General features: G+C 38.2%; 1 protein-coding gene and 1 long non-coding RNA gene across 2 annotated transcripts; both read left to right on the top strand.

The window, feature by feature from the left end:
* Positions 1-8901: 8901 nt before the first annotated feature.
* Positions 8902-34581, top strand: LOC127029571 (uncharacterized). The gene is made up of 3 exons (XR_007768211.1): positions 8902-9027; positions 25382-25492; positions 34463-34581. It is a non-coding gene; the product is annotated as an uncharacterized LOC127029571 (long non-coding RNA).
* A 47891-nt stretch (positions 34582-82472) lies between these two features.
* Positions 82473-287585, top strand: PIK3C2G (phosphatidylinositol-4-phosphate 3-kinase catalytic subunit type 2 gamma). Its single transcript, XM_050913293.1, has 33 exons — positions 82473-83132; positions 89706-89788; positions 93888-94045; positions 97416-97527; positions 104398-104500; positions 112372-112442; positions 119494-119557; positions 124427-124549; positions 130857-130890; positions 139146-139341; positions 142561-142683; positions 148840-148971; positions 156669-156780; positions 158534-158664; positions 165515-165703; positions 176512-176605; positions 178345-178439; positions 205799-205979; positions 207340-207447; positions 209740-209832; positions 212020-212149; positions 214272-214408; positions 216687-216856; positions 231055-231211; positions 236428-236537; positions 244428-244620; positions 245188-245309; positions 245532-245579; positions 249600-249708; positions 258044-258119; positions 265543-265637; positions 281456-281581; positions 287357-287585. The coding sequence occupies exons 1-33, from the start codon at positions 82473-82475 to the stop codon at positions 287507-287509; spliced, it is 4488 nt and encodes a 1495-aa protein (XP_050769250.1). The 3' UTR covers positions 287510-287585.
* The last annotated feature ends 773 nt before the right edge of the window (positions 287586-288358 follow it).

The raw sequence follows: 288358 nt of genomic DNA, 5'->3' as shown, positions 1-288358 counted from the left end.
TTTCATCAATTGGAGAAAAAACCCCCATGAACTTACATCCTAGGAGCAATTAAGAATTTACTACTTTCAGGAAAGAAAGAAAAATAGTCACGGCTTTGTTTAATTAATGTCTTTTTTTTTTTTTTAATTCCTTAGGAAAAAATATGTTGTTTTGTGATGTGAAGAGAGTTTAGCATATAAGAAAAGCAATCCAAGCTGTATTTATATTACTTTTCCCACAATCTAGAAACAAGTGTCCCTACGAGCACAGCATTAGATTACAAGTTTGCACTGACAATGAGGTAGGAAAAACAGACCGTAATGAACTTTGAAATTGATTGGAGAGCCAATCGCTATTAAAACTTAGGGCTGGAAATGACACCTAACTTATTTCTGCTGTGACGGCAAATGTTTTTTAGTGGTCATTGATGTTTGTTCAGTCTACATCATGATGAAAATCCTACTGACAATTCTCAAATAAGTTACAGGGAGATAAACCAGTGTTTGAATTTGCAGCATTTTAATCGTTCTGCAATAAAATGCCGACACACATGTTCTTATCTCAAGTAAACGTGAGATATGTTGATCTGTAATGGAAGTAAGGACTTTCTGCATGGTACTTAAGATGTTAGTGTTGAGCTATAATGTCTTACCCTCTGCTTGGGGCCCTTCAAGTTTAATGTCAGCTCTTTCAATAATCAGGAGAGGCTTGGGGTTGCTTCCATCGTTTTAGAGATGAAGGAAGACTCCAGCTGAGCATGTTCCTTGTCATCTGCAATTCTCCCAACTCTCAAAATCACATCTCCTGCATTTTTTGATTGTAGATATGTTCTGCAATATCTGTGTGTTTGAACAGTATATATGAGGCAGAGGATGGATTTTTTTTTTCCCCAGTGAGGCTTATCTCTCTATAGATCCATGACTTGAATCATTATGGGATGTGAGAAGAAGGAACACAGTTTCTTTTTAAAGGCTTTATGTTTTCTTATTATATATTTAATATATTTTTTTAATGTTTGCATGTGTTATATGTGTTACAATGTTTGTCTGTGAGTTATATGGTCCCTCATACTAGTATCTTTTAGATGAGTTTTTTATTAGATCACAACATAAATAAGCAATTACTAAACTCCTAATTTCTGCTAGATTAGTACTGTGAAGTTCAGAGTGCTTTCAAGCTGAAGTTGTATTATATCCAACACGTATTAGAGGAATAAAGTAGAAAATTAAAATAGTCAACATTTATGCATAAAACTTCTTGTTCTACAGGAGACGTTCCATCTCCAAATACAGTGTGCTAAGTGTATCAGAATCTAAACATTGCAGGAAACTACAGAGCTGTTTCCGGCTCTGTGGTTGCCATGGTTTGGATTCAGGAAAACACTCAAGAGAAGATTCAATGTTCATCTTAAGCTGATAGAAGATAGTTTGCATCCAACTCTCCCCTTGTTCCTTCCTGTGTATTCTCGTGACTTCCATAGCGTTAAATCTTATGGTCTTGTGGCCCCTTGATTGAACGGATCAGCTTGCTGATCTGATATAAAAATAAACTTCAATTAATGTTATTGCATTTGGTTTTATCTTGGATCAATTAACTAACTTTACTCAACACAGGATCACAAACAGTGGTATAAAGAAGGATGTGGCAGTATGTAGCCATGAACAGGATGGAGAGCATGCCTGCTACTTTCAGAAGCAGCCTGCAGTTGAAACAGCTTAAGCAGCATTGGGCAAATATTAGCTAAACAAGTCCATGGGACCAGCTGGTCTGCATCCCAGGTTGCTGAGAGAGTTCTCTATCTTCTTTGAAAGGTCATGGAGATTGGGATGTCTTTGATGACTGCAGAAAGGTAAATTTTGCACCCATCTTCAAGAAAAGCACAGAAAGGACAACCGAAGGAACTGTGGGTCAGTCAACCTCACTTTGGTTCCTGGAAAAATCTTGGAGAGAGTCCACTTGGAAGTTGTTTATGGGCTCGTGAAAGAGAGGAAGGTGATTGGGAACAGTCAGCACAGATATCAAAGGTACCATGATTTACCAAAGGTAATTCACATCTGACCAGCCTGACTGCCTTCTATTATAAAATGCCTAGATATGTGAATAACGGGAGAGCAGTTGATGTCATTGCCTCAACTCTAGCAAGGTCTTCAATGCTGTCTCCCAGAGCATTCTTCCATCCATGATGGGACATGGTGGTCTGGATGGGTGGGCAACCAGATGGGTGAAAAACAGGTTAGATGGTGGGGCTCAGAAGGCAGTAGTTAATAGGTCACGATCTACCTGGAGGCCAGTAACAATTGGAGTCCCACAGGAGGCTGAGCTGAGACCTGTCCATGACCTGGAGGAGGTGACAGCTTGCACTCTTGTATAATTTTCAGATGACAGTAAATTGGATGTACCAGTTGATACGCTCGAGTGCAAAGCTGCCACTAAGGGGGACCCAGACAGGCTGGAGGAATGGGCCGATAAGAACCTCATGAAATTCAGCAGGGCCGAAGGCAGAGCCCTGCCCTGGGGAGGACGAACCCCGCCAGCCACACCGGCTGGGGCCTGCCTGCCTGGGGAGCAGCTCTGCCAAAAGGCCCCAGGGCCTGGCGGGCAGCGAGCTGGGCATGAGCCAGCAGTGCCCTGGCAGCAGAGATGGCCAGCAGCCTCCCGGGCCGTACCAACAGGGACACGGCCAGTAGCTCGTGGGAAGGAGTCCTCTCCTCTGCTCAGCATTCATTAGACCATGCCTGGGAAACTGCATTTGTTTTTGCACCCCCCTCCCCCCATGCAAGAATGCTGACTAACTGGAACAAGTTCAGCAGAAGACCACCAAGATGGCAAGGGGCCTGGAGCACTTGCCCTGTGAGGAGAGGGACCTAACAGCCCCCCAGTAGCTATGAGGAGCTTATCAAGAAGTTGAAGCCAGGCTCTTCACAGTGGTGCATGGTGGGAGGACAAGAAACAGCAGACTCAAATTGAAAAAGGAGAGTTTCAGACTGGATATAAGGAAAATCTTTTCTGCCATGAGGACGGTCAGGCAATGTAACAAATTGCCCATCCTCACAGACAAGCTGATGTGTCCTTGCAGCAAAGAAAGCCAACAGTATCCTGGGCTGCATTAGGAAGAGATCTTATCATCACCTGATGGGAGGGTGTAAAGAAATGGAGCCAGACTATTCTTAATGGTATACAGTGACAGGAAAAGAGGCAATGGGCACAAACTGAAATACAGGAAATTCAATTTAAACATAAGAAAAAAAAATTTTTACTATGAGAGCGATTGAATACTGGAACAGGTTGCCCAGAAAGGTTGTAGTCTTCATCCTTGGAGATATTAATAACTCAACTGGACAGAGTCCTGAGCAACCTGCTTTAGCTGACATTGCTTTGAGCAGAGGAGTTGGACTAGATAATCTCCAAAGGTTCCTTCCAACTATTCCTAGGATTTCCTGGGAACTATCGGTTTCTTCAGCTATTCTATAATTCTAAAAGATTTGTTTTTCAAAAAAGTGTTTTGATAGACAAAGGTGGCAAATGCAAATGAAGTGCTCTGTTACTTAAGGTACAGGAACTCAGCTGACCTGATTACATTTAAATTTGAGACTGCTTTTAGAAATTTATTTTTGTAATGTAATGCTATGTCCGTGTATAGAATTGTAACACGTAATAAGAGAGCTTCCCGCCCTTTAAATCTAAACCGTAGAAAAAATTATAGTGAATTGGACCACAGGATGGCTAGTTTAACTCTCTTTTTTCAGGTAGTATCATGGTACCTGAAATTCTTAAACTGCAAGACTGTCCAAAGAGAAATGGTAATATTTGCATTAGTACAAATATTCAGTTTTGTAGAAACATTTTTTATTTGATGGTAAACTTAGTTGAATGTCCTTTTAAGTTCATTCTCACTGCAATTATGATTGAGCCACAAAAAACACCTTTAAAAGACCTTGGAAGTTCTTTAAAGTACTGTTATTGCAAGATGTAATTTGTATGAGAAGGTACTGAGCACTCCAAAATCTATCAGCCAGAATAGTCAAGTCATAATATAGCTATGTGATTTTGCTTACACTCTCTAATAGGCTTGTGCACCTTTAAAATAGTCCCAGAGAATTTGCAAGTAGAGTATAATTAGAGTTATTTATTAGTGTATTGTAGTGTGTCATTCTAGCGAGAACACTCCAGCGGCTCTCAGTAGAATTGCCCTTGGAAAACTAGCAGTTAAATCTGAGGTTTTTTTAATAAGCCTTCTGACACTAAAGCCTACAATTTGGTTTAAATTTTTATGGTCAGTTTTTCTAATTTAATGCATCATATTTTAATTTAATGCTACTTAATGTTTTACTAAATGTGGTTTCATCAGAATAAGATGCTTATAGTCTAAGCTAAGGGTTCAGGCGTAGAGTTCTGCAGATAAAAATGGTAACAAGTAATTATTTTGGTTATGTTTTGTATACAGATAAAAACTGAGATTCTGAAGTGATTTTTATGATCCAAATTACTATTAATAATTACATTGTTTATGTACCTTTTGAATTTTTCTCTGTTTGGGCAATGGAAATTGTTACAGTTTAGTATGGCCAGCATTACTTCCAAGTTCTCACTAGGGGTTTTGTTTTGCTTGGTGCAGTAGAGAATGCAAGCATTTCAGGGCTGGAGTTACTAATTTAGAAGCATTGCCATTGGAATTAAAACAAAAGCCATGGAATATTTTTCTTGGTCTGAAATCTAGTAGGAGCTGGTCTGGCTCAAAATTGACTTGATAGTGCTACGTTAAAAGTGTATCTTGTTGCAAAGATCTGAAAAGGACCTATTTTCATTAAAACTTACTGAGCTGTAATGTACTGAAAAACACTTTTTCTTTTTTTGGTACAGCATAGGAGATCTTGCATCTTTCTGGCTTAGAAATGAAAAGTGGAAAACTCAGCATGTTCACAGAAAGCTTTTGGGCTTGGGTTGTGTTTTTTTTTTCCTTGAGGGCAATGTGTAAATTTATTACTGAACCATTCTTTGCACTTTATTTGACTGTGAGAAGTTCTTGCACATAGACTCTCATGAGAAATTTATGAATTATTTTATTCTCATGCATATAGTGAAGATAACAGTAGTAAAAAAAATAATCAAAGGTAGCTGGAGTATTGTGGAATTCAGGAATAGAAACAAGCCCCGGATATATACCACTACAGAGCATTTTGTAGAGACACTAATGGGGCTTATGACTGTGAGGAAAAAATACCTCAGAATTTAACATCTGAATCTTGAATTGTTATAGATGCTTCATGTGCCCACAGCTGTTGACTCTGCTGCTGAAAGAAGCAGGAGGGAAGAGAAGAATAGAAACACATTCATCAGCAGGTATCTGCATCATGTAAATACCCAGTTACAGCCAGTTTGTTTCGTACTTAATTTGTTGGGTTTTGTAATTAGCTCAGGTTCTATATGAAGCTTTAATTAGTGCGTAGAAAACTGTAACTGCTCAGAACCGTTGATATAGTGATGACAGCTCAGTGTGTGGGGTGGGAAGAATCTCTTTGTTTCTGATAGAGTTAGACAATTTGAAAAAGATGTACTAAAAGGCAGGAACCAAACAGACTGTTACTGAATGGATTTGCAAGAGCAGACAAACCAAATAGGTGAAAAGACATCCATTTTAGCATGTTAAGGGACAACTTTTCGTGGTAAAATGTTGCAGTGAAGGTAATGAATTTTGAATTTGAAACTTGCATAAGAATTGATTATGGCTTTGCTTGTCTTTTTGTTCTGTTACCCTTTCGAGGCCTATTGGTGTCTCAGAATCAATCGTTGCACAGAGGACAATGAAATAGGAGAGTTTTAGTGGTCCTGCAACTTGATGATTTGCATTACAATGTTGCTGCTCCACTTAAAGGGCTCAAGTGTTTTCAGTGTAGCTGGGGATCAGAGGGGAATAGTCTGAGTTTGGTAAGCAAAGAATGTTGTGACTGTGAGCTAACTTAGAGGGCAGTGAGGAGTAGCCCCGGAGCACAGATGGCACATCCTAACACATTTGCAATTGAACATTCATTTTTCTTTGAGCATCCTGGTGAACCAACAATGATGTTGCCAGAAATTATCAAGTCAGGAGGAAAACCAAGTCTGCTCCCTTGCAATTTATTCCTTATTGTGCATCACAACTAGCAAAAGTGGATTTTCATCTGAAAGGACCATGGACCGTCTAGGAAATTATTTAGCTTTAGAAATGGTTGATGCAACATTACCTGTTAGACAGAAAAAGTACAGCTGCTGACTTTTTCATACACTTACTGCTGTAAGTTTCTTTATTTTCACAAAGTAACCTAAATAACTGATCTTCCCAATTTTACACGTCTGAATTCTTTCTTAAAGGAAATAATGGTAAATCACATTTTGGTTCACATGGAAACAGCCAAGCCCCCTGCAGCCCACATACCATGACCTTAATGTGTCAGGAGTCATAAGACTACTAGCTCACCTTTTGGAGGGCAGACAGGAGAGGCGTTTTGAGTGCTTCACAGGAATGATATGAAAGGGGGTCTCACTGCTCCATCGCTGAGGCATGGGCATGGCTATGCTGGGCATGTGACTCTGTTCCAGACTGGCCTTAGCAATGTCTTCTGCATTGCTTCTCCCTCAGCCCTGGATTCTGGTCGCCCAGAACCTACAGGTCAGTGTAGACCCGTCGCAGCTTATAAAATGCAGCCTTAGTCTGGGGGCTGTGCTTGCCTGCTAGATATGATTAAGAGTCAGAGATTTTCTACCTTATTACAAAACTGATGTTCAGATTCCACTTGAGATGGAGTAGGGTATTTTTCTATCGTATCCTGGGCTTGGTTTATAAAAAAAAAAAATCATAAACCCTTCTGTTTGTTGAACAGAAAACAAATGGATGTAGGTCTCTAGTGATCTGAGTTGGGTCAACAGGGATATTTTCTGCCTGTCTAAATCATACTGAGATTTTTTATGATCATTTTGTGTGTCATAAGACTATCATTTATAAGATAAGTGCTATCAAGAGCCTCATCCTGTTCCTGTTGAAGTCAATGGGTGTTTTTGCTATTGCTTTTCAACAGTAGTAGGATTGATGACTGAAACTGAGCAGTTGCTGAAAGGTTAGTTTTAAAGTAGAATTGTGGTCAGAAAAGCAAAGTGACCCTGTCAAGCTGATATGCTGGGAGCACTACATTTATTTTTTCTCAGTGACTTCCAGACCAAATCTGCTCAGTTTACAAGTCAAACATTTTTTATTGACTTCCAGAACTGCAAAGTCAGCCTCAGTCTGAAAAATCAAAACTGTTACTTCTGCTTCAGTCCGCAGAAGATTCTGCATTTAGAACTTGGTTGACATGTTGCTGATGCATGGCTGAATCCAGCCTGCTTTTCTATGTCTGTCCTAGCTCTGCAGGGCGAAAGCTGCCACAGTAAAAATTTATTGGTTAGGAGACTAAACAGATATGACTTGCAGAGATAAGGAGATATACTGGGGAAGTAAGGGCAATTTTTATATCTTTCTTCTAGTTGCACCTACACTTTAATCCTTAACTTCTGCCATGATAACGATTTAATGTTTTCAGATTGCTTTAGTCTGGGAGTACAGAGTCTAAACTGTCTTCATGGTAAAATATATTTTCCAAAAGTGCTTAAATTTTATGATAAAGGTAATGATTTCAAGATCAGTTTAAGACTTCAGAAACCACATCTGAAAGAGGTGACTCCTCCCAGGTCATGCGATTCCTTGTTTACTGTCAAGGGTTCACCAAGTTACACAGGGGTATGGGTTGGAGAACTAATTCGGTTTATTATTTGAAAGCTCTTAACGTTATATAATCACAGGAGGGGCTTCAGCAGATGCTGGCCTGTCATATCTGTGCCTTAATCTGACCCCGACCTCAGAATCTTGATGTGGCTCCTCAGGCAACACATACATCATCGGATCTTAAACTACTCGTTTGATTAATATACTGTAGTTAAAACGCATGCTCAGTGCTAAAGTTAAGGCCAAAGCTCTTCCCTTCCATCACAAGTGCACCAAGGGCAAACAGGTTTGTTTAAAGCTTCACAGTGATTAAGACAGTCCAGAGCAGAACGCCATCTTTCTAATAAAAGAATAAACCAGGATTATTGTTTCAGAGTTAAAAAAGTGAAGTAGCTTCCACTCCTGTGTTTTTCAATGCCCATGGGCTGTTCTAGAAGTTCATCTGGATCTTTATTTTGTTGGTTATCACAAAGAATAGTAGTCATTCCAGTGCCTGAATGTGTGTGTGCACGCTTGTTATGATGAAGTGCGTATGACAGATGCACATTTTTAAGAGATGTGCTAATTTCTACCATGCTTTATACCACACATACTGTGTTGAGTAATGCTTTGTGGAACTTAAGTCTGCTGTCTGAAACTATAGCTATTTTTAAGGTCAGCCAAGTATTAATGATTCTTCTGAAGTGTGAGCATATGCTAATTGAACTCCTTAGATGCTACAAAAACTTGTCAGATTTTTACTGTGGGAGATTTTTTCATGCTTTCTCTAGGTATTCTTTTTAATTCCTCAAATTCAGCACCAATGAAAGGTCACAAAAGTGTTAGTGATTGCCATAATCTCTAGAGTTCTTCCTTTCTTCTGTGGATTGCAGAACTGTTTAGTGAGTTTGTTAATCTACTGTAGGTGAGACTTGTTTTTTAAATGAGGGTGTGCCTAGACAGGGGAAGAGCTGCCTGTTGATCTTATTCTGCATCATCCTTGGTCACTGGTAAGCCTTTGAAGGGCAGGGAAAGATTGCTCCTCCGCAGAGAATGACTGAGCATGCACAGGTGAGAGAAGTTTTTGTGAGATGCTGGGTGGTATGAAGAATGGGATAGAGGAAGTGAGGAGCAGGTAGAAGGCTGGAGAGTAAGAAACTGAAGAGGAGCAGGGAGCTTCCCTGCAAGGTGCTGCAGCAATGTTTTGAAGGTGGTAGAAAGAAAGAGGCTTTCTTGAAGATCCGGAGGTTTGTTCCAGCCAGAAGTTGCTGAATGAGAAAGAAAGGCTGTTGGAAAAGTTCTAGCCTTCAAGAACACTACCCTTGGGGTGCAGGTTGGTTTCAAACCTTTCTGTTTACTGTCTTACTCTGGAGATGTGAATTTTCTTTTTTTGAGTCTTGGGGTTTTTTTTTTCTTGTTTATTATTTTGGGTACCCCCAAGAACCAGTGTCAGAAATTGGAAGCGTTTGGTATCTGTTGATGTGCTCGCTTTTTAAAGAAGTTAGGTGATTTGCTCTTACTTCTCAAATTGTGGTAAGGTATGGTTGTATGTTCACATGGTGGGATCCTGCTTTCCCTTTGTGTTGAGTCACGTAGTCTCTTCAGGAACTGTGATCTCTTTCCAGTTATGTAAAAAAGCCTGTTTGCAAACATGTAGTAAAACTGGTCCATGCATGCATACAGATCAGTGAATCAAATCCATTGATCCACTGTGTTCTATGTTACTGTTTTGTTGTGTGTGCATAGCTCAGCTCTGTAGTACAAACAATGAAGTTTGTTTTCTGGAAATATCCATGTCTTTAAAAAAAAAAGGGGGGGGGGCGCAAAACAAAACCAAGAAATAACCCAGCAGAAACAACAAAATCTTCTAAAATCCCTTCCCCTTCCCCGTTTGGGAACACAAACAAACAAAACAACTAGAGCGTACGGAAGTACTCAAGTTAATGACATATTAACCTCAGCTCTGCTTCTATGCTCTTGCAGTAGTAGAACAGCCAAGGGTTACTCACTTTGGTAAAAGAACCCCCAAATCTTTCAGACAACAATGAGCTTATGGTTTAGAGACAACCTCATAGCAGAATGTTTTTGTGCTTAAGCTTGTTGACTCAGATTTTTCTACTTCTTCAAAGAAAGATAATGTACAGTTAGTTGTAAGTGAAGATGTTAATCTGGAGGTATGTTGTACAAAACTTATATATGTCCTGTATACTGTTACAGAAGTGGATGAGCCGTAAGCAGCTGTTTTACATGATCAGAAAATGTTATGCGTTAAGTTGTCTTGCAAAAGGCCTTGTTTTAGCAGTTGGTAATGACTCATTGCCTTGTATGTGCCATTAATCCTATTATGTTTGCCAAGTTCTTATAAGTAGGTACAATGAGGACAACATGGTCTCATGAGCTTCCTGCTGAAATTATTTGTTTATAAGCAGGGCCACCACATTGGTAAAGCTGAATTATCATCATAGTTAGTTAGTGAGTGAAGACAGACATCCTCAAGTTTTCTTCAAGGGAGAGAATTAAACCTAAGAAGTCAGTGCTATTCTGCTTTTCCATGAATGTCATCTCTCTCATGATACATATGTACAGAGCTTGGATTTGTGATTGTGGTGTTGCTGATGTTAGACAGAAATGCAGATAAATGGTGTCTGTCTATTTCTAATTTGTTCATTGTAACAGTAATATGCCTTTCCTATACACTAAACAAATAAGTTTACCCAGTTTTTACTTTACACCTGATTTAAGTCTTAGCTACCTTCCAAACTCATGTGAATAGCATTCATATACTAGAATTTGAGAAAATGTGTATGCCAATAACTATACGGAGTTATGTGGGGGAAGAGAAACCAGGTGAGCAGGTTTGTACTGCACTAGTGAAAATTGTAAAATGAGTGCAAAAAGTCAAATACTTAAGATTTAGGCCTGCATGCATGTCACCTGATCCCCCAAAACATCAGGAATGTGTAGTTCTGCTGGGCTGCTTTTTAAGTTGTGAAAGATTACCTCTGCAAAACTGACACTGTTTTATACAGGTGCCTAAATAAGCAGGTAAAAGCTGAATTTTGCTATCTTGAGAAGAGGATTCTGTGCCCTCTCCACATGTATCTCCTTTGTGTGTGATATTTTAAAGTAATTCCTGCCTATACATTTAATACAATATGAATCAATATAAATATTTTAATGCCATATATTATGGCTATTATGAGTACCTGTTGATGTAGCATTTTCAAGAGTAATCTTGACATATCAAGTGGCTGTTGGAATACTGACAGTTAAATTTCTCCTATATTTTTTTTAAAGGAATATGTTAATATGTATTATTTAAGCTTTCCAATTTTTAGTAATTAAAAATATGTCCAAATGTATTAGCTTAACTTTAAGTTATAATATTGTAAATTTCAGATTTTTTTGCTTTTACAATGGCTTGCACAGTTTATGTTTTCTATAACTAACACTTTATAAATCAGTAGGAAACATCTCACTTTCTTAGTATAAAACTGTAGAAAGCACAACTTGCCCAAAGTCAATGATATTTTTCATCTTGTTCTCTGTGGTGTTGAGTGGCCTCCATTTCTGTCAAAATCAATTGGATTTGCAGTTGTTTAGTATCAGTTCTATGTGAGCTTTCATAACTTCAGGGCATGTAAAACCAGAAAGGGTCCTTTGGTTTGTATAGTCTAATCCATATATAGTTTATAAATCATGTTATAGTCCCCTCAATTTGACACTGTTTACCAGTCCCATTAGGTCCCATGACTTCTGTTAACTTTAGCTTTAGTCAAAGCAAGCTGTTCATATATTCCAGAAAGACTTTCTGCCTAGGTTTTGAGATGACCAGAAATGGAGATCTTGACTTCTTATGTGGTTAGCTGATTCAAGTAAATAAATCTCCTTTACAGTTTAAAAATAATAATAATATGCATTCAATTCAGTCTGGAACTGACTGACTTCAGCTTCCAGCTGTCGATCCGTAGAAGGATTTTGGGTGCATCTGCATTAGCATGTCAGTTCAGATTGGGAGTGCGTTTTGAAACAGGTTTGCTGATCCCTTTTTATCTCTTCCTGCTCCTCTCCCTGATCCATGTCCCCTGCCCCCCGCCCTGCCCCTGTGCTGCCATTCACAGCGGAGAAGGTCCTGGAGCCGGCGAGCAGATTCCTTCGGAGTGAGCCTCCACCAGCAGATGCATTCCGGGAGCAGGAGCGTAGCTAATGCACTCCAGCTGCGGAGAGGCATTTGGGGCTGGGAAAGCAGGCTATGGCTGGTCTGAAATATCTCTTCCTTTACCTCCTTCCCCCCACAAGCCCCTAATGGGTGGGCACCAGGTCCTCAGCACCCTACAGATCCTTTCCTAGTGGGGCTGTGCTGCCTGTTAATGTAAACAGAGCCTTTGTTAAATGTCAGCTTAGTACATAGTAACTTCTATCTGTGAAAGTATTTACATAGTGTGTTGTAGCATGATGATGATGATCTAAAAAGATTTCAAGCTCTTAAGTCTTTTGCTAAAAGTTTTTTTTCAGTTCACGATGATTCTGAGCACAATTCTTCTATTTCTTCAAAATTCTTTATAAAAGTCTTTAAATACCTCTTAAAATATCTTTTAAAAATATTTTTATTTTAATTAAGAATATTATTCTTTTTAAAGAGTACTGATCAGAATATCATGGGGTAGTAATTCAAATGTGATATGGAAGTAAAGGATATTCAGTTTAAATCATAGAATAGTTTGGGTTGGAAGGGACATTTAAAGGTCATCTAGGTCAACCCCTCCTGCAATGAGCAGGGACATCTTCACCTAGATCAGGTTGCTCAGAGCCCCATCCAGCCTGACCTTGAATGTTTCCAGGGATGGGGCATCTACAACCTCTCTGGGCAACCTGTTCCAGTGTTTCACCACCCTCATTTTAAAAAATTTCTTCCTTTTATCTAGTCTAAAACTACCCTCTTTTAGTTTAAAACCATTACCCCTTGTCCTACTGCAACAGGCCCTACTAAAAAGTCTGTCCTCATCTCTCTTATAAGCCCCTTTTAAGTATGGAAAGGCCACAGTAAGGTCTCCCCGGAGCCTTCTCTTCTGCAGACTGAACAACCCCAACTCTCTCAGCCTTTCTTCACAGGAGACGTGTTCCATCCCCCTGATCATTTTTGTGGCCCTCCTCTGGACCTGCTCCAACAGGTCCATGTCTTTCCTGTGCTGAGGACTCCAGAGCTGGATGCAGTACTCCAGGTGGGGTCTCACCAGAGCGGAGTAGAGGGGCAGAATCACCTCCCTCGACCTGCTGGCCACACTTCTTTTGATGCAGCCCAGGATGTGATTGGCTTTCTGGGCTGCGAGTACACGTTGCTGGCTCATGTCCAGCTTTTCATCTAGTTGTTTAAACCACAATGAAACCAGAACTACTTTTTTTTTTTTTTTTTCCTCCCTAGGTCAATGTAGTCGTCTTTTAACAGGGATATAGCTAGTGCCAATTATTTAAGCCTTTATTTATTGACCTCTTCTCATTACTTTTTTCAGGATTGAAATTCAGCCAAGTGAGGTGGATTTTTTTTTTAGTGCAGGTTTTATGCTTGCATCCAGGCTACCCTTTTGGAAGACTTTTGGTAGACTTTTAGGTTTCTTCCAGTCATGTGAAATATATTCAGGGCATAAATTGTATTAGATTTGGATGCAGGTAGGCCAGAGAAATCATCTGCAAATATATTTCAAATATTCACTCTGAGTTATCTAAGTATACTAATTTTAAGAGTGTTTATTTCTTGTAGATGTTGTTTAACATATTCCTTAGTTACTAATGGACTGGAAAGTACTTCATCATCTTGTGATACTAGCCCGTCATCCTGCTTCTCTCCAAGCATAAAAGAAAAATGTACTGAACCTTTTGCCTTTTCTACTTCATTAAAAATATTCCTGTCTTCACGTAGGAATTTGCCTATTGCTAGGAATTCTTCTAGTTTTTCTCATGTAGTTTAGATTTGCCAGCCAAGTTATAGCAGCAAAAGCTTAGATATTAAGAGGTCTGAATTAAAATCTCTGGCTCCTCCTCAGGCTCCCAGTTAGCTGGAGACAATTAATTTAGAGTCAGATGTTAAAGGCATTTAAGTTGCTACAGATTTGGGATTTACATATTTGTATGGATTTTTCTTTGCTTCAACTTCTTGCAGTCTTCTTTAAAGAATAAGTCGTCTGCCATTGTCATTAAATAAAACCAACAGTATATTGTTATGGGGAAAAAACCCCAATCTAAAACACTGTTCAGACACTGTCATGAACAACTTTGGTGAGAAATTATTGTATTTACTAGAGCATACTTAAGAAATAAAACTTGAGTTTGATGTTACTACAAATAGGGGAACCAGTCCAAACTACCAGTGTTTGGTGTGAGGTTTTTTTTGTTGCTCTACTGAGCAGGCTACGTTGTTTATCTGCCCATATAGCAGAGATGTACATTTTGTATTCATGTTACTACTTCTTAGATGTACACTTTATGTTATGTTAATGTTTCTCTTAGATGTACACTTTACAGTCTCAGGAGATTCTTGTGGATAACAACTCAAAATATTCATTCACCAAAGATCTAATTTAGAGTAACAATGTCTTGTTATTGAGAAGTATTTTAAAAAAATGGCCAGCAAGCACCCTATCCTGTTTTAAAAATCTTTAGAGAAAAGTTGTTGCACTTCAGTCTGTGTGGTTCCTGGTTTTGAAGAAATGCTACAAACTGTGAGCCCATCCTATTTATAGCTGGCATTTTTTCTGCAATTAACAAAATTGCTCATGCCTCCTTTTAAATACAACTTGGCCACCTCCTCTGTATTGTTCTTTCATGAAGAGTATTCTTGACTTCATTGACATTCAATAATGTTGAGGTATGTTGCTAATTATTCCCAGCATGAATGCCTGCTTATAATTGCAATTTATCATGAATGTGTAAGATTTGTTAATGATTTTTAAAAAAAATTTTTTTTTTTTTGCCTCAAGTCTTGAGGGTTTTATTGTTTCTAAAGCTGCTGAATAACCTGCTGGTTTGAAAATAGTAGTTAATGCATACCACCTACTGGTAATAATTACATCAAAGCTTTTTGCCCCTTCTAGTGTGCTAATACTGCAGAGCTTTATGAATTCTTTCCAGCCAAAGAGCTCAATTTTCCTTCAGTGCATCAAAGGTAAGAGGAGATTTCTACTAGAAAAAGACTGACTTTCCTGTATACCAAACAGGCATATATATTGCATCTGACCCCCTGGGAAGTTCCTAGACATAGTAAAGACATTCTCTGGCAATATAGTACGTACATAACCTACCTCTTAACATTGCATAGGCAGTAAAGAGCCCTGAAACAGTTTTGCCAGAGCACTACAAAGGAGATGGAAGAGTTGACTTCTCTAAACTAAATAGTGGTGGTTTGCATGTGAGGTAGATATATGCCTGTCTATGGGCTTTTTATGAGCTGGGATTTCTTATAGCTCAGATCAGGGCTGTGCTAGATGCAGTTTGCTTTGTTTGAGCTGATTCCTGGAGCAGTTATTTAAAACTTGCTTCTCTCAAGCTGGGCTCCACACTGTAGCTCTGCGTTTCTCCTAGAATTGACTTCAGTTTGGTGAGTGGCTTCAGTGCTCTGGAGTTTTGTGTCTGGAACTGATTGCTTTTAAGTTTGGAAGTCATAATTTCTGGCTTGGAAGGAACTCTCTTGTATAGTGGCAGAGTACTGAATTTTATTCCTCCCCCCCCATGTTTCTGGGTAGAGCATGTGTCGTGAGATGGAAGTGGCAGCAAATACAAATATAAATTCTGTTAATAAAGATTAACTTTGTGTATTTTAAACTGTAGACACTGAAACAAAATTCCTTGACTGTTCATGGTATTTGTTTGTCACCGTGCTCTTGGACTTTCTTTGGAGTGAAGCAGATCTTTCAAAGACTAACCAAAGGTATGGTTCTGGAGGTACTTTACTCCAAGGTGCAGTCTCTGCTGGTAGTATGGATAAGACTGTTATAGATTTGGCTTCCTCTGTTTTATAAAATCCTCTAATGCTATCCCTGAAGACCCTGGATCCTCAAATATCTCCACCTCATCAGAGCACGAAGCACTTGCTCTTGGCTTCAGGCAGTGGAAAGCTGTGACAGCGCTCTCGTTATTTCAAGGCAAGGACCATGGGAGATCGAGGCCAAATGCTGTGTGGTGTCGATGAGACCTGCCTGAATCAGAGGCTGTAGATGCTAAGGAGTACAGACATATAGGTTCACTCCCAAGGGTTGCTGCTTTTCACAACATTTACTAATGTCTGCTGTTGCAGCTGAATATAGTTTCAGTGCAAGCAGAGCTGCTATGTGATGAGGCAGGTGGAGGTAATGGGCATCCCATTGATATGTCTCTTCTGCACCAACCTAAATGCTACTTTATATACTGAAATAAGCTAGACTTCAAAATAAAAACAGTTACGTTATATCCTCACTTCTAGAGGAGGAGAAAGCAAAAAAGAAGGTATTTGGATAGGACTTTATTCATCACTAAACTCTCAAGTAATCCTATTATGTGTTTTGGACTTGCTGCTAACTACCGGATTCTTGATACTGCTAATTGAATTCAGGGCATAAGCTTTCAAAGAGCTTTAATTCCCATTATATTGTCTGTATTTGATATGTGAAGATTCACTGAAATGTGCAAAGCAGCAAGGCATGTAAAAAAGGGAAATGATGACATGAACTCAGAGTGACCAGACAGATTCAGAAAACAATTATGAAAAGGAAAGTTATGTTGTTTGTGCTCTGTAACTTCTTATCTGGACTGTGACCTTGGAAGTGGCTTTCTAGTGCCTGCCTGTGAAAAGCAGCTTCTTTCTCCACTGCATTTCTCCATGCACTGATTAGAAAAAGAAGGGGTGGAATTTGCAGAGCAACTTCTATGAAGTTTAAGGACGTGTCTCCAATTACTTTAAATACTTTGATGTAATGTAAAAAAGATGGCAACATCTTCATGTTAATCTTAGGTTATGTGTTCCTTTGGTGGAGAGGGGCTTTGGGAGGGATGGAGCTGTGTGAGTGGTAGAAATATTTAGTATCTGAAGCTGTGTAAAATGTTGAGTAGTTCCTGCCTAAAAAACAAACACTACTATTAGGATGAGGGTCAGGAAACAAGGGACTCTCTACTAGCTGCCTAATCACTGCGTGCCATGGAGTTCCTGCCTGTGAGTTCTAATATAGCTTGAGTGCACTTAGACTCCATATTGTTGAGCCTTTCCCCAGTGGGACACAAATGTGAAAGGCCTGGAGGAACTGCTACCCCTTGATCAAGGGGTAACAATAAGGATGGGGCTGTTAGGCAATATGTAGAGAGATACAGGGCTCAGCTGTGAGGAGGCTTGCAGATCTCTGTCATGTTGTCATCAGTCACTTCTGAAAAGATATTTGGGAGATCAGCCATCTGAATTTGTATCTGTTCAGAGAAAACATGGTTTTCTTCTCCTATTTTAGCTGGTAGGGCAAATAACATGAGATACTTTTCTTCTTTCAGATATGTTGTGAATATTAGGGAGGAATGTGGGGTTTACTTCACATGCACAAATTTCAAATTATCTTGTTAACTGTGAGTTTATTTTGAGTCAGTTGAAATAGCTGGAATGAGATAATTTTTTTTTCTTAAGTGAAAGCACAGTCTGAGACTGCAAGGGGTGTGAGTTGTGGCTTTTTCTTTTTCCAGTTATGTTGAGGTGTTTCTTACATTTTGATGGCAGTATACAGTAGAAGAAATGTCTTCCAGAGAGCAGTTGCCCTCTGTGCAACTGAAAGTAAAGTTGGATAAAGACTCTGTGCCTGTCTTGCTTCCAGATCTGGGCATAACAGTGTGTGGACACAGGGAAGGAAATGGGGGTGGAGGGTGGGGAACTGATGTGCTGAGCACGGTGCACCCTTCCTGTGAGTGTCCCAAGCAAACGCAGAGCTGATCCTATCCATGTTATGGGCCAAGGATAATCCTGAATGATCCTGGCACAAAAGTAATTCCAAAATTGCTTTTCCTCTTTTCTTCTTCCTCCTATTCCAGCTGCAATTTGATGGATGGAGGAAAACGAAACACAACACTAAGTGATTTATTTAGGGTCAGGGACAGCCAAAATATTTAAGCAGATTTATTGTTATCTTAAAAAAAAACAAAACAAACCACTGAAAACCACACTATTTTTAGACAAGTCTGCTATTTTAATCCGATTCAGATTTCTTTAAGAAAAGAGGGCCTGTGTTCTCCCAGAAATATGACCTCTATATTGATATACTTCTGGTATCTGTAGAGGCCAAATGCAGACAAATAAAGCAGTTAATACTGGCCTGTGTTCACGTAAAACCTATAGCATCTTAGTAAGGAATAATTCGTATGGCTAGGTGAAAATGGAGTTAAAACTTGAGAACCTTGTACTCAATATTTTGAAGGGCCAAAGTAATTCCCATTTTGCAGTTGTAATAAAAGGTTCAGCAGAATGTCAGGTTGCTGAAGCTCAGCTTGGCCAGGAAAAATGATTCCCAGTTTTTAAAAAAAAAAAAACAAACAAAAAAACACCACAAAACCAAACAAAGTGGTGTGCACTCCTACTGCCACTTCAAGTTATTAGTGTCATGGCAAAAGTTAGTCTGTAGTTCAGCTACAGGTTCCTGCGATAGACAAAGATGATCTTAGTGCTGTGGCTTGCTGCAGCAGTGTGTGACATGAGATGGAGAGAGGAGGCTGTTCATCCCTTTGCCTAGACTGCCGTCATCTGCTCTTTACACTGGTCAGCTCCAGGGCACAAAAAGGATTACTGACTGATCTTTAGCATGGATTCCCTTGTGCCAGGGACGTGTTTTAGTCAGAGCGCTGCATACAAGCCTCAGCTCTGTCAATTCGGGATTAGCTCCAAAAACAAAGTCTCTGGCGCATGTGTGTGGTTTATCCCTTGGTTATAGAGAAGACAAGGGGAAGAAGGTGCTTTGCCTGGGTCAGGGCACATAGACCAGGAACTGTGCTGGGTGCCATGGAGAGTTTTTTACCTCTAGCCACAGCCTGAGGAAGCAGGAGTCTAATCGAACTTCCTAATCCTGTCCCAGCAGAGACTGCTGATCCAGCATGCCATGCACAGCTCTGCAGGGAAGGCTGAGATGAAGTGGGGCTGCTGGCTTTTATTTCTTGGTCTGCTCATACAGGTATTGCATTCAGAAGCTTTCTCTTTTGTTTGGAAACATCCATTGTACATGGTTTAATTTCATCGAACTTTATTTATCATACTTTTAAAAAAGTGCATTATCTACTTTTTCATTAAAAATGCTCTCAAGCAAAAAAAACTTTTGCTGCTTCTGATGTCCTGCTGTTACTCCCTAGTGTTCATGTCTGACTTAAAGATTAATTAAAATAAATATCAAGTGCTACTGAAATAATTAATAAATTATATAATTTACATTCAATTGTAAGTGGAAGAATGTCTTACACTTCCCTTTAAAAAATCAGCATGATTCCAGAAAGGAAGGAAGGAAGCATGCTAATTACAATGCCTCCATGAGACTTTACAATTCATGGATGAGAGTTGATCAGAAGTTGCAAAGGAGGCAAAGCAAGCATTTCAATGTTTGATACTTCAGTGCTTCTAATCCCAAAGCTTGCTATTAAAATACATAACAAAAGTTGTTGTGCATTTCCAGCAGTTTGATGTTTCCTGAACTTTTCCATCTAGAAGAGTTAGAGACACTTAGGGTTAGATGCTGGTTCTGTGCTACTTCTGGCACTGAGGTAACATGGCTGGAGTTTCTCCTGACTTACAGTGGTTAATGTGAAATCAGAATTAGTCTCTTAGCTTTTTACAAAATGTCCAAATGTTTCATAGCTTTTTTTAACATATATGACCAGCGTTTATGAACCTTTTCCTGGCACACAAGGAAAAGAGCAGAAGTTCTGCCTTTGATAGAAGCAGCAAATGTAGTGTGTCCAATGCACAGTCATAATGTCTGGTGTTTATGAAATGATATGAAGATGTTAATGCATCTCTGAACACATTTGTTAATTTGGAAAGTAATAACATCTGTTAATAGAACAGTGACAAGAGGAAGAAGAATAGAGAAGTGTCTTCTACAGGCCTGGGTATAAACGTATCTTCTTCTATGGATTATAAAGCCACCTTAAATATACAATCATGAAAACAGCTGTGCAGGGTCAGATTGAACATCTAGCTTGGAGGCCAGGAGATGATGCCCAAGAAACAAGTGGAGGACCAATACAAATATGGTATTTTTTCTCATATAGTCTCTTGGCCTCCAGCCCCATGGTTCCTGAAACCAGGGAGTATACTACCTTGTCTCTTCACTTAATCTTTGCACTGCCTCTCTCTTTCTCCCATTCCTCTAGTGTCTTAACATTCCTCCTGTTCCTTCATGATACTGAAGCACCAGTAGCAGAAGTACTGAGAATATAGTGGAAGCAGTCTGGATGCTCATTATTTCTTTCCCCTACTAAATGGGAGACAGCCAACTGCAGTAAAAATCCAGCTCAGTTTTTGGCTGAAGTATGTTTATTGCTGTGTGGGATTAGTCTGTGCTCCAAATGAGGAGCTGAGAGACTTGAGCGTGTGCACTGCTGTGAGTTGTTGGAGATCTGAACAAGTCCTACACTGAAGAGATGTAAGATTTTGGGGGGAGGGGGGGAACGGTAATTTTTTCAGATCTGTAGGGAGTTTCATGGGAACTACAGAAACTCTACATTTCTGAAATGGAGGCCTTTGCTGTTTCCTGCCAACCTTCAAATCCCTGTGTGATAGCATGGCAGGTTTACAGCCCCCATTAAAATGTTTTCACTTGGTGGTTTTGGTTTGTTTGTTTGTTTTTCCCCCTCCTTATCTTATTAACTGAAACTGTGAAAGCACTTAAAAAAAAAAAAAAAAAAAAAAAAAAAAAGGCAGATACCTGGAAAATATGAACCAAAATGGATAGTCCGGGAAAGTTTTATGAGTACTGAAGTCAGGATTTTGTAACAGAAGATTTTGGGGCCAGTCCTGTAGGAGTAGTACTGCCTCTTCTGCCTTCTAGAGGAGCCTAGGCAGAAGGTTTCAAACTTTCATCTCAAGAAATGGCTTGAAGTATGAGCAGTTAAACTCCCTATCAGTATGACCCAGTGTCCTGTGCTAGCAGATAGCTTGCCTAATACAGTCTGTTATAAATTCATAATGTTCTAGTTAACACAGTAACATCTGACAGTATTTTAAGATTATTGCCCTTGTAGAATAGAAACCTCTTCCTGGAAGAAAAAAAAAAAAAACAAAACAAGCCACCAACCAACATTTCCTTGTCACTGTGATCTGAGTAAGAGCAGGGAAGTGTATAGTTGCCGAGGACTTCCTGGCCTCTTTAATAAATCTTGTGCCCTCCCATTCCCCATAGTATGTAATTTAATGCTCTATAAAAGTGAGATGCAACTGAAAATACAGTCATGTTTGTGATGTAGGCATTTAACAAATTATCTCAGCAGATGTGAGCAATTACAGAAGTTCAGTAAAGGATGTGTCTGTTGTGATGGTCATTAATACACTTACCACCCTGAATCCTGAACTCTTATAACTATTGTTTTGCTACTTAATTTCAGGCATATAAACATAAGTATTCAATTTACCGTGCATGTTTTTATCACGTATCTCTCTTCCATTATAAACACTATCTTTTCATTTTAGTCGCCAAGCTCTTTTTTGAGGCAGGAAAGATTGTGCCTTTCCTAAGTATAGAACAAACTAATGTCTTGATTATAGTTTGGGAAAATCAAATAGAAACATAGTACCTGATAAATAGGTATGTGACTATACAGGGACTGTACGGTATGTGTAGCATTCATGCTTAGGAAAAATATTCTCTGAAAAGTTTTTTGGAGTTTTGTTTTGTTTTTAATTTGGATTAACAACTTTTTTTTTTTTCTTCCTAGGGGAAAAAATGGTTAACACAACAAAAAGAATAACTGTTTAATTTGATAATGCTGATTACTATTGGGTTTTGACCTAAAGACTCATTAACCTTTGTCTTGGAAAGCTTATCTAAATAATTCAGGATTTATATTGGGAGTGGGAGAGCAGAGGATGTGGATTTTTGAATGCTGTTGGAACATCACTGGCTCTGCATTTAGAACAGACTTGACCTTTCTCAGGCTCGGGTCCTGGGTCAGTGTTCACCAGACTTTCTCAATGGCTTTTTTTTTTTTTTTTTTTTTTTTAGGAGGGGGGAAGTCAACACTTGTCTGGCTTGAGAACGTTTTTAATGCGGATTTTTAGTTTGCAAAACTAATACCTTCAGAAAACAGGATGTTTGATGTGAATGTCATGAAAAGAAAATGTTCTGTTCCATAGACAATTTTGTGGAGGCATTGTGTGGGGAAGATAGACTATGTTGGTGCTTGTGAGACGTCTTTGAAATTATTTAAATATATTTCACTGCGCTTTTGCACTGCGAAGAAAGACAGAATAGCAAGATCAAATGAGGGGAAATATTTCTCTTCTGTCAATTTATAGTACTGTATGTCTGTCTTTGCAGCTAGCAGCAGCATGGCTGACCACTTCTGCTCTTGAGGAAATGGAATGAGAAATGAACATACCTGTAGTCTCTTTCATTAGTTAAATCTTTAAATGTGTATAATACATACACCATGCAGTTAAGTGGATTTATTACAGAATTTAATACTTTATCTTCATTTTTTTATATTCTGTAGATACTGTTTTAAATAAGGTAGCAAAGATTAGTATGTTAGAGGGTATTTGTGCCTATTAATTTCTCTAATGAAAACTTACAAGGAATTTTGAGAAATGGAGAGCATCATAGGTTTTAAAAAGGAAGTTTGTGTTGGGAACAAATACCAACTCCCCTCAAATCCTTTGAAGACAGACAAAACAAAATTCAGGAGTCAGTTCTGCAAAGGAGAGATTCTTATCTGGAGTTTGAATTCAGTTCTTTGCACAATTTAGGGGAAGTTTAGGAATTATGGAAGTACCAGAAGTCTACATTGTTAGTTCAGCCCTATAAATTTCATATAAATGACTGCAAGATCTATATGGAAAAAATGAGAGTGTTTCAAACTGACCATCTAAAGAAATAAATTCAGGCAAATTAACCTTCACTGCGTTCAATGTTGAACAAATTCAAACTTCAAAACAAGTTGTAAGAAAAGTGTTTCTTGGAAATAAACACGATCTGTGAGGAAGCGTTAAAGAAATAAACCTTTATTTTAAAAATTTAGATGGTGCAAGTTGCTTCATGATTTTTCTGGATTGGGTCTTGTGTGCATCTTCCGTGATGTTAATTGGATGTACAATAACTTTGAGTTGTGAGTTCCTTCTGACCACTTGCAGTTGTAAAGTGCTGGATCAAGCTAACTACAAGTGAGCATCAAGCCAGCTACAGCACAGCTGAAAATGAGTGAAATAGCCCATCTACCTGAATAGCCTAAACTTCAAGAGGGAAAAGTCTGTTCTGTTCCTAAATTAGGAAGGTTCCAGTTTATATCCACTCTAAAGCTACGCCAACACTTCTCACAAAAGCAATTGATTACCTACGCTTAAGTGCTTCATTTTGGGATAATTTCCAGGCTGAAATGCTCTAAGGCCTTTTTAGAAATGCTGCACACTTGAACATTTCAATTCAATGTGTGTAAACTGGGGAAAAAAAAAAAATCATGTGCAAGGGATAGCTGGGAGATTCATCCTGCCTGAACTTAGGATTCTGCTTTGTATTTTCCTGTATTGCAGGCAGAGATTGGATTCTCTGTGTGGTCAATGAACACAAGAGTGTGTTTATGTTTGCATGCCAGGATTCCTATCCTAAACTGTCTGTTTCTTTCACTTGACTGAAGAAGTCTAGACAACTAGATCAGACCAGGATGTAGATGTCTGAAGCTGGCTCAGCAGAGTCCTATTTTTTTATGCCTAACTTGATACCTAAAAGTGAGGCCTCCAAAATAGTTATTTTCTTTTAAATGTTTCCTTAGAATGGTTTACTGTGCTTGTCATAAGGATTCACTCAGATTAGTGAGTAAAGGTAGTAGAACAGAAATGAGAACGAACTGGTTGCCTTGACTAAACCAGCACCTCAAAGGTTTGTATTAACTTTTAAGGAATGTTGATTGATTTATTTTAATACATCTGTTCAAAGTTAAAGATCTGAAATTTCACAAAAAAGGGCTTCTGTCCTTGGCCTTGATTTTTTTTTTTTTTTTTTTTTTTTTTTTTTCCCCCTCCAGGCAGAGGAGCTTAACAGACAACCCTGATGTTGTGATCATTAATGGTTTCATTAAATAAGCAGATGAGTAACTATTTGTAGTGTGAGGCTTTGGGAGTTGAGCTTACAGCAAGAAATACCAGGAAGTTCAGAAGAGCCTGTTCTCGTAGGATGAGATGGTGCCGAGCTTTCTGCCACAGAAGGATACGTAGGGAGGAGCTCTTGCTGGAATTAGCCTGAAGAAATGTGATCGCTGAAGAACAGTCCTCCTGTCTGGATGTTTCAGCCTTGCTGGTGTTTCCCCAGTGGCTGGTTTTCAGCATAGGATTGGATTTAAGGATTTTTCAACCTGTAAATAATTAAAGTGTCTGTTGTTTCCATTAACAAAAGAAAGGGTGTGTGACTGCAGGTCTGAAATCACAAAGCTGGGATATTAGAAGGCTGATGCAACCCTTACTCTTTATGCTATGCGTCCTTGTTAATGCTGCTTTGAAATCTGTAGATGAAAAAGACTTATAGCAATGTGAATGAATTATTATTTTGATTTGTCATAACACAGCTAAGACTTCAGAGAAGATGGACACCACTCAGATGCTTCACTGGGAAAGCATATCAAAGGAATACTTTTTTTCTTCTTCCCTGCAGTGCACCTTTCTGACTTTTCCTAATTGCACTGAAGTGAGTTTTTGCCAGGTACAGAGATATATATTTAGTCCTACAGTCTCTCTCATTGCTTGGAACATTAATAAAATTCAACAACAGCATAGTTTTCTAGTTTAATTCCAAGAGAAATAGTTCACTCATAAAGAATTAAAATCCATAAATCCATGAAAATATAATTGAAATTCATTATAATTTCAACAGAAGAAGAGCTTCCCACTGGAAACAATGATTTTTGTTTTTTGATGAGAGCAATTTTAAACCACAGAGTTGATACTGTTCTCCAGTAGAGCAAACTGACAATGATATAATTTCACTAGCTTCAGTCTTCTTTCTTGCCATAGACAAGCTGCAGTTTTAACATGTTTTCTCCCAAAGGAGATCTAAATTTAGTGGTTATTTCTTTAAAATACAGAGCTGTACACAGACTAACCAAAAACATGTGAACTGGTAAACCAGGAAGCAGAGCAAATGGGACTAACTTCGCTACTTGAAGCTGTGACGAAGGATCTACTTGCACTCTGTGCTGAATCTGAGCGTGCTAAGTATCCTGCAGAAGCCAGTTGAGATAATCTATGCTGTTACATGTCTTCTACAAGCTGCAGTGGGAGGGTGTCTTCTTGAAAGTTAGCAGCAAAGGTCCCTGTGTGCTAAGTTGTTGACTATTGCTTTGATAGTTGTAACCAGGTTCTTGATGGTGACTCTTCCTTCTCTGTACCATGAAAGTCACATGTTCCAAGTCTTTGAACTCACCTACGTGTTAGTTTACATCTCCAAGAGCCCTGAATACCAACCATTATATTTTTTATAACACCCGGCCTTCCTTTGCTGTAGGTTGGAGAAAGAGAGGAAGGAGCTTGCTACAGTAAATGTCGTCTTCGTCGTTCTTGCTGTGTGTTACGTTGAACGTGATCCAGTATGCATAGACACTGTCAAATTCCTAAAGTAAGCATTAACCACTACTTATGGCTGGGAGATTGCTCTATTTCAATGTCTATGTTGGAAAACAGTTGTCATGGGGTTTAGTGGGTTTGCTCATCTTGATAGACAAATTATTAATTCTTAGCTCAGGTCCCTTAAAATACAAGGAAGAAGGTTTCTTTCAACCTGAACTCGTCAACTTAAATGGGCTGCCACAAAATAATTTTTCAGTGTTAATTAATATTCTGAAAAAAGTTGTGATCTGTCTCCTATGAGACTGAAGGTTAGCCGGATAGAAGTACATGAGCAGATGACACTGAAGACCCCTGTAATTTTTAATTGCTCCAGAATCACACTGGAATTGCAGTCTGATGGACATGAGGTACCTGTGCTCCCCACAGTCACTGGGGGAAGAATTAAGAAATTTATAATGGGATTCTCAACCAGGAGGCTGAGCATGAAGCTCTTTCAGGTAGCCAGGAGAAAATGCTGAGCTTGATGATTTCAGGTAAATCCTCATTTCAGGGACCTGTATGGTCAACTCTAGGCTGCTGAAATTTGCCTTTCACTATAGTGCTAAGCCCTAAATCTTCTCTAAAGGCAAGAAAGTTAGAAATGCATGTTCTTCCAAAAATTGCAGAAGACTTGGTTTTGTCTTTTTTTTTTTTTTTTTTCCCTTGTGGAGAACACCTGGAGATGGAGGTGTTATTCCTCCTTTCTAATGTTGTATTGCACAGTCCTTTCTAATTCCTTTCCTCTTCCAGAGGATGCAAGCCTGTATCTGTTGCTTCTCAGAAGAATTCCCTGTCTTGTAGTGGAAGAACTTATAAGGGTACACTGAGCAATTGCTGCATTAAATATCTAAAACACTTATTGCAATAGAAAGAAATAAATCCTCCTTCCAGAGAAGTACCCTAACAAGTAGGATAGAGAGATTCTTCCTTTTCTGACCCTGTGACTTTTTAATTATTCCATGTAAAGCAGCACAGCTTGAAAAGTAGGCTGAAGGCTAGGTCCTTGGTCTCTGTGCATCTCAGGAATAACTTAAGTGTTTATTAAAATTTCTAGGCAATTTTCTTCTCATAAGTCAAAAAAGAAACTTGGTTGGAGTTTTCCATATTCACAGTGTGTTCTTTAATGACTGTTGTGCACACACTGTAGTACACCCTATTTTCCTAATCTCACTTAAACAAAAGTGGAGGATATGTTGTTCCTTGTCAAGATCTGATTCCCTGTGTGTCTGGTAAATGTGCTGTGTGTATAGCAGGTTTACACCTTGGGAGAACTGGGAAGAAAAAATGCCTAGTTTAAATACACCTACCATTCTTAGAAAGGAGGTGATGAGATGCTCAGGTTAACACTACTGAGGTAGTTCTGAGCATTTGCAGGCAAACTTTGGGTCCAGTGACATTACCTAGTGGGAACAAAAATACCTCTCCTCAGGTCCCTATAGAGACATCTGATGCTTGCTTAAGTTCTATGTCTCGCTATAAAACTTCCTGTTCCTTAAGTGTTGATGACTAGAAGGAAAGGAAAGCCCAATTGAAATTGCCCACATAATATCCAATTTCTTTGAGGTTTTGTGAAAATATAACTTCCATGTTTTTTCCTGGTAATGACCAGAACACCTACTTGACAGTTAGCAAAAGGTAATTAAAATGTTCAAAGTTATTCTGTCTCCATGTGTATGTGTGAAAAGTATTTGCTTGCCGAATCATGGATAAAGAGTGTACTTTAGTAAACTTTATATTTTAAAAACTTAGATTAGTTCAACTGAACTGACTTTTTTCCTGGGGATGTATTATATTTCATAACAAAGCTATGTTTGTAGTGAGCATAGTTTATAATAATACAGGGTACATCATCTTAATTCTGGAAAATTGTTCCTTTCTAACAGGAACATTCCGGCACCGTAGCATAATCTCCCAACATTTTGCTTCACCTCTTAAACTGCCAGAATTATTTGGACTGTAAGTGGTGAACATTACATGAGGAGAAGTAAGGAAGTAAGGGGCAGAAAATGCCTTCATTTGCCAGGTGGTTTTGCTGTCCTTCAGTGCCTGGAGGTAAAGGGAGCTTTCAGGTCCATGCTGTCCTCATCAGTTTAAACTGCATCTTCAGCACCATCTCTGATCTGCCCTCACTCACCTACTTGTCGTGATTGATCAATCTGCTTCCAAAACAGTAAGTCATGGATGGCAGTTAAGAAAAACAAGTGTTCTATTTGTACATCTGTACTGCTTCCACTAGCTGAGGCACTGGTGGTCTTGAAACCAAGAAACATTACAGCAGAAGCAACACACTGGTGACACTAAACAGTGCTTTTTTTTTTTCTCCAGAAAGCATTGAAGTTTTATCCTCTTCAATACAAAATTCCAGATCCTGTTGGCTGCAGGACAAATACAACCTATAATAATTAGATTATCATAGGTCAAAGACCTACTGGAAGAAGAGTATTAGTCTTTCAGAAAATACGCATTTCATAGCATTATCTTTTAGTTTAGTGTCTATAGCCTTACACTGTTTCAGCACGGATATAAAGAAATCCATAAAGTAATTGTTTTAGAAAACATAGGTCCTGTTTTTCTTGGAATAATGCCGTTGCACTTTTCCTTGCTAAGTTGGTCATTCAGAAGAGAGCACCTTTACATTCTACAGTGTTTCTCTGATCATTCCTCCCCGTGGGTTTCTATTTCTGAGTGGCTTTTCTTTGTTTTGTTTTTTAATTTTTGAAAATAATATGCTTGTTGTGATTTTAGGGTATGTTTGTGCCTAATATACCAAGACCTTGATGAAATGTTATGTGATACATTTCCTCAGTTGCTATTTCTGTAAACAGAAAATCCATGTTTGGAGTGCATCAGACTTTTGAACAGTCTTAGCTCTGTACAAGGGTGCAAATGCCAAGTTAAACACACTTTGCAAAAGAAGTACTTTTCTGTCTGTATGGGGAGGGAAGGATTACATATGTCTCTGCTTCATATCACGTACCTAAACTTTCTCTGTTTACCTTCTCCTCAACCCCAGTGCAGAATCCAGAGATTAATTTTTCAGTGGTTTTTTTTTCCTTAAGGCATGTTTTCTTTGAGTTTTTTTTTCCTGTGCAGCTTTGCCTTAGTTTTCCTATGCTTTTTTTGAAAAGGGAACAATCATTGGGAATGAAAATTTATGAAGTGAGCTCAGTCTAGCAGTATGTCTCTTCAGAGGAACCTGGCTTTAAAAGATTTCTTTAAAAAACAAGGAGAAAGGAATTGAAAAAGAGCGAAAGAAAAAAGAAAGGTCGTTATGGCCTTTATCTTAACAAACCTTTTCTTTTTTTTTTTTTTTTTTGTGGTTCATTATTTATCCTGGAGTTTTAAATTAAATTTAACCACTTCCTTAAATACGTGTTTATAAAATCAGTTTAATACACACATGCACACAGAGCAGAGAACAACTTGTGGGGGAGTTTGAGGAGTCTTAATGGGTCTCACACTGAATCTAAATGAGCAATATCATATTGCTGTGAAAAATATAATCCTGGGATATGTAAATAGGAGCATAACCTGAAAAGCAGAAAAGCAAGTGAAGTATTGTGGAAGTTTTAGCTGGATCATTGTGTCCATGTTTAGATGCTCTGCTTGAAGGAGAACCAACTAAAGACAAAAGAGTGAAAATGAGCAGAGATCTATCAGAGTATTAAGTGGGCCTCAAAAAGGCTAGTTAGCTTTGAGAAGGCTACAGGAGGAGGACACAACAGTGTTCATCTGTGTAAATAGCTGCTGGAGAGGGAGCAAGAATAGTCTGTATGCTGGATGGAATGGAAGATAATAGATTTTATTGCAGCAAAGGTGACTTAGAATAGGCATTAAGACAACTTGTAAGAATTTATAAAAAATATAAAACTACAAAACCCCAAACCATAAACAACAAAAAGCCACCACCACTTGATCTGATGCCCTGAAAAGAGTGAGACCTTTAAGAACAGGTTAAACAAATATCCATCAAAAATTGCATGAGATTAATTGATCCATTGCTAGTCCAAACAATGGATTAGATTGTCTTCTGGGGTCCCTTTCAGATTTATGATTTTATGGTGATAAATTTTTAGTACAAAACATAGATTTTTAAATAGGGAAATAAAAGTTAGATTGGGGCCCATCAACTGGTGCTGGGAAAAAAAAAATCACCTAAGTGTTAAGGGGAACTTGGTTGCATTTAGTCATATGTTTTCAGTGTTTGACTTACATGAACCTGTGTATGAGTCAATTTTAGTAGGATAAATGTTCACAGGAAATAAATTTTATATTTTCACACAGAGCTCTTCCAGAAATCAAATCATGACTTTGTATGCATATTCTATGTATTGGCAGCATGTAAACAGAGTAAAATCAGTGGCCTGGCAATTTTTTCTGACAAGTAACCAGTAAAACACATCTTGAATTTTGGCTGTCAAATAAATGTAATCACTTACTTGTAAATTATCCACAATTAAAAACTATAAAAGAGGGAGAAATGAAAATTAATAAAGTCTGAAAGGGACAATTTATTTAATGATCAGGAAGAAGCCAGATTATCAGATAAAATGGTTCATTCTACTGTAGAGTATGAATCTAGTATTTGAGAGTGATTATTTTCTTTTAGAAAGCTAATTTCCACTGAATAGTGAGGACCAACAAAAAATTGTGACAAATAAGATCTAAAGAATGATGGAAAGGGAATAAGCAAAGCTGGTCAAAAACGCTGATAGAAGAAGGAGCTTATAGATTGTCTCAAACCTAGTAAAGTACTTTTCATTGTAAGTATTCACGCTAATTTGTTAGCAGCGTGTATTTAACTAGCAATTAATCTGCAGTGTTCAGAACTGTTTGTGCGTCCTGTTTTCCATAACTGCTTATCCAGTGACTGAGTCAGGTCTGCAGAACTGATTTCATAAAGATGGCATCTGGCAAAGACTGAACCTGCAATGTAAACAGTCCCTGACTTATGGATGTGAAGTTACTGCTTTGCTTATTTGCAGATCTCTGCAAGATGTGAACTTCTCACGCGTTCTTGCAAATATTTTATGCTGTTGGATATATTAAGCTCCTTTCTGCATACGCTGTCCATGCTGCAGTATCGCATGCTGTGATGAGTAGCAGCAAATAGCCAGAGAGTTTTTAGTTGTAACTATCCCAATGATATAGTAGACTTCCTTACATTTGGGTTACCTTGAATGTGCAGTATTTTTTACTTTTCTAATTCAATTTTTTGCTGGTCATCAAAACAGTAAATTTCTATATACTGGACATAGTAAATCAACATCTAGAGAATTAAGTCAAATGTTTTTAATCAAGTTCCTGCAGAATCTCACAACAGCAAAGCATATAACTAGGGAATGTAAAAAAAATTTTGTTCAACAATGATTGCAAACGTGGCAGGCTTCATTCAGTATCCAAGGCTTGTCTAACAGATCAGTGCTGTATAAAATTTGACTCTTGGAAAAACCTCTTATTGATGAAGTTGCATAAAGCTTCTTTCTCCAGCCAAACTGAACAACAATCAGGTATTGGTACCATGTTCCCTTGATTGTGTTGGGTTTTTTGTTTGTTTTGTTTTTAAGAATGTCAGAACCATTGCTTGGAATTAGGTGGCTTATGTTCAGGCCAGTTTCAGGGATGCCTCATATTGTGTTGTGGACTTTCATGTCTGCCCATGATGTGTGAGATAGCAGTATAGTTATTAGTTTGCACCGTTACATCCTTGAATTCAGCAGTTCTACCTGTGGTGATGATGAATCTGGAACCTTTTTTTAACAAAAGAGGTTAGTCACAGTCTCTTACCTTGTTACAAGGAATTGGACAAAGCTTTACCTACTGTTTTGGAGAACTTACCCGACCTTGCCAACAGCTTCACAGCTACCATTTGGACATCGCTGCAGTTTACAATCATTGTTTTCTCTCAAAGTTAGCACAGCATTGCTTTCATGAAATGATGGCAGCTTCTGGGGCTCTAAATCAAGCTGAGACTTTTATTATATCTGTATCCTTAGGTGTTTGCAAATCCTCAATAATTTTGATGTAGGTTTCAAAAAATAAAATTTTTGTTTACATTGTTCTGCTACATAAGCTATCAGTATCTGATAGCCTCTATATTGTTGGTACCATTCTGTAACTTAACAGCATAAGTAAAAAACCCAATCTGACCCTGCAGTCTGTTGGAGTAGGCATTTATTGTGTTGATATGGTTTTCCATGAGGAAAACTAGTGGTTATGTCTCTAAACTGAAGCTTTGATGCAGAAAGCTTGATGCCATGCCTGCTGATCTGTAGCTATTGTCAGGATTATGGTCAGGTATTAGCAAGACTGTGTTTGATTATGTGGTTACCTGTGTTTAGCTAGAGTATTTTATGAGGCTATCTCTGTACAGCAGGAATCACTATGTAGGACAGTGTAGTTTGTTGGGAGAGTTGTTTTCCTTCTGTCATATAAGTCAAATTGTTACTGCTTTGCCGAAGGGGATGAGTGTGTTGTTGTGTTTTTTGTTTGGTGTGGTGTGGTTTTTTTTTTTCCTCGTCACAAATATGGTCTCTTTTCTAGACTTTATCTGCAGGTAGTTTGGTTTTTATTAATTTGTACTTGAGTTATACACTGCTGTTCTTCAGCCACATCTTCTGTGATAGACCTTTCCAAAGGAGTATCTCAGTTGCACCCACCGATGGCTTCAGAATGGCTTTTTCTTGCTCATACTGAACGCCCCTGGAGTTGTCATGCATCACACTTATCCATAAGCCTTTGCATCAATCACCAGCAAGTCCCTTGTAGCTTTTCCCTGGTTTGCTTGCCACGTTCTCAGCCCTACAATGGAAGTTGTAGATAAGAGATAGAGACCTACTGCCTTTCACTGTCCATAGTCATCCTCCTACACCAACATATTGCAATAGCTTGTGGCTATCAAGATTGCAGGACGAGAGAAAAACAATGGGAAACTTCATACTGGACAGAACCAGGGAATATATTATATCTCATAATTATACAATACCTCATAATAGCATGAGAAAGCATCACTAGGTTTATCTCTGAGTCTATAATCCTGTGATTGGTGTGAACAACAAGTGTATTTCAGCTGCTTTCCAATACTTGGAGAGCGTAGCTAGCTAACTGGAGTCTGCCACCAGCAAACTGACACCACTATGCTTTGACAGTTTTTTGACATATGTTTGCAGCATCTCTGAGACCATGAAATCATCCAGAATGTGGACTGTCAATAGTAGATTTTCCATTTTGGGGTGTGGGATCTGTATTATGAACTGAAAAGACATGGAGAAGCAGCACAAATGTTTCTGGACTGCATCAGACTCTGGATGCTATCCATGTGTGATTCTTAATACTTGATGGCATAACAGTTGAGTGCTGGTAGGTCTGCCAAGGTCACTGACTCATGGAGGTCCGTGAAGCTGTATCTCCACTCGTCTCCGGGCTTGTTGCCATCCAAAACATCCCGGACAGCACTGTGTTCTAGATTCAGTGTTTGCTGAAGCCATAGATGGGCATGCAGTCCCAACTACTGCATGCAACGTTAGGGTTTCACCGCCAGCAGTGGGTCAGAGAGACCAGATGTATCAATGATGGATGTCTTCTGGGACACTAGTGCCTGCCTCCTGTATCCCCTTCCTGCTCCTTTGCAGCCACAGGCACAAGCAGGCATCAAGATGATTAACATGTATGCCTCAAAAGTTTATCCTCCTTCCCCTCCCCCCCCGCCCTTTTTCTTTCATGTTTTCCAGAGTCTGTCTATCTTTTCTGACACACTAGTCCTCCTTTGTTTGGCTTTCCAATATAGCAGTTTTGTGTTTGTTGCCGATCAACGGCAATGATCAGTATCTGGTTAAAAAGGTTTGAAAACTTGCTCCCCTGTGGATGTTGGTTGCCTCTCACCTGTAGCTAAGTAACCAACGGAAACACATCACCCAAAAACCTGCCTAGGTGTCCTGGCTTAGTGTTCCATGCCCAAGAGTCAGAGTTCACAAGAGTGCATCCCATTCTGGAGTTCCCCACTATGTTGTACATGCAGGTGCAGCCAAACACTGTTGCTCTGGTAGGAAGAAGTTTGCTGGCAAGACTGTGCATGCTCCAGGACCAGCTCCACTGGCACACTTAAACCAGAAGAGAGGGCATGTATCTATAGATACAGGATTCAGATTCTATATGTAGAAAATATGCCTCCTTTCTTTTCATTGCCCCTCTCACCCCTCTCTTTTGTTTGTTGAGGCCATGTGAAGTCTTTTAGAAGTCACTCGGATCAAAAACTCTGCCTCTATTGGCTATGGCTTAGTTTATTCTGAGAGAGAGAGAATATAAGCACAAGCTCTTAAGTTAGAAGGAAAAGCAAGAAGGTATTTGGTAGCGCTGTTATACGTCCTTATGTCTGTAGTAAACAAAAAGTGAAAGTCATCAAGTATTTTTGCTCTTCTAAACCCTGAGTCAGGACTGTTGGATCCATGCACCTTCATGTTAGAAGGTATCAGTATAAGCAAGTACACTGAAGAAGAATCCTTTTATAAAATACAGAGGGGGAAAGAAAAAACGGTGGTGGTGGTGGTGGAAACAAAACAAACAAAAAACCAAGCTGCGATTCTCTATGGCCCAAAGTTGTTTCATGAATTCCTGTGGCTGGGCCACATCACCCCTCGTGCTACCAGGTCAAATGTATTAGGCTATAGGGCATCTGCTGCTGGTTTTGATGTCCTTTTGACCTATGCCTAACATGCATGATGGTCTGTGAGACTTCTCATAAAACTGCTTGGTGATTCAGTGAGTTGTCTCTCGTGCCTTCAGCTGAAGTAAACAGGTACCACAAGATGCTCTCTCTTGCCTTGTGGAAGGTATCGGACTTGGTGGCTGTAAGGACGCCTGGCTGTTCCAAAGGCAATGTGCCCTCTCCTGGGTGGTAGCAGGAGATCTTGTTCTCTGGTTCTCTCCCCTCTGTCTGCTGTTTGGTAGCACTCTTGTATTGTCATCTTTTTTTTTTTTATAGTCTGTCTTCAGCAGCCAGGAAGCAGTTATATATGGAAACTTGAGCTATTCTTTCAAAAATGGCAGAGGATTGTCTGCAGTGGGAAAACTGATCTGAGAGAGTTCCTGGAGAGCTTGTTTTGCCAGTATCCCTGCTCTACCATGGATGAGTAGGGCTTGTTTTCCAAGAGCTCAGAGGTTAGTATACTTTATTAGGACTAATCACATCAAAAAGCATTTTTAAAGACCTACTAAAACAATTCTTCTGTCATGGGAAGAAGTCAGGCCTGCAGTATTTCACTTAGTTGTTAGCCAGAAAATTTACTCTGGATATGGAAGAGATGAAGAAAGACAAGGCAAGATATAAAAAAAGAGTGATAAGGAAAGGAAGGGAAAGTCAAGTAATAATAAATACTCAAGGTCTAGTTGTGGACTGTGAACAAACATTACCTTTTTAAGCTTTTAACTGACTTACACGAAAGCATCAGTATTTTAAAAGAAATTATGTGGAAGTGTGTTTTTTTTTTTGTTTCAACATTTTGCTTGGAGTCCTTTCTGGGCTTTTAAAATGCATTTATCTTAAATGACAAGGTTTTCCAAAACAGAAATGTATAAGTTTGTCTTCCCTTACCAAGAAGTTAAGGAAAAGGCAAGTGTTAGCAGTAGTCTAATGACACAATATTGGTATCTCAGGACTAATGTCTGCTTTCCAGAATTTTGAAACCAAGACAGATGTTGCATGTTTCTGTAGCCAAAATATGCTCACCTTTTGTTTCTGTTTTACAGTCTCTGTAAATTCAGTAAGGTTGCTCAGATGTAACTGCTAGTAGAGCATTGTCAAGCTTGTGGATTTTGTCTGCCTTAAAGGATACAAGAAAGTGAAACTTGGGGACAAGAAGAAAATTAAAACCAAGATTTTTGTTTCACAATCCAGACCTGTAGGCTGAATGTAGAAAGCTTAAACTCTAAGAAAGGGACGTGTCTGTGTGTACATGAGTATATTTCCTCATATAGTTTGGTTTCAGATATGGAACCCTTGCTCTTGGAAATGATTAACTCGTATTTGTTAAATGGCTAGAGCCTTTGGTATTGAATGAGACATTCTAGAAAAAGAAATGTTTATTCCAAGTTTTCAGTTGGCTTTTGTTTTTTATAATGAACTACAAAATGCTTCTAATTGCCTATGAGCAAGATGTATTGAAATGGTGCAGTGGACCACTACATAAGGAATGATAGTGGATGAGAATGCACAACAAAATGTAGAAAGGCACCACAAATGAAAAGCCAGTGATGAGAAGGGCATGAAATATTTGTGCAGATGTTTTCCAAGTCCACATGCAGTTGCGCTTGTCAGACTGAGTTTAAACTTCTCCTTATTTTCTCCCCACTTGTAGGTATTCTGGACTGGCCTGTGCCTGCACTGGCTGTTATTGCAGCGCTCAGATCTCTGCTGTGCATCTTCAGCACCTGGAATTAAAAAGAAATTTAGGTGCTGAAATGAAGTTTTAGTTGTGTTAAAGTTGGGCCAAACAAAATAATGCTAACACATGAAGAGGATGGTTTGAAATGCAGAGGGTTGAAGTAGCTCCTGACTTGCCAAACGTTAAAATTTTATTGGTTGGTACTGGCAGGCTAACTATAAGTAGTAGTAATAACAATCATTTTATTTATTGGGCACCCTTCCATTGTTAATGTCCTGTTAGATGGCTCACAAAAGATATAATCTGCTGTTAATGTCCTGCTAGGAGCCTCATAAAAGAAATAAAATATAAAGGCAGTTATATGCTTAATGGTTTATGCTTTTCCTTCATGTTGATGTAGAAGATTACAGTAAAAAGGCCAATTTTGCATCTTCATTGAAATTAATGGAGTTTCAACGATTTATCCTGTATCTGAAACAGGTCTAAAATATATTACTGCTTGTTCTTTAGGTTCAGTCAGCTGATGCTGGAACATTCCTGATTGTGGCTAGCCGGTCGAGGGAGGTGATTCTCCCCCTCTACTCTGCTCTGGTGAGACCCCACCTGGAGTACTGCATTCAGCTCTGGGGGCCCCAGTGTAAGGAGGACATGGACCTGTTGGAGCAGGTCCAGAGGAGGGCCACAAAGATGACCAGAGGGCTGGAGCATCTCTCCTATGAAGACAGGCTGAGAGAGTTGGGGTTGTTCAGCCTGGAGAAGAGAAAGCTCTGGGGAGACCTTATTGCAGCCTTCCAGTACCTAAAGGGGGCCTACAGGAAAGATAGGAAGGGGGTCTTTATCAGGCACTGTAGTGATAGGATGAGGGATAAAGGTTTTAAACAGAAAGAGGGTAGATTTAGATTAGATATTAGGAAGAAATTCTTTACTGTGAGGGTGGTGAGGCACTGGAACAGGTTTCCCAGAGAGGTTGTGGATGCCCCATCCCTGGAAGTGTTCAAGGCCAGGTTGGATGGGTCTTTGAGCAACCTGGTCTAGTGGAAGGTGTCCCTGCCCATGGCAGGGGAGTTGGAATTAGATGATCTTTAAGGTCCCTTCCAACCCTAACCATTCTATGATTTTATGATTTACAAGGTACCCCAACCGGATTAATTAGAAGAGAAAAATACTGTTTCCCCCTCTAAATTCTGCTTACTGCAAAAACCCACTTGCTGTAAAATGTCATGTTGGGGAGGCTCCTTTTCCCCATCTTCTGACTAAATTCCCATTTCTTGTGCTCATTCTTCTCATCTTTTATGTTGTTCATTAAAAATGTTACGTTTTATGCCTAGTATTGTTCACAGTCTACAAGGTTTTTATCGCTTAGATAAAAGCAATCTACTTGATGCACAGCTGGTCTCCAGAGTGATCTGATTGCTTTTGTGATAGGCCTTAGACACCTAATGCTGTGCAGAGCACTTCTATGCTTTTTTCAAATAACTAAAGTAAATTACTTGCAGATGAACTTGTTTTATAACAAAATATCTGAAAAAGATTTTCAGATTTATGGCCAGTGTCTGTCATGTTTTCTAACATTTAGTAGCATTGTGATCTTTGAGTGGTCCCACTGATTTCTTGAGGAATGAGGTACAACTCAGCTTGAACGTGACTTCCTTTTTCTCACTCTTCTGGTGGAGTAGGAGAAGGGAGGAAAGCATCTGGCCTCTGGAGAGTAATCACAGCTGTAAATCTTAGGAGGAAATGTATGCCTCTCTATTAGTGTGGACTTAGATGCCTAATTACTTATGAGGTCTAAAAGTTGGTGTTGGGCCTCCGTACTGGCTATTGGATAGCCTGGCCCACATACTTCGGTGAATCCTGTTCAAAGGTCCCTGATGTTCTCCATGTCTCTGAGACACTGGCCGCTCCAGTGTCAGCTCAGGATTTCAGTGGGTAACAGGGCACCTCACTATTAGGCACTGGAGTACGATGCCTAAGTTTTCTTTGCCAATTTAGCCCAAAAATGAGACTGGTGGCATCCTGCTTCTCTCCAGCATAATTCTGCTTTTACCGTACATAATCTACTTGCTCTGAAACAAACAAAAAACTCTTACTGTAAAAAGTTACTACTTTTGCCCCATCCCCCAACATATTTTCATATAGTGTCAGCTTATTATCAAACAGGAGGTTTTTAAACAAACCTCTTAGATTGTTTAGTGCACATACTGAGACCACTTAACAGCTTTTCTTCTTTTTATTGAAGATTTTTTTTTTAAAGCTGCCAACCTGCTTCCAGATGCTATCATACATGGGTGGTAACAGTCAACTGGTACCAAATATACTTTCATCCACACTTCCCTAGGAATGTATTACCTAGTTGGCTTTGGTCCCAAGATAATCAAATAGTTGCAAATCCTAGGTTATTAGGCTTCATCAAATTCTGGTTAAAGGTAGCCCTGGTCACCCTGTAGCCAAGCCAAAGTCATCAGACTTTTTGGTCATGGGAAATCTAAATCCCATTTAGATTTGATTAATTTTTCAGAATTTTTAAACCTATTTACTCTAACAAGAAATGTGTCATCCTCTGTGGGCTTGGAACTGTTTTACAGAGTCTTTTCTGTTGTTTCTTAAGCACTGTCTGGCTTTGTCCACAGTTCATTAAAGGCATGTAGTGGCTCAAGAGGATTAGGATAACTCAAACCCAACATTTCTACTCCCAGTGGAATTTAATCTCTTGAAAAGAAAGCTGTGCAGGTTTTGTTCTTGCTTTATTTCTTAAACTGCCTGTAGCTCTGTCATCATTTCAGATAGTGTTTAAGGACCCCAAATGAAGCCCAGTATATTAAAATATTTGATTACAGCTCTTCCTAATACAGTAATTAGGCTGATTAAGACTATATCTTTGGGCTTCCTAAATCTTCTCTACAGTAGCAATGCCTACTGCTCTAGATATTGCTGCAGGTGTACCAAATATAAAAAGACTATGAAATTTTGCATTGCTATGCATGACACAAGGTAACAGTTAAGCTTCTTTTCCAAGCACTATGCATATAGTTGGCTACCTCAAGCTCTAGTCATTCTCAGTGGTGAAAGATCTTCTAGCACCAGACATTTGCACCCTGCTTCCAACTGCTGTTGTGGTTCCCTCTTCCACTTTCTCTCTCCCCCAGTGTTCTGGTTTCGGCTCAGATAGTTAATTTTCTTCTTAGTAGCTGGTACAGTGCTGTGTTTTGGATTTAGTGTGAGAATAATGTTGATAACACTGATGTTTTAGTTGTTGCTAAGTAGCACTTAAGGACTTTTCAGTTTCCCATGCTCTGCCAGCAAGCAGGTGTACAAGAAGCTGGGAGGGAGCACACCCAGGAACAGCTGACCCAAACTAGCCAGAGGGATATTCCATACCCTAGAACATCATGCTCGGTATATAAACTGGGGGGAGTTGGTTGGGAGGGGCGGATCGCTGCTGGGGCATCGGTCAGCGGGTGGTGAGCAATTGCATTGTGCATCACTTGTCTTTTCTTGGGTGTTATTTCTCTCTTTTTTGTTATATTCCTTTTCATTACTATTATTATGTTTTTATTATTATTGTTAGTATTATATTTTGTTTTACTTTAGTTATTAAACTGCTCTTATCTCAACCCGTGAGTTTTACTTTTTTTCCCAATCGTCCTGCCCATCCCACTGCAAGGGGGGAGGGGTGAACGGCTGCATGGTGCTTAGTTGCTAGCTGGGGTTAAACCACGACACTCAGCAAGAAATACTTAAAAGATATCAGTAGTTCTTTAATGACTTGCAATTTTCATGAGTAAAAACGTTGTATCCAAAAAGTGAATTTTCATGACCTAGCATGGCATGTTGTAAGAAAAGAGTCATTGCACTGTATCTTAAAACAAAGTGGCCATAGATATAGATTTAAGACTGGAAACAAGGAGGAAGCAAATATGTCCAGAAAACTGCAGAGTTTATATTCCATTAGTCAGCAGCAGGCAGTCCTCAGATTTGTGGTGTTATGAATGTGAGGTCCCAGCTCAACCTAGCAGTGGAGTACACCTGTCGTTTACAGGTACATGATCAGCAGTGGTCGAGGCTAACGTGTTTTTAGTTCACACTGGAGTGGCCTGTGCTCACATGGAGGCGAGTAGTGGTAGCACTGCTCTGGAGCAGGTAACTTGTTGAGACTTGGTAGCTCATCTGTTTTTATGCCTTGCAGCATTCTCCATTTCTAACTTTCATGAAACTGAAATAAGATTCTTCTGCTCTAATCAAAAGAAGATGCCTGACAATTCCCTGTGTAATCATACTGTAAACAACTGCAGGTAACTGTACTTTATTTTCTTTTGTTCTTTACTTCAGTCTTCTACACTAATCAGTGTTATACAGCAGTGTACAAAGTAGTACTCAAAGAAATGGAAATATATTCAACATTTGCACTTCATTTTGTTTTCCAAATAAGAAATAACTTCAGACTGTACTTTGGTTGTACAAGTTCATATTCATCTTATTCCTGAGAATCTCCTTACCTGAAAGTTACTGGTACAGATTTTTGGGTTGGAATACTAGAGCATCTGGGAACAGGAACCGCCATTGTTTGAGTTCTGTAATGACACGTTTTTACCAGCTTATAGAGAATAGATACAAGCTGAGCTTAATAAATATTGAGGTTAGACTTGAGACTCAGCTGACAAAATAGTAAAGCCACGCAAACTTTTCTTGTAAAACTTCACCAGGCACTGGGAAGCATCATGTCTGAGTGTGGAAGAGAAAATATCATGGTTTTGATGCCAGACAAACCTTATGTTTTATGTGGAATCTTCCCTCCCCCAGCTGGAAATCTTTAGGGCTATTATTACTCATGAGGCAGGACCTAGAGTAAGATGCTAGCATTACAATAAATTTTCAGATTTTTTAATGCAAGTCCTTCAATTTTGATACACCTTCTCCTTGCACTCTTCTTATCACATATATGTACACATACACATCTTCCTTATCTTAGAAGAGGACTTTACGTCAACGTTCTTTTTTTCAAAGGGCTTTATGGTAACTGCTTTCCACCACTGCCCCAGACACCACCGTACAGGAAACGTTTCATAATTCATTCAGTATGTATGTGAATTTTTTTGCAGTTTCTCATGCTGCTTTTTTGGTTGGTTGGTTTGTTTTGTTTTTTAAATAAATCTCTCTTGACAGAAGTTGTAAGTAGAAGTCAGAACAGTGCCCTGGTCTGTGGGGAACCTGGTCGGGAAGGGTGGTGCGCAAGTCCATTCTACCTCGTGCCCCCCATTTAAAAAATACTTATTGTAAAACAAACAACAAACAAACAAAACCTCACACAACAAAAAAATAACCAACAAAAAAACAACCTACCAAAAAAACCCCAACTAAAAATACTTGCATTCCGTAGCATTTTCATTAAGGATGGTTAACAGCTCTATAACTGTTCAGCTGTTGCCAGTAGCATTTTCATATTGCACCTTCTGGGGGTTACTATCTTGCTATTTAAAAATAAATAGACTGATATATAGGCATACACACCAAAAAGAGGTAGTATTACTGACAACTCCACTATAACTTTCAGGCCGTTAACATAAAAGTCCACCACTAAATCTCTCAGGGTAAACTATGCAGAGATAGAAAAGCCCCAAGGTATTAAGAGTGATTTTGATATAAATTCCAATTTTATTTTATGACCATTTTACAGCTGCTTCTAGATATCTTCTCTCGTAAACTACAAGGTACAAGGCAAATGTTACTACTTTTTTTTTCTGCAGGGTTTCAGACAGTTGGTTTATTGTGACATGTTAGCAGCCTTTTCTCTGCACTGCACATTCATAAGAATGAATTTTAATGAGACTAAGCTAGCAGAAGACCCATAAAGAAGATGTGATTATGTTTTAAGTATTCATAAAAAAGTTACATTAAATTTACACATTTTGATTTTTGTCTGTGACAGTCAAAAGAAATAGACTGAGAGCATATGAGGCCGTGTAAATCCATACAGTTGAAATGACTTTATTGTATGGGCTGTATAGCCAGAAAACATTTCTCCATGTAAATAGGAAAGCTTTTTGCTGGGGAAGGCTAGATGGAAAAAAAAAATAATGCAGGAAGCCACTGGCCAATGCCAGCGTACTAACTCCTGTTAGCATCACTGCTGAATGACATCACTCATGCACATATCGTTATAGGATAAAACCTTTACTTGGTCACTGAACAGGGATAACAAGTAGGAAAACAATAATTTGTTGGTATCCTTATTTTAAACCCCATAAGGAAATTTTAGCCCTGTAAAAGGAAGGCTGCTTTAGCAATGTATGGGATGATGCCTGAAATTCGGGGCAGTTCCTGTCACGAATGGGATCTCCATCTGCAAACTGAGGGGATACTTTCATACATTAGCAACAGGCTGTGAGTTTGAAAATAATTAAATAATCCATGAACAATGATGAGTTATAGTGATGGGAATGTCAAATTCTGTATGAATTACATATAATGAATGAGTAGTAATTTCTCCAAACTAGTATTTTATTGTTACAAACTAATGTCACTAAAAATATTCCTCCCCATTTTTCTCATTGGAAATAGGTTAAAATTAAAGCTTGATGGGATGCTTTGAGTATTGTGATGGAACTTATTTTAAAATTTTAAACTCTTTTGACTTGTATTACTAATAGTGCAATTCTAGGTTGCCTAGGTTTCTTCTCTTGCACATCTTTTTACAGCAAAATTTGACAGTATTACCTGCTGCCTGTCAGAATAGGGAAAAAATATTATTGCATAAAGCAAATAATAAATAAATAAAATTTTCCACTACTTATAAGTAAAAAAGTGTTCTTGCTCTAGGAGAAATATTCTCACTCTTGCTGTGAGGATGGTAATGCTACAAGATTTTTGATTACCATGATGTAGTTCCACTAAGCACCAGAAGATAACTTTTCATCTTCAGATAAAGACATAGTTAACTGACCTCTTCATCACTCTATGCAAGCAGGTTAGTAAACATTAAAAATGATTTAATAAATGTTGTGTATAAGCTTTGTGAAAAAGCTAGCAGCATACTTGGTTATTCTTAGATTCCAGGCTTATGGCCAGGACCCTTGATGTGCAGAGGGAAAACAATTTTAATTGTACTAATCGAAGTTGGTAATGCCTGTCTAATAGCTATCTTCTCCCATCCTAGCTGATACCATTGCCTACCAGTATGTTTAAAATATCTGTGTGAGCTGAAATGTTCCCCTCTTCAACACCTCCAAAAATGGTTTGATTAGGATTAAACTTTTTGTGCAGTTTTAGATGCTTTTTCCCCCATATTTATTTTGAAATTTGAAGGAATATATTGTTAAGAATATAAAAAGTAAACATTTCACATTTTCTAATATTATTTTTCAGCTTTGCTCATCACAGGTATAAGATGAATAAACTTCTGATTTAAAAAAAAAAAAATCAGCTGACTAAAAACACAGTGTTGGGGGAAAAGAAGTCTTTGTTGAAAGTTTTTCCATTTGGGTACTGGCATTTGTTTCCTTGCTGGCCTGCCACAGATAATTTCTCAAACATATACCATGACTCTTCTGAAGTCCACTAGAATGAAAGGAGACCCAGTAGAAGTTGCTGCTCTGATTTAATTTTCATAGAGTACGTCAGTGGGAATATGGACCTTTTTTTGTCCAGTTTCTTCGATTGCAATTTTATTCAACTACTTAATTCTATCAGTCTATCACAGTACAGAAATTCTGCCTAATATTTTTCTTTCATTCTCTATTTAGACATAGTATGGTTTTTATTTGATGTTTACGTCTTTAAAAAGAAAAAAACACCTGGTAACTAATTTCTGTTCAAATCCTTTTTAAGATAGCAAAAAAAAAAAAAAACCTAACCCCTAATCCATTCATCTTGTTATAGACGTTCAGAGCCATATCATGCTGTGAACAATTCTAAGTTTCTAATGTATGTTAAAAACTCTGTTTTGTAAATTTGAGACTGAAAGCCTAATAGTACAGGAGTATTTGATATGGAAGTACTTCAGTTCAACCTTGTTCAGTCTTTCTAGTGGTTCAGTCAGAGGGAGTAGTTGGTGAATCCTGCTCCGTCAATTTATTACCTTTGAAGTTCTTTGCTGGTCCCATGTGGGAGCCTGCCTGATTAGCAGGCCTAAATAGCAGTTTCCCAGTCAAATGGGTATGCCTGCTCCTCCACGCTGGAGGTGTTTAAAATACCCCCAAAGATCTTTTTTCCAGCTAAGTGTGTATTTGTTCATAGGCTGGTTATATGAAGAACAAATAGTTTTGCTTCAAAATCTGCGAGATCTTCCTCCCTTCAGCCCCATTAATGATTTTCAATTTTTAGTATAGCATTAATTTTTCATAAGTACAGATTGGCTCAGCATAAATATAGTAATCAATGTTATGTTAGGGAAAGTTCCAGCTAGTTTTATTCTGAAAGAACTGAGAGACCTTAGAAATGGAACTTTTCGTGGCTGGGTACAAAGTCTCAGTTTCACTTTACACTAAAATTTAATTGTCCCCTGCCAGTCTGAGTGTCTAGATGCATAATTATCTCAAACGTAAGCATCAGCTTTACAAAACTGGATCTTGTATTTTGAAAACACTTAACTAGGGTTTAGATTAAGGATGTTCTTGATGATGCAGTCTTCCTACAACTGGTGTAGTTGTTCCACATCAGCTATTCTAAAAAATATATTTAATATAAAGTTGATACTTCTTAACTGAAAATAACACTTTACAAACACAGTGTTATAGAGGCAACGATAGAATAGAGTTTTCCACAGTAAGTAGTTGAAGTATACACTGGTTATATCTCAGATATCCAAATATTTTGGAAAAACTGCTTCTATTGTGTCGCATTCCCACCTTCCACAGAAAAAATAATCTGTGAAGTACATGACATCATAGTAAATGATTAGTGATGTGTAGATCATTAATTTTCCACTGACCATCAAACAAGAAAAGTGATTTGAGTAATAGTCATCATTGCAATAAACCAAATTAAACAAGATGTTTCCTAATGTGCTTTATCCTGAATAACAGGAGCGTGTGAAATGATTCAACACAGGAAGAGAACGTTTAGTTCTTTCGCCCCAGGCTTACGTGCCACTGATACCATCTAACTAAATTGATGTTGTTAAACAGCACAGACTCCTGGGGGGATGCTTACTTGGGTTTAGAGAGTGGTTTATTTTGGTTACAGCTTTTTCTGTTTATAGTCAATTTAAGAGGAGCTGAATTCTATTATTTGTGAATTGGGAGAAGATTGTCCATACTGGAATCTGTTCCATTGGTTTAACCAAACAAGGTTATAATCTCAACTGAGTACTTAGCTAGAGCATGTATAGATAACAAGGTAGACAAGTACTTTGAGTTTATGGTACATTTGGATTTGGCAGACCTGTATTCTTTCTCATCTAGGTTTCTAAGATCCTCAGTAAATAGGTAGATCTTTTCTTCCCCTGCTTCTCTTTGATAATTTCTACTATTGTTCATTGGATAGGTGCTGTAATTCACAACAGAGTTTGAGGAAGGCACTTTTATATTTCCCTATTGTGTAACCAGAAATAGCTCCTGGGCAAGAGGCTGTGGTGGTTTTTTTACTGTTTTTTTTTTAATCTTGTTTTTTAACAGAGAAGGTGACTAGACAAGCACAAAACTGTCTGATCTTCCTCTTCTTGATATGTTAGTGCTTACACCTGTTGTTCACTCAGATCCCTCTATCTCCCAGTGCAGTGCTGTACTAGATTTAAGGGGGGTCTGTCATGAAGGATTGAACAAAGTTATCCTTTATTTAAAAACAAACAAACAAAAAAAATCCTAATCTGAATTACATAGAGAGCAGAGGTTAGCCTCTCCATGAAATTTGTAGGTATATCAGTGACTTGCTGTACGAAACTGGACTTAAGTCCAGTTTAGGTTAATTTCATCATTTTGTTGATTTATAGCTTTGCAGTTTCCAGATACTGCTTTAATTTGAGCCTCCTGAATGAGATACAAGTTCTGCCTACTCAATTGCTGATCTCCTGGAACTGTGAAAGGGGTTTTTGGTGTTTTGGGTTTTTTTCCCTCCCTTTGTCCTTTGATATTCTTGCCACCTAAGTCTGGCTCAGCTGTAGCTGAAAAACAAAACAAAAAAGAAACAAATGGCTCCATAGATGAATGAAACACCATTGCTGGAATAAACAACCCAGCTCACTTTTAAAAATGAAACCTGATCTGAGGATCCAACTGCATTGTAACTGGGAATTTGTGGCAGCAAATTTTGCATTTTCATATTTCACCTTACCTGGTGCCTTATGCTGCCTTCAGCTCGTGGGCGATGGCATGGACAAAGCTGCAATGAAGGGGCAATCTTTCTCCTGCACAGGCCTTCAGAAAGCAGGACCTCAGTACAGGCTTCTCAGCTACTGTGCAGTAACAGGACATCCCTCCTATTCTGGGACCCCACACATCAAATACAGCCTCTTGGTGAGTTCAGCAAGTGCATGAGGCACCTGTGGTCTACATCTTGGGTGGGGGGAGAGCCAGGGCTCAGCGGGACCCATGCTGTTAATGTGGAGCAAACTCCTTCCTCAGCTGTCACACATCGCCTTTATACAGCATCAGGTACCACCTCCTGACACTTACAGACACCTCATCACAGGGTAGCTTCTTACTGGTGTATGTTGATGTACTGTTTCTTAGGAAACTGCTGTGATGGTAGTGCCTCTTAAAAAGTCTTTGGTCAGATCTCACTTTGCTAAGTTTCATAAATACGTGAACTACTTTGTGTACATTCTCTGTTTAGCATGGTGTACTTGTATTAGTATTTTGCTGAATTGGACGCTTGATTGTTATGGTACCTGAATTACTGTTGTCCCTTCACATGTTGTCTTCATTTTGATGAAGAACAGCGAGTTGAGTGCATTACGTTCATAGGTTACTACGGGATACTGCTATTGCTGTAATTGTTTGGTGAATAAATAGGAGCTTTTGTTTCAAGTGCAGTAAATCTCACAAATAACCAAAGCGTTAGAATATCAATCTTTTCCCCTGCAAAATAAAATCTTAAGTGTAGAACAGAAGTTTTTAGATTAGCAATTATAAGTTCATTTAGCCTATCCAATTTTCTGACAGGTTTGGGGTTTTTTTTCCATTTTCATGATGAAAAAATTTCCAGAAAATAAACAAAGTTTTGACATAGATGCACAAGTTTGTGCTGTAGATTGCAAGGACTAATTTTTGTGTCTTTCCATAGGAATTTGGAACTTCAAAAAAAAAAAGCAGTGAAATTATGGTAAAAGAAATGCTTATAAAGACTACACAATGTCTGCAAGAAATAATTTTATGATCACAATACTAGGTTTCTCTTGTTACTGTTACCTGTGAAAAAATGGCTACCAGAAATATTTTTTCCCATTTCTTTTCTAATAGGGTCTTTTTTTTGTTCACCCATCAGACCCACTGCAACCTCAGTCTGCTAACTTCTGGTTTTGAGTAAATTGAAACATGGTTTTGATAAAAGCTGTGAAGTATATTACTGCAACATTAGATCAATCGAGTGATAAGAACTTTTTAATTGAGAATTTTTGTTTGGGGGAAGAAAAGCTTCTGTGTCAGAGGAAAAGCAGGAAGCTAACTGAGAAAAATTTTCATGTATAGTGTAATAATATCCAGAAAGAGAAGATAATGATGATTTATCCAAAGATGTTAAGAATAAGGTCAAAAACGTTTTATACCATGAAGTGAAAAGTATCAAGTCAAACTTTGTCACTGTAACTAAATGCATATTCTTAATTTATTTTCATAGCTATGGGCACAAGACTTCCTTATTAATGCAGAGATACAATGTCATCATATAGGTCACCTTTCATATCACTCTTTTGTTCATATTATCACATAGAACTGTCTGCATGCCTATTTGTATGTAAGCATGTTTTTATATAAGGATGGAAGTTGCCTTGATTTCTGGTGCTCTTATTAAATACATCATAACAATTCTGACCTTATTTTTTAACTTCTTTATCTTTGCTGCTTTCTAGCCTGACTACAGGAAAGAAATTTTGATCAACCTCACAGTGAATGAAACTGTAATCTGTACTTAATGATAAAAAAAAAAAAAAAAAAAAATTAGGGGTGTCTGTGTGGTGTGGCTTTGTGGGGGTTTTTTTGTTTGTTTGCTTGGTTTGGTTTTGGTTTTTTTTAAGTACCATCCTTCTTATTTGATGATCAGCCTAGATCCCTAATTTGGGAGTGGATGGGGAAAAGCTTGCAGTACCTGGTAGGATTGAAGTATAAATATCATTATGAAATTGATATGTGTACTATAGATAATGCACAGATTGTCTTTAATGATGCTCATTCCAAACATACATAACGTATTTTTGTGAAGCAATGTCAATTCATAGGTTGTCTGTGGATCTTGGCTTTTCCTAATACATGTATACATTATATGAAATGTTAATTTTGGATTGTCCCTAAAGTAAATATTTCAAGAGAGTTTTGTCTGTACGATTCGAAGCAGGCGAATGGAATACTATCCTGGTTTTGATCCTAGGCAAATTTAGAACCTGTTTCTCCATTTGTGTTTTCAGTAGTTTCTCTTTCAATAATATGTAGAAATATAATTAACTTTTTCTTAATAAGAAAAAAAGACTGGAAAAAGCAATATGCAGTGGTCTGTGATCCTGTTATGATAAGGTTCTTGATAAGAGGCAATTTTTGGTTTTAATTGCTTTATTCTGTTTTTAGCTTTTGCATCATAATTGGTTTCATTTTAGAGTCACTCCCTAACACTGATGCTATATTTCAGTCAGTCAAATTACAAATAATTCAAAAATTTTGAATGTTACAGTTAAAAACATATACTGTTGCTTCTCATCACTGTATCTGTAGTGAATTGGTTTTCCAAAGTTAAACTGTATACAGTTGTCACTGTAATATGCTTGAAGTATACCCCACTGGCCTGTTACGCAAACCAGTACACCACCTTGCACCGTGATACAATGGATGTGCTCAGAAAGATTAATATTAACTATAGTGTGCAGTTACAGTTACACAGTTGTGCAATACCATCACATACTAGGAAAGCATGATCCAGTACATCAATATGGATGAAATAAATATGTGTCAATATAGAGTCCTTCTATGACCACAGTAATTGTATAGTTATCAGTGCTTACTGGTACAGATAATACTAAATCAACCTATTATTTTCAGCCCAGCAGAACAGGTCAACAAGAAACAGAAGAACAACACTCAACACTGGTTACATTTATAGATAGTAACAAAATCATGGAGGAACAAATAAACGTATAGATTTTTAATACCAGGAAAAGAACACAATTTCTTCATATGATGGCTGATATTATAAATAATGTAATGAAATATTTCTAAAATTAGTCTGTGATGTTCTTTGCTAAATGTAACTTGAAGTAAGGTTTTCAGCTTGTGTGATGTGGACTACAGGACTTAAGCACTTCACACCAGCGAAGAGTCTATCCCATGAAGTCTGAAAGAGATGCATTGCTATCAGAGCACATGTCAAAGACTAGTAGCTATCATCTGCAGAACTGAAATGCATGTATTGCACTTATTTTGACAGAAGAACCATTCTGGACTTTCAGTATTGATAATAAATGTTGTAGTTAAGATTAGAGAAAATTTTAAGATAATTTGTCTGTTGAAATGAAGATATTAACTGAAGAAAGAATGAAGAACCCATTTTCTAATTATATTCAGTTATAACTGAACTACTTTGCATAAAATTGAAGCATTGCGTGCAGCATCCTTATAAACAGCTTTTATTAGTTCTGGTAAAATCAACAAGGTAAAAACTGAAGTCACAAAGTGAGTGTTGCATGGCACTAGGTATTGGTAGTAGGAAGAAGTGGGATCTCCTGCGTCTATACTGTTTCTTCCAAGGTGACGTTGAGATATTTCAGTAAGGCAAAGCAAAGTAGCTTGAACTGCTGCTCACTGCACTGTTGTTGACTATCCTGCAGTGTTTTAAAAAGTATTTATTCCAGTTAGTGACTTCTGCCAGTTAACTGAAAATCAAATAACTATTCATCTTTCTTCTTAGTGCTCTGTGGAAAAACACAGGCATGAAAATGATCCCAAAGTACTTTGTTCAAGCAAAAAGCATTAGAGGTGTGGAGGAATCACTGTCTTTTCAGGTTGATTTTGTTATTTCTTTATTTTTCAAGTAGTGACTAGTTTTATAAATAAATAATAAGTATTTTCATTGGGTTTCTTGTGTAAGCCACATTCACACTTACTAGATTCTGTATTCACCTTTTGGCTTCTCCTGACTGTTGGGAGCAGTGCTGGTCCACAGCACTGCATTTGCAGGTGTGTTCTCAGAAGGGGAAAACGGGTGGCTTGGCCCAGTTGTCCCTCTGCCTCTGATCTCCTTTACTGTTAGCAAAATGGTTGCGTTTTATCTTTCAAGCTTCTGATGCCTAAAGGATGGTGTAGCAAATAATTAAATAAAAAATGTGGGGTTTTCTTCAAGCCTGTAAATCACGCTTAGTAGCAACTGTTTTTTCTGAGTGAAGAGAGAGAGAACAGTAGAGAGGAAAGAGGAGTAGGGGAAAAAAAAAGATGAGATTATGCTACCTTGCCCTAGTATCTTGTCAAGAAAAGATTCTTATGTTTTTCCCTGTTCAGGTTGGAAAATTATGAGCCCTATTTTTAATCCCCAGTTCACAGCAGCAGAACACCAGGTAGTTATTTCTAGCATCTGTTTGTCATAAAGTAAGGTATACCCTAAAGAGACACTCTTCATAAACACTGAGCACCAGAAATACTGTTCGTATTAAATTGGACCACATGAATAATACAGAAGTCATGAATTTAAATTATTACTGGCATTTGGAGAAAATGGCAGTATTTCAGCCATTAAATAACAACTTTGCTTTATTTCTGGAAACAAAGTTATTAAGTTGTAAATCATATTGATGCTATGGCTCAGATATATTTCTGGTTCTCAAACCATCCAGACATATCTCAGCAGTACTGTGTTGCACTAAAACTGTTTTCTCAAAGGTCTTCATCCCAATTCTGTGAGATACTTGAGCCGTAGCCATACTATAATGGCATTATTTTATCATACTAGATCTAGGTGCCACTGTTCGTGGAGCCAAAGTATCGTGGAGTTTTTGAGGTGGATTGTCTAACCCATGTTGTGTTTGCTTCTGCAGTCCTGTAACTGGTGGTGTCAGAACAGCTATTTAAAGCTAACTGGGGTACAGTACGTTAAGTAGTATTGTCGCAGGATCTTTTTCTCCCTGATCTTTGTTACCTGTTTACATATCCTTAACAGAGTAGGACTAAAGCTTTACCAGATGATGACCTACATGTGTAAATAAATGTCTTTGTAGTCTGCAGTGCTCGTGATTTCCCTTTCCTGTTCCCACTCTTCCTTCACCCCTCAACCTGCTTTCTATCTAGTGAAATCAAGTTGAGGTGAGTTGATAAAATAAGCGTTGAAACAAGTGACTGCTTGTTAATGAGGTCTATAAAGGGCTTATGTCAGAATGCAGAGGAGGAGAACAGGTTTAATTCAGATAATTTTGGCACAGGAAAGCAAAAGCTTCCCTTCTCTGCTTTAAGAAAAGATGTCCTGAATGATCTCGAGAGAAATCATTTAGTCTTTCCAAGACTTTACTTTGTAAAGTATGGATGCTGTATTTGCACAAGTGCCAAAAGATAAATATAAGAAGAACTAGGAGATGCTTTCAGTTTAAGAGGAGTCTCTCCAGTTCATATTGTTTGGTGGAAAATAAACTGGATATAGTGACCATAAGAATAGAAGGAAGAGGTTTCTTTGGACTTCCCATCAGGTGTCTTGTTGCTTCAATTGTTCCTTCAAAAGGGAAAACTCAGGAAACCATAAAAAGATCTGGTTAGAGAAGTCACCTGCACTGAAAAGCTCAGAGACTTGAATATGTCGGGGTTTCACACTTCTCTTCATCAGAGATACAAAAGACATCAGAGACCAGAATACTAAGCAGGTGAAAACACAGATATAGAAGAGTTGCAAATGCAGCATTACAAAAATAAGCCTCAAGAGGAAAACACCTTTGGAGATTGAAAGAAGCACTGAGCAGCACAGGAGGCTACATGGTAGAGCTCAGGCTGTGTACAGATAAGATTTGATAAAAGTCACGCTGACTTAGACTTTGTGAAAAAAGTCAGAGCAAATGGGAAAAGGTTTTTTGGCTATATACATAAAAAGAAACTAAAGAAAAAAAGCCTTCTAGGTTGTAGGATGGGATAAGATAAAGAGTAAAAATGGCAAAATAAATAATGTGCCTCTTAATCTGTAAGGATGATTAGGCTGAGTGTAGGCTCAAAGACAGGAAAGAGAAAGGGAGAGAGGGAATGAAAGCTGAGATGCAGAATATTTTACAATAGGAATTTAATGACCTTGAAGTAATAAAAAGAAGTTGTAGTTCAGCAGTACAAACTGTTAGGTCATTTTTTTGAAGGATTAAAAACATCAATTTCTGATGTAAAGTGCAGACTGCTACTTTTGGAGAAAGCCGAGATGAAAAACTCAGGTGGAGTGGGCACTCATAGAGTACTTCTGAGCCGCCACCACTGTGGTGGGTCTGTGGGACAGGAAAATACAAACTGAAACAGAGGCAATTATTTCCACAGAGACAGGACAGTTGTTGCCATTACATGAGCCACATTGCAGAAGACACTCACCTGTAATACTGCATACAGTTCTGGTCACCTGTACTCCAGGAACATAATAAACACAAGCTGGGGTAGGAGGAGTACTACAAAGACAATGAAGGGAGATGGCTTTTGGAGAACCTGTCCAAGAAGGGGAAACTAGAAGAGCTTGGTTTTATCAATCTAGTAAAACAAAATCTGAAATAGGTTGTTCTGGTAATGGAGCATTAAAATAAGAAACATCACTGCTACAGAAGTTGTTATGCAGGATGAAACTCTGACATCATTGAAATGGTTTTGGTTTTGGGTAGGGGGGGAAAGGAGGTTAATCCTATCCTGTCACTAGCAAATAAGCTGTCTATCTTGTTTAAAGTCACAGAGATTTTTTTTTCCCCCTCCTCCTCACAAATACTCATATGATATTCCTATCCCAATCTATTATGGCCACCAGTGCACCACAAATCATGTTAGTCTTTTTCTGCTATGAGGAGTGTTTTTGTTTAAGGAAAGCAAGTATTCCCACATTCCTGAAATAATTTGCCCATTACCCCTTTCCTCCCTCACACATGCCTGAAATTCTCCTGGCTTTTGAAACATTAGGGTTGAAAATTAACTAATTTTTTTTTTTTGAAGTTGTAATATTCTTTACTCCATCAAATAGATTTGTATGACCCACATGAAGACAACTATAAGATTTGGGTTGTTCTACTGCAAAATGGAAGATAAAATGGAAATACGTAATAGTTCTTCAGGCTAATTAAATCAAAGCAATAGCAAGGCAGCCATAGTTTAGATTAAGACACTTCTCAGGAAATCAAATTAAAAATAGGTTAAGGCTCCGTTTTGGTGTCCCATGATGTAAAATAGTGCGAAAGCCCTACTTTTTATCCTTAGCTTTCCTGTGCCACTTTTCAATTAATCTTCTTTTCACAGAAATAAACATTTTAATAAGCATATACAATAACACCAATCACTGATGGTAATTACTCTAAGTAAAATAGCTATTTTTATTGCAGCAAATATAAAATGACAATTTTAATTATGTAAAGTCTCTAATGCTGTAATGATTTTAGCGCATTTTCCATGTTTGTACATGAAAGCTGGCTCCATATTTTTACTGTTACCAAAGTTACAAGGAGATATTATTGGGCTTTAAGTGTTTATTGTCATCTTAGCAAAGTGGCTTTTATTTTTTGTTTATGTTCTAAAAGCTTGGCAGAGTAGTGGCAATCCACACACTAATGGCTAATCTGGGTTTGTGCCAAAAGAACAGTAATAGCTACAAGCACAGAAAACACATCTGAAGAGTAAATGCCAAATTAATCCCTGATGTAACTCTTTTGCCTTAGTGCAGTTACACTAGAAAATACATTTTTCACAGTGTGCGTCCTGTTATAATCCATTATCTTCTAAGGGGGCTTGCATATATCAGGACAGTCGAGCACACTGGGTTCAGCCATTGCCTTTCTATCCGAAAGAATCCCAAATCATGCTGACAGTTGTGGCCTGTATGCCCTGCTATTCAAAATAGCTAAACACATTCAATCTCCTGTTGAGAAGCCTAAATGAATTACACTTTTACAACTGAATTTAGCGTGTTATAACTTTCTATTGAATGCCATAAAAACCTGAAGTGATAGATAAGTCCCGCCAAAGTCAAAATAGTTGTATGTTTTAATGGTAATACTGTGATGATTTTTTGGCTTTGTTCAATACTGAATGCTAGCATTTTGATACTTGCTGTATTTCATCTTTTTTTTAACCTGTTAGTACACTTATTTATTCCCACAAAATAGGAGAGTTGTTTTCTTGGAGAGAGTATGTAAGGTTATTTATACTTGCTATGAGCTAAGTCCTGTTCTGTAAAGAACAGCAGTGTGCTTTTGCTCCTACTGCAGGGTGTTAAATTCATCACGCCCCACCCTTGGCAAAAGGAGGAAAAAGGAGGAGGGTTCAACCTCCATACAAGGAGGGTTTTGAAAAATTTGAACAAATGTTATCTCTTAATGATGATCTACTGAAAAAGAAAGTTGCTAGAGTCTGAGGCACACACCTTAAAAGTCTGCCATTAATAATAATTTGATTTAACCAAACAGTGGGACACAGTGTCTCACTGATTTAAAATGGATGACAGTAGAAAGTACCTTGAACTTCCCCCCCCCCGCCTTGTATTCTTTCCATATTCAGGAGTGTAACTTCTTCATGACTTTGCTTACCCTAGTCAGATGTATTGTCAGAGTATAGTGTGAGAAACTCTTGGTTCGCCTCTATCCACATGGGCTTTCCCCACTGGTAGCTGTTAGCCATAATAATTGAATAGCTCTGTTCAGTTCTCTGATCACTGGTTGTGGACGTAGTGCTTCCCTGGCTAGGTGAAGTCTGTTAGATGTCTAGCAATCTCTTCTTTTTTTCCCTCTATCTTCCTAGTCAGCTTTTGATAAATTTTATCAGTAGCACTAGCATTTCTAAACAGGGGCACCAGAGCCTGTAGTAACTGGCCAAAAGTAATATTCACATTCACTGTTTCAGTTTTCTGTTTCTGTTACTGATTACTGCAATCAAGCTTATACGTTATCTCTCAAAAGTTTTATCCAGTCATAGCCTAGTCTTAATCCATCAAAATCCTGGCCACATTCTTGTCTGGGTTTGCAATCATCACTGTTTGATTTGTTTTTTATTGGAGCATTGCTGCTGTTACTTAAAGAATTTTTGTGATCTCCCCATCATTCACTGGAGATCATGATATCATGTATGTCTTGAGCTGCATATTCTTTGTGGGTTGATGAGCATTTCAGCTGATCGATGCTGTTATTTTCCCTGTGTAAGTGAATGACATTTGTTCTGAATTCAGAGCCTTCATAGTGTGCAAAAGATTTTCTTTGGAGATATCTGCCAATACCATCTGGTTCAAATGCCATTGTAAACTCAGATTTCCACAGTTGTTCTAATAATTCATCAGGTCTATACCTGTACCTCTTGGGAAATAAGATCACATTTATTCTCTGGAAATCTGTATATAACCCAGTGACCTGCCTGGTTTGGAAATCATCATCACATCTTTTTCCAATGGCTGTGTGACACTATTATCCCTTGTTTAAACATTTTTTTCAGCTTAATTCAGCTTTTTCAAAATAGAGTGGTTTACCTGCAAGACATTTGCTAAGATATGGTCAATATGGTAGTTGAATGCAACTCATTTCTTGTTTTCCATAGACCCCATGAAATGTCCTGGATTATTTCCAATTACATTCTCTGGTTGTGTGGGGTTTTTTGTGCTTTACCTGCTCCTTCGCTAGCAGTGATGTTCTTGATTTCTTATCTTTCAAGATTTCTCTCACCTTTTACTGTTTAAACACATTCATATTTTAAATGCAGGGAGTTTACAGCTCTACAGTCTGGTTGATGATTGTAGTCTAGATAGTCTACTAAGCCTGGCAGGCTCATCGTGTCCAGTATGTTCTGCTTGCCACCTTGCTGTTAGCAAACAGGAGGATGGCAGAAATTGAAAGTAACCCTTTTTTTGTATGCCCTATACTCTGTGTGTCTTACTAAATTGTTACATTAATCCATCTGGGCTGCTTCATCCAGAAATCAATTGGTCATTGACCCAGTAAGTGCCCCACATACCCCAGGCTTTTCAGTCTGAGTGCTTTGTGTTACTGTCTCTTGGTGTCTTGGTCCTTCATGAAGTGTTTGCCTTCATTCTTAGTCCACTTTCCCTTGAATGCTTACTGTATTAGACTCTTTCCTCTGTCATCTTGAGCATAACTAATAATTGATCCAAAATCTTTGCTTGCTTGCTTCCTTCCTGTGGGGACGGAAGAAGCCATGAGAGAAAGCAGTTCTTTCAGAACTTCTGTCCAAAGCCATAGGCACTTGATGAGATGTTCGAAACCTGGACTGGAAATAAGGTTGTTGAAATGAACTGGAGTGGCTCAGCACACAGGCTAGTTGTACCACTGAAGTATACTCTAAGCACTGTTGACTATCAAATTTTTAATAAAATAGTTCCTGATCTCTCCAGTCTTGCTGTAAACAAATCTGTAGACCTAACTAACATAAGGAAGCATTGCTGCTGCTCTGAAAGAAAAAACAGAGCTAAGCTGAAAAGCAGAGTTGCATTTTCTTGTAATGATTTCTTCATTTGCCAGAGATTTGCCAGAAAGTATTCCTGCAAGTCTTGGACAAGATTTTTTTTAATCAGAGATCACGTAGGGAATGAGGAGGGAGAAGAGCACTGTGGCTTCTCTGACAATTCAATTGTACATTAAGCTGAGATGCTAATTCTTACGAAAGCAACAAGTCCTCTAGATAGCTTTATTGTTGGAGGCTCACACAGTTTAACAGTGCAGAAAAAAACAGAAAATGGATTATGATAGGATTTTTCTTTTATAAACTTTAATAAACTTCTCTGGGGTACATCAGGAATTCACTCCACAACTTCTTCCACTCCCTCATCCCTTCAAATCCATGTATTCCACACTGACTGGTATAACATACGAAGAATGATACTACAAAGAGACTCAGAAATATGTAAAGATCCCTATGCCTTCCCTGAATGTGTTAAAATAGTCAACAAAAACATGGTAATATCAACTGCAGTTCATTTGATCTAATATTAAATCAGCTGCTCTTGGGATATCCTCTTTTTAATCAATCAGGACACATTTGTATGCTCACAGTTTTCTGTGGGGTTCATTAAGAGTTAAGGAATTGAACAGAACTACTTCAAGTAGAGATGAGAGACTTCTTCCTCTCTCCGAGATCATTTTGACCTTGTGATAGTTTGGGCATCAAAAGGATGAAACTTACTTTGCTGTTTAGAACCAGGGCCATCACTGATGTCAGCTCTCCAATGTGGGGATGAAAACTCCATTATTTCTCAAAATCCCACTGAGTCAGGCATATCAGAACCAGAATCAATTCAAGCTTTTGGTTTGGAAAAGTGAGATATAAAATTCTTGGAGAGGCAAAGGTGAACTTTATTCTGAGAACAAGTAGATATGAGAAAAGGAGAGGAGTGAGGTGGTGGGAGGAGCAAAATAGCAGTGATGCATATGTAATTGGGAGATTTTTTTCTTTTAATTTAACAATAAGTTTTGTACCTCTCTAAAATATATGGTAAATTTCATTGGACTTGCATGTAACCCTGATAGGAGCAAAGAGACTCTGAAAAAGAACAGAGATCTATTACCATGGGTCATCTTGCAAGATGAGAACCTTTATGGTAATGGAGGTTGCTAGTCATGCTACTGTGGTCTTGTAATTTAATTTTTTGTGTGATGTCTAGAAAAGAGAAAATATGTTATGGACTTTTTTATTTAAAAAATCACGAAATGCTCAAATGAAAAAAAAACCCTACACACACACACTGGAGAAAAAAAAAAACCCTTGAGTCCATTAACTTCATTGCATGCAATTGTAGAAGAAATTTTAGATTAGCTGGCAATTGAAAATCCCATAGGAATCGGTTAGCTCGTATACATGCTACCCAAGAGAAAACAAAATTGTCACATATTTTGCTTAAGGTGTGGGAGGAAAAATCAAATCAAATAGCATTTTACAAGTGCATGTAATAACTTGAATTTAAAACAAGATATGTATTATTCAAGTAATTCTAAGCATGGTATAGTAAATTTTTCATGAAGGTTAAGAAAAAAATGACAGAAATATCATTTATACTGAGTGTTTTTGATGCTGAACTTGAAAGTGGGGGATTTAATAGAACTTTTTTTAATATGACGAGTTTCAGATAACATCATATTTGGCAAAGTGCTTTATTGGTTTTTGGATTAGAGTTTTTTCATAAATTTTTCTCTTCAAACTAATAAAATTCATGTAGCTGTCAGTTTGGATTTGATCCTTATTTTGTTTTGCCTCAACAGTATAATCTCAATCAGTCTAACTTATTTTTATGCTGCATTTACAGGGTATAAAGATGACAAATCACTCATGTCTCAACATGGACAACAGAGAAAGATGAGGCTCAGAACAACAGCGGACAGATTCTTCCATCTTTACACCACTGCTCAATAGTGCATTGTGTTAACAGTCCCATACAGATCAGCTTTGCACTGGCAAAGTACAACCTCATTTGTTCTGAGCAAACGTAGCAGAATCCATGGGGAGGATGGATAATGGGGTATTGTTTATGGAACTGGTGATGTCTTTGTTTTAACCTTCACCTTGCTCCTGACTTGAGTGTCATTTCTGATGCAATCTTTGCACCTTCTTTTGATGTTGGTTTCCTTCCTGACTTGTGACTGTTGGCAAAAGGGGTGGTGGTGGTCTTGAGATACGTCAGAAATGACCTCAACTATATTGGCTAAACGAAGAGCAGGAAAACTCTATACAAATACATTTACTCTGAGTACTTTCTATTGTATTGGGTTTATATAGATTTTAAACTCTTAAGAGAAAGGACTGGTTTTTCACCATGTTTTCATGCAGCACATGTCAGAATGAGGTCCAAATCTTAGGTGAGACATCTAGGTGCCACTGCAGAATGCTATAATAATAAGAATTAAATTCTGATAGCTTGAGAAATATGAGTTTGCTTTCCTAGGAATTTCTATGCTTGTTTTTTCCTCTTTCTTAAAATAGGCTTTACCTCAACTTTCTGATTCAATAGTCTTTTATTTCTGGCATGTAAGATGATGTTGAGAAGACAGAAATCCCCTGAGCATCGTTTGTTGACTAGGCAAAATGTTTCAGGGGAAGAAGTTGCAGAGAAGCATTTTTCAATTACAGTTTCTTAGTCCCTAACTTGTGATGACTCACAAGCAGGCAGGAATATTAGCAGTGAATTTATCCTCTGAGGGTCCATCTCATGTGGCATTTGAGATGATTGGAGAATTAGGAGAAGGGATTAATGTGAAATATCAGGCACAGGAACTTCTTGTGCCAAAGTTGGAGGATCAAATATCAACCTTTGGAAAGGAATTGCAAGCTCTGAATCAGAATTATAATGGTCTAAATGAGAAGGCTGAAAGGGCTAGGCATTTATCTGTAGCCTTGGTAAAGGATATCCTGGGCCTTCACAGGAAAATGGAAGTAATAGAAAATCAAATTAAAATGAAGAACTTGAGCTTGCTTGGCATGAAAATGAAGAACTGGATATAACTGAAACTAGGGACATGATGTAGGAGTTGCTTGAACTTTGTGGTTCAGCTGCTATTGATGAGGCATAGAGTTTTACTGTGTTCCTCAAACTTTTTTCCACTGTTGAAACAAATATATTTGACAGTGGTGAAGTTTTTAATGCAGTTATCTTATTTCTTCAGAAGGCAATAAAGAAGTACTGATGTAAATGAAAAATACAGGACAAGAAAATCACTGTTATTGCATAAGGAAGAAATATATATTATCCTCGCATAAACTCAGCTGGGGAAGTACAAACTGTATCTTAAGAGTAAAACAGTTTCTCACCAATACAGAAGAGTTCTTGAGTTTTGATTGTTAAATTGTCAAATTTTCACTTTCAACTTCTTCGTAATGTACGTCTGTGAGTATCTAAAAAGAAATTATAAAGCTCTTAGTTTACAGTTTTTCTTGGAGGAATATGGTTAGAGCCTTCTCTTAACCATATCCCTTGCCAGTAAAGTCTTCTATATTGTAATATCTTGTTAGAGACTCTGCAAGTGTGTTTGTAATTTCTGATCTTTTTCCAAAATGTGTGAAACCCAAGCAGATAATGCTAACGGCTGAATGTGTGTAATCCCAGAGCTCCATTGATAAAGATGCTATCCAAACACGCTCTAATACACCCTTTTCATATAGAGATCAGAGTACAGCTGGAGATGGAAGCTAGTGCACTGTTTATGCAATGTTTTCATTAAAACCAGAAGTGCTTTAACCTAAACTTTCATCATCACATGAGGGTTTTTTTAACATCACCTATTTCACTTCACTGAACATGCAGACTTGCCCAAGAAGGGAGGCAGAGCAGTGAAAAAAACCTAAAAGCACCACGCCAGATTTCTCAGAAGAAAGTGAACAGGAACCAAAAAAGTTATAGATGATAAATGGCAAAGAACACATCAGTGATAGGAAGAAGTTCTAGAGATAGATTTTCTGGGTTTGTGGAATGGAGAAGCAGTAAATATATGTAAAGTAAGGATAACAATATTAAGACACGTACTGAATAAGGAATACGGACATTTCAGTGCTTCTACATTATAAATAGTTAATGGCAATAGTGAATATGTGGTGTAGTATTTGGGCTCATCTCTTAAAAAATCATCACTTCTTACTAGTAAAGAATCTCATCTCTAGTATTTTTTTACCAGCGGAAAGTGGTACCCTATCCAATACCATTTGGTTCGTGTTTGATCATTTACATGTTACTAATGAACTTGGACTGAATTTTCTAGTCAAGTCCTTAAAAGTCCTCCCTTCCCCTTCTTTCTCCCCATCTTCCCAATACGTATGTTGTTCTAATTTTAAACTTTCACACTATCAACAATCTCCAGGAATAAACAAATTGAGGAATTGAAGCACAAAGAAAGTGACTTAAGTTCACAGAGTAGATCCAAAAGCTGAGCCCTGATCTCTTGAGGGTCTGTCCAGTGCCATTGGGTGCCAGTCTTGGATGACAACTCTTAGGTGGTTTTTAGGATTTCACCCCTTGACCCTTATGTGATTTGCCTTTCTCTGAAGGTAATATAGCACTTTGTTGCCAGGAGGAGTTTGTTTAGCCGAAGTAAAATGATTCAGTGGTCTTAGTCCTTTTCAATATGGTTTGCTGAGGTCTAGTTGAATTAAAAGTGTGTTGGAAATGGCATCTCAGTAAAGAGATGACAAAGACTGAAAGGATAGTAAAGAGAACTATCATCTTTCTAAAAAGAGATTCTCCTCAGCACTGGGATGAGTTTTATTGTCAAAATTAAGGATATGTTGATATATGGCCAATAGTATGGGTATATTGTCCATACCAAGCCTCTTTAGTGGGTTGAAAGCACTTCAGCTCTTGGCCTGCCAAGCTGGCTCTTTTTTTATAAATGCTAAAGTTCTGTTAAGTAAGAAACATTTTAAACAATTTTTATACCAACTTTTCATTATTTAGCATGAAAATGAATTTACTTCAAAGAATCTTCTTGCTGTCTTCCTAAAATATACTTTGTTTTTTTTCTTCTGAGGCCAAGGCCGATTTATACTCTCACTAGCTGTGAAAACCCTGAAATCTCTTTCTAGCTGTATTGAAACTAACAAAGAAATGAAAATCCCTGATATTTATGTTATTTTTTAGAAAGTTGCTATCTCTATATAATGAATTAGGCACAACTAATTAGCTAGGCACCACAACTGTGAAGATTTCTGTTAACTGAACTTCAAAGCTTTCATGCTGACTGTTTGCAGGAGAATGTTCATGCTACGATCATCACTGTGCTTGTCTGTTGCTTTTAATAGTGTCAGCAGTAACATGAAGTATGCACTGAGTTCCTTAATAGAAGCTGGAGGTATGGGGATCCTGATGATAGTAATAGGTTTTCAAAACCTGCCTGAAGCATATACAAAACTTAACTGACACATAGATATGGTCAAATATCATTTAAAAATTCCAGTTATGAAAACTGGGTCTAAAGGTGTATTTTGAGTCAGACCCACAGGACAGACTTTTTAGTTTATCAAGGCTGTTCCCCCAGTAATAGGGACTTAGTTGTCACAGAAGATTTAATAAGGTGCTATTGTAAAAAGAACCTATGTTCTGTGTTTTAGCGGAAACTTTGTCACTTGTAATCATCTGTCAGCCTGTATTTCCCTCACAAAGGTGCTTTTCTAGATTATTCCTGCGTGTGCAAAGGACTCTTAATTCCCACACTAAAGGTATGGAATTCCTTGTATTAATTCATATGATGGCATTTGTTTCCCTAGGGTGCACTCATACCTAATACTCCAGATGGGAGATAGAGACTAGACTTGCGAGTCAGCTGGCAACAAACAGGAGGGTAAGGGCTAACTGAGATGAAAAGGGCAAAGACCTATGCTAGCTTACATCCAATCAGGATTTCAGTCACCTTAGGCAAAGGACTGAGAAGCTCTGGCAACATGCTTCCCAGGAGCTCAGTTCTTCAGCCAGAGGTAAAAACAGAGGCTGAATCCCTTGCGAATAGTTTTTTTCCAGTAAGCACATGATTTCATGCTTATAAATTGAAGATATAGTACTATTTCCAAGTTGAAAACTTTTTCTTTGCCCATTTGATCAATTTCTTTAGGTTCTTCTGTACTCTGAATTTTCCTTAGGGGTATTTGCAACATTTTCCAATGCAGTGTTGGTTGCAAGTTTAATTAACTTGTTGCTTATTTTCCTTTCTGCTATTTGATTTGAATTTTAATATATTTAGCATTAATAATAGTCTCTGCCTTAAGGAATTTACAGTGAAAAAAATAGGGACATGTACAATATGTGAATGGGAATGTCTTGTTTACAATTATAAACTCGCCTCTTGCAGGTATTGTGAAAGCACTCCATTGTAGAATGGGACTTGAGTGAAAGGCAGTTAATAGCTTGGCTTTAACACAGCTTATTCCTTATCATACTAGTCAACACCTTCAGAAAAATATTATTGACAGTGACAATAACTACTCAATGTTCTCACAAAATTTCTGAAACATAAATAATATCTAAGGAGGGGAGGGTTTCCCCCTTTTTCCATATACCCTTTATTATTTCTGTACTTAAATCGGTGCTCTGATGAATGAATAGATGTACACAGAGCACTGATCCTTATCTTATTAGCCTCCTGGATCTGATTTTTTCTCACTTAGAGACAGAATTTGGCTGCAGCTCAACACTTGCTGCTGTCATGCATGTTACTGGGCATACTAAGAGCTACTTTGTCACTGTAATGGATTGCTGGATTGGGGACCAGCTCATCCCTGTTCAGCGAAGAGCTGAGTAATGTGCATACTTTTAGGAAAGTGTCCAAGCTGTTGACCTTAGTGTTCGCTGCAGGGATGGTGTGCCCTGATGTGCTTTCCTGAACTTGCACCCTCTTTGTTTATTAAGCACTGACGATTACTTCTACCATAGCAAGCCTGTTTTTGGGATCTGTTTCATTATATAGTACTGGGCTGTGGCCATTTTGCTTCCTCTTACATCTCTCATAAGAATTAAGATTTACAAAAGCTTAAAACACTATTAATAAGAGGACAATGGGTTCCAAATGGGTTCTTTTTACCAGGATTTTAAAAACCTATGCCAGATCGAACCTACATGCAGTTTAAATATATGTAAACACACTTATTGTTAGAGATTAGTGAGACTTACATGCACAAAAGAATTGTGTAAACGCAATAGCTTTCACTTTATGGAGCACGTCTTGGTGTGTAGTTTTCATGCTTATCCAAACTTGGAAAGTGGTAATTTTGAAATTACTTGCATGTGGATATACAAGCAGAAACTTGTTCAAGATCAGGTGAACCTGGCAGAGAGAGGAGTACCTTGTCTGGTGCTCAGCTGCCTAGATGGCATTTGTTTCTACTGATAACCACTGAGAGCAGTTTACAGTGGGTTAGATTTACACAGCCTATGCTGAGGAGATAGTCCTTCTAGTTTTATGTGGAAATTATAGACTATAAAGATGTGGTAGTTATTCAAGGCCTATGAACAATCTTGTTTGCTTGAATTTAAAATCTGTAACTCCTGGTGTTTAAGGCCCCCCTCCTCTGCTCTAATTTAAGCAAAGTTTTTAGCAGTGATTGGTTTTCATGCTCAGCAGTTCCCTTTGTCCACTGCTTTGATGGTTTGCTGGTATGTTATAACTAGAAAACTGTAATATTTTTGAAGCTTACATTTTAAGAAGCATTAGCTCAGAGGCCACATGTGGGTCAGCTGGACAACTTCAGCAGCACAAGCAGAAATGTGTATGAGTGGGTGCTGCATGCCCATTTTCTTTGTGGGAAAAACCAGTCACTGAATCATCCCTGTCAGGCAATTTGAGCAGCTCTAGTTGCACAGTTGGGCTCTCTTCTAGGACTTTGAGTAGTGAGGCTTACTTTGTGTCCGGCTGTCAGAATATTTTACGGATCATGCTTGTAATTTTTCACTTGCCTGAGTTTTCTCCTGTTTAACCCTCAGTTCAGCGATCAAGGCTGCAATCCTTTTCTGGTTTCCTTTTCAGAAAATGCTTGCTTCATGTGAAAATGTTCAAAAGTATTTTTCTTCACTAAGTTGAAATGCTTTTGTTTTCTTGTTTGCTTTTTAAAGTCCCCTAGGATAAAAGACTGCATTGCTGGTTCCCACTCTGGCTCAGTGTGATCATCACCTGGGGTGCTTTCTCTGGTTTTGACTAGGAAACCCATCATAGAGTTTAGAAACTTTTCTGGTGGAAAAAGTACTCTAGCGAGTTCTATATTCTCATAAAAGGTTTTGGTTTGGAAAGATTAAGAACTTAAACAGAGATTGAGTTGAAAAATCCATAATCATCTCCATCCAGGGATGTTCACCATGAGAATGGTGCAAGTTCACCTATGCTCAAAACCAAGCGGAGTCTTCCTGTACTTCCAGAACTGTGCCTAGTGAATGAAACAGGCTTTATCCTATTTATAAAGCTGCTTTCATATAGGAAGACATAAATTTTAGCTGTACAAGTGCATAACAGATGTCACTGAAACAGGGAGCGTCAACCATGTTGTGTGGAGTCCCAGCAAGAGCCACCCCAATCAGGGTTTTATAAAAGGGGAAAGAAAGTCTTAATTAGTTACCCTCCAGCCCCTTACATCTGCCCTATTATATACTAAATACAATGTGATAGTTAAAGCTACATTAGTACAGTGCACCAATTGGTATAGCATTGCTTAGCTCAAAATCCCTAACTGCAAGTGTCATGGTATTGTCCCTCTTTTCAGCAAAATGGCTGCTAACCAGGAGCTCTAATGAATAACATTTAACAGCATCACATTAAACATGCATGCCATTAATTCTTGAAGTGCTTCATTAGTGCTCCAAGTCTGGTTTGCTTTCCTTTCTTCACAGCAAAGAATGGAGTGGGAAGAGTTCTTGCTAAGGGCCTGCTTTGCCAAAGCAGCTTGCTGAACTTCCTTCAATTTTTATTTTTTTTTTATGTTACAAGATGCTGGAGTTAAATGGTGTTGGAACAATAGAATCAAATCCACTTTCAAAAGCATTGCAGTCATGCCTGTAAGACTTTTATATTCTGGCCAAGTATTTTAATACTGAAATGGGACTCAGTTCTGCAGAACTGGTTGGAAGCTGTTTTCTGATTGCTAATTGACTTTTGAGGGGCTAAAAGACCATAGCTGGGGCAGCATTACTGAAAAAGTTATTTAAAAAAAAAAAAGCCAAACCACTCTAAATCAATTTTGGTTCAAGTTACCAGGGCTGTTCATTTGCACATTTTAAAGTGTGAGATTTTTAACATTTTTGCCCATGAGAAACTTGTAATACTTAACGTGTGGATGAGGATGTTTACCCAGAGTTGGCAGTATAAAAGACAAAATACTGAATTGCACTGACTTCTTGGCTTCTTGTTTCTTCTTGACGTATTTTCTTTTCCTCTACAATTGTTTATAGTTTTTGTGGATACGCTGTCATCTTTCAGTCAGCTACTGTTGGTTAGAAACAAGCACTCATTATAGCTGTCCTTTTAAATCAAGGTGAAAAATAGCAAGCAAAAAAAAATGTAAAGGGAGGAAGATGCGGGAGGCAGCTAGAGAGGTAAAGTAAGGTTGGCAAAAATGTTGGAGCGAAAAAACAGACGAGAGAAATCCAGCTAGCCCAGAGAAAGCCTAAAGGCATTGAAAGGCAGCTTGTAATGGTGTTATCCAGAACCAATGGTAGTCTATGGGGTTGGGGAGGTGTTTGTTAGGTTGTTTTTGGTTTTTTTTTTTCTTAATTCCCTGGGAATTTTGTCAACTAAATGTAGGTACCAAGTCACCTCCTGACTGGAATTAAATGTATTCCCAGAGGTGAAGTGGTGTCTTTTTCTATTCTCTTTCTCTGCTTCAGCTCCTTTGCTTTCCTTATCCTCTTTTGTATCCCATTTTCATAATTTATCAGTTTGCTCTCTACAACTTTGTTTTCTATTTCTGTGACATCTCTCTGCTCTGTTTAAATATTTTTTTGCCTCCACTGCACTTCTGTTTTAGATAATGCCTTCCTTCCGCTGCTTATTTCTTTTTCCATCCTCTACTGCCCTCTCTGATGACTTTATCTCTTTTGCTCCCCTCCTTATTTGCTGTTCTTTCCTTTGCTCCTGATTTTTTGATCCATTGCCACACAGCTTTGTCTGCTTTCTTCATTGCCCTTTTTCTTTCTTAATTTCCTTTCTTCCTTACATCTGGTAGTATTATATTGAGATATCTTAATATTTTTTCATACCACTGAGATCAAGGTAAAATATTCAGACCAATGAAATTATATGTAAGTTGGAATTAAAGGCAGATTTCTTCTACATTTCTCCTCATTTTCCTCTCTGAGGATAAGACAGAGGATCAAAAACCTCTTGTACATCAAAAGTGTTTTTCTAGTTGTCAAAATGAGTTTTAGCAGTTGATAATTCCTTACTAAGTGACCAAATGTGCTTCCAATAAATTTGTGATTCACCTCAAGCTACACCAGTTTTAGATTTTTTTTTGCTTGTGTTACATTGCACCCTAAAATCTACAGTGAAGTTTGAGAGCACCATTATATATGACTATCGTAAAACACATGCCTGAAACAGAGAGAAGAAACACAGTAAGAAGTATCCCCTTAGATACGAGATCAAGTATCTAAGATCTAGAGACAAGTTTTCAGAGATTTTTAGAGCCAAATGTTTATTAAAAATCTTCCCCAGCTGTAAGGAGAGAGGGAGGTGAGCCAACAGGAAGACCAGAAATGGAAATGGATTTACAACAAATCTCACAGGAGCCCCGACCATGGAAGAGCAAAGAAAGACTGCTGAGATCTTTAGTCTCTAGCCCCAGTGGCTTTTTGTCTGTTCAGCTGTGGAAGGTCTTACTGATGAGGCTGCCCCATTACATTATATGAAACTGTTTTTCTTCTGCTGTGGTGCTGTGCCTCTGCTGAGGAAAACATGTGTTTAGGATGTGACAAACTGGGACTGTTGAGGATTAGGACTATTTTGTGTTGCTCAAGTGCCTTCCACCTTGAAAGGAATATGAAAATCCGTAGTTTGTTCAGAAGGCTCATTTTTCCTCTCCATAATAGATTTGAATAGAGAATGTAGCTTTAGGGCTAACCCCTTCAAAGACTTAAGATCCTTAAAATAGCAATTTTTAGAAACAGTCTTGATTTCTTTCAATCTTGCAGTGGAATACCCCTAATACCACACTCTTATGTAGTGCTTTCCTTCCATACCTTTTGAAGAGTTTTACAAGCAAAGTCAGTATCATTATTCACATTTTACTACCAAACTCAGCCTTACACAATAAACGTTTAAATCTTGTGTAACATTTTTCTGCTCTGCTCCCCGAAGCAGGGGTTGAAATCCTGGCCTACCTGAAGTCAGTGGCAGAAAGCCCCATTAACCTCCAGTGGAGCTAGAATTCCACCCTCAGTGCCTGTCATCTATTTTACTTTCTCAGTTCTTAATACCCTGGAAAATTGAATTCACTGAAGCAACATCCCCTTCAGGCCAGGCTCCAGGGAATTCTAGCTGAAATTCAGCCCTCAGAGATGTGGATGGATCATAAGCTTTTGCCCTCTGGCAAATGGAGGAAAAAGGGGACCCTGAAACCCCACTATTCTTTCTGCAAACTTTCTAAAAAATATCGCTCAAAGAGAGAAAAAACCAAACCAAAACAAAGAGTGTTTCTGTAAGGGATCCGTGTTCTGAGTATTCCAGTTCTCTTTCAACAAGCTGTGTCTAGCTGCAAGAGAGTATCTCTCGCCTTGTCCAAATATTTCAGTGGTGCAACAAAAGGGTTCAAAAATATGGGACTGAGAAAGATAGTAACTGAACTTCAGCAGTTCATTGGAGCTTAAAGTTTCAGATGTGAGGTAAAGAGCAATAAAAAGAAAACGAAAATGAATCAGAAAAATGCAATGCAAGACAGTTTTCTTCACTGTCTGGTACCTCTGTAGGCTTATCAGCATCAGGATGGCTTAAACTTCTCTCTTGTTAGCTAAAAGGGGCACCATCTGCGATTCCATGTTTCTTCCTTTGGTATATATGTCTGAATAAATGTGTATCCGGTGCTTGGCTGTAGTCTTCTCAGTTACAGTCTTCTGACTGGAAAAGACGAAGTGGTGCTTTGTGCCATGAAAGCGCAGGCTTTATGGTTAATCCTGCACATCTTAACGTCTTAGTTACCCGATCTTCTAAACAACACTGAGGTTGGGACAACTTGGATAGTCAGAAGCTCAGAATTTCTTAACTCTTTCTTGTCATAAATTCGGGTCTCATGGCCCTTCCATGATTTTCTCTGCTTAAAGCTTTTTTGGGGTACAAAAGCAGTGACCGTAATGGCTCTTAGAACAATTTGGAGCTCAGGAGGCATGGGTTTGTTTCGCAGTCACAATTGTTTCTACTGTGTTAATAGCCCCCTGGGTGCTCTTCTTATGAGCAGAAATTTGGGATGGCACACATCAGCATGTGGCTCCAGGGCCCACAAAATTATCTTATGGCCAGCCTAAACACTGTAAAGTAGTTAGTAAATTCTACACTTCACTTTTACTATTTTCTTAGCCTTCTTAATCTATCTAATCTGCCTTAATCGAATCTTGCTAAATAGTTATTTTATGTTTAATAGCTGCCCAGGACTTGTTTCTGAATGGCTTTTTTTCATAAAAATCACACACCAGTTTAAAGCAGAACCCCAGCCTACCCCAGAGAAATCTGATCTGAGTTTTGAATTTTGGGAGCGCAGAAGTTGGCTGGCTATGTAACAGCACAGCAAAGCCACTGCAAGTTTCCTTATCCAGGCTTCCATTTGCTTTCTCCTTCCCAAAGTCACACAGGTGCATTCTGAGAATTGTCCAGAGAATTTGGGTGGATAACTGAGTTTCCATGCCTGTTCAGACCATTCAACTGATAACAGGTAAGGTGCGTGCTTTTCGGTTTTTAGGACTGAAGAGATAAGTCTTTGATTATAGCTTGTAGATTTGTGATCACTTAACCCTAACCCCTTTGAGTTTACTAAAGTTTGTGCATATTGCCTACTGCCTTGATTAGGACTCACTAAAAAGGCTTTGTTTTACCGTAGTCAGTTTCATTTGGCCTCACTGCAAGTTCTGCGTGGTGGTTTCCTGAAGCACATCACTGTGCGGAGTTTCCCTCCCCCACCCAAAAATACTTTGCATGTAAGTGCCAGTCACATTCAAAGCAGAAAGAAATGTATTAATCCAAAAAGTGAATCTGGTCAAAGTACTGCTCCCACTTGGCCCCACCACGTGCACACACTTTGAACGCTCTGCAAGAACAGCAAGATTTTCTCATACTCAGTGATTGAGTTAGAGAGGTAGTGGGGAGTTGTTTGCGAGGGAAACTACATAAGAAAAAGAAGCTGCTCGGGGCCGGGGGGGAAGAACGTTCTGTGGCTTCTGTCTCTCAGTCTAAAATTGTAAGGGTATCACTTCTCATCATAAGGGTTCAAAGGGTTAATAGAAAGAGGGATTTTCATTGTATTGTGCACAGTACTTATGATAGTCTCAGTTTAAACTTTAAAGAACAGGTGAAAAGAGAGAGAGGGAGCTGAATGCTTGCCTTATATATTGGAGAAATTGTTCATTCTTGTGAAATGCTGACCTCTGTCATCCTGCCAAGCTGACTGGGCCCTAGGGTGAGCGGCTGCTTGAGTGCTGGTTGCAAAAGTTAAAGCTGCCTGGGGACTACTTTAAAAGGACAATGTCAAGGTTGGTATACCCAAAATCTGACCTATCTTTTTTTTTTTTCTCCCTCTTACATCTATTTGAAAAGTTCATGTCATTTGTTTTTATGTTTTTAAAAATCTTTTAATCTAAAACAAAATGCTTCAATTGCTATTGAAGGCTAGCAATTAGGAGAAGCTGTGAGAGTTCAATGTTCAGTGTGGCGATGCAGATGTCAGGAAGAAGGAAAGATCCTGAAATAAAACACAAGTATGGGGACTGTCTTTGAATTAGGTGATAATTAGTAATAGAGAATTCAGGTTGAAATGGATAAGGGATCAATGAAAAAGACCAAGGATAATTTTTACTAATAAAAATATCAATGCAGATCCAAACTTAAGTTCACAAGAAGTTAATTCAAAACCTCTGTTTATTTTTATTCTAATAGTTTTTATTCTAGTTGTACGTGCTGATTCTTTCTCAGTAATATTAGTTTGTTATATATAAACTTATATATACCCTTACCTCTTATTTTCTTTGCTTGATGGCCTAATTAAAAACACATTGTATCAGTATCATTTTCTTCTATATGATATAGTATCCGAAGACCCTCATCACTATTATAACCTTGCTATGCTACTTGCTATAAAAGCTTTCACACAAGTATTGCACCTACTCGAATAATTTCTAGTCTAATTGGAAAACAGATGAAACAACTACATGTGCAAGTCATAAAAGGAAAAAAGCCAAGAGGAAGTAGTAAAATCAAAGTAAAGAAAATATTTTTTGTACATAATTATGATGTTTCCCAGAAGATGCGGGGGGGGGGGGGGGGGGGGGGGGGGGGGAAACGAACGACACACGACAAACCTCAAAACCTGAACTCTGAGGATTGCAGTTCACCACTGATTTACCCTACAAAATTTCAGAGCACTCAGACAAAATGATCATGCAATATACTGCATGATCACAAGAGGGCGACCAGATTAGACATACACGTCTGCTTTGAAGTTGACCTTTCCAAGCTTTCATGAGTTTATCCTGTTTTCAAAAAAGTTTTCCTATGAACTGCAAGGCTCACTTCTGAGTTCCTTCTCAGTTCTGAAAAACATGCAGCTACTAAGAAAACGTGGTATGTCACAATCTCTTTCCTACCTCCAAAATATTATCCTTCCCTCTTTTTATGTTGGACAGGCTTTTCTAAATCCTGGAGGAAAAGGTGACCTTGCTCTGCACTGTGGAACAGAGCAGCTCTGGTGAATGGGAGGAGAGTGGAGTACAGGTCTCACAGTAGCTGGTCCAGCTTCAAGGATACAGGAGTGGCCACAGAGAACAAGAAAAGTCTGCAAGATAATCAGTTCCTCCATCCTTTCCCAACCCAAACTGTCACAAATCATGCTGTGCTTTGGGAGTATCACTTTTGCAAAGCCTTTGAAGGATATACCAAATTCTAGTACTTGCTAACAAAGATGATGCCTGGGGAAAAAAAAAACAAAGCACACTACCTTTTTGTAAGACAAACCTCTACAATAATAATTTCTAAATTCTCTTTCTCTTTGTAGCTAAGATTTCCCATATCCTCTAAAGCAGAGTAAAAACCCAGGCAGCAGTAAAGAAGCGGTCTTGGTTAAAAGACACTCTGCCTCCTGCCAACGAGGCTATTTAGTGTTTATCTCTATTACATCCAGCTGTAGCTAATTGTATAGTTATGGTAATAGTGCCCTCCAGAGGAATTTTGAAGGAATTATAATACTCAGAGCTAATACAAAAGACGTTTTAAAAATGAGTGCAACAGGAAAATGGAATATTATTAAAATGATAAAATACTTGAACCTCAGAGGAAAAAAATCTCAATATCAAAGCTCTTTCTATTTTGCATGTGCATTTACATCTAAGAAAACCATATCCTAGTTACAATAGACTTCTTCATAACCTGATAGCAAACATGAAGTTTGCATAACTCCATTTCAATCAAGGATATAAAAGTAGATCAACCAACCGAAAAAAGAGATAGCTATTCCTAGTCTGCAGCAGACATGAACAATGTATTATGAGTGGGCTCCAGCCTCAGTCTAGGATGTCTGGATTTTTCCTGGACTTGCTGCTATAACGTAGGCATGACACAGTTAATTGAGGCAGTGAGAAGTGTGTGCAGACGTTCAAGGAGTTCTGTGGGTGAGGTTTATTTTACTATCAAGATAAACCATGCTTATATTCTCAAATTCCAGTATAGAGTTTTTTTCATGGCCATCGATTGTAACATGCTGTGACACTAGGCCTCAAAGGAAGGGCATGTTACCGTGGTACAACATGATACCTCATTTTAGACTGTGTCCTGGAGGCCTGCAGTACAGCCTTCTGAGATGACACCTCAGCACCTGAATGTCAGGTGTATTTAAATTTCCTTGTTTTTCTTATTTTTTTAAGGCTCTCAACCTATGGGGTCAAATTGCTCTCTTTTACATTCTGAAATTCCTGTCCCCTCCTCCTCCAAAAAACGACCAGCCATTAATGAAAACCGAAATGATAGTGAGTTCTGTATTCATTTGCTTTTAGGCATACCCCAGGCTCATGTTTGACCTGAACGCTGCAGGTTTGCAGTCAGGTGTCCAGGCTTGGAGCTTTGCATCAGGACAGCTCCCACACTGACGCTGCCAGAACTGGAAGGAGCAGTCTGGTATTCCCATGCTTGGGATCGGATGGATCTGGTAAGTTCAGCACTTCCTTGGGAAAGAAGGGAGATGGTTGTGCTGCTTGTGATATATCTCTTCGTAACAGGGTCACCGCTCTCAGTCTAAAACTTCTTCTAAACTGAGGTTTCTTATTTTGCATGAACCTCAAATAAGAGTGAAGTGAGCTAGGCATAGGCTGGTGGGGCAAGGATGACAAGACATCACTGCTGAATGTAGGGAATCTACCTGACTCCAAAGGTTCCTGTTTTTTCATTTTCCCTGGCAACTGTGGTGAAAAGCATGTCTCTCCCTATCTGCATTCATGTCATCAGTGGGTGGTGGTTTGGGCCATCTTGTAGGCCACGGTGATGGATGGTACTACTTCTTTCTTTTATAGTAGTTACCCCCCATCCCCCACCCAAAAGTACCAGGAAATTACTGTCTATGTAGAGCTATTGAACTTTTTGAATGAGGGGTTTTCATGGGCTGTTGAATGGGTGGGCATGAGTAGAGCACTCTCTTGCTTTTCTCTCTTCCTTTCCTAACCCAATGCTTGCCAGATGATCTGATCTCATTGTGAGCTGGGAACCTGTCCCTGGAAGATAACAGCCACCTGTAGAGGCCATTGTGCATGGATACTAACTCCTTCCTCTTCATCTTCCCCTGAGGTATCTCTACTTCAGCACAATTTTCTCTTGCCCTCACCGCCTGGGCCTCGCAGTTCCCCCCTGCTTGTACACGTGTAGCAGCTCACGTCTGATGTGAAGCACTGTGCTGCTGACTCCCTTCTTGGCATTGATTTATTCCTGCACTTGAGAGGAAGACAGAGCAAGGTGGGGAGGTCAGAGGAGCAGAAACAATAAGGGTTGGTGGGGCTGCCCAAAATACTGCAAGGCAGAACACAAATCTAAGTCATGGCTATGGCAATGGGATGAGTACCTTTGGTATCATCGAGTAGGGTGTACGTTCATAGCTGCAGAAGTGTTGCAGCATGAGTATCTTGCCCAGCCCCGGTGGACTCACCTCACCTGTTTAATTCTACAAGTCCAGTGAACAGCGTCTTCCCTGTTGTTCCCCTGGTTCATAAATACAACAACATCATTAGCAAAACCATGAGCAGGCTGGCGGAGGATCTGACACAGCAGAGAGCAGTTGCTGTTGTAAGAATAACCTGTATGGGTACCATTGATGGGGAAAGTACTTTGGGGTGATAGATGAAGCTGGATTCTCAGCGCTGCAAGTATCTCTTTGCCATCCACTCATGCATGGGCTGGTCCAATTGTGGTGGAGGCTGCTGTGAGCTTAATTTCTACGCAGCAGTTTGCAGAAATATGTTTTATTGCAGGTAAGCAGTCCCTTTGCATTATTTATGTGAAAACTCAAGTAAATTATTGTTGGCTTTCATGCTGCAGGTAAAGTTTTAATGAAAACAGTAATGAATGCTTTGCTGGCATGCATAGGCAACCTAAGTATGCAGCCAAATTAGCTATCTAAGCAGATGCTTTATATCCTGAATTGCATATAAGGAATGCTGTTCAGTTGGTTTAAAAATTATATATACACCCACGAACTATTTTTTTTGTAAAAGCCATATGTTTTTTTTTTTTTTTAAAGCAAGTGTTTCAGTCGTACTGTGAGCAATTGTGACAGTAAAATTAAAGTAGGAAGAAAGATTTAAGAATCTACCCATGTGCAAGAAGTTCAGGAAAAATTCAGAAATATTGCATTATTTAAGATGTTGTAGTACTGCAATATGTGCACTATTGCAAATGTAAGCAAAGCATCCTCGTGGAAAGGCAAATTGAGACAAGGTTGATACTGTGTAAGTAAGCTGTTGTTTTGGCTTTAGATGCCTGTATTTTTATGCTTAAACAGTTATTAATTTCTTTGATAAAGACAGTAGAGCTGATTCAGTTTTTATACTAGGTTTACAGTTTATACTAGCTTATAGTATCATATATACTGGTTGATAGTATAAACCTAGTATAAGGTTTTATAATTTCACTGGTTTCACTGAAGGTACCCATGGCATCAATGAGAGAAAAGGACTTAGTCCTACTAGTTCATCTGAATACTGAACAAGCCACTGAGCTGACACGTCATGTGAACCAAAGGTCCACTCATAGCAAAACCCAACAAGGAGTGCAAGTGGCTCTTTATTACCATCTCCCCTTCCCTCTTATGTGGGTCACTTAGGAACTGATTTTAAAGCCATACTTAAGTTAGGTCCTCTTCAAGGCAATCATAATATTAACAGCTCCCTGAGGCAGCATGGCCAGGCTAATCTAGCAGAGTCACCCTGGCTCTGTCACTCCGGCTCAGGTCTGCCGGAGTGGTCAAGCTTTGTGTTTTGGGGTGTTCTCTGCTCTCCTTCTGCCCTAGCAATCCGGTAGAGCCCCATGCACCACAAGCTGCAATGAGAGGGGATCTTAGGAATGGTGATGAGCCAGCTCACTAAATTTGCCATAGGAAAAAGCCTGTTGTAGTGGCTAGGGAGCTTGTCTTAACAGTGTGCAAGTATCACAAGACTGTGTTTTTATATTTGTACAGTCTATGATATGAACAATTGCTGGAAGGTCAACAAACCCTATTGAATACACTGGAATGACAAAGCTGAATTTCACAGAAAGCCATTGAGCAGGCACACTGGACTGGGGAGATGAAAATAGCATAAGAAAACAGTGGAGAAAATCACAGAAGGTAAGAGAAATGGAACAAAACAGCACGAAGTGAAATTTATAAAGCCATATGAACAAAAGCTTTGGCTTTAAGCACTGCTCAGCTTTGGGGTGTTTGACTCTCTCAGCTGAAACTTGTCGCTTGACTTCTTTTCTGAAGCATTTAAGCTCTTTTCTTGGGTTACTTAGCATTTATTAGGCATTTATATGTATGTATACACATATATTAGGCTTTTATAGAGAGATCTATATATACATATAAATATGCACACATATATACACATGTATGCATATACATGTATGTTTACATACATATATTTATATATAAGAATACATATCTGAGTGTGTGTGTACACGTGTATATATACATATAAAAATCTGCATGCTTGTCTTATTTTAACTCTATGTTTTAAGATGATTGTGATAAGACTGTTCTCCATTTCAGCACTTAATTTTCACAGCAATTTGATTTTTTAGAGCTTGAGTAATTGTTTCTGCCAGAAAATACTCTGCTAAAGTGTGCTGTTTCTTTCAGAGGATCAAAGTACAAAAGGTGTTCAAATAAAAGGAGAGATTAAAATCCATAGTCTACATTTAGTCATGGCTAGCTTTGCAGTCTGTGCGTGCAGACTGTGGAGGATGATCTTTCACAACAGCATATTTCAAACCTCAGGAGGGTGTTGGTAACTTAGTAACTTTGTATATTATATGTAGGTGTCAGCAGAGCCTGTGAAAATGTTTTCTATGTAGAACAAAAAGTTTTCTATTTATTTTTCTTGGAAAAGTGAAACTTTGCTTCCCTCCCCCTGTTCTTCTCTCTCTGTCCTTTCCCTGACTTGTTCTGTGTGAGTAAATAGAGGGTGAGGAGTGTTTTCAGAACTGAAAAGTCCTTCTTGCCCTTTACAGCAGATGTCTCCTTTACTGATGAATCACTTGACAATGACTCAAACACTGTATTGTGTTTGTTGCAACTTTTATTTTCTTTGCCCAGCAGCATCTACTCTGCTGGATTTTACTAAACACATAAGAAGGCACAATCCCTGCTTGATGAAGGTTTTAAGTGAGAAAGAAATGAGGGCCTGTAATACAAAAAACCAGATCTTAACATCTTTTTTTTACCAGAATTCGTATTCATCTGCTGCTTAAACACAATAAAATCTTGACATTTGTTTTCACCAGCACATGGAAAAACCCTATTGTACCTATGTAGTTTTGCTGATACCTTGTCATCTCCTTGATGCAGCAGTACTTTGGAGCACTGATCTAAGAAGTAGTATCACGTCATCTTCAAGCAGGATCTCAACAATTATGAATCTTACCCATAAAGTGCAACTTTCTGACAGGGGCCATATTTGCCAATGATCATGATAGATATGGTGACATTCCCTGCAGCCAGACATAAAGCGTGATTGCCGCTGTGCTTGACACAGTGATCTCTGTTCCTTGCCTCACAGTTTTGGGGAAATGACAGTAGGTGGCACTGGAGAATAGTAACACAGACAGCTGGATCTGTTATGAAATGGAGCAGTTTCCTCACTGGTTCTCTGTTTAGCCAGTTTTCTGGCCCCACAGATTGCTGAAACACTTTGCTGCATTCCCTTTGCAAGCCTGTTATTACTCGAAGCCTCAAGGCTTCAAGTGCAAGGGTGCAATTTGGGAAAGCTCCAAACTGTGTGTGAAACAACACTGAGAGCAAAAGCCTGCTGAAGATGCTGTATTTCATCTTGGGGTGTGTTAGAATGTCTGTTTTGCCAGTTCTTTACCCACAGCTTTTTATCAGACCTAGCTCGTACGAGCACAGTCATACATGGCTAAATCAAATACATGATTCTTCTTTAATCTGAGTGAGATGTAGGCTCCTGCCGGTTGGTGGAGCAGCGAGAGTATCTAACAGAAGAAAAGGGGGCATCCCAGGGAGTATCCAGTTTTCTTTGTCTCTAGAGATTTTATCCCACATGCCAGCAAAAGAGGAGACGGTTCTTGGTAGTTCTAGGAGGAATTAGGGCAGAAAGTGACTCAGCAGTTTCCTGTCTACTATTTCGATGGGGAACAGAAAACAGAAAAATAGTGGCCACCTTAAAAGCCTAATAAAATCCTGAAAATGTTCAGAGTTTCCCAAGAGAAACCTTCATAACCTTCTCCTGGAAATCACTGCCTGGAGAGATGGGGGTGTGTCCCAGCTCAGTTCATATTACGCGTATAGCCTTCTGTGTTTGCTGGGGAATACGAGCTCTTCCCATGCATATTTCCTCTGTTTTCTCCATCCTCCTCCTTTTACTGTGTCCAATCACTGTGAGATGAAACAACATCACACTGCTATAAACTCTGAAATGGCAGCTCCTAAAACTGGTGTGTTCCTCTCTCTCAGGATCGCTTCACAGTAATCTCTGGTAATGACAGTACAGCACAAATGCCACCAAATAGTTTGTGGAGCAAATTGACATTTTAAGGGTTGGAGAATATATGAGAAAAAATGCATCACCTTTCACCAACTGAAACAAGTTTTGTCCTTGGCTAACTGCTTTTAAATCACAATTACATCATTGACAGCTCTTTGCTATACTTTGAAGGGCAGAGTTTTCCCTGTAACGCTTTATCAAATTATTACTTCATTCAGTTTATCAGATATAAGATATCTGAGATTAATTATTAACTTTAAATGCTTTATTCTAATCTGTTCAGTCTTACTGCATGGCTTTTTATAACTGAAATATTGTTTTGTCGATACTGACTCCCTCACTATTTTTGAGGATATTTTCCTGCCTGTAATGACCTTGGAATAGACTAGGATTGGGATTTTGTGTGAGTTCTGAATAGCCACTTCAGTGGAGCAATTTATACCTTTTTAAGGAATGGTATGAAGCAAGAAGGCAGATGGTCCCCGAGGGAACTCCCTCTGCGTCGTGCCTGGAGCAGCTTCTGCTGCTCCCTTTTATGGAGGGTCCTGGGCTCCTTGAGGTCTAGAAAGATGTTCGTCACTAATGCTGTATTTACTCCAGCTCTTCAGCAGGCCCTTTGCAGGGGGGCAAGGCTTCATCAGTCTTTGGGAAATATCCCAGCATAAGGGAGGTTCTTCCCCCATTAGATTGTCCTAGCTCTGCGTACTGAGGAGCCAAAGCCAGAGGGCCTCTCTGCCATGCGAGATTTGTACCGACCCCTTCTCCTGTGAGCAGAGCTGGGAGCTCCTTTCAGAGCACACACCACCAGTGCAGATAGATGGAAGCTGTATGAAGATGGAGTAGAGTGAAATTTCTGAATCCTGTTCTTGTGCAGAAGTCTTTCTAAAAGGCAAGTCTTTCCCTTAGATAAGTTGTCTTGTTATTTTAAGCATGTTTGATACTTATACTGAAAGTGTGAGGTCATCTACCACCATGTTTAAAAAAAAAAAGAAAAAAAAAAACGGTTGGGTTCCCAAATTGAGAAAAAGAACAGATAAGGTGTTACCTTTTTATTGTTACTGCTGTTTGAAATTTCCCTGAAGGAAGACATGGGAAAGAATCATTACCGCAGTAAACCGGTTAAACAGGAAGGAAAGCTTCTGACGAAAAAGTTACACCCCCTTGATACTGAAAGCACATAGGTCATCTGAATGTGTCTGTGAACAGGAAGACATAAGAGACTGTATATTCTTCTAACAAATTATGTGTTTCAGGTAAGAGGTTGCAACAAATATTCTTACTGCTTAGCAAGTGGCCCAATCGTCTCCTCCTGGGTTCCGGTAAAAAGGGAAAATGGAACCCACAGTGCACCAAGCTTTTATGCTAGAATGCATGCGCATGCTGAAGTAAGGAAAGTATTTTCGTGTGCTTGGACAGCAACTACAATGTTGTGAGAATTGTGTGACGCTGTCAAATCTCTTGATTTTTAGTGAATATTTTACAGTATTTGTTGGGATTCTCCCTTAAAATCCCCGATCCCACAACCACATGATTATGTGAAAACACGGCTGTCATTTAAAAGGAAAAGGAAGACTTCATAGCTGTAGGAGAAAAAAGCCAAACCCTCCAAAATGTGAATTCAGAAACCACAAGGCAAAGAAAATGAACCTAAAAATGTACCTTTTTTTTAAAAAAAGCATTATAAATTTTGCCTCATTAGTGATTTTTGAAAATTCATTGTTATTACTGCACTTTGCATGATTCAAATGGAGCAATAGTGGCTGGCAAAGAGCCAAATCCTTTCCTGAACTTTGTAAGCTGTTTTGAAAAGGATCAGGAGTTGGCCCAGATACAGAGCCTAGTCTTACTAACCTAACCAGCAGGTAAGACTTAAACCACTGAGTTTTACAACATGGCATACAGAGTTTCCAGTCTAAATGGTTGGTTTTAAATGCAAGCCTATATAAAAGAGACACAGTGCTACAAACAGTGCTGTACGAGTGTCTGCTCCCTGTCAGGGCCTCCCTCTGCCATGATCCAGGCTGGGAGATGGAGCCCGCTGCATCCTGCAGACTTCTCATTACTCATGTGGACTTCCCAGCCCACCGAGAAGAACAGGGGAGCAGAACGTACAGCCCAGCCTGTGGCACTATAGCTAAACTGCATGCTTTTAAAGACCGCTAGGAAAGCAATACTTCTCCTGAACAGTATGGAGAGTGCAGGAGATAAGCATTCATATGCAGATAGATGGAGGTGGGCTCTGTGTGTGTGTGTGTGTGTGTGTGTGTGTGTGAATGTTTGTCTGTCGGAGAAATATGGGATACTACACATAAAAGCCTTAGTGGTGAATGAGCAAGGTTAGCTGTTAGACATTTATGTATCATTATAAACAGAATTTGTTTGAAATGTAAAGAAAATATTTTAGAAACAGTTGAAAGAGCTAAAAGGTATTGTACTTTCTGTGCCTCAATTATAGTCTTCCAGGTAGCCAAATTTTATTATGGAAGATAAGGCTGGAGAGAGATATCATTCTTTTATCTTTTATTTTTCCTGAAACATTCCAATTTTCAAGATGGAAAAAAAAAAAAAAATGTTATCTTTCTTGATTTAATGGATATATCCTTTTCCTTCTTGTTTTCTTTCTTTTATTTACCTGCTGTAGAAATGAGAAACACAGGAAGTTATAAATGAGGACAATTTAATAAAAAAAATTGTTTTCCCTATGCTCACTAATTTTTTCTGCAAAAAAGGATGTCATCTTAATCTAAAAACATAGTGAACCTCAGGATTCACTCTGAGAGAAAGGTGCAGAGACTGTAATTTAAGTTCATGCTTAGATCACCATTCAAAGTGGTATGCGTCATTTTGGTTATCTGGCTCAGTGTAACTTCATAAATGTTTTTTTTTTAAACACGGTTAAAGCAAACCAAAGCACACAACACGTGGAATCACTCAGTTGAGTGCTTGAAAGAGTAGTTCAGCCTCTAACTTGGAGATTTCATTTCAGCCTATTTAACTTTTCATTTCTCTTCTCATTCCTCACTGTGGGTGACAGAAGCCTAAGTCACCTAGAGTTTGACTTCAAATGAAACAAAAATAAATAAAGTTGTGATGAATACCTTCTGTTGTAATATAGATTTTTGTTGCAAGGCGCTATTATCTAAACTAATACCGTATAGATCTTGGGGACATATTGGAAACGCTATTTGTGGAGCTAAGCTTTAGCAATTTCTAAGCAGACTTTTTATCTCAATAGTTGTTTTTTTTTTTCCTGCTAAGGAATACATTTTTTATTGAATTATTAAATCAGATGTTTCTATTTCTTTTATGTGATAAAGTACCCAGCACAACTGTGTACTTTATGTAGTATTGCTATTCTGTGTCATTTGTGGTTTTAGGCTACATCTGTATCAGTAAATGAAACAGGCCAAGGCCTTGAGGGCATGTGGCCCAGAATAGATTTTTGGTTTTAGAACTAAACTCTCTTCCTAAAAAAGATACCCTCATGCCTACTGACAACAGTCTCCAGTACATGAGGCCCATCTGAACCATAGGACTACTTGGCACATATCAAAATCATATCAGGAAGTTTGCTAGTAACAGCATGAATGATGGTGAGCTTCTGCAGAAGCTCATGCCCTTGCCTGTTAATTTAGTGGAAAAGATACAATCTCAGGCTTTGAAGATATATCTGTTTTGAAAAACAAAGAAACAAAAAAGGCTGAAATTGATTTATTTATATTTGTTTTCCCTTATATATGCCATGTCCAAGCTTTTGGGGTGTAGCGTTTTGAATATTAGTTGGAGATCCATGTCTTCTATGTTCTTTGACTTAACTTTCTTCACCTGATAAAAGACGAAGATGTGAATGAAACTGTCATTAAAACGACCATTAATACGAAGCTTTCCTACCTCCTCGTTTTAGATTCCTGCATTAACTGTGCTATACAAGTGTAAAATAATGGAAATAATACGGAGATTTTCTTTAATATTTGTCATTAATACAATGACATCTTAGTCATACATATTCTTAGTATTTAGATCAATTGTTTCAGGCATCCTGTTGCTGCTATTTAGGAGTCCAGGATAATAATAATAATATATAATATTGTTATATTATATATTTATATAATATATATAAAATTATATATTATAGAATACTTATATAATATATAAAATATAATTATTATAATAATAAATATGTCTGGAAATAAGGATCAGGCAAAAAAATATTCAAGCTCCAGATTAAGAAAATATTTCCGACCTGTGGAGGAAGCTCTAAAGCAAAAAAAAAGACCAAAGAAGTGTACTGCTTTCATTATACCAGATATTTTTGCATTTAACTTTTATTCTGTGCTTCATTTCAGTGGGTATGTAGCTCCAGTTCTGAACATTACTTTCTTGACCTTGGAACTATTGTAAGATTTCCCTGAGAATTAATGAGACCGAAGAGAAGAATCAGCCATGGCATACTTTGGGAGGATGCCTTTCTCACACAATGAATTTCGTGAAGGACAGGCTGGGGACCAAGCATCTTTTCCAATGTACCATTCTGGTTCTGCTGGAGAGGTCCGTCTAGGATTCGATCGGATAGCTGATGAAGTCAGCAATGAATTTTTTTTTTATGGTTCATCACATTCACATCATCATGAAGAAATTTTTTTCCCATCAGATGTCTTTGGTCTGAATGTGCCTGACCAGCAGTTTTGTGGTCAGCCTCTAGTTGCTTATGGTGAACTTTACCCTGGCAATCCTATCTCTCACTGGCAACAAGGCACAATGTCACCAACGGTTGGCTTCAGATCTTCTTTACTATCTGATTACAGAAACTTCTCTCTGGCGGATCCCTACCCCTACAGTCAAGAGAGGGAACTCTATGGAGGGAATAGTATCAGTCCAGTCACAAATGTGTTTGATTCAAATTTGGAAAGAGGCAACACAAATCTGAGTTTTCAGATAGGCTTTGGCAATGTAGATGCTCAATGTCCTGTTTTCTTAGACAACTATCCATTTGAACAAGAAGTGAGAGGTGAAAGTGGAAATGGGGAAACTTGTTTAACTAACACTTCCAGAAGATGCGACATAGGACCTACCTGGCCCAGCAGCTCTGGACATGGCAGAGAGGTATTTAAATTTTCTCATATTAACGGTGTTTAAAGTTCTTGGTTCTTGTTTGTGTCCTTGCACTTTGTGTATTCACTCACACTGATGCAACATGGATTAGAAGCACTTGATTTAAAGACCTTATGAAAAATAAAACATTTATGCCTTGGAGGAAGCAAAAGCTTTTGCTCCTGTAGAGGGTTTTTGTCATGTCTTACGATTCAGCTGGCCAAAAGCAACTGTGAGACTTCTTATTCACTTCTTATTTGGTCTTTACTACTTCCAAAGATGGAGATGCAGGGAAGTGTCAGGTATATTTTCCAATAATTGTGTAATTTGATTTCTTGGCAGTCAGAATTTCCCACAGTATTTTTGTATCTTTACAAGGAGGATGCCCTCAAACAAACAGTACGTTATTAGTTAAGAGATTTTTATACAGTATGAAAACCTCCGAGCATCCTCTTCCTTTGATTTTAATATCAGAAGAGAACCCAGCAGACCATAAAAAATGACTTTTGATGGGAAGGTGCCTACTCTGGCTAGCTAATGAGGATTTTATACTGGCAGAATCTGTCCCCTACCTGTTTCATGTTTTAACCAACTTATACTTAAAATGTCAATGCATTTCTGCAACCTACCTATTAAAAAAGACTTCATTTTAAAGTAATAGGGCCAGTTCCTCACCTAGTATAAAATGAAGCATCTCCATTGACTCTAACGGAAACTTGCCATTTTATACCAGAAGAGAATCTAGATTATGGCCTAGAATGCTCCAGTAGGCTCATTTTATGGCTCATTGAACCATAGAACTACCACAGAGGGATGCGTACAGAAATGTAGAGTAAGATGTGTTTGAAAGAGATAAGACAACAAATCTTTATGGTCTGATATGAAACCTGAGATTCAAAATAACAATACATTATGCCAAATCTGTTTTTCTGTTGAGCCAGATTATTGTCTCTGTGTTTAGTTTGGCTGACGTATCCTGATCCTGAGAGATGAAACATACAATGTTCTGCCTTCACCATGTTCTGCATGCACTTATGTGTGCATATATAATTATTTTTTAAAAATAGACATATCCACTATAGCTGTGGAAGCTGGATCCACACACTCTGTCTTTAGCTGTCTTTTTGAAGCAAATACTTCAACTTTTTTTCCTCTTTCCATCAGGTGTTCATAGCTCCATTTGTGGTTTTGCTGTTTTTAATAACGATGTCTTATGGGACTCCCATGACTCTCTCTGATGTTATATCTCTCCTCATTTTCTTTCTTTCAAAATCCTGACATAGGGAAGGAAAAAGAAAATGATAAATCCTCCCTTTCCTCTAGTCCTTGTTAGCATTCTGAATCATTATAGGAATCCTGAAATAGCCTACAGGATACCTCTGCACCATGAATATTAAAAGACAGTTTAGGTTCACCTTCTGCTTTTAACTCCCAGTGATCACAGTATCATAAAGCAAAGGGGACGAGACACTTGATTGACTTGTTTCTATGTCTGTGAATAGGGAGAACTATAGAAGTAAACATATGCAGACCCAGACAGATGGGGAGGCGGCGAGGGGAAATATATCTGAGGACAGGAACTCTTAAGACTTAATCCTGGGCACCACATTTTGGAAGTTCAGTGATGAATACAAAAGAGGAGGGGATGAATAGGTGGAGAGACAAAAGGCTGTTGTTGCTTTTTACTTATGATAGGAAAGCTAAAGCATGCTGACATCATGATGAAAAGAACAAGCCTTCTCATGAGAAAAGTAGAAAATAGTGGGATACAAATGAGCAGGAGAAGATTAAATTGTGGTATGGGAAGAAGAGGTGCTAGAGGAAGCAGGCATATAAGAACAGGCACAAACGCTTCTGTGACGGAGGAGGAGAGAATTATAGGGGAGGGAAGAGAAGAGATGAGTGAGTCAAGGGCGACTACAATCGAATGTGTGGGAGGATTTGATTAAGTCAGGGAAGTATTCGAGCTGTTTAGCTAGAAGAGGAAGAAATGGGAGAGAGGAGAGGATTGATTTGTAGCAGAAAAATCAGTGTGGTCACAGGAATTCCTTCAGGGAGAAACAGCCATGTCAGGATAGAAAGCAAGCCAAGGCAAGGGGCTGGCAAATGAACCTTGAGATGGTAAGAAAGGGAAAATAATAGTGAAAGAAAGTTGAGGGAAGGGTAAAAAAAGCCTGTAAAGAAGTAACTCATTGCTACTGGGATGGGAGTTTTGGAAAAGAGAAGAAGGGCTGCAGGCTGACAGGGCTGATGCTGGGTAAGACTGTCAGAACGTTTGGCGAAGTGGAGCACCACAGCACAAGAAAGAGAATGAGCACACATTGGATTGGTGAGGTCCAGGATGAGTAAATGATGCAGCTGAGTAGTAGGAGATGAGAACCAAGACTGCAGACAAAGTGAAATGGAAAGGATGCCGAAACATGGAGGTTAGCATTGAGATAGGTCATAGGTATGCAAGATGAAATATTCACATTGCTGAAATCATACTGTCATTCTGATCCTTAGCTCTTGGATGCAGTCGTATGACCCTAGGCTTTATTTAATGCGTGCTAATCAAATATGTCCAGTGTAGTAAAGGAAACATTAGTTTTCTCTGGCCTTGTCATCACCAAGTCAGATGCTCAAAAATACTGAAGAAACTGTCTTCGTAACATCACTGTGAAAAGAGATTTTATTTTCTCTGTATTAGAAAGAAAAAAGAAATACAACCTAATAAATATCCAATAGATTTGGCTGCTCCATCTACGATATTTAGAATCTAATGTTTTCAGAATAACTAGCAAGCCTTACTTCTTCACGAAGCCCAATCATCAGACCAAACTTCACGATTTCAGTTTGGCTGCCCCAGAAATGAGAAATACACAATTAGTGTTCATATTTGGGAAGGATAGTTCAGGTGACCTGATTAGCATAATGTGAGAAATCTGTGGATGGGAAAAGATAGATTCCAGTCATCCAGGGATGCACTCTGTTACTTTATCCCTGTTGTCATCAGTTCTCTCCATAGGCAATTCTCTCTCTCATTCACTGCACACTTTCAGATATTTGCAGTGAGTAGAGAATGGAGTCCTATAGAAAAATAATGTGTGATTGTGTAATTAATATTTTACCTTTTATTGTGGTTTAACCCCAGCCAGCAACTAAACACCACGCAGCCGCTCCCCCCTCCCCCCTCCCAGTGGGATGGGCAGGAGAATCGGGGAAAAAAAGTAGAACTTGTGGGTTGAGATAAGAGCAGTTTAATAACTAAAGTAAAATAAAATATAATACTAACAATAATAATAAAAAATATAACAATAATAATTGTAATGAAAAGGAATATAACAAAAAAAAAAGAGACAGAAATAAAACCCAAGCAAAGACAAGTCATGCACAATGCAATTGCTCACCACCCACTGACCGATGCCCCAGCAGCGATCCGCCCCTCCCGGCCAACTCCCCCCAGTTTATATACCGAGCATGACGTTCTATGGTATGGAACATCCCTTTGGCTAGTTTGGGTCAGCTGTTCCTGGCTGTGCTCCCTCCCAGCTTCTTGCACACCTGCTTGCTGGCAGAGCATGGGAAACTGAACAATCCTTACCTTGGGATAAGCGCTACTTAGCAACAACTAAAACATCAGTGTATTATCAACAGTATTCTCACACTAAATCCAGAACACACTGCAGCAGCTACTAAGAAGAAAATTAACTCTATCCCAGCTGAAACCAGGACACTTTTGTATGCAATGGGAAGAAAGTAAAGTTTCTGGACACCTGAAAAGAGAAATGACAATAGAGTCATGACTCCATTCATCAATGGAGTTGGAACTATATATCTACTATGTACACCTCCGCCACCAGAACGAATTTGAGTTAGTTAGCAATGGTATATTAGTTCCATCTGTGTAGACTGTTACTAGCCTACACAGGATTCTTGTTTGCCATTAGGATTCACTCAGAAATGCTGTCAGCAAAGGTGCAGAGAGGCAGATGGCTCCTGTGTTCCTCCTGCCTCCTGCAGGAGAGGGTCTGGATTCCAGCGTTGTCTGTCAAGCTCCTTTTTGCCATCTTTTAGTAATTATTTAGTCACGTTCTTCTTCAAGCCATGAACTTGAGGATCCATACCCATGTCCTCATGGCAAATCATCCTTTCCCAGTCTTGGCCTTCTCCTTGCTTAATTCCTCTCTGTTCCTCCTTCCTCAGTTCCCAATTGTGGTTTTGGTCTTTTAATATCTTCAGTCCCATTCAATGTCGTGTCCCAGTCTCACCTTTTCTTACCTGTGGCCTAGTTTTCTTAGCTTTTCATTTATCCACTATCTATCTTTTTCCATGCACTTTTTCCAGGGCACTGTACCTGCTCTGTAATGACAGAACTGCAGGTGGAAAAGGAGCCTTTTTGTGTTGCTGGAAGCAGCAGGCTTCCAGCCTTCCCTCCTATGGGAGTCTCCATCCACTGCTCCTGTAGAGTAGTCATAAGTTGTCCCTCCTTTGCAGCACAGGGCCTGGGTGGTCCTTAGCTCTGTAGAGTCCCTGTCAATCTCCTGTTCCTCCTTCTGGCTGCTCACCACCTCCGGCAGCTCCTTCACCGGCAGCTCCTTCACCAGCAGCCCAGCACCACAGCCAGAGCACAGCTCCCACCAGCGCGGCCACTGTTGACCCCAGCCCCAGGGAGAGGCACCAGACAAGCGCTGCAGCCAGAGACCTGGGCTGCAGCATCCTTCCTCTGGAGCTCTGTGTGGGTTAAAGTCTCTGCCATCCACAGGGGCAGTTTCTGCACCCCATGATGAAGATTGTGCCATGTGGCATGTCACCACCATCACTGCGTAGTCTTCAGTGCAGGTTCTGGGCTCCCTTTGTACCCCTGCTGCAACAACTGCTGTAGCTTTACCTGCCTGCTGTGCTTTACGAGCTGTGCTCCTGCTCCTGGCTGTAGAGCTCACTCACAAACACAGCAATGTTCCTGTGAGCTTGTTCCGCCTTGAATTCCTCCATCTGGAACACATGGGTACACAACATCCCAGATGCAAACTTCCTAGAGCCTTGTAAATATATCTTTTTGTAAAACTGTCTACCTTGATGTAAGCGTGATCAGGAATTTTTTTTTTTGTTGGTTGTGTTGTGGGTTTTTTTATGACTACATAATTTTGGGAGGCCATTACTGTTACCAAATCATTCATAATTTCTAAATAATGAACCTCCACCAGAAGTTCTTATTACTGTCTGCTGAGGTGAATTGTAAGGTAGGTGTCTAACCAAGGTGGAAAAAAATGAACCAGTGGAGGTGCTATGTTTTCAGTGACTTTTGAAGGCGCTTTTTCAGGAGTCCTTAGAATCAGGGTGTGATGGACTACTAATTTGTATTGCTAAATTTAATTTCACTCTCTTATTTCAACCTTCAGGGTTATCCATTGTTTTTCCTACCAGACATTTCAATTTTTTCCCTCTATTGATGATACCCCCTTATTATCTTTAAATTTCATAAGCACTCTCCTAATGCTTGCGCTATTGTGGTTAATGAAAATACTACATACAATGAGACCCAAGACTGATGGTATCTATAAAAGGTTTGTAACTTCTGAGCTTTCAGTTCTGCCATTGTGATCTCTCCACTAGCCAGCTCCCAACAGATCTTTCATTTTTATACTCATCCCGACTTTTAAGCTGTAACTAAAATTTCCCAGCCTGCACGTTTTCATGCACATTGCACTTCCTTGTCCAGAAAAAAAAAATCTTAAATTTGGTTTATTATTTCTTATTAATTTTTATAAATTTACATACTTGTATATAAATTATTAAAATGATAAAATACACCTTTTGCCATATCTCAGTTTCCTCTTCTGTGACATGTCATTAGTTGCTTCTCTTTCTGAAGGGGTTTAAAAGTTGGTGTCTCAATTGAGCCACGTATATGTCTCTATGTACAACAGTGGAATGGGCTTGCAGATATAATAGTATTAAGCTCTTTCCTAGAGGTAATGTTCTGACTGAAGGCTACTATGGCAAACAGACAAGGGGATGCTTTGACCCAAAATAGTGGCTCAGACCTGTGCTCTCCAAGTTTAGAGAAAGTATCTGGGGATTTTTCATGTTCAACAGAATACACTGGCTTCCTGTTATCTGTCTTAGGGACTTACCTGACAGATTTATGGAGTTTGAAGGGATCCTGAGCTTCCTTCCAGGGCAGAAAGAGAGAAAATAAGGATTAAAACTTGTTGCAGCACAAGCTTCATTTTGTCCCCTCTCCCTTTTGTAAACTAAGCATACATCTTCTGCATTTAGAGTTATCTGTGCTCTGACACTAAGTGAATTTTGAAAGCTTTGTCTGGAATTCCTTATATTCTGCACAGAGGGGGAAAAATAATCATTAAACGCAGGGTACCTGATGCTTTGTGACTTTGTATTTTTTCTCTGAAAGCATTTAGAGTGCAGTCAAAATGGGGTTATTTGTGCTTATTTGGAGCTTCATCAAGTCAGGGGAGGGATGATAAGGTATGAAAGTTAGTTCTCATGGAACCAAATGCAAGGTTAGCCTTATGCTCCTTCTGCTTCTGTTATCTAAATAACTGAGCTCTGTTTCTTCTGGTGTCTTTTTGGTATTTTTAGGCTACAAGTTGGTCTATCCAGCTGGTTGAAGCAAATCAAGGAAGTAATGAAAACACAGTTGCTTTTTGCAATGCAGTGGAGAAGTAAGTAATGAAAAAAACTTTATTCAGCCAACTATGACATTTCACTTATTTTTATTAATTGGATTGGTTATCCCTGTGTATTGGGTCTGGCTGAGATGGAGTTTATTTTCCCCATAGCAGCCCTCATAGTGCTGTGCTTTGTATTGGTAGCTAGAAGGGTGTTGATAAAGCACCAGTGTTTTAATTACTGCTGAGCAGTGCTCGCACAGCGTCAAGGCTGTCTCTCCAACATTCCCCCCTCACCAGTAGGCTGGGAGTGGACAAGATCTTGGGATGGGACATAGCCAGGACAGCTGACCCAAACTGACCAAAGGGATATTCCATACCATATGACATATGCTCAGGGAAAAAAGCTAAGAGAAAGGATGGGGGGGAAGGGCATTCCTTATCATGACATTTGTCTTCCGGAGCAGCTGCTACGCAAACTGAAGCTCTACTTCCCAGGAAGTGGCTGGACATCACCTGCTGATGGGAAGTAGAGAATAAATCTTTTGTTTTCCTTTGCTTTTGCTTTTATTAAACTGCCTTTATCTTGACCCATGAGGGGTTTTTTTCTGTCTTATTTTCTCCCTCCCGCCCCTATGCTGCTAAAGGAGGGGAGTGATAGAGCGGCTTGGTAGGCACCTGGCATCCAGCCAAGGTCAACCCACCACACCCTACATTACTGAACAGTGCCATAATTCCAGTATCTACTTAAATATGGAAACGCTCCTAATTTTGGTTTAAAGATTAAAATCCACAAAGGAATGTTAATTCCAAAATTATTTTCTCCCTTAGCTGTCCCCTTTATCAGTGATAAGTACATTTAACACTTCAGTGTTCATGGTTTATAGTGTGTGAAACTTAAGATCCATTTTCTGCCATTGTCTTGGACAATATTAGCGCCTGCGTATCTTGGAGCAGGAAAAAAGAATTGAAGGAACTGGCAGACTGAGAACAGAATTACTACATACTGTCATGACGAAAAGTGAGACTTAGCAAGTGACCAAAAGTCCTTTAATTATTGTTTACTGTTACAGTTAATAGTATGCTTAATGGGACAGAACTTTTTTTGCTTTCTTAATCTTCTTTGGAAAAAGAAATAGTGTTGAAATCCAAGAGCACTAAGAAATACAAGTTTTTAGACCATCTGTGCAGATTCATTTTCCTTTGTAGATATTCACTGATCACACTATCAAGTTGTTAGCACAAATGCATGCTTTTTCCCCCAGAAAAGTAGTTGGAAAATGGAATGCTGCTTTTTTTTTTAATTAGACTTTAATAAATTGACTGTATTCAACGTTAGCCAAGCCTGCTTCTCTTAAAAGAAAAAAAAAAAAATCCAGTTTGATGTTGCCCTGAAATTAACAGTGAATATATTTATATTCATACGGGGTGGATGGTCAGCTTCAAAACATACTCATTCACATACATCTCAGTTGTCTTTTTTTCCACAGTTCGTCAGTCTGAACCCCAACCCAATTCTACTAACATCAGATGCATGAAGGCACATTCCACATGATAGGCTTTCCTCTCAGATATTCAGATTTTTTTAATGTCCAAACATTCTACATTTAACTTTGCACTCTAATTATAGGAAAAGCTTTCTATTGATTTTTTTTTTTGTGAATAAATGAGTTTATTTACAGGGCTAAAAAGATTAATAGAATTAAGCCATTCCTGTTTTGCAGTAACTTGTTTAGTGTGCATCACTAGCAAATAATCTTAAAAAGAAAATAAGAACAACCTTTGCTTTTCTTCTATCAAATAAACAGGAAAGCTTTCTTAGGGCAAAATGTCACAGCAAACAAAAGACCAAAAAATGTCATAAATTTACAAATAACTAACATATTCAGTCTTGCCAAATAAGCATCCTTCCAGTCCCCAAAGAATCTCAATAACTGGCAGTTTTATACATCAGAGGCAAGACGTGTAATTCCAACTCTGTCATGCAGACTTGCACCTCCAGCATGTAGCTCAAATAGAAACCCATCATGTTTTTCTCTAGGTAATATTTGTACAGGTAGCAATCTATAATTGAAACATTTCACTGTACACAACTGTAAAGCAGTTTTCAAAATCCCTTTATCAGGTTACTTCTACAGTTATGGACATAGCTATAGTGAACATTCATCCATGGGTGGCTTTAGAATACATCCTAAAGCAAGTTTGATACCAGAAGATGCCAAGCTGATAGTCTCAGGGTTCAATGCTGCAAAATGCAGAGTTCCTCCACCTCCTACTGACTTCAAGGATGTGCTCTGCACCACAGAGAAATACATAGCATTATGAAATACTATGAAATAGCAAATCACTATAAATGTTAGTACTTTCTGCATATGCTGAGTTATTGCAGCACAGAAAGAAGTAGCACAAGATTTTCTTCATGTAATACTTGTGTAGTACTTCAGTTACGCCTTGAAAGACCTAACCTTTCAAAATTTTGCGATGGGCATGTTTTGTCCACCTGCTCAGGCCAGAAGCCCTTTGATCACTTGAAAACAATAGATGACCATAAATGAGCAACACTTTCTGGAACTGAATTCATTTTTATCTGAAAAGCATAAAAAGCAAATTTCTGTCCCCACATTATCCTAAAATATAGACAGTGTGGGGGTAGGGAAGGAGATGAGGTTCGCTTAGTTTTGAAATGACTGCAAGTTGAGGAGGTGATTCATGCCCCGTGTGTATACATAGCCCATTAATTTGATGCTAGAGAAAGGGTAGTGAAGTTTCCAGTCTTATTCAGTCCTTGGCCTTCTTACAGAAACAGGTTACGAGAGTGAATTTGGTGATAGGGGAAAGCTTTATGTGTACCTTGCTCGCAAAGAAAATAGACTGACATCAACTACATAGGTCACCAAAGTGGCCTCTGTAGTATAATGAATTTTTGCTATGAGTATAAATCTATCTCATACTGGAGGTATTGTCAAGCCTCATTTCCTCCTACCCCACTGAAACATCATGGCCCCTGGCTTTTCATTATAAGAAATGGGCTGCGTCATTGGATTATTAATTTTGGAAGCCTAGGCTTTTTTTCTTCTCATGCTATAGGAACACATGGCATAAAAGAGTAGTTCATACTGTTAAGAGACTTGGGTGGCAGCCCTGAGGCTGGAGGTAATATAGTAATGAAGAACTTTATGCGAGAGAACTATGGCTCAAAATACACTGTAATCAGAGACGGTATAAAGCACTGCCAGCTCAGAAGATACATAATGCTGCTTGAACTAACAAACAAAAAAGAATGCAGTATGCTTAGTACAGGATGTTTGAGTTTAGCTACTAAAATATTCAGGCCAATTAGTGAAATGTAAAGCTTCAGCTGGTACAATATGTACCCTTACCTGCAGCTGCAAAGCGTATTTTCTTAAAAAGCAAGTTTAATCTCAGATGACAGACATAATACCTGTGACCAGTGTTCATTAGGAAATGGTACCTCAGGAGGAATTAGTTTCTGCAAGTCTTTGGTAATTGGAAGGAGGAGGGGCAATATATTTTCTAGGTAATGGTATATCAGAGGGACTCAATGACTGTAACAGTTACTGCTCTCTACAGACATTTCCATAAATACCTAGGGTTTTAGTAATGAGGATTTCAGATTGGATTCTAGAGCACTGTGAAAATAGGGACTTCTTAAGATTTTGCATAGAAAGCATGTTCCTGTATTCATTTTGACCAGCTGTCCTAGTCGCAGCTGTCTGTGCATGTGCTCTTGGTTAGTTTTAAGTTAAAACGCTGTTATTTAAGCACATATTTGAGCACCCTCATTTCTACTGTGCTCAGTGTACACTGAAGTCTGTGTTTAAACTCCTTTTGGCTTCACTGAGGTCAAGCTCAGTAGTGATTCTGTGAAGTTCATGAAGATTTTACTGATGGTTTTCCTATTAAGTAAAAGATGTAGTTATATGTATGCTATCTGATACGTAGTTATCTCACTAATGTATGAAAACGAAGTTTGAGTTGATACCATTTTCCCCTCTGTTTGCACAAAATTTTATTCCTAACAGCTCTCTATGTACTATTATTATAGGTATCTTGTAGAATTTTTATTTTGTTCTTATAAGAGAGCTGAAATGCATACCTATTTAGACATAATTTCATCACATGTTCTTTTCAGGATAAGAAATGCCTATCCTGCTTTTGACTTGAAGACAAACACTGGGAAAATCTGGAGTGTTGCAACAAGGTTCCCAGACCATATCCTTGGTGAATCAAAATTCAGAATCAGCGTTTGGACAGATTCTTCACCATATCCTCTGCTTCTTACACAACATGGTAAGTGATTGAGGTGTCCATACCCTTCCACAATTCAGTTCCATGGAGGTGATAACAAAATGCTTTTGTTATCTGGAAAGATACTTGGAGAGCAAGCCTTACGTGAGTCTTGAGTGTGTACTTTAGCAAACATGTTCAGTATATTTGCTGTAAAATTAAAATCACATTAAATATCAAACTTAGCTAATGTGTAGATCTCTACCTTGTTTGTTCACAATTGGGACCAATTCTGGCAGTCTCAAATGGGCCATCATTCAGACTTTGATCCAGAAGGAATTTAAGCTTGTGCCTAATTTAAAGTGTAAGGGTAGTCCCCGTATAATCATGGAACTTTTCACATCCTTGTGTCTGTTTCTGAATCCAAGACTTAAGAGTCTGCAGTCACTAAGACTCCTCTGCACCCAAGGTTATGTACAGCTCAGGGAAAGTACGTGTCTGTCATAAAATGAAAGGAGAAATTCCAACTGGGTGGAAAGAAAAGGAGAATAATTAAGAATTGGACCAGTTTGCCCATGGAGGTTGTGGAGTCTCTATCCTTGTAGGTTTTTAAGGTCTTACAGGAACCTTGAACAAGTTAGTCTGAATTCAGCATTGACTCTCCTTTGGGGAGGAGGCTGGACTAGATGGACTTACTGAGGTCCTTCCCAACCTAAATTATTCTGTCACTAGTGACTGTGGGAAGCTGCCACTGCTCCTGTGCATCCTGTATCTGTGGTAAATGGGAGAATCTTTGATTCCAGCTCTGGTAATTTTTACTTCTTAAGCCACACATGCAAAAATGAAATAAATTAAATCTTCTTCCCCTTCTCTTCCTGCGCTGCTTCATTAAGTGATAGTCTTTTATTTTGTTAATGAATCATTTCTTCAGTTGTCAATGAATTATTTGGCTGTAACAGACTGAGTATTAGTTTGTTTGACAGGTTGAAAGCTGAAAATCCAAAGCTCTACAGAAAGGCAGTCAACATATATTAAAAAAAAAAAATCTTCTTTAATAAGGTAGCCAAGACTTACACATTTATTCATACAAGTTTGGTTGCTTGATTTGGGAGCATCTACACAGCTATTGGAAAGCCTGAAAAAGTAGTAGGTTTTATCATCTCGAACCAATATTTTGTGGATGCCATGAAACAAAGGGCCGAAGATCTTGGGACACTTGGACCAGAAGGTACTATTTCCAGCACTTCTGTCAGCTAGACAAGGGATCAACACTGAAGTTCCCTGTAATGCAAAAGTCTTAACTACGGGTAAATGTTTTATCATATAGCATCATTTACGCTACAGATTGTTCGATTTTCAGTCGTCTTAAATTTATTTACAAAAATGCTTTAGAAGGCACAGCTAAAACTGAAGGGTATATAAGAAACAGTCCCTATCCTAAACTTGCTTACAGACTAAGTAAACAATAAGATATAGTTAAAGTGAGGGGAGGGAGTACACTTTTTTGCCCCATCTAATATAAAGAATTGTTCAGTCATGCAAAAATATTTGGCAGAGTAAGGAAAGGAAAATGGATCTATGGAATGCAAATGAATGATACTAGCAAGTTTCAGATTTTTTCCAATGAGTGACCTGAAAAAAGTGCATGTTGCAATTTTAATTCAAGATTCTGTGCCATTCTTCTTTCTCTGGTGTGTATAAATTTAGCAAACAGGCACTGCAGTTTACATGTCAAACCAGCTATGAGGAGTTGCTTAAAACAGCGAGTTGTGAAAGAGCTAGATGTTTAAAACTAGTAAAACTGGTAGAAAATGTTTAATTGAAGTGGCTTTCTGAGCAAAAGAAAAATGGTTTTGCAAAGAAAATGAAAAATTTCAGAAGGAACTTTGGAATCCATTGACGCATTTGTTTTTCCCTGGGGAAAAACAAACCAAAGCAAAAAACAAGCTAGCTATGGTAGCCAACTCTGTTTTATTTCAGCTTTGTTTTTGTCACAGCCCCCTCCCCTAGAAATGTCATCTGTTCTCTGAAGTTCTTTTCAGTATCACATTCCCTTAAACTTCCCTGCAAAAACAATCTTGCATTTCTTGGTTTGTTCTAAAATAATATCATAGCAACTCTGAACCAGATTTGCCAGTACGAATTGGCTGCTGTGGGCGACTGGGTAATTCAGAACACCATTAAACCCGATGAAACTGGTTGGTTAGACTCAGTTTGAACCAGTTGTCTGAACCTGGACCAGTGTAAATTAGTCAACACACAAGTCTGGGTTACATGTTTAGTTTCTGGGGATTTGTATTTAAGTGTAGGTAGTTTCCATTTTTATATCAAAAAGTTCACTTAAAGCTTCTAGTAAGAGCTCTTACCGCCGCTAATTTTGAAGCAATAGAGAAATACCATGAATGAAAAACTGAAAGGAAAATCTACTTTGGCTTTTCTATTATCAGCTACAGACAACGAGATTGCCTGAGAATTGTGGAGGAAGTCCAGACTTTATTTTACATTGTAAAACTATCTCGGTACATTACATGAAGACTTTTCACTGAAGAGTCAGATCTTTTTTCTGCTAGAGAGAGGTATCTCAGACTTGCAGCATCAGTGCTGGTGCAGTGTGCTCTGCGTGCCTATAAAGACCAAACTTGTCAGACGTGTTTGCAATTTGACTGCCAGATTATGCAGCTATTCTTTTCCATTTTTTGATCAGTTCTAAAATGGACAGAGAGGAATTGTATTGGCAGGGTTGGAAAATGGCTTAAAAAGCTGAAATAGCACTGGAGAAAATTCTCAAAATGCTAGAATATTTCTGAACAGTGGATTGTATGAACTGATATAGAACTTCTTAATTTATATGTATTATACATAATATTATATATAATATATATATTTCTATACTATTATAATGTGACTATACATAATACTAAATAATATTAGTATAATACATTACATATATATAAAATGCATATGAGTGTTAATTTACTTCTTGTTTATGGCTAAAAAGATGTGCACAGCAGAAACAATAGCAAGTAAAATTCTGGAGCCTTCTTGTGTCATGAGTGGCAACAGAGTCAACTTTTCCATCAGGCCATGTTCACACATGAGAAATGTACCAAGATATTCATCACAAAAAAAAAAAAATTGCCATTTGTATCTTCCTTTCTGCTTGGGAAATTTGCTCAGCTCTTCATTCCAGCTACCTAACAAATTGGTAATTTCCTCTAAATGGACATAGATTCTGTGACTTGCTGTAGAGTATTTGAAGCAAAATAAAAAAAAAAAATAAATCAGGTGTGGCTTGATCTAATTCCTCTTGATGGAGCTAGTCTGCAGCAGTAGTTAGGAATTACAAGGAAATTCTTATTTTCTTTGCTCAAGTGTCTCGCCTGGAATTCTCTAGCAAGCTAATATTAATTTTTCTTGCTATCTTTATTTACAGCTGGCTGTATCACTCACGACTTAATTGTAGAGATCCTCCATTGCACAAATCGATACTCAGTCCAGGAGGAATGCCTTCTAAGTGTTTGCGGGTCTGATGAATTCTTACAAAAGTAAGTATCTCATTAAAAGATGGTATTGAGTATGTATTGTGTAATATAAGTTGTGCATTTAATGCACTCTGCTTACATGCCATGTAAACAGAACCGTAGGGAGAGCTAGAGTATTATGTTCCAAACACTTAATGTATAGTTTCTGAGACTCCCACAACACACGGTACTTATGTTCTACAGAGATGATGGTGTGCTCTAGTGCAAGGATTCAAATCCTGGCTCCTTTATATAAGCTTTGTGCAGCCTTGAATAATTTGATTCACTCCATTGCCCTTCTGGTCTTTCTCATCCATAATACAAGGAAGCTGCTACTTCCAGTATCTCATAGGAGCGTTACAAGCATGAGGGTGTATGCATATCCTCAAAGGGGGAAATCACCAATGAGAGGAGAAACAGTATCATACAGCTGCATAGCAGGTGATTTTTCTTTATATCCAGTTGCAACAGTAGTAAAGCAAATGAAGTCAGCACTTTGACTACTTGCTGACTGCAAGTTGAAGAAAAACACATTATACATACAAACACATCTTTCTGAATGTATGTAGTCTACAAGTAAGGAAGTAAATGCTCTGATTCACATTCATTCAAGTAAACTCTTGTGGTGGTTGAAAGCACTACTGGACTCAGCTAGTTGTTTCTTGCCCTCTGGCAGCTTAAATTCAGCTGTCAGCAAAACTGAGCAGATTTTGTGTTGAAACAGCTAAAGTGCAGGCTCTTGTTGTCAGCTGTGCTGTAGGGACGGTGACTTTCAGCAGAAGGGGAGAAGTTGGCAGTTCTCTGTGGTAACATGTTAAGCTGGCACTGCAGGAATCACAGTTCATCTGTTAGAGACGTAAAAAGTGTTAGATAAAATAGTATATGTCTATAATTGAGAGGGAAATTTTTAGATGCAGTCATATTTGCAGTATAGTGTAAAGATCACCTGAACTAGCCCAGAGCAAGTCAGCTTGATTAATGAAAGTAATGTAGTTGTGAGAGCAAGTGTCACACTGTGTAAATTAGCTTTGTTCTATCTTTGGACACTTCTACTCTTACACAGGCACACAGGTCAAATGTTCAGATGTTTATGGTGAATTATGCTTTGCAACTGAAGATGGAGACTTCAACATTTCTAAGCCCACTAGTCACCTGTTCAAATCTCCGTAAAGCAGGAGCTGGTACAGTAGAGCGCTGTGCGAAGCATTACAATGCTAGAACTGCTGAGCAGAGAATCAGGTCATACATAGATCTGTTAATTACATAAGAAGGCCAGGGCTTTTTTTTTTTATTTTCAAGACTCTCTTCTCATTTCAAATTAATTGCTAAAGAAAATGGAAATAATGAGTCATTGTATTGAGGGTGAGCTCAGTGCGTTTCAGTACAGTGTACAGTATGTTCTAAACAGTTTTATTTTCATTGTTGGGAAGAACACATCAATAGTGGACTGTTTAAATTCCTGCACTTGCAGAATCTCTGCACATCTCATTAGCAGTGAAACAAGGTCAATAATGTTCTCGTTTTTTTTTCCTTTGCTCCTTCACTGTCATGCAGAAAGGACTGAGCTGCACTTCTGGCCTCAGCAGCTTGTAATTCTATACTATGTCATACTTAGAGCTCCCTTTCTTCTGCCCCCTCATCAGAGTCCTGTATCTGAAATTTGAAACCCCAGACCATAATGATCCCTTGGGTAGCTTAACACAGCCTGCAGAGTTGCCTCAGGGTGAAATTTTTCCTATGTTTGGGCTATCTTTTAGTGCAAATTGCTTTCCTCGCGATGTTGCTAAGAGTGATTTGATGTACTTGTGCAGAGTCCTTCCCCAGAAGAGTATTTGGAAATTGTTCAGGGATGAATTCCAGTAGAAGTTCCCTAAGTTATAAGACAGCAAAGGGAATAAATACTCTGCTGCTCCTGCTTTATTGTAATCCAGAAAAAACTAAAGTGAAGCCAAAATGGTGACATGATGAATTGTTCTCAGACCAGAGTGGTTTAGTGAACCAGACAACTTTGTGAAGATCTGTCAAAAGCTTTCATTTACTATTATATTGAACTGTATTAATGAGTACTTCACCCTGCCTCCTGCAGAAGCACCTGAAAGACTTGATGATTTCTGGAATCCATTTAGCTTTGAATGAGATGGGGAAAAAATACTTGCGTGCTAATGACCATTACACTCAGCACCACAAGATTTCATCATCCATTATTCCCTTCCCATGGAGATATCCTTGAGCTCGCATCCTATCTGATTCACAAGTAGAATATCAGATTTCAAATATCTAAATTTAAAAAAAAATCAGAAGGCTGGATATAGGTTGCAGGTCAGTCCATAACTAATAGAGCCATCTGTGAAATTCTGATTTGGAATCTCATTTGGTTTCTGGTCTTTAAGTTCATTTTGTTTACTGATCAGAAATCTTGGCCTTGCCTCAACCTGCAGGCTTTCTTTTTCTTCCTATGCTTCCTTTTCCCTCAAGTTTTTCTTACAGTGCTTGTAGAAGCTATCAGGATTCATTGCCACCTTGTCCCTGCCCATTCCATCATTGTAAGGTGTATGTTAGTTACTTCCCCAGTTGATTTGCTGCAGTTCCTTTTTTAGATGTTCAGTGTAAGTGCATCTGGAGGCAGAACCCTGTCTGAAAGACAGAGACTCCTTGAAAGAAGAGAGAAGTAAAACCCGTATTTGTGTCATCAATTTTTATCACTATTCACAGTTTCTGATTTTCACATGTATCCATAGACCTTCCTTCTGTGGGTTTCCCAGCTGTGGGTGTGCTGTCCACTGCCTTACACTTGTCCTGTTCATGATCATCTTTTATTTCTTGGAGGGCCATCTGCTAGTTCTAAAAATTCTTTGCTTTATCATCCCTTCATCCAAACCTTCTACATCTACCTTTAAATCTTGCTCTCAGTTTCCTATCTTTCCTTAGATTTAGAATGGATGCCCCTAAAAATTATTTTTATGATGCCCTTCATGAAAGATATTATATAAAAATAAATTAAACGGGGGTTAAGCAGCTTGTGTCAAATAAGTCCTAGCTCTCAATGCCAGCAGCAAGCCAAAACCAACCCTTCTCGTGACAGCAATGAATCAATCCTCCATTTAGACTTTTTTGCCTTTAGAACTACAGGCCACAAACTCTGGGCATCCTGAAATGCCTAATAAAACAAAATACATGAGCGTATATAAGAATATGGGGGGGTCTTCTTTTTAATTTTTTAATTTATTTATTTTTTTATTGATCTGTGTGCTAGCAAGAGGTTGCAGTAATGCAGACCCAGCAAAGGAATGTAGTCCAAGGATATTTATAAGCTTTATTGCTAAACATGCCCTTTTTTTTTTTTTTGAAGGCATCAGATTTTTTAAAGGATCTTTTCATATGTATTTTTAATTCCATCCATGCTCTACTACAGTGTAATTTGCACAGTTACCTTACTGCTTTGCAGTTTAGCCAACATAGTGAGCAGGGGTATGGAATAGAAAAGTCTAAATGCTTATCATTTCTGCTCACATGCTTGCCTGTGACCTTATTGATGACATTTTTTTGCCTTACTAATTCTATTCTCTGAGAATTGAGACCTAAATAAGAATTGGTTTTCACTCAAAGTGAAGTTTAAGCTATTAATTATACACTGGGCAGAGTTATATCAATGCAGATTGGGATCATAAGAAGCAAGCATCTTTTGGATGAATATGTTCTTTGTGAAAAATAAACTTCATTTTCTCTTGTCACTGCAGATTAAGTTTCTCATTCAGAGACACTGCTCAGCTGAGTCCTTTTTAAAAAAAAAAAGTCTGATTGAACTGTATTAGGATTTGGAGCTTATAGCACATGAGAGAACCTTGCTGTGGGGAAGCAAAGTCATCTAGTGATGGGGGAGTCTCAAGAGACTGAGGGATTTTCCCTTTCTCTGCTTCTGATATATTGTGGGACCACAGGCAAGTCACGTCACTTTGGCCAGTTCATTACCATGTCTTTTAAAGACAAAGGCTGCTTTTTGCTTTATGTCTTTTGTCATGGCATTCTCATCAAAGCTGTATTCTCCACGTAGTAAATCCAGCAAAAAATAGGGGGAAAACTGTTGAGTTAATGTTGTAGCATTTTTATTTGTGTTTCCTTTACAGAGCTCAGAGCACTGTAAACCAGTTACTAATAATCATGCTACCCTCCAAAGGGGGCTATATTACTTTTATCTTAATATTGCAGGTACGGTAGCAGATCTGCATAGTGTGTTACAGCCTGGGATATGGCTAGAAAGTAGTCTGTCAATCTATGGCAAAGCTACCCCTCTGTTTCTTGTAGTTCATTTTTCATCTAGACCAGGTTTCCACATTATTTTATTGACCCATTAATCCATTTTGTCTAGTCTCTTGTGTCACGATACCTGTCAAAACTTTTCTCTTTGTATTTGTGCAAATAAAATCCACTCATAAAGTCAACTGTATGGCCAGTACTTCTGACTGCAATGTTTCAGGCAGCATTGCTATGTCAATAAAGGATTTGGTGATGTATAGTATCTGCCTGACACAGCAGAGCTAACACAAACCCCTAGTGTAAATGTAGTTATAACCAGAAAATTCAACTGCTGTTGGTGTATCTTGTTTCGTCTGGAAGCATGATGACATGGAATAATTATACTTGCAAAAGATAGTTTTTTACATCTGTGGTACAAAATTGTAACTGCAGAGGAGGGTATACCTATACCAATTTACACTAGCAGAATGCTCCTCTGTATTGGTATAGCTATACCAATTTCTGTCATTGGCTTGGTGTAATGTTGGCATTGCAATAGGAATCTGTATACTGGAGGAATCAGGAAAAAGTGACTGAGGACTCGCAGATGTGTTTCTTTGTAATTTTCTTGTTACTACACCTGTCCTAAGGTTGAACATAAGGCAGAATGGAAAGAGCAGGAATAATGGTGGGGTAAAAGGTAAAAAACAGGTGTGAGGCAGTTCTAAAGGATGCAAGGATCATGGGAGAGTTCATCATTAGAGTCATGAGGCAGATGTGATTAGGTGAAACAAGGAGAGGAAGAAGTTTCGAGAAAGCCATGGGTAGGCACAACACAGATATGAGCTGAGGAGCAACAGAAGAAAATCTATGCATTGGTACAGTCCCAGGAACCAGGAATCGGTTGCTTGGACTTTTGCTTGTGAAGGGATTTGGGAAAGGTTGAGGCATAACAGTGATACGCTTTCCATCAGTACAGGTATTTCACTGTGTTGGTGTTAACTTCTCTCACTCTTACATCTGTACTTTATGCTCTTAAAATCAAGGAATTTTGCAAATGTATAGAAGCGCTATCAGAGGACCTTGCTTTAGGTATTTGTTATGTCAGATGGATATGGGTTTGTCCTCTGTGACCTTTAATGTATTTGTTTAAAAAAAAAAATCCTCTATCTACACTTACACCTTTTGTGACCTCTAATGGAGAGTATGTATTTTACTTAACTACTGTGTAGTGTAGGTGCAGAACATTTACGAGATATATGAATTCCCTGTAATTGTGCTGAATGGCAATTATGTACAGCACATTTATTTAAGTTCAACCATTCATTTGTGCTGGGGATCTCTGCTGCCATGTGAGATATGATTCTATCCCCTAAGTCACACTTTTCATGATTTATTCATAGGGCGAGTGTTTTTTTGGAACTAAATCCAGCCAGTTTTATTCAGACATTCCATCAAAAGCCCGTTTAGGTAGAAAGAAACACAGTTAACATCTGAATTCTGAGTTTTCCATGGCATTTGACAAACCAGAAAAGAATCACATTTCCTTCATGGCCCAGGGAGTTCTGAAACAACTTACCGTGCTGTAAATCTGTATAAATATGGAATATCCCTTTTGGTGCTTGTGTGGCTGGAGGCTTGAAAAAGGCAACATGAATCTAATTGAACACGCACTAGAGTTGTAACTGATGATGCATATTAACTTGTTTTGGTGATGAATTTGCCTTTGAAAAAAATCAGTGTCATTTTTCCTATGTGTTAATCCCAAAGGATTTTTTTAAATGTAAGAAGATGTTTGCCTCAACTCTGAAATAATTTTTGCATTATTTCACCTGATTAAAACAAAAAGTGGAAGGGAAACAGTGAAATTATTTTTGGTCCAAGTAATTTTAAGAGTGATAAACTAAGGCTGTATTATAACTTAGAAGAACTTCCCAAGAGTGATAAGTGGACTAGAAGCTACTCTGAAGAGGCAAATAAGAATAAGGAGTTCCCCTGTCATGGAGTGCTAGAGCATCCTTGACCAGCAGAGTAGTTTGTAGGAACCACTCCAGCTGAGTAAGTAGAGCTTTGTGTCTGACCTTAGCTGGCATATGATTTGAGAAGGAGGAAGACAGACTCACAGCTTATTTTACCATCTCTATGTGAGCTGCACAGGTTGAGAACTTTGATTTCTTTGAGAATCAAGGGTCACCTGTCCTAATGTATGTGATTTTCAAACTTATAGTTAATATTTGATTTTCAAGTTGGATATCAACACTACAAGTCATTCTGCAGTGGTGCATTCATAGACGAGATAATTTGTATAAATTGCACTAATTTGGGTTTGAAGAATATGCACGAATAATCTCAAGGTTTGGGAGCACATGCAGTTTGTTTAGGATATTCTTTCTCTGTGTTATTGTTGTTCTGTTACAGAACTTAATGGTCAAAGATACAACTAAGCAATTACTCTTAAATTGTTTCACCAGAAAATATGCCAGAACCAGACCCCATCAGTTTTCACAGAAGTGGGTGCCAAGTACAGGTTTTACATTATGCAATCTGCTTTGCACTTAGAATTTAGTCCACTGGTGCTTTTAGGAGAAGGAGAGAGGAAAAAAAGAAGGAAGTGGCAAGCAGAGATAACCATTTGGTGGCTTTTTTTTCCCCAAACTGCAGTAATCATACTTTGGGCAGCCATGAAAGTCTTCGCAAGGCAACCACCTGTATTCAGCTTCGACTACACAACACTAGTAATTTGAAGCAAAGCTTGGCTCGAACGGTATGTCGTCTTCTTCTTCTCCTTTTTCTTTCAGCATCCCTGAAGGAGTAAAATTCAACCAATCCTTTTATGTAGCAACCTGTAGTAATAATCAAAGAGAGATTATTTGCTCTCCTGAGAATGCACATATTATTGCTGAACTCTAGTTGAAATATACGGGGGAACATCTCTGCTTTGCTCCTGTACTTATATCTAGTGAGTTATTGTAGAGAACACACAACTGAAAAAGACCAAAGGTTACCTTTTTAGAAAAAGATCGGTTTTGTCAGAATTTAATGCTATTTATTTCAGGTGGTCAGAGAATTCTTTTTTTTTATTGGCCTTTCTATGTTTTGAAATATAACAAGGGCAAAACAACTCAAAGTTCTGTGTAATATGAATTAGATCTGGACTCCTGTCATTATCACTGAAAACCAGGGTAGGCTGGTAAAAGCCAGAATCACAGTTGGTGTGTTTGTGCATGTGTAATGCATACTTGAGTGTGTATGTGCTTGTTTGTAGACATGCAGAAATGTTGTCTGTAAGGACATGTAGTCCTTACAGAAAACATTGTTTTATCATCATCTTAAATCCAGGGAGATTCCTATTCAGATTATTTGAGCTTAAGCAGCCTTGCAGTGGATTACTGAGCTTTAATAACACTGACCTACGCTACTAAATGTGAGCTTTATTCCCAGTGGACCACCTTGATTTGCTTCCAACCCAAAGTCTGCAGTACAGCAGAAGCTTTGTTCTGGGCAGTGTACACTGGCAGTGTGTTGACTCTGTTCACAGATAGTATCAATTACCTGCTTTGCATAGGTATGCTATCATCCTAAGTCTGTCAATATATGGGTCAGATGGCAGATTTCTAACAAAAAATGGTAGGGGCTTTCTTTTCATCTCTGTTATGTGTCACCATGTGAAACATCAAGTTCAATACGTTACCTGGAACATTAAAAAAGGACTACAATGAGGCCAAATATTATATCTATATATTTAACATTTTAACCAGTTTATAGATAAAAGCAGAATAATTTAGTGCCGATATGTACAATCCTGGCTTATATTATTGGCATTCTTACTGCCAATATTATTCAGTTAATTATTTATTTTTTAAAAACCATTGATTCTTCTTGGTATAGCGTTGTCCAAAAGAAAGTAAATTAGGAAACATGGAAGCTTTCATCACCAGGTCACTTCTTCAAAAATGATTCAGATCAATGAATTGCCAACTGCTTGCTCTCAATCTAGAGAAAAGAAGTTGATGTTTGAATATACCTTCAGAAGGGGATGAGCAAGTGTCCATCTTGTGTGTCCTTTCTCACCCCATCCCCATGTCACAGCAGCACAAAAAACACTTCCAGTGACCATTGGAACGAGTTTTATCTTGGGAAAGTGTCTGTGGTACCTTGTTGTCATTTAACTGCAAGTTGTTGAGATCGAGGCAGGAATCACCATGTGATTTCCATTGTCTGCATTAAACAGAGATTAGATGGTCATCATAGTCCTTTCTGGTGTTAGATCTGTGACAAGACATCTTGTGTTAGGAGATGGAAAACTTCATTTTTCCATATAGTGTTGCCAAAGAAGGGCTTGAGAAGAGTGATTAGATATAATTATGGACGCATGTAAGTATGTGTAATGGTGGAAAAATTATTTACCTTTTTTAGGTCAGCATCTCTATCTTTTAAATGGAATAATATATTATTGACCCTTCTGCTGGGCAGTTGCAGGTTTCCAACATTCTCTGGCCTGAGAAATCAGTGACACAAATTAGAAGTTTGATACGAATGCATTTTGCTACTTATATGCATATAGCATGTGGTGAAGATATTTTTTACATGCATATACTGAAAAGAGGGAGCCTCGAACAACTTCCTGACAATCTCCTCTTTAAACTTCCAAGCCAATGATTCATTCTCTAGAAGTTACTCTGTCTTCAAACAAAAAAACTGAAATATAGAGCAAATGACCTATTTGCTGTCTATAGATCTGCTATTACTATACATCTTCAGAATTATCTGCTTTGGAACCTAATGATATGTTCAGGAGTCTCTTCTGAAGCTTTAAAGCTTGTTTGTGTGCTGAGGAAGCAAAACTCTATACCAATGCCGTCTGGAGACTGCCTTCATGATTCTTGCTTACCTTACATAATACTGTTGAAATCAGGATGCATAGTTAAAAATATCCGTCTGTACATGCAAATTACTATTATTTTACTATTATGCTTAATAACCAATATAAGTGGATACTTATAAGTAATGTGCAACCAATTTTTTTTTTTTTAAACCAGATAGCTTATGAACTTTGGCCAATAACTAAATGTTCACAATTCTTTTGTGAATTCAGCTGAAAAACATATTTTTTTAAGGTGAATACTTGCTTCCCTTCCTTTTGTGGGAAGCTGACATTCTGTTATGAAGTATTCAGAAAGAGGAAATTGTCTTGAACTGAGCAGTTACAAGTAAGAAATTTGGCCTGGGGCTTTACATGGAATCACAGGTCTTTCAGCCAGTGGGTGACCTTTAATTTGATTTCGGTTTTTTGAGACGTGAGATTTATCAGCCTTAACACTCTTGAACAAAAGTCTTTTAAGACCCGGATTTTCAATATGCTAGATTTCTGGTAAACTTCCAAATAAGGCTTATACAGGGAACGTAAGGTTATCTTTATAATATAGAAACATATTGAATCTTGGTTTTATACTGTCTAGCCAGACAAAGAGCTTCTGTTGACAGGAGTGGGAATTCTGCACCATGCAGATCTTTCTCCACACATTGGAATCTTGAGAATGAAAATGAAAGTGGAGAAAATCCAATAGTCCTTTTGTCAAATGGTGGCCCAGTGTACACGGGTTGCAATAATACTGAACAATGACTGCTAGATTTGTTTTGACTATACACCTGTCCTACTCTATATTTTAACCTAGGTGGTCTCTAAGAGGCAACTCTTAAGCACAAACTCCACAAGTTGTAGTGGATCAGAAGTGTTAAATTCCTAGTGGTTAGGTGGTGTTTAGGAAGAAATGCGCAGTGGAACAGCATAGAAGCAGAAACCTTTATCCAGATACCATTTCCAGGGAGTGCTCTGCCTATCCAAGAGACCCATTTTTTCAGAGTTGTCCCCACATACTGATCATCTGGGGAAAGCATGAATCTTTGCAGTGGAAAGGCAGCAAAGAACACTTACGGGTTTCTAACAAGAGCCTCACTAGCTTCCAGAAAGGGATTTTTGGACTAAAGCAGCCAGCAAGTGGTATTTCCTGAAAGTTCAAAAATATTTTTATTTTCACATATACCAGTGTTAATGGTGTTAATATTTTACCGGACAAATGAGTTAAGTGTTAACATTCTGAGCATAATAACAGATGAGAGAAGTCAGTGGTCCATCATGATAAGAAGGTGGGGATTTTTTCCATTATTTAAATGTTTGTGACTTTTTAGAGGGATTGTGTAGTACCTCAAATAGAAGGGAGCCTTTTCTTGTGGTTAAGTATCCCTTGAAATTGTGCTACTGTAAAATGCTTCATGTTCTGTTAATATGCTCAAAGTTTCTTTCAACTCTGTTGCAGTTTGACAGGTTTAAATGAGGCTTAATATGCTGTAATGGAGGCCAGGAGCAGAGACCGAGCATCTCTTGATGTTTCACATTTTGGAAATGGTTACAATTACTAGGTAGAATGATTAGAAACAAACAAAAATAGTCTTTCAGGCAGGTAACTAACAAGCTTGGAAGACAAATTAGCAGTGTTCAGGCCATTAGAAAACATTTATTGTCTCAAAGAATTTGTGGAACTATACTTAATAACCTACAATAGGGTTTAACCAGGAAGGGTGACATTTTAAGATATCTTCAAGTGAATTATTGATCACCCCTTTACGGTAACTGACACGTCTCTGAAAGCTTCAGGCCATGAAATTACTTCAGGTTACTAATAATAGCAAAGAACATGAGCAGCTCTTGAGCTGGCATAAGTCATAGACCCTGAGTTTTCCTTCAGCTCCAGGGCATGCTTGTGACAGAGCACTTGTATCGGAAAGGAGAGGTTCTGCTCACAGGCAGGAGCACCAGCAAGTCTGTCAGGACCAGACAAAACCTAATGGAGTAGAGACAGACTATGGTGCATTGAAAGGTGCAGCATTTCCTTTCACTCTGGACCCAGTTCTGTAGATCTCTTCGGGTCTACTGAAACCTGCTCCAGCCACACTGAGTTCAAGGATCTGAGGTAGTCTGCACTGAACTCACAGTCAATTTTGTTGTTGCTGTTCTCTGAAACTGTGGCTTTGGTCATAAAATGTGTTTGAAAGTCACAGACTTAGAGGCAGTTTATGGAAAATAAATTTCCCTCCCTCAGAATTCATATAAAAAGATGTGAAAATAGTGTGCTCTTTTTTTTTTTTTTAAAAAAGGCACAAACTTTGAGACTTTTAAGATTCTTCAGCTATCTCAGACAGTTATGCACATATGCAGCTACTGGGTTTTTTGATAAGTTAATCTGTACTTACTCTTGGGGAGAATTTGACCTGTGATCTATAGGATCCTTCCGAATTTTGAACTTTGGAATATGTTATTTTATAGAAATCTTCACTAAGGTTGTAGTTTAACTAGTGTCACAGAAACATATGAATCTCTTGACAGTCCTTCTATATAATAATGACCCGTATGTATTCAGGTGCTAAATAATTCACATACACCCACCTTTTGCCCTAGTCCATCAGATCCCCTTAAGCTTCTGGGTTCCTATCAATCACACATATCTATTTTCTCTCTAAGCTTCAGGGCTCCCTCCTTCAGTCTGTGTCACATTGTTTCCAAGTTCATCCCTCCCTGTCCTTTAGTCCTGTCAGTGTATGAGATCAAGGAGGAAGTTTGTCATTTATCAGTCTTGTTCTGTAGCTCAAGCCTTGTCCCTGTGATTGCTCAGTTCAGATGTGCTTTGCTATTTGTAAGGTCTCCAGAGGTGGCGGTGTGACAGCTAAGCATGCAGTGACATTATAAAAATGCAGAGTGGATTTTGCAGAACATGTATACTACTCATCTGTAGGGTAACATGACTTAAAAAAAAAAAAAAAGGTATGATCTGCTGAGAGTCAAGATGGATGTGATTGACTATTGCTCTGTCTAGAAGTAGCAAATTCAAATCATGATGTTATAGCAAGCAACTGTGGAGTGCTGAGTGCTATTTCCTTCCTGGAATGCATGCTTCTGATTATGGTAGCACTATAAAATATTCTCAAGGCTTGAGATGTTATACCAGTCCTCCAGCATGCATTGAAGCAGCATGATAGCTGTCAGAGGTCAGGTGCTCCAAGCCTCAGAGTATGGTATGGGCAGAAGCCATGAGTTGTGAGCAAAACCAGCAGTTATCAGGTCAGAGCCATATGTAGCACAATTAGAGCTGCACTCAGGAAACTGGCATCTATAAGCTATTTTTGTATGTCTCGTAATCATTTTTGTAGGAGCAACTTGGTGGGGTTCAGAGACAGATTCTGAAATCAGCTGAGGAAAGACCATCTACTCTCAAATGCATCCCTAACCCCCAAATACTTACCCTGTCTTCTCCTCTATAATAACATTTAACACTCTCATGTCAATACACTGAGATAAGAAACACAGGTGTTTGTATAAGCTCAAATGCCCAGACAAAGTGGAGCTTAGTGCTTAGGTCTAAGACGTATACATTCAAGGTTTAATGCATGAGAATGTTTTTCTTACCTTCACTCCTTTCCATTTTGTTCATCTAATTCATCTTCCACTTATTGCCGCTATGTGATAAAAGAGGTAGTAGCGTTCCAGATGGGAATTCTTTACAGAACATCTGTAATGTATCTAGCTCAGCAAGATCCTGCTCCTTAAATGGTGCTATTGCTAAATCTCTATATAGCAATCTAAAGCAGAATTAATGTGAATTAATTCACATGTCAATTAACATATTTAAATTGAATCCAACCATAGCAGAGACACACATTGCTCAGGAATGTTAGCTTTAGACCACTACTATACTTAAATTAACTAGAAAAAATTGCTAGTGTGGTCACCTTATTCTGAACAAGCTTTCAATATTTGAATTCACTAACATTCAGAATATTAGGAGAAGGCTTTTTTAGTCAAGCAAGTAAAAGACTGGGTTTTTTTCTTTAGAAAATACAAATTTTCTTTCAAATTCTGTTTAAGAGGGAAAAAATGAATCATATTTCATCACTGGTGGATTATGCTGTTCTCATTTTTTTTTAAATGTTGTTTATTGTACGAAAGTTATAACAGTAAAAGATGAACAGAAGATTTTTTTTTTTCTTACTGAAATATTTTGCTTAAGGTTAAACCATTTTGTCTTTCCTTCGCAAAGAACTTGAAAGTTTCATTAGTTTAGTCCAGCCTAAAATGGAGTCACCTTTCAGATTCTTCTGTATCCTTGGCCAGATATAATTTCTGTCCTCTGCTTCACCTTTGAGCAAACAAATATTTTAAATCAGTACACATGTAAATAAATAGCCCGTAGCCTGGTTGCCTAAGCTGTGCCCATCCCAGCCATCATTTGCATTTCTGGAGATACTAAGAAAAATAATGTCTGGCAGCTGTCCTACCCACTATGGAAAGAGAAGCTCATTACCACTATATGCCTATGTGCTGTGCTGCTCTCCTGCTTCTGTTTTCTTATTTAATTCTTTTCTCTCTCATTCCCCCACCCCTCCCAGGGTTATACCTGTTCATAAGTGTCATTGCCTTTGTAATCCTTGACCAGTGAATTTGGGGTCATGCTTGTCACAAGCCCCTCAGTAACTTTTCCCTATGAGTTATAGGGATATGGGCTCAACCATGAGTCAGAAAAAGGGCAGAATTTTCAGGACATGGTGGTGCCTACAAGCTGGCAGTACATGCCTAGCATGGGCTGAGCTACCTCCATAGAGTGGGAGGAGTTAAGGCATCGAAGGCAACAAATCCGTGGGGCTGGAGAAAGGGCTATATCTGAATGGGAACAGATTTGGTCAGCAGAATGTGTCAAATAAGGCAAAATCACAGAATCATTTAGGCTGGAAGGGACCTCATGGGATCATTTAGTCCAATCCGCCTGCTCAAGCAGGGTCAGCTGGAGCAGGTTGCCCAGGACTGTGTCTGGTCAAGTTTTTAATATCTCAGCAGATATTCTAACCTACTCCACAACCTTTCAGGGCAACCTCTTCCCGTGTTTGACTACCTTCACAATATGTTTTTTTTTTCTTGTGTTAAGGTGGAATTTCATGTGTTTTAATTTGTGCCCTTTGCTTCTTCTCCTGTCAGTGAGCACTACTGAAAAAGTATGACTCCCTTGTCTTCATTATTTCCCATCAGATATTTGTACACATTGATAAGATTCCGCCTGAGCTTTCCCTTCCCCATACTGAACAGTCCCAGCTCAGCCTCTCCTCATACAAAAAATGCTTTAGTGCCTTGATCATCTTTGTGAGTCTTCACTGAGAGAAGTCCCTTCAGAGGGGTTGCAAAGGATGGTACAGATGTTCTCCGGTCTGTTCTCTTAGAAAAGGAAGCAGCAGAGAGATTGTGGATGCAAACAGATTTCTGCTTCATGACTAGTATATATTGCCATTGCAAAAGGGTGCCTTCTGCTGTCTGTAACAAGAAAGCAGAGGCAGAGTTTTCTGAGGTCTGGCTATAGTCTTAAAGAAAGAACTACTGTGACAATCCGGTTTGGCCTCCTATAGAACCTAGTACAACCCACTGTAACATGAGAGAGATTCACCAAATAAAATTTCAAACTGAAACATCCTGAACACTCTGAAAGGAGAGTTCCTAAAAGAACATACTGACTTTGGAAAATACCAAGCAATTCTCTCCAACATACATTCTTCCTATCAGAATACTATGTCTCAATATATGCTTCTCTTGCACAGCATGAGGATGACCAAAGACGGTTCAGTGTGAATCAGCTGTTAGAAGACAGTTGTGCCTGGAGACTGACTCGGTAAGAACACTGGTATTTAACAGTATTTCTGTTTGTAATTGTTCATATTTGTAGTGAGCCTCCTGGCCCCAAAGGAAAATTCCGAGACCTACTGGGGACAGGAATGATAGGAAAGAGAAATAAAATTGGTTCAATGTTTTAGACTCTTCTTTTCAGACCTTATTGATTGCTTAGTGAAAATTAATAATCATTTATAGATCTGTGTAGTTTTTCCCCATTCTCTCCCTTTCGTGTCATTGAAGATTTCATTAGAGCTTTCATGTTTCCCAAGGATTCCCAGGATTGAAGGAGTCATAGTTTCCATGTGTGCGTTGCTCTTAGAGAATTTTTAAGAGTGAATACTGTAAAAATAATAGATTTGCTCTTCATTATGCCTGTGTTTTCACAGCTGAGTGATGTTTTATTTTATTTTTTTAACGGAGGCTAGCTATGACAAGTTTTTAACTTGGCACTCAAAGCACATCTGACTCTGAAGCTAACCTACCATGGACAAGCACTAAATGAGATAGATTCCTCATTCAACTTTCATTATGTTCCGTTTCATGCACTTAGATAAAGAAGCTGTTAACGCTTTTTGTAATGTTTTTCATCAGTGTCTTATAAAGTACTTTGCCAAGAACGGTAAATACCACACCTGTCATTTAGCAGATGGAGGAAAAGAGAGAGGTAGTGACTTGTTCAAGGTGAATCTCTGGTGCTTGCTGAGGACCCATTTGGTTTCCTAGGAGCATGGCCCAAATATCCATTCTGGTCCTTGCTATAAAGAGATCAAACAAATCATACAGTCTATACAGACACTACTTACTGACTGCTTTATTTCTTGTGATGTAAAGCGTGTGGCCTTTTCCATTGCAAAGAGAGTCTTCACACGGGATATGTGATAAAAGATGTTGAGCTGCAAATCCACTACGGTCCGCAAAATTTCCTCTGATACTGTAGGGCAAAAAATATTTTCTTTCTTCAATCACAAGTTCAGTAAATATTGAAAAAGTAGAAGCTTGAGCTGTGTTTGATCACTATTTCCTGCTTGTCCCATAGATTGTTGACGTGTAGGAGAAAACATTTTCCAGCAGTGATGACCCAGAAAGATCTGTGGTCAGGCCCTGTGCTCTCAATTGCATTTCTAACTTCCCTGAGAAAAAAAGGCGTAATAGCTAAGTGACAAAAGTTTGCTGTCCATAATGTGCACAGGAGCTGCCTGTGATGATTTGCAGAAGGATTTTACACTGCTGAGTTGAGTGTGTGATAAAGTGGCAGATGAAATTTTGAGAAGATAAATGTAGATGGGAGGAAACGGTCTTAAATTCACATATGAAATCATGGGCTCTGAGTTGACTTTTACCACCAGGAGTGAGTTCTTGGGGTTATAATAAATAGTTCTGAATGTCAGCTTGGTGCACAGCAGCTGCAAAAAAAGATAAAACAAATGTTGGGAATTATTATGAAAGAAATGAAAAACCAAAAAACAATATTATGCCACAGTATCAGTGTAGGATGTTCATTTATCTTGAATACAGCTGACAGTTCTGCTTCTCCCATTTCAAATATGATGTAATAGAACTTGAAAAAGTGAGGAGAAGGGCAGCAAGGATGCTCAGAGGAAAGAAATGCCTTCCATATGAGAAACAAATAAGTAACAATATTCTTCATCCTGATGAAGAGATAATAGAAGATGGGTATTTTATAGATGACAAGTCTATGAAATTGAGGAGCACAGAGAATGTCTGCAGAAAAGGATCATTTACTGTATCTTCCAATGCAGAATAAAGGGAGCATGAAGTGAAAGTAGCAGACTCAAAACAGACAAGAGTAGACATTTCTTTGTGTAAGACCTAATTAAGTAATGTCTGGACACAGCCCAGCTTACCCAGGACTGTGTCCAGATGGTTTCTGAATACCTCCAAGGAAGGAGACTCCACAGCCTCTCTGGGCAACTTGTGCTAGTGCTCAGTCACCCTCAGTACCTCCTGTGTTTCAGTTTGTGCCCATTGCCTCTTGTCCTGTCACCTGGCACCACTGAAGAGAGCCTGCCTCCATCATCTTTGCACCCACCCTTCAGGTGCATACATGAAGAATATCCCCCTCAAGCTTTCTCTTCTCTAGGCTAAACAGTCCCAGCTCTCAGTCTTTCCCTATAGGAGAGATGCTCCAAATCCCTTCGTCATCTTAGTGGCAATTTGTTGGATTCTCTGCAGTACATCCATGTCTCTCTTGTACTGAGGAGCCTGGAACCAGACACAATACTCCAGGTGTGGCCTCACCAGTGCTGAGTAAGAGGGGAAGGATCACCTCCCTGAACCTGCTGGTAATACTCCTCCTAATGCAGCCCAGGATACCTTTAGCCACCTTTAGCCTTTTTTGCTGCAAGGGCACATTGCTGGTTCACGTTCAGCTTCCTCTCCATGAGCTTTTCCTTTTCTGCAAAGCTACTTTCCAGACAGTCAGCCCCCAGCATGTACTGGTGCATGGGGTTATTCCTCCCCAGGTGCAGGACTTTGCACTTCCTTTTGCTGAACTTCCTGTGGTTCCTGTCAGCCCACTTCTCCAGCCTGTTGAGGTCCCTCTGGATGGCGGTACGACCCTTTGGTGTATCAGCCACTCTTCCCAGTTTTGTGTCATCAGTAAACTTGCTGAGGGTACACTCTACACAGTCATCCAGATCATTAAGGAAGATATTAAAAAGTACTGGACCCAGGACTGACCCCTGAGGTACACCGCTAGTTACCAGCCTCCAACTAGGCTTTGTGCCATTGATCACCATCCTCTGGACCCAGCCATTCAGCCAGTTTTCAATCCACCTCAGTGTCCTCTCATTCAGCCCATAGTTTATTAGCTTCTCTGAGGTTGTTACAGGTGACAGTGTCAAGAACCTATGATTTCAACATGGAAGGTTATCAGGTTGGTCAAGCACAACTTTCCCTTGGTGAATCCATTCTGACTACTCTCTATCACCTTCTTGTAGTTCATGTGCCTGGAAACGGTTCTCAGGATTAGTTGCTTTATCATCTTCCTAGGGTTCAAGGTGAGGCTGATCAGCCTGTAGTTCTCTGGGTCCTCCTTCTTGCCCTTCTTGAATATGGGAGTGACATTTGCTTTCCTCCAATCTTCAGGCACCTCTTCCAATCATCATGTTTGTTCAAAGATTATCAGGAGTGGCCTCACAATGACATCAGCCAGCCCCCTCAGCATTCGTGGGTGCATACCATCAGGGCCCATAGACTTATGTATGTCCAGTTTAAGTATTCTCTAACCCGAGCCTCATCCACTTCCTAGTTCATTTCAGGGACTGCCCCCTGGAGGCCGTGTCCATGAGACAGCACCACACTAGACTCCTTGCACATATGCAGTCTTCCAGTGTTGTGCCTAAGGCTTGCTCCAGGGTGTGCACTACATAACTTCCATGTTATGGTATGGAAATACCACCATGGCGGACTGCCTCATGTTATGTTGGGCATTTTGAACTGACCCCCCTCCTTTTCAATGAATAAAAACCCTACATGTCTTAGTAGCACTGTAGAGTTGTAGGGGGCCTGGAGTAGGTTCCCACTTGGTGCTACGTAGGGTGCACAGCTGGTTCTGTCTAACTGTGGCTACTCCAAGTATTGTAAACACAAGCCTTCATGCACTCCTTAACTTAGGGAACAAAAAATGGCTCCCTGGAAAAAACTTCTGTAGGAGCGTTCACATATTCTTTTTCCCCATTAGAGACAACTAGTTTGAGCTGAAAGCACTGGCACAACTATGCTGAGAAGGCACTTAGGTTTGAAGCGCCACCAAAATTATAAGGTGAGCCATATAGTGAAGAAAAGCCCTTATTCTTGTAAGCAGCACCACCCTAGTATTTTTTTGTGAGTAGGCCAGTCAATAATATCATACCTAGTCATAACAGTTGTTTCTAACAGAACATGCAACAACATCTTTGTGCTTATTCTGCACTGGGATGTATGTTTGCAACATGTTATAATTCCTCAATTCTATATCTAGCTAGGGCGGTAATAGAGATGGAGTAGATGGATGCAGTGGAATGGAGATGCAGCAGAATGGGCTCAACACAGGCTGTGCAAATCTGCCTGGCACCTAGGAAGGCCAGCAGATTACTTTCCCATACTGCTGTGTCTTTGCAGCTTTGAGTATTTAGATTAGCTAAATAAAATAATGCTCAGGGTTGTCCGCATGTACTGTAGTTACATTTCTGATTGTAGCACACAAACATTTGTGTTTTAGAGAATGTATTGAATGAGATGCTCAGTCTGCTTAGATCCAGCAGAGAAGGAAAAAGAACTGTTTGAACTGGTTTGAGATGAAGTAAAAAGAATGAACTGGAACCTTACCTCTGTAATAATCAGATTTGCTCTCACAGGCAAATGTGAACAAATAAAACCAGCAGCCCCTACATTGCTTCACGCACTGATTTTCATAGCTTGAAAACCAAACACAATGTAAATCAATGAATGCATCAAAGAACTGCAGTCCATTGGCCCATACTCTCTGACACTGAGGTGCCAGTAACTATAACATGACGGCTAGCCTGATCCATGCAGTTAGGCACAGCTTAGTAAGGCAGCATGGTGATAAACAGCATTTTAGAAAGGAAACCTAGCATTGCTCCACAGTAGGTGCTTCTGCCAGGAAATTGAAAAATGAATACTGTAAGTATATGCTATATACTTGTCATCTTCCTCCCATATAGACCAGCTGGGATCTAAGACTGACTCTCTCAAGTTGTTTGTACTTTTCTTTTTTCTTTTCTTTTCAAAACTACTGTACCATATTGCCTTGCTAAAAGCTCCAAAATTTTCCTCAATGTCAAAGAAACACTGAATGTTCATGGGTTGGTTAGCATTGCCAAATTTATACACAGCTATCGAAGATGTACAAGTATGAAGTATGTCTGTGTGATGACATGTGGGTATTACTAGTTATCTAGCAGCCAAAGATTCAGGATAGCATTAGTAGAGGTATTTTGATCATAATTACAAGTTGCTGGATTTGTTTCCTATTAGTTATGTAAAATTACGGCTACTTTATACAGAAAATTCTCTAGGGTAGCATAAACTGATGGAAAATATGCTAAATTTTTGAACTAGTATTATAACTTATGAAATTATTCTGAAACCTGCATTTAGGCCAAGCATGCTAATAAACATGCTTACCTGTATGCACCAAGGTGACAAGGCAAGCTCATATGTCCAGAACTACCTTTGAGCTGGGTAATGCTATGAAAAAGATGTTATGCCTGGAGACTTGGTCAAAGCAGAGCAACAACTTGTATTAGCTACGATTTAACAGGATTACAGGAGGAATTGCCAGACAGCTACTCAACACACAAACTGCCTGGCTAGATAAGGCTAGTTCAGATTGGAAATAAAAAGCTGTAAAGGCAAAACCATCTGTAGGAGGAGGTGAATAGTAGGCATCTACAGCGAAATGCACTCTGGTATTAGTACAGGGAAGGCCACCTAACATTTCTCTATTCTGTATGGTGATTTCAGTGCAATGACTCTCTTTCCTTCTCTTGCCATACAATATATATAATGAAAGTCTAACCACGTACCATGAAACCTGTACTTCGTTCTGTAGTTGCAACTCTAATCTCCACTTGCTCAGTTAGCCCAACTAAGATACATGAGGACACGCACAATTTCTCTGTAAACAATAGTCCATTTGCTCTGAAGGAAAATACTTTTGTGACTTTCAGCTACCAGACTGCAATGGGGGGGAAATTCCTTCTAAGCCTTCTGAAGAGAGAGAACCCTAATATAAAGGGTCAGTGGGAAATATAAGAGGAAAAAAAAGTCACGGATAACATGACAGAGTAAAACAAATAAACACTGAAGAAAGAAGGTAAATTGCAATTTCCACTTTTTCATAAAAGCACGTGCAAACCCTAACTACCACCAAGGACCATCAAGGCAATAATGTGTCCATTTAACCAATCAGTAGGCTAGGCAGGGTGTAGAAGTGGGAATTAAGGTTTCCATACCCTTTCGTGAACATTTGACCCTACAGAGGAGGCTGTCAAAGGAAAAGGAAGGTGTATTCCTGTGTGTAACAACCTTAGCCATGGTCTCATAGGCATCTTTTTTGTTTTGTTCCAGCTGACAAAAATGACAGCTAGAATTTCACTGCGCTCAAAACACAGAAAATTACAGAAATGCTTCTTAAAAGCAAAACTGTGATTCTGGTTATCTGTTGGGGATAGCACTTGGAGCCCATGGTTCTGAAATTGTGAGATTTACAGCTGAAGCATCAGTCCTGGAGTTCAGTGTAGAGAAGTGTATACTCCTATTCATAATCCTAATTAATTTAGTGAAGCTTTGCTAAGGCACAGCAATCTGCCTGTACAAACTTTGTGGTGACTTCTGTAGCATGACAAAAGCATGGGACTACAGAGTGGTATATGTCTATCTACAGAAGTAAAACAAATTCACAGCTTAGGTAATACTATGGAAAAGGCAGTTGCTGAAACAGTTTGAGCATGTAAACTTGAGAACTGTAAGCAAAGCTGTATGTAGCAATGGTGTCCCTTTTTATAACATACAGTTTTATACTTGTGACTTTGTATGGACTTTTGAAACGTAGCGCTTTTCCAGATGTTTTGCAGATGTTTTGCCTGATTCTCTGCAGCTTTAGTCTGTGAAGTGATTGAGAAAGAAGGCATTGTAGCATGTACTTAAGTCCATCCTTCTTCAAGGTAATATTGAAGCACTTGCTTAACCTTGAAAGGTAAAATAAATGGGATTTGGAGTTCAATAGACACTGAAATAGCAAATCACTTACTGGAGTTCTTTCACTTGGGAAACATGTATCGTCCAGGTATAAGTAGAAGATTTTTACATCTATGCTTTATGGTAAATGACTACTAAAAAACCATGGAGATCCAGGCTCAAATACATGACATCTACATAAGCACTTGTCCTCATTTTATACCAACATAAAATCACTGTCAATTAAAGTATTCCCAATTTATAGAATGTGAAAAAAAAGCAAACCTGTTCTCTTTATCCAATTGTTATTAACTTGATGTTGTTTTCTTTTTTCCTATTTCCAGACAGAACCTTGTCTCAATTATTATGAAATACAGAGGTCAAGTGGAATATCTATTGCAAAATGAGGTATTTGTTCTCAGTTTGTTATACCAGAAAAGCATTAACTTCTACGTGAAAGGTAGCTAATTATTAATCTGTCTCAAATGCAATTAAGGAAGACTTTTAATTAAGGCTGTTGAACCTGACTTTGAAAGGGTATAAATTCTTTTAAGAAAACTTGGCTTGAGATTAGGAAGAAAGTGCTACAAACTTAAAATCAAAGGTGACTGTTTCTAAGTGTAAAGGAACCTATAAATAAAAACAGGATCATTCGGGTTGTCAGTATAGTATTTGGAATTAGTAAAGGTATAATACACTATATGTATCTGCAAAATTTGTCCCTGATTTTGCAAACCCACAAGCCAAATGTTTACATATTTAGGATATATATTCAAGCATGCGATAGTTGGCAGGATTAGGTTTAGGCAGCAAAACTCATAAGAGCTTTATTTTAAAGTATTGTGGGCTGCGAATTGAATGTTACATGCTTGAAGGAAAAATCTCTTAAGAAATCTTCTCTGCTAACTAATGTTTTAAGGACAAATGTCTAAAGGACAAATGCATATTTGGGTGATAGCTTGGAAGAAACCAAATGGCTATTTGATCTGAGTTTCAGGTTGTGAAGGACATTAGTAAAATCAAAGAACACTGATGTAGCATGGAGATATTCCAGTGCATCCCTTCCAGAGATATAAATCATTATGCTGAAGTATGGATTTCTTTGAAATATATGTTAAAACATGAAATTCTTATTTTGTTTCAGAAATCTCTCACCTGTATTCAAGTCTAGATTTTAATCTTTCTGGATATTCTTGATCCATGGGTATTTCTACTTTGTATAGTCAGAAAACATACATATACATACAAGTATGTATACATGTACACATATATATAAAAATACACATATACATATAGACATGTACACAAATACATAAATATATATCAATAAATATGCAAATAAATATGCGTAGATAAAAATATTATACATTTTTTTGTAAATCTTTGACACTTTTCTTTTGCAAAATGCATACAAATTTAAAAGTTGTTGAACTGTGCCTAGCTACAAAGTAAAGCTCTGGTTTTGATACTGTGTAGGTATTCACTGAACTTTCCTTTGTAAGCAACTTCTCAAAGGGGACTATTTAGTGTATAAAACGTGATGCAGTCATAACCATTTGGAAAATTGAGGTCCCCAAGCTCAAATGTGCATATATATTTCTTTACTGAAGTAGACCCATCAGTGTAGTTATTCACATTCACTTGAAATTTTAGGGCCTAAAGTAAGAACATTCCAAATTCAAAGAAAGCTATAATCTCAACATTAATGAGGCATTACAATCTACCCTCTGCAACTGACGGTCTGTAGATATTCCTCAGACCTATAATGAGGCACTCTTAAAATTGTTTTTGCTAAAGATTTTTACCTTGAGTAAGCAATTACTTGAGATCATTAACTTTTTATAAAGGGAAGACAGGACATTTTTCAAATATTCATACTATGCAACAAATATGCATGTGTTACTCTAGAGCTAAATTTCTCCGTAGTTTATTTTTTTTAACAAGGTCTTGTCTACACAGGGACACTCAATAAAGTTCATATGAATTGCTTAAAAGAGCAGGATTGCAAGTTAATGACATAGGTCAGATCACCATGCAGATGTTTTCATTCAGAGGCATCAGAGTGTATATCAAACCTATAATAATTAAAACTAGTGTTACTGCTTTGCTTTAATAAGTGGCTTCAAAAATTATGGAGCTCTAATGTAATAAGTTATATTCATAAATATATAGTAAAGAAAGCAAAAACTTAGAAAGCTTTATTTGTTCTTTGAATCTGTTTACTTATTTTCTCTAACATCTGATTAGATTCCTTTAAGAAGGTTTAAAACTGGAATCTTTATAACTGCCCCCTATCCCAAGGTTACACGGGAATAATTATGTTGATTTTCAAAGCCAGCACTCATATCATTGGGAGGGTTGTTGCCCTTCTTCTGATTCACCACAATCCATGCTCAGCACGCTCTGAACCTTAAGCCACTGGCAGTTACTCACATATACTAAATTAAGTACACACATACCTGCTTTAGTTCTGTACTCAGCTGGAACTTCCTTAAGCATTCAGTTTTAATCAGACAGATCTTGAGATTCTCAGTTAAAAAAAATCAATAATTTTTTGCACATTTTTCTACCTACTTCCAAATTTACTAGTTCAAGGATGTCTGTTAAAAAGCCTTGGAGATACCAATACTTCTGATTTATGTGACAAGCCCACTATCATTATTATTAGTAATGATCAATGAATGGAAAATTAATTTTATGATGGATAATGCCTCTATAAAATGAAAATAATAATAAAAAAAGTTTAGGATATTTGGCACAAGGTGGGAGTGGGATTGGTGCTGTTGGGGTTGAAATGTAAAGTGTTCCCAGAAAGTGTGTGCAGTCAGACAATTAGACATTTTGATTGCCCTGATAATCACTTGACATGCACTTCATTTTTAAATCTATTCAGAAAGTACTATTAATGTAGAGAAAAAACTTGGTAAATTTTTAATAGAATGTAGAAGTTAAAGAACGAAGTAGCATTTTTTTATCGTATAAATAATTTAAACACCAAAATATCCTTCAAAGGTTCTGCTGGTATTTAAATATGTAGAGGGAAAAAAAAAACATATACAAGATGTTGACTACAATTCTTTTGGACTTTCAGAAAATGTAAAACTTCTGTAAGAAACGAATCTCTGTCTTCCCTTCTTTGGGACAAAAATCAACGTCATATATCTACATATGGAAAAGGAAAACTCTTTACATGATAATATCCAAAAAGAGAAATAGTGTGAAAGAAGTCATCATTCATAGTATACAATATTACACAATTTTTTTATATGCTTACTGTCCTTGATCTGCAATATACTCCTTAGAAGCACCTACCATATAAACAAAGTCTATGGTATAATAGCTTCTATAAAATATTAAGTACTTTGTTAATTTATCTCTAAATGGAATAGTATATTACACAGAAATGTATACGTTCCTCAAGATACCCAACTCTCTTTGTGGAACAGCATATATATGTATGTACAAAAATATATAAACTGTTAGGGTTTTTTGTTTTTGTTTTTGTTTTTTTTTCTGTCCAGCACTATAGCTGTTTCTCTACTCAAGGATTACTCTTGTGTATGTCTATTGCTCGTGTACTGCTCAGAAATTGCCCTGTATGAATGTGTCTTTATAGACATAAAATCCCTTGTTCTAATAATCCATATCCACTTGTGAAGAAGAAAAATGCTAAATTAAAATGTATTTAAATTAAATGCTAAATTAGAATTATATTTGATTTTTAATGACAAACTATATATAGTAATTAAAAATTATATATGTATGTATATGTGTGTGTGTATATATATGCATTTCTTCAACAACTGCACAGTAAACTGGCATGTATAATGCTTTGGTTTGTCAATGTTATACATGGTAACAAAGCCATGCCATTTTTACAGGTTTCTATTTCTGTTGGCAAGGTATGTGTGCATAGAGAGTAAATCCTGCAAGAGTGCAATTTAAAAATCTAAGTGGTAGGAAAGAAATATGAAAGAAAGGAAATGCACTCCTTGTAAATTGGCAGAAGGGTGAATCAACTTCAGACCAAAGGAGGATCTAAAGTTCTCAGGAGATCACAGTCAGCCATAGCCTTTTTCTCTCCAGAACCTCTAGTATGAGAGGTGTTGCTGTCTTTAATTACTAAAAAACCCCATCAACTTATATTTAAAAGAATTCTGACCACCAAATATTTGAGGATATTTTATGTAATTCATTCCTGCTTTAGTTCTGCTCAAGGCAGGTAATGTGGAATTAGTAACCTCAATGTATTTTTATATTTATTTGTATTAATGACTGGTGGTAACCTTCTCAGTACAGTCTGCATATAGACCTTAAGCTTGACAATAGGAAGTTCATCTTGCTACAATTTTTCTTTTTCAGGCATGAAATGGATGAGTTAGAGAAATAGTTTTATCAGTACATAGACGTGCTGTAGCGCACTAAAAGGAATGTTTATCAGTACAGAAACACGGAGAATACTTATAGGAGAGCTTCTACTTGTTCAGATAATGTATTTTAAGGTTTAATGAAGTGATATAACTATGCAGGAAACCCATGAATTTTTATTTATTTATTTATTTTCCTGAACATAGAGTATTTGATATTTGAAGATTGCATTTTCCTTCCTTTGGGATCCAAATTTTTTTTTCTTGAATTCCCCAAAGTATTTCTGAGATTATTCATCTAGAGATTTTTTTTCATATGGTAATATTTAAAGACCTAAATTTATTATCAATAAGATTTAATAGTTTGAACTATATATATATTTTGCAGAAAATCTGGTTGCAGAAGTACTCACTCCACAGGTGTCAGATTATGCAGCCTCCCACACAGTCACTATTTTTAGGAGGAACATGGCTGTCTGCCAGCTCTCACAGAGAAGGGTAGGAGACAATAGTGGGGATAAATTCACAGTATCATAAAAACCTCAGAAAGTTTGTGAATCATTTGGGTTCATGTTTGCTCAGAAGTTTCTTTACAGTGCTTCTGTGCTCATGAAGTTCAGACAAACCAAAGTTTTGTCTCAAAATCAGTCTTAAATACCAAATTTGTCACAGTTTTCAACAAGGCACATTTTGTGGAAGATAATTGGACTTCAACAATAATTATGCTATCCTTAGGAAATTATTGGTCACTAGCGATTTCAAAGTAGCCAGACTAATGCATGGTGTATTTGAATTTTGCATGAGCAGATATGATTTTCTGCTTTCTCACTGGCATGAAGTATATGGTAAGGCGTTTCTGATAAATGGTGTGTGTCTACTGTTTGCTTTTTTTTTTCTTTGCTATCAACAGCATAAAGTTGATAATGTGATCGAAGTAGCTAAAGCAATCTGCAGTGTCCTATGTTTTGTGGAAACCAGAGACATTACTGATGCAGTCAAGAAACTCCGTGCGGTGCCATTGGTGAAAGCACAGGTAAAAGATGCAAGTTGATGTCCCATTTTTCTCTTTAAAACTGGAGCCTGAATGGGTATCACTGATTTTCTGATTGATCAAGGCCATTCTACTGTCTTACTACATATTTTACCTCTGACAAGCATTAAGCAGAGGCACTATAAAAAAAAGAAAAGATTGTTGACAATGTGTGACAGAGGAGCAATAGAGGACTTGTCTTGTGTTTAACTGTAACTGATATGCTCCTCTGGTTGTTCTTTCTTATTCCCACCAAACATACAAATCTCTGCTTTGCCACATCACCTATTTACCAAATCATGCGATTTCAAAGTATTCGATTTTTATATATTTAACATAGGTGGTTAACAATAAAAAAACCCATTCCTTCTGTAAATGTCACTTAAATTATGAGTTTTTCAGATAGAAATGTCTCTGCTATTTATGCAGAGAAGGGCCAGCATCATATAGTGCTGATTTTAGCTGGAATACTCACTCTTAAAACACTGAAGTGGGTTTTCCAGGGGTTACTGTATATTTGTGAACTGGGACTTTGGAGGGCAGTATCTGTTCTCAGTTTTGTCATCAGCTGCTTTGGTATGACCTTCGACAAGTCACTATGACCTGATTTACAGAAATTCTGAGCACCCAAACATTCTTTTGAAGTCAGCATCTTGGAAATACAGGTGCTCAGCAAATTTGAAAATCAAGCCATTAATCACTTGGATTTAGTCTGGTGTAACCTTAAGTCATGCTAATTCTTTCCCACCCTAATGAAATTCCCTCTTCACACTTTTTTTAAAAGTTTAATAAGTTACTAAGGAATTTGTTTCTTTCCTTGTATGGTCTTTGTTTTGTCATTCTTTCTCACAGCAAATATTGTTTATAAAAACATTCCAAATGGCGCAAGACGCGTTCTCAGACCGTTACCTGCTTATGAAACTTTTATTCTTTCTCTTTATTGTTGTTGGTTTGGGTTTTTTTAGCCCATGGCTTGTGATATGTGTAAGAACACCTAGGACAGGAAAGTAAACAATGGGATAACTAGTGTTAACTGAGCTAACTAGTGAGTGTTAATTAGAAGTATGTCTAGCTACATAAGTGGAATTTATTTAATTATGCCTGATACACAGTTCGAGGTCCCAAACATAAGACTGGAGAAAGCTACTGTAATTCTTTTTATAACATTACCTGTGTCATAGGAGTGATATATAGCAAATTAATTATATACTGTCATCCATATGCACTTACTCTTGACAGGTTCAAACCCTCAAATACTCATCATCTTACAGGGGCAAACTTCTTCCCAAGAGATGAAAAGACTCACCAAAGAGCAGAAAGTATGTTAGTTGAAGAGGCTCCAGTGACGCTCAGAAAACCTCTTTTCTTAAATCTCTGCATTCTTAGGCTCTGTTTATTCCTCTTAGATGGGGGAGGTGGGGGTGGGGGGAGGGAATAGATTCTAACTTAGGTACAGTACAGGACCCAAGCAAATAAACTCTAGAACATCCATGTAGCTCTCTGCAGGTCTGGGTTGTAAGTAAATCCCTGCACCATATTTCTGGAACAGAAGATACTAGAGATCACAGAGCAGACATTGCTGCATGGCCCTGGGCAGAACCAGCTTAGTTATACGGGTGCTGTGTCTCTGAAGGTTGGCAAGTATTGTTAAGGACCAAGCTGCAAGAAACAACATAGCTCTAGTTTTTTTGTTGTTGCTCAGAGCTGACCAGCTGATTCACTTAAGCGCCTTCTCTTGCTTCCTTTCTAGGTCATGACTCACTGTAAATCTTGTTTCTATAGCATCCTACATCTTTTCATGCCCACTTCAGCATCAATTATTAGAAGTCACTGTTCTGGGTAAATTCCAGCATAAATGAGTCTGTGACAGCGCACATTTTATCTGGCATGTTGTTGATTTAAATGGAAATAAGAGTATCTCCATTTAAGAAAAGTTATTCTTGTATATTAGAGGGCAAATACAGTAGCGAAAGAGATAAAAGAAGTAACAAGAGATTCACATGATCTGCTTTTCAGTTAAACCCCAGGCTGTCCTGAGAGGCGTCAGGCAGATCAGCATCTTCCCCTTGAGAAAAGTATTTTGACAATCCAGAATCTTTCTTAAGAGATAGATAAAGAGCTTGGTCCAGTAAAAAGATAGAGAGGACAGTAACAGAACATGTTCTCCTTTAGGAAGGAATTAGAGCAGAAGAAATGTATTGGGACTAATTTGTTAAAAGATTTATTTTGGAGTTAAGAGAAATTTAGTGTATTTTCTCTTTGAGTGTTCAGGTCAGCTCTGTGAACCCAACGTGTAAACTGCCTATGACTGGCTTATGTTTACTGAGTATCCCTGAGTCCATTTTCAGCCCCATCCTCTCTGAATTCCAGCAGAGATAGATATAGTGGTCAAAGAGCCAAATCAGTTCCTATTAGTGTGGCCTGTCCTGAGCAATCAGAAAACCCCACGTCATGCCATGAAGAATAAGATAATGGGACAAAAAACAAACAGTACAGGTCATCTTTTTCAAGTCTAAGGTTTCTGTTAATGTTAACGTTTGCTTCTGCTTCTCTTCTGAGTCACTGTCATTCAAATACTGTTTTTATTTTAGAGATGAAGTGATTGTTACTAGGCAAATAATTGAATTATGAGCTGATCTATCCTGTTGTAAAAACAAACAAACAAAAAAAAACCCCAAAACAAACAAACAAAACCCCCTGCTCTAAGTGTTCCCAGCTTTCCATTGCTCATTCTCCAGCATGTGTCCAATTTCCAACTCCACTGTAGACAGTCTCCAGTACATACAGGTTCAGCTGACCCAAGTTCCATGTACTTCCTTGCACAGAGGGAGTAATACACTTTCCTTTTTCTGTTCTACCTATTTAAATTATAAGCTCTTCAGAGCAAGGAATGCCTCTCCTTATCTATATGTACAGTCTCCAGCACAGTAGAGTGCTGGTCCTGGCTGTAATCTCCAGAGGCTAAAAATGATAAGTGGTGGTGGTGGTGATGATAATGATGATGTTTGCTCACCTGTAATGAGTAAAATGATACTGTTCCTGAATACTCTCTTCTGAATGTTAAAAAAATTCTGTCCTGATTAAATATTTTATCGCTAGTCTTAAAATATTTTTCTGTCCTAATATTCACATAAGAAGCTGCTCCACATTTCTCTTGGAGACTACTGACTTGATTGTTACTCACTTTTTAAAGTTTTTAAGTTATTGAGGTTTTGTTCCCTTAACATTCCCTTTCCGGCTTGGTTAGCTGAACTGGTTGTCTGTCCCTTGAAGCCTTCCTGTAAAGGCTGTCTATGACCTCGACTGACAGCCCTCTCCCCCTTACTCCTTCCTTGGTGAAGAAGACTGACTAACAACTGACTTCAAACAAATGGAGGGGGGAGGGGGGGAAGTAAAAAAAAAGTCAAACTGTTCCTGCACCAGCAAACGCCATTGCTGCTGCCTGCTTTTTACTCCTTTGAGAAATAAGTGCTAGGACAGTTGACTAGACTTCAGCAATCTAGAAAAACTTCAGTTTTGCTTTTATAAAGAGCTTCATCTTTCTCTGCAGCAACTGAACTATAAATGTCATAAAAGCAATAAAATATATTTCTGCATGTTCTGTAACTCGAATGCTGTTCCATTTTATGAAAATAGATTACACATTATACGCAAATATGTCATGTAAAGAATAGTATATAAATATAACAAATCAGATTTTGTCTATATCAATATTTATACAAAGACAATGGACGAGCTCTCTTGACGGTAGCAACATATGTAGACAAAATTAGTACTCAGCAGTTGGATGTTAGATGGAATACCAACTTCTCCAAACTTTTTTTGAGTTAAACTCATACTGAAGTGTCAGGGCATTTTATGTGAATTCTGGGTACTGACAAAATGATTAAATCCTGCAATATTAGCGTATCTTGTCAGTCTGCTTGAATTGTTTCTATTATGTTCATCAGCATAGTACCCCCAAGACTTTTTGTTAGGTAGAAGAGAGGCTTTTTTCAGACAAGCAGGTAACTTGCACCACAAGTAAAGTGAAATCTTTGAGGCTACCTGTTACATCTGAAGGGCTGCAGCATTACACATCAGGTAAGGGAGAAATGCCAAAAAAGAAAGTTCTAATTGCTTTTTCACCATGATTTCCTGATGCTTTAGTGTAACGTATGGTGTGGTTTTGTGTGGAATACCTTTTAACGCATCCGTTTGGCAAGCTCCATGTGCACATAATGCCTCAGGGAAACTACTGCTTACTCCTTCCAGTGTAAATTACGTAGGGTGCCAGTATATGTTTGTGTATACTTATCCGTACATATGTGCTTGCATACTTAAAAAAAAAATTCTCAATGTGCTTCTATGTAATTCTGGTTTTATGAAAAAAAGAAAAACAAAGAAACTTACTTCCAATCTTCCATGTTTAATAAAACTGTATTTATTACCTCCTTACTGCCTTCTCACTGCCAGTACTGTGCGTTCCTGTACCGTGGTTAAGAGATTATGAAAGCAACTGGCACCAGTGATAGTTTCTTCTTAACTGATTGCATCTCTTCATAAATGTGATTCATTCAGTCTCTAACCAACCTAACCCTGGGATTTTAAAATCCGTTCAGGGGAAGCTCTGGGCCTGCTGCACAATTAATGTTTTTCATCTCTTTTTTTTCCCTTCCTTTCTTACAGTAGCTTACAAAAAGTCCTAGGAGATCAAATCCTGCCAGAACAGGCACTAATCCCCTGTATATTAAATGGGCTACACTATGTTGAAATTATAAGCACTGTTCCAAAAGGTTGTTTACTTTCCAAAATTTGAGAGAATTGAACAAAGGTCTCTGTTCCCGTTTGTCTCACTGCATTATGAAGATTGTGAAAACATATTTCTCAGCCTGGAGGTTGCTTTTCTCCCCTCAAGTAAGCATTTGACTTCTCTTCATATTTACCAGACAAATGCTGGCAGCTCCAAGCTGGGTACCGGAGGGACAATGTACATCCAGCATTGTACTTCTTATGTCACCTCTGCATGCACTGTAATTTTTAAGAAACATCTTGCTGAATACATATCTATTAACATGAAGCATTCTCAACCCGCTGCAAAGGGATTAATGACTAAAGGATAGTAAACCTTTCAGGGACATGGGTTCAAACAGTGCAAGCCACAGGCAATACTGAAACACAGAATTAACTTGCTAGTCTCTCTGGTCAAGATTTGCACCTCAGTAACTTATTTCTATGTCACCTTGGTACATGCGAGTCTGATGTCAGAGCCAGGCGAAGACGGGGCAGACTGAGCAGCCGACAAGGGAAGCTGGTCTCCCGCGCTTGCCTTTTTCCCGAGGCCGGGTCCCATCTGCTGCCTTAGGGCTGCGGGTGCCGCCCGTCCTGCCAGGAGACGCGCCGAGCTACCTGCCGTGATGGTTTTTCCTGTGCGGACAGGGAGGCACAGGCAGTGTAGCCGTATTGAATTTTGCCCAGTGTCTGAGAAGCCTGGAGCAAGGTCTGACTGATGGCAGTTATTGTACTTGGGGTTTTAATAGAGGAGCTTTTTTTAAAAAAAAGAAAAAAAAAAAGAAACAAGAAGTTTAATTAGGCTGGTCAGTTCAGTCTAAATAACTGGCCTGACCTTTCAGCGGTCATAAGCACCCAGCAGTTCCTGCTGACAGCAGTGGGATATGAGAGGTGCAAATCCAGGTCCTGGATTAATATTAGGCATCAAGAGCTGTGTTTAGGCACCAAGTGCATAAACACCCTCTAAATCCCTGCACCTAATATTTCCTGTTGGCCGTCTCTGGTTAGCTGCCTGCTCAAAGGCCTTTGAAGAGCATAGCTATTTTTGCTGATTTTGGCACAGGAATGTAAGTGAAATGTAGGCCACTTGAGCGGAGACTTGGTGCTCCTCAGCTTTGAAAGGATGCTGAGGCTCTGCCTGCTCAACGTGGTAGTGGGATTCATGTATGAATACATAAGACATGCAAAAGGATGGAGAGGGTATTCTTATGTCTGTTATACCAATGCAGAGGCTGAAAACCTGTGTGCACCTCAAATGTTGATAAGTGCTTCTTTGTGTCTTGACATGTCTAAATACTGTCAGAAATCAGGTTCTGAGTGACTTGTCTGAGATGGTAGAGGAAACAGGTGGAAGAGCTGGAGAAAACAGGTCCTGGTACTCTGAATCTCAGTCATGTCTTCTGTCATCATAACATTAGGATACATCCTTCCCCTTTCTCACCTTATTTTCCATGAGTACTACTCCTAAAACCATTATAATTGATATCTGATCTTTTCTGAAGTAACTGATTTCTTTTTCCCTTGGGTTTTGTCTTTATAGAATTCACTTCAAAGTGTGGAAACATCAGACAAAGGTAAAGTGTTATTTTTAAAATATGTTAATTAAAGATGTATCATCAGAAAACACATGTTTTCCTATTTGTTTTTATTAGTAAACTGTTATAGTTGTCATATTGCAGATGTTTACGTATTTAGTTGTATTATAAGGTAATTACGACAAGTTAAAATTTAAGTGATCTAAAATGTAAATAAAGCATAGCATTTCCCACAATCGATCTGGAGATTCAAATATGGAGAATGAATAGTAGAGTGAAAGAACTGATTACAGCTAGTGGTGGTCATAGCAGTTGTCCTTAATCCCAATTTTTTCTTCAGAGAAAAGGGAAAATAAGGAACTTCAGGAAAGCCTAAAAAATTATTTTTGTGTATGGCTTTTCTACTTGGCTCCAATAACTTTCATTCCTCCCTCCTTAAGCTTTAGTTCTTTGTTGTCTTTTGTTTTTTAGATAGTGTGTTGTCTTAAATGATACACTGTCATAAGAAGAGTAGGTTAATTAACAGTAATGGACAAAATCATAGACCCTGCCGTATTTAATTCCTCAGATGAAATTAGCTTAGACTCATTGGCTAATGCCCAGGACTGTTAGCATTACTGCGGAGCACCTCGCAGACTGAGGGATGTGCAGGAGTCTGTTCTGTCACGGGTGCCTGTGTTGGGTTCCCAGAGGGGACAGCCGCATCAGGGCATGGGTCCTGCTCTACCCCTCTGTGGCTGGCCTGCGACATGTAGCTGGGGGTGCTACGCGGATGCTTTCAAAGGACCCTCCATCTGAACGTTGGGGTGGGCTAGGGTGTGCTGTGGAATGGTGGTCTCCATTTTGTTAGAGGAAAAAAGTGGCCTCTGAGATGCCTTTTTTTCCTCTTTTTTTCTCTGTCTGCTTTTCTCAATTGCAATGTGCTCAGACAGGCAAAAAGGTGAACCAACCACAAAGATTGCAGCAGCCTTTCAAACACAGAGGTGGTTGAAATGCAGGATTCCAAATGCCAGGCTCGTTGTTTCATCATTATTCAACTTCATGAAGAGCAAACAAAGAAAAAGCAATTATATTTGTAAGCTGCCAGGAAAAGCTAAGCAGCTGGAGGGCCAGGAGGGTAAGGGGAGAACACGCAGGTGTAGAAGGGAGGAGAAGGTAAATACAGTTTGTAGGATTATTCTCCCTTGGATATAGTCGTTTACCCTATGAATTTTTTTTTAATACTCTTAAGAGCAACTAATTGTTGATGATGAGGAGAATGAATAGTTCCTAATCAACTTCTACCTTAGAAACATCTTCCTCTGCACACTGTTCAGAAAACCTGGCTGAAAAGCATCTAAAACATTCCTGTACTTAAAGATATTTCCAAATTCGGACTTCAATGAATCAGCACCTTCCTCAAGGAAAATCTGATTTATTGAATAACAGTAAAGGAATCAGATTTTTTACTCTCTACTTCTCTGTACCTCTTTATTTTATGCCAGGAAACCTTCATCTGTGAAGAGTGATGCTTCTCTGTTTGTTCTCGGCACACCCTAATTTCATAACAATTGCAGAATCCTTTTGATAGTGTAATATTAGAAACTGCAACTTACTGATTGCAAGTCAGAACTTGCCAGGCCATTAGTCATTCTGTGGAGAAGCCTACATTCAAAGTTGTCCAAGGTAACCAAAATTCAAATTGACCTCTTACGTGCAGTGATACACATTTCATGTACGTTTTAACGTACTACGTGCCTTACACCTGCACCTATTAAATAAACTTCTAAAAGCCAGCAAAATATTTAAAGTTAGGCTAATGAGTGTTAACAGAAATGTCTAGCTATCATATCAAAGCTGGTGTTAAGAGCATGTCTGATAAAAACAAAGTGTGAGAGCAATGACCAAAACTGATCTGCTAGAACCTAGGCCTGATCCCCAAGAAGTGGGCAAAGCCATTCTACACATCTTTTCTTTTGGGGATCACAAGCTTTCCTTAGTCCCTGTCTTCTCAGTGCTCACCTTCATGATGGAATGGCTCACCCCATGCTATGGGGTTCCCATCTGTTGACCTAGGGACGCTGAGCCTGAGAGGAATCCAGATGATATTTTCATCTGCTGAAGCCAGAAGTAAAAACCAACTAGGTGGTGAGCTGTGCATTCCTGCTGAAATCACCTTTGTGTTTCCTTTTCCACCTCATTTGCTTCCCACCCTCTTTTTACTTCATTATGCTTAGCTGGCTAGAATTGCAGACATGCAAAAATTTGCAAGCTTGTGATCCAAAAGTAAAGTAAAATCACCGCCTTAGCTCAGTGCTGGTGAATTTTTCCAGATCTCTGGGAAGCTAAAAACCATGTGCTTTCCTTTCTCTAGCAGTGCAATTGCAAATGAATTCAGCATTGACAGCCAAGGAGGAGACAGACTGCATTTCCCATTTCTGCTGTTCTTTTCTCTCTCTTATATGTATTCATGTTTATCCTGAAGAAAACAGGATCAAATCTGAACAGCAAGAGCAGCAGTTACTCCAACTAATAATTTCTTTTTCCTCTCCTCTTCCTCCCCCAAGTGATAGTTATTCCCTGAGCATCATGAAAGTTTTGTTTTTCTTCATTATAGCTTCTCTCTACCACAAAAGAGAAAAAGATAAATGATACTATTAAAATTAAAGCCTTACTTAATTTGTTTAGAAACTGCTTTAATCTTTCTCTTTAATAAAAGATTACCAGAGGTTTAATATTAGTCATTCACCATGGACTAAGCAAGTCAGAGACTATATTCAAAATACCTAGCCTTGATTTAGTGTCGCAATAACTGGCTCTGTTAACAGTGTTATCTCTGTAGACCAAATTATTCCATTGCTGCGAATAGAGCAGTACTTATCCATGTTATGCCTAAGTCTGGATCATGTTCTTTTTCCTCTGTATGAAGTCCTTAGAAGATTATATTAATGGTTTAGTACTCAAAGTATTTTTTGATTTCTTCTTAAATGTGAGGAACGATAGGCATTTCTAGACATTAACGCCTTTCCGCAGCATCAAGTGTTCCCAGAAAATAAAGAATAAGATTATTCATGTTAATAGAGATTTAGCATTGGAGTTTGCTGCAATCCAGAGTATGAAAGGACAGGCTGCAAGCTGGTACAAAACTGAGTCCGTGTGTGTTTCTCAAAAGCTGATGAATGAATGTTCATCATGAATGTCTACAGCCTTACTACTTCAGGCAGGGATTTCACCGGATCAGACATAATAAGCAGCTTCTGGAATTTGATCAGTAGTTCTCTGGGACCCATCCCAGAAAGTCTAGTATGCACCATGAACTGATGATATTGAATCAACAGTCTTTTCGAACGGAATTGCTGGAGTTGCTATCTTTTTGAGTGAATGCAGAAATCAGATAACTTGATGACAATACATTTAATGAAGTCATCATTATATTTAAGGGTGAAAAGGTTCAGTAATTGTGCTTGGGATTTGATAGTTGCTTCTAGACCTGATCATAAACATATTCACCACAGAAAGTTTAAAAAAAAAAAAAAAAAAAGAAGGAGGAAGGGGAAAAAATGCAAGGTTTTTTGAAGGTTTTCCTATATAAAATTGAAAACTCCACTTCATTCTTTTCCTAGCACAAAGCCATTATAGTTTTGTTCTGGAAAAATCACTTTTTGTTTCGGAATATGGAAAAATGTCAAGAGCTTTTTATTGATTGCATTTCATCTCCGTAAGTGTCCCCTGCATTGTTTTCAAATCTGAGCATGGCTTTTTACCTCTAAGTTGTTGCTGTGTTACATCCTGATATGTTATTCTGAAAGCCGGGGGGGTTAACCAAGAGCGATTTTTAAATAACCACAACCCCCCAGTTCTCAAAAAAAAATAGATAGAAGTTACCAAGGCCTTATAAAGCATATAGTAGCAGAGACATTTTTGATACCAGGACAGTAGGAGATTTTTAAGTTTCTTTCAAGGGATACTTCATAGGATTCTTCAACTAGTAGGAGGAAACAGTAAGGTAAATATTGGTGCTTGGAAACTGCATCTGATCAGTATTTGCATTACAGCCTTTTCATGTTTTGCCTTTTTCTTATTATAATAATGGTCTAATTAATGCTGCTTAGCACCTTACCTATATCTGAAGGGTTTTTTTCTGGGGGTTTTGTGTGTGTGTGTGTGTGTGCATGTGTGCATGTGTGTGTGTATGACCTAAACAGTATTTATGATCTTGCTCTTTTTCTTCTCTCTGAAAATAAGTGGGAAAGAACAATATCAAGCTCCTGTTCTCCAAAATATCTTTAAGGTGTCAAAAGGGTCTTAAGCCTTCATTCCAAATTCTGTTCAACCAGATATTTGTCATGTTTTACCCAGAGAAAGCGTGCATACAGAGTCAGAGAGGGCGTGTTTAATATGTATTGAATTGACATCATCTGCTAGTGCAATAACAGCAAAGTACCTACTCTGTTGGAAGGTCTGGCACTAAAATAGTATGTGAAATGTAATACTGGACTGAGAAGAAGAAAGTGGTTTTCTATAAAGAATAAGCTAGCATGTTCCTTACTAAATCTTGAAGGCACCTGCAAGTATATTAACACTTTCAGGGATGGTGTGGATTGTTCTGTTTCTCACCAAGGGTGAAATTCATTTCTTCAAACTTCGTGTACAAGGAACATGTGTCAGAAATAAGCATATCTGGCAGCTGTGGTTAAAGTTCGCTTCCCTTGGTCTCATCTCATTTCTGCAAGTCTCATTTCTTCTCACCTTCAGTGAGAAGGTGATGCCAAATAATTTCACACCAGAAAAAAATTATGAGGTTTGAGTTGTGAGATTATTAAACTTGGTCACAATTCACTTTGTGATGTGGTGTATTCATTGTCTCCTAGATACCGGCTATGCCTGGGACACCTTTCTAGAAAATAAGCTCTGGCATAGCTGAAGCTGTGAATCTGCTGTAGGAAGTCCATAGCCTGTGCTATGTATATCAGTGAAACACCATAGTCCTTTCTCATCTAAGATTTATTAATCATAAAAGTCATAAAAAGCAGTAAAGTTCTCTGGCTTCATGAATGGGCAATATAATTTCAGTGTACCAAATCCTATTCAGCAGCTCATAAAAATACAGTGAAAAGATGCTGACCAACTCTTGTGAGTAATGGACATTTACAGACTACCCAAGATGTTTGTCTCTAATTTAGTTAATTGCTACCGGGCTTAATGAGTGAAGAGTGGGGGTAAAAAAGAGCTGACTCTGGCACAGAAACCATAGAGTGTTTTTAAACTGAGAGCTGACAAGAGTAAGAAAATGAATGTAGAAAAAATCCTGCAGCTGCAGACCAGGTCATACTTGGACATTTGCTTACACATGAGGAACTCTGTTCCTGAGAAGATCTTCATTCTGGATCTCCTAATAATTAGATAAATAATGCTGAAGTTTCATTTGTCTCCCTTTGCTGGCAGCTGAAATGATTGCCCCATTGCTGTCTTCACCCCTCACATGCCGTCATAGCAAGAGAGACAGCCTCTAGTCCCCCCTCAGGCCCTGCTTCCAAACTGGCTCCGTTTCTGCAGTCAGGCACAGATTCTGCAAGCCCACAGGTGAAACGTGGAAATTTAAGAGAGAGAGGAAAAAGAAGAACGTTTCCCAGCTCCCTTCAGCAGGGAGTCTCATGGACATTGTCTGCAACTAAGTCAAGACTTTTAACCTTGCCCCATCTAGCCACACAGATCTTGTAGAGTGGGCAGGTCCCTGACACCCAGGAAACTTTTTTCACCTCACCACTGACAGATTGAAGCATGTTGTAAATAACTGAGGCAAAATATGTGTTTTTTCTTATTTCCCTCGGTTTTTGTGGGGTTTTTTTTGTTTCTTTGTCTTGTTTTTACATATCTGGCATTCAGTTTTGTGACTCAAGTAAATCATGGGAATCATTCTGCAAACCTGGCCAGTGGACAAGATAGCTTGGATATAGTGATAGGCATCTTGCATCTTAGTCACTTCCTTGCCTGGCATGTGTAAATTTTCTATTATGGAAAATATTTACCCTATTGTGTATGTTTCTCCTGACTTTTTTTTTTGTCCAAGGAATATTCCCTTCTTTCTGTGGCTTAGCTGAAATATAATACATTTCTCTTGTTCTGGAGACAAAATTTGAAATGTTGCCTTACAGCCTAGAAAATAGCTTGTGTAAAAACTGCTGGTGGCCAAAGGTTATGTTTCAACACACAGCAGGAAGTTTACACAGATTCTGAACTACATTTCACCCTCTTTTGGAGAAAATGCTGAGAAGGTTCCACTCAGCAGTCATTGACTTCAACAGGCCAATTTGCATAAAGAAGGGGTTTGCTATTACACTACATCTACCTGTCTGCCACTTTGAACAGATAGGAGCCAGGGAGTCTCCTAAGTAGCTGTTTTTCCTTAATGTAAATAGTGTGGTACTTTTCAGATAAAGTAGAAAATACTGGTTCAAATAGTAGCCCACTGATGTCATCTTCTGGACCTCTTAAGAAGGCTTTATGTATATGACTATAGGTAATTCCTTGGAATGTAAAAGAATTCAGTGCAAATTTAACATTTAGTTTGGAAGGTACTAAGTTATTACACATCCAAGAGAACCGGGTATGAGAATAAAATGGTATTCTAGGGAGAAAATCCATTAGAGCAAAAGATTTATTCAGAACAATTATGCTGAAGGATGCTAAATGGAGAAAATAGTAAAGAGAATAAATAATAAGATAATTAAAAACAAGTGCTAGACAGAGAAGTATACACAGAGAGTAAAAGGATTGAGTTTTCTTAACCTGTTAGTCTCTAAAATGATTCAGTTTTCATACGTGGAAGATGATTACAACGCAACAAGGTGTAGTATTCTAGCCAGTCCTTCATGAGTGCAATAATTTGCTGTCAGTATTTCCAGTAGCAAACCCCACTATATGTCAAACTATTTCAATTTTATGTATATCTCTATCGTTACATAGTTAAAATATGTCTATAAGAAAATGAAGACCAAAATAATAGCTTTGCATTGTTTGCAATGCATTTTGTGACTCAATAGTTCTGAGTATTTGCTAGTTTAAAGGCAAAAAGTATCAAAGAAGGGGAATAAAATTCCAGACCAAGGATAGGTTTTTTGGAGACATTTCTGTCAGGAAACTGAGATAGCTAAGTCCAGTGAATCGTGGTATCTGTATCTGATGTTGGGCAGGATTCCTGCACCTATCCCAAGTATGAAACGCTAATATAAGCAAGTCTGAGGCTTCCTATTCCTGGTTTGTTTTTTTTTTTCAGTAGACACTATTAGACAGCTAATAGATGGCTGCCGAACACAGTGGCCAGACAAGTTTAGGGAGCATGTCAGGAACTGTAACAGGTGATAAGAGAATGTTCTTGATCATGTAGGAACCCATGAGTTAGAGAGGGGAAAAAAGGAGAATTTGGGATACTCCTCTTGGAAGATAAATCATCCTGCTCTTGGAATGATACAATGTACTTTGACACTTTCTCCCTCAACCTGTCCCTTGCCTGCGAAATGAGTGCTTGTACCAGCTCTCTTCACCCGATGGAGGCTGCCAGGACTGGGGATTTTAATTTACACTGGCAATCAGGCAATCCCTAGCTGCTCCAAAAACACGGAGAGAGAGAAGACTGATAAAAGCCAGTAATTGCAGAAAAAGAGCACTGCAGAGCTGAAACCAGAGGAAATAACATAAATAAAGGTGTGATATAAATGAGGGTACAGCCTGCATTTCATGTATATGCATATAGATATATATTTCAGTCTCCATCATTGTGTAATGTTATCACCAATCCATGACCATGAGTGCTGAATATGTCTGATTGTGGCTGCTATTGTATATATTTTATGAATTGTTTACCTACCGTTGCAACAGCTTTATAGTCTTAAAATTTAACCAGTGCCTTTTCTCCATTCTACTGCTGCATTGCCAGTTCCCTTGAATGAAGTAGCTACTTAGCTGCTGAAATTACAAAATACCTACATAATAAAAATCCTTCCAGCACAAAAATATAACAGACTAAAATGGCATATCTGAGGCACACACTAACTTACTGTAGTTTAAAATGCTTACTTTGAAAATGCCTTAATTTGAAAGCACTGTAATGAAAGACAGTTAATGATACACCAGAAATGAGCTAAGGCTGGTTTCAGAAGCACAGATGGCTAATTGGCTTCAGTTGGTAGATTATGTCATTTTAATTAAATTTTATTAGGAAGCATTTCAAAGCCATAACTGATGGTTTAAGATAAATATGGTTCTTCATAAATGACCTATTGCTAACCTTTATTTATTTCTCTCTCTCCTCTCAGCGTTAATAGAGGCGTCTGTGACTGAGCTCTCCATGGCCATATCTTGTCTCATCCATGTTTACAGCAGCAGCTTTGATGCAAATTTCCAGCTTGCCAGCATACCTAAAAGCCCTTCATGTGCAGACATCAGCCTAGATTCCCAGCTCAGCTTCACTGTTTATGCTGCCCATCACATCCCAGAAGCCTGGGTGAACAGGTAGGAGGAGATCCAGCAGGTGTTCACAAGAAGAGGTGGTGTTTCTTAGATCACATATTTTTCACAGATACTAGCTTACCTCTGTTACTTTGGTGATACTCCTATGTTAATGTTAGAGACTGAGTAAGTGGGTGTATCATCTCCACTGTTTTTCTAGCATAAAGTTCGTTTACTTAAGCTTGATTGACTAGGAGACTTCCAGGCCCTATAGATAGATGGAAATCAAGGAGGTGGCCTAGATGGTTGCCCTTGGCCAGTGTGGAAGGATGGTAATAGAAGCAATGTCAGAGCACTGGCCTTGATGGGTATGTGTACAAATGCTTCTGTGACCGACTTGCTCAGAGGGAGGGAGGAAAGGGGGTGTGCTGCGTGCCAGGAGAGCTTGGACTGGGACTTTGTGTGGTCTCTGCCGTACAGGTAACTGGAAGAGTTGAAGGCCAGCTTACCAAGTTAAACAGAGGGGTGCTATTGCTTAAACCCAATCGGAATGAGGCTTTATCAGCAATTTTTGCTCTTGGTGTATTCAATCCACATTACTTGGCTAAGCATGTGCATTGACAATCCTCTTTATAGATGGTGATTAAAATAAGTATAGTTTGTAGGGCCAAGTATACCTAGTATATCAGCATAGCACAGGAAAGAAAAGAGGGAGACAACTTTAATAAAAAGCTGTTTGAAGTATTCTCTTATGCATTGTTTATTTGGTCAAATTAGTTGCCTCTTCAAATAGCTGCTCTTCCTACTCTGAGCAAAACTGGTGTTCTCCTCTTACCACTCCAGTGTGATCAAAGGAGGACAGGTGACTACAATCTGGTAGCATTATTTTTATGAGTCAAAATGCTGTTCTCCAAGTTTTTAGTAATACTTTCCCCTTGCTCCCACTTTACCTTGAATTCCAAATGACTGATTAAAAAACAGTGGGATCATTTGCATTAGGCTGTGAGCAAGAGTGTGTACTATACAGCATTAGCTGTAATTAGCAGTTTAATAAAAATCTGAGACAATTTGCCTTAGTTAAGGTAATAAATACAGAACTATAATCACTATCCTGATTTTCAGATGATTATACCATTCCCACTGCATTTTATGTTTTACCAGAAAAATGTGAAATTACACATGGCCTAAAGGCCACTGATGACTTGAATGTGATGTTCAAGCATGTGAAAATGAGAATCTCTCTTCCTCCTTAATCTCCCTTTCCCAGTCTTTCCAATATTCATAGTTAGCATGGACTTCTTAATATGGACTGCTGCTCTGACGCCTACTTTGCTCAAATACTTTTAGTAACTTCATTCACATGCCTACTCCCCGTTCTTATTTCTGCACTGCATGAATTCATGCTGGTTATGTCACGGCTCTCGTTTTCCCTTTCCCGAAGGTCACATTTTATGATCTTGCTGCTGTTCATAACGTATTTTAATATATATTCCTGCATATATATAATATGTGTTATAAATGTTGAAATTTGATATCCCTCACTGTCTATCTCACATTGTTTTTTTCTGTACATACCAGTATGTGATAAATGGCTTTTCTTTTAATCATTTGGGATAAGGGAGAGAGAGTTGTCTTATGTTTTACAGAATCATGTTAGTGTCCTGCCAAATCCATCTCAAGTTCACTTTTGTGGATTGGCTTTTTGTCAATGTTTATGTTTATACTCTCAATTTCTTACTCCTGTCTTACTGTCTTCATTAAAAAGATAGGTACAGACATTACAAGTTGCAGAATAATGTTGCAAAACTGATTACCTTTCTTTCTTTACTGTATTTTCATACCTTCTTGTTTCTTTTATCAGTTTGTTGTTTTATCTCATTTAAATCCCAAGCAGACGTGCCTTATTTGCTGCCAGTGGCATAATGTTGCTAGATTCATGTTTGGTTGCATTTGTTTCTACAGCCCCCAAAAATCAGATTCCTATCTACATCTGGATGATGTGATCTTTGGGACAAGACTACGGAGTCATACCTTTGAACTCACAGGGAGGCTACCTAGGCAAAATGCTCTACAAAGACCTAAAATAGGTTGAAATGCATGCACTCTGAACAACCTTTCTGACTTCAGTCAGACTGAAGCATTGTGTAAGCATTAATCTTGCCAGGATTAGGTCGGTATGGTGTATAAATCAGGAATATGTCTGTATATTGGGTATCAATACTTCTGTTTAAACAGCAATTCTTAATCATTTGATTGTATTAAAACTTATTATTTCCTGCACTATCCTCCAACTGTTTGTAATGTTTAGACTCTAGAGGAAAGATGCCGTATTTAAGAGCAGAAGCATTTCCTAGTCTTATAAGGTATTATTTTCCTTTCTCTCCATAAATACCTCATAGGTACTACAGATTCCAGATCCTTTTCTTTGAATTTTAAATAAATAAAAAAAAGAGAGGGAGAGAAAGAAAAAGCATATCTGCTATAATAATTATAACAATTATTATAATGTTCTGGAAGAGCTCAACTATCATTCTTGTAAATAAGGCAAAGCCAGGCACCTTCAATCTACAAATGCTTCAAATTTCCTGTTCAGATTTGACTCTGTTTCCCATGTTCATCATTCTTGTACAGAATGTGGTCTAAAGCTGAGAGTGGTAGGAAGATCTGGAAGTTACAAGACTAATTAAGAACATTAGTTGGTTATACACTATTCCTCTATTTTGACTAAAATTTTATAAGATTTCAATAAGAAGAATATGAAACCAACAGATAGCTCCAGACCCGAATTACACTATGAAGCTAGTTGGTTAAGTATCTGACGAATGCCAACACAGAGGGCTTTAATGCTTCTGCTGTAATGGATGTATAGATTCCCTTAAGTACTAACCTGTTTTTTACAGATTGGGAAAAGTAAGTATAAATAGATTTACTGTTGACTGAAGTTGTATGTTGAGCAAGTTGTAATGCTTCAAAACTTACGTCCAAACTTCCCTTGACTGCAACAATGAAAAAAAAATTAGTCTTAATGACAAAAACATGGAACAGAATCTAGGTGTCTTCAGTACTTTTCTTGAACTCTGAACATTAAAAAACCAAACAACTCAAAATAAACAACCCTCCCACATTAATATGAGATTCATTATTCTAATTCTTTTTGCATGTAAGGATGGATCTTTACAAGTTTCTGAACGGTTAGCCCCAAATTTACTGCTCTGGACATGGTACATTACAATTAATCTTTCTTGGTTTTTTTTTTTTTTTTTCTTTTTTTCCCCTTTGTAGCTACAAAGTTTTCTCTTTTTCCTGTTCACTAACTTACGCTGGGAAGACAATATGTCAAGTGAAGATTTGCAAAAATATACCAGTTAAAAGATCCTTCTTTTTCTTGGCTGACTGGAATGAGAAGTAAGTTTTGGTCTGTGTTTGATATATGTTTGTCTGACAGATTTTACACACTGAATATTCATTTCTAAAAAAAAAAAGACCCACATATTCATTATGGATCATCTTCTGAGCAAATTAAACTCTGCAGAATTCAGAGAAACTTAGGGAGATGGGAGTGAGAAAGGAGTGGGATAGCCAGAGGAAGAGAAATAGGACTAAGCTAAGTCTGGTCTGACAATAAGCTAAACTAAGCTGGTCTGAGAATAGCTTTCATTCACTGGAGGCATCCTGGAGGAATGAATACTGGAACCAAAAGGCGATGCAACCAAAGGCTGTGGCTCTCTTTTGAGGACTTCCGCCCTTTGGAGCGACCTCTAGTAGGTATGCAATCCAGCTTGAGAACCTATTAGGAGAACCTAAACGCTAATGTTTCTTTAAGGGTTCTTTTTTTAGAAGGAACAAGGCTGTTGTGGGGGTTTTTTATAAGAAGGATCTGCAGTTTTAAAATGAGGACCTTAGTTTGAGACTGGAATTTTAGAGTAAAGGCTACCAACTATCTGTCACCTGCCTGTCTGCTTTGAGGAAAATAACTCCATTGAAAAGCAAAGCACACACTCAAACAACATTCAGTTAAGGCAACGGGTGACAAAAAGCATATATGCAATAGATGAGAGAGAAGTACACATTTTTTTAATGATTTGGTGGTAACATTGTATTCTTCCAGCTTCCTGAGCATGACATGTTTGTATTTACAATCTTTGAAGTTTTTGGTATTTTACATCACTGTTTACTGTATTCTAAATCTGAAAGCAGCTTGATTACATTATAATTGAACAAAGGCTACGAGTAATCTGAAATTTTTTTTTTAAATTATGATTGAATGCAGAGTGTAATTCATAACTTCTTTTTGCCTTTATCTAAGACACACAACAGTCTAAAGCTGGTCAAATGGAAGAAGACCTTTTTATGTCAAACCTGTTACATGTCTATCTTAACAGAGATTTTGCGTAGCCTTCTTGCAGAACACTCCTGAGCACGTGTAGGAAGCTTAGTATGTCTGCCCCATGGTTAAGAAACAAAATGGGTGCATTTCTGCTAAGCATCCAAATTAGTTCTTTTCGGGCCTAACGTCTGCTTTGGTGCCTCAGTTGAGTCCCTAGAGTTTGAGTGTTGAACCGTCAATCTTTTGTATCATTGGAAAGTAACTGTTATCCTTGTGTTTAAAAAAATTGGATCATTCCCATTTGCTCTGTAGGAATTTTCACCTTGTCCAAGTTTTGGTCAAGTACTGTCTTATGGTACATATGGGCAGATATAATTGAAGTGTAAGGGAAGGATTATATTGCTTATGAGCATTTTTGGCTTCTAAAAAGTGGCTGATGCCTTTCTGGAATGCATCTTACACAAGTTTTTCTAAAATAAAATATAAGAATAGAAAGAAATTCTTTATCCATAACTGGAACAGAAACTCTGCTCTTCTTCCATTTCCATGAAAATGTAAAGAAATCACACTAAAGCTTCAGGTTTTCTGTTTAAACCTCTCCCTCTGCAAAATCAGTATTAAATGTCTGCAATTACATCAAAAAGCTTCTTGGAAAAAGAAGCAGTTAAGTATGCAGACCAAATTCTTTAATAGGTCATAGATGCTTGTAAGAGGCTCTTAACATCAGAAACAAGATCTAGAGTTGTATGAAACTTAATAGTATTAGTTTGTAAGAGCACCTTTTTACTTTTTATTGTTGCTTGAGTTTCAAAAATAATTTTCAAACTCCAGTTCAAAGAAATTCCAAAGTACAAACCCAAAAACTCGTATCTGTCTGGCAGGCTTTTCAATATTTCCCTCAACCATCAAAGGTATTCACATATTTTCCACCTCAAACTGATTGGCCTAGATTTGTTTAAGTCTCAAAACATGAGGGGAGGTTTCTTGGACCTAATGACCTGAGGTCCAGAAGCACAGGCTGAGAATCTAGGCAGCCAGATATGCCACTATTTTCGTCTGTTTTAGCTTGTATCCAGAACTGGATTTTGTGAACAGATGCTATTTTTGAGTCAAAATGCAAATGTCAGATGAGTATTTTAAATCAGCTAACAGTCTTACAGCTAGAGCTTTCCCTCCCTTTCTTTGAATTACTAAAATGTTCCTGGGTTGGCAGGGCAGATTCTACTCAGAAAAGAGATACTTATAAGGCAGGCATTTACTGCAGGACATGAACATGTTGAGATCATGACAATAGATTCTGTTCTTATTCCAAATCTAACACAGCGCTTAACAAAATCAAATGTTTTCACATAAAACCAGGAACTGACTCCTTTACTGTGTTGTGCTTACCACAATATGAGTTTGGCATAGTATCAGAATATTAGGTAGGATGGGGATGCCAGAAGATCTTTCCTGTATGAAAATATGCATAGGGAAGGAAATGTTTATGTGGGTTTTAATTTATTTTAAATATGAAATACTTGTCACAGTTCTATAACAAGAAAATGTGGGTTTTGCTATTTGTGCTGCTAACCCTCTCAGAAAGAATAAACAAACAGCACCAAACTTGACAGAATAATCAGTATATTCAGAATATTTTGAAATATACAGAGAGAAGGAATAGTAGAGGTGGTGCCAAATTATCCCTGAAGGTGCTATGTGCCTAACTGGCATAATTTAAAACATACTCAGGAACAGGCTGGTTTGGCTTTCCTACAATAAATACATGTATATAAACACTAATTAATACTTTTTGTAAGAATTCAAGCTGGAATTGATTAAAAAATAGAGTATCTTAATGAAGTAAGTATTACTGCAATTGTTTTTTCATGTCATCAAATGGCACCATTTCCTATCGTAGGAAGTCTGGGTCACTCAAAACTGTAACCAAGCTATGTTCACTCTTAGTTATCTTTTGGCTATAACATCACCTTTTTGAAACAGAAGGGAATATGTTTGCATAAAAAGTTCACAGAGGAGACAATTTCTTTTTTGTGAAGTTTCTTGCCTTGAGTTAAAGCGCTACTTTCATTCTAACCTGTATGCTATTTTCAGTTGATCACAGCCATTGAAAATACATGTGGTAAAAGGTCACCGGGAAGAGCTTCTATTACATTAGGAAGTCAAATATTCTCTATACAGTTAGGGATCAATCAGGCCAAAAAATAAACCTAGCTAATTCAAAATGAGTCCTGATCTTAGATTAGGAATGACTTGAACAAGGCAAAAGAACGGAGTAGTGTTTTGATGATTAGGAATCTAGGAAGAGAGTTTCTACTGAAGTGAAGACTTGCTTTATTTGCTGATTTTTATGTATTTAGTTTGTGTTTTCAAGTGCTTTAACCAGTTACTGTCTGAACTTTAACTTGATAGGTTTTTGTGTTTAAACGTGAGCTTCTGTTGAAGTCTTTTATCGTATTTAGTCTTTCCCAGAATGTTCTCAGAAAAGACAGGAATCATTTGATACCTAAGGAGGTTGCCTTGTTTACTGTTTCTTCTGTTTGTCCTTTTTTAAGAGTTTACTTTTTGCTTTAGAACTTGTGTGTTATCTTTGAAAAGTGTGATTGTTACCTTGGTGCAGAGTTCAAACAGGCTGATACTATCTAGCACATAATGTGTAAAGTCCAAAAGTTGCCCCCTTATTTTCTCAGTGTTTTCATTTTTCAATGACAGAGACCTCTTAATTATTTTCTTTCTTTCTTTAGCTGGTTGCTCTTAATATATTTATTCCACCATCTCCTCTTTTTCCATCCTCCATAATTTATGTTAAACCTACAGACATGAAATATGGAATTAACATTAAGCCTATCATTCATCACCTCAGATACTTTCTTGGCATTGGGTTTCCCTTGTCTCCCTATTTTGTTTGGCTTGTCTATTTTGTTTATACTCTCTCAGAGCAAAACCTGGGTTGCCTCGGAGCTCTTCTGTGTTGAGTGTTCTTATGATATTAGGCCCTTGGCCTTTGAAACTAGCTGTATAACTTTATCTAACATCTGTGAATAGCCCCTTCTCAGTGAGTAGCTTCTCTGTTCTTCTCAACTACTGTTGAAATTGTTCACCCACAGGGTGTCTTATTTCTGGCCACTGTTCCATGTCCTCTTTCTTCTTCTTAGTCATCTATTTGACTCAGCCTCATGCCGTCAGAAAGGATAATACCAACTGGGTAAGCTCAGATATGCATTAATCAAAGTTCTTAAAAGCAATACAGATGTTCCCCCTCTCTGTGTATCACATGTCACTGGAAGGGAAATCTTGGTCTTCTTTGGCCCATACTTTAACTCTTGGGATGTCTAACTCTTGTCAAAGTTTCCAGGTTCTTTTCCTACTGGTGTACATCTGGTAGTGCTATATATTGTGTCCTAGGGAACCTCTGGCAAGCATTTGCTTTCTGCAGTGAGGATATTGTGAGTTTTTTCATTGCTCCAGGTTCACAAGGAGTGTTAACAATTGTCTGTATTACAAAATGTATGTCTCGATTTTTTATTTTTGTCTCTTCACAGCATTAGCTATGCTTTGAAGTTAAGTGTAACTCTTCGTTGAACAGTTTTATGTAACATGGGCAGAGTTGTTGGCCTGTAAGTGAAAAAGACAGAACAAGCTATCTATAGCATGTAAACCAGTACAGTTTCCCCATAATTGTTTCTAACTAATTATGAGTGAGGAAGAAGGCATGAGACAGGGAAAGCAGAGTTGAAAGCTATAAATAGGGACATGTGGGAAGACAGTTGAGAATTGCTTCTCAATTCTATTCATGTTAATCAGAAACAGTGGGAAATTGCTGTCTTGCTTTGTTATTCAAAGAGAGAGGTATGCAAATTTGAATAATTTCCAAATGTTTAGGACTGATCATCTGAAATTTTGACACTAATGCTAATTCGGAGCACTTCAGAATTTCAGCTGAAAACCAACTACTTTCTTTCAGTGGCTCCTCAGTGCATTCAAGGAAACTTTCCTGAAGCCAATAGTTTTTTGACAGATTTGGAACTAGGAGCAAAATCTTATGCTAATTTTACCTTATACAGTTACCTTGTCTTATTTTTGCTACCCATAATCCTTATGTTTTTCAGGCTACTATACTTTTTAAATACCAATTTCTACATTTGCTTACTGCTTAAGTATGACTATACCTTTTTAAAAATGCTGCGAGTTGCATTGTTCTGCCAGTCTAGATTGAATAGCTGAAAATTAAATGGAATCTATATTATTTAAATTTATCTTCTAGTTTGTTTTCTTAATCTCAAGTTTATGCAGATCTTTTGTTTTCTTAATGCTTATGTTGCCAATGCGGAATAATTCTTTTAGCCTTTAGCTCCTTATATTGATTTTGTTTATACAGAAAAATGTAATTAATTTCACTTTCCACTTGAGAAATTTAAGTTTGCACTGAATATACATGGAAAAAGCTAGAAATGCACCATCCACCATAAATGTTCTCTTCAGGAAAAAGAAAACATAGACTTGGACATGTCTGGGTAGTTACACACATGATTTTTCCATACAGCATGAAAGTATCTTATTTATTAGAATTGTTCTAAGTTATGATTTTAAATCAATTCATATAATCTATATAAGCAAATTGAATGACCAACCAAGTTTGCTAATGGTCAATACAAAGTTGAGATTAATATTGATAGATCTGAGTTTTCTCACTAAAAGATGTGAATCACTCGTTGCTGTTAAGACAAAATCTACCTTTAAATTGTGGTTGGGAAATACCGCACCACCAAAGCATGTCTGAACAAGAGAATGATGATCATACTCTACTCCCAAGCAACTCTTAGTTTCTTAAGTAATGTTTTCCTCTGAAGACACCAGACAGCAAATAACTAACTATTGGTTTACAATTGACCCTTAGGGGATGCTTATGCTGAAATAGCCCTTCATTGATAAGGCAGTTCTAAAGCAAAAATTTAACTAAGCTTTTCCTGCCTTTGTCAGTTCTAGTAGTTACTACTGAAGTGAATGAGTTTTTATATGCCTCTTCTCAAGTACTATGACCTAAGTTAATGGTTGGCAATACTCATCAATGTGTTGAAAGGATGTGTCTGATTTTCCTTCAGAGTTCAACTCTTGTAATTTATAGCTTGATATATGTGTTAAATCATCTAGAAAAATGTAGAAAGAACTCACTTGTGGTAACAATGCTCAATTTTTTTTAACTTTTATTTTTCTCTTTTCTGATTTTCTTTTAGAATCAACTTTCCTCTACGAATAAAGGCTCTTCCGAGGGAAACTATGCTGACAATAAAACTACTTGGAGTAAACAGTGTCTCTAAAAATACAGAAGTGCTTGCTTGGACATGCTCCCCATTGTATCGAAAAGAGTAAGTTCAGTTTTATACGACAGCTTAAGAAAAGACCATTCTTTAATACTATTGCACTCAACTTGGGAGAAATATGAAAAGACAGAAATACTCATTTCAGGACCTTGCTGTAATAAGACTGAGACAGTCACTTACAGTAAACTGCTCTTGATGTGCCAGTAAGAGCCCCATCCATAAGCTTTTCTTTCTTTCCAATACATTGTTTTTTTAACTTGGCTTATGTAACTATTTAACGCTTACAATAAAGTTCTCTAGGTCTGTTGAAAGGCCTTGCTGTACCCCTTCCTGTAGTTTGCAAAATCCTTCTCAGGGTAGCCTCTTGTTCACAATGGTTGGGTTTTTTTCAGTCTGCGTTCCATTCTCACACACATTCATTCTGTTCAGAGTAGGGCAGTTAGTGATGACCACAATGAGCACCTTTCCCTCTACACACCACTCTAGAAGCTTTCTTAACCTCTTCTTTCTACACAGCACACAATGTAACAGTGGTTTAAAGATGCTTGTAGCCTTGAACGTCTCTGCAGTGATGCATAAAGAGAGATCTCAGGTAAATTTTCTGCAGTGCTCTAAATATATTTTAGTAGCACTGAGACATCTGAATTTAGATTGAGCCTTTACAATGATACTTAATTTTTATTTATACTCCATAGCTCTGCATGCCCTCTGGGCAATAGACGTATATGTTCAAGCCCCACAAGTTTCTGTATTAGCATCCATCTCTGACCTATAGCTCTTTCCTCATCTCAAGACATCTTCATCTACTTCTCCATATGGTGGCAATCACCATTTGAAACAAAACAAAACCAAAAAATCTGGTTTCATGTATGAATTTACTATGTTTGAAAGACCTTAGGTTCCATTGAACTTCTAAGCTGAGAGGCTTAAAACACTAGAAAATAGGTTGGAATGGGCTAGAGGGGTTTTCCATCTTTTCAGAAGAAAATTCAACCTTACTTTGTTTGGAAAAAGAGAGCATTCTTCTGTGACTTAGTGATTAAAGCACTTAGCTTGAAGGAAGGAAAGAAACATAAATCAAATCTCTGCTCCAAGGATTGCTTGGGCATTTTATTCAATGACTTTTCTTTCATAGTTAGTCTGAAGAAGAGCACATCACTCTTCCATTGTGTGTGTCTTTTGAAACAAAACATGCATTATGTTTATTTTGAGTATTTCTACCATCCTGGTGCTTAGGGTGAAATAGATAGAGGGAATATCTTGGCTGAGAATCTAACTTGAGATGAAGTGTTAAAGTGTCCTCATCCCCAGCAAGCTGGTATGTGCTGAGTACATTCAGAAGTGAAGCAAAACATTAGGCTTAATAAGTTAACTGGGGGACACTTAGGGACCTTTGGAGGTAAATGGGATTTGTGAAAATCCTGTTCTTGAGGACTTGTGTTGTACTAGAGGTTTTCTTATTTTTCAGCATTCAAGTCCCAAAGGAATGATTTTTGGAAGATCTGAAAGCCCTCAGCTCCCTGTGATGTATATTTTTTTTAATTTATGCCATCAGAGCAAGCATGTTGATTTTCACTAGGTAGATCTCCAAGTCACCCAGACAGTTTCAAAAATTTTACTGAAAAATTACTCCATTCTTTCATGGTACACACAATCAGCACAATGAAGGGGACAGAGGGCTACTTCCCTTTCATCTGCTGTATAATTGTAGAGATCATTGCTGAAATGACCCTTCAAAGCAGAAATAAAAGTTGATTTGTTGGGGAGGAATGATTTAGGAATAGCATGTTCAACACCCCCTAATCTGATAGCTGTGTCATTTACAATTATAGTAATTACTAACACAAAGAAGCCTAAAAGCTTTTTCCTCTTTTAGCCAACCACAACTCCACAGAATTACTCATTCGCCATAATTTCAACTGAGAGACTGGTTTAAAAATAAGGATAGCCCTGAAATTCCTTGTGAAATGTGAAACTTGAAAATATCTGAACATTCACCCAGCCTGCTTTTCCTTTTTTTTGGAAGATCATTAGTATTTTTTTTAGTAGAGTAAACTAGCTCTTAGCGTTACCTACTTAGAAAGTAGCAGGATTAAAACTGTCAGGTGATTCTTAATAGGTAATGCTATCAGTTGAAGTAATTGAGAAGCAGCAGTAGGACTTTGAGAGGCCATTTCCTGCTCCACAAAAGAATTCAAAAGTTAATAATTGTTTTTATGTGACTCACCGATTTTGTGGAAAACGTTAATAAACTGAGCAATGAATCCAACTTCACTCCCCTCGCTGCTGGAATGCAACTAAACTTCAAGACTTATTTCAATAGAGTACTTCTGAACTAGAAAGTATGTACCAAGAAAAGATTTCTACCTGTAGTGTCATGCTAATGTGTCAAGAGTACCTTGTATTATTGCAAAGATGATGGTATTAGGGTCTCTAAATGAACAAATTCTGTAAATGTATATAAAGAGATTAAAGAAATCTGACCACTAAATCTTTGACAAACATTTCTAACTTGGAAAATACCACTTTCTCAGAAGAAAACTTTTCTCAGAGGTGAATTTGAGTTCTAAAAAAGTCTTAACTTTCTCATGTCTAGAATTTAATTTATAGGGGAAAGGACAGAAATAAGCTCTTTGAAGAAGCCTGTAGCCCTGAGTTATTTGCCTGGGTCATCAAACATTCTTGTTCAAATCCTTGTCCCAGTTGGTCACTGAGCCATTCTTCTCAGGGTCAGCAAAGATAAGGACAGAGAGTGGCCTTTTTTTCTCTATTCAGATGCTTGTTAAAAAAAAAATACATTTTTTTTGTTAAACATTGGAAAAATAAAATAAATGTCAAACATTTTAAAAATACAGTTCCTCATTTCTGTCCCATTATATCTTATTCTGATTAAAAACACAGGAATTCTGTTCAAGCTGGTTGTGGCTTATATTAAAAAGAGAAGGAAAAAAAAAAATCAGTTTTGGGTTATTCCCAGATATTACTTAGGAATCTTGATCTTTGAGTGACCTAGGGCAAAAGAACACTTTATTTTAAAAGACTCTGAATTTACTCCTCTCTGTACATTTGATACCTATTTTCTTTTCCAAAATGGTTCTTGTCATTGTATGGTCACTTCTCTCCTTCATAGTTTAATTCTTTGTGTTTAGTTTGAACTGAAGATTCAGAAAAACTGAACTTATTTTAACATATAAAGTATACAAATTCCTTTCATCTGATTCAAGACATGTGAAGAGTTTCTCATGTTTTTGGGCAAGACCATGTCAAAGTCCCTTGCCAGATCAAAGTGCTGTAGCTATTTTCTGAGTTTTTAACACTCCAGTTCTTCCGTAAAAAAATACTGACTAAGCAGAGTGTATGAGAAATATATAAAAAAGTAGAAGCAAAACCCAACTGTTTAAATAAAGCTTATTACTTATTATTTAGCATTCCTTATTGTAATCTCCTCTCCATACCTTGCCCATGTTGAAACCACACAATAATAGCTAAAAATGTTCTCAAGAATTTGGTCTGTTTAATTTTATTGTTGTTGTTAAAGAATTGTCAGTGAACAGATGTTTAGTAAATTTCAAATTTGCTTAATTTACATTATTTCCTGAATTCTAGTAATATCTCTCACTATTCTGACAGTTGTCTTGCAGTGTGCTGATTTATAACATGACTAGCTGATGGATATACCGGGCAGCCACTATACTCTTTATCAAATGTGTGTTGGGATTACTGCTTATCAACTTTGCAGGTTTCTGTACAAATAGTCTCACTCTTTACAAATCTGACTTCCTGCAAATATTCTCCAATCTTTGCCTAAATGTAGTTGTTCACCTTAAAACTATTGCTTGTAAACTTATTTTTTAACTTTATATTTTGGGGCAAAAATTAGGAAAGACTGAGGAACATAACTGCAAATTTGTTTTAAAAGTCTGGAATAATCTGATAATTTTGTATTTGCTGTATTCGGCACCTTCAAATTTATGGAAGTTATTTAAACTAGAAACCGAGGGGATGGAAGATGTGGTCCTTATAAATGTCTGTAGGACATTTAGCCTTACTTTGCAGTTGAATATTGTATTTCTAATTTGAATTTTCTAGAATTCTGTAGTATTTGTAATTATAATAAAGTAGTTATTTCACAGTATCATTCCAATGCAGAATTAAGACTGCTTGGGCCATAAGATATGGGAGTTTTTATAGCTTAGCAGCTTTGGATTTCCCTTAAATTTAACCTCAGCTCTGAATTTCTGAGGCTTATAATGTCAGGTTTGGGGATAATTATGTTATTTTTACACTATATTTTGTCCTCATTTTCCCGGTATATTCAGTCTAAACAACAACTCTACTCTAATGTTATATACATTTGGGAATGAACATGATAATAATGATTGTAGCTGCCAACTTGTCCAGTAGGTGAGCCTCCACATCCACATTTCTCATCCTTATCAGGTAGTTGACTTTAGATAGTGGCCCTAAATCAATGCCAATAAAGCCCTTGATGGTGCACCTGTATCAAGAAGTCTTATTAGAAGCAAGAGGCAGTTCAAAAAGTGTTTACAAGCCTGTGTGCCAACTTTCCATTCCTTCACATGAGAAAAATGTGTTTGTCTCATCTCTTGGGCTGAATAGTTTAGTGATCCAGAGCTAATTAACAAATCAGAAATCCATCACTTGGGGCAATTTGGGAGTTGTAATGTCCCCCACAGTGCCCATTGCTCTGAACTCACTGATTCTAACAACACAATTTATTCTGAACTGGTATTTCCAAATCAGACAGAGCAAGCAACAAAAATTTCCTCCTGCTGGGGGTGGTGAGGGAAGTCTCCCACGTGACTTCAGGACACAAGGTTGATTTTCTTAAGTTAAGGTAGCTTGAGCTGTCCTTAAATAGCAGTGTCCTCTCCTGCAGTAATAAGACGGGAAGTTTATTTTAGCTCCGGTAGTAAACAAGAGCTGGGAATCTGTGTAATTCCAGGGGTTTCCATCTGCCCTGGTTTTGCATGAGCGTATAAATAAATAAATGGTAGTAGGCACAGAGCAGCACTTATTTATTCACCTTCTGATGTGCTTGATGCTGAAGTTGCTACATGGAAGCCATTGTCTATGGCTGTGATTATTATACAGTCTTTACAAAGGTCAGTATCACTAGCCTCACCTTACAGATGGGAAAACTGTCAGGCAGAACGGGGAGTGACCTGCCTGAGCTCATCAGCAGGACCAGGTAGCAGAGAAAGGAGTCTATCCATTCAGGAAAGGTTAAGGTTGTCATGCTCATGATGTTGGCTCCTTCCTTTTCTGAATGGATCCTGCACACTCTCCTGCTTCTTTTCCTTTTTCTAAAAATGATGATGCATCTTTTTACTGTTTCATTCACCTGCATGGCCCCTGTTATTTTTCCATTTTTGTGTCCAAAAGCAGACTTGTTCCTGAAGAATGTTAGCTATGCAGTGCATACAGTGCCCCAAAGATTGCTAGGGAAAGCTGTGCCTCAAAAACACACACCGTGTTTCACAGTTGTTGGTGCCTCTTCACATCCTTTTAAAAAACCCTCCTGTGTTTACAGACTAGCCTTAGTCCAAAGAGTGACTTACTGATGGAAGATACATAAGTTGCTCACTCATTTGTAAATGTATAAATTAGGCTACTCTATATACCAGGCATAAATATGTGTCTAGTTTTTAAAACAAATTCATTTTTTCTTAGGAGGTATCATCTCCATACTATTGAAGTGGTTTAATGTCTTTGGTTTTACTCACAGTCCTGTCATCTGCTTTAACATGTGAAGTCTTCTCAGTCCAGCAAAGATACATTGCTTTACTTGCTGTTTCTCCAGTTGAGGGCTCTGAGAAGCCCACCTGCCAATTCTTCTGTATCTTCCTGGACAGTCTTTAGCCACATCTGTACTGGGTGCAAATGAGTTGAAATAATGAGCTCAAGAAATATCTCAATTAAACACATTTACAGTGCCTCTGAGGTCTGTGCTACTTCTTGTATTTGTCTATACAGGTTTCCCAGGAAAAAAATCTACTGTATGGATTCTTTTTTAAAGACCCCTATAGTTTTAGAGCACAATATGAAAGGGATTAGCAGTAATGAGAGCTCAAAAGGGTAATTTAGTCTTCCTGTTCATTCAGTTCTTAGCTACTCCTCTCCCTTCTACCAAGAGTGCCAATTAGTTCAACCACAAAGAAGTGGTTGAAGAGATGCGACTCATTTATTAAAGGTCATCCGAGTACACATCACAGAAAACCAACTTTGAATCACCATTGATCAATTCCACATTCACATCAGTGACCTAAAAGTGAAAGACTTCATATCACACAACTGCTTTCCCCCGACTACTATCTTGTTCGCATCACAGCTCCTTTTTCTGCCTCCATTCCCCTGCAAATGCACCTACAGCTGCAAAAGAAACTTCAGAAAATGGTTTTGTCTTTAATCCTCCTGAGCTGTGTTCTCATAATAAAATAAAATGTTTGCACTAAGAACATGAATAGCTTGAGAAGTGAAAAAGAAAATTAGCCCTGAATTAGGTTTACACTGAGTGTTGACTATAAAAATGACTTTGCGGGAGTTTCTTATTTCTTCTTCAGATGACTTGGCAACAATTTATTTCAGTTTGTAAATCAAAAGGTACTCTCTTACAGCAATGTTGCAAACTCACGCTGGGATCAAAAAGTCCATCTGGGTTCTCTTGTACCTCTAACATCCTCAACTCAGGTAAAAGCTGTGCACTCAAAACTCATCTGCCTGGTTCGCTGTTTCTGTTGCAATGGGCAGAATTGAATCTAGCTTATTCTCTCAGTTGTTTTGACTGAGCAGTGCTTGGAACCATCATAATAAAAATTATTTGTCAGTAAAAGAAGAGATGTTGAACATAATCAAATTTCTGACCTCGCTAACCATTAAGATGTGGACAAATTAAAGGGTAAGTCCAGCGTACTATATCTTCCTTTATTCAGGTACTGCATTCTTAATTTGAGTGGATTGGTTATGATCAGAATTTACACCTGAACTTTCTGATTTTATTGAAGTTCTCTAGACTGAATTGTGTTGACCTGCCAAATCATGCTGGTTTTCTTATCTGCAGACCACATGCATGCCTGTTTCTGATAAGACTTTCTTGTACATGTAGTGCTCAGACTGGTACTTCAGACCATAATCTTTCATCTGTCCAAAACCCATATGCAGCACGTGGTACAAACTATCCCACTCAAACTCCTTTCAGCTCTTTGGAGACTCAGATATCATACTTCCTCTTCCATGCCATCTGCACATAAAACCAGCAAGGATCCTTCATGGTTGCAGTAGGTTGCCATGAGTTTCTTCTTTTTGTGGAATAAATGTATACTGCTCTCCACCTTATACAGTGTGTTGACACTTCACAATCTCTTGACATATTTGTCCTCAAAATTAAATCTTGAGATAGAAATATAGTACTATCCTTATTTTACACCTAACTTAAATGGCAACCCCTGTCACACAAGAAGTCAGTGGTAAAGTGCAGAGCTGACCTAGAATGTCTTGGTAGCGTGATTTGTGTCACGATCCCTGCAACTGCACAGGTACCACTATAGCAGTGAGGCCATCAGTATGCAACCTCTACTGATCTAGGCCAGGTTTGTACTAGCCACACAAACCTTTTGCTTGTCTTTTAAGATACCCAGTTCCATGTTCTTTGATTTAATTTCAATAAACCCTGTTCACCTTGTCACCAGTACCGATGCAGTATTTCTCTCTGTGTATTGCAGGCGGCTCATTCACGGAACTGTGCTGCTTAGCATGATGTACAGCACGCTTACAACAACAATGATCACCCCAGGCATCTGCAGTACTGATACACCAACCTCAGTAACGTTGCAGGTAAGAAAGCGAGAAAGCAAAAGAAAGGGTTGTTTTCTAACAAAGTGCAAGAAAAAGGGTTGTTCCCACAGCTCATCAAGACCACACAAATTAAAAATCCTATTTCCATTATAGCCGCTCAAAGAGAGCATGTTAATCTTAATGTATGGAAGTCTATAATTCTGCACAGTGGTAAATATGTATGATACTTTCCATATCAAATGCCACCTCTGAGGCCTAAAGAAGGTTTTTGTAGGGTAATTTTTGTTGTTATAATTTTGGTTCCAAAAATACTTTTGACACAAATTAATGACTTGATACCTGACTTACGGCTGCCTTTTCAAATCTGAACTTTTGTTCTGAGTACTATTGAATTGTATGCCGTTATAAATGTAACATACAACTGGCAATTAGACTGAGTAGCATAAAGGATTTGTAAAGGAAGTGGCTACAAGCAATTGTCAATAGGCATCAGTATAGCTCTCCCTCGAAGACTACATGCTGAGCACCCACTCATTCTGAGTAGAATGGTGCTCCCAGTATTGAAAATGCATTAGGTCTGCATGGTAGTTTTGTCACCTTTCCAGGTTAAATTAGCAACTGGATACTTCAAGTCAATTGCTTTCTGTATTAAAAAGCTGAATAAGTATTAGCAAATGACATGTAAAAGCAGATAATACAGATAAATGAGGCTGGCCTAAAAATAGCCTATTTTTAATAGACAAGCAAATGGGGATTTTCTAGTCTGAGGAGTTCAGTCAAAGATGACACCTTAAAATAGCTCCCCCTATTAATAATAAAGGGAGGCTGAGACAGTAAATGGCTATTAATTTATAATCTCTCTCTGCTGAAAGAAACGGAACAGGAGGATCTCTCATTCCCTCCCCCTTGTTTTCAGTTATTCCCATGCATGTGACAGTATCACGATGTGTGAACATGGTGTAAATGTCATAAAGATAGCTTTTCTGATGTGACCGACAAGACGCGTTTTGTAGGGAATAACTTTGTTAGCCTTTAGAAGAGTGGTGCATATCAAATACATATATTAAAAAAATAGATATAGATAAAAGACTATGGTTTGCATTAATAAACCAAAATGGGATGTGCAAATTGAGCTGAATTTTGAAGAACAACCTGAATTTTCAGCTAAGTCTGTACTCAGATTATCAAGCACCTCAGGCTTTGTAATTCGTTGAAGGTTTTCTTCCTCTGTATCTTAAAAACATTATCCTAAATTTCTGACACCCATATGTAAGTGTAAAGAATGAAAAATTGGTAGATGTTGTACAATATATATGAAATTGAACATCCGGAAGTGAAATCAGGAATCTGATTTTCATCTCTTATACTGGCAAACTACACATCAGAATTATCCCTACTTTTTCAGAAAACAACAACAACAACAAAAATCTACATTAATGGAAGCTTTCCATTTAAAAACCATCTCATTAAAAACCAGGAAAGGAGGAAAAAAGGAAAAAAATATTTCAGCTTTAACTTCATGCAGTTCTAATAAAATTGAAATACAATGGATTAAATTCTCCCAGGAAAGTCAGTGACAAAGCACCCATTGATTTTTGTGGGCTGAGTTTATCACCAACATATTTAAGTAATCTATTACATACAGTGAACAGCCTCAAAGAATTATCCCCTCTTCTTTCTCTCATATTTTGTATGCTTGCTGTACAAATCCAAGTTAACATTTATTGACAGTTGTATCTGAGAATACATATTGCTAAAAGGACTTCTTTTTTTTTTTCTTTTTTATATAAAGATTGACTTTCCAGAAACTAATTTGGAGTTCATTAAACCTGAACCTGAAGAAAGAAGAGGTGATCTTGAAGAGCCAACCACAGACTGCCTGAAGCATATTGCAAGACTTTCGCAGATACATTCTCTCTTGCTGTAAGTTGTACCCAGCTAGCCCTGCTGATTCTTGGTTTGCTGTACTTATCCTATCGATCATAATTAAATGTATTCAGTTCTTTAAAAACAAAACTTTCCTCTGAAGGAGCCTAACTTGATTGATTTGAGAAGTAACACCTCTAAATGAGAGAATAGATCACAGCAAAGCCTAAATAAGCCCCTGGAGGTGGCAGTGTCTTTTACCAGTTTAGAAAAGGATTGTTTTTCCCTTTCTATTACTATATCTTTTCACGTCTTTGAAGCGAAAACCTAATTTTTGATTCAAAACATAAGATTTTCAGGTGATGCAATAAGTGTATATCAGTATTAGCCAGAAAACCTTTGGGTTCTACGAAAATCAGCCTCCTTTAGTAATAATACACTCAGACTTCAGATATAGTAGTTAAATGACATATGTTCATTAAAAGGATCTGTGTCAAGTTATAAGCAAGGAAAGAAGTATGGAAAGTTTAGCTTTCATAGAAGGTGGGTAAAGACAAAGTGAAACAAAACACATTGTATATACTGAGGCAGATTAGTATGCTCAGGTATATATATGTTATACTACCAATTAGGATTATGTACTGTAGAAAATAATTTTGGATATAATCAGAGTGGAATTGGGAATGCAGGTGCTTACAGAGAGCCATTATACCACTCACAGTTAACTGTGTGAATTAATCCTCCATCAAAGGCCAAAAGGTGCATTAGTTGTACAATAACTAAATAACTTAAAGCCAGTTCAGCCCTCTCAGTGTGATATGATGTATCTGTTAGGAAGACTTTTCTGTGCTGATTTCTGTGTTGGTTGTTTGGGGTTTTTTAAATCAATTCTTTAAAAAAAGACAAGAGACAAACTTGCTGGTGTATTTGATGTTTACTTTAACTTTTAAAAAGACAGGAAAAAATGTAAGATTTTTTTAATTAAAGATGGGATCTATGAATTGGTTCTCTTTTATTTTATTTTTAAATATGAATGGGAGGTCAGTATTTTATTGTGAATAGCCACTGTTCCGGGGCACTGGCAAGGTGCCAGCAAAATTTTCACCTGCAAAATGTGCTCCAGAAGTGATTTGGGGAACTTCAAGCCAATGTGTCTGACCTTTATTCATGGTAAAACGATGGGTTCTGTAAGAAGGAGTAAGATCATTAAGCATTTAGCTAAGTACACAGTAATTTGTCAGGAAAGCGCCAGTGTGGCTTCTGTGAATAGAAACCCTGCCTCACCAACCTGTTGCTGTCCTAGAAGGATGTCAGTGGGTGCAGGGATATTGGGGATTTGGTGGACATAAAGCATTTGGATGTTCAAAAAACTTTGCTGAGGTTCCACATCAGATTGTTAAAGAAACTAATTTGCCATTGGTTTAGAGGAAAACTGGTTAAAGTCAAAGATTGAATGTTTAATGGTGGCTTTTCAGAATGGAAGAATCAGCAGTAAGGTCTTTCAGTGCTCAAGGCTGGGACCAGTTTTATTCAGTATCTTCACCAATGACATGGAGAAGGAAGTGGGCAGGGAATTCTCCAGGTCTGCAGATGGTACTAAGCTCTGCCAGATTCTGCTGCCAGTCTGCTCAACCACTGTGCTATGGAGGGGAGATCCAGAAGGACCTTACAAAACTGGGCAAAAACATGGCAGATGAGCTTCAGTGTGGATAAATTTAAGGGGTATATTTAAGGAAAAATTATCTAAGCATCTGTACATGACACCAAACTCAGAACTGGCAATTACAATGCAGGAAATACATCCTGACATTACTGCTGGTATTTCCCTGAACTCATGAGTACAAAGTGCAGCAACAGCCAGAAGTGCCAATACAATATTGGGCATTGTCAGGAAGGGTGTAGAGAAGAAGCCAGTGTGTGCCATTTCACTGCTGTCTAAAACCTTGATGTGCTGTATTTTGAGTATGCTGTGTAGTTCTTGTCTCCACAACCCAGAAAGGACACAGTAGATGCAGAAAATGTACAGAGAAGGGCAATTAAAATTATTAAAGGGATTAAGCCGCTGCTTGACCAAGAGAAGCTAAAAAGGCTGGGACTCCTTACTTTGGAGAGAATACTAGAGGATGTGTGTGTATGTATGATTAATTTTTATAAAATCATGATGGTGGTCACAAGGTGAATATATCATCAAATCCCACAATATTCGAACTAGGGACATTCCATGAAACAAGTAGATCAGTTGTCAACAAATGGAAGAAAGTACTTCCTAAGACAGTCAGCAGCAAACTTTTAAAATCTGCTGTCACGAAGCTGTGGAGGTAGACAACATCATGAGATTCATGAAGGCTATACACAAATTCACAGACAACAGGTTCATAAATACGTATTACAAAGACCAGGCAAGGGTAGACCCTATAACATCCTTCATAAAACAATTTTGGGTTCTGTGGGAATATGAAGGGAAGAGACCACTGAAAGTCACCAGGTTGGAGTTAAGGCTTTGATAAGTTCCATAACAGGTTCTTGGAGGAAAGAGAATGGTAGTCCTGTTTTTTCCAGTTTGTTGTTTTCAGTTATCCTATCTTACGGGCAAAGCTGGTCTACCAAATGAATCATCAAAGTGAAGGGTAGCATATTTGGGGTTTGAATGAAGGAATTCCATTTTTAAGTACTTTCTGATCAAGAGGAATCTGTCAGCCTGTAATTTTTGTTGTATCTGTATCAGAGGAATTCTTTTTACCTTCCTCAGTCATGATAGATTTTCATTAAAAAAATTTGTAACAACATATTGGTATCCAAGAACATTATTAGCATATCTGAAGATCTCTTCCTTCCTTTTTTTTCGTATGTCAAGAAAAAGACAGGAATCTAGGTAGCTTTTTAGTGGCAATATGTCTGTATGACTGTGCTTCAGACTTACAAGCCTCAAATATGATTTTGAAATAAATGGATATCTGTGGTTAGAAGACACAAGAAACCTTTCTCATGCTGTCGGGATCCTTCTGTTCATTCTACTGAAAGCAGCGGGAATATGTGAATGGACAGAAAATGTTCTTAACCCTATGATAGAAAAAGAAGAAACAATGGTTAAAAACAGACAGCTGCATGGTTGTCCTTGTTATAGGCTGTTGAATCCAGTAGTGTTATGAATGCAAGGCTGCTGTTGCTCCGTGTCACCAGGTTCAGCCATTAAAGAGGTGGACCGTGTATTCCTGATAGGAATATCAACAAATCAACACAGGCAGAAAGCAGTACCTTACCAGCACACATGCAAACGTGCAACACTGCCACAAAACGGACAGCACAGACAGCCTGATTCTCTTCCTCCTCTCTGTCTGATCAGGATCAAAGTCTGCTGGTGGAATATATACACATACATACATATATATTTTTTTATATATAATATCAAAATATTGATTGCTCCCGTAGTTGTGCTCAGACAGTCTGTCCAGTAGCTGGGCCCAGGTCTCCCTCCTCTCCCCAGCTGCTGACACCCAGACATACAAGCCCCCAAGGTTCACAACCACACTCCGATTTGGTTGCTGGCGCTTGGGCCTCTTCCTGTTGCACGGATGTGGGTTTCCCCAGTAGCTAGTCCAGACATATGGTCTTCCCAGTAGCTGACTCTCGGACTCCTGTCTGTCTGGTAGCTGACTCAGATCAGGTCCCCATGGCCAACATCCTTTGGATGTTGATTAATGAAGCGATCAATGGGACTGAAGGAAATGAATGTCACCATATGGCTCTTGTGCTCCTTACAGTCCTACACTGTGTGCTGCTGTGTGATCTTTGGCGTCATCACCAAACCAGGCAAGGGGGGGGGGACCAAGAGAATTCATTAGTTACTGCCAGCTGCTTTGGCTGACTTCTGAAAACATTTCAGATGTGAACCTTTGATTCCTTTTAGGATTACTGTGTTTGAAATACCAACCCCAGAAAACTAGCCATCTGAGATAATGGCTGCTCTTCGAACATGATAGAGCCTGCTTGCATGCAGTGGCTCCCAGTGTAAGGGTCAGAGACTGATTTGAAGCCAGGAAGATGACAGTCTTGTTTCTGCCATCTTTCTTTCCTTCATTCGTCATTTTCCCTCTACCTTACTTTTTCCTCTCTTTTAACTTCCCTTTTTCTTTTCCTTTTTGCCACTTACCTGGTAAGAATCTAGTTTGCCTACCAGTCATCACGAGAGTGCTGTTGCTGTGAATTGTGATTAGAAAGGCTACTTCCAGTTGGGTGAATAGTGGAACAGGTCTAAAAAGGTGTGGTGATGCTGCACACTTTGCTAGTCTGTCCATGGGAGAGAAACTTGCAAGTGGAATCAGTGCCAGGGGACAGAAATTTGCATTTGTTAGCTTTGCTGCACTTTCCTCTTTTAGCCTTTTGTCTTGTTCTGCTTTAGTACTGAACATGAACAACAAAAACAGCTCAGAAGCGTTTAAACTCGTTTTTTCCATTTCTCCCACAAAAAAAGTAATAATTAAGACCAGCTAACAAAGGTTTCACAGAAGCTGTTTTCTTCATTTAGTAAAGGGATTAATGAAAACTTTTAAACTGAAAACTACTGAATTATTTAGGTTTTAAGATATTTTATTTTTATTTGTGTTGTGTAGAAGGCTATATATTTTAATATAGCTGTTATATGGAGGGAAATTTAAATACAACTCTACCTAAAAAAACATAAACTGCATTTTTATCAATAAAGAAGGTTTATTAGCATCTTATCCCTATTAAACCAAAAAAATGTCCTTATTAGCATAACAATCTTCAGATGCTATATGTATGCAAAATACTTTTACCATCTATCTTAAATGTCCTATTACGTGTATATGTAAACTCTTGTTACAACTAAGAAACTTAAAATCAAAACCTAAAAAAACCCCACCCCACGCAACCTTTAATTTAATCTCTAATCTTTAAAACATGGGAAGAGAAAATGGCATTGCCTCTGGAGTAAAGTCAGAGGGAGAAATCTGTTATTTAGAAAACCTGATACAAGGATTGATTTCTTATCTCCTTTTGCAAGCTCAGTAGAGGCCTTAGCTGCTTTAATGTGAACAACAGATTGTCTAGTTTGGAGGATGCTGTTTGAAAGCTTAAATCTCTGTTTAAAGTCAACATATAAAAGGGGTCCTTTAGCTGAACTGTCCTGCAGAATACCATCCAAATGCATAAGATAACCAGACAATAAAGTCTTAGGCCTGCTTTTATCTGTTTTTCTGTGTGACTTCTTCGCACAAACACAAAGACATCTATCTATTGTGACAATGGACATGCTGTGAATTCTGAAGCTGTTTCTTGAAATGGTTACCAAAATGATACTTTTCTTGAAATGATTACTGAAAGTCATGACAGAATTTGTATCACAGTTAGGTTCATCTTCTGCATACATTTATGAGCTTATTCTCCTAAAGAAAAGAAATAAACATTCACTCTTGTGACAGTAAAAAACATGCCCATCTTTGTACTGCCACTCTCTGTTCCTAAATGCTTGGCAATTCAAAACTGCAAAGAAGAAAAGTTCTCTAATGCATACAGAGCCAAAGGAACTTATTGCTATGAGTTGTGAAAGCCACAATCTTGACAGTTAGAGCAGGGCTAAGATAGTTTTTTGGCTAAGAATGTCCCAAAACGTTGCAAATAGAAGGGAGACAAAGTTGGAAAGAATGTAAACACTTGGATTTGGAGCCTTGCTTACACATCTGGGTAATGAAACACTTGACTGGAAACGAGCTATTTACTTACTGCCTTCTACAAGGTTTCTCACACCTTGCTCTGAAATATCTAGGTCCATTTAAAGTCACAGTTACGTTATGTTATTAAGTAGATGGATCACCAATCTGGTCAAGTATGACCAAGAAAACCAATGTTCCTCTTGGTTTCAGTAATGATTTGTGTGAACTGGAGATCAGTTTGCACTCTCAAAGCTTGCTTTTGAAGGCTCTGATATCAAATTAAGGAGATTGTCTGAGCTTGTCTCTCATGAGGAATTTCTTTTTCTGTTTTCTGATAATATCAAAACCTAGGATTTAATACGCATGAGGCAAAGACATCTGAATTGTTGACAAATCAGAGGATATATAGCAAAAATTATTCTGAGGCATTTCTCACTGGGGTGAAATATGGTGTGATGACTGACCATTTTATCAGTATGTCATTTAGATATCTAATATCTATATGAGAAATTTGGTATTGCATCCTTTTTTGTGAGTACAGTGAAGCACGGCATGCTAGGCCTTGAGAACAGACACAGAAGCTGCTGGGAGCTTTCCTTCCCTTTTCCAAACTCATACCAGTGCTAGGGATAATCACACTCTGTGTGTGCATGCGTGCATGCACACGCGCTCATGTTCTCGGGTATGTGCATGGCTGTGCCTAAACCCTATTTTAAATGCAAATACACTAAAAATAGACATACCTGCATTAAACAGTCAAAGCAAGGGCAGGAATGAAAGCTATGGCTAGCAGTGTTGTGTGTCTAGTTGTTACGGTAGTTAGTTAGAGATGATGTATAGCAGATGGATGTAACAATAATTTGTCCAGTGATAAGTGCACCTTCTTTGTCTTTGTCAGAAAACTCCTGTAAAAACAAACAAACAAACAAACAATACCAACAACAGAGACAGTGGAGAAGAAAAATGAGAGTGCTTGGGAAGTGAAATAACCATATATGTGTGTCTTTTGACACTTCATTTTTATATGACCCAAGGCTGACAGATCCAGAGTATAAGTATCACTTTTCTTATAAAAGCTGGTCGGCAGAAAATGATATCCTACCCCAAGGAAAACACGTACTTAGCCGAAAAGCAGTATACTGTATGACTTGGCCCCTCTGTACAATAAAGTTTGTTGCTACACAAAGCTCCAGGTGGTTTTAATTTCAAACTGAATTTCTAATCTTCTCTTCCAGATTCTCAGAGCAACAGAGAAGAATCTTATGGTTTTATCGTTACTACTGCAATAATCAAAATTGTTCCCTTCCTCTGGTACTGGGCAGTGCACCCAGCTGGGATCGAACGACTGTATCAGAAATGTATGCCGTGTTGAGGAGATGGAGATTTTCTAACCCTCTGGAGGCACTTGGGCTTCTGACTTTCAGGTAAGGGAAAATTAACCAAGTAGGAAAATAACAATACACAAAATGATCACATGCTGATTAATTCAGCACCTCTATTTGCTCAGCACAATATCAGGCTTTGGTTCACTGACTGTGTTTTCGGTTCTGTCCCTGTGTTAAAGTGAAGATATAGTTGCAACTCTTGTGATGACCTTGAGTTGAACGTGCCAGCCCTGCCTTCTTGGCTGAGAAAGTTTTCTGTTTCTCAGGATAATGAAAAGAGTATTTCATTCTCTATAGCTGATTTAGTCAGTTTCTGGTAACAGTTGATCAGTCAAATACTTAGCACTTACATAGCACTCCATATCTCCAAACTACTGTACAGACATGAAGTGACTAATGGGAGATAAGGAGGACTGAAATATGCTTCTAGATTATGATACCATGTAAATACCTACAGTCCCACCTGTAACCTATCTTTCTGAAGTAGATAGGATGAAACTTTGGAGTCCGTTCCCCACACTTTGAATAAATTCTGTTGTGGTGCCTTATGTTCCACCCCCACTTCTTACACTGGGAGCTGATTGTTTGTTGGAAGGCTTTCTTGATGCTGGAGATAGTCTTACCTATGATGTAATAGCAGATGTCAGGGGACAGAATCTGTGTCAGCAGCTACATTTCCTCCAAAAGCTTGGGAGGTATTTTGTGTTAAGTGACCTACCTGTGAAAACATTAAACGTGTGGATGAAATGGTTGAGCAAATTTGGTTTATTAAGCCCTTGCTTGTCTGGATAAGCACAAGCTGCACCAGCTTTGCAATCTCAGTTCCATGTTGTACCTTTAGAAAAAAATACTTCACCTAAAGCTTTATTTGAGAAAAGACTGTATACACTGACCTCCACGTTATTAAAAAACAGTTATTTAGTACTATAAAACTGACTATCTACTGTTATTTCCCTCTGGATGTGATTTCCTAAGAATACCTGTGTCTCAGGTTTATATCTGAACTGTTAGCAGTTTCACATGTTTGCATACATGTCTTTTTTTACATTTAGTGGGAATGATGGAAGCGAAGATCCTGAAAGATCAGCTTCTGGAGCATATTATCGTTATGTTATTTACCATTATTAAATTATTAGAATCAATTTCTAATTTGTAAAAGGAGTATGTAGAAAGGAGTATATGGGCAGTGTGTTGTCCTCCACACCCCAGAGCAGCAAGAGATTTTGAGATGGTTTGTCAGAGCATGCCAGGCTTTCAGATCAGACCTTTTGTGAAATTTTGTTTCTGTGTATGGGTGGCATTTCTGCAAATGAAGAGCTTGATTGTTCTTTGAAGATGCAGCTCTGCATCAGGGTGTGGTGCAGAATATCAGTCCTGTCAGGTGCTTCACAGGATATTTAATATGACTCAGCCTGTCACAGAGTTTCTCAGTGTGTAGTGGATGCAGTGTACACTGTTCATTCTGGCTACCACAAAGATTGCTGGCAGGAAAAGATGGGAAGATGTCATCACTTTGTCTCTCCTGGTGCCACCGTTGGGAGTGGCTGGCACCTGCAGTGCCAAAGAACAAGTACTTCTGATCAGGATCTTAGCTGGTTTGTCCCTTTAGTTTCTTTCTCACAAAAGATAATATCAATCCATGGGTTTTTGCTTCATGCTAACACTACAGAAAGAAGTTCTGGATCACAGTACAAATCCTCTTTAAAAAAAAAATTCTGTCCTTCACATATCCACAATATTTTGTAGGTGCATGAACAACTGGGAAGCTAACCTTCAGAAACAGAGGGATTACATTTCCTTAAAGATGTCTAGTTTCAGAGATGTCTAGGTCGCATGATTTAACTGCTGAGAGACATGTATATGCAAATTGAGAGAGTGGGTTGAAGGAGAGGAGTACTTTCCATATAAATGGATTTCTGAGGTTTCTTCTCTTGGTTCTCTTTTTCTCAGATTTCAATCATTTTGAAAATTAAAGTAGCACTGGATAGGATTCAACTTTCCTTCACCATTACCTTCACTGACTTTGGATTGTAGGCACTGTAACTGAGCTGTTTTTGAAGGTTCATTCAACTCTATCCTGTATTATGTTTGGCACTGACAATTCATCAACTCAGTTCCTCACTTCTATCATCCACAAAACAGCTCTCTGATTTCTTGTGATTACTGAGACACAGCTGAAAGATCCAAGTTCATATAAAACATGAGCAGAATATAAAAGAAATGCTCTTTATATTCATGTCTATTTTAAGGACTTGTGTTACCATCACTATCAAATCATAGGTAGGTAAAATAAATCAGAGCTGAGCTTTGTCTACATGTATTATTAACATAATGCAAGAATGCAGGAGCAGCTGCACTAAGTCAGCCCAAAAGTCAGTCCAGTGCATCCTGTCTCCAATGGTGACCAATGACAGATACCTAGGGAAGACAATGAGAATGGGCCAAACATAATGACATTGTGCTACTCTTCCAACTTCCAATAATCTGCAGCTCAGAGACTTCCTGAGACAGATTTTTTTAGTTTAAGAGCCCTCTTGCATTTTTCTTCTATGATTTTTTCCAAATAAAAATTGATTCCACATAAACATTTAGCTTTCAGAACATCCTGTAGCACGGAGATCCACAGTTCAGCTTTATGTTGTATATTTCTATGTACCACAATTTACCAGATTGTTAGCAATACCATAAAAGAGACCAAGAGTTTCCAATCACTTGGAATTTTAGATGCTTCCTTTGCTGGAACTTCAGTTTGCGGTGTCTTAGAACCTGAATTTCTCCTGCAGGCATGTGCTTACTCTTTATACAGTTTAGAGAGGGTACTCAAAATCACTGGTCACTTTTGCAAGCCTTGGGCTGGGGACTCTAAATTATCCTTCTTCTCAGAGTGAAAAAGCAGCATCTATCCTGCTGATTAAGCTCAAGCTCACATTTGCAAGGATAAAGAAATGAAAATCATTGGAGGCGCTTCCTCATTGCCTGGGTTAGAAGACAGCATCACAGAACTTCAGGAGAGGTATCATGGCCCATCAGATCAAGCCCTGTTATCACGCATCTGAGTTAGAACACTCTTTGCCACTTTCTGAAACTTCTAAATTGTTTTGTTCACTACACAGTTAAATGTACAATTTAATAGATGTTTCTTGTTCTTTGAGCATGTCTCTCTTGCTTATGCTCTTCCACTTCGCAGGCACATCTCAAGGCAGCCAAATGATAACATACTCATTTATGCAGTGGAAAGGAAGAACTTTTATAAATTGGAAACACAACCATGGTACATTTCACAGATAAAGTCAGTAGCAACTTTGCATCCAGTACGTGCAGCAAGTGCATTGATTCTTAAAGCCCCAGCAGCCAACGCTTAAAAAAACAATTTAAAAAACAATGAATGTTTCTTTAATCAATAAAGACGGGATGGAGAGGATGGCAGGGGGAAGTGTAGAATAAGATTTTACACTCTTAGTTTTACCTCTAATTTCAGGGAAGGATGATTATAAACCATTGCCTGAAAAATAAAATTTTCCCTAAGGCAGAAGGTATAGAGCCGGTCCCTCCTACTCAGCACTGCTTATTGGTGCCCTGTGCATTTTACCATTGACTTCACTTACTGAGTTTGGTAAAAAGCCAAGGTTTAGTGGAGTTAGAGCTTTCTATAACTGTATCTACATTGCATGGCACACTAGCCAGGGAAATGGCGCCACTACACTTGTTTATTCAGAGAATTTTCTTGATGACAGAAAGAAACCAAAGGCAGTGTTAGAAATGCCATCATCTATGATGTGTTGCTAACATGCCAGTGTTTTGTGTATGTATAGACCAACCGTACTTACAATTTTTTGTCAAGTTATCTTGCTATTCAAATTATCGAAAATGAAAGCCCAAATCTATTCATTAACCCAAATAGCAGAATGTTTTCTCCAGCCTTGTTTTTCTGGCGTGTCTAGAGTACACTTACAGCCCTGTGACGTATCGTGGCTAGGAATCAGGAAATGGAGCTAGATTCAGGAAACAGTCACGAAAGAAGAAGGTATGTATTTTTCCAGCATTGTGCATGGCTGCAACCATTCTGAAGAGAGAACTTTTTGACGTAGACAGTGGAGGTGAAGACATAACCTCCCTGGTAGGCTTAACAATTTTTCCTAGAAACTTCCTGCTAAACTCTAACTCTGTTAGGGCAAGTGCACAGAAAAAGACATTCCTTTAAAACCATGTGCCAAATCAGACGATTTTGAGATCAGACATTAAGGTGTCAGAGGGGTTTTGTACTACCTTACTTAGTTCTCTGTATGGAGCAGGCAGAGTAGGGGAAGATATAACTCCTCCTACCTCTCCTTGACCAGAGAAGATGCTCTTTTCGTTATAGCATCCCTCAGCCTTTCACTCTCACAGTATTATTTTTGATTTTCACATTATGTAGCAGAGTAGTTATTGAGTTTCAGATGTTAGGATATATACTAATATATGCGAAACTCACTTTCTAACCAATAATTATAATAAAATGTGATAGCTTGAAGCTAGATTTTGTTCTTACACCTTTGAAAGCCAAATTGATTTAGAATTGTTGAATCAGATTGTCATTGTTTTAATAAAAGCAGAATTTAAACTGTTCCCTGAGAGTCCACAATGGAATGCCTAACCGAGTATTTATCAAAGAGATGCAGCGAGAGCATATCTTGCCCGTTTGCATCTTACTTGGTTTAAAAGGCTGTAGTTGTATATCAATGTGGAAAGCAAACACGGGCTTATGCAAAGAAATAAGATAAGAACAAAGCAACAGTCTGCAATTAATTTGATACTTCGACGTACAGAATGCACTACTGATAAAGCTTTAAAACTGCTTCGTAGTAATGTACATGAAATTTAGTGATAACTTATGTGGGGACGTATGCATTGTTAGGAATAGACAACTCTTCATTTTAGGCATCAAAATGTGATTAATTCCTTTTTTTTTTCCACTGCCTTTGACCCTTTTTAGCTTTTTTGGCAATAAATATGAAGGTACTACAATAGACAGCTATAGTAGAACAACTAACAATGGACAACTATGTAGGATATGGCAGGCTTTATGTACATAAATGTGCAATCTAATCAGGAGGCTAAATCTGTAAATAATCAAGTTTTCCATGTTTTATTCTTTTGTTTTAATGTAACAGAGACCAAAGTTTGTCTCTGGAGTGGGAAGAACCTTCTAGATCATACAGGTTTCAAATGGAAAACTGCTTTTTGTTAATTTCTTCCTACTCTTGTTCTCTCCTAGGATATGGTTCACCATATGGTCTCCATGACATCTTAAACTTATTACTAGTTGTTTTAGTCAGAATTTCTTGTAGAAAATCTATGTAAGCATTACTAATAGTGTATTTTCTGTGAGTATATTCTACAGATCCATCTACCAATCAATCAGCCAAAGCAATAGCTAGTGCATCTGACCACGAGCTTTGCAACGTGTGGGGATGGGAAGGGTTCACATGTCTTATCACAATGAGGAGTGAATATATTACTTTTTTTCAACTGAAAATTTTGAAAATCTAGTGTCCTTTTTACTGATGGTATTTGTTATCTTTTTATACTTTGTTTTAGTCTTTGCTATTTTCTAATCTTCGTACATTCACGCAGTGCTTTCTTTAGGAGCCTTCAAAGGAATAAAAAAAATCACCAGCAGAAAGCAAATAAGCCCTGCTAATGTTATCTGTGTGCTAAAACTAAAGGAATTCCTTAATCATTATTCTTTAAGTTTCTTCTCTCTTCCTATCTAATTACTTTTAAAATACTTAAACTGCCACCCAAAACTTATCTGTCTATTATTTTAAACAGTTCTTCCATACTTTCTCTCCTGGCCCAGTTGCACACATCAGTGACATATCCTTTATTACTTAGAGGGTTTTTTTGTTTTCAATTGGTATCTTCATTACAGTAGGTTTGCTAGCTCACCCTTCCTTGTTTCTACCAGACTTAATAACATACATTTCATGGGACCCGAGTCTTTCTTTTTTGAAAATGCAACAGAACATAAAATATGAAGGGAATTGCAGAAATATGTGGCATGTTATAAGCCTCTAACTTAAAAGATGGCTTGTGAGAGGCCATGCTGTTCTCTACAGAGATCCTTACATGCTAGAAAATGTAGTGAACTGTACAGTTCCATTTACCTGGCAAATATCTTCCAGCACAGGGTTATTTGAGACAGTGCAATAAAATTAGGATAATAAAACTGTTGAAAATGAAAATTGCATTTATTTCTCATTTACAATCAAGTCACCACTGGCAGATGCTAAAATCTCAAGAGAATTTCACAAATCCACAGGATGCCTCAGCAGCGTTTAGTTTTCTGTTTGAATCTGATTTAGCTGAAAGGTACAGCTAGACAAATAGCTCCCTACTGGCTATCTGTATGAAAAGAATCAAAGACTGTAAGTTGTTCTTACTTCTAAAGCAAATTGTAATCTATGCTGAATCTGTGCTCAAAATTCAACTTTTACAAAAAGTCTCAAGGGAGACCTAACAATCTGCAGCTACTTAGACAGAAGTTATAAAATGGGTGACTGTCAATCATTGGCATCATGCAGGGAAGGAAGAACAAAAGAGCAAAAGGGGTGTTGAGGTTAAATATCAAAGGAAATCAGTTTCATAACGTAAGGAGAATCCAGGTTGCGAGATGAGCTGTGAAGGGGGAATCTGAAGCCCTGCGTAGTGTGACCTCTTGCTAGGGACTGGAGTCAACAACTGTCATTTACATATTTTTTATTTTTCAGTAGTGTCTCTGAGTGTGTAAACCTGGAACAAACTATTAAGTCACAATCTCAGTTGTGGAGTTCTCATTACCTGAAGAGAGAACAAATAAAATTGGCCAAAAGAAGAAAGCTACAATATGCAGTCAGGCAAATAAATGAGGAATACTGTAGTTCTATTCACTTAATTATGTATTGACCAATAGGTTGTTTTTTTGAGGAAAAAAAATACAACTAGGAGTAATTGGAAACCTGGATGAAAATTACCATTTTGAAACTATGCAAAGAAAAAGTCATACAAGCATTGTTAAAGGTTTTTGGTTTAAGTTGCTTTTTTTTCTAGCTAAATTCTCAGAGATTTTGGTGACAACTATAAAACAACTAGGGAAGAAGAGTGCCTGAATCTCCTGTCTCTCTGATGCCATTATCAGAGGCCACATGTCAGGAACCTGATAATCTATATTTCAAATCCTTTGCAAAATTGATCTGATATAGATAAGCTCTGATACAGATGAGCTCCTCTTTCTTAAGAGGGTACCCTTAAAGACTGGAATATTGAATTAGTTGTGATACAGTCATCTCACTTCTCTGCTTCCAGAGTTTTCAGTATGTGTAAATAATTACATATTCATTGTGGCAAGCCCTGGAAATCAGCTGTCCTCTAATATCCAAACTATGAAGCTGTTTTTCTTAGGCCTAAAGTGATTTCTCTTGTGTTGAGTCACAGAGCCAAAAAATCAATTAATTGTGTCCTCTAATCAAGACTAATTTATGGATTACTAAAATCAGATTTGATGCAACACTCAAAAGTTTGCAAGAGTATTCACTGGAAAAAACCCACTAGCTTTAATTAATTACCAGACTACAAGATGGCATAGTTTCCAGGCATGTGAAGGGTAGGATTTTTTACTCAGATCTGCTTCTAGAACTTACCCTGTTATTGGCTTTTAGCAAATAAACTGATATATGTAAGCATGAATAGCATAAGCACCATGTAATACGAGTTGAGTTCATAACTATTTGCTGTAGTTCTAGTGTTTCTGAGGATGTTAAATGTTTGCTACAATACAAATATAAGGGTTAAAACAAATAGAATTAAATATCTTTCTATTGTACCTGTGGCCCTGACCAACACTGAAATTTAAGAGAGCAATGGATATTACATCTGGGGCTTAACGAATTGTCAGGTAGTTAAAACAATGTGTTAACTCCCCATTCTTTCAAAAAGATTCAACTCAGCCTCAAGCTGACCTCTAGATTTACAAGCTGAAGGAAACAGTTTAGTAACCAGGACAAACAAATTAGGAATATCTCATTCAAGAAGAGTGACAAGAGCCATGTTTCCTGAAGCAAACTAACCTGTAGATTTTTCACCACAGTGCCTATGCATTTGAGCTCATCATTATTCTAATCACATCTCCTAGAGATACTTTTGCTAACTTGGATATAGCCCCAGTTTTGACTTACAGCAAATTAATTCTAAACAAATCAAATGTTAGCTCTTGAATTTTCTGGAGAGGTTGGGATTAAAATAATTTTATCGTTCTTTGTTTAGCTGGAAAAACTATAGGAGTTTTTCTCATCATAGCATTGCATATATTCAAATGTTGGCTGCCAGTAAGGACAAGCAGTAACTAAGTAATAACATTTTTCTGCTTGACTCGGTGCCTGTATAGAGCGTATTTCACTGTTCAGTAACCTGTTGAACTGGGCAAGGAGGGAAAGGGAAAGACTAATTTCCGTATTATCTGCACATGCTTGGCGCACAGGCCTTTGGAGCAATTGCATAATTAGAAGATAGGATGATATGAAAGGGATTAATTTTTTTTTTTTAATATGCAGTCCTCCTTCAAATATGTTTTGTTCTAAATAGCCATGTGAATATTAAAGTAACAACTTCATATTCCTAATAGGTTGCCTAGAATAAATAAATAGAAAAATAATTCTTGCAAAATAGGCTAATTTGGGGCTATCATGATAATTTATTTATAATGTATTCCCTCTCTCCCCATCAAGACCCTCTCAGCATTATACAAACAACTATAAACTGTATTAAAAACATCATCAAATATGTACCATAACAGACAAACAAAACAATAAAATCAGACCTGAGCCACATTGTTAAAAGGGGGTTTGAAAGTGCTACAGGTGGCAGCTGAGTGCAGCACAGAAAGCCAAGCCTTTCAAGTAAGTCCAACTGTAAGCCTTTTTTTTTCAAAATATCTACATTTTTATTTGATGGCCTGCAGTTAATTCAGTAATCAAAGTGCACATATTTTTTTGCTTCAGCTTGCTTTATTGAACTTAAAAGCTGAAGTTTAGAGCTGTAGGTGTCATTATACGTCTGAGCACTTACCTTTACAATTTCTTCTCTTTCTTTCTTGATAGCAATGAGCAGTCATTGCTGCAAATGTGGTATTGTCTCCCATGTTTCACTTCTGATTTATTTTTCTAGTGGGTATATTGTTGGCAAAAGGTGCTGGATGGGGAGCTGAGAAGAGAGCAGTCTGTTTTTGTGTTGAGCTCATAAAGCAGCAATACTGGTGGCCCTGTGACACCTTCTGCCGTACATGATGGTTCTGATTTCAAAGGACTTTCTCCAGGGTGAATTGACAGGATAATCTGTGTCCTTTAGTCATCGTTTTTATTTATGCCTAGACTGCCAAATCAAAGATTTTCAAAAGAGCCTAACAGCTGTATCAGTTCAGAGGGGAGGGATTCACTGCTTTTTGTGGGGCAGGTACTTGCCCTCAGAGAACGGGATCAAAGCCCAGCGGCTCTTTTGAACAATATCGAATTGACTGTGGTGCTGTTTGAAGACATTTTTGCCCCTTTGGCAGAGATGACCACTCTTGCAGCTCTGGTGACTGAAAGGTCTGCATGAATGTTTCCAGTTTGCTTCAGGAGAAGACAAAAGATTCTTGGGACGGCAATGGACAAGCTTCAAGTACTGACAGATAGTTAAGGGTGACACCACATAGCAGACATACACAGAAGGGCACATCTCTTCCTTTCCTTGTGAAAGCAGGACTGTAGCAGAACAGCTAACTGTGAACCAATCTAGGCAACTTCTGTGTATGTGAAATTCTCCATGTATCACGATTAATGTCACAAATGCAACACATGAAAAGGGGAAATTATTTTTGTATTTTATTTTTTTAAAAGATGTCCTTAAAAGATTATTTTTCAGCTTTCAAATATTAAAAGAAACACTGCATACTTTCTGTCTTTTTCTCTGAAAAGAGAAAAAATGTTCTGTTGTCAGCTTTGATCAGTCCGGTTACATCAATATTTCATTATTTTTCTTTTTTAAAGAAAAATGTTTTGACCAGCTACATTATCCAGCCTTCTTCCCCTGTTTTATCACTGCTGCTACACCGTGTTTTCCTCATTTATCATTTTTATTGTTAGAGCTCCGTCACAAAATCTATATTAGGCTACAGCCATTCTGGTTTCAACCAGAATTTGTTGAGAATACAACTTATGCTGAATACTCGAACATTTTCCCATCAGAAATGGCTGTTTCCCTGACTTGGAGCCTTTCTGGGTGAAGGTGTTGATTTTTTACTAAATTTTCCTTTAGAAAAACTAAAAAGAAAACATGTTTTCCATTGCAAAAGTACTTCTGTTTAGAAAATATTTTTTATTGTGTTATGATACAAACCAGAAGAGCTGACATTGGAATAAATTATCTGAAATGAACTTTTTTTGTGCGGAAAATTTCAAGCTTTTGTGTTGTTGCTCAGAACAAAAGAAGTCTTCAGGTGACTGTTAAAAGTTCCCATGGCACAGAAATTTCCTATTTCAGGTAAGTAAAAGCAGCAAGAGAAGATCCATAATTTGCTTCATATTTCAGGAAATTACAATTCATGATAGCTCAAATTAAAAAAGGTATTTGAAGATCAGGGTTTTTCTTTCCCTGTATGACACTGTAACAGTCAATCCAATTAAGTTATCTGCTATGTGTTTCTTGACTCTTGTTACAGTAAAGCAAATGAATTGATTTTCTTTCTATTCCATTTTGAGAGAAAACCTGTTTTTCTAACATTTTGTATCAGTGGGAGCTCAGGAGAGTTGCAGTGGTTCAGTAGCTCTTAATGATATCTATTTGTTTTGCTCTAGTTTTCCAGATCAAGATATTCGCAGAACAGCAGTCCAACAAATAGAAAATATGTCAAATGATGAATTGTTAGAATACCTCCCACAGCTGGTTCAGGTAAGGAAGAAATTGATAGCCAAGGAAGTCTTCTTTCCAGATCAATAACTTCATTAAATACTTTTGATTCTTTCAATTTGATTGATACATTGTAAGAGGAATAAATAAGAAAGGCCGGTCAGCTGATGCAATGATTAAATTAACAACACGGCTGAGGTATAGACTGTTTTGCACTCAAGAGAATGTAATTGTTTTGGCAAGCTGATTGAACTTTTCTGTGTACTACAAGAAGGTATTTTCAAGTAACAAAGAAAAATAAAAAATGCATCTGTGTCGTGGTTTAACCCCAGTCAGCAACTAAGCACCACGCAGCTGCTTCCCCCTCCCCCTCTCCCAGTGGGGTGAGGAGGAGGAAAGGGGAAAAAAAAAAAAAAAAACTCATGGGATGAGATAACAGTTTAATAACTAAAGTAAAATATAATACTAACAATAGTAATAATGAAATATAATAATAATAATAATAGTAATGAAAAGGAATATAACAAAAAAAAGGAGGGGAGAGAAGGAAAAAAAACCCAGTGATGCACAATGCAATTGCTCACCACCCGCTGACCAATGCCCCAGCAGCGATCCGCGCCTCCCGGCCAACTCCCCCCTGGTTATATACTGGGCATGACGTTCCATGGTATGGAATATCCCTTTGGCTAGTTCAGGTCAGCTGCCCCGGCTATGCTCCCTCCCAGCTCCTTGCCCACCTGCTTGCTGGCAGAGCATGGGAAACTGAAAAGTCCTTGGCTTAAGATAAGCACTACTTAGCAACAACTAAAACATCAGTGTGTTATCAACATTATTCTCACACTAAATCCAAAACACAGCACTGTACCAGCTACTAAGAAGAGAGTGAACTCTGTCCCAGCCGAAACCAGGACAATCTGAACAAGAGAAATTCTGCTACAACCACCAAACCAGGGGCCGGTGGTGGCAGGGCTTTTTTGCAGTCAAGGAAGCAAATAGTGTTGCAACAAATCACAGTTTTCTTAATACCACATGTACGGGGAAAATCATTGTCAGCACAGAGTAACCAGGGCAATTCAGGTGTAGAATTGTTTCTTCATAGATGTACATTGCATTTCACTGGAAATTAATGTTTTAAGCAATCACTTTGTGGTTGAGTAGGTCCTGTGTTGCAATTAAGGAGGAACCTTTGAAAGCTTTATCCCCTTACTTTGTAACACTGTGCACGTAGATTGCTTACTATTCCACATTTCAGAGTTCCTCAGAGTTTTTTTGTGTTTTTAAATATATATTTATGTAAATGCATGCACACATATATACATATCTAGATAGATATATATGTATACATGTATGAATATATTTCTGTAATCCCCTACTGTGAAGCAGTGGAACCTGCACAGCTTTACAGCATTCACACAGTAAGACACTTATGTGACCTTTCACCTTCCAGAGCTTCTGTTTCACAAATAAGTTTATTTTGCGAACCAGGTAATCAGATAAAAATTCAAATATAGCATTGATAATTTTAAGTGGAGGAAGGAAAGCTGCATATTTACATATATGTTAACACAGCCAGAATCAGGATGATATCTGCCTGTCTTACAGATGGTGGCAGACACTTGTGTCCTGAATTTTCTTCTCTCATTGCATTGCTAGGGCATTCTCCATATGTTGGATTGCTTCATTCAAACTAAGTACTGGGTCCTTTCTGATTAATTTTGTTATGAAGGAAAGACAACAAAGCCAGCATACAAGTGATTCTTGTTATTAATTTATCTGCTAAGGTACTCAAGTTTGAGTGGAGTCTTGAAAGCCCTCTAGTGAAACTCCTGCTGAATCGTTCTCTTCAGAGCATCCAAGTAGCCCATCAACTTTACTGGTGAGATCATTTGCCATTATTACCGTAGTCATTTTCTGTTACAGTGAACTTTATCCATGATTCTATTGGTGACAAACTCTCTTTTTGTTTAAAATCAACAGAAAACCTAGGTTTTTGCTCCTTCTCTATTCCCCTTTCAGTACTGGGTATGGGTAAATTGTATAAAAGACCTACTTATCTCTGCCTTCATCCTGCCCCTGGCAGGAGGGAGGGAGAGAAGTTCTGTTCACTTAAGTAAGATACCTTTTGTATTTTTCTGCATTTTCTGGTTTGAGCCAAAAATAGTCTTTCTTAAAATTTGCAAGCTCCAAGCAGCATTAGCTTACTTATAAAGGATCCTGCTTTTGTGATTTCTCTGACCTCTCCTGAAGTTGTCAGATTTCTCATGTGCGTCACAGTGTGTCTCTTACCCCTTGGCATATCAGTCTGACTTGTGATGGTAGAGTTTCCAATAGTTCCTTTTTGTGATTATGGAGATGTACCAGTCCTGACAGTAACTGCCATTCACCATCTACCTCTACAATATAAGGACCTCTGTAATTGTATTATTGCATGTGGTGGTTATTCTGTTTGCTGTGCTGTTACTTCAAGGCTCTCTGAACAGGGATGTGGCTTTCTGCTGTCTGAACAACTGCACTGTGATCTGAAAATCAAACTGTTGTGGGTTTCTGGTTTTTTTCATGTTTAGTAATGATGGATGAACTGAGCTTTCATTTACAGTTCAACTGGTTCAGACCCCTGAAAGCAAAATCTTTCCTTCCTGCAAAGGAAAGACAACAACTTGAAATGTAATCATTTGGTTGATGAAGTGTGAGGTCAGAAAGAGTATAGATCATACTTTCATACCTGCATGATCTCTGGAAGTGTTAGTGTGGATGAAACAGAATTATGAATGTGTTTGTTTCACTGAAATGAGTAGGGTAACAATAACATACCTAATGAGCATATCTGTCAAATAAAGAGGAACCACATTTAGCGAGCCATTTTTCTGACAGTGCCTGAAATATGCCTGAGACGATTTCTACTGTCTTACATTAAACTTAGTCATACTCTATATAAAATGTCCAGTCTAGAGTTTTTAAATGTGCCCAGAGAGTTGGTAGTTTTCCTGTGCAATTAGAAATGATTTCTGGAGTTCAATGGACAGTGGGAACATCATTGGTTTGCCTGTTTTTTCTTTAACTCCTCTCTTCTTCTCAGAAGAAAAATGACTAAGTATCTGCAGTCTTCTTCCTCTTTACTTTGCAGTATAGACCTGTGTAGATCCCCATTTTTTTCCCAAATTTTGCTCAAGCTGTCTAATATTATAATCTTGGTAATATAGAGCAGATATTCCATCCTGAATAATAGATATCCTTGTCTGGCACAGTATAATTTAATGTGGCAAAATACATTTATGTTATATATACATTACTATATAGCATAACTATACATACCCACATCAAATAGACTATTTCTCAATATTCAGTGTATTCTCTGCCTTTCAGCTGGCAGTAGCCCTGTTCATGCTGGGTACCTCTTTTATTTAAGCTTTTTGTTCAAATGTTTTAACCTAAACTGAGAACTTTAATATGGCACACATCTCTTAAAATTTTGCTTCTTGTGTTCATCACACTGTACATTTTTTTCCTTTGGTTATTCTGCTCCACCATGTTCTTCAGTAGTAAACTGTTTTCTGCCTAACATTTCAATTTATGTAATTATTCGTATTCTTGTTCCAGTATTTTAAAAGGCAGTTTCCCAAGTCATAAATTCTATTTACAAAATTTAACAGTAATTTCATAGTTTTTATTAATAAAGCCTTAATTAATTAATAAAGGTTTTCCTTTACATATTGAATTTCAGTCCTTATAAAAGTAACGGAAAAGAGAGGTTTTCTTCCACTTATCCCTAAAGAGATTTTAAAAAGAAACTCGATTTAATAATGTGGGGAACACAAGTGTGCATGTACACTCACATAACTTCTTTTAAGAAATGCGATTAGGTAACATTTTATTCTCAAGTGTTGCATTCTGTTTCGTTACCAAATTAGCAATCAAGAAACAAGGACTGGTAAAAACAAACTTTAGTAACAAGATTATATTTATTTTTAATTGTAATGAATGACATTACCATTCCACTATTAAATAATAAAACAATGTGCACGGTGTACCCACCCAAAATAAAACTTGGAAAAGAAAACTCTAATGTAATTCAGAAAACTGATGATGTGATTTCAGAACCACAGGGGAAAAGTCAACTGATTTTAACTTCCATGTTTTACAACACTATTGTAAATCTAGAAACTAGTTACCAGAAATGGTGGTGACTGTCAACACTAACTTATTATAATGACAAATATAATTTATAATAATATCTCAGTTATTTAAAATTGACTCAATTTCCCTGCACATCAGAGATATGCAGCTACCCAACAACGATGTACCAGCTCATCACCTTTTTAATATTAATGTTGGATATTAAATTGTTAACTCCTTTCCATCAAGCAGTGATAAGTTTGTCTGAAGATTTTATTTAAAAATTATGGGACAATAGTTGGCAAAGGTGAACAGAACAGACAGAATATTCATTCTTGGGACACATCTTTAGCTGTTGTAAATCAGGACAGCTTCAGTCTGTTCTTTGCTTGTATCTGCTGCAGATTTGTCCCATTAATTCTGCTATTTAGAGTGAAAAGGTAATTGATCTTACACCCTGTGTGTGAGGTTTTTTCTTACCATGTGTGACTTTTCCTCCTGTTTAAATTCTTGAGGAATTTGGGCCATCTGCACTGCATCCCTCAGTGTTTCAACTCCTCATTGGTACTTTTGAATGCACTCCCCTTCTCAAGGAGACTAAAAATTGCCCATGCGTACAGTGCCAGCACAGAACCCGTGTACCACTTAAAACCCATTTTAGTCTTATTTCAAGAGTTCCTAATGTCCATGAGGCATGGGGAACATTTACTCTGTCCCACTATCTTCTAGAAATTCACTCTGATTCTAGTCTTTTCCCATCAGAGTTCCTGGGAGGGGAGAAGGCTGGAGCAAGTTTTCCCATTCCCTGGAGCTATGGTGAGAAGAGAAGTTACTAACTGGTTCTAGCAAAGCAGAAAAGTCGCTTGAGGGGAAAGAAACCTGCTGAGCCCCTTTGGGCCCTTCTGCTTGCTGAAAGTCTCTGTTTATCTCCTTGCTACCGTGTTTCACACACAGGGGGTTTTTTGTCAGCTTTTGTGGTAGAGTTTTAATCCACCCCTCTGTCTCTGGCGACCTGCCAATCGGTTTCCCACTTGCTTGAGTGTTTTTGGCTTTTCGCTGCTTTTGCAGGTGGCAGCTGCAGCGTACAATCGAAACAGCTGGCTGGGGCAGCAGGTGGCCAGGAGTATGTCTCACAGATGGTTGCTTTCCACAGGAGGATTGAATAACGGGGAGAAGTATAGTGTCCTCTAGGATCTGTGGCAGCTGCTTGAAGGTGGTGCTAAGAAACAGGTTTCATTGTCGTGGAAGAGTACGAGTGTGTGTAAATTTTGGCGGAGCATGAGAATCTGGTGTGCTTAGCTCAAGAAAAGAAAAAGTCAGGTGAAATCCTTGCTGAAGGCAAAATGTCCTTTTGTAGCTTGTCTTCTAAGTCACTCAAACTTTATAGAACTTCCCTAGTTTACAGCATTTCTCAACTACATTTTGACTGACAACCAAGAGAAAAGGGAGTAGTCTTCTATCTTTTCTGGTCCACATCTTGTACATAAGTAAGAATGTGAGATTAAAAAGGAACTCTTAGTGAAATCCAGCACACTGAAAACAATGTGAATTAGACTATTGATTTCAAGGCTAGAACATAATATTTTGTTTTTATTTCTTTTTCTATATAAAGAAGAACTGTAAGGAGCAAAAAGAACATAAGCAATGTACAAAAGTTTAAAAAGACCCCAGTTAAATTCTCTGCTATTGGGAGGTTTGTCCCTCAATATTATGTTTTCCAAAATCGTTACCACTTAGTTTCATTCAGCACTACAGCATTAGAACAATAGATTATTGCTTCATATATTTCTGAGAGGAAATCTATTTTTTACTGTCAGAACTGGTCTACATTAACCATAATTTACTTGAAGACTTCAAAAGAAGGAATAAATCAAGCAGATACTCATCTGCCCAACACTCTTAATTATCTGAACATTAACAGGCAGCCATCCTCCGGCTCTTTCTCTTACCACATTATGGTGTCTTTCTCCCACAGTCAGAAGTTATCAAGTCTGCTAATTATTAATGAACTTCCTAAATAGCTGTGTAGAGCAGGCTGAAAAGCCCAACCCACTAAAATGACATTAAAGTAGATACAAAAGACATCTATTTTGTTTTGCGTTAATTTGGTCCTTCTTACTGATCAGAATCAAAAGATCACTTAATCATACATGTAACTTTAAACCTGTGAGTAGCCAGTCCCAGTATAAGTTTTATCAGTTGTTTTGCTACTCTGCATTAGGATTTGAGTTCAAGCCTGGAGTTGCTCAATCTTACAAACTTTCTGAGGGTAACGTGTCATTCAACCAAGTGATGATTATAAATTTCATCTGAATTCAGAGTACTTGATGTGATCATCATTGTGTTTTGGACTGCAGAGAACCTCAACCATAGAGTGGATTCACATCTAGGGATTTTAGTTCTGAACTCATAATTCTTACTTATGAAATGCCAATAATTTGGAGACCTTTTTTTCTCTAGTTACTTATGTGTATAGTAAATAACACCATTAGAACATTATTTTTGTGAGATAATGATTCAACCATCTACTGTGCTAAGTGCTTCATTATTAGCCATGTGGGACTTGGATTATTGCCTTGGAAAACAGACAGATAATTGTTTTGTTTCCTAATTTACAGACTTTCAATTTTCTCAGAAAAAGATGGTGTCAAATGAAACAAAGGGATTTTGTTGCAAAGAAGCACAAAGAAGTAACATAACTCTTTGTTGATTTTGACCTTCAGTATTTACAGACTGAGTGGGCAAATGGTATGTTTAAATCAACAAAACCATGTCTTACATTTAATTCAACACATTTTAGATTTTAAGAAAAATCTACTATTTTAGACTCACTTTTTTCCAGCTCTAAAGAAAGAGGAGTGAACTGGCTGTGACCACAGCTGGAATTGATAAAAGGAGGTACTGTCAATGTCTACCTACCCTGGGTCTGTCAATACTGCTCAATAAAAGAGGACCAGGGAGCAAGAACAAGTGCTAGACCTTGGATCTGCCATAATTTGTAACTGCTGCCTTCCTCTCTGGCCCTGTTTTGGACTGCTTTCTCCAAGATAGCACTGGAACACAGTTTCAGTGGGATACACAGGGGATAGTTCACTCCAGGAACCACCCCTAAAAGACAAGAAGGGCAAAAGTGCCCCAACTTTGACACACTCTGTCCTACAACACAGCTCTAGCCGTACTTGCATGCTCATGTGAACCATCTGAGGCAGACAACACTGACCTCCAGTCTCTTTTAATCTCTCTACCATTTGTGGACTATAACATAACCATCACAGTATCTCTGAAGCTATGGGCTCAAAAGCACACACAGGGAATTGTATCTTATGATCACAGGGTGTAGCACACAGAGCACCAGGGAGACCCAAAGCCCAGTGGTGGGTAGTGAAGATTCAGTCTGTGTGCTGCCGAGGGAATTTGCCCTACTACGTCTGTGCTGTTTGGCTCCAGGTCCAGGAAGTGCTCCATGGGTCTCTTACTTAATCTTGTAAATGTACCCTAAAGCATGGACTGACATTGACTGAGATAATCGAAAGGCCTGGTTTGCATGCTAGAAATGATACTTTCAGGGCAAGCTACAGGCATATTGGCAGGTGTTCTACCCTTTAGTAGGACTATTTATAAAGTTGCTGTCTATACAGTTCTGTGTACAAAGGAGAGAAGTCTGAATCCATACCTCTTTGCAGTTTATGAGACTCTTTCCATTGACTTTAGTGGCCTTTTAATCAGGCAGTTATTCTCTGGGACTAAGAGTGTGACATGTTTTGCTAGAACTAAGTTCACTTATTTAATTTAAACGGCTTTGCACATAGCATTTATTTGCCAAAGAGCAAAGATGTGGCAGATGCTATGATTTCTTTTCATAAATTGAAATATTCTGACTAAAATAATAACTATTTTAAACTTTTAAACTTCTAACTAAAAGAAAAATTAAAATAAATTCCAAAGAATTAAAAATCAAATTGCAAACTACTGGGAAAGGATAACAGAGAACCTAAACATGGCATTTTAACATTTTAGATATAAAGAGGGAGTTAGTTTTCCCACTCTGTTAAAAATTACCACTTTTAAAAAAAGAAATCCATTTAAAAATTAATAAAGCAATCAAAGCTATGCCTTTTGTAATTTAGTGAATATGATATAGTCTGGTGAATCCTTGACAAAGGACATAAATAACATAGTTGTGTATGTGTCTGTTTTTAATTATTTTAATGATTCTTAGTAGAATGAATGTGTTCTTGAATGTTTAGAAATCTAGGAATGCTACATGTTTGTCTAAATTGGGTGCAAGCAGGAAAAGGAAGAGGTAAGGCACCCTTGTGATCATTATATCAAGGTGAGAATGGAGTGAAGCATGATCGTTCACGTCATTAATTGTATTTGCGCAGGCAAGTATTCAGCTGCAGCTAAATAAGTTACTGAATATAGAGATAACTCTGTGTGTGTGTACCCTTTGGAACAGAGGAAATTCCATGCCAAAAATAATATTTGAGGAGGATTAACATTGTCAAGTGCAACATAAAAAAGTCTGCAAATGCCGAAGTTATCAGTGCGTGTTACTGTAATGAAAAAAAAATGCCACTATGTGTGTGTACAAGTAAGCCTAATTAGAATTGAAAAGATAAACTAAAAAAGGTGAAAGATTTCTGAAAATGAAAAAAAAAAGAAAAGAGCAACTGGCCTTAATTCTTTTAGCTGCTTCATGATTTATAAGGTAGCACTTAGGAAAATGTTTTTCAGTACATTGTTTTTCCAAACACTGCTTGTCTGATTTATTTTCATTTTGGCTCCTTCTACATTTAAAAATGTTAAAACTGACAAATCTAGTTTTTCAGTTATGCTGGAAAACTCCCTGCTAGCTTCAAGTCATATCTGTCATAATCCCTTCAATAACGTAACTGAATATGAAAGATGGGTGTTGTCTTTTGGATATCCGCTGTAGAAAGGATTGAAGAGACCATTTTGGTGGTCTGTGACTATGTCTCTGATGCTGGGATGTGATGGACTCTAATGACCCACTTGTGGAGTAGAACAGGACTGAGGAAGCAGAGCGGGCGTTGCTGAGGAAGCGATTCAGAGCAGTCCTCTGTGCAGATGTCACACTAGGCTTTCATCTGTGCCTTTCATCTTTTTTCCATTAAAAATGTTTTATTGTTGCTTCCTTCAAAAATCTTTCCTGATGGATACCTCACATAATCTTTTCTTGTCCTAGAGGAACATTTGGGGACGTAAACCAGAGTAGTAATAAATCAGGAAAGCTTTTGACAAAACATTCATCTAGTTCCGTCACTTCAAATGGATCATTTTCAGTCCTGAATTTGATGGATGTGGAGGGGTTGTTTTGTTTTTTATACTGTGAAAGACTGCTGAAAACAGATGACAAAGTAATCCATGAAGCTATGTCTTTACACAGAAATTTGCTTTAGGTGTTCATTAAGTTAAGCCAATTTATGAAGAGTGACCAACTTTAATAATCTGAAATGTCCAAATCATAAATAATATCAGTAGCTGCAATTTAAAGATGATGCAAATTTCCCAAATCAGGCTGTAATGATTTTGGAGAGTGAAATCGTCAGTTGGAAAGCGAACAGCATGGAGAATCTCCTATGATTCTTAGCTGAGCAGCTGGTGTTGTGTTTCAGTGGTGAAATGTTGCCTTCTGCAGCTGAGAGCAATCCTGCAGTTGAGAGGGGTCCTCCAGTAGGCTGCTTCTCTGCTACAAAGTCATGATGGTACCTGATATTGATTGCTGAGGTGAAATACTAGGAGAGGACACCTCACTTTAAATTTGTCAGATACGATATCTAAAAAGTTTATTTGCTTTGCATTTCATGCTTGCATTTTCAGTTTTTACCTTTTGTAAATGTTTGGAAACTATTTCATTATGATCTCCTTTCTATAAAGCTTTTTTCTATAAATGGCAATTATTGTATGCAAAATGAATCTGCAGATGTTTCAAAATTGCATCAGATTATGTAAAACATTTTATAAGTCTTGCTCTGTTATAGATCTTTTTCTCTTTCCATCTTAGAAAGCTTTTGTGTTTTAACTATAGCTGTTTGAACCAGGTTTTGGCAAAATTTGTCTTGAGCTACCCTAGAGAGTTGTTTTCAATCCATTTTTCTTTGAGTGTGTCACAAAGTTCTTACCGCATGACTTGAATAAATGCAGTCCAGGTTCTGAGTTTCTTGGATTGATATGTTGGGAGTCCTCATTTATAGTTATCATGCAGTTGATCATAGCCTTGTCTGACAGGTTTGAGTTTAGTAAATCATTCCTATTTCTGAACACTTTCAGTGACATCCTTAAGGAAAAGTATGAATAAACAGAGAGGCTTCAAGTGGATACAGGACATTCAGTGTAATGAATTATTGGTCATGTTAATGTTGCTGTCACTTGTATGTTTCTGTGGTTAATATTTCTAGGTTTAATCATCATTCTCCACCAGAATGAACACTGGGCCTTGGACCTTTGTCTAAATGACTGAAACATTAGAAAAAGGAGAATCATGAATTAGACTTCGTTGAATATGTTCCATCAGTACATGATTTAACAGAAATTTACTTTGTGACTAATGGGAATTTTTCTGAGAAAAGAAGTCTCTAAAGTAAAACTAAATATAATTATTAACAGTTTTTAAAATAAAATAAATAAATTAAATAAATAACTAGAATAAAAGGCAATATTTCTAGAGAGAAGAGGGGGAAGGATTAATAAAAGGTCCTGCCAGGTCAACAGTACAGAATTATTATAATTCAGTATTTTTAGGTATTTGCAGAAGATGAGTATTTCAGGGTTAAATTCATAAAAACCTTGCTGTTTGAAAATATTTCCTTAAGCATTAATTGCTTTCTGAATGCTCACCCATATTAAATGGTATGGTAGTCTGTAATCATAATGTTGTCATTTGGACAGGGGCCAAATTAAAAATAAGCTGAGAGAGGAAAGAAAGAACCATCAGATGAGTTGTCTTTGTGTGGCTCTTGCTTGAACAACACTGCTAACATGTTGTAATAACTTCCTTTTAAGCAAGAGAATTATGCAACAGACCGTGTCTCACATTGTCTCATTCAGTGTTTTCTTGGCAAAGAGCCCACTTGGTTGAAACTGACGTATGTTGGACCCTTGAATTAAATAACAGAAAGTGACCGGTGAATCTAAAAGAATTAAGATTCCTTCCAAATCTAAAGCCTGTAAAATTCTGCCCAATGGTTCATACAAGCAGTAGACATCTCAGTCAAAAGACAGACAGCTGAATTGTTCTTTAGCTTTCGCTGTAGTGTCTATCAAATACACAGAATACTGTTTGGTAAAGTTCATGACATTATTTCTTTGTTTCAGAAAGAAAATCAGGCTACAAGAATTGACTTTTTCCTCTGAAAGTCCATTATTCCTATATAAAGATATTCAGAGATATGTTATCGCAATATTATACCAATAGTGGGTGGCTGAAAAAATAATGTAAAGTAGTTAGTAAGGAATTTTTCACTGAACTTTTTTGAAAAATGTTCATCAAAATCCAAGCTTTTCACAGAAACATTGAGCTTAGATGCAAACATTCAGATGGTATGTGAAGTACCAGATGAAGTTGAAAAAGAAGTCTTAATATTTATGCTAGTCACTGGAGATGTGAAGGTAGAGACTTGTGGCTGAGGTAACCCAGTGAGTGCCACATTGAGCTGTTTCGAGTGTTTTATCACACCCCCCGCCCCGCCCCATATATTGTTCAAAATTATCCCATTCATTCTAAAGCAAGTCACCGACATTTTTTCAACTCAACTTAGAGGAGATGCAACACATATTTTAAGACAATCCCTAATACAAAAGTTATTAAATCAGGTACATCTCCTCCTCTTGGTGTTCATCTGAATTGCTCAATCCTAAACCATTAGCAGATTGTCTTACTTCTTAGCTTGAAAACACACCGTCTTTTAAACATAATGATTTCTGAAATACCATTGGTATCTCGCCTGTGCAGTATGTCACCTGGCTGCTGTTCACTGATGGCTGTTACTTGAGGGAAAACCCATTTGCTTATGTTAAAAAAAAAAAAAAGAAAAAAAAAGGGAAAAAAAAAGAAAAAAGGTGTTATTAAGTGGAGGGTGCGGTTTAAGACAGGATAAATTGCTGGCAGCATGTATACGGGAAATTATTTGGTTGTAAATTTGATCAAAGCTTGAGTGCTGGAGTAGCTATTGTTTTTCATTTGTCTATCTTTCTTTCAAAGAGCTAATACAAATTACCTGCACTGAAAATTTTAAGAGGTGAATACAAATGTGTTTCTATTCATACTTTGTTTCTACTCAGTTCAGGATTTTAGTAGACAGTAGCAAAATAACATGCTGGCTGTTGATCTCATGAGAAAAAAAATTAGAGGGTCAAATTTCCAAGGTGTGGTTTAGCCATGCAAGCAAAGTGCAATGGAGCATTTGCAGCTCTAGAGTGGTGCAGGTTCTGTTGTGTGGATAAACAGACGTGGAAGTAAAGCCAACATCTTTTGTTAGTATTATTAACATTATTAATGATGAGAATAACTGCAGAGGTGATCAATTTTAAGATGTTTTAGGAGATGGCTTTTAGAGATTGGCCTGAACTAGAAAAAGGATTTCGCTACTTCTGACTGTTCCTGCTTCCCTTACAAGGATCTAGATAAACTGTAGTGAATAAGCAAGTAAATGAACCATCTTGTTAGTAAAACTAAGAATAGTAAAGTCCTCCTCATTAAAAGGAGAGAGAGCACTGAGATAGGTATTATAATAATATAACATAGTAACAAAAATTAAATGGTCACTTGAATAAAGAAGCAAGGGCACGTACACAAGTGGATGATCTTTTTGAATCAGCACCATCCCTTTCTCACAAACTGAGACTTCCTTTCTCATCTCATCTAATAAATGGCTTGGAGAGTTCAAATCCTTAGACATAAAGGGTGACTCTAAGTATTTCAGTGTAAACAACAAAGCAGCCCTCAACATATCTCTCAATAAAATCCTGTTTTACGCTTCTTACTCTTCATTTTTCTAGCTTGTGTAGCAGGGCTTATATCCAAGTAGATTTAAAAAAAAAATAAAGTCTTTTTTCCCTTACGTAAGTGCTTGGTTTTCATGTTCAGCTTCCCCCAGCAATTGTTCACAATCTGTCGTCCAGTGAAATTAAAATAACTGTTCCCCCAAGGCCTCCTTCCACTCCATTCCCAGACCAGCGCTTTCTCACATGTATGCAGTGGTGTTCTTGTATTTACAGATATACATACACTGGTTCACATGCTTTCCTGCATGCAGTCTTTATAATCTAATCTACGGTGTTTTATGTTTGGAAACTGAAAGCTTTCTTCAAGATTCACTTGGAAATGGGTAGAGGATGTAATGTGCAAAGCAGCATGCTTCTGGCAGTGGAAAGGGTTGAAACTGGGAATTCCCTCCACCGGGCTCTGCAAACATTTCTGTCTCTCCTGCTTCAAGATCCCAATTCTTCTCCCAGGCTCAGAATTCTGAGCAGTCTTCACTGGTTTGGGAAAGAAGGGAATTGCCACAATGTTCCCAGTGTCTGCACAGAAGTGTGGAGCTATGTTTGAAGTGATGCAAAAGAGGCTTTAGGCAGGCTAAGGGGTAAAGAGTAGTCACTGGTAGTCACTGAGGGAACTGAGAAGGATAGCAAAGCAAAATATCTTTACAGGAGGAAGGATGCAGGAAAGCAAGAGGAGAGCAGAGGTTAGTAGTACAATAAGTAATATAGTTCTGCTGTGTTCTCTAAGAAATAAGAGAGTTAATTTTTCCCGGCTGTGAAGTTTAGATTCGGGTGAAGACCTCCTGAGAGAATGGGGAGATCTAGAACTGCTTCCACAAAAAAGCATTATTCCCAAGTGTAACGTGTGCTGTTACTCTCCCCTCTCTATATAATGTAATTTTGATTTGATTGCCTATATTGCTACATGTTCCTCCGGAGACCCTTGTGCCTAGACATGTAACCACTCTGTGCCTCTATCTCAGTCTAAGTTATTGATTCTAGAAAACAAACAGCAACTTTCCTTTCAGAGGAGCCACTGGAGACTCATACTTGATCATTTCACACAAATCCTGACTCTGACATCCTGCTTTGCCTGACATAGCTTTTCTAAGAACCTGGAAGTGTGTAGGCCAAATAATGGTAACTAAATAGTCAGCTGTTCATTCAGAGAAAGCTCTTACATTTTTTGCATTGCAAACACACAAGAGAATGTTGTCCAGGCAGTGGCATAGGCAAAACCCCAAGCTCTGCTATTCTGTACCCAAGAGTAGTTCTGGCTAATGTGGTTTAGACAGTGTAAAGAATAATGTGGAGTCTTTGTTCATACCCTAAAATTAATCTATATCACAGAAATTTTGAAGTATTTGCTGTTCCTGTGACAGTTGGGCCCCAGCTAGAAGTGCTTGCCAGAAATTGCCTTTCAGTTGCAGTGCAGTTGATGGGACTGAAGGCAGACCAGAGTGACGTTCACAACTTAGAAAAGCAGTTCTATGCCCACTTATTCATGTTACTATTTCCAAAAAGTTATGATGGTCAACAGAATTTTAAGTCTTCCTAGGGTGAACCACTGTATCATTGAAGGCCTGCCTGTCATTAGGTCATACCTTTTGAAACCGCCTCATGTTCTGGGGACTCATCATCATATGGTCAAATTGCACCTCTGTTCCTTCCCCTGTCTCAGGAACTCTCCCATCCTGCTGCTGAGGCCAAGCCCTCTGAACAACCTGATCCAATATCAGAGCTATCTCTGCTTTGAACAGGGAACAGATCAGAGGACCTCCTGAGGTCCCTCCTGATGTCAGCAGTTACATGTTTCTGTAAGTTACAAATGAATTCTGTAATGGTCTTGGCTTGTTTACTGATTCAGTTTCCACGGTCCTTCAATTCTTGAGCCATCAGGGTGGTCCTTAGGTAACATCTTGCAGAAAGGATGCTCTCATCTTAGGAAGGACTGAGAATGATATGAGTGTTTCCTAAATAAGCAACTTGGTGATAGGTATCATCTGTTGGATGGAGACTTTCATCAGTAACTTTCTGTAGTGTTCCGCACGGGTCATGTTACAGCTGAAAGATAGTATCATGGTGACCACAGGATAGGATCCCAGACAGACAAGAATAGTCAAATGATATGTTCAGCCCCAAGGAATCCCACTTGCCGTTGGCGATGACAGTGTTGGGCCACTGCAAACACTCCATCGCACAAATGTTAATACTATCTTTCACCCAGAAGTGTAATGACGTATGCTTTCTCCTACCTCTTGTCAGTTCCTTGATATATAAATATTGACATTTGATTGTAGCCAGTGAGGGATTTTATCTTTTATGTTAGAATAAGAGCAAATGGCATAGCAGTAGGGATCTGCACTTTCTTCTGCAGCATCTGAAGAAACCAAGCCTAAAGGCAAGCTGAACAAACCCAAAATTATTTAGCGAAAAACCCAAAACTAGAGGGGCTAAGTTCAACACTGCTTAAATGAAGAGTTATTTCTTATACTTTTGTTCATTTGTTTCAATCAGAATTTTTACAAATATATAATGGAAAATAAGAAGAAAAATTGCTAAAATGAAAACTTTTAAGAGAAATTACCTGGTTGTTCTATTCTGCCCACATCACCAGTCACATACTTGGGTATAAAAGTTCTGCAGCTAGGCAGAAAACATAAAATTTTGATGATGATACTATTTGAAAAATTGCTGTATAAAAAGCTGTAAGTTATAAGTGACAGCAAATGCTCTTTGGAATAAGAAACCAGTAGTTTTCAATTAGTGTTAAATGAGAAATTATGTTATGTCAGCTGATTTTAAAAGGGTATAAATGTCTGGATTAGTACAAAATTATCTGATGTCTGGAAAAAAATTTAATTTACTGAATTGATATTAATCAGGCTCATTAGCTTTAGTGTGGCAGCTGCCATCTTGGCTAATGCAGAAGGGATTGAACAGGGATTTCCAGAGCCAAATCCATGGGCGTGGATAAACTTAAAGAACAGTCCCTCATTGTGAGTGCTGTAACACATTATACATTTTTAACTGAGGGGAGACGTTGTTTGTACATCAGCAAGTGAAGTCGGGTTCTGTCTGGGAAATAGGGCATTGCTATCTGTAATAATTATCCTGTGAGCACTGGGCACGGAGAAGGTCAGACAGTAAACAAGATTTCAACGCTTCTTAGGGCTTGGCATAAGGATGGCTGATAAAACTCTGCTTACCTAGCTCAGCTAATTTCTGCTTTGACCTGTAGCATTTCCTTTGTTGAGTCTGGTATTAGAAGTCAGTATTTATTCTTCTGCTTAACCTTCTCCACAATGTCATTCCATTGTGTGTGATGATTTCTATCAGGAGAAGCATTTTTATTAATTAAACTTTTCTAATAGGCACTGCTTAGCCAGCTTCTAAGTGACTTGCATAACCCACAGATCTCATGTATGTGTTTTTGTTGATAGGGCAGTTTGTTGAAATTAATTTAACCGGCCATCGTGGCAAATATTCTTGCAATTGTCAGTGCTTTGTTCTCTGTGTCACTCAGAAGTACATTGCTTGGTCATGGTATGAAAATGGAAAGTCACTTAAATAACGGCCCATTTTAATATCATTTTTTGCATCAATTTAAAGCTGACACATGCAGTCTTCAGCTGTTGCCCTGCTTTATCATCAGGAGTTTTTTAAATGGCAATTTAAAGGAGGTTTAAACAGTAGTTTGCCTGGCTCTGCAAGGCTCGTCCATGGCTGCCACCCCGTGAGTACTGCCACTGCTTTGCTGGTAGAAATAATATGGCCCTTATCCATATTAATTTTTGGCACACACAGATTTTTGCTTACTCGGCAGAGTACACATCTAAAGAGAAATGTGGTTGATTCAGGGATATTCATGCAAAAAAAAGTGAGTGAGCATGTGTATGGTGGGAGAGGGGAGGAAAGGTATGATTTCTGCCTCCCGGTCCGCTATCCAGCTGCACCCTCACATGGACTGAGCATAAGGACAGCACTTTGAGTGCAAGAAAGGTATCTATAGCAAAGCCAGTGAGTTTCAAAGTCCCAGTAGCATTTTGTGTCAGATGGCTGATCTATATTTATTCTGCCAATGCAGTAACTGCCACGGGAGAGCATGCTCCACTCTTTACCTGACTCAGGACATATGGAAATATGACATCTGCTTACTGCAATAATACTTCCACAAATGTGACTGTGAATCTTGGAACTAGAGATGAACTTTTCATCGCAATAACTAAATCTTAATTCTGCTTTTCTCATGAGCGAAAAAATGCCTGGGGCTGCTATTTTCTCCCATATGATTGAAAAATGCTGGCTATATGAGTACCACATGGGAAGGAGGTGGCAATGTTTTTAAACAGACCTATTTGCCATGGCATTTACCTCTGTGGCGTAAGAGCAGCTTACAAACAAACACAGCATCCTATGAGAAGGTAAATAATCCTTTCCTCTTTTGAAAAAGAAAACAAAAGCATAGAAAAATTAAAGAATTTTGCCAAGGTCACTCAGCAAGTAAAATCAGGAATTCAAGATGGGTTTTCATTCTTATATCTGCCTTAAATTCTTCTGACATTAAAATCTATGAATTTTAACCCCAAGACTATATGGTTTGATCTGAAGAGAGTGATGTAAGATTTCCTTGATAAAAGCTTAAGAAGTAACACCTTCCTGGTTAGAGGTTCATTAAAAGGGAACTTAGCTTATTCAAAAGTTTGTTCAGATCTGGTCCCACAGTTGAACATGTCTCAGCAGAGCTAAGATGGACTTGTAAACCGAGATGAAACTTAATCTCTACTACCCAGCAATGAAAGAGCAACAAGCTGTCTGAAATGAGAGATTAATTTCAGCAAGCCAATTTCAGCAAACTAAGCCAACATAATTTCACATAGGTCTATGCTTCACTTTCCTACTGTGCCTGCCCTCCAGCTCTTCTGTTTTCCATGGTAACTAGGCCAGCTGTCGACTAGGAAAATACCCTTGGGCCAACTAAAAAAGAAAAGTTTTATCTTACTAATATCTTACAGCAAGCTTTCCCTGGTACATGAGCTTAACTTCAAATTCCCACTTCTCTTTTTACAAAGCCAATATTTGGTGGCAGTAAAGCCGCAAAATGGAAGGAAGATCAGAACCAGACCAGTATTTAAAAAAGAGAAATCTAAAGATATTTCCTTCTCCACTCTGCTCTTCTCTCCTACCCTTGCAAAAGGTACTATTGCTATATATAAGGGGGAGCAAAAAATGCATAGACACCGAGAAAAGAGGAAGAAAAATAAAACCAGAGAGGAAGAAAGAAAACAGGCCTAGAAAGAAGGGGTATGAAGATAACAGAAACACTCTTCTTTACAGTGTAAAAGCTTGTTCTTCTGTCCTGCCGCCGACAGGAATGAGCTGACAAGAGCCATCTCTCATGGTCTCCTCTGCTGTAATTAAATGAAAACATGGTAGGTATCATCTTGTTTGAAGAAGGCTGCAGAGTAGCCTTATGCAGTCTGAAGAGATTTCTCCCTTAGAAGAGTCAAAATCATGAAAAGATGAAAAAGTGTTATTGGGACTCTAGAGACTCCCCTGTTGAAAAGTCTGATTCTCTCTCTTCCGTTCCCTGAAAACAAATGAGTTTTGCTAGTTATTTTTGAAGTGTTAAGGACCGTATGTCTTCATGATGCCACTTTATTTGAGCTATGGAGGTTCTCTCAAAGTTATTCTTTTGACAAAGTCACACACACACATGCACAGAGGTAAAAAGTTGCTGTGATCTGATAATCTGATCCATGCATCCTTTGTTGTTGTGCAGCATTGAGATGCCACATGGCAAATTGCCAGAAAAAGAGGACTTGGCATCTTACAGAAATCATACTACGTCAGATATGAGAGGACTACTGAAAACAGTGTTTTGCAATCTTGTAATTACACTGAGGTACCATCATTGCTGCAACACCTAAAGCAGTACCTGCTGAAGGCTCATTATACCTCCCTATTCCTGTGTAGGCAGTGATCTGAAAAAAGTTCTCTTCGTTAGATATCGGCAAAAGAAGATAAGCAGGGCCACTAGCTAGAGCAGGGATGTCCAGAGGAAAGTAAAGATCCAGAAGAGACTGACACATCAGGAAGTAATGTGGGATCAGGATCCTAGTTCTTGTACCTGTGTTACCTGTGCTTAAAACACAATGGATCTACAGACAGGTTCTTCCAGAGAGGTAGAAGTGATGCTACCTTACAAGAAATGTTAACTCCGCATGTATTTGGAACCTATCAAATCTCATCCATCCTTTCTCTGCTGTTGGCATCTGAGCACCTTGTCTGTAAAAATCTGAGACTCTACTTGAAAGATAACAGCTTTGACTGTAGATATTGTTAAACAAAGCAAATTCTTGTAACTGAGTGCAGAGCAAATAGGAAAATTAACAGCCCATCTCAAGATCTACTGCTCTGCAGAATAAATTCTTTTGAATGACATAATATTTGCAAAACAATGTCACTCTCTCATCCTATTCCCCCCTAAAACCAAGCCCCTCCCTCCCCATGCCCAGAGTGAGTCATAAGAACAGTAATCTGAAAACTCTACAATTATAAAGTACAGATCTGACTCAGAATGTATGAATAAAATCTGGAACTGCTCCTAATATGAGCAGCCAAAGGCCATAATGACCTTGTAGAAAGACAATTTTAGTTTTCTCCCTGAAGCTACTTCTGTATCAGTATGTTAAAAAAATAAAAACCCAAAAAACAACAAAAAATAAACGAGCGCATACAGCATTTTAAAGTGAAGTTAACCAAAGTGTTGCAGTGTAACTCAGGTTTAATTCTGCAGTTTCGTGTAAATCTGGATTGCTCATTGCATGCAGAACCATACAGAATTAGTTCTGTGTCATACATGTTGTTTTATAGTGTCATGAGGGATTTTTTGTTCCAGCTGTGAAGCTAATGGGAAGCTGCAGAAGCTATCCAAAGCTATTTTGGTAGACATGAACTACCCAAACAATAGGCAGATGAAGAAAAACATTTTCAGATTCTCCTCAGTGTATTGCTGTGATAACTGTGGCCTAAATTCAGATACAGTACAAAGCTTAGCAACTCCATTGGCTCTAGTGGACTGCTTGAACCTGGATTAATTTTGCGTTTTATTTATATGGTTTGAAAGCAGAGTAGCTTAGTCACCTCCTGTATCCAATTATTGCTGGCATATTTGGACATCATCCCATTAAAGCCATTGGGTCTGCTTATTTTAGTGGTGATTATCCCATCTAATCCCATTCATTGCAAGCTTCCAATGCAGTTACCCACTGGGAAGAATACAACAATTTCTGTTATGCCTGGAATGAATGGCGCATTTCAATTTGTGTGCCACAAATTTACTCTAAGCTATTACAAAGATAGATGGTTGGTAGCTTTCAGGCTTGCTGATTCTGGTGTGAGTAAGATACTGCATGAAATTCTGACAACAATATGGCATTTGTTCTGAGGAGAAAATCCACAGTTTTGAAACAAGCGCAGACAGGGACATACCTAGTCACGTGAAGAAAGCACTGGCAAAAATGGAAACAGACTTTTCAAAATTAATGCCAGACTTGAATGTCATGTTTCTCATTGAATGCAAAATAATACTGCCCCATTGATAATCTTCATGTAGACATTAAATGCAATACATTTGGTAAGCAGCTTTTTAATTTTTTTTATTTGGTATACAGTTTTTGGAGGACAAAGTTAATCATTCTCTTTGATTCTCTTTACTGAGACAGTGGTACTTTTTCTATTAATAGTTGAGAACAGTTAGACCTATAGTTGCAAGCCTGAGCTTAAGTCACTCTCGGTATTAATGACACTTCAGGGTGAAGGCATTTCATTTCTGTAGCTTTGGATTGACACTTTATTAGGGTGGGATCTTTGGCAGACTGTGAACCTTCACTCACATATTCTGAAGTTATCCAAGGTCAGCACTGTTTTATACAGATGTTGTTGGAAACAACCACTAGTTTTGTTACGTTGGTGTTCTGCTGCAGGTATTTTTTGTGCTTGTGATAGTGTGTTAACAAATTTGGTCCTCTGCTGCTTGCAGAGCCCACCCAGTAAAGAGGAGCAGACTAGAAAGAGACTGCCTTTACTAACAATTCGTTTTATTTATTTGTTTTTACAAACTGGAGCAGAAAAACATAGACATTGTTAGCACTTCTTTTTACTAGATGATTCTTGTAGCACTTATATTGACGTTAGCATGTCCATTCAACAAATTGGAGAAGACATGTTCTGGGGGTGATCATTACTTGCTTAGACCTTAGACCAGGTAGCATCTACTATCTAGTAGTGATAGTGGTCCCTGTGCACCATTATACTCTCCTATTAATTCTTGATACAGTTCATTTTCAAGGTAAATGCTCTTTCTTCTCCAGACAAAACCAGTTTTATCTGGGGTTTATTTTCTTAATACAGAAGTGTGTGCAACTAACTATATTATGTATCAAATAAAACATTTTTCTGCTAGGCAAACTTAGTAGGGTTTGGCAACTTACTTGCATAGCGTAGCATAGCTTTTGTTTTCACTGATCTGCTAATTTTTTGTGAGTCAGCAGGACATGCATTCCACAGTTAAGGCATTCAGTGGGAGTGGGGGGAACTGGGTTGATTGAATCTACTGGATCAAATGATTTGTCTGGATGCAAATTTTGTTGCCTTGTTCAGAAAGGTCTTTGAGAGAAGATTAGCAAATAATGGCAACTAGTCCCTTGGCTCCCATAGAAATGTTGTGTTTCTCAACCCTAACCAGCATACTTTATAATAAGTCTGCAACAATTTTTTGTTGTCTAAGGGAGACCAACGTGTTAGACATCTATTCTAAGTTATGTAATAAAAAAAGAATCAGAAAAACAAAAGCAAATGTATTGCATGGCCTTTTAAAACAAAATTTCACTTTAAGCAGAGGTATTTTCCGTTCAAGGGTAATGCTTTGAAAAATGAGTCTATAAAAGCAGCTCTGTTATATGAGAAGCAGCAGGTGAAACTAACTGCAGGTTTCTTATGTGAGAAGTGTGAAGAGCCAAAAGTGGACAGGTGCTGCAAGCTACTGAACAGCTGCTGCTCTCCCATCCTGGAGACTTACTTTGTTAGAAAGATTCAGAGAAAATATTGTACCATGCTTCACTCAGTCTACTCAAGAAATGTAAACTTTCATTCTCTTCTTGTTCTAGAACAGAAAGAAAGAAGAAAGATCAGCAGATGAGGCAGAGTTCTGCCAGCCCTCTTGTGCCTCTCCCTTTCTGCTGGCTCTGTGCTTGGTCAAAGAAAGGGAGAGTGAAAGGGATTTCAGTCTTGGTCCTTCCAGTCAAATGGATGGCCTCACACCGTGTTTCCGTAAAGCTATAGAAAATGCTCAGTCCTACAGTCACTTGGGAAAACTGCTGTGTCCCTTCCATCTATGTTATACATTAACTCTTCTGCCTAATTGACTTTGCTCCCCCTTCTCCCCTGCAGAAATTGTGTTGTTCTCAACATGTTAGACATTTTGTGCTTCTCAGTTGTTCATTTGTTTTTACGTCAGTTGCTTTGTTGATTGCAATGCCCCAATAGGTCTACACAGAATGGTGCTGTTGTTTTCTGTGTTTTCCTTTCTGACTTGTAGTACATAAATCACACCTTTCTAGAATTTGGGGTTAGTTTAAAAAGGGAGGTATTATCCTGTATCTATTTTTTAAAGGAAGTTGGCAGAGATAGCCTGTATGTTTCTCTTGAATAATAAAGGACCATGAGAACAGAGCCACTTTAAGGCTTTCCAGCAAAGTTAATGAAATTAAATTTTGCTGTCCAGTGAAGGCTTATCTCACTGAGGCTGTGAAGGAGGCTGTGAACAGAGATTACATTGCAACAAGTGCAAGTGTTCCTTTCTGTTCTCTGAAGCAATAGCTGCCATCCTACAGACATGTTCCTGGGAGCTTCAGCAAGTTCAGTCATCCATCCTAGGCACTGGCAAAGAGATCAGAAAAGCCACAGTTATATTTGCCAACTTGGCACTCTGCTGCCTTAGAGTTTGGCTGCGTCTAAAGAGGCCATGCCTGAGCAGACCAGCTAGTGAGTGAAAAAGATGAGTTCTACAGGCTTGGCTGTACTCTGCAGAGGAGTAAGGGGAGTTGCGGGCGTAGGGGATGGAGGATGACAGGTACTTGTTAGAATCTGGAATTTGTTGGAGTTCACAGTCTTTGTGCGGTACTTGCTATGTTGATATCTCTATCAAAGGGTTTATTCCCATTATCACCAGCAGGGAAGTAAAAACCTTGTCCAATGTAATCTCGGGGAGATAAAAGAAAAAACTAAGAAAAGTTTTACTTGCAACTGAGTAATTAATAGCAGCAGTTGCCCACTCATCCTCATGGCCCATCACAGGCTAGATGGAGGTATTAACCTTCAGCTGCACATTTTTGTCATCTCTCTCATCCTTGTGTCTGTGGGTAACTTGCAGTGGGACTTAAGAAGCTGCAAAGCCCAAATGCAACCCCACTGGCAAACCACTCCTGTTACTTATTCTCCTGTTTAAGAATGCAAACAATAAAATGTTTTCTTCAAGGAGTTGAAAATTAAATCAGTCATATGCTTCAGGTGTGTGCTGTAGCTCCATGGCACAATAAAGCACAAAGGACAGCTTAGGAGTGTTGCAGGATGTCTAATGAAAATCAAGACGGATGGATGGCAACCTCAGACATGGAAGCTGTGCAGTGGTAGAGAAGTGTGTTTGTGTGCTAATCTTTGATATGAAGGGCTGTGGAAAATCATTTTAAAACAATTATTGCTATAATGAGCAGCAGTCTTGTACTAATGTTCTCTTCTTCTGCGACTCTTACTGCCTCCAGCTTAGTGAGACAGAAAACAAGCATGAAATATACCTTCACAATAAAGCCTATTGACTTCCTTGGTCAAGTTTACCAAAGATTGACCAATGATAGTAAGTACCTCAGCACTCACCTTAAAACCCTAAGGCACCTCATTTTCATGGTGTGTCTTTGAATTCAAAACACCTTAAGCAAAGAGTACACAGTGTGTGTGCTCGTAGGCACAGCTTTTGTGTAATAAATACCAGATATCACTTGGAAACGAATTGACTAGGGTCACTACTCTGATTTTGACGCCACATGTAAATAACCCAGTCGAACTGTATCTCGGTCTTTCATAGCAGGTAGAGGTTAAAACTGCAATAAGATCCTGGAGATCCTGGCCTTTTCTTGGGTTTCTTTTGCTACAGTGTGGTTTAACAGGCTACCTGCAAGCCAATCTGTCCTGTCAGGCATTACTCTCTGGTTCATCCTGCTCCCCTTTCTGAAGGAGACAAGGAACAGATGTTCAAGCAGCAGAGTTGTCTGAGCAGCCTCACTCTTTCACTTGTCTGCCAAATCCAACTCAAAGAGCAGACTGTGTCTGCTGCAAGGCCTTTAGAGCACCAGCTTCCCTCTCTCTCCACACCACAGAAGGAGAATGAGGCCAGCTCACCTGTTTTGGTACCAGGATCCATCCAATCTCATTCCTTTCCTTCCTTTTTTTTTACTTCCTATCCTGGTTTCAGCTGGGACAGAGTTAATTTTCTTCTAAGTAGCTGGTACAGTGCTGTGTTTGGATTTAGTGTGAGAATACTGTTGATAACACTCTAATGTTTTAGTTGTTGCTAAGTAGCGCTTATCTTAAGTTAAGGATTTTCAGTTTCCCATGCTCTGCCAGCAAGCAGGTGTGCAAGAAGCTGGGAGGGAGCACAGCCAGGACAGCTGACCCAAACTAGCCAAAGGGATATTCCATACCCTAGAACATCATGCCCAGTATATAAACTGGGGGGAGTTGGCTGGGAGGGGTGGATTGCTGCTGGGGCATCAGTCAGTGGGTGGTGAGCAATTGCATTGTGCATCACTTGGTTTTTTTCTTTTTTTTTCCCTCTTTTTTTTCCCCTTCTTTTTTTTCTGTTATATTCCTTTTCATTACAATTATTATTATTATATTTCTTTATTACTATTGCTAGTATTATATTTTACTTTAGTTATTAAACTGTTCTTATCTCAACCCACGAGTTTTACCTTTTTTCCTATTCTCCTCCCCATCCCACTGTGAGCAGGGGGAGAGTGAGAGAGCAGCTGTGTGGTGCTTAGCTGCTGGCTGGGGTTAAACCACGACACCTCCCTTTTTTTTAAATTTCCCTTTTCTCCATAGCTGCTGTTTTTAGCCCTGTTTCTCCTTCTCTGACACAGCAGCCAACTCAGCCTGATTCAATCCCACCTTCCCTTCTGCCCTGTGGCAAAAATCTCTCTAGCACACTTGTGTTTCTGTACCCGGAAAACACATACACACACGTCTGCAGCTGTGAGTGCCAGAAAATGGAATTGGATCCACCTTGCAGGCATGGAGTGGGTGTATGCAGAAAGGAAGAGAAGCAGCTGCTTGCAGAAGTCGGGGGCATCTTTCAGGGCACCCCAGAATCTGACTTGGACCCTCTGACTGCTGCTAGGCAGAGGCAGTCTAGTTTACTTCGCTGCTAAATTTCAGGTCAGCATCCTTCTGTTTCCAGCCCCGTTGTGCTATTTCGTAAAAGTGACCTTGGGACAGTGTCTGAATTCCCCTGGCCTTGCTGAGAACAAGAGTGTTTGTCCCAAATCAGAGAACCCTAAAGAGTGAGGAAGTCTCCCCGTTGTTAGGAGCAAGATCCTCTGTCTAGGCCTGGCATGAAGCCAGGCTTTTATATTGAGTTCTGTCTTGCAGAATCCTGTGAAAATTGTCAGAGGAAAAAAAAAAAAAAAACTTCACATTCTTCCTTACTGGCAGCCTTGCGTTTTAAATCATTCCAATTTTGTCTTCCTCTGTCACAGCTAGGCATCCTGTTCTAACTTGAATATTTCATTAGTGTCTTGAGCATTTCTCCATCCTGCAACCTCAGAAGTTGCAGACTTTCCTATCTCCGCTGAGTTCTTGCAATGGCAGGGTGAAGATGTGTGTGCCAGGAAACTGGGAAGACAGAATTACAACAGCATATTTGTTCAGTTGTTGAATAAACATTTCAGCAAACCCTACAATGAGTCATCACATTAAAAGCTGTCCTTCGTATCCTCCTTGGGACTACTTTTATAAAATGAATATAAAAATCAGACCCAGTTAATCCAAATCATTTTGCAAATTAAGGTCTACAGGCTTTTAAAAGCATACCTACCCCAGTGGGCAGGCAGAGGGAAGTTGCGCTGCCTGTACCGCAGTTGCTAGATACATTTTGAATGCAGAGCCCTGAGTCCCTCATGGGGCTGCTGGGGAAGCACATGCACTGTCAAAAGCTGCCATGTGGGTTCAGATTGTGGAGTGTGTGCTGGGCTGCAGCTGGCATGGCAATGGATTTTACCAGTGAGATCATGATGACTGCCTCAACTTTCCCCATGGACTGGGCTCAAGAAGTGCATGTGAGAGGATTCGGACTCCATACATCCTCTGTTCTCATGTACACCTTATGCATAAGCTATCTGAATCTGGCCCATAATCCCTTCTCAGGTCAAAAAGAAATCTTTATATCATATGTGTATATAAGCTTATTTTCTGTGAACACTCAGCCATAAGAATAATCAAAAAATGGATCTTCTAAGTTAATCTGCCTTATGCAGGCAATAGCTCTGTTTAAAATAGGAAAACATTTTGGGTTTGCTATTTTGCTTCCTGTATGTGAAATCCTAAACCTTTCATTTTAGGGAAATAGAAGTTGTTTTCATGTTCTGCATATCTGAGAGTATTAAAGGGACATCTCAAACAAGAAAAGGTAGCCTTTCTGGATTCCCTAAATATATACCGTTAAAAATGGAGCAGGTGAATGGATATGATTTAGATGCCCAGGAGCTCATTCCAATGCAAGCCTAAGTGCAGACAGAAGATTCTGCACTAACATAACCTGGCCAGTTCAAAATAGATAGCACAATGATGTTGTCTTTTCTTAGGTGCACTTGCACTTGTCTTTGCAGGGCAGAAGTGAACAAGTTCATTCTGCCTGTGCTCCAAGAGAAATGCAAGCTGCTTAGCTGAACTGAGACTGAGCTGACTCTGCTTCAGTAGACTAAAATTCCTGCCCATGTGACAGTTTGGACTGTGCCAGTAATGCTTTTGTTTAAAAAATAATCACCAAGCCCGTTCCTGACTTGCTGTTGAAATGGACAGAGTACGTTTTTGTTTTAAATCACCTTGTTTGCCTACAACTGAGCTAAAAGGCCACTGCAGAGTGATTCGGTACCCTAAACATAGTCTATTTTAGACAGCATAGGGCATCTGAGACATCTGCATGGGAGTGGCACACGTGAGATATTGCCTCTAGTGGACCCACGCCCTTCCAAGGCAGCAGCTAGAGGCCAAATAGGATTTCCTGGGATATCTAAAATGGCACAAAGCATCTACCTTTAAGCAAATGAATCCCATCCTGTGGAATCTTGGATTTAGTCTGCTTGGAATCTGGAAGAATTAGTTTATCCACCGCCATATATGCATGTGCTCTCAGCCTTCTTCAGTTTGTGGAGTGTTCAGGATAAGAATATAGCTGCCTCTGTGTGCTGGGGTTTGCCTTCCACCAGGCACTGCAATGACCATTTGTATTTATTTCCGATTCAAAAAGTAATTATTTGTTTTTGCTAGTCTACAGAAAGAAATGTCATTTCAATCTCCTCCAGAGAGTGCTGATGATAAACTTCTCATATCTCTTCCCTTTCATGTCTAGGCATTTCTGATAGAAACACCACACATTCTTTTAAGATTTTCAGTACTTATAAACCCTTAGATGTTCAGAGGTTTTGTATAACTGGAAAGGCTTTTCAGAAACCAGTAGGTGATATTATTCTGCATTGAATTATATAGGAAAAGAGGACCTAGAAGGATCATTGCCTTATAAAAGATGACAGGAATCCCTCATCACCAAAAGATGCATGAGCTGCTGTAGCAATATTGTAATGTCTTATGTATGATTTGAAGGATTGAAGTGTCTATAGGAATTATGATTTTTTACCTTTAAATATCAGTATTTGATATATATCTTGTTCTTGCTTTTTGTTATGTGACATATTCATATGTGATGTGCATTAAAAGTCAACAGCTTCTCTGATTTCTGTCCTCTGAAAACTAGCATTATTGGTTAGGTTTGAGTAACCTCATCATGTAAGGGAAACTGCATTAAGATTCAGGCCTTTATAAGGGATTTAAGGTTTGAGATGTTCTTAAGGATGCGGTTGTGGGGAGGAAAGTTCAGACAAAAGCAAAGAGCAGTTCATCAGTCCTTCAGGCAAAGTGAAGTCCCAGGCGCTGGACAGGAGTTAGTAACAATATAAAGCTGGTAATTCCATCTACACTTATAAAAATAAATCAAATGTGTACAAAAGCTCTGGCCCACATAAGGACAAAATTTCCCAGTGATCAATTCAATTACCTAAAAAAACCCCTAAACTCCACAGCTTTCCTCGCCCAAATGAACGTGTAATTAGAGAAGACTGCATGGTGAACATGAAAAAAAAAAAATGTTTTTGGGTTTATTTCTGACTTTTATGTTGGTAATAACTTCAGTTCCAAAGCTTTTACAAACTTCAGTAGAACTAAGAGCTGAGTTTTTGCTCTAGACCAACGCTTAGGAGTAAAGAAAGGAATAAAATGGGCTCATTTGACTTTTTTTAGCAGTATAGCCAATTTCAGAAATGTCTCCTCAACTTAAAATAGTGAAAGTTTCTAGAACTGATGATACATCTGAGACTAAAATGGTCTTTAAATGCACCTCCTAGCTGAAAGATGTGCTTGGTTGTGTAACTGTACTGGCAGGAGAAAAAAAAATAGATTTAGGCACATATATTTAAGACTGGACTTCAAAAAATACAACTTATTTTCACTTTGTAAACTTTTGCAGAAATAAGAAGCAATACAGGCACTGCACTACATAAGACAATAAGAAATGCCAGGTTGCTATTGATTCAGCACGCTGGGAATCTCATTAGTTATCAAATGGGACTTGAGTACTGCCAACAAATAAACAACATTTTTTTTCATTCTCTGCTGCCCAAAGTCACCAAATACAGTTTAGTCTGGAGTCCATTTATTGTTCCTGCTAGAGGTGATATAAAATAAAAATCAGTTTTAGATACACAGATTTTTTTACCCTCCCTTCTTCAGGTTGTTGAAGAATGCACAGAATGAAGTTCATTTCAAAATCTGGTATCAGAAACTACTGGCTGCTCTCCAATTCTGTGCTGGAAAAACCCTGAACAATGAGTTTTCTAAGGAGGGGAAACTTGTCAGAATTCTGGAAGACATTGCCAAAAAAGTAAAAGCTGCCAGTGACTCAAAAAGAAAGGTTTGTTAAAAAATACCTCCCCTTCTATCTAAGTTTCTTCAGGTAATTTTATTTTTTCTAAGGTGACACCTCTTTCCTATAATGCCCTTTACATAAATAAATGCAAGATTTGACTAAAATTTGCAAAATTTTGTGCTGCTCTGAAAACAAGTAAAACTTATGTATTTAATGGGACAACTCTCATCACTATTACTCTTGAGGTCAGCAGATCTTTTAAGCCATTTAAATTCCTTCATCAATGGTTTCTCAACCAGACTTGGAGGTGGTCAAAAATAATGGCAACAAAGCTGATTAACATTTTACTGAAAGGAATGCTCACATTCAGCACCTCATCCCAAAATATTTGACTCCTGTAGAGCTGCAGTGTTTCTTGAAAACTTTGCTAAGAGTTGTCCTTGACAGGCTGAACATCCTCATTTCTTAGCAAAACAAACCAAAGTAGATTGTACTTAATATCTCAAATATAGCATTCAGCAATTAATACTGTACGCATATCTGCTGAGATGCATTCCTGGCAGTAGAAGCCTTGCAGTCTTGTTCTCCAGCGGGTGCAGCTTTTATATTGCGTAGGTACGTTTCCAATTCAAAACTGTTAATTTTCCAAGACAGCTGTTGTTACTTACCTGATGTGTAAAACTGCTTCTTGCTGAGATCTCAGCAAGACAGACCAGAAAGCCAAATAAAAATATACCTGCCACTGCCGGTTATCACGGAAGTTATCATGAATTCTTTTTGCCTTGTTAAGGGTTCAAAGATTTTCAAAGGATTTTTCAGAAAACTCTCAGTGTTGCTACTGAGAGCAACAAAGCAAACATGGAAGTAAAAAGACAAAAATATTTGCAAAGAGAAAAATCCATGTAAAGAAAAAGAAATAGTAGTGATACATTATACATTACTGATGCATAATTCAGATTTTAGACATGAATCTCAAAGCTGCAGTTACTGTGATACTGAGAAACTCCCAAACCTTGTGGTTAACACAGTTAGGCAAGGGAGATCACAGTGTTGAGGCAACAAGCAACAAATTATGAAGTTGTCCAGCAAGGCAAAAAAGACATGAGATGCAGTAGAGCAGGTGCAAGGCTAATCAGCCCCTAATGAAGGGTATTGAATCTGAACCTGCATGACAGCATGAACTGGTAGTGCATCTAGGCAAAAAAAAGCATGAATGTGGAGTAAAATCATAATTCCTATTTTTAATAACTGCACCTCAGTGTGACCTCATTAGCTGTTACAAGGTTACGTGGATGCTACTAGCTCCAGAAATTGTACTGCTTGTTTAAAATACAGAAAGACATTCAACGGCTTAAAAGCTGCAGTCAAATTCTTTCATGTTGCCATAATGATTCACATGTTGCAGGAGGTGTTAAAGGTGGAACTCAACAGACTTCAGCTGTTCTTCCAGGAGGTAAAGGTTTGTCGGCTTCCCCTGAATCCTGCACTTGTTGTCCAAGGCATAGAGGCAGACGTAAGTCTAGGTCATGCAATGGATTACGTTTTTAATTTTTTTTATTATTATTATTATAAAGGGGGAGAGGGAGTGAATGGCTGCATTGACTCGGAAATAATCTTACTGGTATTAAGCATGAGTCATATGGTAAACTGACATCTAGTCTAATCCCCTTTAAACTGGGGCCCTTTGTTGGAGGCAGAGGTGAAAGGGACTGGTGGGGTGGGTGTTGCATGCATGTCTTACCTTGCACAGCAGTGGCAGCAGAGATTTCAAACTCTGAGCAGGCTGCTCCCGGCTCAGCTGCCCTGATGTGGTGTTGGGATTGGCAAGGGCACTTGGCTTCCCTGAAGCTGAGACCCAGTTACCATCCTGCCCAGGTAGCTCTTGGTGGCAGTTTTTTTCTCATCTAAGACTCTCCCCTGTCACTATGGGAGCGGCTAAAGGTCTAGAGCTAGCTCTTTTTGCTGAGGTGAGACTAGGCACATGACTGAGAATTGCTAAAATATTAAATATTCACAGTAACTTAACTATGTCTATGAACCCTATTAAAAATGACTTAAGAATAAAGGAAACAACAATGCTCTTTAGTGTTACTTGACTTTACTTTGACCACAGTACTAAGACTTAGTTATTCATTGTTTAGAAATGTTTTCATAAACAATATTATGCCAGGAATAAGCTGTTCCATCTCTGGAGAAGGAAAAGGTATCCAGCAGCAAGAGAAAACAAACCTGAACACCCATATGTATTACCAGTTATAGGTGCCTAATTACAGCAATTTGTGCTCTATTTTTGTTTTCTGGCTCATTATCCACAGTGGACCTGATTCTAAGAGGTGCTGATCCCTTCAATTGCCTTTGACCTGTGATTCTCCAAGTAATTGCTATTCAGCCTTGATCTTGCTGAGAACAGAGGTCTTCCAGCACCCCGCAGGCTTGGGCCAATTGTGTATGATATAAGTCAGAAGAATTTGAAGCCTGCCGCTTCTCACTGCTTTCAAGCTTTTTGGAAATAATGACTAATGGGAAGGTATCTCACCATACAGTCATGCTATTTATACTGCACCAGCTTGGCTGGACAGATACAAAATGTTTAAATATAAGTATCTGAAGAGAGATTTTTTTTTTTTCATTTTTCTTATATCATTATAGGCCATTATCTTGTTATAAATATATGCAGCTTCTTGATTGAACTGTATGTCAGTATAATCATGCAAATTAGAATTTTTAAGTGCTTATAATTACCTAAATTTAATTCATTTTGGTGTCATCCATTGATTTTACTAGTAGCAAGCACTGCTCCCAGCTCTATCAGAAATGCATTATCTCACAGTAACCTTTTAAGCACTTATTGAGACATTTCAATTGGCAAAATTCCATAGGGGGTCAGGATTTCATCATCAATAATGGCTATTGCACGTCGCAGAGGTATGATGTGACTAAGACAATATTTGCATGCTTGTAGCATGCTTTGAGGTGTTTAGATGGAAAGCAAGAGACAGCTGTGTCTGGTAGTGTTTTTGTTCAAATTAGCCTCCATTGCACTCCACCCAGTAAGGACAGCAGTAGCCTCTATGGGGCACTCATTATTTCTAGAAACCAGGCCACTAATTTACCATTGTCTTTGGTTATTTTTTCAGTGGGTTCCCCCTCTCCCCGCTTTTTTAATGATGATGATAATACCACCCTAACTCACACAGGATTGGCAGTGCTTGGCTCATTAATGCTTTTTGAAGCCCTTTGAGGTCTTCAGGTGGAAGGAGCTGTAGGGCATAAGAAGTCAGAGTTTATGTTTAATTAAGATAAACTCCACATAAAATAGATTATGATTTTCAGAATTTCCTGTCTCCTCAGCCAGAGTGAGGTCACCAAAGAAATTAGCAGGTTTTTTGCTTCCATAAAGATTGTATGATTGGGCAATTTTTTTTTTTTTTTTCCAGAAAATAATAGGACTAAAGGCTTTTCAATGCTTTACAGATTCTCATTAGATCAGTCTTATGTACTTCATCCACTTAGTCTCAGCCAAAGTTCATTGTTAATAGGCCTGGGTGAAAATGAAAAACTATTAGTACGGAAAATGTTATCCATTCACATAATCTGATTATTGAGTGAAACAAATTGTCTGGGAAAAAGAATTTCTCATTTTCCTGACCCAATTAAACAGCCAATAATATCAAGAATTATTTATTTTTGTTATCAGTGCTACTGAGCAGCATTTAAAGATGGTACCTTTTTCGGAGGTATTGTATTAGCCTGATGTTTTGTATATGTGACACTGTTGTTCTTTCTCATCTTTTTTTCCCTGAAGTCATGTTCATATTTTACGTCCAATGCTTTTCCATTAAAAATCTCCTTCATCAATGCAAATGCTCCAAGTGGAAACATCAATGTTATTTTTAAGGTATGTTCTTCTTCTAATCCTCAGTTCCTTTTGTACGGAAAATGTTGATTTGAAATTCACCTAATTTATGTTTTAAACCTTGAGCCTGAGAATGTTTGATTTGGCTCTGCTGTTCACTTTTGCCAATTATTTTTGATACTAGAACTTTTAATGGAATATGTTGAGGCAATGCACTGAAATATCAGCTTTTTGATCGGTAGGGAATCAAATGACTTACAATTTTTTTTTTATTAGTGGAGACAAGCAGGCTAAAATATGAAGTTTATATTTTAAACCTAGTTTATTTACCACAATGAAGTAAGATAGCAAGTCTCAGAGAAGAGAGAGCTCAGAATGACTGAATCCCCTAGCCTTGTCCACGTGTCTCTAACAAATGAGAATACTGGAGTGTTAGGGACTGCATTTGCTACACAGAACTAATTCTACCCCTATCAGCCAGCATGGGGGAATGGGCTGAGGAAGAGGGAGGTGGAGGGGACAGCAGAGGAGCTCTGTCTCATTGGAGTTACTTGGAGTTACCGACTCTGAAAATAAACTCGAGTTTATTTTCCAGTTGTTGCCTAGAAAAGCTTCAGAGTTCAGGACAGTGCTGTGTCCATCCACAAAAGACAATACATGCAATTTAAAGTTAATTCTCTTTCAAAAGAGCAAAAGTCTTCCATAACAGTGGATACTGTTTTTAGAGAAGAACACTGAAGTTCATAAAATGGCTGATGGATACAAAATGGCCAGTGTTGTCATAGACATTATTCCTAGATCTTTTGAAGTATGATTTTCCAAACTAGAAGTCTAAAAAATTTATAAAAATAAATTAAAAAAAAAAAAAGATTTCTAGGCTGTCTTGAATTAAATTGACCTTTAGAGCAGCTGTGATTCTCAGGAATAGAAGTATGCTTTCCAGGCGTGTTAGGGGGAGGCTAGCAATGTTAAGTTTTTCTGAACATTCAGAAAGCTGGTTCTTAGGCTATTTCATCTGAGAGTCAATGTTAAATAGACAGGTTCCTACTTAGTTGAGCAACTTGAGCAAATGGCTGCTCATGGGGCATTTAAACATTTGTGCTGGTTCTACCTAGACAGTATTTTCCCTGCCTAGTAATGTTCAACAAACAACTGTCTAGTTGCTGTAGAAGTATTATAGCTGACATCACCTTCTCCTGTCAGCAAACCATTGTGTTAAAGTATCTTTTACTTGTACTATAGTTCCATTGTTTATTCATGATGGATAATGCGTACATAAAATGATAAGCACTGATTTCATACTAAATTGTCTACTGACTGTACATGTGAGGGAAGGTAAATGGAAAGAATAAGATTTTTTGCAGGTTTAGGTACTAAGAAGAATTAGTTGGAGTCAAGATTACGTTTAAATGAAAGAAAAATAGATTTGGATTTTTTTTTTTTAAAGATGAGTTTATGTCTCCTCAAGTACTCATTTCATGGCGGTAAATGTCTGTAGATTGGAATGCTTATATAAAAAGAACATAATAAAAGAATAAAGCACTTAAAAATACCAGTAAAAGTCACATGTATTTTAGATGGGGTGGGGAGGGGGAAACATAAAAAGCAGGGCTTTTGTTTTCACAGGCCATTTAGTCAGCCATGGTTGAAAATAATCTCTTCATTACTTCTTGTGGCTACAATTAAAGCCCCATTTCACTAAGATTATTGTTTGACTGACTCCATGGGGAGAGCAGTCAACACTGCATCACTGTTTGAAACTGAATATGAATCATGTCATGGATAAAATATAAATTCATGATAAAATTCCCCTTCAGCCTGCTGCAAATACCAAGTTGTGAAGCTTAACATTATACAAACGCTGTCATTTGTGAAAAGGGATCTAGTGTTAGGTAGACTTTAAAATGTAACTAAGTTAGGATCCTACCTCCGGATTAAATTTTCAAACTCTAATAGTTACACAGGAACAATAAGCAGAAAGGCTGCAGTTAATCAGGGAGCATTTGTTACCATCTGAGTGGCTGCCAGAACTGTTTCTGCCTATGTGTGCCATCTACTCTGTTCTCTTCCGACACAGAAAGATAAGTAGCAACTTTGAAGAAAAACAAGAGGGATTTACTGTAAAATGAATGTAGCTATTTTGGTGGGGGAAAAAGTCCAAATGAAACAAGAAGTTATTTCTGTCTGGTATTGAAGGAGAAACCTGGATTTCTTGTGCGATTTTCACAGACAGGCGATGATCTACGTCAAGATATGCTGGTTCTGCAACTTATTCGAGTGATGGACAGCATTTGGCTCCAAGAGGGACTGGATATGCAAATGATCATTTATAGGTGTTTATCTACAGGAAAAGGCCAAGGTCAGTTTTAGATTACAAAAGTTACCTGTATTACATTGTTCGTATGTCATGTAAACAGCAGTATACAAAAATCCTCCCTTCAACTTTTATTTTCATGGGTGTCTTATTTATCTTCCCTCTCAAAGAAAAAAAAAATGCTCAGAATTTCAGTTACTCGAGCCCTGAATTGTATACTTGCCTACCCCTGAATGTTCATTTTATTTATTCATTCTGCCTCTCCAGAAGAAATACAACCAAACTCATTGAATTTTGTAGCACCTTAGACTAGAATTTTCCAAAAGCCTCAACACCATCAGCTTGCACCAGATTCTTAAAAGTAACTTCACATATCAAAAAGAGGGCTTTGGAGAAAAAAGGACACAGCTACTAAAGTTTTAATCCAGTGTGATCCTGCATAGATACTTAAATGAACCTAGATGCATGTGGCTATAGGAAGTACCTGTAGACAAGTGATGACAGCTTTGCAGTGTTGATTTTGAAATATTACTCTTGCGATTTATGCTACTTAGGGCAGGCCTGACTCATCTGAAAGCTTTATTTCTCTCTTTTATGGTTGTTATAGCAGAGCTGCAGCAGGGATACCAATTGCTTGCTAAAGAAATTTACTGACAGCAATAAGCTTACTAGTTTTTACTGACTCCAAATCTTTTACTGAAAATAATCCTTGCACAAATAGAAGACTGATGTATCCAGATTACCTGCTGTACAAAAACTATTAAAATAAAAAAATCTTAAAAATCATTGCTTTCTGAGCCACAAAGAGAAAATGAGAGAGGATGAATGATCTGAAGGAACTAGGAGAAAGAATAGATGAGTTCATGCACATGGCAGGTGGTTAAGGTGACCTGAAAAAGACTCCTCCCTTCTTTGTAGAGATGGGAGTCAAAGCTTGAAGGCTTCTGCTTCAAAGGCAAATAATGCAAGAATACTATTTCTGAACAAAATATTATAGTCTCTCTTATATACTAACGCTTAATTTGACTTTTGCCAAGAAAGATACAGGGATCACCTGCAAATAATGTTCTCTGCCTGACAGTCTCTTCCTTTGAGCACTATAGCAGCAGAAAACCTCTCGGTGTCTCACAGATTTTTCATACAACGTCTTTCCTTATGAGCTACAGAAGTGTTAATATAATAGATTTGCAGTTAATGGTTAAGGATAAAAGGACCAAGTGACATGGCTGTGGTCATACAGGACATGTGCTTAAGTAGATTTGTGTACCCAGGTCTTCCAAGTCCTAAGCTAATGACTTTCTCCATGGGCCACCTTTTCCACACAAGGGAGATAGGAGATGATAATTTCATAGTCATGGGAACATGGAAATCACTTTTCACAGAAATGTGAAAAGCAGATGAAACACTGGTAGAATGCTACTTTCCAGGCATGGTATGGTAAAGGAGCCTGTCACCAAGTGAAATTGTTAGAGGAAGTCCTTCCTGTAATGCAAAGTTGCAGGATGATGTGCCAGGGGACCACACGTGGGGACAGGGACAGAAGGCTGGCAAGCCAGGTCTTGGTTCCAAAAAATGAATTAAGTACATGCAGTAGAGACAGAGGATTCAAGTGAAGCATTGCAAAATGCTTGGCTTCTCTCTGCACTTCAAAGTCCCAGTTTATGTCATATTGGATCAGACTAATTTCTGCACTATCTAGTATCCTTTCTCTCAGCTGTGATCAGCATCACATACTGCAGAAAAATTTGTGTAGCATTCTAGACAATAAACACATATGAAATAACTTTATATTTCATAATAAATATCTGATCCCATTTTTTATAGATTTTTGTTGGGTTTGTACATATTCTACCCACTTTGAATCTCGTTAAATTGTTGGCCTTATTGGTACCTTGAGGGAGTTATGCCCACAATATTGTTATTGGTGTTTTTATTTCTCCTTCACAGAACTGCCACTTTTTACTAAGTGTCCTTTGGTTTTTGTTTCCAGAGAGAAAGAGAAAAACAATCCTGATCTATATTTTCCATTGCATTCATGATTTTATAAGCTTTTAAGCATGTATTTTTTCTGCATGGAATGATCCAACAACAGGCAATATGCCCTGATGGTTTTCATACCTTTTTAAAGTTGAAGGTTTTTCATGCAAACTCTTTTCTATCTGATTAGGATTGGTACAGATGGTGCCAGATGCTACCACACTAGCTAAGATCCACAGGGAGTCTGGACTGATAGGACCATTGAAAGAAAACACAATTAAAAAATGGTTCCGTCATCACCATCCTCTGGAATCAAGCTACCAAGAGGTAACACCGTAATGAAGCTTATTACAGGTTTCATGTTTTACCATGGGAAAAAAGAAACCAAATGGCAGTAAGCAGCAAAAACAAATGACTCAGACACAAGACAAACAAGTCACATGCATAGAAGCCAGGGAATTTATTTAAATGCCACTCTCTTTCTAAGGAGATATTGCTCTGGATCAGGTGCATTATAATACATTTTCTATAAAAATGTGTCATAGAGATGTTTTGAAATTTAGTAGTAAAGTGAAGAGAAGCTGAAGTAGAAATTAAGTATTGAACTCAAAACCATTTATTTTTTAGGTCAGCTCTCTAAATACTTTATTTTATATAAACCATGCAAAGTCTCAGTGGATTTCCTGTATTGGGAAATGACCGTGTCAATACCCAGAGTTTTAGAAAGCTGTTTTATCAAAACTGCCTAGTCATATGATACATAAGATCATGCTTTTCATATCACCTTGTGGGATCCCATGTAGTGCATCTGATTTTATGAAACTAGACATTATGCATGAGCCAAAAAATTGGAAATTTTATTTATAGAAGCAGAGGTTTCCCAAGGAACTCTTTCTATTAATTCTTTGTTGGTTGAGCATTTTCTAAGGCCCATGAAAAACCTTTTAATATTTGTGTTGCCGGGACAATTTTTAGAACCCTACTCTGTGCCCACAGTAGATTAGCAGCCAAAATTTTAAATTTAAAGGGCAGCTTTTAGTGTTTACCACTCTGAAAATGCAGTGCTTTTATAACAGTTTATTAGTAGATGTATAGCATAAGTATGTTTGATAAACCGTAGTAATTTTGTAATTATTCTATACGCATTTGTTCATCCAAGTTTTCAGTAAGAACACTGGAATTCCTAGTATATCTTCTTGATTCGATTAAATAGGAACAATCTGTATAGAATTTTTTTTTTACAAGTTTGTATGTTTACAGTGTTATGGTAGAAGTGCAGCCAACATTTCAATTGAAAAGTGAGATGCTATTAGTTATTGATTGAAAACCTGATTTCTTGCTGCTGCAGTTTGTGAAAAGTACCATTAATATGGAATATCCTAAACCCAATTTCCACCCATTTTCTTTCAATTTTTTAAACATATAATATGCAGTCACATCTAATTGCATAGGGTGTGCATAAAATTACAACTATGCATTCACTTTGCACTCGCTGGTGAATGAACCTTTCTCTTTTTTTACTCCTTAATAATTTTTTACTCATAAAATACTGTATCTAAGGTGCTCAAAAAACTAATGCAGAATAAGCTTTAATATCCTAATTTTACAGATGGGCGAACAAAATCACAGAAAGCTTAGGTGTTTTATCCAAGGTCGTCAGAGTAAGTAGTACAGTTAGACATAAAATTCAGCCAACTCGTGTGCTGTGGCCTAAGCCTTCCACAGTGCTGTTATCTGTATCAGCCATTGCAGGTGGCACCATGCATCTACAGGGAAATCCTGAATGCCTAAATAATGATTTACCTTGGCTAATGTAGGTTTTGTCCAAAAACATAAAGATCACAGATTAGGATTGTTTGGGTTTCTATATAAATTAATTATGTTGTGATTTAGATTAATGGGAGATTAAGACTTCCGAATAAGGACTGCATTTTCAAGTCTTAAACTGTAGTAGGTAAGATTAAAAAAAGACAGAAGCTATTCCTTATGCTTTGGGGTAGAAGAGTGATCATCATTTGAATCAGCAATAACTCTCCCCTGAAAGAGGACACTGAATATGTGAGTTGTGAAAGAGGTTGGGTAGATTCTTGTACTAGGAGAAGTCACAGTTCTTAAATACTTTCCACTGAAGTTAGCAGAAAACTTGGAACCACCTATAAGTGTCTGGTGAGCAGATCATTAGCTTGTACATTTTCCTACATCTGCCATGGGCACATTTTTGTCAAAGAACAATGCCACAATGTAATATTGTAAAGATAGATCTGAATGAGCCAGTCTACTTACATGAAGCAGACTAACCATGAAAATACACATCTCCACCACAAAAGCTTGCTTTTCTTAGGTTTGTTTCACCTTAGAAGTTTTCCATAGAATTCCAAGTATCTGTAAAACACAAGGTGAAAACCTCATGCATAAAATTGTTCTTGTATTGTAACTTTGAAATTTGCATATTACTTGTTTGAGTACCATTCCTACAAACACCTGTCTGTTAAAATTTTAGCAACATGCATAGCATTTGTAGAACTACCATTTTTGGTTTTCTTGTTAGCGTCACAAACAAATACGTCTGTATATTTCCAGTAAGTGCTTTTGTTTTACTAACTAGGCAATAAGGAATTTCTTTTATTCCTGCGCTGGCTGGTGTGTTGTTACCTTCATTCTGGGAGTCTGTGATCGACACAGTGACAACATAATGCTGACAAATGCTGGACACATGTTCCACATAGATTTTGGAAGATTTTTAGGTCACGCACAGACATTTGGAAGCATAAGAAGGTTAGTATCTATAGTAACGCACATAGTAAACTTTAAAGCAATGTTCTGAAATTTCAAAGCCTTATCAACTCCCATGGAAAAAATACAAATGAGATCATGCTTTTTTTCCTTTCTGAATTTTCCAAAACAACCTCTTTGTGTTGTTCACAAAAACTCTAAAAAATATAGAAATGACTGGAAAAGGAATTAAAAGGAGTTGCTGGAGATCCCTTTTCAGTCTAAAAAAAAAAAATCTAAATCCTTGTTTGGTCAGAGATTTGAATGATGGAGTTCAGTAGTGACCAGAGTAGTAGACTGGCCTATGCCAAAAGAATTCTGATGTCCATTGGTTTTTTCTAACAGAGGAGTGTTCCTGTAATGGATCCAAAACCATAGATGTATCTAATTGACCACTTTCTTCCCATATTCAGAGAAGAAACCACATTTTCCAAATAGACATGGCGAATAATGACATTATGCCTCTGTAGGTAAAATTGCAAACTTTTTCATTACCTTTTGAAGTTTTACATCTAACTATACTGATCTCGGGCTGTTTTGCAAATATCTGATTTTACCTAAACAAGACTGTGATTTTTCCATGTTTGTATCTATCTGTGATGCAACTATCCCATGATAAAGATAAATAAAATAGTGTGATCATGTATTCTAGTTCCTAATGTGAACATACTCTAGAGGAATGAATTGGGTTGGAATAAGAATAGATAGGATAATACCAGTAAGTGCAAAACACAAAGAACTTGTTATAGCAGAGTAGAGAATGGATAAATGATCCCTGATACTGATGAGCAGTCTGTGTGTGTGTGGGGGGGGTGTCTTTCCTCTGTTTCCTAATAATTCCCAGAACTAGGCCCAGAATTAAGTTTGAGCTAATTGTTCCCTCTTTTTTTTTTTTTTTTTTTTAAGCTGGCCTTTGACTATTTTAGACTATCTCAGTGTGTTAGACAGAAATAACAGCATGGGAGTATTGATATGAGGGAAGCTGATGGGGATAATAAGTACTTCTAAGCCAGGCAGTCAAAAGATTTAGTTGCAGTGCTCAGAATTATCGTCAATCATTCAAGATATGCTCCCTTAATCCTACTTATTTGCTGTGGAAAGAAAAGAGCAGAACAGAGTAATAAAAAAAGAGACTCATGCACACTCCGAGTCAAGTGCTGCATCCCTCACTGCAGCAAACCTCCTTTGGAGCCTAATAGGAATTTCCTTTAGCAGTAATTTTACATGAGCGAAGAATTATCTAGTTTGAGTGAACAACAGGACAAAACAGATATAGGGGGGGACACAACAACCAAATTTAAACAGAAATCATGTAATAGCAATAATAAAAATAGATATTAATTTTACTGTTTTACAACTCAGTCATACTACAGCTTGTTCTTAAGTCTATGAAAATGACTTAAAATATAGTCACTTCAATAAACAGCAACCATTTTTTCCTGTTTCTCCATGCAGTATATTGCTTTTAAACTATAGAATAAAATAATAAATTTTAGGACCTTCATTCATGGAGTGCCCTTGTGGTTCCTTAGTAAAACTAGGACTCACACTTAACAGCAGGTTGTGAACATCGTGGGATAATGTTTGTCTTCCACATACCTACATACAACTGAGCAGATACAATATTAATGAATATAGTTCTCATAAGCTGTATGCACCTTCATGAAATGTAGCATATTATTTGTAACACAGGAACACAGCAATATCACATTTCTATATTGCATAAATTTCAGGCTCTCTCAAAATTTGGAACCCTCAGTGCTATTTATATCTACTCGTTCCCACAAGGCAAGTCCTGAAATAGGTTTAGCCTCTGGTTTCTTTAACAGCTCATTATATTAGATTTTTATTTGAGTTCTTATTAGATTTTTATTTGAGTTCTTTGCACCCCCAACAATATAATACCCCTAAAATAATATTGATAAAACAGCAGCACAATGCTTTCAAATCTTTAGAATTATTAGTGCTGACCCTTGGGGTTTTGTACAGTAGATGCTATACATATACTTGTGAAGTTCTATAGGTGGCTTTAAAGAACGAAAAGTATCTGATACAAATCCCTATATATGTAACTGGTCTTTACACACATCACACAAACTTTTTTTTTTTGTAAAATGAAATCTATGCAAATGAATGAAGGCTTATAGAAAAAGAGTTCCTGTCTGAACTGTTTAAAACGGTCATTCCTTTCAGAATTTAGGAAGCTACTTGCCACAGCTGTCCATTTTCTGTTCTCAGGAAGCGCTTTTTGCCATTGCCAAACTCTTATTCCTCATAAAGCTTCATGAGGATAGGTCCTCTGCAGTATTCTGCATATGGAGCATTTCTTCTGATGTAAGTAAAGGGAAACGCATACATGGCAGCTTTGAGAATTGCATGCTGTCATGCATGGGCTGCAGTTCTTTCTATCAAATCCAATATGAGTCTTCAGAGAACCCTTTGAAGCTGATATGATTCATGCAGTCATGCTCACTTTTGCGTTCATGGTTGTATAATACCCCAACAAGGGATTAGTTAACTTTTCTAATTCCTGCCCTCATCTTTAAATGATGTCCAATAAATCTGCTCAGTTTTGAGTCCAAGGCACGAATCAGTAGCTCAGCTCTTACTGATTTCAGACGGAAGAGGAATCAAGAACTTTCTGTCTTTTCCAGTTCCATGTACCTTCACAGTGCAGCAAATATGTTAAATAGGACCAATAACCTGTCTTTACTTGGGTCTAGGAATGAATGTTTCAGAAGAAGTGTTGGAGGGAGGCATATGATGTATCTAACCAATAGCATAATAAGAGACCTTGGCAGAAGAATTATTCCCAAAGTCCCACAGGGAACTTTCCTACTGAACCATGAGAATTCATTATCTTTCATTATTTTATTTTTTTTTAAATCATACTAGATGACACATTTTGTTAGTGGTAATAAAATACTCCTTCTTTCCTTCTCTAATCCAGCCACCACATTTGACCCTACATTCCCCTAAAGCAGTGAATTCTGCAGGTACACTTCAAACTGTACGAAGAAACATTTCTTGTTTAATTTCATATAACTGTCCTATTCTTTATCTACTGAGTATTCTGCGGCAATCATCTTAGACCCACTCCGACTTAAATAAATGTAATATTATCCAGGTAATCATACGGGACTAGGTCAGTCATCAAACGGTATGGAAGAAGGTGTCTGGCTCATGGTGACCTTTTGATAACTTAGGTGTCCATTCTTTTTTTTAAATACCCAGTCATCCTGATTATTTACAACACTCACTGGCATTTCTTTTCCCTGATCTGAATCACAGAGACCCTCTTGTCTCTTTGCCAAACTAATCCCGCGTCTTGGTGTGGTTTTCCCAGAACTTAAATCTGCTAAGCTGGTTTTCTTCTACAAAGTTAATTACTAGAGGCAGCCTAACTATTCCATTGGGGAATTCCATTTTTTTGAAGGAAGTTTCAAAAATATGGGAAAATTATGTTTCCCACACTTTCTTCCTATGTCAGTGTTTTCCTATACTGAAAAGCACTTAAGAAAGTCTAGGCATGTAGAAATGTAAAAGTGCCTCTTTTTATTTTAAAAATAACACATTTCATTTTCAGTGTTAATAGCCTAAAATGAGTGTTACTGTCTCACTGGAAGCATTTATTTGAAAAAAATGCTTTTCAGGTATTTCTTTCTAAAACAGAAAAGTTGGCATACAGACGGGGAGAAATAAGTTGTATCTGCATTGTTTGACTACATTGTATCTACATGTGTTCCATCTTTTTCCTAAAAACAGGAAAAAGTGGTGAAGATTATACAGATGTTTAAAGATAGTCATACACATAAGTCTTTGCATAAAGACTGAAAGGTGAAATATGCATAAAGACCTAAAGATGAAGCAACGTCACCTCCAAGGTGACAAGGCCTAAAGGGGCTTGAATTTATGAGGCAAGAAGTCCTTCACGTCTGAAAGTCAAGTGTCTCTAATTGCCCCGAATTAAACATCAAATGCACAAGTCGAGTCTGAGAACATATGAGCAGCACAAGTTGCAGTCATGAGTTTCAGATGCACTTCTGTTATCTTCGTCTGCCTTGAAGAGTAGGTGGTTTTTGTTGCTGGTTTGATGCTTTCTCTAATTATCAAGCCTGGATAGTAGTTTGCCCTTTACCATTGGTTATTTATTTTCAGTAATAGCCTCTTATGGAGGGCATTCAACTAAAGCTTTTTGAAATCAGAGTAAATTATGTTCACTGTCCACTTTGTATCCTTAATTTTTTTGGTTATCCTTTTCAAAGTGCCCAGACAGTTAAGGGAGGCACTGTTTTTCCTATACAGTCTCTGTATGAATTTGACCCTATCCAGTTTTTTTCATCCAAGTGCATTGTTATTCTGCTGAATTGAGTTCCCTGGAACCCTGTTCTCGTCTGCCACAACTCTCAGTATCCTTCTTGTCTTTTCATTCAGTTCAAGCATGGCATAAACTGCTTTCCTATCTTCAGGAACAGCCACTTTCTTGAAGGAGTTATCATGTATTCTTGTTAACAATCATCTGGGCTAGAGAAATTGTTTGATGCCTTCAGAGCCACCAATGGAATTCCCTCCGCTTTGGGAGATTTACTGCACATGAGTTATTTAAGTGACTCCCTATCAACTTCCTGCTTCAGAGATTTCTTCCTGCCCTCTCCCCTTCCCTCCTTCTCTTTCTATTAGTCACCTTGTCATTTTTTGTAGAAAGTGACTCTAGAGACAGAAAGTTTAACAATAAAACAGAAATAAAAGGAGGAAAAGACATCATGTTCACTGTCCATTTTGATTGCATGATTTTATTTGTTATCCTTTTCAAAGTATAACTGTTTACAGAGACATATATTTTCTCTTTCCTGCTCCCATCAGAAACATTTTATTGTATCATCTCTTTCTCCAAAAGCTTTCTATACATACCTTTTTATGGTCAGGGGGAGCTGTTCTCACACACAGTCAAGTGTACATTTATATTCAGGGGGAGCTGTTCTTACACACAGTCAAGTACACATCAAGCACTTTTAAATTAATCTCTGTTGCTTGGTCTTGGTATCTTTTTCTCCTTGTTCTGCACACTATGCCTTTGTCCTTCATCCTTAACTGGAAAGCATACTGATATATTTAACTCATGTAGGATTTCATCCCCTGCCCTAAGGAATTTCTGTGCCATTCAGTTTCTTCATCACTGGTTTATTTCACTATTTTGCCTGGTGATATACAAATCTCCTGCAACCATCTATTACTGTGTTTTCCAAATAGCCATCTCATACTGAGAAGACCTGTTAGCTGAATATTCGATAGGTATGGGATATAACCCCACTTGTTCTATTTATTTTAAGACAACTTTTAGGTCTGAGTTTTAAAATATTTTTTTCACTACTGAGGGTCAGTCAGAACACAAAAAGCAGTTGTCCAACAATCTCTATTAACAAGAGAAATTGCTCCAATCTCCTTGTGAATTAACTCTCAAGTGTTTTATCGATAGGGCTAGTAATAAACTCCTAACAAACCTGGAAAATTTGATAGTCTTAGAAAATGGTATAAGGCATCAGGAATGCTGTACTGAGCACTTTCAAATATAGGTATTGAACATGAAGTATATAAAGGATTTAAATTCACCTTAACATAGTTATGCAGTCTGATTGCTGGTGACTTTGAGTGCAGGCTGCTTTATATGTGTCTATCTGAATAGAGGATCCTAACGCAGCTCAGAAGGTGCCTGAGCTGGACATAGTAGTGCTTTTTAACCAGTTAATATAAGATGCACATGGTTGCAACAGGACAATGTTTGAAACTATTGAAGACACGTATGTTCTTAAAGCAGAGTACATCTGCTTTCAGGGAGGATCTTTTTTGGATTCTTCCAAAATATACGATCAGCTGACTGTACAAAATGGTTGAAATTCTGTGACATAAGTGAATAAATTCTGTGGTCAGACTGCAAAGTAACTAGTCATTGCAGCAGAGACTGGGGCAATGCAGCCAGAGTGAAAACCATCAAGAGATGCCTCGAACTAGTTTCTGCTTTCCCATCACGAGTCTTGCCAATTTTCTTGTTACAAGGTAAGGTTCCAGATGAGTCCCTGTGGCAATACACGCTGCAAATACTAGGTCTACACTAAGAACTGTAACCACGTCTAACCTCAGCTGTCAACATTTGTGTTAGCTATACTGTCATTTAACTTAGTAATCCTGTAGGACCAGGTGTGATCAAATCTCAATGATTTACAAACTCACTAACTTCAATTGGCCCACAATGAAAGAGATTTTAGTTAAGTCACATTCCCTTGCACTTTGCACAGGCAAAGGGGCACAAATAAATAGTTACTATGGCTCAGTTTACATGGGGAAACTAGATGTTAACAGAATGATGAATCAGAGTTCTTAGCTTAGGCGAGCATTATAGCTTGTTTTCTACCATATCCGTTAAGCATGATCAAATCTCAGTGTAACCAATTCAATTACTGACAGAAGCAGATAAATCTTTCAGGGTAGGCCAGTCCAATGTGTGAAATATTTCTTTTACTATGGATCAAAATAGTGGGTATGTCCAACACAGTGATTTTACTGGAAAGCTAATATTAAGGCTCTGATAGTGAAAAATAATGATAATAGCAAAGTTGATATACACATAAGAAGAACTAACTTAATGAATAAATAAGACCATAATGGTTTAAGAACTGTCCTCAGTTACCTAAGGAATTCAGGAGATTCGTTCTAGTTTGATGGTTCTGCTCCTAAAGATAGATGTTAATATAAAAATACTGTGGGTAAAACTGTAATCAGAAATGAGATTTCAAATTTGTAGTTAGAAAACTTTTTATGCAGTAAATATCTCAAATAGCAGCAGAAATGGCAGAAAATAGAGTTAAAACCATGTTATCTGGTATAGACTTGACTGCTGGTCATTTGGTTGAAGAATGTAGGTCAAAAATATTAGATGCATGTTTTGAATGTCCAGGCCGTGTAGTTTACCTGAGCCAAGGAGGGTCAGGGCATTCAGGAATCTTTCTGTGTAACTATTAAGGGGATAAGGTCAACACTAAATTCAGACCAGTTTACCCAGGGCTATGTCCAGTTGAATCTTAAAAACCTCCCAGGATAACCTCTCCAGGCAACCTGTTTCAATATTTAATTATCCTCATAGTGAAGGGGTTTTTCCTTATGGCCAGTCAGAACCTCAGCTGTTTCAATTTTCTCTCTTATTCTTGCCTGGATCCATCCGTTTCATAACCTCCTATAGATACTAGAAGACTCCTGTTTGGTCTCCTGAAAACCTTCTCATCTCCTGGGTAAACAAGCCCACGTTCCTCAGCCTCTTCTCATAGGCAAGTGCTCTAGCCCCCAAACATCTTGGTGGCCTTCTGCTGAACTTACTCCAGTTTAGTGACACCTTTCTTGTTTTGGCACGGTATGGACTAACAAGTGCTAAGTAAGGGGCATCTACTAACTGCTCTGCCATGAATTCAGCCCAGGATGCTGTTAACCTTCATCACTTCCAGGGCTCATATTTGGCCCACCACTGGCTCATGCTTAGCTCGCTGCCCACCGCCTGGGGGGCCTCATCAGTGAAGACTGAGGCAAAGAAGGCAATGAGTACCTCAGCCTTGTCTGTGCTCCCATGTCACTAAATCACCAGTCGGCAGCAGGTCCACATTTTCTTTGTTCATCCTTTTACTAATGATGTATCAGTAGAATTTCTTGTTGTGCTTCATGTCTACCACCAGTTTTAACTCTAGTTGAGCTTTGGCTTTCCTAACACCATTTCTGCATACCCAGGCAGAGTTTGTATATTTCTCCTTTGTAGCCAGTCCTTACTTCCAGTTCCTATATATGTCCTTTTTGCCTTGAAGCTTAGTCACGAGTTCCCTGTTTGGGACAGCGACTCTCCATCTGTCTGTTACTGGAAATAAAAGCTATTAAAAATACAATTGAAGAGTAAATCCCTCAGGATAAATAAATTCTGTTTTTTGGAAAGCTGTTTCAAATTTGCTAATTCACTTCTCTCTTCTATTCCTTTTTATAGCATTGTAATTACTATTTGGCAATTGAAATTTAGACTGTCTTTTTATTTAGATGTGGATGGATATATGTCAGGTCTGGGTGATTTGAGGAATAAAGTCTCAGCAAGAGGCTGTTGACACTCTTCAGGAGCAGACACGTACCTGTGGAACTGTTAACAAGATTGCTTCACTAAAAGAAATAGAAAACAGAAAAGTTTTCGAAACAAATATGGACATAGATTTGCAATACAAGCCAGTGAAAATGCAAGTGGTAACAACTGTCACTGAAGTCAATGAGAAAACTGCCGTCAAGTCCAGCAAGTGAAGTATTTATATTTTGTACAAAGTTCAGAACTACTGCTCTATTATGAGGTCACTTAAAATATATTTACATCATTTAGATTCTATGCTTGCTGAAGAGACTGTCATCTCCTATAACAGTGGTCAGAAGGAAAATAAGCACTGTAGAGTTCTCCTGGAGCATTCACCTTTCTTGAGTGGTTATTTTTTCCAGGAGAGGAACATTTTGTGAAACAGAGAAGAAAGAACAGATATCATATAACTTGATGTAAGTTAATGTAGACTTAGTAGAGCTCCTGTAACTGTCACAAATAACATTATCATAAGTTAAGGCGGCACTGCCTAGCTAAAACCATTACAGTGCAGAACTGCTTTAACAACCGTTTGTGGAAAGTACCTACCTGTGTTTCAGTATCAAGATGGAAGGGTATACCAAATGGCATACCATAAGGTTTGTGATGGGACTGACTTCTTTCAATATTTTTGTTTAGTAACCAGTATGATGGGATAGAGAATATGTTTGTTCGTTTTTTAGTAGAGACCTATTGTAGGAGTTTTTGACTGTGATGAAAGTTGGGATTAGCAGTGATAGGTAGTTTTTCAGAAAGGGATCTGAAAGTTATACTACAGAGAAGTTGAATATGAGTTGATGATAGAATATTGAACTGGAAAGCATGAAATGTGAAGTAATCCTTTTGTTTCACGTGACACTGGTAAAACTTCAGCTGGAATATTTTCAGCATTTTACTTTTAGAAAGATGTGGATAAGGAGTCCAGAGAAAAGCAATTAAAATTATCAGACATCTGCAAAACAAGACTTATGAGAAAAGGTTGAAACAATTGTCTACAAAAGATTGAGGAAAGACATAATAATAGTCTACAAATACATTAGAGGCTGCTGTAAAGAAGACGGGATCTTCATGTTCCCTTAGGAAAGAACAAGAATTAATAGGATGAATGCACAGCAAGGTTAGATTAGGCATTAGGGAAAAAAACTCTGGGAGGGGAAACACTGGAACAGAAATTTGATAGGGAGGTTAGAGAAGAACTCTATCACTAAAAATCTTTGAGAACAGGCTAAATAAGCACCTCAGAAGCATGTTGATGGTTGATCTTGTCCTGGTAAGCAGAAGGACGGAGTATCTCTTGTGGTCCCCTTTCCAGGCATATTTTTTTATGACTATGTGCTTGCTTGAGAAGAATTCTATTGTGCAGTTCACTGTTTCATGCTTTAATATATGAAAGGAATACACTTGCTCATGTTTTTTTCTGTGTCTACAAATACATATGATTACTATAATTAGATATTTTCACTTGGCTTAGAGAAATAAGCACTCGTGTTCATTTATTTTGTGTGGCCGTGTTCTTCAATAAGCTTTTGGCTTTTGCTGCAGAGCAAAGGATGTCAGCATTCAAACACTCCCTAAAAGCTTTTCCCATTGTACTGGATACATCTAAATTCCATGTAGTTATGCTGAATACTATCAGTCACTCTTGACTCAGCCAAAATGGTTTTGAAGCAGTCAGGGAATATATGGGGGTGTATGCTGCTGAGCAGCTGATTTTTAAACTGCAAACAGTTCTGTATGGTTTCTCACGCACTGTCTCCTATGTCCATATGACAACTTGGACTACAACTGTTTTGATCTCATTGTATTACTGTATGTGACTTGAACTTTTCCATAACTACACTATTAGGAAGTTTAGATTGGATCAGAGTAAAGGTCATTTGTTGTTGATTATCTCATATGCTTTTTCTACTTAATATAAAAAGAAGTCAATATATCATTCTTAAATGTTCTGTACCGTGAGATTCATAGTAGGAAAAAACTAAAACCATTGTTGACCTTACAAGCTTTGTTAATCAGTTTACATCTAGTGTTTCATAACAAATCCTGATGATCTTACTGGTCTTCCAGGAATGCAGCATATTTCTACCCTACAGTGAAGTCCCAGTAAATGTTCCCATCACCCCAGACCGAGTTTGTTTTTTCATTATGATCTCTTCAGTTGCTTGAGGTTTTCTTTCTTTCCTCCCTCTCATGACATATCATCCAAACATTCTTAATCTCCAGAGGAACTGCAAAACACATTCCCATGAAAATCTTAAATCTCTAAAAGCAGTACACAAGAAAAAAAGAATAAAAACACCACAAAACTAGCCTTGCTTCTCACTGAATGACTTGAGTAAACTCTTTTGTCACAGCCATAGTGAAGTATAAGTCTTTAAGGTCTAGGACTGCAATCAGACTCTGTCATAAACACGGATATTGCCTTTTTGAGTGATTTCTATTATAAAACCAAAAGGTTCATTAATCTCATCTAGGGCTTTAGTGAGGAAAAAAAAGAAAGGAAAAAAAAAGAGTGAGCAAGCTGTGATAAGGTAGCTTTAATGATTTTGGGAGGCTTATTGGCTGTACATCTTTGGTCTATCTCAAGCCACACCAGTTCTCTCAATGAGGCTTTTTTCTTTCTAGAAATGATGGTATCCGACATTACCATTATACAGTAGAGGTCATTCAAGAATGCTTCAATTCTGTATTTCTTTAGCACACCATAAAGAAAAAAAGACTTTTGGTCTTCTACAGAGATACGGTAAAAGGCTTCTACTTGAAAATACTTCATCATACCAATTTTGTTAAACTGAAGCCAGTCATTTCATTAATTTGATGGAGGCAGCAAGTTGTAATAGATACAGATTTTAGGTCAAGGGGCTCTTGTCCTGTTGGCTGTAACACTGTCATTGGTCTTTGAACATGCTATGGATGTAAAGTATTATACGGCTTAGCTGTGATCTTGAGGGTATGTTTTGGGATATGAAGTATTTCGTGTTTTTATCTTTTAGAAAACTTCATGTGAGCAAGCTATGTAATAGATTTATGTCCAAATGAGTGATATCTTTCATAGTTCTTATTACCAGGCCTTTGGATGCGTTGCATATCTTCTGAATAAATGCCATCATGTAATATGATCTTAGCTAAGTGCCACAAAGAAGGCTGTCAGACACTGGTTTAAATGTAGAAATACAGGCTGTGCACCAGGGTGAGGTTCATTTGCATGTGTGTGTGTGTGTGTGTGATAAATTAGAATGCTCGTGCAACACTAGGGCATGCATTGCTTTTTTTCTTATGTAGGCTAAAACAGCCTCTATTGTTTGCTGATGTAAATTTTCCCATGCATGATGGACGGTGACTTGACTTCACTGTTTGTAATTTTGCTGGAGTAATTTTTAGACTATCCCGTTCTATGTTTTTATATTCCAAAGGAGTTTGTGAAAGCAGCAAGGGACATTTTCCATCTATACGCAGACATTCAGCCCTGTCAATTGGTTTTTCAGAATCCTTTACGTACTCTTCAGTGAGTAAGCGTCCCCTCCCACTGAAACTTTGGTTTTTAATACTATCATGAGAAATGACTGTGTTGTTCCTTCTAGTGGGTCTTGTCTGCTATGCTAAGTTGGTTTTATGTATTTTTTTAATTTCAATTGCCAAGTGTTCCCTTTATGAGCAGCCGGCTTACTTAGACACGTGTGGGAATGGAGCTTCAGCATCTGACTGATTGCAGGGATTACCTTGTGGGAGAGGCTCTGATATCACAAGACCTTGAGCAAAACCAGGGAAAGCAAATTTCTACATCATATTTTGCAGATTAACAAGGGAGGACAGGCCTACCACCTTAGAAGACAGTCTTAAATGATACTGAGAAATTTAAGAACCTTATAAAACTGCTTAAAATCATCTTACAAGTAAAATTAATCTATAAATAATATAAATACTAAAATATCAGTTATATGTTCCAATGGATCCTCTAGCAACAACAGTAAGAGAATTGACTAACGTTGCAGTCATTGCATTATGTGGAAGTTGGCCTACAGCCCAACCCAACAATGTTAAACCCTGTATTTCTTCCAGTAAAGTAATTTCTGATTGCAGTATCTGTTTTCAGCTGAAGTAGCTTAATGTGGGAGACTTGGACTAGGTCATAAAGGGCTATGTTTTCATAGTGCAATTGTGTCTCAATGCAGTTGGACATCAGAAGTCAAATATGAATTTTGAACAAAATAAATAATATGGGACCTCTACAGCAGTAGTTTTGACTTGGAATATTTTAGCCCAAAAATGTAAATGCAGATGAGAAACAGATTTGGGGTTTAGACATTCTCAAGAAGCTAAAATGCTTTCAAATCAAGATTTAGGTTGGACTTCTGTCCACAGGTAAGTGAAAATTTTAACACCGCTAACTTTCTGGCTCTATCTCTCTTTCTTATTGGCTTCAACAAACTGACTTCCATGACCCTAATTGTATCAATTTATTTATTGATTATTTATAATACTTAATGTCTATTTTAAATACCACTGCTAAACAAAAGATAAGCTAAAAGATGGATGAATGAAAGAAGGTTCTGGGAAAATCTTGCTCTCTGAAATCAGTAACAGACACAGGTTTGTAATTCTCTGATGCTACAGCACAAAACTACACAATAACTATGTAACAGTCATACTGTAACATAACTGTCACACTATGAACTCATGTCTTGCATAATACAGAAAAATGTGGAAAGAAAGAATTACTATTGTGGACCTTCATCATTCCTAGTACTACCTAGCTGAACTAGCTGAAATTGAATAATATATTTTAAAAAAAACCACCTTAATGGCCTGGGCTGCTTTGAGGTGAACGACACCCACGGGAGGTCTGGTTTCAAAGTTAGCTTCAATGTAAACCAGGAAAAATTTCCAAACATAAGATTGAGAAGGCCACCTGAACATTTCTTGTGACTAGGTCTTCCAGCTGCAGCCTACAATATCGTCAACTTGACTTTCTTTCTACGATAATACAAGGCAGACGTTTTTAGGGGAAAATGAGGAAAACTCCTAGGAAAACTTCTCTGTCTCATTTATGAATGAATCAACAAGCAGAGTGGGTTCAGACTCAGCCCACGTTTGAGGTTTTAGCAAGAAACAGAGATCCTCAAATTTGTTTCTGCCTTCAAGCTTCCCAAGAACATTTAGTTTATTCAAGTTCATTTTGAATTAAGGGTTAACACGCAGTGTATATTTCCTTGGAATATAGCCCTCTAATCTGTTTACATGCCTCTGTATACACAGTTGTGATGAGTAAATCACTGCAGTAGTTTTGTCTGTGTGATGTAGTATATCAGGCCTTTCTGAAACTATCAAATGATAGGATTGTTAGCAGAAGCCTGGCTAATCTGTTTTCTTCTGCAATAGCATACCATAGCCACAAACTATGCTAGTGATAAGAAAAAAAGGCAAGACATGCTGTCAGATTCTGCACCTCATTTACTCTAGGGTGAATACAGAGTAACTGTACAGAAAACAAGACAATGTATTTAAATTTATTCTGTTGTAACTTGGGTCAGAAACATCCCTTCAGAATGGTGTATATTTAATGATAGCATCCTCTGTTGTATTTTTTTGTTGTTGTTGGATTGTGGAGTTGTAGGTTTTTTTCTTAAATTCACTTCTTGCCTAGTAGGGAGTTGATATTTATATCCCATCCTCTTTGAGAACAACTTTTAAATATTTCAATACCAGGAGAGAACTTGTTTCCAGATTCACTTTCAGGCTGAAGTCAAGAAATTAAAGCAATGAGAGTTTAAAAAGAAAAGCAAAGAAGATCTGGAAGAAAACATCTAAGCTCAAAACTTGTTCAGTTGTTGGATTTCTCACTAGGAAGCTCTTGCTGTGAACCCTGTCTCTGTCCCAATTAGTCAGTGACACCAGGCAGAGCAATAGAGCTGTCCACACTGAGGAAGGGAGAGATGAAATAATGAGGAAGGCAATACTGGAAAAACAAATGTGAATAATGAGTTACAAATATTAACTGTCTTGCATGATTTGCTGTTTTCAGTGAAATTTCTCATGTAATTGTTCTCTTTTCAAGGGACCGAGCTCCCTTCATCTTCACATCAGAGATGGAGTATTTCATCACAGAAGGTGGAAAAAACCCACAGCGTTTTCAAGAGTTTGTGGAGCTTTGTTGTCGAGCTTATAATACGGTCAGGAAACACAGCCAGTTACTTTTGAACCTGCTGGAGATGGTAAGAAGCTTGAGGATGAAACCAAAAATCGATTTCCTCTGGTGTCCTCTTCCCTTTTACCACTTCTCTGCTGCCTCCAGTAGCACTGTGATTTGAAGAGGTATCAGCTGCACTGCTGGAAATGTTAGTGCTGGCACTTCCTGTGCAAAGAAACTATCCAATTTCAGTACTAATTTCTGAGAAAAGAAAAGCTAAGCTGCTTGGATTTTTCCTTTTTTTAATGCATTCTTTTTTACAAAATAGCAGAAAACTGAAAAGAAGCCAAGTACAAGTTTCACATTCAGGAATTTCACTCAGCCCTTTTTCTAGGTCTTCAAGAAACCATTTACCAATCCTGTTCGTGGTTACAGCAAGACAAAGTAAACTAAATATTTCACAGAGTGGGTGATATGACAGTACCTAGCAGCACTGTAGCTAACAATGATGCCATTAGAATGGTTTTTTGCACGTTTCCACACTCCCTTCTTAGGATGGCAAACACAGGAAAGAAAGAGCACTATCCATATTGACACAGGTTTAAAAATCCTTTTGTATAGGATTTTAAGACCTCCAAGAGTTTTTATCCCTTAAGTATTCCTACCGATTCACATACTGTGGCAGATTCCATAACTGCTTTATGCCTCTTATTTACTTGTGTGTGAAAGGTTAATGATTTTCCGCTTCGCAGGTAGAATGAGAATATTAAATTAACTAATATTTGCTAAGTTGCTTGGCTAAGTTATTAATCCAAAACTTAAGTCCAGGGCCCTGTGCGAAACCTAGGTGACTGGTCTGTGCAGGAAAAAATCTACACAACCTTATAAACAGAACCCCTGCTGAGGTTGGGGTACAGCCAAAAAGTTGCTCTGTTAACACTACTTTATCATCTCCAACTTCTGCAATGGGGAGGGGAGAAATGGCAAGAATTTTTCTCATCTTGTTTCTTCTGTCTTGTCTATGGATTCTCATGCAGTGATACAGTGAGTGATTTCCCAATATGGAGCAGGAAGGATTGCCCCAGATCTCTTAACCCTGCTTCTAAGTAGTCACAAAGGTGCAGCAAAACTGCAGTCCCGTCATAAAGCATGATTTTGCACTGAAAGCAGTGCAGAGTGCAGTTGTAGGAGATACTGTCTAAGTTGAAGAGCCTCTGGAGAACTCAGGAGCACCCCTGCTCTCTCATCCACAGCAGTTATCCCTGCATTTCTGAACAGGTTGCCTAAAACTTCATGCTGCAAATATAACTACATCTTCTGCCCACCTCCTTGTCCCCAGTGCAGTCCCTTTTTCTGCAAGCAGCAGAGATAATGATGTTAGATTACTCTGGGATAATAGAGAGTGTTAGGAAAATGTTCCCAGCAGGAGCTCTGAAATAACTAGCTATCTCTGCCTGGATATAGCTCAGGTTTGTCTATATTCAGGACATGCTGCATCTTCTTTTGTCTCTGCTGATATTTAAGAAGAGGTAATAGTGCTGAGCTAAAAGTCAGCATACAGATATGTTTTCATATTTGTCAATGGACTGCAGTTCAGTCAATTGTGTTGCATTTCATAATTGAAAAATAACTGGCAGCATACTCACACCCCATCGATGAGCACTTCATCTCAAAGGAAATTAAACAAACAAGACAAGTTTGCAAACGCCCTGTTTCTGCCAGTGATGCTTGGAAGGGTGAGTCTGGTTCTGCACTTGAAATGGGGTGTTGGTCAGAAACTGTAAGTATCAAAATGTTTTAGTTGCATGGGTCATTTCTAGAAAAGTAAATAGACTGTGAAGAAGTTCCACTTTGAATTCATTTCCATGCAGAATATCAGATGTTATCATGAAGGGGCAAGATAAACTAACCACTGCTTCTTTGTATCAATGACAGCCTAAGATTTCTCTCACTGTCTGGAAATCTGCATCATTAATCTTTCCTTCCCCTCCCACATTCTGTTTTCTGACATGGTATTTATAAAACATGGTTAAAAAAATCTAAAAAATAAGGCTATTTCCAAAAAGTACAGTACTTCACAGGAGTAGTAAACTGTGCCCTGGATGGTCAGTAACTATTAGCGGTTTCTAGCAAACCATGATTATGAACAGTCTGGGGTTTTTGGCCCAGTTTGGGAATTAATGCTTTTTCTTGGTGGTGAGCGGCATGTTTCTAGAGCTGTACTGACATTTGCTACTGGGAGTAAGAAATAATCCATGAAGTTTCCATTGCTTTCAAAAGCAGTAACATCTGTGGGAGACCCAAGAGTCTGCTGGCAGAGTTCAGCTGCGTAAACACCTGTAGTTCATCAGCTTTGCTCTCATTAAAGATTTGATGTGAGCTATTATAAAAAGAGTGATGGCAGGACACAAACACCTTTTGACTAGTTTAAAGAAATGCAAAATCCATTACTGTTATAAAGATTTTTCAGGTAGAAAATTATTAAAAGAGGCTTAGAGGTGACACTAGACAGCAAGTAATTGATCCACTTGCCTCTGTTATGACAAGAAACAGGTCAACCTAATAGTATAAAACAGGAGACAGTACCTAGACAGAGCAGATCTAAGGCTCAAGAATCCTGTGTCCCCATACAAGTCATTTCACCCTTCTAAACTCAGAAACACCATTTGGGAAAAGAGGATCAGGAAACACTCCCGTTTTGGAGGTCTAATGCATGGAAAGTACATGCCAGGACTATTAATTTTTCATGGGATGGTGGGCTGAGCGTCACACACCAGCTCTGAATCCAGGCCCAAGGAGAGTGTGGGCAGCTCCACTCAGTGAGTCAGAAGGCCTGGAATAACCAAGTGTGGTAGGTCAAGACCTATGTGTGGCCAAACGAGGGGAGCAATGCAGGCACTTAAACTCAGGCATCTAGTGACATTTGAGTTGCCCTAGGCAACCTGTAGTTGTTTTCCGAACAGTTGTTCCATGTCTTGTCTAATTAACATCTGGTATCACTAGCCACAGTGTTCAGAAGCCTCCTCCATCAGGGGGCTGGAAACACGAAAGATATGCTGTACGGAGCAAAAGGGATGAAGCAGTATAATAAACCTCTAGGACCCTCTTGCAGCCAGCAAAGCACTGTGTAGGTACTGCCCAGCTAAAGACTTTTTTTTTTTGCTTCAGCAAATGGTTTTCCACCTTCTGCAACACAGAGAACCTAAAAAAATCCTGGTTTTCAGTTGCACTACAGATCATTCAGATTATGTTCATATCTGGTATTGTTCACTTTTCTAATGCAGGGCAAGAAGCTTAATTTGCCTACGCAACAACTCTTTTTTTTTTTTTTTTTAAAGGGGACAGGAGTTGTTATCATCTTTTATAAATGGGTTGAAGGCATACAGATAAATAGCAGTGTGTCATTAAGTGCTGAATGTTGTTGTTGTCCACTCTCAACTCACTAATTCACCTCACGGAGCTTTCTGCCTCTCTGCTCCTTGCTAGCCAGAACTCTGAGAGACAGCAATCTAACTGTCCAGTGGTAGTATAGATTGGGTCTGATATGAAGCAAGATTTTCCTCATAATGTCAAAAAGAAAATATACAAAATATTGAAACTTGACTTAAAAATATTGAGAAGGTTTGAAGGAATAAAGAAAATACACCCCCCATCTCTTTTCTTCTTACTCTATTCATCTCTCAACCAAACCTTAAAATAAAAGCAGTGCTTCCTTTTTTCTTTGCTGTTACTTGCAAAACTCAGTGGGTCTTTCTGTCTGAGCTAGACAAAAATATCAATGAAGAATGCACAGTAGTGACCGCAAATTCAGATACATTTCCTTCTGAGCAATGTGAAGGAGTGATTTTTTTCTCTGTTACACACAAAGCATCGCTCTCAACTTATTGTGATTGTTGAGAAAAATCAGTAGGTTTTGAAGTGAGTAAAAATTTTTGTTGCTGTTGACATTTTAAAATGCCTGGAGAGAGCTGTATGGGCAATCGGACACACTCAGTTGTCTACCCTACTCGTGTTGTTACTTTGCAAGGGGAATATTTGCATTATTTGTCTTTTGAACCTAACTTGGCCAACTAACTAGAACAGCTCCGTCTCTCATCAATGGAGAATGATACCCTCTCCAGAGGGCAGTTCTTAGTGCCCAAGTCAGGGCTTCTGCTATGAATCGACATCTAAAGGAACTTTTCTCCTCCATTGACTGTAAAGGGAGTGAATCTATGATCCCTTTGCAGGAGAAGTCCGGAGCAGTGATGGTGGAATCAGTAGTTACAAATGAGAAGGTGATGCTGCGCTAAATTGGATTAGGACTAAGAAAACATTGTGAGCATAACAGAAATGTGGTTACTATTGTTCAGGTGGCTGAATTTGGTTGCCTTCCCTTTATCACCATTAGAAGGTGTTGTGGTTTAACCCCAGCCAGCAACTAAGCACCACACAGCTGCTTGCTCACTCCCCCCGGGTGGGATGGGGGAGAGAATCAGAAGAGTAAAAGTGAGAAAACTTGTGGGTTGAGATAAAGACAGTTTAATAGGTAAAGTAAAAGCCGTGCATGCAAGCAAAGCAAAACAAGGAATTAAATCACTACTCCCATCGGCAGGCAGGTGTTCAGCCATCTCCAGGAAAGCAGAACTCCATCATGCGTAACTGTTACTTGGGAAGACAAATGCCATCACTCCGAATGTCCCCCTCTTCCTTCTTCTTCCCCCAGCTTTATATGCTGAGCATGACGTCATATGGTATGGAATATCCCTTTGGTCAGTTGGGGTCAGCTGTCCCAGCTGTGTCCCCTCCCAACTTCTTGTGCACCCCCAGCCTCCTCGCTGGTGGGGTGGTGTGAGAAGCAGAAAAGGCCTTGACTGTGTAAGCACTGTTCAGCAAGGATGAAAACATCCCTGTATTATCAACGCTGTTTTCAGCACAAATCCAAAACGTAGTCCCATACTAGCTACTATGAAGATAGTTAACTCTATCCCAGACAAAGCCAGCACAGAAGGCTATGAAGGAAGCTTAGCTATGCACACATTGAGATTGTGATATCCAAAGAGAAAATAACGAACTAAAATGTATTGGTGATTTTGACCCATACCTCCTTCCAGTACCTCAGTGTTAACGTTTACAATGCAATATATTCACTGTAGCATTCCAGGCATTGCACTAGCGTCAGAACCACTTTTCAAATCAGCAAAACTTTGTGTTTTACAAGAAGACCTTTTGGTGTAAAACCTTTTTTTTCTCTGTTAGCCCCATTTCATTTAAATTTCTTTCCAATAGAACAGTGGACTAATGATATTTCTTTACTTTAAGATGCTGCATGCAGGATTGCCCGAGCTAAACAGCATTCAGGATCTGAAGTATGTGTATGATAACCTCCGTCCTCAGGACTCAGACCTCCAGGCTACAAGCTACTTTACAAGGTAAAACCAAAATATAATCCAGAAACCTTATCTCCTTCAGGCATGAAGCAAAGCTGTCAAATTAAAAAAAAAAAAAAAAAAAAAAGGCAGTTTTTCTGTTATGTTAAGAGGTTGTAATCAGTGAAATTACACAAAAGGATAATTGGTCTTCACATGCTTACTTTTAAAAAGTCCATTCCTTATGCATGTTATAACCAATCTCCTCAAAGTTCTGGAAGAAACAGTTGTGCATTAGTGGTGCATTTGTAACAAGTCATTTATTTAGCGCCTAGAGATTTCTTCAGCTTTCATGGTGAAACCATCCTGGCTTATATCTAGTCAGCTTTCCTCTGTGCTTTTAAATGCAGCAGCTAGATGCAACAGGATTTGGACTCCATAAAAAGCTTCAGCTTATTAATGGACTGAGTGAGGACCAAGAATTCCTACATTTTAGTCCCTTTTCTGTTCTTCTTTTGACCTTCTGTGTTGCCTCAGGCAAGTTACTTTCTTTCTGTTAGCCATAGTTTCTCCATCTGCAAAATGGTACTGATTCTTCCTTTTAAGTACTTAACAGCTCTATCATAGAAAAACATTGTGTGTGAATCTAGGTATGTTTAAAGCTTGATTTGTGTTAGGATAATGAAACCTTTCACTTGTTTGTGATAATAACTGGGGATTATTGATGAGCTGCAAATGATATGTATAAAATCAGTTTGAAGCCCTCAGTCCTGATCTTTCAGGTCAGGCTTCTGCATTACATATAATTCCAACTGTTGATGTGATGATGCTCGAGATGGAGCCAGTGGAGACTGTCTGGATTTGGAAACTCACTTGCCTGTTCTAGGCACAGTATGAGAAAAAAATCTCCCTGTCAGAGCCTGTCCTGTGCAGCACCATCATTTCCCAAGGACAGTCTATGAATTCACACACCCTGGACACTACGTACACATGCAAAGCAAGCCAGACTCTTCTGACCTCCTCCTCTGGTGCAAGTGCAGGGCACATATCCAGTTCACAGCACTGGACTCTGAGTGAAGGGCTCCTTTCAAATTCAGAGCCCTAAAGGACACTCCCATAAGACAGCACAGTTCTCTGCACGGTGCAAACTACCTTGAGGCAAGAGCAATCCCCCTACCCTTCACTACAAGCAGAGGGCACATTGCAAGGAGTAAGTGAGATCAAAGCTTGAACTGGAACAGCTGAGCCAGTCTCATTACTATTACAGAGGCCCATATGAAGATTTTGGGCAATTCCAATTGTGTTGTTTATATGCCTCCTTTTCGTGTATTAGAATTGGAAACTGAGGCGGCAGGTTCGCAGAAGGCTGGAACAGAGACCTAGAGAGTTTAAGGAAGACTCTTCTTTGAAGAGAAAGAGAAGAACTTCTCAAACAAAACTATTGTTCCATTACTTTACACACAGCAGAGCACTGAGTGCCTTCTCCTTTAACACTTGTTTTTTCATATGCTTTCACTCTTGCCCCTTAGCAAGATTGTTTTATTTTAAAACTTAATTACAGCTTCACACTTACCATCAACTCCTACCTTATGCTTTCCTTTAAAATTTTACATATTCCCAAATTACAGACTTACATTTCCACTTCAAATAGCAAACATGCAGTTTCTAATTAAATTGTAGAAGTCTTGATTCTGTCAAATACTTTGGGTGGTTGTGTCTGTCTCTTATGGGTAAAAAACTCAATTCATTTAATTAGTGAAAAAAGGCTAGGATATACATAACAAATAAGGAAATGTGAGTCTTCAGAGTGAAAATTGCGTTAGTGTCATGCAAAGCTCAGAGCTAGTGCCCAGCGCTCTTCTGGAGGTGGAAAGGATCAATATGCTTTTCAGTTGGGCAGGACTAAGATTATGGTTAGGGTTAATATCACTGCAGTCTTGCTTAGCTGGAAGACAAAGGATGAAGGCTGGGTTCAGGACAGAGCTGTAGCTCCACGCTCTTTCTTGGAGTTGGGCAAGGTGGTTGTGGTGCTTTGAGGGTTAGGGTGAAGGAAGTGAGGGACTTCAGAGTGGGAATTCACCTGCAGTCTTTGTCAGCCAAAGCATGTGGAATAACAGCTGGCATTAGGAAGGAGATGTGGCTCAACACTGTTTTGGAAGTAAGAAGAATTGGTGTGCTTTGTTGCCTGGTAGAGCTTCGTATTCGGGTTAGGAAATCCTGTTCAGCCCAGAGATACTATAGGTAGGACTCAGAGGCCACCATGTCCTTCTTCCCATTACATTTCTTGTTAGGGTTGGTGTTAAGGAAATGAAGGCCTTCAGAGTGGAAATGCCATTCAAGTCCTGCTTACCAACAAAACTAGCATCATGGTGCAGATCTGTACAGTGCTGTGGGGTCTGTTCTTATTTGAAACTGTATTTTTTGCTAAAATGTTTTTAGTGAACTCCAGAGCTATTGTTCCAATTCCCTTCGAAATGCTGAAGTGTAGTTTTGTTATTGTGCATAGAGATCATTACATCACACAGAAAAGTCAGATATTGCTAGAGTGCATATTTTGTTCTTTAATACTCTTAGGGTATGTTTGTATTATATATGCTCATTTGCAAGAAGAAAGTCTCTTGTCATTAGCTCATGAATTTCCATGGATCTCATTTCTCTTGGAGCTTTTTTTTTTGCTTTATTCTAATTTCTATTCATGTTTGAACATAATTTGTATTAATTCAACACATTTATTAACTAACATTTCTACATGTTTAAACATGGCCAGAACATCAGGCTTCATGTCTAGTAGTATTTTAACTTCTGAAAAGTATATCCAGGCACTTTTCAAAATAAAGACTTTGGGATGGCCTGATACCCAGATCTATGCAGAAGTTACCCCTCTGTACAAGCATTTTCCGACCTGCCCCCAGGAATGTTAATATATTGGGATTTTTGTGAGCTTTGCATTACCTACATCATCTTTATTCCTGTCCTTCAGAAAAATTATTCCCTCCGTCCTTGTTATACAAAATGTCCAGGTGAGAAAAAATCCAGTTACACACTTCTCATGGTCACTCTGTAGCTTATTCCTGTATCTATTTTTCAAGCTGTCCTTAGAAAGCCAAGGAAATTAAAAGTACTGATTATTAGCATAACTTCCAGTTACTCTCAAATCCTTTGCAATTCGTAGCTCCTTTTCCTCCATAATTACTTCCAAAAACACTTTGTTGTTTTTAAAAAGTTCTTTTCTAGACAAGGATTGTGGTCATTGGAATGTTAAACACAGCCAACAGAAAGTTATTTCTTGTTCTAAGTACAAGGTAGTTATTGTAATCTTTCAGATCCAATCATATAATGTATCTGCTGAAAACCCCAATCTTCTGCTAGTGGAAAGAGGAGAACAGTATTTCTCTGTATTTCTGTAGAAATAGGTTGCTTTTTAGCAATTTTCTGAGTTTGGTTTGAGCAATAATACTGACATTGCCTCTACTGTTGTTTAAACACAACATGAAATGATGAACGGTCACAAATATTCCTGGCAAAGCAATGTTGATTTGTTCTTTGCTGTCACCTTTTTAGCCAACAGAATAATGCTACCAGAGTTTGGACTGTAACGTAGTGACCCCTTTCAGGATCGTAAAGCATTCTGTGTTTTACCAAATTCCTTTGCTCTCATTCTTGATTTAAGACGTTCAACAATCTGTGGTCTCCTTTGTGTACTGTATTCTTCTCGCATTGAGTCAGTTCACTGTTACGAGCTGATGAGCGGCAGTGTTAAGCCTCACAGCTTACAGCCTTCTGGAAGGTCACACCCTCAGATCGTGGATAAACAATGCACCAATTGAGAGTTAAACAAGAATTTCTGTGTTTGCTTGTCAGTTCTGTGCACCTAGTGCCAAACGAAACATTGTTGTCTCTCCAGCATCTGCCCTGAACTCAGTTTGATCCTTGAAACTCAATTTGATCCTTTCCCCTCCCTCCTTTCCTCTTCCCCTGACAACACAGTTTTACCAGAAAGTGGAAACCCATCTTACCTCTGGATATAAATTTCCTCTTTGGTTTTCTGCAGAAGTCTTCAAATGTCAGCATGGTGTGGCATACTGCCTGACATTTTTAATGCGCCTGTAAAAGGACGTATATTTAAAATTATTTTTAAGGGATTAAGGTTAGCCTAATGCAATGAATGGAGTTGATTTCAATTGTTTGCAGTATGCAATCTAACCCACTCATAGAAACCCATGAATAAGAGATGCACAGTGTATCTGACAATTACCAGCGAAGCACCATTGCATATCTCCAGCAGCCTGATTGAGAGGGGTGCTGCTTGGGTCAGCTGCTGTCTTTACTTATTTATTAACAGAATCATTTGTGAGGTACCTGTCATTGCCCAGGTGAAGCATATCCACTCCAAATCACAAATGCCAGCAGCTGCAAAACTGGACAGTTCACAGTAACTCCTTTCAGAACATAACGCTAATCTCAAACTGATCAGCCAATCTCTGTTTCTCAGGTGGCTGCAGATATCCAAGCAAGAAATCTCCAAAACAGCTGAAACACCGGTGAAAGCTGGTGACTTCTGAAAAGGGCATAGACAAAACTACAGTACTAAACTTTCTTTCAGCGGCATTCAAGCAGTTTGTAAAGATCGTGGTATATGTGTCTTAAAGGAACAGAAGGCAGACTTCCTCCTTGAATTTATGTTGTTTGAGGCATTCATACAGTTGTACAAACCCCACATGCCACCAGCTCAGGGGAGAAGAATGTCCGCTGTCGTGGGAGAGGTGCATAGGAGGACTAGTAGGGAAAGTAGACTGCAAGATGCACTTCAGGAGAGTACATGATGTGCTCAGCCCATGGGATCAGAGTTAGTCTGAAAGTAAACTTGGATTTTAAAGCCTAGCAAAGTAAGGGATAAAAAGAATATGATTATTGCCCATATACTATCACAGTGGGAAATAAGGTATTAAACTGAAGGGTTATCACTGCTGTACAGAAAAAGAGTATCAACTGTCCATAAATAAATCTTGCTGAAAATTAGAAAAGGTCTGTCCCTGAAAGCAGTAGTATTCTGGAAAAGTCTCTTAAGAGCTGTTGGGGGCACACTACCCAACTTGTGTTAAAATGGAGCCTGGTAAATTCATGGATGGAAAAGTTGGATATAAATGAAACACCATGTTCATTAACATCTGAGAATCCCATGAAAATAAATTTTTCTCATTATACTCTAAATTATTTTCAGGCCTAGGTGGAAATGAGAAGCAGGATGCCATCAAGATGATAAAGAAAAAAAAAAAAAAAAAAAAAAAAAAAAAAAAAAAAAAAAAAAAAAAAAAAAAAAAAAAAAAAAAAAAAAAAAAAAAAAAAAAAAAAAGAAAAGGAGAATCAGATTACCACAATGTGGTGAACGAGTCAATTAATAGATAACTCACAAAAAAAACTGTAAAAATTAAAAAAATAATTTTTTTTTTTTTTTTTTTTTTTTTTTTTTTTTTTTTTTTTTTTTTTTTTTTTTTTTTTTTTTTTAACTTGAGTCAATTAACTTTTTTTTTTAATCCACTTCCAAAAAAAAAAAAAAAAAAAAAAAAAAAAAAAAAAAAAAAAAAAAAAAAAAAAAAAAAAAAAAAAAAAAAAAAAAAAAAAAAAAATAAACTGTAAAATTAAAAAAGATAAGACACTTGGGTTTGATGTACCCCACTGCTCCATACATCATTAGGAACGAGCTTTTGGGAGGCTGTGGGAAAGAGGGTTTCCTTAAGCCAGTTTGCCCTTGAAAGAAAATGCAGACAACCATAACCAGAGTTGTTCTACCTTGCTGTGAAGACACGCTCTGAGATGTCATCAGAAGAGCAGAGAGACCTTTTCAATTCCTTGTTGATAACATGACATAAGGATTGCTTAATGTTTTCTATTCTAACAGGGAGGACTGCCTACAGAGAAAACAGAATATAGAGAGAGGGAGAAAACAACATATACTTCTATTTTTATTTTATTTTAAATGTAACCTTTTAAAGTAACTCACAGGGAAAATCTGCAACAATGACAACAAAAGCCTCTGTTTGGGTTTAAAGTATGTGATTAGCAATCTGGGTGTTAAAAATATTTTAGAAGCTTAATGGACCCATGGAAAGAATAGTGGTATTCTGATATCAGCTGTTCTGCATAGTGATGATGTCTGAATTAATGCTAGTTTATAAGCCAAGGCCTGCTTTATGCGAATTAAAATGAACTGTATTTAGCTGCAAAGTTAACATACCTCATAGTAATATTGCAAATTCCTTAACTGCTTTGCTATAGTATGGCCCAGTTACAGATTCTATAACCTAAATCATGTCTCAGTGATTTAGGAAGTGTTTAAACTATGCATTAAATTAAATGCATAGGAGTTAAAAGGAAAAGTTCACCACAGATGCAACCTAATTAAGCAGCACTGAATTGATTTTGTACTGTTTTGAAATGAGATTTGTTTTCTTGTTTTCCATTTGAGTGTTAATTTGTGTCATTTTTTAAATAGTCTGTATCTGTTTCTGGAGAATGTAATTAATGATTAAGATAATTAACTGAATCAATTCAGAGATACCTTTCTTTGTGTTACATTAAGAAAAACGTATACATCTTCTTTCCTCAGTTTAGTATGCCTAATTGGTGTATCATAAATTCACACAGTATTTTGAATAAATTTCAGTTGGGGGGGGAGGGGCAAGCTGGGGACCTATCTGCAGGTAGAATGTTCTTTTTAGTATGGTACATCTGTGAAGCTACAGACTTTAGCCAGAACATCTGAGATCATGAAAATTAGGCTAATGCGATGAATGGAGTTGATTTCAATTGATTGCAGTATGCAATCCAACCCACTCACAGAAACCCATGAATGAGAATTTAATTTAAAATGACAGGTGAAGCATTTGCTCAGCTTTGAACAGGGCATGATGAAGGTGGTTAAGGGTATTGTCAGCCCTTGTAAGCTAGTTAAATATAGTCCAAAACTGGAAGAAAAAAAAAGAAAAAAAAAATCTGACAATTTGGTAGAGGTTTGCTGCCATATGGCCTGAAAATGATGGGTTAATGTTCTATAACATCAGGACCTATCCAGAATATCTTCAGAGAGCTGTAGAAATAAGCAGGGAAATAGAAAAAAAAATTAGCATCACAAGTTAAATAGATCTTAACCAGCAATTGAATTCAAGAGGGCAAATGTTTTCTAATGAGTACTGCATCTTACTCTTCAAAGACCAGTGATTATCTTGCAGTGTTATTTCTCAAGTTCACTTTGATGTTAAAACATATTTGCAGTACATATCTACATATATATCTAGTTATTTTTTTATCTATTGTGTCTTTTCTGATGAAGGATCTTAAAACTCTAGGAAATTGGAAGTGTGTTCTAGCTTCCATTGCACAGGGATGAGATGGGGGGAGACGGGGAGAAAATTTCTCTTTTTTTTTTTTCATCTGAAGCAGCTCCACAGGGATCGAGCTTTTAAGAACTGGGTAGAGGATTTAGCAACGCATCATGAACAGCTAAATCACAAATTGGAGGCAAGAGCCTTGCGCAAACATGTGTAAGTCCATGTGAGGTTAGTGTAACCAAAAAGAATGTGCTAGGGCACTCTCTCCTACCTGTCAAAGTGAACACATGTTGCTCTGCCCTGGAACTCCTCAAAACACACATGGAAATGTTCTGTGCATCTCTATTGTCTGAAAGAAGGCTGATGGTATCCAGCTCATGAAGAATAACTACCCAAAGTTAAGCCATGAGACAGGCTATGGCAAGGGCACTCCTTTAAGCAGTAGAGCTCAGGGGCTGGATATGCTGTATTGCTGCATATAGCAGTGACTGGTGTGTATGTGGGTACATGTTTGTGTGAGGCAGGTTTTAGAATTTGGGTTTTTTGGTTCTTGCACCCATGAAACCAAGGATCAAGAAATGGAAACAAAACAGTTGCACAAATAGCGCCTCTGTTTGTTCTTCAGGAAAATAAAGGAAAGTTTGGAGTGCTTTCCTGTGAAACTCAATAACTTGATCCACACGCTTGTACAGATGTCAGTGACAGGCTCTGCAAAGCCTCCAGCTCCAGAGACTGTCCCCCAAGAATGGATGATGCTGGACGCAGAGAAGTCAATCGCAAGAGCCACCATTTTGGGGTTCAACAAAAAGTCTGACTACGTATGTATTATGTTCTTTGCTTGCCTTTTGCCATGATCTTTAACGACTCTTCTGTGAGCTTATATACTCTCCCTCCTCCTTTATAGAAGATGTGCTTGTGCCACACTGAAAGGATCACAGGATGAACAGCAGTGCCAGAAGCAATGAGCTACCCGAGACAAAGAACACCAGGCAGACAGCTATTAGCAGGGAGCCATTAAGGAGAACAGTTCATGCCCTATAGTGAAAAATAAATCAAGAGCTAATTAAAGCATCCAGAAGGAAAGCATGGCACAAAATTAGGAAGCCTAATAGAAATCGGAGGCTGTTATATGATGCTTTAATGGTGCATTATTAGTTTTCACACACTGCAGTGATCTTTCAGTGTTTGAGTTGTATGCTATCCAGGCAAGTTTCTCTTTCTGTGCAGCAAAGACTACAAATTACAAACTGAATTTTCTGGCACTTGGCACTACATTAAAGAAAGGTTTTTCTTTGTTAAAATCACCCTATATTTTCTCTTGTACATTTTTTTTAATGTGCCTCTGATCATTTCTCTTTTCTGCCTCTCCCTTTTCCCCAATACAGCTATATCTAGTCCAGGTGGTGCAAACCTGCAATGTGGTCACTTTTGTGGAAAAATCATTCGACCAGTTCTCAAAACTTCACAGCCATCTCCAGAAGCAATTTACATCACATGCCCTCCCAGAGTAAGGCAGCATATTAGTGAATGTTATTCTGCTGTTAAATGGTTCTCTCTGTGCACAGATAAAAATATGAGAAAATGTATGGCAGACATATTTTTAGAAACGCAAAGGCAATGCGACATATTCTATCAAGCCTTCTATTCAGACCCAGAAGAAACTGAATCATAGAGCATTGTGACAGTCTAACTTTTATGTATTTTATTGTTCCTTTTTTAATGGGAGGAGAAGGGGGGAACAGGTTGGGCCTGACACAGCTATTCCTGAAATCAAAGGGTAAGTGGTATTGACTTCATTAAAGGCACGATAGGGCCTTTAATAGTTTTTTTTTCTGCGTGATGCTAATCAAAACTCATAGCAAAATCCATATAATAAAGCAATGTAGGAATGTTCACACTGGGTCAGAACAGAAACAAGCCAATCTCTGACACTGGCAGGCATGATCAACCTTTTTACAAAAAGGTGCACATACTCCCCAGCTGAGAAATACGCAATAATGTTACGTACTTTCCTGGCCCCAAAACCTGATACTTTGTGCCTCGCATCATTCAGTTTAATCTCTTGAAAAAGATGCTATCATTAGTTACAATAATTCTGAATATTACTTTTTATCCATGTGCATGTCTATTCCTGCTTTTCGTATTCTGAATCTTATTTCTTCACAGTTTCCTGGGACAGTGAGTCCCACAGTTTATTTCTGTCTTATGTACAACAGCTTTGCCTTATGTAATGATTATCCGTGGCTTTGGTAATACAAGTGGAGTTATGTATTCTACAAATATCATATACATTGTATTGCATACACCATTGAGAACAAAGTGGTCTTCTCTTAAACAGTCATGCTGACTCACCTGATACAAGCCCCTCTTCAAGCTCAATCTACAATAAAATATAAAGCTGGCCAAAAAGACAAGCAGTTTACTTGAACCAAGCTGAGATTCAAGTGATATGCTTGAAAAATAGAAAGGTCTTTGAGGTTTGACCTGAAGTAAATAGCCACAAACAACATGGTTTTGACTTAAAAAATAAAGTCCACAAATTTCAGATCCAAATTTGATATTCCCCCATGCTTGTGAGAGGCATTCAGTTAAATGGCTTTAGGTTAGTTAATTCTAGAGAACCTTTCCCCTACCTGAGGGATTTTAATTGACTGCAGTTTGACTCATTATGACTGGCTCACACGAACTGGTTTGCAGCAGTTGGTGAGAATCGGAATTTCACTAAACACTAAAAGTGCTTGAATCATGGTTTTGATTTGGAGATATTTGCACACTATTAGGTTGGAAAATAAAATATTTAACAAGTACCTATTTATGATTTTTTCCTGTGTAAGCAGAGCCCTTTGAGGGAAAATATATTTCTCTTTAGAAAGGCATAGACCTCAGAAACCCTGTAGTGAATTTCAAAGATAGTACTGGCCATTTTGCAGATAAATCTACTTTTAATAAAATCCCTCACAACATTTTCACTGCAAAAGAGAGTTCCAGAACTCACAGAGGGTTAATCTGTGTATACTGAAGCTGTGTCTAACAGCTCCAGAGCTTTATTATCATAATTCAGTCCCAGCAGTAACCTGTCACTGTATGATCTTTGCCCAAGACTCTGTTGAAGTAATTAATTTTATGATGTTTCTTTATGTGTATGTTCTTTAAGGTTAAAGTTTTGGTTTGTTTTCTAACAGAACTTTGTCAGTTTGAGGCTTTTCATGTATTCCAGATTTTATTCTAATAATAAAACCCCAATTATTTCGTTATAGGAAGTTATCACTGAAACTGCCATACTATATCAGACTATTAGTCTGTGTGTTACAAAGCTCCAGCTCTGGCCGATGCCAGATGCTTCAAAGGAAGGAAAAGCCTTGTTCCATAATGTAACCACAAAATCAGTTTGAAAATGTATGTTTTAAAAATAAGATGTCTAATATTACTAGGATAATTGGAACTGCTAACAGAAAGAACTTGGTTCTTGTTTTGTATTGATTCATGAAATTGTATATATTCATGTCTCATTAGGAGGAAATAATGCAATATCAGTCTGCTTTATAGAAGTGCTAAATACTGGCTATATCGCAAGAAACTAATGGCAAAAGCTCGGAGTTCTCACTGTCTGAAAATATGCTATTGACACGTAAACATTCAGCCCATATTTATAAGTCAAAGCACAGCTGCCCCAAGCAAGCCCTTGCACTGTAGCACCTCCCTCTTATTTGGTTTCAGACAGAGTATTAATTGTGTTTAATTATTGTTTTTTAAAAGGCCAAAAATCTTTTCACCGAACAAAGCGTTTAAGTGATGTAATTTATATACAGAATGTTCTTCAAGCTAATAAGTAGGAAGTGGAATCTGCTATGCAGAATGTCTGCACGTGGCACAAGTTTATATTTTTCTGATCTACTGAAGGTAGTTGCAAAGTTGCAAACCAGCTTGGGAAGTTAACCTTTTCTAACACAAGTGTGTCCGCAAGTGCAAAGTCATTTTCAGCCATAGGTGCAATTCAGCAAAAGCATGAAGGCCTTTTAAAGAAGTATTCAGTACTACCACAAGGTTCATATTGTCCTTCACTGCAGCAGAGTTATTGGTGCTATCAATCAGCAGTTTCTCTGTCCTCTGTTCGGCCACTGTGCTTAGGATGCATCTTCTGAGGGCCCACATTTTACAGCCAGAGTCCTCTCTAGTCTAATTTTAAGCTGCTTCCGAACAGATCCTCCCTAACATCTCTTGAAAGAAGTCCTTTTTGTGCCCCAGAGGAACCCAGAACATTCACAGGCTATCTGTGTGCCAAATGACCTGGGCTCTATTTTTATCTGTGCAGCTCATATATGTCATGATCCTGGGTCATATCACTTCCTCTGCCTCATTATGTGTCCTGCCACTGTAATTTCGTGACGCAAGAATTGCCTCTTACTATTCATTTGTACAGCGCCTGAGCCCTGATCTTTCAGTGCTATAGGCAGAAATAACCAAAAGGTCATACATACATACAATATGCTGCTATCATCCTGGCCCCTTGCTGTTTTAATTGCAGACTAAGTTATACCAGTGCTGATTCTTCCTCACAGTATTACACAGCTGCCTTTCAAAAGGCCAGCGAAGTCTCTCTTTTCAGTATATTGTACTGCTGGATGGCTCTTTAGTCATTTGTCTGAAGCCTTCAGATATTTCTTGAGATCTAGTGGATAAACAAGGTTGTACCAGAAAAAAGAGGTTTGTAAACAAGACACAGTTAACTATTTACAGTGGTCGTGTAACGTGAAATACAACCAGATCAAAACTTCTACCTTTCTGTATCATATAGATTAGAGGACATAAAACGTGATATTAGTTATGAATCCCAATATTAGCAATCCATATCACAAAACCCATTACATGCAATTTAGCACAGATAGCTTTTCTAATGCTCCTTCAACCTGAGAGAGAAATAGTCCTTGTCAAGGCAAGATTAATATAAATTGATTATGTGTATCTAACCTTTTGACTGATCTAATGTACATTGTCTTTAAGATGCAAAGAAGATTCAAGTAAAAAAATGTGGGGTTTTGACATTTTCAATCACCAAAGCATTTGAAAATTGACATAAGGCCATTCTATGCATATGTGGTTTATTTACTAAACTGAAATGAAATTCATCATAATAAAAATTCAGCAAGAACATTGCTATTATTATTGTTATTGCTTTCATTGGGAATGATTTTGTTATAGTGACAATCATTTGTTTTCATATATTACTTTTATTATACTAGCACCTGAAATTACATATGGGATCGGGGACCTGCTCTGAAAAACTTATCTACACTCTAAATAGCTGGGGTAAAAAAGCAAGCAATGATGTATTTATAAAATGTCACATTTTTGCTGTAAGGCTTTGGTATTCAGTATTCTATGGTAAGGGTTTGTATAGCATGTGCCCTGGGCTGAGATCAGAGATCTGTTGTGCTGTGCACAGTGCAAAAAATGGAGAGGGTAGTGTTTTCCTGGGATCATAAAGGGCCAATTTTTTGAGGTATTTAGATACCATAAAATGCAAATAAGTGCCCTTTAGGGTTGGTTGTTTTGTTGTTTTTTTTTAAATTAATGATTTACACAGAAAAAGGGGTACGGCATGAAACAGAATATCAGCAAAATATTAGAAGAACCAGAGTCAGAGGGCAAACAATCCTCTGGACACTGTACCCATCCCTTCCCCTACCTGCAAAACCTCTTAGAAAGTGTTAACTTTCTTCTGTTAAGTAGAGCTGGAAATATTTTCAGTGAAGATTTCAGTACAAGAGCTATACTTACAAATATTCTTATTTTGCAGGTTTCCCCACTCATGGCATTTACCTTTTACAGATCTTGAACATAAAAGAGTGAAGGATTTGAATCTCTATCTGAAGCAGCTATTAAGTGGATCCAGGAAACTGGCTAATGTGAGCACTTCCAGTATTTATTTTATTTGTATATGACTTTTAGTAGTGTTGTACCAAAAGATTCAGGAAGCTTTCCATGGCCTCATTTGAAAAAAAAATAAATGACATAAATGACACGTCTTCTAATGCAGCCATTTTGAGATGGAGCCATTGTAGCATTCATCAGAACTTAAGACAAAGACAAGAATGACTGAAAAATCATTTATTAGACCTGGCAGGGCATTTTTCAAAAGAACTTCTCTTCCTTTGCTGCCATCCAAAAGTAGTGATTCACTGAATTTTTGACAGTAAGGAGTAGGTTCTGAGGAATGTAATGTCTATGAAAGGAGTAAATTTTGAAATATTGAGAAGTCTGATTTTGACAGTTTTTAAATGAAAAGTTCCATTCTTTCAGCCCAGAAATACCCTTCATTTCAAAATTTAGTTAACATGTAGAAGAAATTGTTTTTCAAACATAAGACAAACCCAGAATGTTTCAGTATTATCAGAATGATACATTGTGTCCATTAAAATCGGTGTTTTCTCTTCTTTTATTCATTATTGTTTTCTGAGATTTGATGTTCTCCTCCTGTTTCAAAATGGAAAGTTGAAATGGTAACAACCACTGACTCTTCATTGTCTGGCCCAGGACAAAGCCTTATGCACCTCAGCATCATAAAAGCCAGGGCCAAGAGCAACTAACATGCCCCACGCACCCCGGGAGGATGTTAAATCATTACGCTGTGTCACTTTGGAAGTTGAATGGTCAATTACTAGTAGTGACGTGAGGGTCTGAGAGAAAGGAGCAACTTCCAGCGACCAGCTGTTGTCAGGAAAGCTGTCAGACAGGCAGGAAGAAACAGTGGTTTACATTAGATCCTAGGCTTACGTAGAGGCTAGTAAATTCAAGGGAGCCAAGGCACGAGCTCGTGCGTTGACCCTGCTGTTTCACTGTTGGCACGTTCTCTAGCAGAGCTTGGGCCTCTGCCAGGTGGGCCATGTCATGTCCTGTGGCCTCAGGGCCATAGCACAAACTGGGGCTGGTTTGGTTTAATAGTGTATACAGTCTAGGATGCCAAAAGAGGGTATGACAGGATGTTTTTTCTCCAAAATTTCAAACATCTTGCAGGAGGAGAAAAAAGTTTGCTGCCTAACTATGTAACTTTCCCAGCTGTGACTGTGTAATGGAGATTAAAGGGGAAATCGTCCATATGTAAAACAAACAGGATTCTTATTAATATGTATATAAATTCTGTGCCGTGAGTTGAAATTGAGAAGATTTCCAAAGAGGATAGATAATATCTGTCTCACAGAGTTACACTTAATTTGGTATGGACAGCTGACTTGGGTGCTTGACTCCCTTGACTGACCTTGCCTAATGAACTGCATAAGTTGGGGTTAATTGTTGTGCAATTTCTGTCACTCAGGTTAGGGTCGTGGGTTTATTTTACATTAGCGCCTTTTGGTCACAGCAGAGATAAAAATGATGTAAGCCAGTGACCTAGAAATGAAGAGCTCTGTATCTTCTGCTGTGCTCTGGGCTGCTGTAAGGTACATGGCTTTTCAATTTGGGCCAAGCACTACTGTGTAGAAGCCTAATCTATGGTTGAAAAATTAGACTGCTTAAAGCCCTGGGACGGTAATAAAAACATTTCCCGGTCACAGGCAGAAGCTCTCTTCTCCCTCCTGCTCCATGGTCTGTGAATGGCTAGTAATCAGCCAGAGCATGCTGCCTTGCGATGGGCTTCCTGATGCCTTTCTTCCTCCCTTTATGGTTCTGCAGCATGCACCCATGGAGCTGGGTAAGTTCTCCCAGCATGTTGCTGCTGGGGCACTGGGGCGCAGCCACGACTAGAGTATTCAGAGGGAACTGTGGACAGATCTGCTTGTGGACGTATGCTGGTGTAGCTCCGAACCAGCTCAGTGGGGCTATTCAGACATGCTGGACTATGCAGTTGCTGAAAACCGTTCCAGTCTAGTACAGCCTATAGCGCTGAACCATGAGGAGAAGAAAACAACTTTGTGCCTAAGAGGGCTGCACAGCTACTGGTGTGCTGGACTTGGAGGGCACAATAATAAATGGAGTAATGAGCAGATTGTTTTTGTCTGTAAAGTGTTATTGCATGGGGAAAATCATCTTGCTTAACACCATGCAGCTAACCTGCAATTCTAGATGATAACCTTTAAAGTTATTGATACTCTATAAACATTGAATCATTATTTTTACTTCAATATGCTTCTCCTGCTGGGAGATGGGAGAAATTTAGAAAATACTGACGTGTTCTGACCCACTTAGAACAAGGAGACCAGTCAGTGGGTAATTTCCTTTGTATTCCCAGCTGAAGGCTTCTTTTTTACTTTTCCCTTTGGTATGACTCTTTTAAAAGTGTCATGGTGTCTTCTTGGTTTCACTCTGAGCAGAAAGCCAAGTTAGGAGGCTTTCTTGATAAAAATAAATACAATTATTTTGTCTCTCTTCATGCCTTGGACAACTTTGCAGTCAAATTTGTCCTTTTTCTCAAATTGCTAGGGAGCCTGACCGAAATCATTTAGTGAGTTGTCTGTTCTCAAGCATTACCAAACTTCCTATGAAATAGTAAGTCTATGTAGGAATAAATAATTAATTCAGAAATTTGTGAAGAAATCTTGTAAGAGCAGATGCCTGTAGAACAGGGTTCCCTTTACTTTCTTGACACAGTAATTTCTTTCTGCTGAATCGTACCTGTACGGTATCGTAGCTGTATTGTAGCTGTACCATATGCTGGAGTATTGTCTGAGATGGAGAGAAGACCTTTTATTTCATTATCAAATACCCTTGCTATCACTGTAAACACATTACCCTGATTGACTAGACACCATTTTCAGCTCTGAAAAGTTTAGTCCAGTCCACACAGGACTGACGACACACTTGGTTCTACCAATTAAGTAATTGAAAGTCCTAGAAATAAAGAAAGAACTGGATTATATCCAAATTCCTTCCTCAGTTGTGGCTTAAGTGCATGCTTTTTAGTCCAGACTAAGTTCTGTTTATGAAAATTGTGTTATAATTAAGAGTAGATCAGAATGTCACTGACCTTTTCTGCTAAATGGTTTGAACGAAGGAGGAGAGGTGGAAAATAGTTGCCTTCTCGTTTGCACCATAGCTCAAATGGAATTAAATGTTTCTTTAAACCCTGCTTTAAAGAACAGAAACTTCAAGCCGCTTTTCTCTACCTCTGAATTTTAGTATCAGATCCAATAAATGCAGAAACATCAGCTGATGGAGGTATTTGGTGTTGGGCCAGTTTAAATGCTTAAACGTGCTCATGCCCGTCCCTATTCAAAGCAGTTTTTTAAGTCTGTGGTTTACTTTGAGCATAAGCCTCATTCATTGACTTCCTCTTAGACATTCATTGAAGAGTTGCCTAGAATAGGAGTGCTTTTCCTAAATTTGGGTTAACACTCGGTTATAAATAACTACACCAGCAGACTATATACATGAACAACAAGCTATATTCATTACTCAACCACTAAAATGCAAAAGTTGATGCACCTTCATTGTCATATTGAGTCATTTTGGACAGGATCAAAAACAGGTTTCAGCACCTTTTTTAGTTTCATTCTACTCCTCCCAAACCAGTGGCAATATATGTGATCACACCATAAGAATATTTAGTTTTGTGCCAGTTGCACCATTGTTGACTGGCTCATCAGCTGCATGCGGTGAAATGCCTGTGTCTTCTAGATCAGCAAGGCAACATACTAGACAGTGTTTAGATTGCTGGGGTTTGGCTTCATTAAATGGCAAAACAACCAACTGGTGCCACCAATAAGAGGTGAAGCATCAAGAAACAATAAATTGAAGGCTGGTAACATGGAGGAGGACAAAAATATACATTATCAAATTATAAATCAAATCTGTGACAAAAGGCAGCTGCTGCTGACCACTTTTACATTTTTCTCTATTTCACTCTTAACTCCAACTGAGTGATGGGCTGAATGGAGATTGCAGCCTAAATCTCATAATATATCATTCAAATTAAGGATGCCATAGTGGCTTGTCATTTTGCTGCTGTATTGTAGGAGGGTTGTACACTCCCTGGGGACACAAAAGCAAGGTAAGGCTCCATTAATTTAGTCTGCTCTTGGCCCTGGTGTCAAACAGCAGATTCACAAAGCTGAATGTCTTCATGCTCATCGTGAAAAGACAGCTTGCACCTGGCTTGGGCATTACAAGTGAAAAATCTAAAACTGAATCTAAAGCAATATTTTATATAGCAACCATGTGCATTTGGTACCATCAACCAGCTGGTAACATTCTATGGATAATCTTCCCATCTCTCATAATTTAAAAAAAGTGGTATTTAATTTGTGGATATTGTTATTGATAACACAGCTCAGACACTAGATGTACATGCTGATCTCACAAAACTACATATCCTTAAATAAACATATGTTATTTGTCCCACATCTTTCACATAGATTGGTTTTGTGTGCAAGTTCAGTGGGCTTGGATGTTTGAGGGAGTTTGTTTATGATGATGGAGGGGCTTGGCAAACGTAATAGTAAGTGCAGGTGCACAGTAGGCTAATCAGTAAAAAGAAATTAAGTATATTGGGTTTTGACTCTATAAAAATTTTCTAAGTATCCAAATTAACTAAGGACTTTGGAGCCAAAGATAAACCTAGTGCAAGCAGGTAAACAAGCAGTGACAGTGTATCAGCTATGGATAGGTTCTATAAACAGCTTTATGGTGACTTATAGGCTGTGTAAAAGGGCTTTAAAGAGGATATAAATGGAAATGATTGTAAATTATGTTCGCTCATTTTCAAGCATACTGTGAAAACGAGGACCACAGCATTGTTCTAGAGTGACTAATGTTTTACACTATAAAAGTAATCAAGTTTGATAAGAGCTTCCCATTTTTCATTTGTACTTTATTCACTGGCGCTACTTGGGATTTGCAGAGATGAGAAAATAGCTCCTGCAGTGCCCATATGGAGGTACATAACGCAGTGGTACAAAGTGCACCCGAGGTACATGGGTCCCTTAAACTCCCACCAGTCCTGTACTCCTGCAGCAAGGCATCCAGCAGAGCCAAAATGGGGAGGGTTCAAAGTCCTCTCTTTTCCGCTGTCCCTTTCTGAAGTTATAATAGCTGCAGCAAGGTCAGCTTTTTCTGGTTTCTTTCTTTCCTGCTGATTCTCCATCCTGTCAAAAGTATAACAGGTGCATGGGTGTTCTCTGACCCCAAATCTACTCTAACACAGCTGAAAAGAAAACTGAAAGCAGAGGAGAGGGTGCTTTTCTTTCTAACAAAATTAAATCTGGCTTGAAATCTTGCTGTGTTTCACTAACAGCAGAGTGCTTTTCTAGTTAGTCTCTGATGGAGAGCAGTAGACAAATTCTACTGTGCTACAGTGGTGCAGGGCTGTGCCAGCTCCCCCGATGCCACTGAAATTGCTTTTTCAGTTGTGTCCTAGTGTAAGTGAAGGTGGGATTTGTCCCTTTTGAGTTTAATGGCTGAAAAAAGGTCATGCGTGAGTTCTAGCCAGACCAACACTGATGCACCCATATATACCTGGCTGCTCCCCAATAGGCTAACGTTATTGAGTGTCCTGGAAAAATATCAACATTACCTATTAAAGATTGTTGTCTTATTAGGTAAGAATGGTTAGACAAATGATAGGAGGATTTCCTAAAAATCCCTAAATGGGCAGTATTTTAGGGAATTTCCATCTACCAACTTAAAGGTAAGAATTCCAGGGGAAAAAAGGGTAGGTGAGTGCTTGTGGTCATCCTCAGTGCCTGCCTATCTGCCAAGACTGTCACAGGGTCTCTAAGACCCACCTATGGTCACATCTTTGTTACAACAATTGCTTGTTTAGAAGCGGACTCTATCCACCTAAATACAGTGCGCTTTTGATCATACATATGTTCAAAGCTCTGATGTGCCTGTTTCTATTTAGCAGTGTAATTAGATGCATGCTTAACTCTAAGCATATGCTTTAGACCCATTGACTGGGGTCCAATTGATTGAAGTCTCATTGATTTAGGAATCATCTGAAAGTTCAGCGTGTGCTTTGGTGGTCTGCTGACAAAAGGTGAACTTAAGAAGGTACTTACACACTTTGCTGGTGGAAATCTAAACAGTGGACTCCTGCAGCAGGCAGATTAACATAGTTCATGGAGAAATCGCTGTTTTATGAATAACAATGTGCAAAATGCTTATTGCCATAAACACATAGGAGATCTCCCCCATTGCTTTTGAAGCACTTTGCCCTGGATAGACTGCTACATCTGCCCCTGCAATGTGACCAGTTCAATTATGTTTTTGCATTCCATTTGCCAACATTAGCCTTGCTGCTTCCCCACATGCTTCAATACCTGTTGAGTACAATGGACACACAGACAGGGAAAGCTTTGAAATCAGTGCTGTGGCACCAGCAGTGTACATGCCTGTCGTGTTCATGCCTGATGTAAGATCTGCATGAATTCCACTTCTGTACTTAAACCAAATGTCACTTTTTTTCAGTGTTGTCTCCTTTAGAAATGAGAATTTGGAACTATCACCTGAAACAATCTTTGCACCTCCTGTTTACAAACCTCTCTGTTCATATATTTCCATTTATTGCTGAAAGAGTAAGCAGAGAGGAAGCACAACGCCAAGCTGCTCAGTGTGGAATTTATTTCTCTTTCAAGTCAGTTAGTGTATCCTTCCTTCCACCTCCTTCCCACTTCTCTCAAGATCTTTGAACTCGAAGGGCTACTTAAGTTTCTCTGCTTATTTTCATGCTGTCAAATAAAGGCTGAGCTGCCAAAAATATACTCTTTCAACCCTTGAGATTTCCTACACTTGGGACTTGTGCTGAAAGAGCAAATGGAGGTCCTGCAGGGAATAACTCAGCTGTTTAAAGCTACTGGAAGCTGAAGCAGGTGTATGGGCTTTCCCCCGTAAGCTGTCTTCATGAGATGAGAGAATAATTAGTCATGCTCAGAACAGACAGGTATATTGGCAGTCCACTGCTAATAGCTTAAGGATTTGTCATTCAATTCAAGGAAAACAATTCTGTTGGTTTATCCTTTTTTTTTCCCCCTGATTTTTCTCTTAAAGAAAATACCAGTGTGGGAGGAAAAACTCCAAACAGTAGAATGAAAAATAAAAGGCAACTGCTAAAATAAATCCAGATTGCTAAATCTTATCTCTATGCTGAACATACACATCTTGTTCCTCTGTCTGCTGTAACCACATTAACTCCTCACTAGCTGCATTTATCACTAAACCCTTCCTTTTCTTTTTTCCTTGCACAAATCATGCCACATCTTGTCAAATTGAAACAAGACAAATGCTACATGAAGTACATCTTGCTGATAAGAGACACGTTATTTTCCATGGCCTGGAAAAAAAACAACAGTGACATTTTAATGCTAGAATCTGAAAAGTTTCTTGTTCTACCCATTCATTACAGTGTCAGTCCAAGTAACATCAGTATGAATGTAGCAATTCTAACCATCTTAAAGAATGGCCGTTCTGAAATACGGCTTTATGAAAAAGCTAATAAAATGCAATTACTGTCCACCTTTGATTCAGAATCATTAGAGTCCATTTCAGAATTCACATTTTCATTGCCTTGCACAATACTCAGATCTGGGGTTTTGGTTTATTGTTTTAATTCTCTACAGCTGAATGTAACTACCTGTTATATATGTTCACTAGAGCAGTACAGGTCAGTACATAAAAATAAAAGTTATAGTGCAGTACATAAGGTGGATTACTCTTTTAAACAGGGTGGCGAAATATGATCATCCTTTTCGCTCCCTGTTGCTTTCTGGTAGGAGTTAACTCCGTATGGAGCTTTTCAGTGTGAGTGTCCATTAAGCCGCCATGTGAGGGAGGTATGCACAATATCTAAGCCTCAGGGAGGCACACATTAGGTCAGATGCTTGGAGTCAGTCCTATGCCAAGGGCAAATTTCATGCTGACTACACAATACGCAGTAAAGATGTTCTCCTGCATTTGTTTCACAGATGGGCTGCTCTGTAAAAGTAGTTGCAGCTGCTAATACATATCTTGAGACACTGGAGATCAAGCAAGAATGCAAATCTATGGCCCACGTGGCACATTGCTGTTTGGAAGTGTGTTGACAGAAAGGGGCCACGTAGGCACCAATGCAGCATCCCGGAGCCAGTGCTAAGGGGCACCATTGTCTTCCCAGTGCCTGGGGTCCTTGCCCATGATCAGAGGGGAAAAGCTCCCCTTTATCGATAACTCCAATATACACATTAGAAACCTACCAGCAATCTGCTCGGAGGGGAATAATTTAAGGAACAGAGCACAACATATGATACTCCCTAAAGTATTTTTATTTTCTTTCAGAATGAGCTTGTACTCAGCTTCTTCCTGAATTGGTCCAAAAATACCTTGGCAGAAGATTCATCATCTGTGACCTTAGGTATGTGGATTACCAATCTTATTTGTTTTCTAAGAAGGACTTCTTTAATAATATTAAATATAATAATGCAAAGGTGAGTCTAAAGTGTTTAGGTGGCTTTTTTTTTGAAGATCTAAAGATACCAACAAATAATTCCTGATTTCTCAAGGTCTCTGAAAATGTGTTATTAATGTGACCTGTAGCTTTCTTTCACTTTGACATATTCTCCTCAGCCTTGCTTCATTTCTTTTTGAATAAACATACCTATATGCAAAGTAAAAGTTCATTTACACAAACTGTGGCAGGTTTCTTGTTTTACAAAACAAAATCTTCAGAGAAGAATTTGGAGTAAAGGATCTGAGTCATGACAAAGCACAATGTGTGCTTGGACAAGCGAAGAAAATCAGGAATGACTTCTAAAGTAATTTTCACAATAAGTGGAGCAGGTAAATAACAGAACGTTATGTTAATGCCTAGGCCTACATTATTAATGATAGTAGTAATTCACTTACTAAATGAGATTCTGCAGTATTTAGCCTATCTAAATACTTAACCTATTTCCATCTTTTGTCCAGCACCTAATTTAATCTAATCTCTGGCATTACAACATTAAAAGCCAAAGCATAAACCATAAAATGTAAACTGTGAATGTTTATTCTTTTCCACTGCACTAGTTCTGAACTGAAAATAATCTTCCAAAGTCAGGTTTTTAGGCAAAATAAAATCTCATGAAGAAGCCAGCAGCCGCACTCTGCACCACAACAGTTCAGCTGGTTGTTATGTGCTCCAAGTGGTAGGATAGTTTCCAAGATCACCAGTTATCCACATTTCAGAAAGGAGTGCAAGTGTCTCTGCATATTTAGTTTGCACGTCCATTAAGTTAATTTAATCTCTCTGCAGACAGAGGCTTCATTATCCCTTTTGCTGGGACCATTTTTTTTAATCCATCAGAACAAAATAAATCCCATTCTGGCTTCTCAGCCTTTGGAGGATTCCCCCTGTGTAGAGTTTATTTGATTAGGGCATGCCATTATCATATTGAATCCATTATGACTACTGGAAATTACTAATGGTTGCTCCAACTTTTACAAAGGAACGAGGAGATAATGCAAAGATGGCCTAGGTGTTAGGAACATACAAGGCTAAATCTTGTCACAGAAAACCCAAACCAGAGTTCAAATGTAACATGTAGTCTGGGTCTGTGGGCTGCCTCTATCTGTAGACTCTTTAACCAAAGATGCAGACATGTGAGAGTGAGCTGAGGAATAAAGGAGTTAAAGTCCCAGGTCTTTAGAAGGATTTTGACATTTCACTAATATTTAGGTGCCTAATTATTACAGAGAATCTGGGTGTAAAAGTCTTATGCAAAAGCATGAACTGAGTCTGTAATAAAGTTGAGAAATAAAATACAGCCTCATAATTCCTACAGTGGTGTCCTGAGTCAATATAGTCTGAAGGGTGAGCCCTTTATTTTTGTTGTCAATTACATCAAAATCAGAGAAGAGAATAAAGAAACAGAGGTAAGAATGTGTTTAGTGGGTGTTTGATGAAAGCTATGTGACAGGTAACCCAGTCTGCTGGTTCGCTATACAGTCAGTGGAAGGGAAGGTCACAACCTGGTCAGGAGACATTAATGTGTCTCTGGCCTCAAGCACTGTGGTTACAGAGGGATTATTTTTTTCCTGCTCAGGAACACTGCCTTTTAAAGTTTGGACACTTCAGTTCTAGACTCAGGGCAAAACCTTTGTTTAACACAGGAAAAAAAAAAAAAAAAACAACCAAAAAAACCACCTCCCTTTGGCCTAGAAAATTCATCGCTATCATTTATTGATAGAATACCAGTAGGACACAAGGTCCAAATCAGTACCCAATGAGTTTAGTCTCTGTAAAAACAGAGAACAAGAATAATGGGCTGAATTACTCTGGGTATGGCACCACTTCTGGTCAGCAAGGAAGGGAATGCACCTGGTCGACAATTGATTGCAGTGAACTGTGGAAGTAGGTGAGCTTAGCTGTAAATGAGCTAGCTCAGCTATCAGAGGAAGACCAGCCATGCATGTGCTAATTACCCATCTGAAAAATTATTTTCATATATGTTAGTCTATGCTTCGCCCCTTGTTGTTGGAGTTGGGCTGCTGCCATACCCTAGCTAGCTCACTTAGATCTTTGCTGCATGGCATTCTGCACCCTATTATCATCCGTCCTGTGGAAGGAGAAGACACAAGTCCGGCTAAGGCAGGAGGTGGCTGATCATGCCAAGGTGCCAGGTAGCAAATAAGGAGTTGCTGGGAAGAGCACAGTGGCCCTGGAGGCTCTTGTTTGCTGGGGTGCCCTGAAACACTCTTGATTTGAAAGTAAGCCCTGTAGTAATGCCATAGTCAGTCTGGGGCAGGAACTAAGTTCACTGAGGCTGCAGGAGAGAGACAATTTCCATTAAAAGAATACATCCTTCCCCCACAGCTTTCATTGCTTTATGAGCTTATAAGGGCCTTAATTTTTGCCTTTTTTGAAGAATAAGTCGGGTTTAATATGGCCTGTAGGTTTCCATGAATCTGGTGATTTCTCTCTCAGCCTTTAAGCAAACAAATCATCTGTCTCTTAGTTAGGATCAATATAAAATAAAATGAATGCCCAATTGAAGCAGGTTATGAATTTTGATCAAGACAGCATCTTTCTCTTACACTGCTTTAATTTGTAAATGTTGTAGGTAATTACACTTACTAAAGTAAAATAAAAATTAAAATTTATGAATTTGTACTGTGCTCCTAGCAATGAAGAGATTAAAAATCAGTGCTAAATTTACTTTGACATGAATACTGATTCAGTACTCCCAGTGGGATGAATTCTGAATTATACTGAATATTGTCAGCATTTCATTATACCAAACTCACTACAAGAGAGTGAGAGCAGATATCGGGAATGATTTCACAGACAGCCTTTTATAAAGGCCCTTTAAAAAAAGGAAGAAAGAAAATCTATCAAAAACATTTTTATATCAATCTTGTTTATTTTTCTTTTCTTGAGTTTATTTCTCCTGAAAATATTAATAATTCAGACTGTTTTGCCGAAGTTATGAAATCATGAAGTCTTTCCTATTGGTTATAACAGTGCACAACCCAGGTCCAGTTGTAGCATGTTTGATTAATGCTCCATGCATTTCAGTGGACTTCTGTCCATTTAGTGCAGTAGAGAAACTGGCTTCGTGTCCTTCTAAAGGAAGATCCAAACTTTCCAAAAAAACTGTCATACGGTATGCCTCTCCATGTAGAATTGCAGTCCTCATGAATAGTCCCTGAGGAGAGTAGGTTATTTTGCTCACATTACGTAGTGTTTCGATCTGCTGCAGTTGCTCATTCTCGATGTAAAGCTTTTCCCACAAGTTGCATTCCTACTTTAGTTGCATTTAGGCTGTTGTGCTGGCCATAAGCAGCTCTTGCTGGCTTGCAGGACGAAACCAGTGAGATGATAGTCAGTTAATGTATTTACAGCTGACTATCTGAAGTTGGGTGCATTGGAGGCTCATAAAGCCAAGCTGTAGCTAAAGCAGGCAGATGGTTGGCTTGGGGCGTTCAACCCTGGCCCTGGAAAACCGAACAGGTTCCAGTACCCTTTGGTGCCAGATGTCAAAACAGGCTGTCACCAAGAAGAAATATCTAAGAAAAATCTGAGGGTGCAGAATACAGAATAATACTGAACTCCCTAATGGTAGTGCTGTGACACTTAGTTAATTAGCGTTTTCACATTGCTTTGCAGTCCACGTGTGAAATGCAATGTATTATTAAATTATAGTTTCCCTATTGATTTTGTCAGTCTTCTGTGTAGCATCTTCCTCGCTGTTTATATTTCTCACGCATTGTGCAAAGTGTAATACAGAGCTTATTTTAAAATGCTGCTAATGAAAACATTGCACAAATGATAGAATATAGAGCTGGTAGTTCTCCAACATGCTAGAAAAGACCATCTAGATAAAGAAAAGAACTGCATACTTGACTACTCTGAAGATCATTCCACCTTCAGTAGAAATTTGAACACTAATTGCCTTAATTTTGTCATTCAAAAAGAAGAAAGGACCCACAGCTTTCTGGTGTTATTGTACTTGATAAAAGAAATTATGAACTGGCACAGTGTTTGAGTTTTTCTGCAGTAGGGATTGGTGGCTGACTTCCACTGCAGAGTGCTGGGACACACAGGCACAAGTCATATAGAAAAACGCTACGAGTGCTCCAGGGTCCTCGTTTGGTATTTGACAGCTTTTGCATTGACACCAGTGAGCGAAGAATCAAACCCTGGGAGGGAAATCTTGCTTCAGCTGAAGTCAGTGGAGCTTTGTCCTGTATCTACAACAGACCAGCATCTGATCTTTGCCTATAATGGAGTGCAAGTAGAGCATGACAGTTCCTAAAAATGCAGGGCCTGAGCTCAAGTCCATCTGCCCAAGCTGGATAGACTGGAAGTAATTACTGTATGTGTATTTTATTATCATTTGAAGCTAAAATCAGCTAGGCTTCAAAGAGACTGTGATTTAGCACTGAATGTGGGAAAACCTAAAATATAACAGCTGAGTGTAGCTAACTGTCTTTTCTATCACTTATATTTCATAATAAGTTTCTTCCGTGTTTATCAGATTCCCTGCACTCTGGTTTTTTTTCTTTACCTTCCTTTTCATTTTTTTTTCCATTTGTGCTCAATTTATTGCATAGCAAGAGCAAATCTTTTAGTAATAGCCATGCCCATAGTGTCTGTTTCAGACTTCATTTTATATACTCAATTAGAAATATGTTTTCCCCTCCCATGTTTTTCATTATTTTCAGCTTGGTTAGAAACTTATTTACATTTTTTTTTTTATAAATGAAAATGCCAGCTCCCACAGAGAAGTTCCTCGGCTCGATATAAGCACTCACACTATAAAACTTAAGTAATGCAGAAAAAAGCCCTGGTAGTGCTGGGAGGAAAGAAAAGGCATGGTGTTCAGCTGAACTATAATGATGTAATTTAGCCTCTGAAATCTGTCGCTCTTGCTGAACCACTCAGGATGACCCACAGCAATTCACAAAATTAACAGAGCCCCGCAAGTGAATTGTGCCCTTATGTTAAAACACGACTCCCTTTGTGTTACACTGTCTTTAATGCTCTAGGACTCTACCTTCCCTGTTGCAACTTAAAGGAAAAAGGCCCCACAACTTAAAAAAAATATGGTAAAATGGCTTTGCATGGTGGGGGCAAGAATCGATTTTGGGGGGCTTTTTGTTACCCTGGAAAGAACTCGGCATTGACTGGTTCATGGAGTTTTCATCCCCTATCCCTCCCTGTCCTTATTTGCATACAACAAGAAATGAAATAAGGTACAGTCTTGCTAAGTGATCTGTCAAAGTTCATAAAGGAGAATAACAAATGAAGAACTGCACCTCGGTCTTCTAAGTCCCAGCCTAGTGATTTCTTCATAAGGTTTCAATTCTTCAAGAGTCTGTTTCAGGCCCTTCTCTAATTAGGATGTGATTAAAAATGTATTTTTGTAGTCTCTAAAGGGAAGAAATTGGGGGTGGATTCATATTCTAAAATTCCAGTCCAAGCATCAGAAACTCAGAAGCGTTGATATCCAGGCTGCCTGGAAAATTTATATTATGGCAGTTGTATGTACACACTGTGTTATTTTTAATTCATTTAAATTCCTTTCCTTAGGAAAAATGGCAATTGCACTAGCTCTCTGGCTGTCAATAGTACATGACACCACTGTAATTCTATCTACTTAGTGGTTATTTTAGCCTCTGTTCACTCCAGAGGTTACACATTTGGTTTCTTCAGAAAAATACAGCCAGCGTGGCTTATTCATTATAACTTCCCCTCTGCTGCCTCCTCTGCTGAACAACAGAGTAAAGGCTGAGGAGAGGGAGTTTGATTTCTTGCTCTTACAACCCTGGCTGTAAGAGCTCTGGTGCACGTGTAGAAAAAAGAGAGCAAGAGCGCAACAGAGAGTGCACAGGTGTCTGCTGAGGCTGAAAGGAAGATGTGGGAATCCTGCCTGCTATTGAGGATGAACAGTCCTGATACTCTCTAAAAAGCCTCTTCTTGCTAGTGCATAACCCTCGCGTGTGATGGTAGTTCTTTCATTCTCATCATCCTTTCTCATTCCTTCCGCTTCTTAAAAGATATGTTTCTATTTAAAGAATTAATTGCGACTATATTGTCTCCTGTCATTATCTCACCCTGTGTTTAAGGCTGGTGTGTCAGTGGTAGATCTCAATGTGCATGCAGGGGAGCAGGACTTTTCTGTCTGAGGTCTCAAGGTCAGCTACTTCTTTAACAGGAAGGCGGGCAGAACAGAGCCCAGCTCATGAGAGGTCACTATTTTGTTGTAAGGTTAGCAGGATTGAGTTCTTAATTTTCCGAGTGTAGTAAATATATAATACTGGTTGTAATACAGCTTTGGTCTAATTAAATGAAGCCCTGTTTGCATAAGTAAAACCAGGCTAGTTCACACAGGCAGTGTCTGGACTATCTTTGATGATGACCCTGTGGGGAGAACCCCAGGTCTCAGACCAAGCGGTGCAAAATGGCTCATGTCCACCCTGCTCAGGCTTAACACTGCAAAATAAGAAGGTCAGATGTCGAGGAGAGGTTGTTGTGTTCACCATTACCTGGTATACTGTGGTAAAAGCCATCTGTATTTTCTCCTCTGTCTCTGTAGGGCAGGTAAACCACATTACTTACCCAACTTCAAGGACACACCTTTTTGGCAGTGAAGACAGCTGGCTCAATGCCTCCAGCAGAAAGAAGGAACAGGATATGCTTAGTCATTTCTGCCACATTATGAAACTGATTCTTCTGGCTTGGAAACTGAAAAATTTTTTTTTTCAGTGGGAATGGGATCAAACTCTTTAAATGTATCTTAGTAGAAAAATCTATGAAAGCAATGCATTGCATTAAAACCAGCCTGGAACAGGAAAAATACAGAATGAGGAAGGGAGAATTTATATGTGATAGATATAGATGTTGTTTCTGTAACAGTTGTTTTGGAACTGGTCTGGAAACTTGCTCTTTTTTTCTTTTTTTTTTTTCTTTCTGCTGGGAACTGGGAAAAAAAAAAATTAATCCAATGTTTTTAACCAGACAGAATTGCAACAATACTGACTAGTGTCATCAATGATTGCCAACCCCCCCCTCAATTATTTGTTACTCAAGCATAAATTTCCCACTGAAATTCAGATTGATGGCAATTAGAAAACAAAAAATCTCACTGTCAATGTATAAACAGGAAAGAAAATGAGCACTGCATGTCAGACCACTTTCTTCCATCACACTCCTTATCTGTGTTTTCTAATTTCATCCCTGATTTAAGCACGCAATAGGTTCTTTTTCTGTATTAGTTCCTGTGTACTGCAATATTTTACAAATATACTTCCACTGAGCTGTTAACTAAAAAATCAAACTATCTGGCCTTTTTTAGGTCCTCAGTCAACCGATCATAAGCCTGGAGTACAATTAGTCATATCCTACGAGAGCACCCATCTGACAATAATGTTGAAACACATGAGGAACATTGTGAGTATTTTTATCATAATCTGTAACTTGTAAGTCCTTGCATTTGCACAGTACTGTGAAAACATTAATCCTCAAACTTTCTTTCTGGGATAACTAATTTTAACTCAAAATAACGATGATGCTCTTCTGTCATCATTTAAGACTTTCTTTCTTCCTTTGAGCTCACTCAATATGGTTACAGGTATGGGACAGATAAAAAAACTGGGTTTCCTTAATGGCTGGTAAAGGCCTTTTCCAGGCCATACAGAAAACCAGTTCTGATGACTGTTTTGGCCCTTTCAGCTGACACATTTTGATACCAGTCGGACATAAGGCATAATGCAGCGGCATGACTTTTTGCAGGATGTCAGCCTGGTGTTATTGATTGATTATCCATACATTTCTTTCAAGTCTGGCATGACTGGTCTATGAACAGGGAAGAGCTTGGCAGAGGGAGTAGTGGTGTATTTTAAGAAGCAATGTCATTTGGTGGGGTGATGCTCAGCTTTGTGAGATGCTCTCTGTCACACGGCCAAGTGGTAAATGCTGTGCGTTCCTGGAGGCAGACTATGAGAGGGGGAAGCTGGCAGTGCTCCCGCAGCACAAGACAGGTGAAATTGGCTGATGAGGATGTCTTGAGAGATCTAGCTGGTGCTGTGTGCGATTTCTCGGCTGAAGCAGCGTGTCTGCTGTTTCATAATGAGTCCGGCCACCTAGATGTGCTCTTGAATTCCCAGTTGCTCAAGTCTCAAGTAATGGCTGTGGCAAAGAGATCCTTCACTACCTTTGTTTAGCTAGGAGATTAGAGCATTTATTAACTGTTGCAGGTTCTCATTGCATACACTGATGCCGCCTTCATCCCAAACTGGATTGGAATCGCTTTCCCTAAATGGGGCCAAACTGAGGAGCTTATGTGAGCACCAGCCAGTAATAAAATGAGGCTGAATGTTTAATTAGTTGTATAAGACACATGAGGCTTAGGTAGCTCCAACTGTTCTCTGTTGGCCACTCTGGCTTCTGATTTGCAATTCAAGCATGTTCATTTTGGTCTATAACATCCAATAAGTCTCTGTCCTGAGAGACTTGTCTTTTGTTTCCTGTGTGCCACCTTGACAGGTGAGATCAGCCTCCACTGACAGGTCCAATTTATATGAACTTTACCTTCAAGATATAGTATAAGACCCTCTTTATTTTTTCTATTGTGCTTTTTAAAGCTAAGTGACTTTGATAAACTGGTAAAGTTCTAGTTGGTGAGAGGGGTATATTTAAGTGATTGCCATGCTGATGATGTCACTGTGAGTTCAGGCAGGTGATGTGGAGATACACAGAAACAGAGCCACAGATGTTGGAAATAGTCTTTCTCCTTGTTTCCATCATTTTTAGTGTATAGGCTCCTACCAGTGTTCTTTAACTTAGAAAATTCCAGCCATTTAATTAAATGAAAATAAATTACAGCATAGATAGCTGTGTATAGCAAAAATAAAATCCAGGGTTCAGTTCACTTCATTATGGAAAGGGACAATACAACTTTAAGTTATTATCTAGCTTTTGAAAGCAGGTGACTTAAATCAAATCCATTTTAGTGAGTTTGCAGAGGAGTCTTAGGAGTCCAATTCAGTAAGACTAGCAATGATTCATGACTGGAAAATAAGGTCATTGTTTTAGCAGCCTAAATTAGGCAATCATGTTTTTAAATCCTGGGTTTCCAATTCCTTCCTTCCATCTGGCCATCCATCCATTGTCATCTGATCTGAAATATGAAATAGTAGTGCTTTGGGGTACTGTGATACTGGACTGCCTTCAGACTAGTAACCTATAACAGAAAGGTTCTTTATCCCATTAATAATCTTCCCAGTTTTCCAGTCATATAGATCAATCTCTCTGACATGCTCTCTTTTCTTTTTCCTTTCCTCTGCTTTTTTTTTTTCAATTGAGCTGAACAGGGGTTTTAAAAGTATGCCAAGATCATATCTTATTCAAGACACGTTAAAGCTATTTCAGGTATATTCAGTCTTTTGCAGAGTCTCACTAATTATATTTTAGTGGTTCATCTGTGCAGAGATTACTTTGCTATCCTGTTTTATTTCATAATTTATAGTAAATAATTTTTGTGCTGCTCTTCCCCATTTAATTTATCTCTTTATAGAGATTTTACGATGTGTTCAGATGTGAAAATAATTGTAATGGCCCAAATTAATCCCAAATGTAGCTTCACAGAACTGACAGGAATTGTGATAGAGACTTTTGATCCATGTAAATAAATTTTATTTACTATTTGTGTGGGTTTACTTCTAGGGGTTTTAATAGGAGATCTAGATCCTGTTGTGCAAATCCTATACTAATATACAATGCACAAGAGAATGGTGGTGTTTATAACACTAAGGAGATGGTGTTGTTTATAGCCATTGTCAAGTGTCACACAGGTTTTTTAAAGGATGAAGTCGAAGTAGTGCAATGCTATAGCTTTGCAGGTTTTTTTCATGAAGCTAATCCCATTCATGTGGGATGTCATACACAAAAAACACTATAGGAATTGAGAGAGCATTGGTCTGGTGCACACCTGCCAGAGGACTGTCTTATGTGGGTGCATGCATGGACTTCACAGTGCAGGCACTTTTGATCTGATGCATCCACATGTGCCAAATTTGCTGCCAATGTACAAGTCAGTCAGCCCTAGATCTGCTTCAGAATGTCCTCTCCCCTGTCCTCTCATCAACATTTCAGTCATGTGTTACAAAAGCCAGTCCTGCTTGAAGAAAACTATCAAAAATGCTTCAAAGACCAACAATGGAGAAGAACAGCCTTGTAGAGTTTGCGACTGGAAAGGACCATTAATCTAATCTAAACTCGTGTAAAGCTCAAGCTATATTTTTTCACTGAGAAAATACTTGCATCTAGACTAGCAATGCAGATGGAGAAACTGAACAGAGAGATGTAAGACTGGTTGCAAATGTATGTCTGCGGTTTAAGACTGTGGGTGCACAATGAAGACGAGTTCTGTTAAACAGTATTTATAAGATACTAACAATGTTTCAGTCTCAAGATTTTCCTCAACGATTCATAGCTTTATTTGAATCCTGAGATTTTGTAAGTCAGGTGACTCACATCACACTCACTGCTTCTACTTATGATTTGAATGGCATCACTATGACTGCTGAGGAAAAAAACTTTAAATCCAATTTTCAAAGACACAAAAGCCATGATGCTAATAAAATGCAATTTTCCAAATATACATAGTATATAATTTTAAGTCAGCCTCTTGGGGCATTACTTGCTCCACTCAAATGCAGACAGTACAACACTGGGCACATCTTGCATAGGCAGTACAGGCAATATTGCCTTAATAAAGTGAAGCTGGGCTGGAATGAAACCTTTGTGGAGGGATGAGAACTGGAGAGGTTATATGGAGAGACCTCTGAGTCATGGAGGATGTGGCAGCAGGAGGGGGTGAGACACGGCAGGCTTATTCTGCAAACACAATAGCACAGTACCTGGCAAAGTGCACTAAGTGGTCTTAGAAAGAAGATACAGGAGCCCCAGGGGAGGTTTGTTTTGGCATGTGAAAGGACTTGTTAGCTAAGAACAAAAACAGTCCAGTTGTGGCAGCACAATATCCAGAAAAACAGCAGCAGGCAGAAATAGGAGCACAGGGGGAGTGCTGGGAAGGAAGCCTGAGAGTCTACCTTAAAAATGTAGGCTTCTAGATCTGCGTAGAAGCTGTGGAGGTGGATTTATGAAAATTGAAAGACATGTAGTTTTTGAACTCAAAATTCTCAAGTCCAGTTCTATTCATCTGTGTTAACCAACACAGAGAATGGGGGACATCAAGACCATACCACATCTTACATAGAGCAGACTATGGGCTAGCTTAGTACTGCACAGCCAGAAACAACCAGGCTACCTACTGCTGCACTGCTAGGCTTGCTCATCTGTTCAAAAAGACAGCAGAGGCAGAAGAAATAGCCATTTCTGAAGTTCAGAAAAGGTTGGCTAATTTATTTCTTTTCCTGCTTCACAGAGAACCAGAAGGGAACAGTGGTTCAGCATTGGCTCAGAAGGAAGTCTGCTTTGTCTGCTGACTTCATTGCCATGACTTCAGGCATGCCCTGTTTTTCTAGATAAGCAGCTAAACTTTCAATCATTGCTGCTAAACATTTTTGACCATTAATTCTTGTGGACAGAATAACTCCTCAGGGGTAGTGGGGAGGAGAAACAAAGCCAACTTATCCTGAACCTCATGCCAATAAATGTAAAATGTTACTAGAATTCAGGAAAGCGTGTGTGGGTGATGAATTCAGAACCAATTTTACAGGGGGAAAATTTGCTGGAAGAAAAATAAACTCCTACAGTACTTTCCAAAACTACTTCCAGCTTTCCTTTTATAAAAGCTCTGAAGCTGTCATGTACCACTCTTGGTGATTAATGATTCTGGGATAGCTGATATGTGGGTGACGAATTAGTAATCAGCTTTAGGCTTACACAGACATCCAGCCTCTTTCCATTTCGTGTCCTACACCATCCAAGTACAAATTGCTTCCAAAAAGGTTTGTGAGATGTGATGGCTTAAATGCTTTGGGAAGAAAGGTGAGAGCCAAGCTTTGGGCTAAAACCACGGGGGTGAAATCTATTTCTAAGCCTGCAGATGCAGGGCTATGGGGAAGCTCCCACGTACAGTACAGGTAGATGCTCCGCTGCCTTTGCTGGGTTTTGTCTCTAGCTTTAGGTGGGTAAGGGGTGGGGATTTTTGTTCAATCTTAGTTGGTTCCCATCGTTCCTCTCATGGGCCCACTAACTTTTTCACTTTATGAATATCATTATATAGATTTAAATGGAAGATGCATTGCCTGCCAGCAACACAATGCCTACCAATTAAATAAAAAGCCACATTATCCTTTCAGAATATTATGAATGTATCCTGCTTTCTTTACTGTGGCCCATGGATCAGCCAACAGGGATTGGGAAGAAGTTGTATAGGTAGGCCAAGCCTGGTCAGTCATCCAGAGATAGAAAACAAGTGGAAAAAATCTCTTTGAGATGAACAAAAGTTAGTCAGAAAGTATCAGTGACAGAATGAAATCAGCAGCTTGGCTGGTGGAGGGAGGTAACACATTGAGATGGAGTTCTCCCTGGACTGGCACAGAAAAACAGAATAAAGACACGCAGAAAGAAAGCTCTTGTACTAACTCTAGCTTATAAAGAATTTGGATTTAATTTTATATTCATAGAAAATGCTTTTACTTTAAAAATGAATGGAAATCAGCTTAGATAGACTATGTTCTCTTTTGGACTGAAAATTAGCCAAACACCTATAAACAAAGGGTACTACTACTCAGCAGTAGGTTAACTTGGGAAGAGTTGAGGTCTGTTCTTGTGGCACAGGGATTACTGTTGGATTCCAACATATTTGTTATGAAAGGTGTTTGACAAATATGTTGTACAGAAAGTTGTGTTATTATTTCTTGTTAAACCCTTTAATCTGTCACAGTTGCAGTACTGCCTCAGCTCTAAATTCTAGGTGCTAATTTTTAAATAAGTAATTGCCTACATAGTTGATATATGTTGAATAAGAAAAAAAAAACAACAACAACAAACAGTGAGCTCTGTTTAATAAAATGAGTGATCTGGGAGATGAAGGTGAACATAAATTAAATTTGCCACTGGTTGCAAATGAAGAAAACATTAAAAATAGTAGTGGAGACAGAGCAAGATCAAGAGAATAAAAGTAATTTCCAGAATGCTACAACCAGCTTGGACAAATGAAAAGTATTTCCTCAGGGAGGTATAGATTTATATCCCACAGTAATGTGAAGATAAAACAAGCAAATGGTGAGACATGAGGTTGCTGTGAGAGATGCCAATGAGAAAGGCCAGATCCTGGTGTCACGGTGCAGAAAGAAAGTAGTTCATCTTTATACGGCTTTGATAGTAAAATATTTCTCTCAGGATGTTTTTTTAAAACTAGAATACAAGTTCAAAGAACAGTTCTCAGTAGGGTTACTTGGGAGTGATTGATTCTTCAGGAGTGATTTATTGTTACTAAAACTTAACTTAGTTAAGAACAGACTAAAAAGGACAAAAGTCAATTGTGCAAATATTTAAGGGAGAAGACAGCAAGGTTCAAGAGGACTTATTTAGGACATTGAGCAAGAGCCTAAGTGGAAGTAATGAGAGGTAATTAAGGAGCAGAAATTGCATGCATCATATAAGAAATGCTTTCTTACAAAGGGAGATGGCAAGCTGTAGAATAATCTAAAGAAAAGTAGAGGGAGCTCTGTACAGTTTGAGAAATTAAAAATAGCCTGGATCAGGCATATACAGACCTTTTTAACTAATTAAGAAATTAAGAAGAAAAATAGTGCAGGTTGAAGACACAGATAAGTGTCACTATTTCTTTATGCATTTTTGTATTCACTTACTATCTGTGCCTAGGCAAGGAGAGAAAAGAATATGTATGTGACAAAAAGATAGAAACAGAACAACAGCATTTGCTTGTGTTTCTTTTCTCAAAGGCTAATTTTCTTTCATGCCCTCTACCAGGCAGCAAAGGTGTTAATCCTGAGTGATTTCAAAAGAAAAGCGAAATGGGGATTTGTCTTAATTATTTGTTCTCCCCTGTGCTTTATTCAAGAGAGAAGAAATTCTGGGATCTATTTTTCTAAGGGTCCAAACTAGATCAGGTTTATCTCAACCAGTGTCATGGACTCTGCAACTAAGTATTCATGTGAAAATTAAATGTTCCAAGCACAACAACAATACAGGGTTGAAAACAATGGAATTTAGTTTCTTTACAGGCTTGATGGTAATTCTGGAATAAAAGCTTCAGAGACTTATTTATGAAATCTGCTCTCTGCATTCTATACCCTGCACCAACTTTGCTTATCCATAGAATAATATAATTTTAAAGCATGACTGAACCTTGGTTTCTTTCATCTATGCAAAAAAGCAGAGTTTAAATGACTTAAAGATAGTAATACAGCATGTGGTTCGGAAGTCTAGAACGTATCTTGTCACCTTTCTCTTTGGGAAAAAAACTTCTGTGTGATTCTTACTCAAATCTTTTACTGGGTGTTGTACATTTAATACATTAGCACTTCCGGTTATACAGTAGCCTTCTTTAGATTATTTTTGCAGCCTTGGTAACTTTTTTATACCCACATGGTGCTATGTGCAGCACCCAGTAATCTAAGCCTGAGCATTGGTGAAGTGTTAGAGGGGTGTCAGAGCTCAGGAGCTAGACTTAAGCTTTCAGTGAGCTGGGTAGGGAACACAAGCCATTCTAAGACATCTTTTTCTTTGTTGTTAATTCAGAAACAGTAGTAAATGCACACAAAGCTGTGTCATTACTTGCTGGAGCTAAAGTCTAGCCCTCCTTGTCTGCTACCGCCGATGGTCAGTAAAAGGCAAGAGCCTGTTTTACCTGACAGTTATAGTCATGTGGTTGTACAGACTCTTCCTCATTTCATTTGGGATTGTGTCTATCCTAATATACAACTCTTTCTGGATCACCAAGAAAATAAATTATTCTTTTTAAACAAAGTGTCAGAGCTACATCTCAGTTCCTTTCTTCACCTTTCTGAAAGTGTTCGATTCTGGTTTCAGAGCTCTATAGAAATAAAGGCTTGGAAGAGAAACCCTTATGACCTTCTAGGTATCACAGGCCAGCTTTCATTTTATTTACTTCATTTAAGCAGAGTTACATGGGCTTTTCTCTCAAATGGCTGAATCACATCAGAAACATTTTACATAGTTCTTAGGAAGCCCTGAACCTTTTGGGATCCAGCCTGTTTCCCAGAACTGCCTTTCTCCTTACAAGGAAAAAACCTCTTTTTGTTAAATATTTAACAAATAATACTTGTTCATTTCAAAAATCCCACTGTCTGTGTGTCCTGGCCTAACTGGAGTGGGATTCAGCTTGAAACAAAGATGCATACATATATGATGTGATGGAATTCAGTTGCCTGATCATGACTGTTTTGAATACCATGGAGTATCTTGCTTGACCTCCAATGACCACTCCAGAGTGGTGCCAGTTTCCCATAAAGCCTATGTCATATTTCCAACTCCATACACACCTTTTGTCATCTGAGGTGACATGAAGCAGCAGTATTTTAGAAACTGGATCCTAGTCGAGATGTCTAAGCTCTCATTTTGATCAGTGGAGACTTAAGTCCCAATTCATTTTCCTAAACATATAGGAGATGACCTAACATGTCCCATCTGGCCTCCAGCTGCCACTGCAGAAGAGGAGGGCCTCAGGTAAGGCCTGTGTCATGTCTGACAGTTTACGCAGATATCTTAAGCATCTTCTGTGTCTCAAATGGTGCCAGACACCAATGTGTGGGCAATTTAACCAAGCCAAGTCAGGAGATGACCACAATATGATGAGTTGAATCTCTTTCTGGCCTCCCTCCTTGACAGCATTACAGAGATCTCCCTAGACTTTACTGGAAACGTACATACCTACCTCACATATGCACCAGGATAGGTCAACGCCTTGACATTTTGCCCAGAACTGGTGTGTTCGTTGCAGGGCACTAGCTGTGATGCTTTCCTTCCATCTCAGTGACTGAGGGTTAGTTTTTCCCATTTGACAGCCAGGAGACCTTGGAGAGTGTTGGTTGGTTTGCTCTTTAGAGATTTAGTGACTCAGGACAGCTCTAGACCCTATTTTTGCCAGCATAGTTCTCCCCATTAGGAATGTAGCATACCGTCTTTTATTAACAGCTAGACTGCACAAGTCCTTGCTACTCTACTACAAACAAAGCCGAACCAGCAAACCTGCACCTTTTTTTTTGCCAAAAAGCCTTATTTCACTTGGAAGAGAAAGGGCTGGAAAGAACTACAGTGACAAAAGCACGGTTTTTCCTTGAATTAACAGCACCCACATTCGGCACTGTTTGCCCATTTGATGCACTGACAAGCTGTGTGCAGAACAGGCAGGTTGATAAAGATGTTGAAGGTATTGGACTGCACAAAGTGCATAAGTTATATCTGGAGATTCAAATCAATAACACGGATAGAGCACCTTTGCATTTTTATCACAGTAAATGACAAAGCCATCTGGAGGCTTGCTCCACTGACACTACCAGATTTCTGAAAGGCAGAAAATGCCTGCTCAAAAAATGCTTTCCAGAGCTTCCCTGAAACAAAATATATGTTGTTCTGAAACAATGTATCTTTTTATTTCCCTGTGTTAAATTGAGATAAACTTCATTTCTTTTTTTGTTGCTTTGCCATTGACCTGCGTGTCAGTGACCTCTGTCACAGTGTATCTTTTCTGTTTATGTACATACCTGGATGCATGCATGAGATAGGAAAGAATTTAGGAATACGAATGAGGTTGCTCACGGGGGGGGGGGGGGGGGGGGGGAGGGGGGAAATTGGGATCAGAAAACATAATAAAATAAAATTTATCTTGCAGAGAAGCAGTTAAATGTTTTCAAATTTTAGGTGAAAAAAGCAGTTGTTTGGGAAAAAATGCCTTATTTATGCAATCACTTTTGGCTGGTTGCTTTTCTGTTTTGTCTTGCCAATAGCAGACAGTGGAGGATGCACCATAGCGATATAGTGGATTATCTTATTTTGTAATTATTATTTAATTACTGCAACTGTGATTTTATTTTTAATTTTCTTTGAAGCAATTTGAAAATATTTTGTGACAGGAAAACTAAAAGCTTAATAGCAGAGTGGAATAGAGGTGTTCAGTGCTTTGGGATATGCAGAGCTCAAAGGAAAAACAAGGGTCTTCAGTCCCACGTGAGGATTTATGAAGTAACAACACAACCACCCATTCACACAGCAATCCCGTTTGTCCTGAAGGTTTATATATCTTATTAATCTGTTTTTGAAGGAACCTCTTGCTTTGTAACATCATTGTCTTAGTGCTGATTATTTTCTCAGCTCTTTAAATTGAGAACTAGCCCAGAGGATGTTATCTTTTTCTAAGGCAGAGGCTGTATTTGTTAATTAAGTTGCAGCTTACAAAGACAGGGTTTAGCCTTTCTCTGCTAAGTTACACCGGGACTCAGAGAAAGTGAAAGACAATGTAGCAGCAGTGATGGCTTTTCCACATTTCTTACTAGTTTTAATTTAGTCAAGAGGCAGCTAGTAATTTATACAGGTTACTGGCGTGCAAGGCTGATTTCTTCTGTGGATTTTTTTCTAATCTTCCTTTATTGGATAATAATCAAATCTGCCTCATGTCAACACTTAATATATAAACATTTTGCTTTGTAGCTGTGAAGGTTTTTTCTAACCATTTGCTATAGTGATATTATTTTTAAAGATGTAAGGCTATCTCAATATTAAACATCAAGGAATATTAGGAATATTTTGTAGTCCTTTCTTTGCTATGTAGAAGATAAATTCTCACGGCAGTGCATGTAAGAGAAAAACACAAGATGAAGGTAAAGGATAGGAAAACTGAGAGTTAGAGCTACTGGACAAAGTGAAAGATTTATTTTTTTTTTTTTTTTTTTTTTAATTTGGGGGCAGTAGCTGAAATGGGAGCCTTTCTAAAGCCTGGATTTCTTTTTTTCATTGGAGGAGGGAAAGAAAGCAACTGAGATTTGAAAATGTCCAGGAAATTAATTTGGGGGGAAGAAAGGAAGTTATTTATAGAGGAGGAAAGGTGGCATTAGTTAATCAAGTTACCTTTGATCATTTTTTTTTTTTGTCAAGATGGTTGAAAATGAAAAATGGGGAAAAGAGAACAGCAGCTGGAACTATCAAATGTTCAGGAGCCATCAATCTGTTTCACTCTAGGACAAAAGGTGGAAAAATATCTGCATGTCTAACACTAAGAGAAACTGATGACATGATTTAAGTTTGAGGCAATAGTCACCTAAAAAGAAAATCTGATGTCACTTAGGAAGAGGTGAGTTTTAAAAAGCTTTAAAATAAATTATCCCTAAAGTGCATTTTTTAAAAATCATAAAACTTTCCTTAAAATTCATATGAGTAAGGCCCAATATTCATATTGGCTGCTAAATTGCATAGTTTACTATATGGCAAATTTTGAACTAGTTAGGCCTTTCATAATGCTAACAAGGAATCCATCCTTAAGGAGAGTTGTGGATGGCTAGTAATGATCAAGGGAGAAAAGTCATTAGGATAATGTAATTCTTGTGGAAAAATTAATTGAATTTCATCCATTATTTCCCAGCTACAGCTAGTATACTTAAAATTAAATTACACAGGACATAACCTATCTCCGTGGGTTTCTGTAAGTAAATATCAATACTTTTTTTGTTTTTAGAAAATAAAATTGGAGTGAAACATGGAACATAGCCATAACAGATACATGTCTGTATTAGTTTTTCAGTATCGAATTACAGATATGGAGAGAAGTAAATCCAGAGTATTATTTCCTCTCCCTCATTCCCCCTCATTCTTAAATATTTTCATCACCTTCTGCCTGACTTTAGAAAAAAATAACATTTCAAAAATAAACTGCCTTTTTAAACATATATACAGGCAGTGGTAACTGAGTTCCTTAAAAACATCAGCCATTATCAAGGTCAAGTAAGCAGGTCATTCTCTGAGAAAATTGTTCAGTTGTGGCTTGTTTGTAATTGAAGAAAGCACAGGGAGTCAGCTTCTAAATTCAACTCAATGTTTTTTATTGGCAGATCAAAATCACTGGGTTTTTTTTGTCCATAGGCTTAACAAGGAGAGCTGTGGCATTTCTGTTGGGAACTTGATTTTATACCTTTTCAGCCTTACAGATTTTTATAGCTTGAATTTATTTGCAAGCATACACAATCGAAGATTTAAGACAGTAATTTAAATTGGGAGTAACTTCTTTTAAAGGAACTCAACTTTCTTTATTTTTGGTTTAATGAAATGACTACAGAATTAAACATAAATAGAATTCAATCTAAAACTTTGGGTTTTTTCTGTTTGCTTGATCACAAGTACATGCAAGCTATAAAGATTTTGAAGAGTAGTTAAAGTGCAAAATGGCATTCCCAAGGTACCCTTTGATTTTCCTTCTGGCCTGGACTATGGACAGAAATCAGTGATTTTTGAGCCATTAATAATAACAAAAGGGGTTTTGCTGGATTTCAGAATTACTCATAAGCCTGCTAGAAATCTTACCCTGTGTTTATAATGGACTCACTGGAACAGATATTCTTTGGTGCAAGTGAGACTGGCATTTAGGTCAGATATTCTTCATGTTTACCTAAGTTTATAAATGTGCCAACGCAGTCTGAGTTAGAAGTGAAAGGATAATCCAGGGGGTTTGCTCACTAAATGTGACACTGTAATATGACAGAAGACATAATCTTTAGAAAGAAAAAAAAAATTTCTGATGTTTTCTCCATTGTCCTTTATTCAAACAAATACTCAACTCATACATGAAAGTCTGAGAAAGGACTAGTTTGCCTGAAAGCTTGGGATTTTTGCCTGCCATGTCAGTTGTCTTAATAAAACAGTTTACTTCAAATTTCACCTACTTTAAATTTAAAAAGATATTTCTGCCATGTTAATCCCACTCTTGTTTTTGCAGTATGATTGTTGAACTCTTTGTTCCTGCTAGGGAGGGTCTAGCAAAGTACATCTCCTTCCACAGCAAGTCTTGTCTCAAGAAATCGTTCGGTGAAGCAGACTCTTCACAAGAAAAGATTCAACTATTGTGCCGATCAAAAGAGAAGCCAGCACAAACTCATCATACGAGCTACCCATACTCTGCTCTTGTAAAGCCATGGCTGATTTATACCTGCTCTTGATCTGTAGTTTTGACTGATTAGCGTGTAGTGGGACAGAACCTTTTTAACAGTTAGAGACCCTCGTTAGATGTATTGTGTCATATTAGGAATCAAGGTAGGGCAGTTGAGAAGTGGAAGATGTGATCTGGCTTGAAGAGTGCTCAGCTGAAGCTTTTTGATTGCTTGATGGCATAACAGTGCCACTGCAGATGGAGAACTGGGACAACTGTGGAATTTGGAGTGGCCGGTTTGCCTTTCGTCGCCAAGGGAAGATAAAGTGGGAAAATGTTATCTGTAAAGCGGGGGGGGGGGGGGGGAAACAGCACCCAACAACCAGAACTAAGATCTCTAGTTGGAATTCAGGTGGCTGCAGTTTAAATTACCTCTAACAGTCTGGCTGCTGATTGCTACTATTCATGAAAAGTGGCTTTGTTTTAGTTCTGAAAGATCCCAGAGCAACTGCTCTGCCTTGAGTTTTCTTCTCTGAATTGCTAAAATATTCTCTTTTTTTATTTTCTCTCTTGACCCTCTCTTCCCATTCACCTCTTTCAACATGTATTTACCTACATTCAAAGTAATAGTGAGGAAGTAGTTTTCTGTGTTTCATATGGCCACAGCACTGCTGCAAAGTGCCTTCCTTAGATTTTAGGAGGAGTCGGCTGATGGAGGAAGGTTAGTTGCCTGAAGGCTAGATAATGTGCCAGCATTGCTAGCAGGGTACAAGGAGCAACTCAAAGGCGTAGTGACAATTTTATCTGACTTTTTTTTGATTCATCGCATGCACTTCTGGTCCTGTTAAACAATCACACAGCAATCAGCTTGAATTCTTTCCCTGGCAGGAGAGTGTCAGACTGAGCCTGTTTCAAATGCAAACGATGCTGCCGTGATCTGTGCCTGTGTTGTCTTGAGGTGTGCAGTGGGGCACAGCACTTGTGACTACACCCTGTCCTATCTGGGCAGCTCAAAGGGGAGCAGAACTGGAAGGATGCAGCTATGCTCTCTGTTACCTTTGTAGCCTGTTACCTACCATCTGGGCTTCTCAGCCTGATGCCCTTCACAGCTGGTGCTGACCTCAGCTTTCAAAATTAGCTCTGACATGGTCCCTGGTTAGGCAATACACTGCTGGGATGATTTAGAAAGCCTGACATTTTACAGGACTCTCACTGTACTGTATTTCCACGCTTGAGATAGTGAAGATCATTGTGCGGGGCCTCAGCAGTTGAGCTGATAAGGTCTTCTTCAAGAATGACACCCTCCTTTTTCTTTTTTGAACCATGTTCCCTTTTTTGTCTGAAACAACTGAAATCTGTTGACCTTCAAGTTACAGTGATGCTTATCTATTCATTGAGAAGGGAAGAGCTTGATTACAGCTAGGATCCTGGTTGCTTGGACTGGTATTTAAGGCTACATTTCTTTCTCCTTCCTGATTTTTAAGAGCCTGTTCAATTTACTTTTATTTGTAATCCTTGATTGAAATTAGTGTAGTCCTAGATCAATAGAGATGGGCTTTCAAATGGACAGTGTAAATTATAAATCCTGCGTTAACAATATGGTACTCTGTCCTAGGAAAATACCTGTTAGTTTCACTGCCATTTAATGGCATTCTTATTTTGGCCTTTGAATGCCATCTATGTAAATCCCATGTATATTTTAAATACTTTAGGGAGCTTAGCAGTAGTAACAATAATCTTTCACATAGTGCTGACAATATGTAATGATTTGAGTAGTGCATCTTGATGCTGTAGAGTGTTAATGATAGCAATAATAAGCTTTGCAGCTGACCACATCATTTGCCTTGAAGGATCATTTCAGATAACAAAAAACAGAGATTTGCTGTGCAAGAACTGGTTGCTCACACACACAAGCACTGTTTTTCTTCCCAACAGAGAAGTTATTTATTGCTAGGACACCAGCGGTTTCTCCTGCCACAGGGATATGTTGTTGATAATGCCTGTAGAAAGCCCCATATTTCTAGACACATACTGTGAATAATCAAAATCTGAGAAATGACTTTATTCTGAGCCAGGTAAAATTACAAAGGGAAATATAAATGTAACTGCCTGTGTAATGCTCTGGGTTCATCGGTTCCAAACATTCTAAGATCTCTTCTTTTTGCCTGCTTTTTCATTTGCAACCCGTCACTGGATTGCCTATTAGCTGTCAGGTAAACTTGCTGCCTAAAATGCTGACGATATGATTAAAATTACTGATATTTTGATAGGCCCCATTTTGTGCTTTCTGATTGTATACTGTGTTACCAACACAAAGGTTTCTGCTTAATTATAAGCTAAGCGCTAAGTGACATATGCTGGCAAGATACCTGTTCCATAGTTTTTCGTTATTATGTTTCTTGTGTGTTCTTTTAAAGCCTCTCATGCTACCAATGTGTTTTCTGAGTAACTGTGATGTTGTTTTAGGAATAACCTTACAGCTGTTCAGAAGTTATCAAAAAACTCTCCACCCACCAGCACTAGCTTCTGACTAAGCCTGGTTAATAGATTGGCTCTCATCTCGAGTAGCTACCATAAGATAGAATATCTGGAATATTGTTCAGTAACCTGAAATGGAAAATTAAAGAGAGTTTGCAGCTGTGTGATGGGAGAGATCGGAAAGACTGTTATTACAAGAATCCTGTTCTGCCCATATTGCTGCAGGAAATGCTCCTGGCTCTTCTATAGTAATATGCTTTATGAAACACCCTTAGAAACAATCAGTTCTCCCCAGCATCAGCACTGCTACTTAGGGGTTAAAATCAATAGAAGCTTACTGGCTATAATCCAGTTTCTATGCATTGCTCTAGAAAATGGAAGGGCTAGACTTTGTATCAGATTAAGCTGAGTTAAAGTAGATTGAGGCTTAAGGGTTTTTCCATCAGAATGTAAAATATTAAAGACAGGCAATTTTACCTTGTTCTTGTATTATTTCATTTCTATTTTCCTGATTCAATGTTAAGCTGAATTCTAAGAATTCCTGTTGCTTACTGCACTAGCACTCCAATTTAGCCAAGAGAATACTGAGAATGTAACATGTTTCTGTGTCTGTTTAAAGTCCAGATTTCATTTGGTACTTCTTATTTGTTTTCATTGCTAGAACGTGGGCATTCATATTTATGACCGTTTTGTTTTTCAGCGCCTCCCAGATGGCTCTGCTCCAAGTGCACACGCTGAATTTTATCTTCTGCCGGATCCTTATGAGGTCAGTCGAAGGAAAACAAGAACAGCCCCAAAAAGCTCTGACCCTACTTACAATGAAATTGTGAGTACCTTTCACTTTCTTCCACCAGTTCTCACTTGTTTGATTTTCTTTGCCCACTCTTGAAATAAAATAACAATACAGCATTCAGAGCTGTTGCAATGGGTAAGATCAAAAAGAAGGAACATATCATAAGCTGAACCACAAATGGGGACAATCTTCTGCTTTGCACCTTTCTCAGAAGTGAAACAGTCTCTTTATGCCTCTCTCTTCAGGAAAGCAGTTGGATTATTCACACTGCTCTATCTTATACCACGACCATAGTTACATGTTAGCCAAATGAGACCAAGCATCATTGCACCAAAACCTAGGCTGTTTTGAATGCAGATTTATACAATAACATAAAAAGCACTAATTGAATGGATGTTGTTGTTCAAATTCACATTTGAAAATAGACAACCAAATTGGTTGTCACTGTCCTAAACGATAACACAATAATAAATAGCCAAGTTCTTTTTATGTCAAAATGCTAGCAGTTCACAGCCATATATAATTATTTGGCACACCACTGAAGTGCTCACACTTCTAGGGTGAAAGGAAACATTTGTACGGAGAAACATTTACAACAGAATGGGAAGTGGCATAAACGATATTCTTTTGTAAGGGCAGATGAGATTCAAACAGTAGGCGGGACTGGAGGTTATAATTATTACATATAACAAATCTCCTAAAGATCTCAAAGCAATTTACAAATGCTCTTTGCGCAGACTCTAAAGTAGAAGGCATGGAAAGTACTACCACTCCACCCTGTTTCATAGATATGTTGAAGCGTAAGTTAGTCAACTGAGACTAAGGGTCCTTATCTCCTAGTTTCCCAGTCCTGGGGTTTTAATATTTTTATTTTTATTTTCCTACATCTGTTTGATTACAAAAGTTACCTACTTACACTGATGGCTTCCAGCGCTTCTGTAAGTAGACTCCTTGAGTAGTATTGCTGCTAACAGCTGAGACAGATTTCCCTCCCTGTGGTACTGCAGTGGAATAACAGGGAACTAGGCTTTTTTTGTTTTTATTATATTCTTTCCTTTTTTTGCAATCAAAGAGACAGTGGAATGAGTCTAATTGACCTGTCTAAAGAAATTCCTTTGCATTTGAAGGATATTTAAAGCAAAGAAATATAATATGATTATATAATAACATTCATTGTAAAGTATCCAAAAATACAGACAAGAACCAACCAGCAACACTGGAAGACAATTATCTTTCTAATCATTATTAGATCAAGTGGAATGCAAGAAAATCCAAAATCCTGTCTGCAGTCAGACAGTAGTCACTGGGAGGAGATTTAATTGTGGTTAAGGAGCATTCCACTGCTGTTAAGAGAAATTCCATGAAAACTTCAATATCCTTTACTCAAAACTTAGAGCCTTCTTCACAGATGCTCAATCTTTTTCACCAGGAACTGCTAATCACAGTGGGGACATATGGTTACATTGAACTTGGACATTTCAAACCCGATGCTTGTGCTGTTAGCAGCTCTGTTCTTCCATATGTGATATCATTCTGTATGCATTTTCTGTCCAAGGCTGGTAGACTGAGGAAGAAGCCGCCCCAGGGAAGAAAAACTACTAAAAATATAAGTCAGCTGTCTTTTAAGTTAGTTACTGTCCAAAACGCTGTGTACAGAAATGTACTAGCCTTTTTTATGAGTTCATAAGTTTTTATTAAAGCCAAATGGCTGGAAGGAAGCTGTATATTAATTTCTCTCTGTGTTTGAGACTGAGAAAATTCTGAAATGTGCTTCTCTTGGGTATTTTTGTTTTTAGTTTTGTACTTTTATTGCTCATGACTGCCTACAGCAAATTATCAGCCTTGCAAAAGTGCATTTTATTTTTGATTTTTACTCATGTGTGTGAGAGTAAAGATGTGAAAGTCCAGGAGGGCTGACAATAGAATGAACTATGCCAAACGTTTTGGAGTTGCTTTTAACAAGCATTCCTTTTTTCTCTTTTTCCTTTATTTGGATTTTGGAGTTTGTTGCATTCACACTGGTATAACATTGCATTAAAAAATGATGGCTGAGAAGAAGAGGAGAAAGAACAGAGAAAAATGGAATGCAGTGTAAAGAGAAAAAGAATAACGTACCTGCTTATAGACCACTGTTACGAATAAATAAGAGTTACTTGGGAGGTTGCAGAGTAGTTTAGTGAAAACTAAGAAAGTAAAAAAATTGAAAATAAATCTGAATTATTTAAGTTTAAACTCTTGCCAAGAAAAGTCGCAATGACCAGAACCAACTGCAGTGGGGTCTTGCTTGTATGTGTAGCATTTGTCCTGAGGCACGCTTCAAGGTCTCAGTTGTCCTCAGTTTGTCTCTTGAGTGCCTGCATGTTCGCGCACCCACAAAATGAGCAAACCTCCAAGACAAAGCAGAGTGTGCATTGCCATAATGAAGCCAGAACAAGAGGGGACTCTCTCCATCCTGCCCTTGGGGTGCAGCCAAATGTGAGCAAATATGCCTGGGCCATATCAGTCTGTTACTGTTATTGCAGTTGCCCTCGGAGCAGAGGGGACGCTGGCCTGCAACAACCAGAGTAGCCCCAGCAAGCCTGATGGAGGAGGAGGAGGGGAGCTGCACCAGGAGCCACAGCCGCTCCCTCCAGCACTGTGCATCAAAGCTAATTTGGACGATTAAGAGCAAATCTAGGATCTGTGCCATGGCTACCTAAGGAGAAGCAACTGTCCCCCATTTGCGATTAAAATATCATTAGACTCCTGTAGGTCAACAGTGCTTCTCTTTTTGGAGCCAGGAATACTTGAATTCCAGCCCTAACTGTCCCACTGATTTGCTGCATGGCCATGTATAACTCACCTCCATCTGATCTAGCTGTATAAATGGGAGGCAAATATTCGTACTACACAATCATTTTAGGATTTAACTGTTCTGACTATGAAATTCTGGCAGGTGGCATTTGTTTTATCCACATACTAATTCAGCTGTCTCTAGACCTTTCTTCTGTCCCTACGTCCTGATGATATATACCTTGCTCCAGCTGAATTTGCAATACCATTTTAGAAACAGTTTATTGGGATCATTTGAAAACAATCTACCCTGCACTGTAAGGTCTGTCATTGCTCAAAGCTTAAAGCCTCTTTTTGTCCAAAGATTGAAAGTTGTTCATTTCCACAGTTCATGCCTGTTGTGAGCCATGGTACTGAAGATTTCTTAGCTCTTACAGCTCACACGTACACTTTTTGGTGATTTAAAGCAACTACTGAAGATTATATCTTTAATATATTGGCAAAGAAACAAGGCACCTTTCTAGAGTAACATTAGTATCACTTCAGTAATCAAATCATAGAATTATTCTAAATTATATTATTGCTTACTGTACCTGTCCTTGCTTTTCAGATTTTCTTCATCATTTCACTTAGATTTTGGTGGTTAGATGCCATTGGGGGACAGAGAAGCTGGAATTTTTAATTCACATGCAATTTGGTGAAATAGGCACAGTAAACATCAAAACTGAAAAACACCAGACATGACTTTCATGACAGCTGTTCCAAACTATGATTTCCAAAGGTTTCTAAATGGAAAAGGAAATGTTGCTCCCTGGTAAGACCTTTCTAGTAAAAGCCAGTTAAAAAGAGTGAGCAGGACAATTTTTCTTTCCCCCACAGCCTGTGGCAGTGGTCATTCATCCCCACAGCACCAATTATCCCCCTACACCAGAGAGCTTGGTGTCCTGTCTGTTGGTGCTTGCTGACAGAGTAGCTTGATGTCCTGTCTGTTTGGCGCCCACTGCGACATCCCTGCAGCTTGCAGTGCCGACAAAATCACTCTGTGGTCCCACAGGGGCAGCCAAGGCCAGCTAGGGTTGTCTGGGAGAATCAACAATTTTGTGCCTCCTGGGCCCACACCTGAAGTTCAGAACCACCTTTCTGTTGCCACGCAGCACAAGGAACGTTGCTAGGGCTGAGCCTTCATAAACTCTCTCCCTGTCTGAAGGACATCTCCCATGGCCATCTCTGCTTCTTATAATTGGAGGTACAGAGAGGACTCAGCAGTCCAGCCCACAGAGATCCAAGCTAGAGGGAGCTCAGTCTGACTTTTCTTTTCCTCAGCAGTGCCATATGTATAGACTGCATGCAGATTGCACAGTAAATCCAAGCAAGTTGCATAGCAAACGCCTTTTAGGCAGTTTCACTTTCCCATTCTCCTGAAGTGACAGTATGTCACTGTGTTTGCTTTTTAAACTGCACAGAGAGATTAAATTTAAAGCATTTTCCATTACAACTAAAATAGCAAAACATTTCCAGCCATACAAATTTTAGATTAAATGTACTTCTCGTAACAAAGCTTACCTTTCAGGCCTGAAACTAGCTGAGAGCTTTCTTTCACGTTTTATCAATCCACATGCAGTTCACTCAGTTTTTGATTAATGCAGAGACTGAAACATAGGAATCTGTTCTGAATGCAGCTCATTCTTGTTAGCCTATCACTCCAGATTTTTTTTTAAAATTCAGAAAATACACCATTAACATTTCATAATTAACCTCAGTGTGTTCTCATAGTATTAAGGTAATTTCAAGGATATTTTAAAAACTATAGGCCTTAGTAATTTTCTAAACAGATGCTAAGCAAGCTGTCTCATTTAATTTAAGAAGTATTAACAGTACTTCTCGAGTAACAGAAACATCCAAATTTAGTTAAGTTCCACTTGCTAAATTGGGTCCAATCTCAGAGATATTCCACATCTACAGCTTCTACTGAGTGGGCTGATCTTTCTGTCATGTTTAATATTTGATGATTCCGTTTAAAAATGCAAGCATTTTTATAATGGGCACATTTGGATACAGTTAGCATCCAGAATCATGCATAAAGTTATTTGTATTGAAATAGTAAAATTTATGCAGACAATTTTCAAAGGAAAATTATCTCTTTTATAATGTCGGTTTGTTGGATCTAGAACAATTATTTAATTTTATGGAAGTCTTGGTTAGAAGAAAATTGTTTTTTGCTTTGGCTTGATCTTTTTTAATTCTGATATGTAGCACAAGATTTAATCACAAGTACAGTCGTGAGAAAAAATTCTGAGGTACTGTGCATTGATGTGATACACCTTTATAAGACATATCAAAGCAACATAAAGTCGCTTTAAGGCACTACTAAGGAACATGAAACAAATACAATATACATAGGTAAAAAAAAATTGACATCAAAACTGTTTTCCTGTTTTTTTTCTGATTTTCGCAGAAAAGCAATACCATTTATCAAAGCATCTGCTATGGAAAGATATTTAAAAATTATAATAATCTACACTTTTACAGATTTACCTATCTTATGTTTTCATGCCACTGTCCATGATGAGTACCCTCCATCTGAATCTCTCCTCCAGAAAATCAACCGTATTACTATTCCCTGGTGAATTTCATGGAGGATCTGATATTTCTTCACATTTGAGTTCAAAACTCTGCTTAAGTTAGAGTTTCAATTTTCACAGGGAAAATTATGTATACCTATTTTTTTCTCAAGCGTTGTGCAACAGAGGTTTCAAATTTATTTACAAATGCTTGATTATCAGATTTCACAAGCCTAAGCTGGCAGAATCTCTTTTATATAAACTCCATGAGGTGAAATATATTTCTGAGGTAAATTCACTAGGTTAAGTGAATTTGGCTCATGGTTAGTAGTTTATAATTCTGGAGGGCAGTTTAAAGCAATTATTACAACGTTGTAATCATCATCCTGAATGCTGTATTGAAGTAGGTGTTTTGCCTGTCAAATAGATTTAGAAGTTCATATGTTTTTTTCTGTTTCACTATATATTATTTCAGGTTGTGTATGACAAAGTCACAGAGCTTAAAGGCCGTATACTGAAGCTTGTTGTGAAAAGCAAAGGAACATTTGTGGGAGCTGTTAACATTCAACTGAGCAGTGTCCAGTTAAATGAAGAGAAGTGGTATCCACTGGGAAACAGTATAATTTAAATGTTGTCTAAGATAATTCAATTATTTATCCACTAATGTTTCTTTATCCCATTTCCCACGGTACATTTTGTCTCAGTTGCCCTTGAGAATATGCAGTCATCTGCTGATCACATACCTTAACGTTTCTAATCATAAGGCTATTGTCTTAAAATTGCTACCATCTTCCTGCAACAGATTCCTGTCAGTGTGAGGTTAAGAAATCACATGCTAAGAGCTTGTAGCAGCATGCAGGAAATTCTTATGACACCAATAAAGATTTTTGTTTTGTTCGTATTAAATAGTATTGTAAAAATACTAGATTCGGTACACATCGAAGTGTGGGGCCCTGATTCTTTGCCCATTAATTCCACCGACTGTGTTGAAACGATACTGATAATGGTGTAATTTATCAGCAGCTGCTATGACCCCACTGCATATGATGATTTCACCAGAGAACCATGGGATGGTTCCCTGGGTGCTAATATATTTCAGATGTCTAGCAAATTTCATGTTAAATCTTATACAATCAATACATTCGTTTCAAAAAAAGAACTTAAAAGCTTTGAACTTTACACATTTTGTGCAGTATATGTTGGTGTGCTTTTAACTTTTGATATAATGTAACATTCAATCCAGGATATTCATTTGTCGATAAGATATACCATTGTTTCTTTTATTCTGACATCCAAGAAGCAGATATAACTGGTCATTTGTGACAAGAAAGGGGGAGGGAGAAGCTAATGTTCACGAATAAATAAAACATATTGAATGTAAGCTTTCAGTGTGGTATTTATTTAAGATCATGCTATAAGGAATCTTTGTTCACCAGTCTTACCACATTGCATTCTTATGCTGCATAAGGGAATCAAG

This window comes from Gymnogyps californianus, chromosome 1 (assembly GCF_018139145.2).
Source record: "Gymnogyps californianus isolate 813 chromosome 1, ASM1813914v2, whole genome shotgun sequence".
In the NCBI taxonomy this organism is placed as follows: domain Eukaryota; kingdom Metazoa; phylum Chordata; class Aves; order Accipitriformes; family Cathartidae; genus Gymnogyps; species Gymnogyps californianus.
Note: the sequence above shows the minus strand (reverse complement) of the source record. Positions and strands in the feature narration are given on the sequence as shown.

Bases quoted from the DNA above. Each gene is read 5' to 3' on its own strand.
- PIK3C2G (XM_050913293.1), top strand. From the start codon at position 82,473: ATGGCATACTTTGGGAGGATGCCTTTCTCACACAATGAATTTCGTGAA. The intron at 83,133-89,705 runs GTATTTAAATTT...TGGTATTTTTAG, and splicing joins GCTCTGGACATGGCAGAGAG to GCTACAAGTTGGTCTATCCA. The intron at 119,558-124,426 runs GTATTTGTTCTC...TGCTATCAACAG, and splicing joins AATATCTATTGCAAAATGAG to CATAAAGTTGATAATGTGAT.